This window comes from Indicator indicator, chromosome 2 (genome assembly GCF_027791375.1).
Source record: "Indicator indicator isolate 239-I01 chromosome 2, UM_Iind_1.1, whole genome shotgun sequence".
NCBI classification, from domain to species: Eukaryota; Metazoa; Chordata; class Aves; order Piciformes; family Indicatoridae; genus Indicator; species Indicator indicator.
Window position 1 is genome coordinate 26,550,970 of NC_072011.1, and position 272,588 is coordinate 26,823,557.

At 39.7% G+C, this 272,588-nt stretch overlaps 1 protein-coding gene across 1 annotated transcript; it reads right to left on the bottom strand.

Moving 5' to 3' along the window:
• Positions 1 to 62,232: 62,232 nt before the first annotated feature.
• On the bottom strand, positions 62,233 to 243,197 carry PDE10A (phosphodiesterase 10A). The gene is made up of 22 exons (XM_054399026.1): positions 242,369 to 243,197; positions 168,581 to 168,709; positions 130,732 to 130,760; positions 118,577 to 118,697; positions 116,633 to 116,682; positions 106,171 to 106,311; positions 103,711 to 103,866; positions 101,334 to 101,384; positions 98,194 to 98,252; positions 95,396 to 95,447; positions 93,899 to 94,041; positions 91,732 to 91,824; positions 90,938 to 91,124; positions 89,196 to 89,338; positions 88,351 to 88,434; positions 85,192 to 85,342; positions 82,661 to 82,816; positions 79,356 to 79,528; positions 77,455 to 77,566; positions 73,320 to 73,400; positions 68,396 to 68,484; positions 62,233 to 62,350 (listed from the first exon to the last, which is right to left on the bottom strand). The coding sequence occupies exons 1-22, from the start codon at positions 243,195 to 243,197 to the stop codon at positions 62,233 to 62,235; spliced, it is 3,147 nt and encodes a 1,048-aa protein (XP_054255001.1).
• Positions 243,198 to 272,588: the final 29,391 nt, after the last annotated feature.

Below are 272,588 nucleotides of genomic sequence, written 5' to 3' on the forward strand. Positions count from 1 at the left end.
GCTCTGGGTACTTGTCTTGGATTTTCTTTCCTGTCTTTTCAGGCGAAAAGGGGTTACCCGCTTGGGAGCTCCGCAGCAGGCTCGGGTTGCCTACGTGCCTGAGCGCAGTGACCTAGCAGGGGGAGGGGTTGCCGCGGAAACCGCGCGACAACCAAACAGACCCCAGAGCGTGGCTGCGAGGAGAGGAGGCAGCAGCGACCAGCTCAGCTCAGCCCAGCCCAGCTCAGCTCAGCTCAGCTCAACTCAGCCTTCTCACTGACGGGGGGAGGGGGAGGGAAGGTGGGGTGGAGAGGTGGTTACTGAAAGATATGGTTAGTTCTTGGACAAAGACTAGTAAAAAAACAGTGGGCACCCAAACAGAGACCACACACAAGCATGCAGGTGTTCAGGCAGGTGGCTGCAGTGAGTGCTGGAGCCTGGCACTTAATACGGAGGATGGCAGGGACAGCACCTGTGTTAGGTGTGAGCAGGTCGAGGATCTGATGAATATGGTGGCTGAGCTAAAAGAAGAGGTGGAAAGGCTAAGAACTATAAGAGACTGTGAAAGGGAAATTGACTGTTCCTGTAATCTAACCTCTACAAAACCAGAACAGGGGGTAACTCTTAGTGGAGGAGGGGTTTGATACCCTCCCATCAGCAAGCCTCTCAGCCACCATGTAGTAACCCACATGAGCAGGGTCAATGGGAACAGGTCTCTGCCCAACGGAACAAATGCAAACGGAGCAAGTGTGCTACTTTAAGCAGCACAGTGCCTACAGTGCACTTACAGAATAGGTATGAGGCTCTGCAGGAGGAACAGGTCATCAGCAAGGATGAGGACTCAACAAGGCCAGAAGCTGCACCAATGACAGGTTGGCTCAGGCCAGCCATCAAAACTAATACTGTAAAGAAACCTCAAAGGGTCATTGTTATAGGAGACTCCCTACTGAAGGGATCAGAGGGCCCAATATACAGACCAAACCCACTTCATAGAGAGGTCTGCTGCCTCCCTGGTGCCCAGGTAAGGGACATGGTGGATAAAGTTCCCAACCTTGTGAGTCCTTCAGACTACTACCCACTTCTGGTCTTTCAGGTGGGTAGTGACGATGTATCAATGAGAGGCTCACAATCAATTAAAAGAGACTTCAGAACTTTAGGGCAACTGCTAAAGGGATCAGGAGCTCAAGTTGTGTTCTCCTCTATCCCTCTAACATCAGCGATGGACAAGGGAACATTTAGGAAGAGCCAAGAGGTCAATTCATGGCTCTGGGGCTGGTGTCATCAACAGGGGTTTGGGTTCTACAATCACAGCTCGGTTTATAAGGCACCAGAGCTGCAAACAACTAATGGGATGCACTTGTCCCAGAGGGGGAAAAGGATCCTGGGGCAGGAATTGGCAGGGCTCACTGATAGGGCTTTAAACTAGATTTGAAGGGGGAAGTGGTTAATAGTTCTCTGCTGGCTGGTGACAAACAGTGGGGCAGCTCACCAGAGGCAGAGGGATGGAGAGCTAGTGAGGGCTCTCAACTTGCTACCCTGAGGCAAGCCAAGGATGATGCACCTTGGACGCTCTGAGGAAATCAAGGGGAGTTGGCACAAGAGGAGGACAGGGCCAGCCCAGCTGAAGTGCCTCTATGCAAATGCATGCAGCTTGGGCAACAAACAGGATGAATTGAGGGCCACTGTGCTGCTGGGATGCCATGACATAGTGGCTATTACTGAAACTTGGTGGGAAGATTCCCATGACTGGAATGTAGGGATAGATGGGTACAAGCTCTTTAGGAAGGATAGGTAGGGAAGAAGAGGAGGAGGTGTTGCTCTCTATGTCAGTGACCAGCTGGAATCAGTGGAGCTCCACCTGGGGAAGGATGATGAGCTGGTTGAGAGTGTATGGGTTAAAATTAAAACCAAGACAGAGGAAGATGATGTTACTGTAGGGGTCTGCTACAGGCCACCTGACCAGCAGAACCAAGCAGATGAGGCCCTCCACAGGCAAATAGAAGTGGCTTCGTGGTCACAAGCCCTGGTCCTCGTGGGTGATTTCAACCACCCTGACATCTGCTGGAGGGACTACACAGCAAGGCACCAGCATTCCAGGATGTTCCTGGATTGCATAGATGACAACTTCCTCCTCCAAATGGTAGAGGAACCAACAAGAAAAGGTGCTATGTTGGACCTTGTTCTCACCAACAGGGAGGGGCTGGTAACCAATGTGAGGCTCAGAGACAGCCTTGGCTGCAGAGACCATGAAGCAGTTGAATTTAAGATCCCCAGGGCAACCAGGAGGACGTATTCTAAGCTTACAAGCCTGGACTTTTGGCATGCAGACTTTGATCACTTCAGGCCAAAGTGTTGTGGGACAAAGCCCTAGAGGGAAGAGGGGCCCAGGACAGCTGGTCAGTATTCAAGGACCACCTTCTCTGTGTCCAGGAGCAATGTATACCAACAAAGAGAAAAGCAGGGAAGAATGCTAGGAGGCCTGCCTGGATGAGCACGGAGCTGCTGGACACACTATCACTTAAAAGGAAACTCTACAAGGAGTGGAGGAAAGGACAGCTGGAATGGGGGCTATATAAGGAAGCTGCCCAAGCAGCAAGAGACCTGGTTAGGAAAGCCAAAGCACAGTTTGAATTGAATCTAGCCAGGGAGGTTAAAGGGAACACTAAGAATTTGTACAGGTATGTTAAGGGTAAAAAAGAAGACTAGGGAATGTGTGGGCCCCCTCAGAAAGGAAACAGGTGAAATGGTCACCAGTGACCTGGAAAAGGCTGAGGTTCTCAATGACTTCTTTACCTCAGTCTTCACTGCAAGGGCCTCCAGCCACACTCCTGGAATAGTCATGGAAGCTAATGGCAAGAACCAGAAGGAAGAACTGCCCATCATAAGCGAAGATCGGGTTCGTGATCACCTGAAGAACCTGAAAGTGTTCAAGTCCATGGGACCTGACGGGATACACCCACGGGTACTGAGAGAACTGGCAGATGAGGTTGCTAAACCCCTCTCTATTATATTCCAAAAGTCCTGGCAGTCTGGGGAAGTCCCCACTGACTGGAAAAGGGGAAACATAACTCCCATTTTCAAAAAAGGATAAGAAGGAAGAACCAGGGAACTATAGACCAGTCTGTCTCACCTCTGTTCCTGGTAAGATCATGGAGCAGATTCTCCTGGAGGCACTACTGAGACAGAAGAATAGTGAAGAGGTGATTGGGTACAGCCAGCATGGCTTCACCAAGGGCAAATCCTGCCTGACAAACCTGGTGGCCTTCTATGAGCAGGTCACACCATTAATAGATGAGGGGAGAGCAACTGATGTCATTTACCTGGACCTGAGCAAAGCCTTTGACACTGTCCCACACCACATCCTGGTCTCCAAACTGCTGACACATGGGTTTGATGGGTGGACCACAAGACGGATAAAGAACTGGCTTGATGGCCACAGCCAAAGAGTGGCTGTCAATGGCTCCATGTCCCAGTGGAGGCCAGTGACAAGCAGAGTCCCTCAGGGCTCAGTCCTGAATCAGTCTTGTTTAACATCTTTGTCAGTGACATGGACAGAGGCATTGAGTGCACCCTCAGCAAGTTTGCTGATGACACCAAGCTGTGTGGTGCAGCAGACAGGCTGGAGGGAAGGGATGGCATCCAGAGGGACCTTGACAGGCTGGAGAGGTGGGCACAAGCCAGCCTCATGAGGTTCAACAAGACAAAGTGCAAGGTCCTGCATCTGGGTTGAGACAATCCAAAGCAAAAATACAGGCTGGGCAGTGAGTGGCTGGAAAGCAGCCCTGAGGAGAGAGACTTGGGGGTGCTGGTGGACAAGAAGCTCAACATGAGCTGTCAGTGTGCACTTGCAGCCCAGAAAGCCAACCAGATCCTGGGCTGCATCAAGAGAAGCATAGCCAGCAGGTCAAGGGAGGTGATTCTCCCCCTCTACTCAGCTCTGGTGAGACCCCACCTGGAGTACTGCATCCAGTTCTGGAGCCCCTATTACAAAAGGGATATGGACATGCTGGAAGGTGTCCAGAGAAGGGCCACCAGGAAGATCAAAGGGCTGGAGCACCTCTCCTATGAGGACAGATTGAAAGAGTTGGGGCTGTTCAGTCTGGAGAAGAGAAGGCTCCGAGGTGACCTTATTGTGGCCTTCCAGTATCTGAAGGGGGCCTACAAGAAAGCTGGGGAGGGAATTTTTAGGCTATCAGGTAGTGATAGGACTAGGGGGAATGGAATAAAGCTGGAAGTGGGGAGATTCAGGCTGGACATGAGGAAGAAGTTCTTCATGAGAGTGGTGAAAGCCTGGAATGGGTTGTCCAGGGAGGTGGTTGGGGCCCCATCCCTGGAGGTGTTTAAGGCCAGGCTGGATGAGGCTCTGGCCAGCCTGATGTAGTGTGAGGTGTCCCTGCCCATGGCAGGGGGGTTGGAACTAGATGATCCTTGTGGTCCCTTCCAACCCTGACTGATTCTATGAATGCCCAAAGCTTGTATCATATGCTTTTTGAATACTGATGGGCACTTTTGAAGAGAGAATGAAGCATGGAACTAGATCATAGAGTCATAGAATAACCAGAGTTGGAAGTGGCCTCCAAGGGTCATCTAGTTTCACCTCCTTGCTTCCCCTACCACCACCTTCCCCTTCCCAAAGCAGCTCCTGCTCCCCCTCCCACCTTCCTGTGGTGGTTTGAAACTCTTTTTTTAATTTTTCCTTGCAAAGTTCAGAACAGAGAAAGTGAAAGAGTGTAAATAAGTCACTATTGGGTGTAAGAAAGCAAAATACTGATTGTTCTAAACACTTCCATTGGATAGATAGAAATGTTTAAGAACTATTACCCAAAACAAAGTAGGCACTCTGCACATTCTGCGTTCGGCAGTGGGGGCAGTTGCTGGGCTGTCTGGCTGCTGTTTCTTCTTCTCTTCTGGCTGAAGATAACACACTGACCTTGGCAGCTAAGTTAACAACTTTCTGCTTAACTAACTCTGCTTCTCTGTCCAGGGGGGTCTGGGGGGAAGCTCCTGGGAGAGAGAGGCCCCTTTGGGAGGGTCCCCTTGGGGGGAAGCAAAGGGAGATCGGTTGTGCTTTTCTGTTGATTGTATATATTTGTGAATGTTGTGAATTTTGTATATTTGTACATATTCATTGCATTTCATTGTAGATTTTAGACTCTGCTTGTAAATACAGCCTTCATTTGCTTCCAGACTGAGCTAGCCTGGTTATTGTTGGTGGGGGGGGAATTTCAGCTCACACCGACACACTTTTTATTTTTGGCACCCAACGTGGGCTCGATTGCTTGTTGATTTATTTCTGCTCAGATTAGGAAGCAAAATGAAGCTGTTTTGGATTCTGAGTCATTCTATTTCATCTATTATCAGTGTGATTGTTTACAGATGGGCTGTTTCCTGCATGATAGACAAGATTGTGAGATATGTGGCATATAAGTCGTTTCTTTGGGTTAAGAACAAGTTACTGAATGTTGGTGAATTCTGTTGTGGTCTTATTGGGCTAAGAAGCTATGGTAACTCAACTATGGATCTGCTGGCAGACACATATGAGTTTGTTACTCCTCTTACAGCTACAAAGGTTCTTTGGTACCTTAGACATCTTGTGCTAATCTTAATTTTGTTGCTTCTTGGAATAATCATATGGCTACTGATAGCACTGTATCAAGAAAGACATAAGGCTACTTGCTCTTCCAACTCTGCTGTGAATGTGAAAACCAATCCAGTAAATTTGGTGGCCACTGTAACCAGAAAGCGTAAAGGAGCTGCAGGAGGAGATGCAGATGCTGCAGGAGATGGTGCAGATGGAGATGAGGGTCCTTCTACTCAGGGTCCCTCTGTTAAGAAAGATCCTTCTGGTGAGGAAGAGAGGGTTAGCCTTAAAACTCTGGCAGACCTCTTGAGACCCCACATGGATGATGGAGATGTAGGTCAGGATGTAGACCCTGGTAGATTAGCAACTGCTGGCAGTGCCTCTGAACTCAAGGAAATTCAACGGAGGATTACAACAGGATTATGGGGACAGTGACCTCAGGATGATGATGATGAGGATGGAGGATGACATACAGTCAGCTAATGCACCCAGACAGGAAATTAGACATGTGAGGAAGGATTACATCAGAGGAGATAATGAGCCAGTCCTGTCTTGGCTAGCCAGGTGTTTTGATATGGGAGCCCCAGCATTGGTGGTAGGTGACAAGTCGGCCTCTCAGTTGGGGATGCTCTCAAAGGATACAGGCATAGACAGGCATCTAGGCAAGTGCATTGGTAAAGTTTCTCTGTGGGCACGCCTCCTACTGGCAGTCTCGCTGAGGTACCCCAGCAGAGATGATTTACCATGGAACCCTAAGCCTTGGACCACAATAGCTGAGGGAATCAAGCGTCTGAGAGAGTTTGCTGTGAGAGAAGTAATGTATGGAGATCATAAGACTCTGAATCCTGATGAAATTCCTGTTGGAACAGGCCTTGCCAAAAAGCTCATTAAGCTTGCTCCTCCTAATTATGCTACTATTCTGGCAAGCAGGATTGTGGCAAGAAATTATGGTGGAGCACCTCCTACTGTTGGCCATTTCACTGACCAAATGAGGCAGTTGGAGGATAGTCTTGCACGTACTTCTTTGGTTTCAGCCATTGAAACTCTGTCTGGAGAGATAAAGAATTGCATGAAAGAGCTGAAGGAGGAACTTAAAACCTCCATATCCAACTTGATGAAGGGGGATGATTCTGATTCCTCTTCCTCCAGATGGATACAAGTTTCAGCTGTCAGAAACAGACGTGCTCCAAGAAGGCCATTCCAGAATAGGTCAAACCAAAACAGACAGCAGAGGCAATCACGTGGCAGTATCTGGATAACTCTGCGTGATCAGTTTGGTGAGAACATGAACAGATGGGATGGTCAACCAACTTCTGATCTTTTCAAGAGGTTACGGGAGCTGCAGAGGGGCAGATCCCGAGGTAGCAATACCAGGAGGGTAGCTGTCGCTTCCTCAGTTTCCCAGAACAACTCTGATAGCTCCAACAGTGATCCTAATTCTGGTGCTGGACGTTGTGCCAGCTGTACATGTGGAGGTAATCCCCACCATTAGGGGTGCCCTGCCTTCCGCCAGGGGGAGGTAAGGGATAATGGAGATAACAGAATCTATTGGGATGTGTACATCCAGTGGCCTGGCACTTCAAAATTTCAGAAGTACAGGGCCTTGGTTGACACAGGAGCTCAGTGCACCATAATACCATCAAATTATCAAGGGGGAGAATCTATAACTATTCAGGGAGTCACTGGTGGATCTCAAGAGTTGTTTAAGATAGAGGTTGACATAAGTTTAACTGGGAAGCAGTGGAAGAAACATACTATTGTAACAGGTCCTAATGCACCTTGTATTTTGGGAATTGATTTTCTGAGAGAAGGGCGTTTTAAAGACCCTAAGTGTTACAAATGGGCTTTTGGAATAGCAACTGTAGAAATTGATGGAGGAAAATTGAAGTTGTCCATTAGACCTGAGCTTTCAGATGAATCTGCAGTTGTGGGACAAAATGAGATAGAGGACGTAAAGCTGCCGGTTGCTTCTCAAACTGTGCATCACGGACAATACAGAACCAACCGTGACTCTTTGGTGCCCATTCAAAACTTGATTCGTCAGTTGGAGAGTCAGAAGGTCATCAGCAAAACTCATTCACCTTTCAACAGTCCAATCTGGCCTGTGAGAAAGCAGAATGGAGAGTGGCGTCTGACAGTTGATTTCCGTGCCTTGAATGAAGTAACTCCACCCATGAGTGCAGCTGTACCAGACATGATGGAACTCCAATATGAGCTGGAATCCAAGCAGGCCAAATGGTATGCTACCATAGACATTGCTAATGCTTTCTTCTCTATTCCCATAGCAGAGGAATGCAGGCCTCAGTTTGCTTTCACCTAGAGAGGCATTCAGTACACATTCAATCGTTTGCCCCAGGGGTGGATTCACAGTTCAACCATCTGCCATGCAGTGATCCATGATGCTTTGGAGAAAGGTGGAGCTCCAGAACACATTCAGTTCATCGATGACATCATCGTCTGGGGTGAGACTGCTGAAGAAGTCTTCGAGAAAGGTAACAAAATCCTTGACATTCTCTTGCAAGCTGGTTTCGCTATCAAGCGAGACAAGGTGAAAGGACCTGCCAGAGAAATCCAGTTTCTGGGAGTGCGGTGGCAAGACGGTCGCCGTCACATCCCAATGGATGTGATAAACAGAGTCTCCACCATGGCAAATCCCATCAACAAGAAAGAAACTCTGCGTTTCTTAGGCATAGTGGGATTTTGGAGACTGCACATTCCTGGATACAGTCAGATTGTGAAACCTCTATATGATGTGACTCGAAAGAGAAACAGTTTCCAATGGGGTCCTGAGCAACAAGCAGCCTTTGACCAGATCAAGCGAGAGGTAGTCCAAGCGATGGGTCTGGGACCTGTCCGAACTGGTCCAGACATTAAGAACATTCTGTACACGGCCGCGAGTGACAATGGTCCAACCTGGTGCTTATGGCAAAGAGCTCCAGGGGAGACACGAGGACGTCCTCTTGGTTTCTGGGGTCGTGGCTACAGAGGCTCAGAGGCAAACTACACTCCAACAGAGAAAGAGATTTTAGCTGCTTATGAAGGAGTGAAAGCTGCTTCTGAAGTGATTGGAACTGAGTCACAACTTCTTCTAGCTCCTAGATTGCCAGTTCTGAATTGGATGTTCAAAGGCAAAGGTTCTTCACCACATCATGCAACAGATGCTACCTGGTCTAAGTGGATGGCTCTGATAACACAGAGAGCTCGAATGGGAAATCTCGAAAGGCCTGGTTTGGTGGAGGTGATCACAAACTGGCCAGAAGGCACAAGCTGTGCAAAACCTCCAGAGGAGAGAGTAACTCGTGCTGAGGAAGCTCCTCCTTACAGTGATCTGTCTGATGATGAAAAGAGATATGCTTTGTTCACAGACAGTTCCTGTTGTCTGGTTGGAAACAAGCGAAGGTGGAAATCTGCAGTGTGGAGTCCAACGCGCAGAGTTGCAGAAGCGAGAGATGGAGAAGGAGAATCCAGTCAATTCGCAGAGGTAAAAGCTGTCCAGCTAGCTCTTAACATAGCTGAACGTGAGAGATGGCCAAAGCTTTATCTCTACACCGATTCATGGATGGTAGCCAATGCCTTGTGGGGTTGGCTGAAAGACTGGAAGAAGAATGGCTGGCAGAGGAAAGGAAAGCCAATCTGGGCTGCAGATCTGTGGCAAGACATTGCTGCTCGCGTTGAGAGAATCCCAGTGAAAGTGAGACACATCGATGCTCACATTCCTAAGAGCAAAGCTACTGAAGAACACCACCACAACCATCAGGCAGATCTAGCTGCAAGAGTTTCCCAGGTGGACACAAACTCTGATCCTGATCCTGATCTTGACTGGAAACACCGAGGTGAGCTGTTCTTAGCTCGGTGGGCCCATGACTCGTCAGGACATCAAGGCAGAGATGCAACCTACCGATGGGCTCGTGACAGATCCATTGACATTTCCATGGATGCTATCACACAAGTCATCCATGACTGTGACATTTGTGCTGCTATTAAGCAGGCAAAGCGGATCAAGCCCTTGTGGTACGGTGACCGATGGTCCAAGTACAAGTATGGTGAAGCCTGGCAGATTGACTCCATCACTCTACCTCGTTCTCCATCTGGTAAGCAGTATGTGCTGACTATGGTAGAGGCAAGCACTGGATGGCTGGAAACTTATCCAGTTCCTCATGCAACTGCACGTAACACCATTCTTGGTCTGGAAAGACAAATCCTGTGGAGACACGGAACTCCAGAGAGGATTGAGTCAGACAACGGAACTCATTTCAAGAACAATCTTGTAAAAAACTGGGCCAAAGAGCACGGCATCAAGTGGATATTCCACATTCCCTACTATGCACCAGCTGCAGGCAAGATCGAACGCTACAACGGTTTGCTGAAAACCACTCTCAAAGCCATGGGGGGTGGATCTTTGAAAAACTGGGAGAAACATTTAGCACAAGCAACCTGGTTAGTGAATAGTAGAGGTTCAGTGAATCGAGCTGGACCTGCCCAATCAGATTTGTTGCGAAAGGAGGAAGGTGATAGAGTTCCTGTTATCAGAGAAAAGAATCTGTTAGGCAAAACTGTTTGGGTATTTTCTCCTTCAGGAGAGGCCAAACCTGTCCGAGGGGTGGTTTCTGCTGAAGGTCCTGGTCACACCTATTGGGTGATGCAAGAAAATGGTGAAATTCAGTGCATTCCACAAAGAAATCTAACTTTGGCTGAGAGAGGTTAAATTCAGAGTGTTGCGCAGATACAGCATCGCGCCCAAGAGGAGAGTCCATGAGATCTACGGTGCACGAACCCTGAGAGCCCTGAGTCACCTGAGAGTCCCTGTTCCTATCTTCGCTCCAGTTACGAGGAAACAAGCTGTTTGCTGTTTTTCCTGTGATTTGACTCTTTTGAATCATCTACATCTGAGATAGCCAGAATGGACTATGATCTTTATTCACCTATTGTTGTAGGTATTATTTTAGATTAGATAAATGGTAGTAGCAGCCAATGGAATTGTTTAGAAGGGGTGGACTGTGATGGTTTGAAACTGTCTTTTTAATTTTTCCTTGCAAAGTTCAGAACAGAGAAAGTGAAAGAATGTAAATAAGTCACTATTGGGTGTAAGAAAGCAAAATACTGATTGTTCTAAACACTTCCATTGGATAGATAGAAATGTTTAAGAACTATTACCCAAAACAAAGCGGGGCACTCCGCACATTCTGCATTCGGCAGTGGGGGCAGTTGCTGGGCTGTCTGGCTGCTGTTTCTTCTTCTCTTCTGGCTGAAGATAACACACACTAACCTTGGCAGCTAAGTTAACAACTTTCTGCTTAACTAACTCTGCTTCTCTGTCCAGGGGGATCTGGGGGGAAGCTCCTGGGAGAGAGAGGCCCCTTTGGGAGGGTCCCCTTGGGGGGAAGCAAAGGGAGATCAGTTGTGCTTTTCTGTTGATTGTATATATTTGTAAATGTTGTGAATTTTGTATATTTGTACATATTCATTGCATTTCATCGTAGATTTTAGACTCTGCTTGTAAATACAGCCTTCATTTGCTTCCAGACTGGGCTAGCCTGGTTATTGTTGGTGGGGGGGGGAATTTCAGCTCACACCGACACACTTCCCAAAGCAGCTCCTGCTCCCCCTCCCACCTTCCCAAAGCAGCTCCTGCTCCCCTGTCATGGGAGGGGTGATTATTAGGGATGGAGGATGACAGTTGTTAACTATGAAATATGAATTATGAATTTTTTATTAATATAATTATGAATAATCGATTAATCACCATATATATTGATTCAAATGCATGGTTGTAAAAATATAGTCCATAACTGGTTCAGCATATACAATTATACCCAATATTTACAAAGTCAATGTCTAATTAAGGGAACAAAAGGTGCAGTTCCACAGCTTGTCCACTAGATGGAGACTCGACAAGACACATGGCAGCTTGCAGTTATGTACAGAGATATTTATGTTATTACGAGGCAAGTTAAACTAGAAATATCACACGGCTATGTGCGGGCGCTTTGAGTAGAATATTACTGAATGTTGCACAAATGGAAAAATACGTTCTGTCTGTGTAGCGAGGCAAGCTGCTATGTCATGCTGGCTACTTGCTGCTTGTCTGCCTCAGCAGCGACTTTCTTTCTCGCCTCCGCCAGTGGGGGCAAGGCTTGCTTTCTCCTTCCATGGCCGCAGAGGGGCAAGGCTTTCCTTCTCCCGCAGTCACGGGCAGGTGACAGTTCCCAGTAGGCAGGGCTGGTCATCTCCCATCTCGGAGATGGGCTTTGGGGGAGGGGTGCAGTGGAGAGAAACTTCCCCCTCAGTTCAAGATGAGCTGACTATGCTGAATCTCGGCAAATGATCCTATTTAGGTTACAATGCTGCAGTCTTCGCTTGATCTCAATGGAGAGGATATTTTCTCTCTCTCAGGGTTTATCCTGCGTGCGTACCCTGATGACACAGGGCTGTGGAGCGGCAACAGAAGGCAGCTCCCTTCCCCTCCCTCAAACAGCAGGGTCACACAGAATGCATTTCTGCTTATGGCTGCAGCTGTTCTGGACTGCCAGGCTCGGGGCTAGTCCTTCCCCTTCTGGGCTGGAGCTTACCCTCTCTCAGGGTTTCCTCAGTCCTCTCGACTGGGCTTACGATGCCGGCTTTTCTTTAGCTCAGCAAAGCGATCATCCTTTTGTGGGCTCCTCGAGCAGCTCAGGGAGCTCGCTTCTTTCCGTATCGCAGAGACCTCTAGTAAGCTTGGATGTGGGAGTGAGAAGACTTAGGGGTTACAAGCTTCCATAGCTCAGCCAAAGCAAGAGAAAGCAAAAGGAGAGCAAGGTACTAAACAAATGGAGTAGTACTTACAGAATTCTCAAGATTGGATCTGGCCAAGGGGCGCACTTAACAACCTGCTTCAACCTATAGAAAGGGTGAAGCTAGAATTATGTCCTTAGATGGAAAGGGCATGAGCATGCCATGCAATTGGTGCATGCAGTGGTTTACCCCTTACGAGACAGGTTGGAACCTGGGCCTTTGTTCTCCTCTCCTGGAAGGAGGGTGGAAAGGGGGGACTTAACAAAACATGTTTGGACAAGTTTGCTGGCATCTGGGCATGTGGTTCCCTTCATTACATCCCCTCCCCACACCTTCCCCTGCCCCAAGCAGCTCCTGCTCCCCCCCCCCACACCTTCCCCTGCCCCAAGCAGCTCCTGCTCCCCCCCCCACCTTCCCGCCCCAACACCTCTCCCCCCTGCCCCCCAAGCAGCTCCTGCTTCCCCCCCCACCCACACCTTCCTCCCCCTCTGCCCCCACACTCCTGCCCAGCCTCCTGCTCCCCCCCCCACCTTTCCCTGCCCCAAGCACCTCCTGCTCCCCCCCCACACCTTCCCCTGCCCCAAGCACCTCCTGCTCCCCCACACAGCTTCCCCTTCCCAAGCAGCTCCTGCTTTCTCTACCAGCCTCTATGCTGCCTAAACAGCTCCTGCTCTACCACCACCATTTTTGCACCCATCCCAGAGCCAGGAACAAGACACTCAAACAGCCAAGGTACCACACAGAGGAGTTCAGCCCCAGTAAGGAGGCCCAACCAGCATCCATGGATGATATTGGAGTAGTCATCAACCCTGTTCCTAACTGACCGGGGGGCTACCAGGCCCCCCGGCCTTTGTCCACCATCACCAATCACCCAGAGTGCAGCATGAGGACTCACCAGTGACAGGAGGAGAATCATCAGCCCAGTAGGGCTCAGCTTGAGGCTTCTGCCTTTCCTGGGGCAATTAAAAAGGGGAGTGGGCGAGGAAGGCAAAGTGACCACACCTGGGGTGGGAGGAGACTCCAGCAGAGCCCAGGTGCTCTGGGATTTGAGGAGAAAAAAGGGTGGGTGGGGTGGAAAGGGGACAGACTGTGAACCCAGTGTTATTGAGAAAGAATGGATATTAAAATAATATTCAAATAAGAATTATTGACTTTTAGTGATGTTAGATGCTTAATATGGTTAGTTTCAGGATGTTCCACTACTTTTGAATATTGAATAATTTATTGGCAAACCCAAACATGATTTTGATAGGCCAACATTAAGTTCAATAAACAAAAACCACACACAGCTTCTGCTAAGGTAACTGCACAGCATTATCATCTCAGCAAACTCTTTATCTCAACCCAGAGGTGATTTTTGGGGGGTTGTTTTCTTGCCCATCTGTGTGTGGGTCAGGGGTCTTGCTTCTGAGAGCAGGCTGTGTGAAGCCAAGGCACTGCTATACTGAAGAGGAGCCAATGGGTTTAGCTAGCAGAGCTGAACTTTCCTACAGCTAAACAGGAACAGATCATGCCACAATGAACCCTGTGGTCTGTCCTGTGTAAGTATGGAGACAATAGGAGTATGAGATGGAAACCCTTTGTTCTACAAGCACGAGTGCATGAGTTACAAAGGAAAGTAAAAAGAAGAGAGAGTTCTTCCAGAAAGAAAGCTGCACTAGTCTACCATGAGCAGTTCTCTGGTCCTAGTACTTGGGCATCAGATCCAAATCTGAGTAGGGGAAGATCTGGGTGAGGCACCTAGTGCCATGGTTTAGCTGATTAGATGGTGTTGGGTGGTAGGTTGGACTTGATGATCTCAAAGGTCTTTTCCAACCTGCTTAATTCTGTAATTCTGTGACTGTTCAGGACACTGGGTAAGAGTGTCCCTTAGGAGATAGTCCTGAAGGGCAAAGGAGTCCAGAAAGGCTGAATGTTCTTCAAGAACGAAGTCTTAGAGGCACAGGGGCAGGCTCTCCCCATGTGTCATATAACAAACTGTAGAGGAAGGTGACTGGCCTGGCTGAACAAGGAGCTCTTGAAGGGTCTCCAGAAAAAAAAAAAAAAAAGAAAAAAAAAAAAGTGAGAGTTTACTACCTTTGGAAAGAGGGCAGGTAACTCAAGAAGAGTACAGGGATGTGGTGAAGGCCCCTGTGCCCAGAATTTTGCCCCCAAATACCAGCAAACTTGTCCCAACATGTTTGGACAAGACCCCTCTTTCACCCTCCTTTCTGGAGTGGGGAACAAAGGCCCAGGCGCCAACATGTCTCCTAAGGGGTAAACAACTACATGCACCCATCGCATGGCATGCTCATGCTCCTTCCATTTAAGGGCATAATTCTAGCTTTGTGCTGTCTGTAGGCTAAAGCAGGTTGTTGACAAGAATGCCCATTGGCCAGATCCAGCCTTGAGAAACTTATAAGTTTTACCCTATTTGTTTACAATTTGCTCTCTCCTTTTGCTCCCTTGTTTTGCTTGAGCCTTTTAAGCTCGCAGCGTTTAAGCCATTGCCTGTAAGTCTTCTAACTCTCACGTGCAAGCATACTAGCAGCCTCTGCAACACGGAGAAGAAGCCAGCACCCCGAGCTGCCCGAGGAACCAGCAAAGGAGATCCCTTTGCTGAAGCTACGAAAGCCAATATCATAAACCCAGTCGCATCTTAAGGAGGACTGGAACCCCAAGGGTAAGCTTTAGCCCAGAGAGGGAAGACTGGCCCAAGTTAGGCCGTCCAACATCTGCCACAGCTATAAGCAGCTGACCAAGCAGCCACATGCCCTGTGTGACCCCACTGTTTGTGGGAGATAAATGGAGCCACACCGTCACCATTCCACAACCCTGTGTCATCAGGGTAATGTAATACGGGATTTCCTGAGAGAGAGAGAGAGACACCCTCTCCTTTGAGTTCAAGCAAAAGACTGCATTGTAACCTTAAATAGAAAGCAGTCATCATTAGCTCATTTCAACATCATTAGCTCATTTTGAGCTCTGCATGGCTGCATCCCTTCCCCGAAGCCTGTCACCACCCCACTGCAAGGGCTGACCCTGAAGGACCTGACCTCACCTCTCAGGACCACTCCCCCAGACCGGCCCTGCCGGGCCGATTCTCTTCAGGGAGCCACACCAATCCTGTCAGCCCCCAGTCGCCGCAGTTGCGCTGCGGAACCACCCTGTCAAGGGAAGCTGCCGATTGGCGGAAAGCCTCACTCCTCCCGCGGAGGTGGGAGGAGAAAGAAGGTCGCCATCCAGAGGGAAGCCCCCTGGCGGCCCGCCAGTGACTCAGCCACAGCCTTAGCCCCGGGAACCTTCCCCCACCCAGCCCCAGGCCAGCTCTGGGCAGACAGACAGTGAGCAGCCAGTGTAACCCAGCAACTTGCTTCACTACAAACACACAGTGTATCTTTTCACATGTGCAACACTCACTAATATTCAGTTCAAAGCACCGCACCTAGCCACATGATATTCCAGCTTGAATTGCCTCTTGATAGCATTGTAAATATTTTTGTGTATATAGTTAAAGCTGCCAGGTGTCTTGTCGAGTTGCCATCTGGTGGACAAGCAATGGAACTGCACCCTTTATTCCCTTCATTAGAAATTAATTCTGTAAATATTTTAATTGGGTCAAATTATATATACTAAACCAGTTATGGGACATGTTTTCACAACCATGCATTAGAATCAATATAAAATAATTATTTTTTGGTTATTAATATTTTTAATAATTAATTAAAATCGTTTTCATAATTCATATTTCATAATTCATAAATTAATAACCTCTTCATCACAAGGGATCTAGTTAGGTCATGCAGAAAGACAAAATCCCAGCCGGAACTCAATGTGGCCACTGATGTGAGGGATAAGAAAAATGGTTTTTACAAATACGTTAACACCAAAAAGAAAGCCAAGGAAAACATTCACCCCTTTATTGGATGCAGAGGGGAACATTGCTATCAAGGATGAGGAAAAGGCTGAGGTAGTTAGTGCCTTCTTTGCCTCAGTTTTTAACAGACAGACACGTTATCCTCACAGTATTAAGCCTCCTTAAGGGATGGAGAGTAGCACCAACTTCCCATAATCCAGGAGGATGCACCTGTTATGCCACCTGGACACTCATGAGTCTGTGGGGATGGATGAGATTCATCCAAGAGTTGAGGGAGCTGATGGAGTAGCTTGCCAAGCCATTCTCCATCATCTATAAGCAGTCCTGGTTGACAGGAGAGGTGCCAGATGAATGGAGGCTTGCCAACATGACACCCATCTACAAAAAGGGCCAAAAGGAGGACAAAGGGAACTCCAAGCCTGTCAGCCTGACCTTGGTATTGGGGAATATTACAGAGCAGTTGATCTTGGGTGTGTTCACACGGCAAGTGTGGGATAGTGGTAGTATCAGGCCCAGCCAGTATGGGTTCATGAAAGACCAATCTCATCTCCTTCTATGACCAGGTGACCCACCTGGTGGATGAGGGAAAGGCTGTGGACATTGTCTACCTGGACTTTAGTAAAGCCTTTGAGAAACTTCTGGCCCATGGCATAGACCAGTGGACTCTTTGCTGGACTAAAATCTGCCTGGACTGATGGGCCCAAAGAATTGTGATGAACAGAGTTAATTCCACCTGGCAGACAGTCACAACAGGTGTCTCCAGGGCTCAGTATTGAGCCCTGTTTTGTTTAACATCTTTATCAATGATTTGGATGAGGGAATCAAGGGCACCATCAGCAAGTTTGCATTGAGCAGGAGTGTTGATCTGCAATAGGGTAGGAAGGCTCTGCAGAAAGATCTGAACAGGTTAAATCAATGGACTGAGGTCAATAGAATGAGGTTTAACAAGACCAAGTGCCGGGTCCTGCAATTTGGTCACAACCCTACGCAATGCTACAGGCTTGGGGAAGAGTGGCTGAAAAGCAGCCCAGTGGAAAAGGGACAGGGGAGATTTAGACTGGACATTAAGAAAATCTTCTTTATTGAAAGAGTGGTGAGACATTGGAACAGACTGCCAGGGACATGGCAGAGTCATCATCCCTGGAGGTGTTCAAGAAGTGTGTAGATATGGTGCTGCAGGATATAGTTTAGTGGTCATGATATTTGGGTTACAGTTGGACTCAATAATCTTAAAGGTCATTTCTAACCTTAATGATTCTATGAAATTGTTAAGTAAACAAATTACATGGTCATGTCTCACCAAAACTGCTATTGCTTTTCCATAGAATTAGCCAGGAGTTCTTCCATTTCCATGCACAGGCCAAAAAAAAAAAAAAAAAAAATCCCTCAGGACCAACTTTTCTTCCAGAGGACATCTCCTGAGCATCTATGCAAATTAGAGACTCAAATCAGCCATTTAGAGGTCTTGGACAATTAGCCAGGCCGCATGATTACTTTTATGAAGAGATTATTCTTATAAAAGATCCAGTTCATATATTCTATGATTCTATCTGGTTGGAAGAGACCTCATATATCATCCAGTCCAACCCTTGACCCAGCCCTGAAGGGTCAGCATTAAACCATGTTCATAAGTACCAGGTCCACATGTCACTTTGACATCCCCTTTGACATCACTTTGCAGACTGAACACACCATACCTTACCTGCATGGATTTTCCATTCCTAACTTGTTTCTTCTCATCCCTGTTACCTTTATAACAGCTCTAATTAAAATCTCAATAATTCTTTGGTATTTGAATAATAGCTAGCACACAAAGGTTTTCAAGTTTTTTTGGCTCCTCATCCAGATTTGAAATTGTTTTTCCACTCTTGTCTTCATTTAAGAAGAATAAGAGACAGGCTTATGCATGAATACATTGAAACAGTAGAGCATTAACAACAAGAAGATTAACTCTATCAAAAAGCCTACCTCTTCCAAAAAGCAGCTTTCTACTTTGAATTCAGATTGCTGCAGCAAGCTGTGGATGTTCTCATTAGTGCATCTTGCTCTTGACAACTACACACATTCCTCATTATATTTTTGTGGTATGAGCACACCTTCTGAACAAAGTTGTTCTCTGGCTTGGTGCTATCTCATAACAAGATCACATCTGCCAGACGTACTTGAAGGGGAAACATTATTGCAACCTTAAATATACGCTATGTAGGCCCAGTACTAAGAAACACAGACAATAATCTCACAACTCTTTCTCTGTGTTACCATTTTCCCCAGGTGCTGGTGTCCTTTCACCTGACAGAGCTGCAGCTTCTTTGAGAGAAACTCTTCTGGAGCATCCAGTCCAGAGGCCATCTGGAAACATGGTCAGCCCCTGCAAGTAGACAGGATAATTGACTGTGTGTGTGACCACTGAAATAGGGAGGACTGGCAGAGCAAGCAGATGTGTGAGGATAGAAACAAATGTCTGTATGGAGAAAGATGGTTTGCAGGAATCATGAGGGGCTGTAGAACAAAAGTTTAAACCTCAAATAATTTGAAAAAAGAAAAGGTTGAGGACAGGCTAAAAGAAGAGGAAAAGGGAGGATAAGACAATTTACAAACCTCAAGGGTTCCTGTAAACCGTGTGATTTCTATCAACAGCTTCTTAAAAGCTGCATTACCTACTTTTATGTACTCAACTTTTCACAAAATATCACTAGCTGCTCCCCCACACAGACACCTGGCACTACACCAATCCTTTCTATACCCACCTATAGGTCCTGAAGTGTCTGGATGGCTCCCAGGTATTACCATGATGCCAGGATGTCCTGAATTGGCTCTACTCCACAGGATCCTGAAGAACACAGCAGCATTTCCTAGTCCTGCCTAGTATTTCCTGGCCCAAAATTATGTGCTTTATGTAAACAAGCAAAGAGTTAAGGATGATGGAGATTTTAGACACCAGAGTCTGCTTCTAATTAGACAGATGACGCATTAACAACAGCAACAACATTAACAAGTGTATCACTTCATTCACATCATCAAACAGCTGGTGGTAACTTAATATCTAGGTTTTCACTGCATACAGAGGCAGCTTTACATGTTCTGTTCTAAATTCACTTAGATAACTGACTCATTTCATCATACGTTTGGGTGGGTTTTTTTCATTAACAGAACTGCATGTTAATTACAATATCTTACTACTACTACCCACTTTCTGCATTTCATTTATTGAAAAAAATAAAAGAAACTGAATATACCAACTGTTCTAAGTTAAACAACTTAATCACTTTGCATAATGGCTTAATTAACTAGAAAACTAAATAGAAAAAATACATGCCATGCTTTGATTGTATGCCATGTCCAGATTTTATAATGACTTGAGGTAAGTATCCCATTCCTGGCAGCTAATAATGGGGAATTACTTGCTTAGTTAAAGTAAAATTGTTCTGGAGTCACAATCATACAGAGTAGCAGTGGACAGGTAGACTTTGCAAAGATTAAGGAGTTGAGCTTGTTCGCTTTAATATAGCAGAGAACAGCAAGTCTTTTTTGCCTGCTGATGGTAATTTGCCATCCTGAAAGTTACCTTTATTTGCTTTATGAATGGCAAACAAAGGTTTTCTGAGATAAATGAACCAAGCGAACCAAGAGAACTACAGAACTGAAAAGCCATCCATGATATTTTGTAGTTAAGCATAAGGGCAAGTACTATCTAACATGACAGTGGTAAGAAAACCCCTTCCTAGATGGTTACAAAATAGATATAAGTTTATAATTCTACAAGAATTATAAATGGACTGTCAAAGACAACTCTTCTACTTTCTAATGAACCCTGCCCACAAAATTCTTCCTCAATTCAAAGATCTCTTTGTGGGGTTTGTCCCTTAGAAGAAGGTGTTCTTAATATTCTTCTATGTTTACCTGTTATAATGCACGATCTTTCAATAACCACAGTCCTCTCTGCATCATTGGGCCCATGATGCTAAATCTGCAAATGAAATCATAGTAATCATGGTATAGAGGTGAGAGTTTTACCAATGAAAAAGTTTTGGTTCTATTTTAGATAAACTGTTCTTACGAGTACTCAAGAAGCCTTGCTCCTTTTTATGATGTTTCACTTAGTGAAGGACACAGTCTTCTCCCCTCCATCAAACTGCATGACTGAAACCTCATTAAAAAGTAATTCTCCTTTCAAAGACTGTAAGAAGAAATCATACAGATGCCCTCCTAAAGACTTCAAGTTGCACTTCAGAAAACCGTTCTAGCTGTATAACAGTCAGGAAAGTGAAACAAAAGGAGGGAAACTCTACAATGTACTTCACCCTCTGTATTTTAAAGAATAGGTTAAACAAGTGTTGGAACTCAGATAAGTTTCATGAGCACTCTTCCACCTCCTCATTTCTGTCATTCAAGCATCCATCTCACTATTTTGATTAAAAAAATTTGCAAGTTTGAGCTTGCTGGATAACAATTTGATGCACACAATAGAATGTGATAAGGAAAAACAAAAAGTGATCTAAGGCCATGTTATCTTCACCACAGTGGAAACAGCACTGGCTTCGAGGATCATTCTTTTTCCAATATAATTTTTCATTTTATGAACAGGAATAAAATAATATTTACATGGCAGGAGAAAATACATCTAAAAAAAAAAACAAACCCAACAATTCTACTACTAAAGAGAAATAATTCTGTTTAATAAAATTCCAATATCTCTTTAAATCCAATTATGAGGCCCGCTCACCTGTGACTTAATGAAAGAAATGTTCTATTCTAAGGCTCCTGTGGAAACTTCTACCAAGACCTTTAGTGTTTACTAGTACAAAACATCAACTGTGTAGGCAAAAAAGTGAACTAATTGAAGACACTTCATAAGAGGTACAAGCACACAGAAAAGAAAAATGTTCTTAAGTTTCCATTTCACCGTGTCAATATCCTAGAAATAGTGCTACTATAAACAGCATAAGCACAGTAGGAAAGAGGAATGCCATGTCCATGTCCAAGGTGGCTTTTTGTTAGTTCCTTGGATCACTATTAAGGCAGAGAAAACAGTCTAGAACACAAAGGATTTACTAATTGTTCATATGCTAAATGACACTCAGTTTTCCAGGGACTCTATCTACTGTGGTTGCATTCATGTTTCAGACCCTGGATGAGATTTCTTAGTTCCTTAAACTTTTAAATCTTGGCTTCAGGCTCTCTTCCACTTCCAAGTCTGGAACAAATTTCTTGCTTGCAGAATCACAGTATCACAGTATCACAGTATATCAGAGGCTGGAAGGGACCTCAAGAAAGCATCAGGTCCAACCCTGCTGCCAGAGCAGGATCACTTAGGATAGTCTGTACAGGAATGCATCCAGGTGGGTTTTGAAAGTCTCCAGAGAAGGAGACTCTACCACCTCCTTGGGCATCCTGTTCCAGTGCTCCATCACCCTCACTGTAAAGAAGTTTCTCCTCGTGTTGAGGTGAAATCTTCTTGTGTTCTAGATTGAACCCGTTGTTCCTTGTCCTATCACTGTGAACCACTGAAAAGAGCCTGCCCCCCTCCCCTTGACACCCACCCCTCAGCTATTGATAGGCATTGATCAGAACCCCTCTCAGTCTTCTCAATACTAAATAGCCCCAGGGATCTCAGTCTCTCTTCATAGGGAAGATGCTCAAGTCCCCTAATCATCCTTGTGGCACTCTGTTGGATTCTCTCCAGCAGTTCTCTGTCTCTCTTGACCTGGGGAGCCCAAAACTGGACAGAGTATTCCAGGTGTGGTCTCACCAGGGCAGAGTAGAGAGGCAGAAGAGCCTCCCTACATCTGCTGGACACACCTTTCTTGATACATCCCAGGATCCCATTGGCTCTCTCGGCCACAAGAGCACATTGTTGCTCCATGGAGAACTTGCTGTCCACCAGCACTCCAAGGTCTTTCTCTGTGGAGCTGTTTTCCAGCAGGGCATCCCCTAACCTGTACTGGTGCCTGTTGCTATTTCTCCCCAGATGTAGGACCCTGCACTTGTCCTTATTAAACTTCATGAGGTTTGCCTGCACCCAGCTCTCCAGCCTGTCCAGGTCATGTTGGATGGCTGCACAGCCTGCCAGGTGTCAGCCAACCCACCCAGTTTTGTATCGTCAGCGAACTTGCTGAGGGTACTCTCAATGCCCTCATCCAGGTCATTGATAAAGATATTGAACCCAGTACGACTGGACCCAGTACCGATCCATGGGGGACACCACTTTCCACAGGCCTCCAAGCTGACTCTGTGCCATTGATGACAACCCTCTGAACTCTGTTGTGGAGCCAGTTTTCAATCCACCTCACTGACCAACCACTTATGCCACATCTCCTGAGCTTTTCTATGAGGATGTTATGGGAGACAGGAAATGCTCCAGAATAGTGTCTTTTCTCTTTCAATATTTCGTTTAACATCCTCCACTTCTGATTGTTGGCTCTTCCACTGTCACCCTTATAAAAAATCCCCTCCTTGGTTTATCCCCTTGTTCCAGTGAGTCCTTTTCAATGAGGAATTAATTAATTACATGTACCACAAGTGCCGATAGGTACATCTTTATAATAAAGGTGGACAAGGTTGCACCGGAGCGCTGTAAGGTGCGAAAACCAAAAGCAAGGCACAACCCCATAAGCTACCCACAAAACCCAAAAGCAGAGCCCAATCCCAAGCAAAGTGCAGCTAACTTACCCTAAACACTCTATAAGAAATACGGCGGTACCGAAGATCGCAAAATGGTGGAGCTGACCATCTCCCATGCACACAGGTATCCCTGTGATACCGAATCTTGTCTTGTTGGATCAGCAAAAACAGCAGCACACCGCCAGGAGCGATCTTCAGGTTTTACATGGGTTCTGTGTCCTGTTAGTTCTGGCCAGGGTATCACAGGAGGCTGGGTCTTGCAGCCAAAGCCCCTCCCATATTTCACAATCATGTTACGTAACTTCTCACCCTACTGCTCACGCACACAGCCCGCTCAGGGTGTCGCACATCCCCTGCCCAGCAATAGCCTTTGTCATCTTCATCTTCCTCAGGTCCATTAACGGTCAAACGAGAGCTTGAAGGTCTTTTGCAGTCAGCTCAGCATGCCAACACACTCAATACATTCCCATCCCCGCTCCATTTCATAAACAGAGAGACCTACAGATACATCTTATCCGTTACTCTTATCGTGCGCATGGGATCTTCTGACCAAACACCAAGCATTCCCAGACACCCCTGGGCAGCTGGGCACAAACACCAATTATTCCCAGGCAGCCTTCAGCAGCTGGGTATTTCTAATCAAACTCCAATTAACTCTCCCCTGCTACACACCTGCAGCTGATGTAATGAATCCTGTCTTATGCTTTCTAGAAATAAGAATAGCTCTTTTTTTTTCCTACAAAAGTAAATATTGGGAGTGAGCAAACTGCCCCATGCAGTCAGTCAGGTGTTGAGATTCCTTTTGGAAACATAGAGCAATAGATTTGCTGCACATTGTAAAGAAAAAGAAATACATTCCTGCACTGAAGTTTAAGGTTCCCTTTCCAGAAGTAGGAATTGATCTTACCATTTGCCAGCAGCCTGAAGTCAACCTAAACTTAAGCCAAATTAAGGTAAATGTAAAATAAACCATTTATTGACAGAAGCTAAAGAGATAAAAGAGTTATAAAGTTTACAGTATGAAAAGAAAGCCTTCTATTTCACTCAGCTCTAAAGGTTCACATGGAACCGATTCTTAGACATTCAGAGCTCAAGTATCAGCTTTTAGTTGCTTAGCACAAATGAAGTCCAACAGCATTCCGGACTGTATCGGGAGTAGTGTGATAAGCAGGACCAGGGAAGTGATTGTCCCCCTGTACTCAGCACTAGTGAGGCCACACCTTGAGTACTGAGTTCAGTTTTGAGGCCCTCACTACAACCAAGACACCTCACTACAAGCAAGACATTTGGGGGCTGGAGTGGGTCTAGAGAAGGGTAACAAAGCTGGTGAAATGTCTGGGGAACAGGTCTTTTGAGGAGCAGATGAGGGAACAGGGCTTGTTTAGTCTGGAAAAATAGAGAATGAAGGGAGACCAAAGGGAGACCTTAATGCTCTCTCTGTAACTGCAACAAAGGTCTCATTTCTGTAGTAACAAGTGATAGAACAAGAGGAAATAGTCTGAAGTGGCACCAGGGAAGGTTTATGCTGGATATTAGAAGGAACTTCTTCACCAAAACGGTTATCAAACACTGGAATAGGATGCCCAGCGAGGTGGTTAAGAGTCCATGCCTGGAGGTATTTAAAAGACGCATACTCATGGTGCTGAGGGACATGGTTTAGCATCAGGCTTGATAGTTAGATAATGGTTGGACTCAATGATCTTAAAGGTCTTTTCCAATCAAAATGATTCTGTGATTCTATGAAATAAATTTTTAAAGAGAAGAGAATTTGATTTGGGAATTCTCTAGTTTCTGCTTCTTTAGAGCCTTTCAGACCTTCTCTTTCAAATCTCTTTCCTGCCACTTCTTCCTTCAGAGATGTCTTTTGATCTCCAACCCCGTCTATTCCCATCAGCTTTGGAAACACTGGCATCCCCTGGGCATGATTATCACTTCCCCAAATGACATGCGGTCATCTAGTGACTGCTGTGGTGCTTGACAGAATGATAGCCCCTTGTAAAGCATAAAGGCCAGTCTGGGCAGTGTCAAATCCCTATGTGGGTCTTATTCACATTATTAACTTTTATTCCTTTATACACAGGTAACATTGTTAATCGTACTATAGGCAGCCATTATGGAAGGAGAGCGGTTGTAACAACTAGCACCATTTCCACCATTATCACTGTTAGGTTGATAGTGGTTACCAACCATACAGAAGGAAAAATTATAATGAAAAAATTTTAAACAATTTTAAAATAAATAATTTTAAAAACCATGTTGTAATCAGTCCAACCTGAGTGAGTAAGTGTATAAGAATCCAAAACAAAAAAACTACAGTTCCTCATGCTCTTTGTCATGCCTTGTCAACCATCATCATAAAAATATTAGAAAATGGACAGGATTCTGTACAAGGAAAAATAAAACTAAGTGAGGAACTGGAGAGACCAATTTATACTATGAGCATGAGGAACTGATCCAAAAGCCACTGTTGTCAGTGGGAACACATCTTAAAAGGAATCACAAAAAATTATTTGTGCTTTGTTTGCTATCATGCTGTGCTAGCAGCATATACAAATTTTAATAGCAACCAAAGGTGAGGATAAACATTATCTTTAACTATAAACACTAGCTGTGAGTATGTTGGCAAATTTTGGATGATTCGGAAGAAAAAAATAAATGGTGTTTAATTCATTAAAAACAGTCTCAAAATGTACGTAAACTATGTGGAATCATGCTTACTAGTTAGACCCAAGTAGGGGACTGGGAGACAGTGCAAGAACTCTATTCCCAATCTGCAACATGATACAGGCCAAGTTATTTAGCTTCTGTTTGTTTATCCATCTGTAACATGGGTGTAAGTAAAGTTATTTCCCAGATGGCAGCATGATGAAACTTAATTGATGTTTGTAAACTTCTGGCAGAGTCTCTGATGAGAGGTGAGCACAAAATAATATTACATTCACCTTCTGGGAACTCCTACATTTATTTCATAAAAGCAATAAAGATAAATTGAGGGTTACAAGAAGAAAATTATTAAAAATCTGCTGTAATAATTAGTGAGTTCAAAATGCACATTCTTGTTCACAGAATACTAATCAGTATTTGTACGTGAGGATAGATCAGACTTGGATACAGATTGTTTTATATTGCAAGATGCATGCATGCCTTGTCCCCAGAAGTATGTTCAAATAGGTTTCTCCTGCCCTGATTTTACTGACATTATCAGAAAGGCTCCAAACTGAGAGATTAAATATGTAATGTATGGTATTTTCACTGTGAGTTTTTAAGTTAGCCTCATAGAGTACATTCCTGGGCAATCACAAATTGCAGCAGCTCTCTTTTCCACCCCTAAAACGAGCCATGGGAGTTGGCTCCACAGGCCCAAATTCAGAAAGTATTTTCCACAGAATGCTGTCTCCAGCAAGGAGCAGCACCATATGTTGCTGTATGCCATTCCCTTCCTACTCCAGAGACTCGATATTACTGAGAGATTTTGGCTTACTCTCAATTAATTTTCTATTTTAAACAGTAACTGCTATCATTCTGACTACTCTTGTTAGCCATAGAAGATCCTATGCTTCCCACTTCCTGGAGACAATGTCATTCTATAGCAGGCTTCCACAACCAAAGGAAACCTTGGGTAGCAAATCATAGAGATAATACTGCCCCTGTCTTTCTGCCTTCCTTTTTCATCATGACTAGCTTAACTACTCTCTAGCAGCATGGAAGGCACAATTTAGTAGATTCAAACCAAGCAGCTTACTAGAAGGTAGGAGGCCCTGGTAATTCTCCTAATCATACATGGTTTTGTAGTCTTACTCAGCAGAAAGGATAAACAGGATAAAGAGGATATAGGTCTAAAATTTTTTTTTTTAGATTATTTTTAAAAATAGTTTACAACCCATCTTTTAGGATAAGCTGGAACCATGCTCTGAGATGTCTGTGCCTAAGACAGGGACAGTAATGGTGGATCCCATGGGAATGCAAGTGCAAGTCAACTACTTCATGTGTCTCTCGTCTTAGACAGTAAGAAGCTAGAGGAAGACTAAGGATAATTTACTTTTGAAAGCTGCAGCATTTTATAAACCTGCACCTAAAACAAGTCAGCTCCATGAAGTAGCTTCCTCGACCTGATGTCTTGCAATGTCACCTACCACAGTGACAGTCTGTTCATGACATTGGATGAAACCACCTTGTTTTTCCAAAACAAGAAACAAATTGAAGGAACCTTAAGACCTTGGAGTTGTTTGGTTTGGGCTGTGGTGTTATGTTGGTTTTTTGGTTTTTTGTTTGTTTGGTTGGGTTTTTTTGTTTGTTTGGTTGGTTGGTTGGGTTTTTTTTTTTTTAATTAATGGTAGATTTGGTTGTTTCTTGTTTATTTTGCTTTGTTTAAAACAAAAGTAATCTCCCAGGTTTCCATCAGTAAACTATGTACCTTGGTTAAACTGGGATGTATGGTCTATAAGTCTCTTGGACTGAATGCCCATCCAACGGGTGCAAACACATCTGTTTGACACACTGACATCTCTCTCTGCTTGCAGTCAGCACTGGGGAGCCTTCTCATGAGCCATACAAAAGGAACTAAAGCCAGCTCATCTAATTTCACACACTTCAGGTTGCTTAGAGGGAGAGAAAGATTCATCTCCAGAGGAGGGTTCATCCTTCATTACATCTTGCTAAATGACTGGAATTTGTTGAAATGGATCTAGGTAGAAAACTACTATCCACCTGCCTGTTCTTCTCATCTGGATGCAACAGGTCTAGAATGTAAAGATATGCTGTTTCCCTCTACAGCTTTCTGAAAAAGAGGGACCAAGAGAAAGACTTTGTCTAGATCTGGTATCATGCATGGAAAGTAAAAATGGTTTATCCATGCCACTGGTCTATAAGGTTTTATGATGCTTAGTGTGGACATCATTGTTTCCACAGCACAGCTTGCCTTGAAGTTGCTGTCTTCCTTTCTTTATAATGACTTAGACATGGATCAAATAGAGCTGTTATGATCTGACAATAAATACAGGGTGTTTTTTTTACCTCACAAATATTTACTTAAATTAAAAATAATGTATTTCCTCACATTTTGTAGTTACTTTCGAGCCACCTTCTACAAAGTCCTGAGACAGCTGACCAATACAAATCATAATGGAAAGCTAAGTCCAAAAGGAATTTCACTGCTTTCACTAGAATTGTGGATACCACCACCCAACCAGGAAAACACATAAAACTGTATGACTTAATCCATCCATTTACAGCTAAACAACAGTGTTAAAACTTTCCTATTCTGCATTTCTCAAAGGAGCATTGAAACTGAAACAGTTTTCATCAGATAGCTGCTAAGGTTGAAGAAATCACATTCTTGCTGCAGAAGCAGAAGAAACTTGACTAATTAAATTGTTTGCTAAAAGTTATTTATTTAGCTGCAGACAGCAGCTAAACATTTGCCCCAATTCACTGGACAATCTCTTAGCACCTGAGGGAAGCTACTACGCTAGATATTAAATAAGTATTAATCTTTGCTTTGCCTCTAATTAAATGTCATCTAAGTTATCTTATGTGCATTAAGGGCAAAGGATGATACAGTTTTTACTGCAGATAATTAGACATCCTCCTTTAATTATGCCTCAAGATAGGCTTTGATTCAGAAATCACTTGCTACTGTTAATGCTTCCATCTCCCTGATCTGTTCTGGATAAAGGAATAATGCCAGCTCTAGAAATGTGATTCAGAACCTTGGGAGGGAGGGACAGAACTGTGGACATTCATTTTATAAAGCATATTATTGTGTAAATATCACAAAGCAGTCTGCATTTTTATAAGGTTTCTACATAAGCCTGCCTGGAAGCAAAATATTTCTGTTACATTTTGTAAAATATTTAGTAAGAGTGCTTCTGTAAGTATCCCAGGGCTGATTACTTTTAATAATTAACATCATGCAAATGAGACTAATTAACCTTGTATTTAACTATATCTACTACTGATTACCTTGATATTTTATTTCTAATAGTCTTTCAGATGACCAATTATTTAATGTTAATAATGTTCCCAAATTTTAACTTTTTACAAAATATATCCTATTATTCTCCTAGACAAAACTGTGATTTGTTTTCTTCCAAGCTTGGTCTGCAAATAACATTGATTTTTATCTGTTAAACACTATAGGAGACCTTCAGGTCATGCAACTCTTATTCCAAAACCAAAGAAATACCAGAAAGTAGGCTTGTGAACAGTTCTGTATTTTCTGAATTTTCTGATACAAGCATGATCATGTCTTATCATCCTGTTTTCACCTTTCCTCTTGTGCATGTTCTTAGACCATGATCCTTCAATAAATTTTTTGAAGGGAAGGATCAAAGGATCCTCCCATTCATACAGATCTTTTATGTTGCTCTTACCACCTCAGCTACACTATGTTCAGTTTCTGAAGGGAACAAAACTGTCAGTAACCAACATGATTTCATATAATTTTCCATATAATTTTGTAATCAACCATAATTTTATAGATCTACTAGAACCTGGTTCTAGCAAAGCAATTCTTGCAAATTTAAGCAAGAGGCCATTTTAAGTGCTCTCCATGCTGCTTGTGGGGAGACTATTTAGATTTCATGCTTTGCTTTACTGTTGTTCTCTTCCAATTCCTCCCCTTCCCCTCATTAAGCTTAATGAATGCATCGATACAGGAAATTTTAACAACAAAATATACAATAACTTCATATCATAAAGTAGGTTACTCTCCATGTTCATGAATTTATCATATATTAGTGGTCTTAGATCATTAAGTAGCAGCTCCTGAATTCAGGTGTTCTCACTGCCAGCCTCCAGCAACAAAATTCAGCTGTACCTGTACATACCACCTTGTGAAATCTGCCATTGTCAACTCTCAGCTTTATCGAAGAGACAGAAATACTAAATTAACTGAAGCTTAACTTTAATTTTAAGATTCCACAGGCTTCTAAAATTTGTCATTTTCTATTTTAAGCTAAAAGTTAATTGAAAATCTTTATATCTCTTAAGATCTGAGTACAGGGTCCTTTTTTTCATTAAGACTCAAGTCTTCTTACTTAATACAATTCAAAAGTAAAAATTCTTGCCTGTGTCAGCAAATAAAATATATTTCATTTAACACCAAATATTGGCAGGAAGATGAAAATAGAATCAGGGGTTTTTTTTAATATATTAATGAATGGATCCTGTTCTTTGGAGTCTAAAAGTATAATTTTGGATTTTTACCAAAAATCTCATAACTGTGCATAAAAGTGTATAGCTCACAGTCAAACACGACAGAAATTTGTCGTGACTGTTCTGACACAAAACACCAACTGCCTTCTAAATTTGAGAAAATGCTCTCTGAGAGTGTTGTGTTGTAACAACAGGAGACAACTTAATAATGTCTGAAAACCTAAAAGCTGATCCAGAAGGCACTAAGGTTATTGAGCCTTTTTCTGTGTTGCTCAGGCCTTTTACTGACCTGTAATGTCCACCTCCAGCTGACATATTAAATCATTTGCATTACACATTCAGGTGAAAACATGAGACATGCAGCAGATTAAAGAATTAAAATGGTTGCAGCCTGTCACTACCTGATTTGTCTGGGTGCAGTAATTTCTTACACTGATAAACTGTAGGTACAAAAATGCCTGTAGACACTATCAGGGCACATGAGTGAAAAGTTTCTTTCTATTCTGACAGGAAGCTGAACTTTTCAGCCATTTCACAGAATATTTTTTTTTTAATCATATGGAGCCTTACCTACGGCTGACATTTGCTTGTTTTTTTAAAACTGTATTGCAGATATGAAAAGCAGACCTGTGAATAGCACTACAAACTCACCACCAATCTGAAGCAATGGCACATAGGTTGAAATGTATTCCTATCTGAGGATGTGCATTTCATGGCATTAACAGTGGATGAAGCAGACAGCTTTTCTTCCATGCTGTTTCAGCGTGGCTCTTCCTCCAAGGCTTTGAAATATTAATAACATAGCAAGAATAAACAATTTTAGGCTAAACCTAAATACTGAAAGCCCCACAGCAACAAATATATTTAGTATTTACTTCTGGTAGGAAGTGTAGATAACCAAAGCTGCATGCTTTAACTTCTTAAAACACATTATTTCAAATGCTTGAGATGATCCCTTTTGCGGGGGGTGGGAAATTACCTGAAACAAGTCTAGGAATCACAAGGCAGGTCCCAGCATAACAAGAAATCCACTTCACAAAGAAGTGACCGAAACTGGCACTAGTGAGTAACGTTTGAAGAGACAAATTTGTAAAAGACAGATTTCTAAGAGACAGATTTGGCTGCCTCCTCCTCCACATCAGGTGAGAAAACACAGTCAGAGAACATAAAGGCTCTAAGAAGTACCACAATGTATCTGTTCTGTACCTAAATAAACAACTGAAGCAATCAGAGTTGTTAATCAAACACTATGCATAATTCCCATTGTTAATTTTTTTCATGTAACACTCTGGGCCACACTGAAGTCAAGTCTGTAATACCTGATTATGACTCCCAGCTGCTACTGTCTGTGCTCTACAACCAGCACTTGAACACAGCTGCTATTAATAACCGACCTGTCTTCCTTTGGCCTAGCGAGTTGTTATCACTGGTATTTCATCACTCTAACAGTTTCTGTATAACCACACTGACAGATATTTGAACCTTTGATTTTCCTGAGTGAATTGCAGTTTATCTAAAATTTCTGTGGTGTTTCCTTCAAATTCCTGGAGAGAAAACAAACAAACAAACAAAAGATATAAAATCTGAGAAACATTGAAATACCCTTCAGCATATCCGAAAAAGTCTGCAGTGATACTAATTGGCAACATGTCTGATCAGCATTTAAAATACTCCAATACTTCTTACTCCATTAACCTTGACATAAATTCTAGTAAGTAGTTCCTGTGTGACAGGAGTTTTGATTTAGCACTACATCTCAAGTTACACGTCTCTGAGTCTGACATAGAGCCTCACATCTTGCCAGTTCTTGTACCCTGAGGTAACTCAACAGACAGTAAAACAAGATCTTAGCATGCAAACAAGGAAGGGTGTTCACTGTTGTTATTTTTGCAAAACCAATTATTTTTATACAAATGACTTGACTTTGTCTTTCAGGTAATAATAGGAGTAGGGGGAATGGAACAAAAATAGAAATGGGTAGATTCAGATTGGATGTTAGGAAGAAATTCTTCACCATGAGGATGGTGAGACACTGGAACAGGTTGCCCAAGGAGGTGGTGGAAGCCCCATCCCTGGATGTTTTTAAGGCCAAGGTGGATGAGGCTCTGAGCAACCTGATCTAGTGTGAGGTGTCCCTGCCCACAGCAGGGGGGTTGGGACTAGATGATCCTTGAGGTCCCTTCCAACCCTAACCATTCTATGATTCTGTGATTCTGGACTGAACTGCTAGATGAAATTCTGTTTGGATGCAAAGAGCTTTGTACTACACTTTTCACTAAAACCTGAAATTATGCTTTCTCTTTTGGTTACTAACACAATGCTTCAGATTTCAGAGAGTGCAGATTTCGGAGAACATCATCTGAATTGAAAATTGTTTTGTTCAAACTATTAGTCCTTTTTCTTCTCTCAAAACTTCTGTTAGTCCCTATATTTTATAAATGTCTTTCCAAGTCCTTCTTGCTGAGCTGTTCCATGGATTTTATATGATGGAGTTACCTACCACAGGCTCTTTCACCTCATTGCAGTATCTTCAGTATAGTTGGAGATGAGGTGGTTTTGCAGCTTTAATTTGCATATTTAGATTGAAGTACTCTAATAAATCTCCACAGTAGTCAAAAAAAAAAAAAAAAAGAAAAAAGAAAAAAGTAAGAAAAAATGTAGGTGGAAATAAATATCCAGTATATTTCAACTTTCTAGCTGGCAAAAAACAGCAGGCCTAATCTGGAATTTACTCAAGCCAGAGAAGATCTACAGTGATTTGGGATTAGATCCAGTGAGGGTAGCTCAGGTATAAACTAGTTTGCATTATGCCTGAACCACAGTGGGTTCTAAGAAAATAACTTCTATTTGCCTTCGTACAATCATGTTTGATGCATTGACTTTCATAGTTTCAGCCTGCAAAGGCAGTAACAGCTCAGTTAAATCGTCATACAACATTCCAGCAAAAGCAAATGCATCAGACCCACTTATCTTTTTAGAAATGCAATCTGTGTGATAAAGAACACATTGTACTCATGTAGCATTATGAATATGGAAAAGCACTAGTTTAATTAGATTGCTCTTCTTAAATTATAATGGGCTTGCCCTTTCGAATGAGGGGGTTTAAATGTTGCATTTCTGTTAGAAATAGTAGCAAAAGCTCAGTAAGTCTACATAAGCATTCAGCCAAACGATGCTTGGAGGGCTAACTCTCCAATGGCCTGGAGGGACCACGGCATTTTCCCTCGTCGCTACTTAGGGAGGTTTCCCTCTCTCACTGATGTAGCTGTCTCCTGCTGGAGCAGCTATACAACGCTGCCATCTGCTGACTCTCCTTTTTCATTACAATACGGCTAAAGTCCAGCCTCCCACCGCCCCACCCCCCCCCACCCCCCCCCCCCCCACCCCCAAGAAACTAGCCAAACCATTCTAGAAACCAGCAATTTACATTTAAAGATCTTCTGAATATTCATGCTTGGTTTTATAAAGCACAGAGATAACATTCTCAGAGTGGCTATTTTTTCAGAGGAACAGATTTGTTGTCATGCTTTGGGAGTGTATCTTACAGAGCATACATGGGAACATTTCAGAAGGCACATGGAGACTGAGAGTTTCAGAAAAAAATTAAAAAGTGGAAATTGTCATGACTAACAGCTCCTACTCATTGTTTTAATATCTTGACACCAAGACAATTTGTCTAAATTAGCCAAGACTTCACCTCCTCCCTCAAAGCTCTTTGATGAAGGCCTGTTAATTGCTTTATAAACAAGTGGTAGACTTCTACCAATTAGGCAGTAGTACAAAGGGTTCGTTGAAAAAACACTTAGCATCATTCAATTTGAAGGCAGCCAAGTGCAAGAATACAATGGCTGTGCCTACACCTGAAGTGGTGAAAAGAGAAATACAGGCTTTGGGCAATTTTCTTATTATGTGGTTTCATTTTCTTTTTTCTTTTCTCTTTTATTTTTTTTCAAAAATTTCCTGTGACCTTCTGGCAAGTCCGTTTTATTCTCAGTACCATTAATTACTTAATTTGATATCCTGTCAACAGGTATAGCTCTGCTTCAGGGGACAAAAAGTTCACAGAAATGTTTGACCTTTTTAGATGCTTAGGAAAACACAAGCTCTACATAAACAACTGCTGTTTGCCCACCATTAAGAGTGACACATTATTCCCTGCTCCTGCTGACTGTACTTTCAGCATCTATTTAGCTGCATGAAATTACCTCCTCACTTCACACAGCTGGAACATTTATCAGTCTAACCAATGACAAGGACAGGTCAAAAGTGCCTTTATTGAGATCGTGTGCTATTTCTAACTGCACAACTGCCCATGGAAAAGGAGTATTGTTTTTAAATGCTAAATGTGCATTTAAATGCTAATACTGAAGAAATTTGCAAGCATCTAACTTTTATAGTTTAAGTGATCCTCACAGAGGATCCTCACACACTCTCAATATGCAAATTTTAGTACATTAAAAAAATCTCTACAAGTTTTGTACTTTGGATTGCGTATTTTAAAAAGTAATAACATTACTCTGTAAACAAGTATTTAGGTTAATATTTGTAATTGTATTAAAAATAAATTACTCGACATCAATAACCCACCACAGATCTCTTTTTCAAACTAGACTTCAAAGCTGACTTTCCTGTTCTCCAGACCGAGAAATACAGCAGGATAAAAACAAAGATGCTGTAGCTCTTTAATGTATGTTTGTTGCAAATCCCCAAAGTTGTAACATGAATGCAGAAGAGGTGCAGAACACAAACTCCTAAGGCACTTCATCCAAAAATACAGTTAGGCTCTAGCTATAATGGGAACCCAGCCAAAGAGTAAATCACTGCATCCCAGCACAGAGAACAGATAGCAGCATGCAAGGAGCAGAATAAACATGCTGTGCTCCCTTAGGAGAGTCCAGAAATGCACTTCAAATTTTACAGGCCAGCTTCGCTGCCACCTCACTCACCCATCTCACTAAAGTAAATCATTAACATGACCTTACAAGATCTTACATGGCTAGCTCATGCTCTTGCCCAGTCAGGGTCTTATTGGAATCAGACCTTTTCAGCTTTTCACAGCTTGTCAGTGAGGTCATCTGCAGCGTGCTGTTTTCTGTACTGCTGCTGTATTATGAGGCCTTGTCAGCTCTTCATCTAGGGAATGAGGGGAGCTACATGCAGAGACCAATAGTGCCCCTCACTCTTAAGGGTCTGGCTTTTTCTTCCTTGGTGACAGTGCAGCTCAAGGTCATACTGTTTTATCTGTCTCCCACAACTTGGTTCACCCCTTGGTATTAGTTTGCAAAGGGAGCTATGGAAAGTGATGCAGCCAGGAAAGATAACGGGTGCAGGGTTACACTTCTGAGGCTGAGGTAGCAGAACAGGCAGAGAAAGAAGAAAGGAGGGAGGGAACACACTGACAAAGGGACCAAGAAAGGGGAGAGGAACAGCAAGCCTGTCTCTGCTGTGTGCTCTGCTCCTAATGGTGTAAATTGGCTTGTCTGACTGGTATGGTAACCAAATCAAGAAAATCCTGATGATTCAGGGGCTGCCCTAGAGGTGGGAGAGGTTTTGGAGCCCAGAATAGTTAATTAGCTACATTTGCAACCCAAATGTTTTGTGCCGTGCTGTCAGATTCAGGAGTAAGCCACTGTGTTTTCTAATGATGAAGTTTCAACAATTAAAGGTTGCCTATTCTGATCAACTAAATTTCTTACTCTCTAAGCAACTTGTCATGGGCAGCCAACCCTTCTCTGCCTCCCTCTGGTCTGTGGTGTGGTATCAGTGCACAGTCAAGAGGGCCACTGAAAGGCAACATCTCTCCTGAGTGGAAGACAGCATGAACCCAACCTGAGTGATGCATTGGCTCAGGTAGAGAAAATGCTTGAGACTCCTCATCACAGGGACTAACAGTCCTCAGCTTCTCAAAAATCCTTTCAGTTCATGGAGGCCATGGAAAACGCTCCCTTTATGGATCGGGATAGCTGCTGCTCCTGGAAAACTCTTACAGAACTGCTGCCTCAGGAGAAGGAAATAATGCCTTCAAGCAAGTGTAAGAAAAATTTTTATTCCATTTTCCAAAATAATCAGATCTCCATTTTTTTTCTTCTGGGAAAACTCATTTCAAGTTAACCTGGATTGAATACTTTTTTAGTTGCTTAGCACTCCACATCATTAAAAACCCCAAATAATAAAACAACAACAGCAAAACAACCAATAAAACACAACAAATACTTGCAGAGCCTTATTCCTATAGTGCCAGCATATATTAATACATTTGGCCCAAATTTCTTGGTTTTGGCTTCTAAATACAGCTGTAACATAAAACAAAACAAAACAGAACAGCAACACTTACATTTTGATGACTCAGATGTTTTTGATTCCTCAAAGTGCAACTGAGAAAGGTAGGGAGAGGAAGTTTGAGGTTAACAGAATAAGTATTTTTTAATTAGTATGTGGTAGATAAGAGGAGAGAAGCCTTTACTCATTGTTTAAATGTCTTCTAGCTTATTTTATGCAAAACAATTCCTCAGATATGCTTTGGCCAAGAGAGTTCTTATTTTTTTTATTCATCAGTTCTCTGGGAGACCCCAAGCCAATGACTAGTTTTATGGGGGGTTCAATGATTGGCTGCAAAGCACTGGAATTCAAAACCTGTCCCATGCTGTAGAAGCAAACATAATCAGGGCAGCTGCAGTCAGGTATATATTCATTGACAGGAAGACAGTTAGGCTAGGGAGAAATTTGGGCCAGCTTAACTGCTTAGGACCAAAAAAAAAAAAAAAAAGAAAAAGAAAAAAATAACAAAAAACCCCCAACAAACAAACACAAAAAAAAACCCAGAAAACAAACCAACCAACCAAACTGAAAACAAAACCCAAGCCAAACAAACTCCAAGCTAAGGAAAAACCAAACTAAAACCAAAACCCAAACCACAGAGGACAGTTTGATTGTTCACACCTCCTGAAGGTGTGTTTGTAAAAGTGAGTTACGGACTAGTGATAGGAGCTGCTCATGGTGAAGCTAACCACAGTCCATAGCCTGGAGGAGGGACAGTAGGACACTGAACTTGCTCAGAAAGGAGGCATAGATCTTTCTCTTTTCTCAAAGAAGAAGTAAAAAAGTCATTTTATATCACTACTCTGGAAGAAAACTGTGTTTTAAGCAGAGGATTTCAAGCAAGACATGAAATGAAAGTGTATTGCTGTCAGACTAGTAATACTATACTCTACCCGGGTGGCATGTTACAGGATTTCCCAGTTCATCATTAGTCAGCTTTTCTTTTTGCCTTTCCATAGCTTTGCAGATTCATGTATTTTATCTTACTTAGAGGTTTTGATCCAGATTCTACTGATCAAAGACCTCATCAGAATACACTCCTTTCTCAAGGTATATATAAAGAGACTATAAATCTCACTGTTGCTACTGAACCAAATACCCAGCAAGCATCCAAGAGGGAACAGAGTATTGTATAAGTATCTACAGCATCCAGGACTGATACAGTGAAGGCTGAAAGGAAGCTTAGGAAGGGCACGTGAAAGCACATGATTCAGGGCTTCACCTAATCATGATAAGCATGAAATCCAGTTACCACATTTCTGCCAGCTGATGAGTTTCATGTAACATTCCCTGAGACATCTTTAACACAGCAGAGTGCTGTGACTCTGACAGTAACAGAATTGGTCACAGACTCAGAGATGATTTGGCAGTTCCCTAGGTTTCTTCAGCATTAGAAAGTCTCCCACTGACATCTACTGGTTTCAGATAAGTCTGGGAGTTAAACAAGTATAAGAAAGATGTTACATACCTGATTTCATAGATGTCAGCATGTTTTGACCTCATTAACAGGAAATATCTCTACAGATGAAGTAATTTTTGCTGTGTTTTCCTTATGACACTTTAGAACATCCTATTATGATAATTTGTGGCATATTTCTTTTCTGTTTGAGTCCTGTTACTCACCCGTTTCATCTTCTGGAGTCTGGCTCATCCACAGCACCATTTCTAATTCATTCTTCAATCAAGAATAGAACAAGAGAAAACAACCATTTCAGAAACATGTTTCAAGTTCATATAAAAGGTTAGATGTGAGCAAACAGTTGTTACATATAATGAAGATTATCACACATGTCTAGTGGCCAAATGTTGCTGTAACAGGGCACAGAGCAAATTCAAGCTCACTGAATTACAGCAAAGTGACCTTATGTCTGAATGTTCAGTGATGCAAAGGAAAGGATTTACAGGATTCAAACTATCAGTAGATTAAAACTGCAGTTACTTTTTCCAAAAGGGAAAACCTCTCTTTCACTGAATGAAAATATCAAAGGTCTTTGGGGGCTTTTTTGAAGCCAGGAAAAGCACTATGCCTGTGCAGGGGACTCGCAGCCTCTGGGTGAGGCTACTGAGATAGTGTGAGCAGAACCAGCACCACCCACGGCTGATCAGCCTTCAGACTACAAGGAGCCTCCGGAGGGCAGCAACTTGTCGCTGCCCACAGAGCACAGTGTGAGCAAACAGCGCTTGCATGTGCCCAGGTGGTGCCACAGCTGTCTGCGGCTTGTAGGTTCCCTGAACCAGTGAAGCCTCAGGAAAGAATTCCCAGAAGAGGACCCGACATGCTTATAAGGTGGCCAAAAGCCACTGCCAGGAAGAATGGGCAACTCAGACTGAGCTCCTGTGCAAAACTTCGGAGAGGAGCACTGCTGTACCTGATACTCACTAACAAGGAGGATCTGGCTGAAGTCGTGAAAGCTGAGGGCAGCCTTGGCTGTAGTGATCATGAGATGGTGGAGTTCAGCATCTTGTGCCTTACAAACAGAGTACCAAGCAGGATCACATCCTTGGACTTCAGCAGGGCCAACTTTGGCCTTTTCAAGCAGTTGGTAGGGCAAATGTCATGGGACAGTGTACTAGAAGGTAAAGGGACCCAAGATAGCTGATTAATATTCAAGGACCACTTCTTCTAAGCTCAAGATCAGAGCTTTCCAACAAGTAGGAAACCAAGAAAGGCTGCCAGGAGAGCCACATAATTAAGAAGGGAACTGCTAAGCAAACTCAAGTGGAAGAAGAGAGTCTACAGATCATGGAAGAAGGGGCTGGCCACTTGGGAGGAGTAGAAGACTATTGTCAGATGATGTAGGGAGGCAACTAGGAAAGCTAAAGCCTCCTTGGAATTCAACCAGAAATACATTACAGGAGAAACTAACACTAGAGGCAATGCAGGCCCCCTGCTGAATGGGGTGAGTGCCTTGGTGACAGACGACACAAAGAAGGTGGAGTTACTAAATGCCTTCTTTGTCTCTATCTGTACTGCTGGAGATTGTCCTCGGGAGCTCTAGACCTCAGAGGCCTACCAGAGGAAGACATAACAAAGGAGGAGTTTTCCTTGGTTGATGAGGGCCAGGTTGATGAGGACTGGGTTAGGGAACAGTTAAGTTCATAAATCCATGAGTCCTGATGGCATGCACCTGTGGCTGCTGAGGGAGCTGGGGGAGGTCATTGCCAGACCACTCTCCACAGTCTTTGGTAAGTCATGGAGGACAAGAGAGGTGCCTGGAGACTGGAGAAAGGCAAACATCACTCCAATCTTCAAAAAGAATGATAAGGAGGACCCAGGTCAGCCTCACCTCCATTCCCAGAAAGGTAATGGAACAACTTAACGTCAGCACTGTCCTTAGGCATATCAAGGACAAGAGGGTCATTAGGAGCAGTGGTTGGAAGGATGACCGTGAGCCAACAATGTACTCTTGTGGCCAAGAAGGCTAATGCCATCCTGGGGTGTATGAGGAAGGGTGTGGTCAGTAGGTCAAGAGGGGTTCTCCTCCCACTCTACTCTGCCCTGGTGAGGCCACATCTGGAGTATTGTGTCCAGTTCTGGGCCCATCAGTTCAAGAAGGACAGGGAACTGCCTGAAAGAGTCCAGCACAGAGCCACAAAAATGATTAAGGGAGTGGAACGTCTCCCTTATGAAGAAAGACTGAGGGAGCTGGGGCTCTTCTGCTTGGAGAAGAAAAGACTGTGGGGTGACCTCACTAATGTTTATAAATATGTGAAGGGTGAGTGCCAAGAGGATGAAGGTTCTTCTGGGTGATGCCTAATGACAGGACAAGGGGCAGTGGGTGGAAGTTGAGGCACAGGAAGTTCCATGGACACATTAGGGAGAAAAATTTCACTGTGAAGGTGATGGAATACTGGAACAGGCTGCCCAGGGGGGTTGTGTAGTCTCCTTCTCTGAAGATATTAAAAACCTGCCTGGATGCATTCCTGTGTGGTCTACTCTAGGTGATCCTGTTCTGGCATGAGGGTTGGACAAGATGAACTTTCCAGTTCCCTTCCAACTCCTAATATTCTCTGATTCTGTGATACATTACCTAAATATGTACTGGAACAATAAGTATCACAATAACATATGTGAACAGCTTATTCCTTGCACATATGTCAGTACTCTTACTTCCTCTTTCCCCTTCGGATCCCCCAAACTTTTATCAGCTATTCTGACATCTACTAAATAATGTTATTTTTAGAAAGACACCAGTCTTGTATGAAGATCTTTTCTTCTGCTCACCTTCCGAGGATTATTTCCTTCTACATAGAAAAGAATACACATGGTCTATAGCAACTCATGCAAGTGACTTAGATTTTGATCGTTAGTCTTCACGCAAAGCTAGAGAGCTGTGATTAGGATAGTGCAAGTTCCTAGACTTCTTTGGAAACAGATTGCTACCCAGAATTGAACAATTTTACTGCTGTTGAATTTCTATACCTATAGCTGTCAAGTCTCTCAAAAACTCCTTTAGATCATCCCAGGATGTTTATCATTATTACCTTTCAGCCCTTTTGCAGAAGACAAAATGCCATATTTTTCCCTTCTAAAATATTTATAAAATCTTGCACAAAAATCAGTCTCTGAAGCCTCAGTAAAATTTGCATATGTGTGCTCTGTAAATATTCTGCACTGTGCCATTTATACATGTCAGCTTCATACCAATTTGACTTTATGCACAGTAGCACATCATGAATCCTCTCTCTGCTGAGAAGTATAGATGTGTAGAGCACTGGACCACTGTTAATTGTCTTCCTGCTTACATTAGCAAAAACTAGTGAGCATGCATCTCTTTCACATTAAGTGTCTTAACTGCAGAATGATCCAAACTACATTTTGCAGGTACAGTATAAATAATATAATGTGTACACACTAAATACACTAGAAACAACAACTGCAAAGACATAAAAGGCCTCTTAATCATCTAGTCTAGTTATAGTAACATTTATGAGGAAAAAGAACAGGTAAAAAAGGGGAACCAGCAGCTTAGTGTGAGAGTGACTTTTTAATTCTTCAGGTTCTATCAGCAGAAGGGGACAACAACAGGAAAGATGGTAGGTAAGATTTCCTGTTAGGAGAGGAAAGATGTTCTGTTAGGAGAGGAAAAATGTCCTGTTAGGACAGCTTTCAAACCTAAAAGTTGGAGCTCTAGATTTAAACAACCATGAGGTCAAACATTGAAGGTAGCAAGTGAGATCAGAGCTTGGAGCAAAAATATGGAGATTTGGAAGCTGTGATGTAAAATTCTGAGTATACACAACAAAGGCATGTCCAAAGAAGACAGGAAGCCTCAGAAATTTTGGGAATAAGCTAGTCAAAATAAGGAAGTCAAACCAAGTTTTGCGGACAGGATACAGGCAATCAAAAGCACAGGAACAAGGCCAACATCCAGGCAAAAGTGACACAGTCTGAAGGCTGCAGTCTGGTGTGGTCAAGAGATTTCTCTGTGATGTCTAAAGATCTTTGCTAGGGGTCAGGTATGGCAAAAGAAGGCCTTTGTCCTGCTCAGAGTTAAGTGTCTGCCAGTGTCATTGGTACAAAACACAGTGGTAAGGGGGAATAAAAAAAAAAATATTCATTAAGAAAAGAAAAAGGTTTTTTGCCTAGAACAGGTAGGGTCTAATCCCTTGGCCTTCTTTCCAAAATCTGACATTTTAAAAACTTCAAGAACTCTTGACTTATTTCTGTGTTATTTTTTCTACCTAGCTGCTGCTAGATGGGTTAACAGCGTTTTCAAAATTTACTCTTTAATTTCCAGAGTAGTATGGGCTTTCCTCATGAGAACCTGTATGTCCTTCCTGAGTGCTTGTATTTCTGGAGTCTTTGAAGGCTTGGTTTCCATTCCTTTGACCTGAGCCTTAAGAACCTGGGTGAATGAATGGAAGAGGGTAAAATGTCATTCCATTCTATGGAGTATTTATTTCATTTGCTACAGATTCTGGCATCATTTTTAAAATTATATTTTCAGTAAAATTCAGTTCTGATGAAAACTTCTGATAGACCTGCCCATGGGACTAATAGCTAATATGGCCAGACATTAAGAAAAAAACCCAACCCTATATGGCAGGTTTTAGAGTCACTCAAAGTTCTTTCCATTTGTAAATAGATTAAAGGTTTGTTACAGATTAAAAAAAGAGTACTTCTGAGTGCCACAGCCAGAGAATATGAAGACTCAGAGTCATGCAAACCCCTTGCTTTCACACAGCTCTTTCAGGTGCTTTGCCACTGAGCAGTGTGATAGTTATCCTGGATGAAGCACTTACACTGTCAGCTGTGCCATGTTCGTCATTACCTTTCATTTTCATTTCAACAGATTGTCAATATCACACAGGAGCTGCTAGGCTCAATGCCAAAGCAAGCAGGTAACTAAGATGAAATCTTCAGAGCAAAAGCCAAGGATTGCCTCCAAGTGGATGGAGAACAGCAGTCTACAAATCTATCAGAGAATGGGCTACTTTTGGAGCAGAGAAAGTAAGAAGAGGAGGAATACAAAAAGGCCACCTTGACAAAGGGGCAGGGACTGACAGCTTCAGGCTGGGCTGAAATGAGGTCCCATGCCATGGGCAGGGTGGGAAGAGGCTCCAATATGGCTGGGTAGGGCCAGTGAGGGATGGTTCTGCCTTAAGGGGTTGACATCTCTGTGCTCCCCTTTCTACTTCCGTAGTAGAGCACACCTTACCGGTGATTCTTCCTTTTACCAGAAAGAAGATGGCACTGGTGAGAAAGGTGAGGAGAAGGGTCGTGTGACTCTACTCTTGGCAGCCTAAAGCCAATGCCACCCTCTGTACAGCAGCACTTCTGCAATAAAGGTGGCAAAAAGTCTGATGTGACCCTGTCAGTGAGGAGACAGAAGGACAACAGGTTTAATGCTTCTGAAATTCAGCACAGGTTATTCACCCAATTCTCTGCTTATTCTGTAGCAGCTTATGTCCCAGATTTCTCTACTATGAGTTGTTACTACAGAAATTTGCCAGCAATGAAACAAAGGGTGAGCACTAGATCTCCTATATCAAAGAAAAGGTAAGGAAGTGCCCATGTCTGACTTCAAATACTTAATTTCTCTGTAGCATCACCAAGGAAAGAAGCTAATATTGACAAGTAAATGCTACCTCACACTGTTCTATAGGCAGGTTCCAGAAGTATCATCATGTACAGCTCATGCTCTAAATACAGAAGAAAGGAGATCATCAAAGTATGTTTAACAGAGTTCAGAGATTACAGACCCTTGTTTCACTTTGGCTCCAGGAAAATTGTACCTCATGTGGTGTGATAGAAACTCTACTTATGCTACCACACAAGTTTGTTCAAATCCCAGAGGTGATCACTTGGATTTTACCATGTCAATGTCATTCTCAGCACAGTTAGCTTACCCAACTAGTTCCTTTTCCTCAAGGATTTCTTGCCTGTAATGACTGTCCCCTCTTCCCTTTTCTTGCTGTGGTGAAGGGTGCCTAAGCCCAGAATTATGCTCCAAATATTGCCAAAACTTGTCCCTACATGTTTTGCTCAAAATCCCGTTTTCCCCTCCTTCTGGAGTGGATACTCATCAAGAGCTGAGTAAACAAAGGGCCAGGCATCAGCAAACTGGGGTAAACAACCCAATCTGACTTTTTTGGGGTAAACGAGATTACGTGCCCAGTTTACGGGATGCTTGTTCTTCTTCCAGGTATGGGCATAATTCTGACCACATGCTTTGTCATTGGCTAATGGTGTTTACCAAGTCTGACTACTGGCTAAATCCAAGTCTTCAGCAAATTATTAATATTACCCAAATTGTAAACAAGTTGCTCTTTTGCTTTTGCTATTGCTCTTGCTCTGTGCACGTGCTCTGCTCTTGTGCACATGCACTGCCTTTTTCTGCAGTCCAGAGAGAAGCCTGCTACCCAGGAAGCACAGCCATGCCTCGGTTTACCCAGAAGCTAGCAAAGAGTCCTTCACCTTCCTACAGCTTAGCATCGTACCTCAGTCCTGCTGGTAGGAAGTGGTTGACACCGCACCCTGAGGGACTGAGACCCCGTTGGTAAGCCTAGCCTGCTGGGGAGATTGTCCAAATCCTTTCGACAGTTCTACGAGTCTGCTGCAAGCACAAGCTGCAGACCTGCAAACCAAAGTCTTTGTGCGTCCTCTCTCAAAGCAAGGACTGCACCTAACAGCCGCTGTGTGCCAGCTGCTTAGCTGCAGGGGAAGGAGCCACCGCTCCACGTAACCCAGAGCACCGTCTCTGCCGGAATTGCCTGTGAGTGTTCCAGACGCTCACTCGTTTTCCAGCTGAGCCAGGGGAAAGCCACACCACTCTGTGCTGATCCCCTCTCCCACCCCTCTCAAGCCTCTCCAAGAGAGAAACTGCTCCCCCACAGCATCCTGCAGATTCCACAGGACCACCAGCACCAGGAATCGCTCAAGAGCCATTCCAGGTGAACCAACCTCCAGTGCAGCCCTGTGGAGACTCTATGCCACATCCTCGCAGCAGCAGGAGAAAGCTACCACCACCGTCTGGAAGGGGCTGCCCCATGAGCCAGCGCCGGGCCCCCCTGAGCCACAGCAACCAGCATAGCAGTAACCTAGCAATGAGTCTTTCACTAGGAAACTGTATCTTTTCAGTGTCCAGATGTTTGACACCAGTTTTGCTTCTGTTTAAAATCCCTACACTTTAGCCTGTGTGGTATTGTGATCTGTGGTTTATAATGCAGCTCCTCCCAGAATGCCTGGAACCATAATTCATGATCAAAAATTGATTTAAGTCTCTTTAAAAGGTTCTTTAATTGTATGCCCTGCCACTTTATCTCTCCCAGCTGTTTAGCAGCCGCCATGCATCTTGTTGCCATCTGGTGGGCAAGCCGTGGAGTTGAACCCTTGGTTCTAATGGAACAACTGTTTTGTATTTTTCTAATTTGGTTCAAAATTGTTAGAATGTACCAGTTTATGTGATACACCCACAACTATGCACTAGAATATGCAATCTATATTGACAAAAGGTTATTAATATTTTTATATTAATAAAAAATTAAATTATTATTATTAAATTTTCATAAATCATAACTAATAATAATATCCATCACACTTGCCTATAAATGCTGGGGTTTAGTGGGCAGTTATTTTGTCAGTAAATATAGAGCAATTACTTTATTGCCTCTGTTAGTGGGACAGTCAATGCAGAGTTTCTACCTTCACTAACACCACATCAGAATGCAACTTCATTTTTCAGCTATAACATTTCCATTGTGTTCCACATGCAAATTACTATCCTGAGTGCCCAAGATGAGAAACAAACAGATTTGGCCTCGAAAGTAAAGGATTTCAAATGTCATCTTTTAGTATAGTGAGAAGAATAGGAAACTGTCTGATAAGTCAGGTAAGAATTATCACTCATCACATGTGGAAAAATAATTCACCAGTAGGTTATATCCTGATTTTTTTTTTCCTCCCAAATATTTTAAGGTCTTTGGAATTAGGGCTAGAGCTTCAGGAGGGGGGAAATGTTAGTAAAGTTTGAGGGTTTGGGTTGTTGTGGGTTTTTCTCAGTAATGCTTTTATAGAAGTGGTAGCCAGATGTTTGGTGTCTGTGTAACTCATACAGCACGCTAGGGGAAACCTGGGAAAGAATGCGTAGTTTTTTTCCCAAAAGCTGTCTGCTCTTCTCTCCTGACTGTACACAGAGACATTTGAATATACAACTACTTTCTCAGCAATCTTTAGTCACTTGAAATAGAGGAGATCAGAGCCAGAGATTTTTCTAGAGCTCCTATATAATCATCAAAATGAACTACTACCTCTGCACTTGCAGAAGGTGCTCTCAGTTACAGTCAGAACGTATTACTTTGTCCAAGTTCACACCTTTTTTCCTGACACTGTGCAGTAAGAATTATCATAGAATCCAGATCCAGTCATGGTCATAGCATTAATTCTGTAATTTGATCCTCAGTAATAAGAAAGTTCACTTTCAACAATATAGGATGTAAAAAAAAGGAAAAAAAAAAAGAAGTAGAAAATAAAGAAGACAGATTTACGTCTGGAAGACAATTACTATGTTATACCTCAACTTTTTGTTGAACACCTTGCTTACATCTTTGCAACTAGTCTTTCTATGAGTATAGTCTGTCCACCTCTACTGAATTAAACAGGCTGGAAAGAAGCAGCCCTCGGAACACATCACATTCCTTAAAGTAACTTAGCACAGAGAGACATAATTAATATATAAATAACCCAAGAAACCCTAACAAAGGAATAAGCAGTTAAAATCATACACTTATAATTCCATGCTTAGACATACCAGCTCTGAGTAATAAGCCTGGGAGAGAGAAAGAGTCTCAGGAAACCTGTGCTGTGTGTTTCTGTGTCATGGTAACTTTTTCTCTATTGTGTTGCTAGATTCAGTTCAAAGTGCTCTGTTCCTAAGATTAACTTTTTCACAAGCCTTGCAGACAGATAATAAACTGTGATAGTTTTTCACTTTGTGAATATCCTTGTTTCAAATCAAGGCTGATAGAAATTTTTACCATTTAATCAAAGGGAAAAGATTGCTACCACTGCTAGTTAGAACAGCTTTCTGCTGAACTTTGTACCAGAGTTACAGAATCTCACAGAAATTGTACTGATTCAAAAGGGTTCTGGAGAAAAGGGCTTTAAAAACCACAAGATCAAGCTGTTATCCTGCTATAATACTGCACTTTGCCTCTTCTGTTTCCCCCACCCCTTATTCCTTTTACTCTGACCTCTCAGTGCAGAGGCACAGGAGAAAAGTTGGTTGAGGATATTTATCAAGGTGAGAAATAGCCAATTTTTTGGCAAGTTGGTTAACTATATGGCAGATGATACCTCCTAGAATCCAGTGGAATATGGATTATGCTGCTTCTCCAAGAATTATTCCCCTAAGGAGACTGCACGGATTTGTCACCTCCCTCATTTTGCATAAACTTTCTTGTAAAACTTCCATAACACGTCGGAGGTATACAAGAAAGACCACTAGTTATTTACTTGATCATTTCTTTGCCATTTTCTGATGTACATAGCACTGCTGTTTGGATGGCTGTTTCAGTTAAATCTGATCTGTATTTCCTCTGTGATCAGGCATGCCTCCCCTGGTCCTGCAAACATCACTGCTTAATTATCTGTAAAAAGCCCTTGATAAATCAGTTGGCATCTTACAAAGGATGAAAACCTGGTCATAAGAACCGCAACAAGGCACAAGGTGCCAAATTCTTTCAAAAATTTCTCTTATCTACATGAAATGCCAGTTCTTCTCCAACCCACACTAGCCTAGTCATTCCTTAGTTTACCAATCCACAATTGCTTTACTTAAGTTCCAGCCCTAATTTCTATGAATCCAGCATCTTACTCTCACTCCTGTATTTGGCTCTGAGTGTTGATGAGATTGTTTATTCTTCCCATAGGACAGCAACTCAAGCAACTTCTGCGAGGTGTACGTGCTTGACTGATCAAATTCACTCCTCATCCCATCCATCATAAGAAGCCAGACAGAGTGTAGCAACTGTCTGTGTGCAAAGACAGAATCTACAGCACACAGAGATGGTGGCTTCTTTTACAACTTACCTTGAATGTGTTGCTGGAAAAGACACTGATTATATGGTTCCTACAGAGCTGCCAACTAGCAGTGGATTTTCCTATACACGTCACTGCTTTACTGTACAACATTTCCAAAGGCCAGTGGAGGAAAGGGTATGTACTGGCATACCACTTTAAGCTTAGAGGTTGGAGTACATAGTAGATGTGTTTTACAAGTGTGCAACTAAGCAAACACAGGGGATCATCTCTTTGCAAGGAGAGAGATGATTTTGCCTAAACCCTTTCCATTATCTTGGGACACATAAAACCAATCCACCCACAAAAAAAAAAATGCAAAATTTACCTTTCCTTCAACTTAAGAACTCTTTGGCTTACCGTAGCGAGCTTCCTTTCATGCTGTTCTCTTTGAAATCATTCTGTAACAGTTCATGCTTTGCTGTGAACTCCATCTGGAAATGTAGGAATGTGTTAAGCTCTTCAGTTTTAGTTACACCAGCCAAGTATGTGTTATGAGCTAGTATTCCTCCCTGGCAAGCTGCACAGCACACTGTCAGCTGTTGTTAACTGGTTTGTTTTTCAGCACCATAATCTCTGACACATCCAGATCATCTCTTCTGAAATGCATCTGAAATCTACCAGTTCCCTCCTCTACTTTCCTTTGAAGCTCTAAAATTTAACAATTCTAGTAGAGCAGAAAAATCTGCTGAGGCAGCAACACTAGTCACAGGTGACTGGATGTCTGTTGTTAGGGTAGGAAGATTCAGCCTGTGCTAGAAGCAGAAGGATATTAGAATAAAATTTACCTGAAAATCTTCTCATCTTTCTCACGCTCTCATCTTCAGCTGGGAATTGATTTTGTTCTGCCATGAAAATAGCATGTTTCCTTGCACAGTACCATCATACCTTGTTTATTTTCTCTGAAGGCTGGCTTTTAAAACTTCTTATAAGTATTTGAAGGTGTAAAGTTTAGTATCTGCCCTGTAAGCCATTCCACACTATCTAATAGAAGAGCCAGGCTCCTTCACTTGATGGTTTCTCTCCATGATGAAACAGATTGCTGTGGCACACACTTAAAAGAAAGAAGAAAGACAAGATACACTTTGAAAAAGGAAAACTTCGACAAAATGACAAAGAGTTTCAATACAGAACAAAACTCTTCCATTTTTAGAACAGAGTATTTTACACAGACATGGCCTACAAAACTATGCTACCTTCTTCTTAGTCACAGCAGTATGCAAACAATCACACAGGTGGAGACTATTCTACTGTTTGAGAGAGCAACCTTTTCTGCTCATTCAATAATGGTAGACCTAAGGCTGTTCCCTTTCCATGGTAAATCAAATAATCCCTTCCAGAAACTCTCAGTGTTGTTACTGGTGTGTTGCTTTTGGGATTTAACCTTCCTAATCTTAAGTCTTACTTTGTTCATTGTCAGATAATACTTCATTACCTGCTCTTTTGATCATTGCAAGAGGGTTGGACTAGATGACCTTTAAAGGTTCTTTCTGACCCAGAAGATATGATCCTATAAAATCCAGCAGGAAGGCAAGGAAAGGCAAGGAAAGGCAAGAAAGGCAAGGAAAGGCAAGGAAAGGAAAGGGAAAAAGGGAAAAGAATAGTTATAAGGGTACCTTGTTCAAATAAAAGAGGTACCAGATATTCATCCTGTATTTGTATTTAATTTTACCAGAGTCTTTTTTTTTTTTTTTTTTTTTTTACACTGAGGATGATGGAATACATAGTATGCTTGTGAAATTTGCAGGTGATATGAAGTGGGGATACACATAATCTTAGAGACAGGATTTGAACTGAAAAAGTCAGCACAAATCAACAACATCAGTATGGTGAGCAGGACAAAGGCCATTCCAGGAGACACTCCTGTCAGTGTGCCCAGCACGGAAAAGGCTTCAGCCAAATGTTATGCCTAATTTCAGGCACTCCTGTTCAGGAAAGCTTTAGGGTAGCTGGAAGATTTCAGAAGAGAATGAGCTGAAACAATAAATAAGGATAAAATATATGTGGGTGGAATAATTTAATTTAGCCTGAATAAGAAAACCAATGAGGGAGATACAGCAAAAAACATGCTTGTAGCATGATTGCAATGATTTTAGGAGTTCAGGTATAAAAACACACCTCCAGTGTTACAGAGCATACCTTGCTTTCCCCAGTTTCTAAATGAGCAGACCAAAACTGCCCTTTCCACCCAGGAAAACAGACTAGAGACTAATAGGCACAGATAGAAAGACAAATCCTGACCTGACAGAATAGACAGTAGGATAATCCACAGAGTCCCCTTGCTATTAAATGGCATTTTTATTTAAAATAACTATGAAAGATATTGACTCACTGGAAGAAAGATTACTGTGGAAAAGTAGGGGAAAGTGTGCAGATATGGGTAGATTTTAGGTAACACAGTAAATTTTATAACCTTACATTTAATAAGGCAGCACTGTATTATCCCTGCAACAACAATATGATACAGCGAGCAAAGAGAAGGGGAGAAAGAAATAATTTCATTTTCCCTCATGGCCACTCCATTCTTATCTCTGTTTCTTTTAAACTGCCACTTCTAATTTCAGAACTGTTTAATTGTTCCCATGATTGACTTGTGCTGGAGGGATGGAAATGAGTGTGATAATAAGATCGTGATTTTTTCATAGAAATATATGAGAGAAAGAGCATATTGCAGCATGTTGAGTAGAGGAGAAGCAGTGGCAGCTGCTGCTGAGAAGGATCTGCCTGGCTGATTCTATTTGCTTTTCTTTTCTACCTCTAAATAGACATAAACCCCTCTGGAGATTACCGTTATTTACTCTGGAATGTAACAGTAGGCTGGCTAGGTACTGGGCAGAAAAGGCAATCAGTTGTGTTTTCCCATTGTCCTGAAAGGACTAAGCCTCAGATATGCCCTGAATCAGACAATGGAGCAGGAGCCAGGAGGTCTGGTTTTTCAGGAGATTGCCCACGTTGCCCAGGTTTGTCTGAGCATGCTCTGGGGTCCAAGTGGGCCAGGTGTGTGTGCCTTTGGCCACATTTGGAGAAAACTGATTCTATATGTTAAGGTATCAGGTTTCTATCTTTCAATCTTTCTTGCCACTGGCCATCATTATCTTGAGAAATCTAGAGATACTAGACCAAAGAGTGCTTTGCCTTGCTTAAGATCTGGGAGAGAAGCCATGAGCCTTACTTTGCAAGCCTGAGAAGCCAAGCCCTGCTTTACCTTGCAACCCAGAATCTGTGCCGTGCCTCAGTTTACCCAGAAAGGTGCAAGTGGCCTTCAAAGTAGCACGTCGTAAAAGCCCGGGAGCAGACAGACGTGTCTTGCCAGGCCGAGGGACAAACCTTGGGGGAGCCAAGACCCCGGGACAGTTTTGTTTTATTAGAAGCAGCATTCAGAGCCTCTGCAAAGATTGCAGTAAAAGAACCCCTCCATAGCAGGCAAAGCTACAAAAGCTGCCAAGCCCAGAGCTGCAGGGATGAGAGCTGCTCAAAGGCTGAGTACTGAAGACACCCCAGATCACAGCCTGCCTGGACAGCCACATCATCTACCTGCCTGCAGCATGCCAGGGATGCATCCTTCACAGAGCTGCAGGGACGAGCTCTCCTGCCCCAGCACAGCAGTGTGTGCATGCAGACACCACTGCCGGTCAGCGTGAATTCAAACGTGCCACGTCTTCTTGGCATGATAAACGCAGTAACCGAATACACTGGACTCAAGTAATTTGCAGTGAGTAACCCAGCAAAGCTGATTTTTATAGGCATCTGTTAAAAGGTTCTGTTGCCCTAGCGAGTTCTAGAGCCTCCCTTGTGTGCAAAGTCACATGTTGCCAAAGATTTTTTTCTTTAGGGGTTTAAATTACTGTTTGTTGTTTCTGGTTTTTCTTTTGCTAATATTGTTTAAATTGTTACATGTTCCTGCTGGTGAGATACCTTTTCTATGACCAAATATTTCAAACCAGTAAATAGGTTTTATTAATACTTTCCACAGGATTTTTTTAATTAATAAATTTCTATATTTCTATTAATCATTCTACCTATTAAATATTAATAACCATAACACCCATTTGGAATATAGACTGGGATGGCCCTGAAGGAAAGTCTAGAGCTGGCTGGGATAAGTTCATACTCAAATGCTGTCCTTTCATTTTGTTTCTGGGAAGATCATGGTCATCTGAAAACCTCGACACAAAAGCAACCTTGAGTTCAGCTATTTAAGCTGAAGGTTTAAGGTCTAAGTGCATACGAGATGAGGCAAAGCACAAGGTAAAGCACAGAGCAAAAGCAAGCAAATTGTTCGTTATAAAACGGTTTTCTTGAGCAGAGGCTCTGTAATTCGTCCCCTTAGTGACTGTCAATGCAGATAGCAAGGTGAACACCTCATACTTATGTTTCCTGCCAGGAGATAGGTCGGCATCCTCTCACTATCATTTCCAGTGGTAAGTGGGAGGCCAATAAGAAAGCAGAAGTTTCTAAAAACACTGGGCAACATGCTGTGCAGCACAGGCCTTTCCCTTTCTAAGGCTATCTCCACTGCACATAAGAGCAGCCTGCTTCTAAAACTCCATCCTACCATGCCTCTAGAGTCAATAGTAAAAGAAAGCACTGCTCTGAGGAGGACCTATGTCTTTCAACATGTCTGTATAGCATCAATACAAGTACAAGAGGATGAAAAACAACATGCTTAACAAAACGTAAGGTATAGAAAAAGCAGTCTGAGAGATGCCGAAAGGATGGTGGAATAGGCCAACAGAAACCTCATGTAAGTTGTCCCAGTTTAGGCTGGGTGTCTTTAAGAACCACCACAACTATGACATAGGTCAAAAAGGAGAAGTACAGCCTGTACAGCTGGGATGGTCTAACCCCACATACTTGTCCATGCTAGAGGTGAACTGAATAGGTAGCAGCTTTGTGGGAGGGCACTTGAGAGGTCCTTCTGAGCAAGTTGTATAAGAGGTGGCAGCAGTGTGGCTTGTGATGAAGGCAGCTAATCACATACCAGGCTACATAATCAAGTGCACAGCCAGTAACGTGATTATTCCCCATTACTACACACTGGCAACACCACACCTTAAATAGGGTTCACTCTTGGGCCCTACAAACAAAGCAAGACATTGACAAACCAGAGAGTCCAGCAGCGGAACACTGAGATCGCTGAGGGGCTGGAGCACACCATATGAGAAAATTTTTTGTATAGCCCAGAGATAAGACCAGAAAGAAAAGGCATGAAAGAAATTGCAATGACTGGCAGAGAAGGGAGTCTCTTCTCAGTGGTGCACAGTGAAAGGGCAAGGAGTCACAGCCACATGTTGCAACAAGGGAAAAATAGGTAAGATGTAGGGAAAATAATCTTCACAGTAAAGATGGTTCAGCACTGAAGCACATACCCATTTCACAGAGAATCTGTGAAGTCTCAATTCTTGGAAGTACCTGCATCTTCACTCTGTAAGGTCCTGAGCCTCAGATCAAACTTTCTTAGCACAGCATGGAAGAGGGCTGGACTGGGTGAACGCAAGGTACCCTCCAGCTTAACTTTTTCTGTGTTTCCAAAGGTTGCAAATGAAGCACTATAAAGTCAGGAAATGCCCTGGTGTGCTTCTCCCTATCCTCTGTCTTATGCATTCACTCTTTGCACTGCAGGTGGCAGAGAGGCAACAGGAAGGAAGAAGCAGCATCTATGTAGTTACAGTGAGGCAAGGTCTGTAGGAAGAGGTAATCTCTTTTATCGGACCAACTGATGTAGATAGAAGAACTTGTATGGGATTTCAGGCATACAAATGCTTCTTCAGTCCAAAAATAGAATCAGCCCACTTCGGTGCTAAATTCAGGTTGAAAACAGTTACTCTGAATTTAGCTAGCTATGTTTATCAACTAGACCATCTGAGAAAAAGCCCACATGATTGGCATTTGCAGAGTAGTGTACATTTTTATCATTCCTCTTTATATACCTCCTGAGGGAGGCAGGGGGATAATTTTGCCTATAGAACATGAGGGGGGAAGAGAGGTTTGAAGTGTGACAAAACAGCTCAACATGGCTGAGCACAGCTTCCCAGGAGTTGCTTTGTTCATCCCAAGTTTCCCCAAAACACATGCACATACGTTAGAGTCTAGTGTGAGGTTTTGGACAATGTCTCTGAGTATGGTTGGCTCCACAGCATGTCCCACACCAATCCCTGCTGGCCAGCATGAACCATGCAAGCAATGCTCAACTTTTCCTACCACATGAGAAGTCCATGCATCAACTGCAGGCTAAGCAAAGGCTTCACCTTCTGCATCCCTGGTGGCTTCTTTACAATACACCAAATGTGCCACCTGGCCCTTCAGACACCACTGGCTGATGGGAAACAAAGTCTCAGTCCTGAGGTGCTCACCTGAGCCTCCCACCATCAACAGGGCCTGGCAGAAACTTGGAACTGTGCTCTCCACAGACTTCATCCATCACTACAGACACCAGCTGGATGACCTCCTGTCCCTCAGGCCCCCACCCAGAACTGGGGGAAACCTCTGGGCCTGGGCCTTGCCTTCCCTCAATTGCATTTCAGCCTGAGACTTAAGGATGGACCCAGGCTTGATTTGGGATCGGCCCTCTGAGGTGCTGTTCTGCAACCCTGCTGCCCCTTCCCAAGCCTACAGCAGGGCCCCCAAATTTACTGCAAGCACTCACTGTTCCTGCACCAGCATTAACTTCCAGTTGGGAACCATGTCCTCCCCAACTCAAGGTCAGTGCAATGCAACTACCCAGGCTTTTGGGATAGCCTCTTCCTCTACTCAGTTGCTTCTTGTGCTAACTACTAATGCTTCTTGCACTAATTACTGTTTTCTCCATTTTTGTTTAAGAATGGCTCAACTTAGACTACTTCAAAGCCCTCCAGACAATCAACATCATGCATCCCTTCTCTAAAATCATGTTATAAAATGAAAAATCCTGGCCCCCACTTTCTGTTTCCTCCACATCTTTAATTAGAATTGCTCTCCAAATTTGTCTTGAATATATATGTTCCTTATGTAACTAGAAGTCAATTAACTTGGACACAGTGCCCAGCTGTGCCTAGCTGTTACTTCTTTCCTTCCTCCTCCTCTGCCTCTGCTATTATTTGGTATGGGTGGTGTGTTTGCTATTTTCTAGCTCAGTGACAATGCCTTTTATTTGGCATCCTTTTTTGAAAAGCTCCTTAACTTCCAATGCAATGCACCATTCCTTTCACCACAAGCTTTCAGACTCCCCAGAGGCAACCTAAGGAGAGATGAGCAACTATGGTACCTATTCAGACAAAGCTAACTCCTTTCCTCTTGACCTGGTGTTTAGCCCTTCTCTCACCTCCCTCTCTTCTTCACTCATCTTCATTTGATCCACCACAGGAATCATAGAATTGTTTCAGTTGGAAAGGACTTTCAAGATCATCGTGTCCAACTGTCAACCCACACCACCGTGCCCACTGTACCATGTCTCAAAGTGCCATGTCTACATGTTTTTTGAACACCGCGAGGGATGGCGACTCCACCCTTTTCTGGACAGCTGGTTCCAATGCTGGTATTATCCAAACTTCAATGGGGAGAAGTCTCAAAATTAACAAAGTTCCACATTTTATAAACAGGTGACTGTTCAAACAGAAGACTAGGGTCCCCTCCCAAACTTTTCATTCTATCAGTCAAAACACAGCAAGAGATTAATTATCATGGGAAACAGGAGAATTTCAAAGTTATGTGTAAAGATAGCAAAACAACTAACTTTTTTTTTTTTTAAACCTAAGAATAATCATGCAAACTCACAGGAACCCAGGCTTCATCCTCTCTGTGAGTCAGAGGGATAACTCTTTGGGAACGTAGTGCAGGCTCAAGCCCTTTGGGTAGGATTTCACATCAGTGCTACTCCTGTGGATTCCACCTGTTATTATCACTGGGAGCAGACATGAGCAACACCATGGACTCGTCTCAGGGGTGTATTTGGTTTGGCTGTGTCTGTTGCTTAGGTGATTGGCACAGATTGTACTTACCTCTTTCTTGTCAAATAGAGGGAAATGGCAGTCATATTGAGTACCCTCAGATCCTACTAACACAGTGAAAAGACATGCAGCAGAGTTTCTGGGTTAGATTGCCCTAAACAGCCAGTGACAAATGAGGTGCATGCAGTACCACATAGGCAGATGTAACTACAAGAGAGAAAAGTGACTGCAGCTTTCCTCAAGCTTGCCCTGCTTACACCCCATTTGCATCAAACTGGGGATTTGCACATGCTAAAAGTAGTTGAGGAAGTTATTTCTAAATATTTCAGCATTTTAAACCACCAATGCTTTGCTTTCTGTACTTTATTTTTCATAGTTCATCTGTATCTGTATGTTCACAGCCTCATGAGATTATGTTATTTCCAACAATTTTTGGATAGCTACTTGAAGTCTGTATTATCTGGAGAAGTCATATCCAGGCAGCTTAATGTCAAGTCAAATGCAACTATCCTCAGAGGTTTTTTTTTTCTCTCAATATCACCCTGTTTAATGGAGTTTTCACAAGCACTTCCCTCTCACTGTTTTTTGGTCATCTAGAAATTATAGCGTTACATTTTCTCAGAGGCTACTTGTGTACTCGTTCTTGACCTAGAACCAAAGATCTTTGCAAGCAACGTCCACAGTACAGTAGCACTTCCTAGAGCACCACAGAAACACAATTAAGCACACTTTCTTGCTAATCTGAGAAAAAGGGGCTACAAATTGAAGATTAATTTCTCCTTCATAATTGTCTTCAACAAACTAAGTACAACAAAGTGATTTCCAACACCGATTGAGTTGGTGAAATCCTTTGAAGTCATCCCTGACAATTCACACAAATGAGTACAGGATTTACAGAGCATTTGGATACTTTCAAATAAGCCTAATGCAAAGTTCTTCAAAACCTATGAAAATACTCCTTTCCTCCTCAAACTTCAGTTACCTTTAGTTAAGGTTTCTGTTTCATCACTAAAGTTAGGCCTAGCAGGCATGTCCTTGCAGCAAAGAGAGCTTTCTCAAGGTCTGGTCACAATAGCACAAACTGAGGTGTATTTTGCAAAATTTGCTTTTGACAATTCTAGGCAATAGTTAAACATTTGCCCTGGAAACTTGTTCAAGCAATGTTGGGTGCATTCAGCAAGGAAAGAGATCAGGAACATTTGAAGGCCATGCTGCGAAATAGAGACAGAGCTGAGGTTGAAATCTCTATTCCAGGCTCAACACCTGTGTCTGAGAACAAAAGGGTCACACAGAGTCCTAAAGACACAAGGCCTCTTTGAGGTCTACAAACAGCAAGTAAGGGTACTTACTGAGCATGAGCACTGCAAGAGAACTTTGATGCAAATTATTGTATTAGGTAGATAAATACACAGGAAATTTTTTTTCTCCCTTTTTTTTTTCTTCACCTATTTTATAAATAATCTGATAATGTATTGTTCAGAATTTTACTTTATAGTTCCCTGAACCTACCTTGTATTTTCAGAATACTGGCAACTGTCAAAGCCAATTTTGGACTAGCAATATTTTAAAATTCAGGTGTAGGATTATTTTTCTGCAATTCAGCATCTGAGTGTCTCCACTATTCCCAAAAGGTAGCAAATGATTCTGCATTGGTGCATCAGTGACAAAGCATGGATATGTGTGGAAAGATCTGTTAACAGCAAGGCATCGGGAGGGCAAACAGGAAAGTGGGATCCTTTTGCAGTTTGTGGCAATGTGAACTTGCAATAAATGATAAAATAGACCTATTAAAAAAAAAAAAAAAAGAAGAATGAACTTATGTTGGGAAAACACACCATAATCAGAAAACCACAATTACATGGAAAAGCAGGCACTGCACTGTCAAAGGATTCCATTATGGTTTGTATCACTTTCTCCTGTGGTTTACTCATGGTATAAACACACATACCTGCACACATACTTCCCATTCTTCACTTCCACTCCCAATAACAGCAAAAATAAACATGCAAAATAATATTTAAAAACTCTGTATTCAGTAATATTCACACCAAAGTATATGTATAGATATATCCATTAAAATTATGAACATTTCTAAATATATTTTATGTATCATACATATATTTATATGTATAATTACATATCCACAGAAATAGTCTTGCTGTGCTAAAGCCAGCAGTGAAAGCAAAAACAGGTTTCACAATAGGACACCCATATATGCACATATTTACTGGCTGTTTGATTTGTGAATTTATTTACAACTGAACTCTATCATAATAAATGCTTACTGTTCTATTGTACAAACGTAATAGTAAAGGTTTAGGTTTGTTGTTTTTCTTTTTAAATACAAAGACTGCAAATGAATACATGAAAAAAATTACACACCATGTACAGTATTTATAATTTATAAATGCAAAGTTAAGACCTCTTTAAATTATTGCACTTGCATATTTTTGTGATTTTTTTTTACAAAGACTGTTTTATATGTATCATATATATATGTGTGTGTGTGTGTGTGTAAATACATATATATATAAAAACAAATTCTTCAGCTCACTGAATGTAGTAAAGTTGAATGTTGATACCTTGAAGTCCACTCTTCTTCACATAACAGCCCAATCTGAATTTTGAATACATATGAATCTACTCTACAAATCAGTTTGATCTACCCTATAAAGCAGTCTGTTATTTAGGTTTTTTTGGATGGAGTGTACACCCGTATTACAATCGAGCACAGTTTTTGGTCCGAAAGCAAAATGAGTTACGATGTGCCTTTGCTGGATCGGGACATAGAACCTAAATTTGGTACATGAACTAGTTGCCTTGTAGTAGTGTGCAGAAAGTCTTTTCTCTTTTTAGAATGAAAAAATGAATTGTTCCACTTCACGTAACTGCTCCTATATCACAGTGTTTGAGGCAAATGCATTATTTCAAGAGGGTCATAATTGTTTTGAGCATCTAACAATCTCTGTTTTTCAACACAGTATTTGCTACCCCTACAAGTTTAACACTTAATGTTCTAAATGCAATCACAGTAAACTGATCATATTGTTCTAAGTTTAAACATAGGAAAGAAGTCTGTGCTATATAAAAAGTTGATTTCTACACTGCATGTGCCCTCCAATGTAAATATGTTTTATCAAATACTCCAGCTATAAAAAGCCAACCTATTCATTACTCTAATGATTATTCACTAAAAAAACCCCAAACTACTACCATGAGTTGAACCATTATAGGAGAATGTTGCATTACAATACAAAATTCATAGATTAACTATAACAATGGTGTTTCTGTCAGTGCTGTAATAACATATGCAACATCCCAGATGATTATCATGCTATGTCAACTATTTTCTCACTTAGTGCATACCTTTCAGGCACCATTTCAGAACACATGAGAAATGCTCAGCTATGGCTTCAAACAGTCCTTTTATATTTACTGGACTTAGAAGGGAAATTAAAATTGTTAACAAAGAATGTAGTTCTGGGAGTAACATGGGAAAGGAGAGATGTTTGGGTTATTTTATGCATTCCTATTGATTTTGGGTGAGATCAGTTTTAGCAGGAAAAAAATGTAAGGAAGAATGGCTTTTGGCAGTTTAACTTAATGAGCCAGATGTCTTATAAATCTAAATGTCTTACTCTGTTGAGTTCAGGCATCAGTTTAAATTCTTGGTGGTTTTGACTTTGAAGTGTGGATTTAAACGTTTTTTTCTATTAAAAAAAAAAAAAAGACAAACCTGCATCTGAACTCTGTAAATGGTAAGACAGACTACATTTGTTTAGAAAATACAGCCCATTGTAACCATTTTTGTTGATCTAGGTACTAACAATGAGTAACATTTTGTTGTAACCTTTCCCCTTTTACACACCAGGAAAATAAACCAAACCACAAACACTGAAGCCAAATGTTTTAATACTAATGGACATTATACTATAGCAAACATAAATTTTATGTGGTTCGGATAGGTCTTTATCAGAAACAACCTGATTGACTTGGGACATTAACAGAACAACTTACTGCCAATCTGACAAATTTGCTAGGGAAACCTGTTCTGTATCACCATTAACAAACTTCAAAACATTAAATATTGTGTGAAACTGCCTACTATTTTGAATGGTAAATAACAGAACTAGTAACATCTTTTCTCCCAATAAACACAAGATTAATCCAAAGCTTTCCATGACAAACACAGTTTGATAAGGAATACTTTTTGCAACACTTGTAAGATCAGCATCCAAAGAGGGAGAATAACAGCAAACCTACTTAACCCATGAAGGAAAAACATTCCATCCAGTTGTTGGGGTACCTGAATTTCAGAGTGTATTTTTATAGCCAGCATAGATGGTGTCACCATGGATGGTGTCTCAAGTACTTAGTGGATGAAAGGTTGCATCTGCATTTTTAGTTAAAAACAGAACTGCTAAGGAGTAAAGTTGAAGACACAGCATGAGATACTATTTATCCTGCTTCGCTGTAATTGTTTCCTTACTGGTTTTGTTTGTTTGTTTTTTTTTAATTCCAAAACAGTAGTAGCAATGAATTTTTGCACTTAGAACTAAAAAGGCAAACTGAAAAAAAAACCTACGGGGCTGCTGCTATGTGACCTGTATTATTCAAATAAGATAACTCATATTGAAATCTCAGCCTCTGGAATATCTGCATTACTGCAAAGGCTTGGGTGCATTTATGCATCATGTAACTATGTATCACATATTGTACACACGTACAGATACCAGTATGTGCTCGACCATAACAGGAGGCAAAACTCAAGAGGCCAAGTCATTTACATGAAACCTGTAAGATGGCATGCTTGTAAGAGCAATACAGCTCAGCACACAAGATGGAAAATGAGAACGTGTTCTGTCTTTAAGTCAACCCTATCGTTTGTTGCAGGTATAAAAATGGCCTTTTTATCACAGAACTACTGCATTACCTGTGAGAAGGCATATAATGCAGCATAGGCTGTATGTGAAAGGTATAAAAAAAGACTGTGTTTTCATTTCCTGTGTGGATCAATATGAAGATTTTTTTCTCATTATTTTTAAGAGAAAAATGAAAGCAAATTAATTGTCGTTGAAACGTACTCTGCACAATTGCACTAAATTTAAAAGAGTAGCATTAAACATAATGTTTTAAAGTCTGTGCCTACTTTGTAAGGCTGAAGATGAAGTCAGCACAGAACTGTAAACACAATATTTTTAGAGTACTTCTCTCAGTTATTTCTTCACTAAAAAAGGCAGTTCTAAGCCTGGAAATTTTGCTGAACTAGGGGAAAAAAGCTAACAGACAGAAGGAGAAGTTTCCTAATTTCAGTCATTTTGGGATGGGGAAAAGGAGCAGTAGAAGACATGCAATGCTACTGTGCAACACAAAAACTAGTCAATACAAAACCAATTTTGATTTATGGTATCTTATTGTATTATTATGGTATTTGATGATATCTTATCTGACCAGACTTTTCTAACAAGGCTTTTGCTCCTAGCAGATAGCATACTTCAGGTACATCTCTAATGCCTTTTAAATTACAACTCAGCAGGTAGAAATAAAAATGATGACTTAATTGTGAGCTATACAAGGAAATCTTTGTTGTCACGTTTAAATTTTGATTCTTCTGTCATTGTGGATACAAAAACTCCAACTTGAAACTTGACTTTCATATCAGAGACAAATATGGAGTACTTCCAGTGTTTTAAGGGAGGAGTTTGTCTAGGTTTATAAATCCTTCTGAAGAACAAAGCACCATCACTAGTTCTTTCAATATTTGCCTTGTAAGTGACAGTTTGTATTAGGATGCTTAATGAAGGACTTTAAAACTTTAACCTGAATGTCAGTTTTCCTTTAGTTTGCAGCAAGAGAAATCATTGTAATTTAAGCATGAATTATAGTCTCTAAGTATTCTGCTGGAGTTCAAACTGATTACAAGTAGATCACACATAAACATTCACGATAGCAATGGGTATATTGTTCTATTTATAGCCAAGAACTTCCAAGTGACACTGGTGTTAAAGCCAGCCACAGTACGGTATAATAAAAGTACCATTGAAACCTCTACTAGAAAGATACAATTTAGAAGTACCCCCTAAGATTCCACACCCCTACCCATCCTGTTGTGTCCCCCCGCCCCCATCAGTTTTAAATTAAGGCCTCAGCAATGTAGCCCATGAGATAAGGCCAGTCTTTTATATTCACAAGTTCTAAGTTCTCTTTTGATAGCTGACTTCAAAACATCTTGGTTGTCGTTTTCCCTCTGATCACGTTGTGTCATTGGTGTCCCGAGATTGGCTGCCACAGTCATTTAGCTGAGGTAACTCCATGGGTGTTACCTTCCTAAGCAGATCTGCTTCTTTGCTAGCATTTTGTAGCTTCTCTTCTTCTTTTTTTTTTTTTCTTTGTTTGGTTTGGTTTTGTTTGTTGTTTTGTTTTCAAATCAAAATGAAACAAAAGAAAAAAAATCCCCAAATCAAGAAGGGATGCTTTTCAGGTCAAAGAAATCTATTGTTGCTGCTTAGTCATCGATCTTCACGGGAAGTGAATCTGAGGTCCCAGGAGCAAGGGACTGAGAGGAAATCCATATAGAGGCTTCCTCACCTCTTGTTACTTTCTCCCACTGGTTGAGATTGTCCCTGTAGATGTAAAAAAAATCAGAGGTAAAGCACTTTCACACAAGAATTAGTTCCTAACAATACTGTCTGCTGTACTGTACTTTGAGGTTTATGATGTTTATAAGCATCTGTACGTTATCAAGCTTTTATCACCTTTACCATATTTCATCTGTCACCTTCAGTTACCCCATTCTGTAACCCTATGCAGCTCATACAGATGCTGACTACGTATAAGCCTACAGCACACCTTCCCCAGAACAAGCCCTCATGCTAAAGGCCAGCATGTGTTTCCATTACAAATTTCTTGTCCTCATGGCTGCAGAGAAAATCAAGGTGTGACCCAAGAGAGATATACCTGTAGAGACTCTGAAACAGCAGTGTGGAGACAAGAAGCCTTCCTCACTAGGGACTGCAGGGATTTTACATCAGCATATTTCGGACCTTTTCTAAAGCACCAAAGATCAGGGCTCTTGCCAGGAAACTTCCTTCACTGAAAACCACAGAAGCACATTATGCCTTCCAAAACTCCTGCAAATAGGTTGCCTAGCAGTGTATAAAACGTTGCATGCCAACACCTCAGTGTAAATTTTTAATTACAAATGTGGTGATCATACTATATGTCCACTACATATAAAAAGTATCCCTTTCTTGAGAATTTTTATTTATTTATTTGGCCAACCCCCAAATCCAAACTTTGGTTCAGAAGCCATAAAATGATGATAAATTAAGCTGGTAATGTTCCAACAATCTGAAGGGAGTACAGAGCCTTGTCTTACTTGCTGTACACTAGAACCACTCCAGTAACTTAGAAGTCTATGTTAATGATATCAAATAGGAAATCATACTTGGAACCTATTGCTAATCTAGCATTCAGTCTTCAAACACAGAGATAAAGAGAGCAAGCTCAGCTGTTTCATTTTAATACTATCAGATACCTAGATCCTGACCAACAGTTTTTAGATGACTTCAGTAAAAAAAACAGGATGGTAAAGGTACTAAGGCCTCATATGGCACATGTCATATTATCGTATTACATTGGAATTTATGTGGCAGAGCTCTTCTGAGTTTTATGTCACAGCTTTGCCAAAACAGTTGATAAAGCACCAAATAATGAGCTGAAAGAACGGAGAAAAAGCGGAGGTAAGAAAAGAAAAAGCTGAATTTTCTGTGGATGGATGAAGGCAGTATCTGATGAGTTTATTGAAGGGAGCTGGCGCCCTCTAGGGGAACACCTACACCATTTTCTCCAGGCAGATGGAAACTGATCTGCCTGTGCTCCAGGCCAACTGGAAGTCATGAAGTCAGTGTTCACATACAGCACCCCATCTCAGCTAACAGAATCACAGAATGGGTTCGAAGGGACCTCTGGAGATCATCGGGTCCAACCCTTAAGCCTACAGCACCCAGGCACCAAGGATCAGAAAAACTACTGCCACTACTCGTTGGTCCCTTTCCTGAAACTGGGAAAATAACAAGTGCAGCCAAAATATTTTTAAATTATATCCATTTCAGCCAAAATTGAGAGACCAGAAGGCACATGGAAAATTCTTTGTCTAAATTAAAGGGAAAAAAAAATCACTTCACCTCATCCGCAAAATAAATATACTGTTACAGATTTGCCACTTTGGTAGACTGAGTACCTGGACTACAAAACATAGGACTTACTCTGAACACTGAAACACAGATGGTGGATAGTTTTGAGCTACATGCCAATGCAGTATTTAAAAATATGGAACAAATTATCAGTAAAGAAAACCTTCTAGATTCTTAGCTGCTACCTTACCTCATAGAAATTAGTGACTGGTACCTTTTTTTTTTTTTTTTTTTTTTTTTTGTAAAAGAGGTAGCTAATATGATTCGTTTGTCTTTGTGCTCTCACTGAAGCTCTGGCTCCTAAGTGTCTGGAATAAATGCCCAGAGGCTCTCAAAATAAAAACCTTGATGCTGACATGCTGCCTTGGCTGCTAATGCTGCTATTATTTGCAGCTGGTATCTGCGTTTCAAACTCAAGGACATAGCAGCTTAAATACTGTGTTTCAAGAACAGGTACTGCTAGTGAAAGGGTGATATCAAAACTGGTTCAGTCAGCAGCTGAGGCAATAGCAAACAGGAGTGAGGCTCTATTCCTCTCATCACACAGTTACCCATCAAAAATAAAGGAAAAAAAAGTGTAAGTGCAAAATCATCTATTTGAAACACTCAAGAGCAACCTAAGATTTGCAATAAAACACATCTTAGTAACTGGGGAGTTGAAGTTAGACCTATATCCTTGATTTCTTACTCTGCATTCTCGAGTCTGAACTTTCAATACTTCTGTGTCAGTGTGAGCTGAAATTCCAACCCCACCGACAGTAACCAGGCTAGCCCAGTCTGGAAGCAAATGAAAGCTGTATTTACAAAGAAGAATCTACAATCTGTGATGAAATGCAATGAATATGTACAAATATACAAAATTCACAACAATTACAAATATCAACAGAACAGCACAACCAATCTCCCTTTGCTTCTCCCCAAAAGGGGACCCTTCCTAAAGGGGCCTCTCTCCCAGGAGCTTCCACCCCAGACCACCCTGGACAGAAAGCAGAGAGGAGGAGCACAGGAGCAGAGAGGGAAGAAAGAGGAAGAGAATGACTTTGCAGATGGATTTATAGGGGGCAGGATTTATGGGTAGAAATACGCAGTTTCCTGTATCCACCTTATTGGGTGGACACTCTGAACACCAAAGGTGTAGCTCATGTGGCAGTAGCAGGGGACACCCAGCCTAAACTGCCATACATCTGCACATCTATGCCCCTGTTATGCATCAGTACAACCTAAATTAAAGAACACACAAGAGCAAGGTGGGGAGCTGTCTGCAGAGAGTTGTGCCCAGTCTGAAGACTCTGCCAGTGTAGCTTTCCGAAGCATCATCATTTTAAGCACAATTGGAATTCCAAACAAAAAACATAACTTCTAGAAGAGAAAAAGTTCATATAATCTCTGCCAGGAGTCTCACTGCTTATACTGTAGACATCACACCATTTGCAGAGAAATTCACTCTCAAAATGTTGTTTATGCTTAACCTTCAGAATCATGAAGAAATTTTCATCCAGAACACATATGCATGTGTGTGTTTCATACTCTACACTTCAATATTAAATCTCTGCTGAGTGGTGAAAGATGGACCACCAAATATCACAAGTCATTTGGATATCCATGTGGCTAAAAATCAAAAGATAGTGGTTCTTTCCAGCACTCTGGTGCCAAAAAAGATGTTGTTCAGTCTTAAGCACTCAACCTAGCCTCCCTAAACATCAGTTCCCATTAAGTGGAAGAATAATGCTAACTTCTTACCAAAGGTGCTGGTAGGTTTATGCAAATGGTCTACAGTAAATACAAACCCATTTTTAAGACCTCCCATATGATTGTGCTAGCAACAACTTTTCTGACATCCAGTGCTGAAGTTACTTTATTAATCAGGCTCTGCAAAGAATTTCATGTTAAAAGTATATACATACTGATCTGGGGAGTTAAAGTGCACTCAGATGTTGACAAATAGTAATTCAAAAGAAGTAAAAATTGTCAAATATATAAAGCACTTTCACAATATTTCTTAGCTTGAGCAGAAACAAGTACCTGAAAACATTCATGTTAAGTCCTACTGCCTTTCTAATGGTGGGTAATATAGTTGATGTTGCTTAGTCCACATAAAATAATATAAAACTCTGACTGAAAACAGTTTTGCAAAGGACAATCTGTGTTCCAGTTATGTGGGTTGAATAATTAATTGATCATTTAGATTTCAGACATCAATACAGATGAATTAACATACCTTTAAGCAATAATTAATTGATCATTTAGATTTCAGATATCAATACAGATGAATTAACATACCTTTAAGCAATAATTAATTGATCATTTAGATTTCAGATATCAATACAGCTGAACTGACATACCTTTAAGCAAGGATTACAAAGAGAAAGAAACTAGAAAACTTTCAAGATCTCAGACTACCTCTCAGTAACACATTTGTATGACTCACAACCTTGTAAAGACTGGAAAGACTACGAGCAGTTCTGTAGTTTACTTCATGTTCTCTGATTCCACACTGAAAGCAACTCTTCTTTACTTATCAGACTACACATTAGTCAACTCTCTAGCATCAAACTATCAACATCTCTATGTTAGGTCAACACAGCTCAGGGAGTACACATTCCTGTAACTGTGAATTCCAAACCAGGATTTGGACTTTGATACCATTATGACAGTAACACACCAAAAGCCATTTTTAAAGTAGAGACCTGATGGAACCAGTACAATGTGCACTTCAGAATATTTCCATGTTGTAAATTACTATCTATCATTTACCAGGTATTGTTACTTTAATAGCTTCTAAGGCCAAAAGACACTACTCTAAGGACCACCTAGCCCAACTGCTTGAAAAAGACAGGCCTTGGCAAATTTCATCACAGTAACTGTGCCTCAGACTTGTATGCTTTTTATGATTCTCTTTTAAGAAGTATACTTAGCTCTCCTTTAAGATCTTCATCTGACCTTATTCCAAATACTAAAAACCACAATCACCATATTATATTCCTTGTTTGAACCTTTGGGCTTCCATCTAGTCTTTACTTGCTAAATCAATGAGCTTTGTGTCATCAGAAAACACACTATGGAGATAGTTACAGGTTTTGATAGTCATTCTTTTGGATAAACTAAATACATTACATCAGATTTTTTAGTCTCTCACTAGTAACATCTGAGAATATTTTTTAAGCTTTCCTAACCTTCTCATATTTGGTACTACCTTTATCTACTCTTGTTAAAGCATAGATGCTAAACAGGACTCCATCTGTGGCCCCATAAGTGTAATAATTACAGAGGTACAGTCTCTAATCCTGCTTAATATTACCTTCATATCTGTCTAAGGGTTACACAGCCATGCCCAGCAGCAGGACCTTAGAGGCAACTATTAACAACGGCTCCTAGATACTCACTATTTTTTCATACGATAGTCCTCTGTCCCATTGGTACAAGCCTACATATTATTTTCATAGCTGTACAAACCAGTGTTTGGGTGTAAATGAAATTATTTTACTAATGTGTTTAATTTCATGTTATTTTGTATATAGTGGGCACCCTTCTGTTATTTCACACTGTATATATTCCACAGGAACAGAAAAGGGACAACGTAGGTAGATCTGCCATAGAGGGCAAAGAAAAAGCTCAATGCAATCTGGAATTTAAGGATCGTGAGAAAAAAAATAAATATAAGAGAGGTGCTAGTAAAAGCATACAGAAAACAGGCCTCTTCTTCTTGGATGTGATCAAATACTGCTGGCAATTTATGAATCAAATGCTTTTCTTTAGAAAATACAAATTAAACTGAAGCTGGAATATTTTCAAGTTTTGTCAGGAAAGTTTGCTAAGATCCAGGATATAATCATTGGACTGAACTATCTACAAAGAGATCCACCATCATACCAGGGTAACAGCAGCCAATTGGCTAAGGACCCTTGCTTCTCCTCCAGAAGATCCCAAGCCACACCCCAGCTGATGGATAGGGATAGGAAAGTTATGTGTGCCTCTCCCACAACCCAGTGATACTACTCTAATGCTCCCAATTACTGAATATTCTGGAGCTCTTTCTTCTGTTTTTTAATAAAAATGTTTTAACATGAAATAAAGCCACTTTTGACAAATGTCAAACCCATGTTTTTTTAATTGAAACTGAACTCTAGCCAATCTTACTTGTGAGAACCATTCTGAAGTAAAAAGGACACACAGAGAAATTGCACTGAACCAGCCTAGACAGGGATACATAAGCACGGAACCCATTTATCTCAAAATGCTTTTAGTACCAAACATATTTTAATCAGCTGCGTCTGTAGATCTGCACCAGCTAGTCCCAGCCAGTACTCACTACCTCTGGGTTTCTGCATAGATTAATGCAAGATGCACATCCCTACTTATCTGCATGCAAATGCTAAAATCAGAAGGCTGTATTTCCAGACAAACTTGTCAAGCATATTTGCATGTTTCTTTCATCAAGCTACCTGTTCTGCAAAAACCTGCACATTTACCCACCTGCATGCTCGAAGTAGTGGCCCAGTTGGAGGAAAGATCTGTGCAAGTGTGGTGTAACATGGGATGGCTACGGCATTGTAGAAACCAATCTATGAAAAACAACAATGAAAAGAAAAGAATAATTGAACGTTGTCATACTACAACACGGGCAGTTAAGAGACAACTAGCCTAAAGTTGTTGACTGCTTACTTAATTACTACATATGTTAGTACTTCATGTTTCTGCATTTTCACTTAGTATCTTAACACTTTACAATTAACTAACAGCGAAATCTCGGCAATTACAAGTTGCTTACATGTCTCTCTTACAACTAATATCGCAGTTTCTAATAGGATATTCTAGAGAAGCTCTTACTCAACTGATTCAACTGATTTGATCAGGATCTGTCTGGCTTTTTGTGATGGTTTGAAACTGTCTTTTTAATTTTTCCTTGCAAAGTTCAGAACAGAGAAAGTGAAAGAATGTAAATAAGTCACTATTGGGTGTAAGAAAGCAAAATAACGATTGTTCTAAACACTTCCATTGGATAGATAGAAATGTTTAAGAACTATTACCCAAAACAAAGTAGGCATTCGGCACATTCTGCGTTCGGCAGTGGGGGCAGTTGCTGGGCTGTCTGGCTGCTGTTTCTTCTTCTCTTCTGGCTGAAGATAACACACACTGACCTTGGCAGCTAAGTTAACAACTTTCTGCTTAACTAACTCTGCTTCTCTGTCCAGGGGGGTCTGGGGGGAAGCTCCTGGGAGAGAGAGGCCCCTTTGGGAGGGTCCCCTTGGGGGGAAGCAAAGGGAGATCGGTTGTGCTTTTCTGTTGATTGTATATATTTGTAAATGTTGTGAATTTTGTATATTTGTACATATTCATTGCATTTCATTGTAGATTTTAGACTCTGCTTGTAAATACAGCCTTCATTTGCTTCCAGACTGAGCTAGCCTGGTTATTGTCGGTGGGGGGGAAATTTCAGCTCACACCGACACACTTTTTGATGTCACTATTGATGTCACATAGGTGCAGCTGGTGGATCCATTTCTTCAAATATTATTCTTGTGATGAAGTATTTCTTTTGAACAGGAAAGCTGTGCAGCACTGCTAAACTATGGTCAGATTCTGGACTATGTCCTCCAGACTATGCATTTCATAGTTCAATTTACTTGAGATGCTAGGAGCTTGGCACCTTTGGAAAGTTTCTAAAAGGTGTGCAATGTGATCAGTAACTGGTTTGTAATTTCTTCTCATATATGTGGTTCAGTGATGTATTTTTACCACCATCATACAAATCAATTTAGAGAACATCAAATGAGCAACTTTTTAAGGATATGTGATTCATACAGGCTTAGGGCCCTATGATGGCTACCATGTTGCAGCTCAAGTGCTATGACACAAGGGAATTTTTAGAAAACACTATTTTTATTAGGAAAGATAACAGGTTAAATTCAGATCCATTGTAACATCACTCATTTACCCCAGACTTTTATTGTAGTTACAGTAGTACACTGTGACCTCTATACTGGTGTGGGGTTTTTAAATGCCTTTTAGAGAAATACTATGTATCACACCATGACCAAAGCATTTGATAATAACTCTAAACACTGACCCTTATTCAGAAATCAAAGAGCAACTTTTGTCCTCACCTTCATCACTACAGAGATTCCTCCCATACTGCTATGCAACCAAGTGCATTCAGTGCTTTAGAAAACAGAAGTCTGATCACAATGAAAGAGCAAAATAGAAATATAAAAAGAAATAGAAAGAAACTGCAGCTGCTGAGAAGGTAAGGCTGCACACAGCTGTGATGACAGCTCATCAACGAAAATTTTGCTGTTTTGCATAGCACAAAATATATGCTGAGAAAGTCCAGTGGAGGGCTTATAAAGGTGACTAGGGAACTGGAACACCTATCTTATGAGAAAAGGCTGAGAGACATGAGCCTCCTTCACATGGAGAAGATTGAGAGAGTGCTTTATCAATGCTTGGTGGTGCAGGTAGGTGTCAAGAGGATGGGACCAGTCTTGTTTCAGGGGTGCCCAGTGATAGCATGAGAGGCAATAGGCACAAACTAGGAAGTTCCACCTAAACATAAGGAAAAACTTACTTTAAGGGTGATAGAACACTAGAGCAGGATCCTTCTCTGGAGACTTTCAAAACCTGCCTGTTTTGATCAGTGCAACCTGATCTTGGTGAACCTGCTTTAAGCAGGAGGGCTAGATGATCCCTAGAGGTCCCTTCCAATCCCTTCCACTCTGTGATTCTCTTTTCTTCCTATGTGTTTTTTGCTTGTGGGTTTTTTTGGTGTTTTTTTTGGGGGGGGCATTCCTTTGTTTTTAAGAGGTCTACTTAATTTCACTGCAAAACAGATTACTCCATAGGTACAAAAAATTAAAATGGGGCCTTTGGTACAGTCATGAAGTAGACCTTCTGGCTCAATGAGGAGTGCATTGCCATGGCAGAACACAACAGTTTTCAACTGAACTAAGTTCATCTGCAATATATTCCAAACGACCTGCCCTTTGTAACTCCAGTATTTAGAAAAAAATGTTTCCTTTAAGGTCCTCAAAGTTTTTAAGTTAAAAAGCACACCAGTCAAGGAGAAAAAACCCTAGAGGCTCAATGGATTTAGGTTTTGCATAAAGCCAAGCTTATTAAAAAAAATATTCCCTTGCAGGAAATTCCATTTCTGGCCAGAGAAAACTCACAGAAATCCACTTTGTAAAAGGTCTAGATTATCAGAACAAATTAATCCAGAGTGATTTTTATGTTGCTGTGGCTTGGCAGAAAGCCTGGAATTCACATAGATACAAGCAAACTATTGAAGCCACTGCAGGAGAGGAAGTGTACGTAGATACGAAAGATGCATGAGCAACACGAATGGAGAAATTAGCTTTTGTTTCTGAAATAAATTGTTCTTGTTCCTCTAAATGTGCATCCTAAACATGCTAGCTTTAAGAGGTGGATCTTGAATGTTCTGATAATCTTAAACATTTAAACCTTGTGCATAAGAATAAACTTCTTATTTTCAACTTGAAAACTTTATTTCTGGGATAAGCTTTGGCTGGCTGAAGCACACAAACTGTTCCTTCTTCCTCCTTTCATTACACAGGATGGCTGGATTTGTTTTATTAAAAATGGCTTTCAGTTCACTGCATAGTTTTGGCATTTCTATTTTTCTTCACAGGTTCCAAAAAGATAGACAGAAAAGAGGGTGATGGGATCCTACAGTGCAGGCGCCACGGTAGCAAGACATGAAACCAACAGACCTTGTATGTGTTGCAAAGAGCATAAAGTAAAACAGGACCAGCTACCTAAGTGAGAAAAAGAACTAAGTACAAGCTGTTCTCACCAGAGATGAGTAATTGAGGCAAAACTAATTTTTTTTCAGAAAGTACATGTTCATATAAATCCTCATTTCCTAAACATTGCCATTGAAACAAGGTATTAATGTTTTCACTAAAATCCACATAAAAATACTCATTAATTCCTTCCCTTAGGAAATGGATGGTAATGCTTCATATTAAATTCTTCAGTGTCTACATAAATACAGGAATGGTTACTTTCACACAGTACTACATTGTGTAAATCTTGTATTTTGCTGTAACACTGTAAGATAAAGCAACTACAACTACAGTACTGAAGTTGGCTTTTAACATCCTATTTTGCTTAATATTTGACAGTTAATAACATTAATAAGAATGAAACAGAGCACAAAGTAGAAAAGAATCTGATGAAGATAGTACCTAGAACAATACCTATTGTGCTTTCAAGGAAAAAGAACCAGCTTATTTCTTATATCTGTGCTTTCATCTCATCTCAATTCTTTGGCAAATGCCAAGGTGAGTATGCATTATAATACTACATACTTTTCAAGATGTTCAAAGATAACTAGCACAGTGCCTGAAAAAGTAAACCAAATGCAGAAAAGCATTTCTTCTCTTTTTAGGCTTATATCAAACACACAGATTTAGTAAATTAACCGGTAATTCTTTACCATAACAAGGGTAATAGATTTTATGCTAAAAAACGGTAGTGTGCATGGAATAAAGTGTCAGAATATAAAAATTTCCACAGTCCTGCTTATCAGGTAATTAATCTAGAGTGACTTTGTGATACCTAGCAATTTCTAATTTATTTTAATTATCATTAATGTCACAGTTCATTAAATGCATTGTGAGTGCGAACTACCAACCATTAAGGGATCAAAGGTCATTGAAATAAAAAAACACTTTAAATTATATCTATATCCGCATATGAATGGACAATGGAGAATTTAAATGTACTTTTATCTGCTCTTACGATGAAAGGTCAAAACAGCTTTTGTGTTTAGCCCCCAAAAGTTACTTTCTTCCCCTCAAGTTTATGTTTACAAAATACCAATATTCCCTAAGTGAAAGCACAAAAAAAGAAAAAAACGCGCAGCCATTTCTGCACAAGAAAATCATTAGCAAAGACTGAAAAACAGACAATTGAAGCACCTAGAAATATACTTTTTTGCTCACCCTCAAGAAATTCTTCATGTCATTATTTTTATGAAATGAAGTGTGTGTCAAAAACCACAAATAATTTGAAATTTGAACCTGCATATTTTAACCAGCAACAGGTGATGAAGTTTGTTTTGCGTTAAGGATAAAAGAGAGAAATCTTTTTGCTAAAGGCTGAAGCAACCACTTACTAAGCTGCAGTTTTAGCTAAAGTCACAAAGAAAGGAACAGGTGACAACAACAAGGAGCACATTTTCATTTAAGTAAACATTTGAAAACAAGTTTTCCACTGCTACTTAAAAAGTAAACCCTGTTTTACATGCAGAACATAGAATTCAGCAGTCCACATACCCCAAGGTCATATGCAACATTCATTAATGTAATAAAATGTTTTTCCATACATATTATAGTAATGCCGTAAACGTGGATCATTTTATTGAAAGAGTTCATACCTGACCCTGAGGGACTTCATCTTTCTTATCTCTGTCCATCATAGGAATAGGTTGAATACCCGTTTTCTTCATTTCATCACCCTGGAGAAAAGCATAGAGAGAGAGATTAGGATAACAAAAATTAATCTTCTACTTTATGCCAATCTAAAAACCCAGAATTTAAACTAATCTATGCTATCAGTCTAAAGCAATATCAGAAAACTGCCCAAGGAGGGGCTTATTTTATACATTAACTTAAATGAATAATGTAAAAGCAGATCCTGAACATGGTGTTTTTGAGTCAATACACACACATTTTCCTTGTTTCCAAGGGCTTCTCTAGAATAAAAAGGAACTGGAAGAATAAAGCCCAATAAAACAGTTCATTTTGTTCTGTTCTATTCATAGTCACATCTTTTAAAATATTACTTGTTTAAAAGCACTGTAACACAATAACCAGTAAAACACAACTCACCTCTCAAATGAAAAGCTGAGTAAATTAGAAGGATTTCTAATATGCCCTCTTTGTCAACAATCCAGTCTTTTTGACCATGGTGCTTTGAAGAAGCTGCCTGTCAGCCTTCTTTTACAAGTACATTAGCCCTCTACATTAATAAGAGGATTACCAGGAAAGATGCAGTACATTCAAAGATGAGATATATGTAATGCAGAAGAGAAGAGTCTCCTTATGTTTCACCCATCACCACAAGAGCAGCCAAAACACATTCCTGAGCACTATGCTGGGCCTGAACAAAATTGCTCCTTAAAACTTACTAAGTAGCTGGCTACTTTCTGTAACAAACTGAAGTTTTCCAATAGTCTTATACTTCAACTACATTGTCAAAACATATTTCAACTTGAGGTTATAAAGGCAGTTACAACAATAGCAATCATTGCTTTTGGTGACTGCTCATGGCCAAGATTCCAAACGCAATGGGATCATCAAACTGCTAACCTTATGCATTTGGTTTGCAGGATAAGGTTTTGGTAGCCAAGGGTATTCAGGGGTGCCTTCTGTGAGAAGACAACAAATCAGCACTATGAGGGCTGGTATAGGGAAAGCTGACTCCATCCCATCCATATCCAATATACAGCTTAGTTGGGAGAAAGTTGATGTGGGTAAGCGCTCATACAGTGTTTTCTAATCTGTGTCCTTTAATGTGAGATTCAGATTACAGAGCTTTAGCTATCTGAAAGTCAGGACAATGCCTAAATCCATGTTCTAAGCTTTTGCTACAGTCAGTGAAGGTATCTCTCCTCATAGAAAAACTCAAGAAATGTGGCACAGATGATCGGTCTGTGAGGTGGATTGCAAACCGGCTCAACAACAGAGTTCAGAGGGTTGTGATCGGTGGCAGAGAGTCAACTTGCAGGCCTGTGGCAAGTGGTATTCCCCAGGGATCAGTACTGGGTCCAGTTTCGTTCACTGTGGGAGAGCTTCACACTGAGTAGTATCAAGGTAGATCTTAGCTGAAAACACTAGATATACTAGGCTTTGTTTTATCAAAAAGACTAGTGTGACATACCACAGAATAGCTACAACCTCTTCTGGAGTTACCACTGTAGTCAATGACTACAGAAAGAAGAAATATAAAACTGCTCTGATTAAATCATTCAACATATTAAGAACTGAAATAGTAATTGGAAGCAACATTTTAACCCATTTTTAGAATTGTGACATGACCATTCAATCTAGCCAAATACACTTTTTCTAGAGTTTACCTTTTTGCCAATTAAATAACATTTTCTGCAGTGAAACACAGCATAAGCTTTCTGTTGTTTTGGCTTTCCCAAGATTTTCCCTATGTCTGTCTCCATCTTTCTAATTTCCACAAGCATTTGGACCTGTGACTGGATTTGTCAGTCACTCTGACTGGATCACAACATATCCAACTTCTACCACATATCAATTAACCTCTTATTAAAGAGGATTCACTAGAACACCAATTACAGAACTCAGTTTTTATCAATACCTTCTGATTTACACTTGCTTCATAAAATAACAAGATCCACCTTTATTAACTCCTCCTTGGGTTACTAAACAGGCTCAATTATCATAGAGGTAGAGAATCATAGAATGGTAGAAACCTAGAATAGATAGGATAGAAACCTAATCTGTACTGGTGCAGGACTCTACACTTATTTTTTATGAGCTTCATTAAGTTCCCATTTTCCCAGCTCTCCAATCTGTCCTTATCTTGCTGAGAGTGTTCTTAAGAGTGATGTAATGGAGGTATAATCTTGATGTGCCTCACTGATTACATACTCAACTTTTTTGCTTGCAAGTAAAAGACACTCATTAAGAACACATATATAAGAACAGCACAACCTTCTAGTGTAACAGCCAATCCTCCTAGTTTCATACCACCAGCAAACTTGCTGAGAGTATACTCTATCCCTTAATCCAGGTCATTGATGAATACGATGAACAAGACTGGATCCAGTAACTGACCCCTGGGAAACACCACTACCTACAGGTCTCCAACTGGACTCTGCATCTTTGGTCACAACCTTCTGAGCTCTATTTAGCCAATTCTCAATCCATCTTACTGTCCACTCTTCTAGCCCACACTTTTTGAGCTTACCTACATGGACATTATGGGAGACAGTGTCAAAAGCCTTGCTAAAGTCATGGTAGACAATATTCACTGTTCTCCCTATATCTACTCATTCAGTCACATCATCATAGAAGGCTACCAGATTGGTCAAACATAATTTCCCCTTGGTAAATCCATGCTGGCTACTCCTGATAATTTTTTTTTCTTCCATGCCCTTAGAGATAACCTCCAGAATGAGCTGTTCCATCAGCTTTCCAAGGATGGAGGTGAGGCTGACTGGTCTGCAGTTTCCTGGGTCTGTCTTCTTGCCCTTTCTGAAGACCAGAGTGACATTGGCTTTCCAATTATGATAATAATTCAGTCTTTATTATTGTTGAGTAGGAAAAATCAGTTTGATCCTTACTTCTCCATTGAATTCACAAGATTTGCATTAAAATATGTTTTTTGCTTGTAAGCAAAAAAGTTGAGTATGTAATCAGTGAGGTACATTACACAGTACTCATAAGAACACTCACTTTCCAGTGATGGTATTTTAGAAAGCAAGAACTGAACTAGAACTCTTAGCCTGTACAGTCTACATTGCAGTCTGAACTGTTCACAATTAAGAGAAGGAGAACAAGTGAATACAAAGAACACCCACAAGCCATGCACATCCTTCATTTCATAATGAACATGCAACGGGCAAAACAACAGTCTCTGCACTATATGCATGCTACATGAACTCTGTGGGTCTGATTTCCATTTTACATCTGTGTAAAATAGAAATTAGCCCACTGAATACTGCAGACTTCCACAGGGCACATAACAGAAAAGAACATTTCATAACACACATGCACAATAGTAGTTCTGAAAATACAGTGTTGAAAATAGAGTTGAACTGCATATTTCAACTCTAACATCCTCAGAATTTATTCTTTATTCCTACAGTAGTCACTTCCATTTTAAAAATGAAACTATTAAGACACTTTTATTCCTCAGGGCAAGACATGTGAGAGACTGTGTGTTTATTTATTACTGTGACTGCACTAGCATAGCTCAATGCCTTGTTTAAATTCTCAGTACACCTTATCTGTGGAGTAACTTTCAATATATTGGAAAACCACCTATCTGAGATCCAGCTGTTGAACTGGATCACACAGAAGATCCAAATGGTCAGACCAGAACAATTTTAAGGTTTGTTATATTTGTTTTAGCATCTCTTGGACTCATACTACAGCTCTGTAAGTGTGTCTCAAGGCAGCTGACACAGAGGCTGGTTTCATACGTTTCATTTCTAGAATACAAATAGATCCTTTACGAGACTACAGTTAGAGCCTCAAAAAAACTTACAAATTTTCTTCTATATTTTGTTGCTTGGTCACTTTATGCTATGATGTACTTTATAAACTTTAACATAAAGAAAAAACACTGCCTGAAAATGAAGAAGCTAACTCAGACCTTTATATAGCTTCAGAGTAAACAACAAAACACCTGCATGCACCAATGAACACTCTTTACAACAAGCACACTAAGGTAGTAACTGAAAAATACTTGCAGCTGTTTTCTTCTTCTTGGGTACTTCCATTTGTAAAGACAATAAACAAAAGCAGCACACATACCTCAGCCCAGAACTCCGCATATATATCATTGGCTGTCAGTCTGGTAACTGGCCACAACTTCGTTACAGAACACAAATCACAAGCCGTCATCATCAGACCAATCACTCTGTCTCTAAAATGAAATAACATTAAATTGTAAGTTTGGTAAAGAATTAATCATCACACTGCAAAGCCTTTATTTGCCTTTCCTCAGTTCAATTGGCAGTAAAGTATATATACCACAAATTTTCTGACTTGGCTTGCTTCTTCCTTACTTGTTTATGCTTCATTGGTCAGGCATCACAGAAATTGTACAATATATACCCTGCAGTATTCCCTCCATTGTTTTCAACCAGAGTTCATTGACCACTTTCTGCACAATCACATTCATAGAAAAGCTCACAAGAATGCCTGCCTGTTAAAACACTCACATGCCCCTTTTTTAATTTTCTGAAAATACAGTACAAGCCTATAAAAAGAAAGATAGAACAGCCTGTTGCTGCATTTCTTCATGTTCTTTAAAGAGAGAGGAACATATCCTCAAAAAAAGAGGAAAAACTAGTTCTGAGACTGCCTCAAGGTATTCTGTAATTTCTTTGCTGGAATAAATTCTAAACCTGACATAACTGTTCTATACAATGATGAAACCATTCACAAAATAACTGCATCAGTAGGATTATAATCACTATTACAACAAGGCACACACACACAAAATCTCTTTTAAAAATTTTTCTAGCACTCATCTACTACCTGAAGCTATACTTTATAAATTTACATTTATAAAAAATGTTAAAGGAAAACTGATTAATGAATTCATGTGTTTTCCACCCAATACACAATTTAAGATTACATTTAATGACACCTTTGTCAGTAAAGCCTCTTCCATTAAAAAAACCCAAACATACAACTTCCTAACTTGCATACCAATGTGATGGCAGTCATTAAAACTGTACCAACAGGCAAATGTACCAATCAAGAGATAAATGGCTGAGTTAAGAAAGAGGATTCATCAGCCATGTAAGGGTCAAATTTAGCATTCCACTTCATGTACAGATACTAATTAGAAGTCTTGGATTCTTTAGCCACATTACATGGCTTTGTATTGAAAATATTGAAAGCAGGTAAGATTAAAACACTCCAACCAGATTATTCTCACACTTAATGGCTGTGATCTTACTTAAATTTTATAAACCTTAATTCACGATTTCTGGTAAATTTAATTCTGAGGCTATCAGAAGCGACCATATCTTTGGGTTTTTAAGATGTTGAGTTTAACTTGAGTCTGATATGCTTCAGTTCCATACTTTGAAAACATGCTTTTAAAAACTGCCCTTCCTACAGTGTTGTAATAATTTATTCAAAAACCTGTCCTTTTGAAATCAGAGTCATGACTCAATATTTTCCCATTCTAGCCCTCTGATTTTCCCCTGTGTAGATTCATGACAGGATCCACTTGCCAGTAAAGAAGCTCTGAATCCTGCTATGAGACACATCTCTCACCCAGAGTGCACGTTTTGCTTATATGGACAAATAGAGCCATGTATTTATGAATAGGAGAGTATATGCACATTTATTTTTTAAGCTTAGAACCATCTTAATCCACAATAAGAATATTGTCATGAAAATAAAATTAGTAATTATTGTGCTATATCTTTTCCCCCACCACCTAACTGCCTTTGTGCTAACTTTCCTCTGCAGATGATCTGTCACTGAACTGTGCAGATGACATCCAAAGGCACTGATATGCAAATATAAAATGCTGGAAATTACTGTTACATACTTGGAATTTTACACACAGATGATCTTAGAAATCTAATCTATTAGAAAATCACTGTGTACACAAACATTTGCTTTAAAAAAGAAAACGATTTTCCTTCCTAGGACTAATGCCATTATGAACTAATGCCAGTTTGTTGCTTTACCTGTGTGCTTGGTTCTTAAGGTTCAATGCTCCTGTCTGATGAAGCTCTTCAAGTTGCTTTCTGTTTCCAAAATACAGGGCCAGGTCTGTAGCAATGATGGCTTTCCGGATGATCTCAAGTACTTGCTCATATTCGCTGGAGCTCAGATTGGAGAAGACATTGTGCCCTTCCAGCTATGAAAAAGTAAAAAACCAATAAAAAGCACAAGCTCTAATTCTGAGATGATTTCAGTCTTTACTTCACCAGACAGGTTACAATAGCTTTACATCCCAATGACAATTTTTGTTGCAAATTCAAATGCTGATAACCCTGAAATTCCCATTTTTATCATTCCCTTTAAAATACTGTCATAAAACCTATGAGTAAGTCACTGATTTGGTTCTGAGACTGCTCCTTCTGAAGCCTAAATATATTAATAGTGAAAAATGCCAGCTTTTTCTTCTCCAACTTATAAAAACTGCAAACACAGCACTTGCAGACAGTATTAGCGTGGGAACTTGCAATACAGTCCTGATCCAGAGTACTGCATTGCCAGGCTGGGAAGCTGAGCATCTGATTCACTCTTAAGCACAATTTCAATGCTATGTAACACATAATATGGATAAGAAATTATCCACGTGAAAGTACTGAAATAATTTTGTGTTCATAGTGTTCCAAATGAAATGTGCCTCGAAATGCTGCATATATTCATACAATTTTCTCTATAGAAATAAGTTAATTGCAATATTTTAATGTATATGAAAATTTAGGGGGAAAAGGCTGCTTTGTTCAACCTTGAGTGGGCTGACTCTTGAACTAAAGACAACAGTTTCTACTATGGAGACTCTGGCAACACGCCACTGTTATCCGTTTTCAATTCCCATTATGTATTATTGGGCATTTAACTGACAATATCCATGTGCTGGGATCACTGTTATCACATGTACTGTGAGGCTGCATCACATTTGGAAAAGTCAACGCTATTTGCTGATTCTAAGATTTGGAAACCAACTTGTCAAAACTATACCTACTGTTGAAAGACAAAAAATAAGAACGAGCCAGCCATGTCAAGGACTTCACATTCACAAATAGAAAATATTATTAAAATATATCAAATGCAGATGTGTTTTGACATTAATTGTCAGTTAGGCTGAAGCTCATAAAAAAATTTCCCTTACTTTTGTCAGGCATTTGCATAATTTGTTCAAAATAAATCCTCTGTGGTACGTAAACATTTTCCAACATTTTCTACTTGGACAAATAGATTTATTTTTGTGACTCCGTGAATATAATGAATAGAAAATACAACCTATCTATGCCTCAGTGCTCCTATGACAGATTCTCAAGTCATAGAACATGATGTTTAAAAAAATCATTCACAACATTGGGAGCAGGAAATTCCTACTAGCAGTTGTGATTTCGAGTTTTGGGAACACTTTCCTTTCCAAGCTTACTGCCTCATCCAAGAGAACAGGCTATTAGTCCTAATTTAAATTCTGTTCTTTAGGCTTTAGAAGCTGTACTATTAGAAAGACCACTGTGACAGCTTCTGTTCATACTACTAAAGAAGAGCTGATTCTTTTAAGTACTGACAGAAGCTGCCATTTCAGAGTATATCACTTAGGCTTTTGAGTAGTATATACAAAGTATAGCTCCTAAGATTTTTATTCTTTCCCTGCTGAGCAAAAGCTAGTGAATGCAATCCCCTGTATTCTTAAATATGGAGCACACTAGAAGTGTAGGTGGATGAGCAAAGCAGCTATAAAGTTTCAAACGGTGAAATGTACTGCAGGTTTCTAACACAACAACAAGACTCACTGAGAGAAACCCTAAACAGTTGTGTTCATCTTTGGGTTTGGGGTTTTTTGTTTGCTGTTTTTTGGTTTTTATTCTGTAACAGTCCAGGAATTCAGTAAAGCTTTTTGATTCAAAAGAAAATAGCAAGTCTAAGACCACTCTAATCTGTCTTCATTGCTTATCACCACCCATGGGCACCTGGGTAGTCTGCACCTGAATCTGCTCTACAGCTGATCACCTATCTCCCTTTCCTCACTCACAGTACGGGAAAAAGCTAGGAGCTAGCAGAGAAGCAAAAGAGTTCTCTGTCTGCCTGGCACATGGGACTTTAACAGATTACATTTCTGCAGGAAAAACGTAAAATGGTTTTTGAATGACTGAAGTCTGTTTCACATAGCCACAGCAGGACAAAGAAATGTTAATGACCGAGGGACTTGCTCACTGTGCACAAACTCACATGAAGAATGAACACTAAAAATCTATTGCCATACCACCACTGAAGGACCCAATTACAGCCTCCTAAATGGAGGAGCATTCAGAGATAAAGCTTCCATTCTCTGATGAAATGTATATGATACCTAAAACCATAATTACAAGATGTGCTTCTGAATACAATACAGAATATGTAATTTTCCTAAAAGGTGATTAGGTATTTAATAAAATAAATATCTTCCTCCTGAAAGACCAGAAAGAAAGAAAAGTTAACAACGAATTAGTGGCACAGTAGCATGGCATAGTTGTGCATTGAGCATGTGCATGGTGAACTAAAACCAGTGAGCACAAGTATGTTATGGACTGGCAGTGGTTTCATAGGTAAGAGTATGAAAAAAAAATTTCACTGAAGAGAAAATATCTGTGTGTCAGTAGCATACATGAATTTCCCAAAACATGTCTGCATGCTTTCTGGTAGTTGTGTATTCCTTAAACATACAGACACCTCACTCATTTGTTTTTTAAATTTCAAATTGAGTAACACAAAAGCACACCATAACACAATGGAACAAGTTTAAGCTTTTCATGCATCCACAATTAACATTTCCTCCTTCATGCCACACATTTAATGTTCACAGAATTTATTACAGCAGGTTTTAAGCTTCTCATACAAACTTCATCCAGTACTTGAGTTTTTATTCAGAATTTCAGGATGGTAGAAGACTTTACTGAAGCACACTATTCTGGAAATATCAAAGTGGGAAAATGAAAAAAGTTCCTATCCCATATAGCCATAGAAAGAACAGTCATTGACCCAGAAGCCAAAAGCTCCAAAAGGCGGCCATAAGTAAAGACCTTCAAACACACAATACATTTTAATAATATCAAGATTTTGGAAAAGCTGTGTTTTGCACTATTACTAAATGTTTGGGTTGCTAATTGTGGAACCCATCTTGCTGTAATAAATCTTCCACACTTCTAAACAAGCACTACAGTCCAGGAATTAGGCATGCTACAGAAAATCTACTGGGTAATGATGCGACTCCTATTTCCATCAGTGGAGTCTACTGTGCAGAAGACAATTTCAATAATCCTACCTGCAGGATGGACACAGTCTGTGAGAAGTGGTGCTGTTCCATTGTTGATGTGGAATAGAGAGCAGCTAATGGGTGATCAAATTTCTGAAGATAGCTGTTGCTGTAACCTCTGTGATCCAGATCATGGCACAGGCATGCAACTAAAAGACCTTTTCGCTACAAAAAAAAAATAAATTGAGATTAACGTTGTAAAAGCAAGATTTATTTCCTGCCTCTAGATGTCAGTCTCTTCCCAAAATACAGTAAAAGTTGCAAAATGCTCACACTGTCTTAAAAAAGTACATGGAGAAACATCCTTAAAACTGCAAAACAGCATAGTGAGGACATGCTGAATTAAAATTCTCAGTCATACTGCAATTCAAATCTTTAATATCTTATAAATTTAAAAAGCCTTGTTGCACAGTCACATACTATTGGAGGAAGAAATAGGTTTCAGGACAAAATCTGAATTTTAAACAGCTAGTCTGTTCATCCACTGACTTCCTACCATGTTTATTATTTCTTTTTTTAATACAGTGATTTCCTGGTCAAGGTAGTTGCACTAAAGTCCCATGCTAGACCTGCCTCTGCAACAGTATTCAAATACAGTGACCATGTGTTCTGGGTGAAACTTCTCCTAGGAAGTCACTGATGTGAGCCACAGAAACAATGGATAAAGTCAACTGCAAACAACATAAGACAGCAACCAATTTTTAATTTAATGAACTCCTAATATCCTGAAGAAGTGGAAATCTCTCTTTCAACTCACAAAATACATAAACAATTGCAAAAGTTCTTCACATAGCAGATGCATTTTGAAAACACATTCATTAATGTTTGTGGAAAAGTCACTGCCCCCACAGAGTATCATAAAAAATATCTCTATAGCTGTCTTAACAGTGGGTTCTGCTCAGTGCTCAGTAAACAAGTCTATAAAATTAAGCAGAAAAATAAAACTGATTAATCACCTATTAAGTGAGCAACATTCAACATGTACACCTTACTGAAAGGCACATGATCCTGTGGAAAAATAGCAAACAACGATGCAGCTGCAGATTTTATCACACATATATGACATGCAGAACTAATTGTACTTTTGATTTTGAGGCCCAAGTCTACTGAGTTTCATGTCAACGTCCCAAACCTGAGACCAGTCCATCCTAGTTTCCCAAACTTTCCTTCACCAGTTTCCTGTATTCTTGTGGATACAATTCCAGTCTCAGGAAATGTAACTACTAGAAAGAGCTGGAATATAGACTGGAATTAGGCATTCAAAAATGTGAAAGCTCACTGAAGCTTGGGATGGAACAAAGACTGTTTCCATTTCTTTTAACAGCTGCCTCTTTTGTTCATTCTGTCTTTCCTCCCCTGAGTCTGCAAAAAGACAGGGCTTAATATTTGGTTAGTAATAGATGTTACCGGAGCTTTAATTATTCTCTGGGGCCACAGTCCATGGATTTTTATTGTTAAAGGAACGCTGATGTTTTCAAACTTGTACTAGCTTTGCCAACTTTGAGCATATGCATGGCAAATGCCACTTCCCAACTCCAGTGTCACTTTTCAAGTCCCTGCTTTACATCAGAATAAAGTAGACCTTTTCAAATGAAAGATTGCTAAATTTTGTTTTACTCTTATACACTGAATAAAAACTTGATTTCTCTTAGCATGTTTCTTTAAAAGAGCCAAACAATTTTGGGTAAGACTCCCCTGAATGAATCAGCTCGAGGAAGTCACAGACCTTGGAAAACTACAGCCCAAATGGCTACTATTTGGCAGTTATACACAACTGAAAACAGGTTCTCCCAGTGAGAAGTTTCAGGTAGTGCTAATAAGAGACAGCAATCTCAGATGCACCTACCACAATTCAGGAAAAAGAAAAAAAGAAGACAAATAAAAGTTCTTCATTATGTATATTAACATTTAAACATGCTAAGCCTTCCATTTTCTTATTATAACATTTCCAGTTAGTGATCTATCCAAAGTGTTTTTTTTTAAATACTATGTATTTATTTGTAAAATACATACACACATACTAAGGAAAATTTAGCATAATAAAAGTTAATACATGATTTAGCACATTTAGACAACAGGTTTCCTTCCATCCTTTCTACTCTTTTCCATTACTCAGATGTCATCCATCTCTGCAACACCAAGCCCTTCTCCCTTGTCTTCCCGTTCAGGATCTCTTTGACCACACAGGGTTCAAGATCCAGGGCATTTTCTTCCTCTGCCTTCAATACAGATCTGACAGTTAATTAAATAATTAAAGAAAGACTGTAAGTGAGAAAACCTCAAAATGTGGATATGGACTTAAGAGTAAATCTGCTACTGCTTCTTTAGCGGGCAGACCTGAAAAGTGTGAAGGAAACACTAGGATTAGGAATCTGAATAATCCCACTAGTTTACAATTTCCACACACACCTGTTCCTCTGGAGGGGCCTTTATACATACTCTGTCCAAACTGACAGTGAAACTTTAGCATAGAAAATGTAATTCTATGATGGCTGCTGCCTCTGATGAGGTATGGTAATTGAGAGAATCACCTCACCTACCTCTAGATCAGTGAAAAGTCCCTGGTTGTTCTGAAGTATGGCATACATGCAATGTGCAACAGTAACTGCATGCTTCCAGTTGTGGTAGGGCACACGACGATAATTCTTCTTTACAGACATAGTAAATCGGCACAGCTTTTCAAGTTCAAAGCTAGGAAGGTATCGATTTGGACAGAGACAAAAAATAAGTACAGGGGAAAATAACCAACAGAGAAGACAACATGCTCTTTGACTTACTCTTTTTGCTAGGATTGAGTCACACTGCACATTGATTACAAGAGGCATTAAAGTTTTGGTAAGAACAGTTAGGCACAGGCACCTGACAATGCTTTTAGTTTAATCTGTAAATTTCTAGAACGTAAGTCAAGCTACCCAGGACAGACAACACAATTGCATAACCTTCCCTGCTCCCAGAAATTGAAGTATAGTTTCTTTGAATCATTATCTATTACACCTGCCAAACAGTGAAACTCTGCATCTAATGGGCAATTTGGAAACATTATTTGAGGCCAGAATGTAAAATTAGGTCATTTTAAGCAAATGAGAAGAAATAATAACAAGGTTTCACCTTTTCCAAGATGTTAAGATTTTTTTCTGGTTTCCCCAAATGACCTGAAATTTACATTTCACCATTTCTTCATTTTTCACCAAACAATATTTTATTAAGTAGCTGCTGGTGAAATGTGAAAATGCCTCAAATCTATAGCATCTATGGGATTATTTCTTAAAGAATTTTTTTTTACATTTTGGCTGTCAACAAGTAAAATATTTATTTATGATGAAGAGCATTTTCACTAAGGCAGTAATAAAAAAACAGTAATAAAGTAATTGTTATGTTTGGCTTATGTGCTCATCAGAAACACCTCTGAAAGAGTTCATACCCTGTAGTAGCAGAGCTCTGCACAACCTTGAATAGATTTTATCTAGTGATATGTCTTCGGAAGGAAAGCTGAATACTTTTTGTTTACAGATGGGAAATGCGGGCCCAGATTACATATCAGGTAAAACTTATTCTAAAGTATCTAACAGAAACTGCCCAGGGTGAGTATGGAATATTACACTTGAGAACTTAACTGAAGATAGCAGAGCTCCAAGTTGCTTTTTCCCACAGAAACAGATCAGTTTTCTTCTGTTGTCCTTTTTCATGTTACTGTGAATCTATATTTTTTTCCAAGTTTCATGGTTTGTTTAACTACTTGAATATATCAGCCAAGTGGTATTGTTGTTATGCTTTTGCAGTACATGTGAGTTGAGAAAACAAAGTTAAACGTCTCTAACCTACATGCAAAAATGTAAACGCATCTACTATATGGAGCCAGTTAGAAAAACATACTTCTGTTTTCATGTGATGAGCAAGGTAATTATTCTTCTTAGCTTTAGTCTAACATTAGTAAAAATGGAGGTATAGTCTTTCACAAAATCTTTAGGCTTTCTTTTTTAATTCTAGACAGTTAAGTCAGACAGCTCTGGAACAGTTGTTAAAACTACTGTTTAAATAGTAAATCATAATTCAGAATATCACAACAGTCACTTGTCTCTACATCCAGTATCATCTCAATGGTAACTATAGGACAGTACAGCTAAAACCAAAGGGACAGTCATTGTCAGCATAGAATACCACTATTTCCTCCACAGTCATATTTTGCAGTAAAGATCATTTCTTCATGACAACAAAGAAAATGCAGCCCTCTGATTACTATCCAGTATCGATCTTTCAGACTGGCAACAACGAAGTGGCAACAAAAAGTCCAGAGGCAATGAAGAAAGACTTTAGGGCCTTGGGACAACTGCTTAAGGGACTGGGAGCACAAGCAGTGTTCTCCTCTGTCCCTCTGGTTGTGGGGAATGATGAGGGAATAAACAGGAAAAGACAACAGATCAATGCCTCAAGCTTGGTGTCATCAACAGGACTTTGAATTCTTTAATCATGGGTAGATTTGCAGGGCACCAGGCCTGCTGACAACAGACGGGATACACCCATCTCAAAGGGGAAAAGGATTCTGGCCCAGGAGTTAGCAGGGCTCACTAAAAGCATTTAAACTAGATTTGAAGGGGGAAGGGCACAAAACTGGGCTTGCTAGAAATAAGCTTAAGATGCACAAGGGGAGGTTTATATTGGATATTAGAAGAAACTTCTTTGCTGAAAGAGTTACCAAACTCTGGAATAGGCTCCCCAGGGAGGTGGTTGAATAGATTTGGTGCTAAGAGACATGGTTTAGCACCAGACTCAGTAGAGTTAGATAGTAATTGGACTCTATGATCTTAACAGTCTTTTCCAACCAAAATGATTCTATAATTCTATGATTCAGTTAGGAATGTGTAGTGGGTTGAAATTGCCCCCAACATTAACTTAACCAATAAGTTAACCATATTGAGATGTACAGAACTGTATTTAGAACAGACACCCACTTTGCAGTATTGAAGGAGACATCAGAAAGACCCTCAGGTTTGACTGCATAGTTTGAGGGCATGGAGATTCATCCAGTGAACTAAGAGAAAACAGTCACCAGCAGGTATTTCCCAAAGGTTGCTCAGGTACAGGAATATACTTCCCCTTTCCATTTCCCATCTGTAGATTTTTTCTGTAATTCAGAGCAGCTCCTTTCTTTCAGCAAAATGCTACTGATTTTAGCAACAATAATGCACAGTGAGAGAAAGGACAATAAACGAAACACTTCATTTGAATCTCAATCACTTCCATAATAATGCACAGTGATGTTGATACCTGATGAATTTAGCAAGGTAAGATCTAAACTTAGGTTATTTTAACCATATAATATATTCATTTCAGTAACTATATACTTGAAAAAACAGCATTCATGGACCTTCTTGCCTTTATGGCAAGAGTGTCCAAGAGTGTCTCTAATACTTTCACCATCTTCTGTCAGAAAAGTAATCTCATCTCACAAACAGACAATACTTCTATATATTGGAAGGACAACTGTTTGGTTGACATCCTGAATTCTACCTGGCTGTTCCCAAATTTTATTAACTAAAGATCAAGAAGCTGGAACAGGAAATCCAACCTGCTTATTACAGTCCTGCACAGACTAAACACAGTACATAAACTCTAAAGAAAATAAGACCTTGAATTAGCCATTTCCTAATAAATAAGCACATAAATGACATAATTAAAGCAATAAATCATGAAATTCATACCAGGCTGTCCCACAGGACTGGTGAACCATGTAGACAAAAATGGCAGGCCAGACATCCTCATACGGACTGATATCAAAGTGGTATCTAAGAAGAAAGTTTCAGCAAATAGAATTAATTTTTGGTGAGGAGGCAGGTTATGTAATACCATCTAACAAAGCACAAGAAATTGTATTGCAAACAACATACTTCTATCAAGGTGGAATCTTGCAAACTTCTAATACTCTAGCTTTCAACTGAGTCACTACAAGATGTAAGGAATTTCAACTGTAAGCAGCCTCTGTTAAGCACACACATGCTTTGCTTGCTCACAGCTACAATGCTCAGAGCCTGACAGGAGCAAGCAAGCTCTAGAGATTAGGTTTACAAAAACAGCTCACATTTTTTTAACTCCACTTAGGCACCTGGTCACTATAGGAAAGTTTATTGTCCTGGGCCAGAAACAGTGACTAAAAAATAATGTGACTTATGGTGTTAGCTTTGAGTAGGGACTGACTGATAAAATATAGGTAGAGGTACATCTATATTAGTGATTTGGGACCATCAGAAAGAAAGCTCATCTCTACAATCCTTAGATACAAACTAATTCTTAAAGCAGCTATTGTAGCTACCCATGCCTCAGGAAAACGCTAACATTCTTAGTAGCCATTTGACAGATATGTTTTGTTTGTAGGTCTTTAACTATAACTAAGCATAATAAAGCTGAATCCCTATGATTTTTGGATAGTACAATAATAAAAAGTGCTTCTTACAAAACTCTCCACTATGCCTAGGGGGAAAAAACAAAAGAACAGCTTTTTCACTGACTGATAAAAGATGCCACTGTCACTGTATGAGAAAATACTTACAGTTCAATTTCTTTATAAATATGTGGAGGCAGTGTACAGTGCATGAGGTTTTGCCACTCTTCTGCTGTACAAACGCTGTGGTAGGACAGCTTCTCCATTGTTACACGGTAAATACACTCTGAATGGCGGATTCTGTGGTACATCTGAAAAAGCAAACTCATTCATTAATGTAAAATTTTAATTAAAGAAAAAAAAAATTTTCCTGTATTAAAGCACTTATTCTTAAAATACACACCTGCAAAAACAGTGCTTTTGATTGTTCAACTTGTTCCCATAAGGGAACAATAATCCTTGCACATGAGTTGGCTGGGCTCATTGACAAGACTTTAAACTAGTCTTAAAGGGGGACGGGAAGGTAACTGGCCTTGCCACTGAGAATTCGGAGTGTAGTAGCCCAACACTTGTGGAGCAGTGTGTTCCCATCTTAGATAACCAGAAGGCCTACCCCCCACTCAAGGTTGAAAACTACGTACTCAACTCCCTCCCTGAAATGTTTATATACCAACATATGCACCATGGGCAATAAACAGTGACCTTCTATGCCCCTTAGACACACACAAGTCTATGGGCCCAGATGGGCTACACCCAAGGGTGCTGAAAGAGTTGGCAGATGTGCTTCCCAAGCCACTTTCCATCATTTACCTGAAGTCCTGCCTAACTGCGGAAGCCCCAGTGGATCCAATGGAGGCTAGCAAATGTAACACCTAACTACAAGAAAGGAAGAAAGAAGGAACTGGGAAACTATAGACCTTGGTACCAGGGAAAGTCATGAAGCAGGTCATCTCAAGCCCCATTACATGCCATACAGAGAACAACAGGGGATCAGGCACAGTCAGCATGGGTTTATGAAGGGCAGGTCCCGTCTGACAAACTTGATCTCCTTCTATGACAAGATGACTGACTATTCAATGAGGGAAAGGCTGTGGATATTGTCTACTCAGGCTTTTCAAAAAGCCCTTGACAGTGTTTCCCACAGAACTCTCATGGACAAACTGGCTGCTCATGGCTTGGATGAGCACACACTCTGCTGGATGAAGCACTGGCTGGCCGAAAGGGCCCAAAGCTGGTCAATGGAGTTCAATCCAGCTGGCAGCCAGTCACAAGTGGTGTTCCTTAGGGCTCAGTGTTGGGACCACTTCTGTTTAACATCTTTATTGATGAACTTGATGAAGATATAGAGTGTGTCATTGGTAAGTTTGCAAATGACACCAAGTGTTGATCTTCATGAGGGTAGGAGGGCTCTACAGAGGGACTTGGGATAGATTGGATCCATGGGCCAACGTTAATGGGATGAGCTTCAAACAAGGCCAAATGTCAGGTCCTGCACTTGGGTCACAACAACCTCAAGCATTAAACATACGGAATCGAGAGAAAATACAACATCTCCATCCCTCAGCTGAATTTGTAAAACATGTGATCTGAATTTATAAAAGCAGAAGTCATACTTTCTAATTGAAAAAAAGAAGGCAAACAGATATTCATATCTCAGAGCTTGCTCTTTCAGTTTAGTTACACTCAACTGATGTATCGAGAGTACAATTATTTCAGAAAGCATCAATTGGATTCCTATCATCCTCTTAAAATACAATTATTAAGCACAGAATTCAATTACTCCTGTTTCCTTGCTAATTCAATGAAACAGAATTACGAATCACTTTAATAACATAGACCAAAATCCTTAAGTAGGATTCTAAGTCTTCCCATTAAAAACAACAGCTTACAAAACTGTAATTAAAACTTACGTTAGCACAGTGTAAGGCTAAAGCACAAAAGACTGCAAACATTTTAAAGTTGTTCTCATCAGTTTTAGAGAAGGCACTTCCACTTATTTTGTTCACCATCTGCACAACACCTATTACACTTCCTCGGCTTACAATAGGCATGCACAGGATATTTCTGGTTGTGTAGCCTGTGTAGAGGTCTACATCTCTGGGGAGCCAGAAAAGAGAAAGGAAAAAAAGAAAAGAGTAAGATTATTAATTAATATCTATTTCTTCTCAGAAATGTTAATGTACAATATACAAAATCGTTTTACAGTAGACATAGTTAGTACCTGCAAGAAGTTTATCTCCAAAGCTCTTAAATACTTCCACCTACGGTGACATATTTAGAGAGAACTTTGTAATCCTTTAATCTCCATTTGCTAGATAAAGAATTAATACCTCCTTAAATGTACAGTCAGCTTATTCATAAACTTAGATGTGCTCTTTGTTAGTGAACTGGTTTTTCTCCCCCCCTGAAACTAAGCAGATTGAAAGGGAAGCAAATAAAGAAAGCAGCAACAGCCTGCCTAACTACACAAAGTTCTATAATGGGAAAAATAATTAAATTTTTCTGCATTATATTTATGTGTGATAAAAATAATACTTTTTATTTGTGTCTTTAAAATATCTATGATACCTAAAGCACTTAAATAGATATCTATAGATTTCCTCCTCATCAAAGGATCACAGCTCCATGAATGCATCCTAGTATGAAATTTAAATAAGGAAAAGGTTTTCTGAGCTATCATCACCACCTGCAAAGAACATCTTACCTGTTAAAGCGTGGATCTGCATAGGCATCAGGGATGTTAAGCACTTCTCCTGTTCTTGCCACTTGACCAGCTATTCCTTTTTCTATAGAAAATCTGTGGAAAATAAAAATGTGTGTGTTAGCCACAATATGAGCTACACGCAAAAACATTTTTCCAGTGGAGTCTGTCTTGGGCACAGTAATGAATACTTGTTCCAAATCAGCGTCATTTTGATCCTCTTAGGAGAAAACTCTTACAAGACAACTAGAAGTAATTAATAAAATAGAAAAGCACATTCTAATAAATACTTTCTGAAAACATTTTACAAAGCTGCATAGTTTAATGCAAAAGATGCCATAATATGATCAGTTTAATGACAAAAATTGAAAGTCTTCAGTTACTGTGGGGGTTATGCCTAATAAACATGACATTCGTACAGAACCAGAGACTTGTGCTTATATTTAGAAGCTATTGATTTTATCATTGGCTTTTGCATATTCATTGGTTTATTAGACATGCCATAGGCAACATGGAGTTTGTTTCTTCAAGGGAGGCAGGTGGATTGGGTAAAAGAAACTTTGGAGAGAGATCAGTGGAAAATTCAAAGTTTAGCATTACCATGCGTTTGCCATGTACGTTTTAGGAAAAAATAGCTCATTTCAAGTTAAACACAAAAATTAGATTCTGGAGTGGAATTGGAAAAATTTGAAAGTTTGTCTTGCAAAGAATTTACTTTCAATTCTTTGACATAAAACAGTTATAACATGCAAGCACAGAAGAATTTGTAGAGAAAAGTATTTAGTAAGAAATACATAGGGAACACTTTCAAATCTAAATGTACCTTGGTAGTATTCTGCCCCCACTGAAGTTAGTGAGAAATTTGCAGGATTTCACCCTGCACACCTAATATTAAGTTAGTTTCTTCTGCTGCTTCTTATGATATGTACCTCACACCAACTTAAGGCCTCCTGATAACTGACTCAGTGTCACTTTCTTACAGATATTTAGGTTGTATTTCTCTTTCCATATACAGCACTCCTAAAATGGCTCACACTCTTACACAATAATTTTCATACAGAAAAGACAGAAAGATACAAGCAAAAAAAAAATTATCGAGAAGTATGAAAGTGTATGTTGAAGTAGGACACCTTCTTTCACTTATACCACCTCCTCACTTGTCAGTATGCAAACTGCATCAATTTTGACCCCTTCCATTTTCACTCACACAATGTAATTAAGTGGAAATAAGTTTGTCTAAAGGAGCACAAGTGAAGACATGAACCACAACTCATATTGGCCCAGAATTTTAAAAGTATAAGGAGGAAATGAAAAATATTCTTAGAAATTCTGTGGTAAGTATCTTCCTCATTTACTCATACATTTATTTTTAGGAAGCTACAGCTTTAAAACCTGCACATCTTTGAAAGCCTCAATCAGTTTAAAGATCCATAATTGTTGTAAAGTGAAAAATGTTGTATTTCCTTTGTTGCTTTGTCTCTTTCAATAGAAGAACATACATACACGTAAAAATTATGTAATTGTGATATGAAACAGAAATAGACATCAATTTTAGGTAGAGAATGCTGTATATACACTAGAAGTCCATATATATTTTCAAATTCACCATACTTCAGAATCATAATCAAAGTTTGAAAATACTCCAAATTCACATGAGAAAAATTAAAACTAAATTACTGGACTTGAAATTTTTGAAACAAATGATCAGTCCATACTAGATTCTACATATGCCTAATTCATATGTAAGAAGTACACATTGTGATTTTCTTGCCTTGGATGTGCTTGAATTGCACAAATTTCAGTTCCTCTTGGGAACCCTCTTGGGAAAAAAAGTCCCATATTGGCAGACTACAGATTAGGTGCACCTTTACCTGCACCTTTACCTACCTCAAAACACCTCTGTTTTTTTCCCAACATGATTTCCAAAAGGACCGCCTCCGGAAGACGGCATTTCCAGGAGTGACGTTATAGCTTCAGAGACGTTGTTTCGATGGCACTGCAATGTCATTCCCAGAAGTACTACCTTCTGGAGGCGGGTCCTGGTGGGAATGATATCACAGTATGACAAATATTGTCAGGGTACCTGCAGATAGTCACAGAGACTGGGTAATAAAATGCCTGCACATCCGTAGTTACAATAAAACTGTGATACTCCGCTAGCTACTCTTACCTTATTTCTTTGGTCTTCTTGAAGACAGGTTTCCCATCATTTTCTTCTCCAATATCAAAAAGATCTGAATATAGTTCCTTATTTTTGTGGTCAACCTGGAAGAGTGCACATCTATCTGCATTCACGAGGTTTTTTGCATATATCTATAGACAAAAAACAAAACTAGAGTTAACAGTCATAGGTTAGATTATCTTGAGTCATTTATCTGCTAAAACTTATGTCACTAAAAGATGAAAGTTTTGAGAAATTATCCAGTATCCGTTTGAAAGAGCATCCACCTTCACAGTAATCATATAGGATCATAACCCAAAATGAAAGCCTGCTTTTTATTCAAGATTTATTTGCAAATTAGTGGTCCTCTCTTTGAGAAATACAGGAATCTCTTTAGAGCCATAAACGTTTGCTAAAAGAAAAAAAGCTTTCCTGTTGCATGTTTTTCAAGCATAAGGAATGCTTTTCACAATGATACCTTTCCTCTCCCTATCCTTACAGTTTTTTTAAATGTTAAGTCATTTCTAAGCAGTCCATTTACACTGGTAAAGTCAATTGTTCAGAAATGTGTCATCTCATGTGCAGAATCCTTGGCTGTGTACTAACCAGAGTAAGACAAACACTGCGGAGTATTTTCCATTACTAAACTGAGTTTCTAAATAAAACCATTTTAATATTATTTGCATTCTAATTTTGTTTTCTTTCAATAGTGTAGCTATCACTGAAGACTGAAGCAAGTATTAGAGTACTGTTGGAGTGTAATTTCTTGAGTATACAAATTGAAACAATACCATTACACAGCTGATTAAAATTTTACATTCAGGAAAAAGAACTCTATCATGCAATCAATGTGCCTAAAGCTAAAAAGCACAATTCATATATCAAACAATCAAAATGTGATACAAGCAACCCCTTCATATGTATTTGTAAACACTATTCAGGAAATAATTCTGAATTCAAAAGTGATTCAGAAAATTATCATCTGTTTCTGAACTGTACTAATTCATTGATTAGTTACTTCAATTGACTTGGCTTTGGTGTTTTTTTATAAAACAGTGCATGACTCTGTCACTCTAGTTCTGAGTGTAAATACTTCTGCAAAGTAAAAGGGATCTCGTGTCTTGCATATTTCATTCAGCAACTGGAACAAATACTCCTGGAGTAATGTTTGACCTCTAACCCTTTCTACAGACATTAACTTCTTCAGGAGTGTTTTGCAATATGCAGAAAACTGAATTTAGGGAAAAGGAATCAATACAAGTTGAAATAAAAAGGAAGGCCTATTTCTGTTACATTCATTACTTATGAAAGTTGGTGAAGTTGTGACAATGAAAAAAAATCAAGCTGACCTTATTCCACATAGAAGCATTAATACTGCTTGTATTACATGTTCATTATAAAGAGCTTATCTATTCAATTGAAGTAATGTTTTACTTCACAAGAAAAAGGAGAATGAAGGACTTTAATAACAGACTAATAAACTTAGAAAGTAAAAAGACAACTTACCATTATATGTTCAAGTAGGGAATCTATTGCAACTATATTATCAAAATATGTTCTGCCGAAAAAGAGAAGTCAGTAAATATTGGCATTTAGTCAAACACTCTCAAATGGATGTCATAGGTTCTTGTTTCACAATCACTTAACAGTGGAGCCTGAATAAGTGAATACATAAACCTCTGGCATGTTGAAAATCATTGACTGGCTTGCTATAGGACGAGGGAATTGAGACATGTCCCTAGCTCTGCTCCTTGAATCCATTATTCTACCATGTCAGAATTGTAGAATATTCTCCGTAATGTGCAGAATTTTCTCTGTATAAAAGGCAAGCATTGGCTACCATGAACCAGACAGGCCCCTGATGAGCAACAGCAAGAATGCATCAAAAAGGCTTTGGCACCCTTTACACATGTGTACTGGCTTTGGGGCTATGCCTTTAAAATTTTTCACAGATTTTGAGCAGAAAGTAGTAAGAATGTAAGTAAATCACTATGGAGTGTAAAAAAGGAAAATAATGATTATTCGAAATTATTCCATTGGAGGGATAGTTCCCTCAAGAACCCACCACAACATGAAAAAAATTTAACAAAGGAAAGAAAAGCAATCCAAAAGAAAAAAATTATTCAGTTGCTGATATATACTATCCTTATGGTTTAAAAATAACTCATTAGGTTTACACATTGAGAACTATGTACTGAGAACTACTGACAACTATGTATTGTAGGCAAATTCACATCGTATTATCCAACCCTTAACGCTTTTTAAAAGGCAACAATTCATAAAAATCTTAGTTTTCTCTATCAACCCAGGCATAGCATGTTGAAACTGAAGAAAAAGACTGATATTGTGACTTAAAAAAAGAAAGATACCTTTTTCATAGCCAAGTGGTAACTGTCCAAGGACAGCCAAGAATATTGAAGGATAAAGGTCAAATTTATTAGTAAAAGAAGTCTAAATCTTTCACATTCCACATCTTAATAACTTTCAGATTACAATGTCCCAGCAGACAAAGACATTTGTTCTATGGCCTTGAACATATATACAGCTCAGTTCTGTTTGGGTGTAGTGGAAAGGAAATATATAATAGACTAGTCTTGCATGGCCAGGGACATGAAGAGACTGAGTATTGTATACTTTGCCCTTGCTAAAATGTTACAGTGACATGGCATGCTAACAATTTCCTCACTGAATAGGAAACCCTCTTTCCACGTAAGTAAAGGTACAGGTAATTTCTAAAAGGAAACTACTAATTTTCTTGCTAGTGCAAGTCTTTATCTACAAGAAGTTCATAAAGTTGTTATTAAAAGATATCCCAGTTCCATGGCTAAAAGCACAGGGGTTTTTCTTGTTTGTTTTTTTGTTAAATCTAAACAATTCTAGCTATTGATAATGCTGTAGGAGAGCTATTTTTAATAGAGATATATCTTAACTATTTTCAGTATGTATTGTAATTTTTATCCTAATGCGTTTTTTTAAATGACAAAGTTCTTTTAAACAATCTTAGTACCGTGTCCCAATTGCCAGCCCATAAATTTGGGTAGATTAATCCAGACTGCTTAGGTAAACTAGCTTAGTACAGATGTTAGTAACATAAAAGCACTCTGGAAAGGAACACAGTGGTGCAAGACATGGCAGTGAGTGGGTAGTGCTGGCAAGGGAATGATGAGAGTGTCCTTCAAGAGATACATTCTGAACCTAAGCTGAAATAAAAAAACCATGAAAAGGTCATCCCTGAGGAAAAGCACTAGGGATTTCACCTGGATACAACCAGCTTGCCAACCTTCACTGCAAGGGGTGAACTCCTGCCTGCTGTGTATCACTTCCCATTCCAGCAAGGTCAGCTGCCCATATTCCTGAGCAATGGCATAGAAATCTTGGAAGTCCTCTAATCTCATCACTTTGAGAATTGTTTATTAAGAGCCACAGAAGTGTTTGTGACAGTAAAAATTCAGGACATCTCATTTTTCCACAGTGTGTCAGCCCTTTGTGATGCAAATTCTTCAACTAACTAGTCTGATAAAACACTGTTAAGCACCCCAAACTGTGATTTACCGAAGGACCAACTCTGGTATGTCTTTTAATTTATTGTCTATCTCTACTAGTTAAAGATGCTAATACTAGCATCAAAAGGAAAAAAACAAGGATGAAGGAAGAGCCTGTCACCTAAGATTCTAAGACACTTTGCAAGTCTAAGCCAAATCTTTCATACTCTTACTATGTTTTCAATTTAATTTTGCATCAATTAGACAAGGAATTAAAAGAAAACATACTACATGCAGTTACAGTCTCTGAAAATGAAAACAGAGCCTCCAGAAAATGCAGGGGAAGAAAAATTACCCAGCAGTCCTGATTATTCAAGGATACATCCCTAAAGTACACATACTTATGTGTGTATGCATGTGTACATACATGTCAAAGATGAGTGACAAAGTAAACTAACTTTTCATTAAATCCTTTCAAAGCTTCTAAAACTGGCCATAAGACGAGATAGCAAGCCTCTTTGCAGCTGCTCAAGAAGGCCATGGTTAACAGTGACCATGGTTAACAGTGACAGAAAAGGAGTAAACAAATTCCACAAGGTAGAATCAGATGTTACAATTTGTTCTGCACCACCATAAAAATGTGTTTAATAGGTATGCCCCACTGTCAGCCACATCATTTTCCCTGTGCTGAAATTTGCATACACTTCAAGGTACACCTTCGCACCTGCTTGTGAGCTATTTCAAAACACAATTAGATAGGAAGTCATGTTAGAAAAGCTCATTAAAATGAATTGATGAGATTTTACTGCAAGTCACACTTACTTTGATACATCAAGCAAAAAGTCATTCAATTCAGTCTGCTTGGCAAGGCCCCGGCACACCTGGAAGCACAGATCACGTTATCATTTGTTGCAGAAGATTACTGAAGTCACAGGGAAGCTGACATCACACAGTCTACCCATTTAGTTTTTATGAAAATACAGCACTAGTACACACATATGTTACAGCTCTATATAAAATTAAAAGCTGGATTGGTGTGCTGAGCTCCAATTTTGGCTATCAAAGCTGTTGATTTAAAACTGTTGAATGCAAGTAACATCTTGCTGAAGACTCTGAAAGATGTTGGTTGTTACACTTCTTCATGCTGCCTCAAAGGCTGCCATGAATGTGGTTATGGAATCAGTTGCTTCTCCTCATCCAGCCACTCAGCTCTTTCAAGAATGTCAAGCATTTTATTTGTTTTCTTTGTTAGCATACTTTCACAACTTTTCTTACAGGTTGCAAAGTAGCATGTAGACACAATGACATCACGTTAAACTGACAAGTTTAAGTAAGCTAAGAGATGGATGATAATACATTCAACTATGGGAAAAAATCACCACGAATATGAGCGCAAAAAAAAGTATGCATACTACATTTTAGAAGTGAAGTGTTAGATGAAGTAAAACCTTGAACTGCAACTGTGTTTTCATTTCACCTAACTGCAAACTCCGTATCTAAATTATTTGTACACCAGCATATAGCTAGAGTAAGCACTGAGGTAAGCACCTAGAACTAGAAACGCTTTCATCAGTGAAATGCAGACATAAATAAATACGCAAAGTATGACAAACTACATCCACAAGCCTTATTCTTGCCTATTATAAGGTAACTAGGTATACCTAACAGCCAGGTCTGAGTCTGGCAGGTACAGCCTAACACCAGATCAAAACTCTTGCATTCTTCTTATGCAAAAAATTGGCAAGGACAAGCCTCCTGCTTAGCAGAAGGGAGAAAAATTAAAATTACCAGTGGACAGGCTTGAACTAAACCTTCCATGTTTTGTTTTCGTAGATGTGAAAGATTTCTCAGTTAAAGAGGGAGTCACTGTTACAAAGTGAAGTCACAAATGCATGCAACTACAATTGTCCTAGCATACGTCAGTCTGTGCCAGCTAATTCTGCCTTAAATATGTCAGGTTGAACAACCAAACATAACAAAATCAATGACTCCCAGCACCAAGGTGGCAGAATCTAGAAAAGCAGAAGCTTTGTGCGAATCTTCTGCGAAGTGTATGAAAGACATCTTGTACAAAAAAGAATCACTCCTGAGTTGACAGAAGAACCTATTCTATCATGTCTGATGACTTGAAGAAAGCAAATGTCACTCCAGTCTTCAAAAAGGCAAGGAGAACCCAGACAACTAAGGAACAGTCAGCTTCTCCTCCATCCCTGAAGAGATGATGGAGCAGCTCATCCTGGAGATCATCTCTAACCACATGGAAGACACAAAGGCTATCAGGAGCAGCCAACATGGCTTTAGTGAGGGGAGATCCTGTCTGACTAATCTGATAGCCATCCATGAAGTTATGACCAAGTGGGTACATGAGGGAAGAGCAGTGGATGTCATATATCTTGACTTCAGTAAAGCTTTTGATACTGTCTCCCATAACATCCTCACAGAAAAGCGCAGGAGATGTGGCATAGATGGTTGGTCAGTGAGGTGGATTGAAAACTGGCTCCACAACAGAGTTCAGAGGGTTGTCATCAGTGGCACAGAGTCAACTTGGAGGCCTGTGGAAAGTGGGGTCCCCCAGGGATCTGTACTGGGTCCAGTTTTGTTCAATATCTTTATCAATGACCTGGATGAGGGCATTGAGAGTACCCTCAGCAAGTCCACTGATGATACAAAACTGGGGGGGTTGGCTGATACCCCTCAGGCTGTGCAGCCATCCAGCATGACCTGGACAGGCTGGAGAGCTGGGTGCAGGCAAACCTCATGAAGTTTAATAAGGACAAGTGCAGGGCCCTGCATCTGGGGAGAAATAACAACAGGCACCAGTACAAGTTAGGGGATGCCCTGCTGGAAAGCAGCTTGATGGAGAAAGATCTTCATGGAACAACAATGTGCCCTTGTGGCCAAGAGAGCCAATGGGATCCTGGGATGCATCAACAAGGGTGTTTCCAGCAGGTCTAGGGAAGTTCTTCTGCCTCTCTACTCTGCCCTGGTGAGACCACACCTGCAATACTGTGTCCAGTTTTGGGCTCCCAGTTCAAGAAAGACAGAGACCTGCTGGAGAGATCCCCTACAAAGAGAGACTGAGATCCCTGGGGCTATTTAGTCTGGAGAAGAGAAGACTGAGAGGGGATCTCATCAATGTGTATAAAGATCTGAGGGGTGGGTGTCAAGTGGAGGGGGCAAAGCTCTTTTTGGTGGTGCACAGTAATAAGACAAGAAACAACAGGTTTAATCTTGAACATAGAAGATTTCACCTCAACATGAGGAGAAACTTCTTTACAGTGAGGGTGACGGAGCACTGGAACAGGATGCCCAAGTTGATGATGGAGTTTCCTTCTCTGGAGACTTTCAAAACCCACCTGGATGCATTCCTGTGTGGACAACCCTAAGTGATCCTGCTTTGCAGAGGGGTTGGACCCAATGATCTCTTGAGGTCCCTTCCAACCTCTAATACACTGTGATACTGTGATACTCTCTTGTGAGTTGAGGGAACATGCTTGGTTTCAGTGTTACACTCTTCTACCAGCTGATGTAACAAAACCTTGTAGCAAAGCTGCTAGGGTTCATAAGTCCCTTGACTTCTGACAGCATGAAGCATTCTAAATGGGACTAGTTACAGGACTATAAAGCATTGAGCAAGGACAGCTTAAAGTAGGGTTTGCCAGTAATACCTAATAATCTCAAACTGAATACCAAAGCAGGAGGAAAGCAACCAGTTAATCTAGAAGTTGCCTTCTTACCAGAAAACAAATACAGTTTGTTGTTTGATCCATAGTTACAAGTAAGGAAAACTAGCTCAATGCACACCAAAAATGTCAGTGTATTTTTCCCAGGTTTAGGGAAGGAGCTTAAATCAGTGTTGTAGTAGTGACCTCAACTTAAATTTTATCACAATTCATGTTCCTACTAATCAAGTTCTGGAAGAAGGGTTACACAATGAAAAAATGGAAACCACCCACACTTACTTGTACTTGATGTATTGCTACTGAAGCCCATGCAAGACTTGCTGTTGCAACCTGAAACAGAAGAAACTAACTTTGATGAAACCTTGAAAATTGAGCATCGGTTACATGCTTGTTTTCTTTATCTATCTGCTACATAAGTTGACTGAGCTGTTTTTTAGACAGGCAGGTAGTTTCAATTTGTGGGAATATGGTTACTTTGTGAAAATCTCAGTATACTTGTCAGTGTTTCAATTTTAGTAAGGTACATTCAGTCACAAGAGAACAATCCTTACTTTTTGCATCAAAAAATGCTTACCACCAATGCTCTTCAAAAGTGGTATTGGAAACTCATCAGCTGAGAAATGCAGCATCAAAATAAACATCCCATAAGACAAGGGCTTAAAAAAATTACCTTATGTGCATTGTTGAAAGGTATGTGCCACAGAAATAAAATATCCCATAACATCTTTTGGGGGCTGTATCTCTTCAGCCACAGCTATTTTCAGCTGTAATCAGGCACTACTTCTTTCGTTACCATTTTGGTGGCAGAAGAACCAGACCTGATCCCTCAGCTCAAGACTGGTGTTTTAAGTATGATGGTTTCTAGGCAACATTTCAAACAAATGTTATATAAACTGGAGTTAACTAAGATGTGCTACCACTCTTAATATCCTGTCTTTGAAACACAGGAGCTTTACAGGAACACAGAGGACAGAACTACAAAAGGTCTGCTGCTGCATACCCTTCTAAGGTAGTGGGTTTTAATTTTCTTTTTCTTTAAACAGAACACATTGTGCACATTTTATAAAAACTGCTAATGGAACCCAAACACTTTCTGAAACCTGACTGTTAAAAGAATGCTTTAGAGCACTCAGAAAGACACCTTAAAAGATTTTTAATTCACTAATACTTTTATTTAGCACCAAGTCTTTTCCAAGTAGATGGCTCATGAACTTCATTTATATTTCATATAATATAAAAGACTCATATTTGCACAGAACAATGCTCGTCTGAAACCTCTCAGAACGGTAGATTGGTTAATGTAATAAAAATCAATGTAATTAAAATTTAAAAAATAAATACATTGTCTGTAAACAGCAGAATTATGAAGCCTGGTTTTGTATGAATGCTTTTTCGATTTTTCTGGGAGCAGGGACAATGGCATCATCACCATATTAATCCAGTCTCCTACCATGAACATTACTGGTAAAACCTGAGATGCAAAAATGAGCCTGAAGTGACAGTGACTGCCCAGCTAATATGCATGTATGGGTATCACATGTATGCTGGGCTACTTAGAGATTACTGACAAAAAGAGCATATAACTGACAAATATCTCTGCTTCTTCCTTCCTTGAGAGAAAGAGAGCTTTACAGATGGGACTTAGATTAGCAGGTCATCCAGATACCAGCACATCTACACACAGTTTCTAGGGATGTTTAGATCAGGAGGTCAAAGGACAGTGAACAAGGCTTGACAAATCACAGATAGGGGACAGACTAGAGACAAAAGATGTCAGTCCTTACAGACTAAAGAAATTTTTGACCCCAAACCAGCAAATAATTGTCAACCTAGGAAGAAACTAGGAGACATAATGACTCAACAGCAGGCATCTCTTATCCACCCATTTCAAGATATCTTGGAAAGACTACCTGGGTACACACATTTCTGTGTGCAACTCTCTGAAATACTGCCTGGACACACTCACCTCAGTGTCTTAGAGGGTGTGGTGCTAAGAATGTGAATGCAACTATATGAAACATCTTTTGCTTCACTTCTGTTTTAAATTAACATCAGCTTTCCTCTCCTGTGAGACCTGGCATTAAGACTTGCTATATTGTGGCTACAATGTTGCAACATTATCTTTTACAAGAGGGCCCATTCCCTTGAGAACCCACATTGAAAATGTCAATTAAAAAAAAAAACAAAACAATTAAAAAGTCAATTAAAATGTCAATTAAAAAGTCTTGCCATACTGTAAAATGAAGCTTTACTGGAAAGTTAAAATCGAAACTCTTCAAGATAACTCAGCAGTGTCCCTCCAAAGTGACTTTTGTTTCTGACAGTTGATTTACACTTATATTTTGTTCACCTGCTTTCCATTAACTCCTCTGAGAACTCTGTATTGAGTTCAAAATAATGAAATCTGGAACCTGTTTTTTTTCCACAAAAAAATGCAAAGTAAAATTCTTGATGTGTCTCCTCACTTCTGTAGTAAATTTTTCCTCCTGTGACTGAAAATACAAATCACTACTTTTTTCCAATCAGTAACATCTGATGAGAACAAAAATCAAGTACAAGAAAGGTAATAAACACATAAGAATAAGAGAAGAAAGTTTGAGAGGGCTGATGTGCTGACCATGGTGGAGAAGTGGGTGAAGCCTGGGCATGACCTCACCTCTTGGTGACTAAGGTGGAACGCTTCTTTCCCCCAGTGACGGTAAAGCTCCAGGATACCAATCAGATCACCAATTGCAGTGACAATTGGCAAACACAAAACAGATTGGATACGGGTCCCTGATTCCAGTCCAGTACCTTTGGGAAATCGCTCATCCTAAAAAATGTAAGCATAATCTGATAAAATGTAGTATCATAACATTACAATGAAAGATATAGTGACATTTTCCTCCCTCTCCTGGCTGATCAGATCTGCAGAAAAAAGGTAAAATTCACATACAATAGTAAGTCATCTACCAAAAAATGTAATTAAAAACATTGGTGTTAGTTTACATATCCAGTTAACCCTATTGACCTAAATTAGGAATTAGTTGCAATATTAGACACAGCTTGGGATTGTCATTACAATACGTTTTCTCTACTCTCATAGGCATCATAAACAGCACTATATTGCTATTATCGGTGCAGATTAAGTAAAAATTTAAACAGCACTACTCTACCACCTCCTTCCCCCAAAAACCCCAAGGCATTCATAATCCTGAAATCGGATGCTCAGATTGCAAAATTACCAAGCAGACAGCAGTGCTGAGACTAAGGCTTTAGGTTATGCAGATAGAATCCTCAACCAGCTCCTAGGGAGGAAAATGTGTTCCCAAAACATTATGCATGACAGTAAGAATATTTTTCCTTCCCTTGTTTATGCATCCTGAATAAACCAGTGGAAAAGTTATAGGAGCAAGTGTTAAAATAATCCTATCAGCTGCTATAAAAGGTTCAAACACGTAACTTTTAATCTATACAGTGAATGCCCAAGGCTTTATAGCTTCAGTTCTGCATGTAGCAAAACTCACAAATACCTGAGAAACCACCTGGATGTTAGTAAGAAAGTAAGTAGCCAATGTGAAGTGCATGAGACCCATTTCATTGTACATCAATCCTTCAGTATTTCATTTGTAGCAGAAGTTCCTTGCAGGCTGTACTTAGACAAGACAGACACTCCTTCAAAGATGGTCAAAATCTCTCCCTTCTCAAAGAAAAGAGCAAATAATCTCTACCTTAATTACTGAGATGACAATCAATCTGAATTGCTAGGAACAAATGACAGACAAAAATGAGTGGGAAGTACTTCGCAAAACAAGCAAACTGCTTTCACTTTTCAATTCTATCCTTAAAACAAAACAAAACAAAAGGGCTGACAAGTCTGCCTGCAAGGAGCTCCCTTTCACTGTTGAGATGGCTTCTAAAATCGTATAACAGCAAACCGTATCACTAAAGTGATTCCAGGATTCTAAAATGAATTTCCCTTTTCGGTCAGTAATCCACTAATACTGTAAACTGGTTAAAAAAGTTAAAAACTCCTTCCCACTACCCTCTCCGATTTTATTACGAACATAAAATCAAAACATACAACCATCATATACAAGGATATTGATTGGAAATATTTGATATTGATTGGAAATTATCAGTAACAATTTAAGCCTTATATGCAACTGTAAAAATCTAGTAACACATAAAATCTTTATAGTCCAGGGTGTATAGAAGGCACCGAGTGTAACTACAGGGAAAGTGGCTTCTGCCTTTTGTTTTTGTGATTCTGTTTAAGTGTACTCACATTAGGCCTCTGGTATTCTGTTTATAGCCTGAGTTTGCCCTATAAAGGTCATATATTTTTTAGCAAATAATTTTGTTAAAATATTGGTCAGCCATATCCAGTTTTGGGCACAATATCCAAGACACTTATTCTGGACAGAATTCAAAAGGATAGAAAACACTGAAGAGAAAGGAGAATTTAAACTTCCTTGGTGTTGTCATAACCAGCTGACCATAGAAGCGTTCTCACTAAGTACAGTCTGAACACAAGTTTCACACAATTGCATAGATGAAAATGCAAGATGAAGTTTACAAAAAAAACTAACGGACAGACATGCAGAGTGCCAAATATTAGCAGAGTATCACCTTAGTTTTTTCTGAATCCTTTTATGGGCAAAAGCCTGGATTTTGCTATCAGTTACACTGCTGTGCCTTTCATACAGGTCTACTGATATTTTAAGTACTCTACCTTTACATCAGTGTTAAGTAAAGATCAAAATCCTGTCTAATAAACAGAATTCTGACTGACATTCTTGTCAGTGTGAGCCCTGAATTATAATTAAATCAAACTTTGTTTATATGGGAGTCTTCTTGTTTGGGATTAGCACACAAATATTTTAAGACCAGGAAGACAGGAGTTTTGAATAACAGTAGGTTTTTTTGACTCTCCAGATGACTGGTACCTTTACTTCCCTTCTAAACTTAATCAATCAGGCTAATTTAAACTCAAATTCATTTTCTTCATAGGAATGTACCAAGATCATGTAAATTCTATATACATTTGTCTCAATAAACATTTAATCATCTAAATATTCATTCTAAGAAAATGCTGTAATCATCTTGTTAAAAGGAGAAAGAAAAAGCTTTTTACCCCCAGAATATCTTCTACTAACAACGTTTTTCTGGATCTAGCTACATAAGCAGATACTGTAGTGCCATGTGCAATGGGGCCTGCAGGAATGAGCCGTGGTTGTCCTTCCTTAGCTCCTGGTGGTGTAAATACACACAGACTCTAGTTAGAAGGAAAAACAAAACAGAACACAAAAGAAAAAAAAGAAGAAGAAAGAATGCAATTAGAATGCGTGGTTATTTTTATGGAGTTACTGTGCTACTGATGTAGCACTAAGGACTGAATAAAGTAGATAATTTAGAGAAACACAGCTTTTGACAATAAAAAGTACTTGGATAAATTCTGCTTAATTGTTTTGAAATCTTTGGTAATCTCACTCTAAAATTACCACTCAGTGGATAACTTATATCAGGGTTGGATTATGTTTACCTTGAATGCACAGTAAATGTATAAAGGCTCACAAAGCCTTGTAATTTACCTTTTGTAAAACAGTTGCAAATACATATAAAGGTCAAACCTACAAACTCTTCTGTGTGTCAAATATTCTTCAGATCTAAAATTTCATTCCCTTTTTTTTGGATGAAAAATAAACTTTATGGAACAGTAGAGTGCTGGAAAACAATGTTTCTATCACAGTCTCACTAAATTTTTTCCTTTCAGCATGTTTATTTCATACATCTCATGCAGCTGGAAGGAAAGATACTCCTTCCACGAAGCAGCTCCACTGAACATGCACAGTATTTATTCCATTTTGATGTGTTGCATTGCAGTACAAGTACATGAAATCATGAAATTATTGTTCTGATATTTTCATTTGCTTTTGGGTTTTCTTTTTTGGTTGGTTGGGTTTTTTTTGTTAATTTGTTTGGTTTGTTTTAATCAAAGAAGAAGAAAAAGGTTTAGGATAGAAATGGCATAGTAATATTGAAATGTATATCTTCACAAATGTTTGACCTGCTATACCATACACTTACAGGAAAAAAGGTTAATATTGCAGAGTACTGAAAAATGCAGGGAATGAAATACAATGTTTAAAGTCTAAATTAAGTATCTAGAGGAATCACTCAAATGAAATTAACAGCACAAAGGAGACCAAAGTTGACCTCTCCAAAGATTAACAGATTTATCCATACCATTCTTCTTACTTTTACTAAGTATATTTTTTCTATATTTGGGTCCTTATACCAAGATCGTAATGTGTGATACTTAGCAAATTAACCACATTATTTAAATTGTGAGTACAAAACGTGCTTTCCCAAACTGGTATCCTGAGTCATGCCCATTATGACTTAACATAAAACAATGCACAAATCTTTCACTTCTCAGAAACAGCTCCTTGAAACAAAATGCAAGAAAAAAAGACAAAATCTAAAGGCCACTTTCACCACAAAACAAAGAACTCGCTTCTTCCACACGTACATATCTTCCTTCAGAACAGTGCCTTCAGTTGATCTTCAATGGCCAAAATCTGTGCTGACATCATAAAGTGTTGCTAGCAAAAGTTGCTTTTGCCAGCACAGCCTTTTCTGTGTCCTTGTGTAAGTATCAGTTTGGCTGACAAACTGCTCTGTTGCTGCCACCTTTAAGTACTACTGTAAAGAAGCATCCCTACACCGATAAAAGCTCAGGGACATTATTTTACTCCGAGTGATAGAAGTTTTACAGAAGCAATCCTATTCTGCTTCTTATGCAAAATTACAAATTCCACTGCTAAGGGGTGAAAAACCTCTTCAAACTACCCACTAGGTTCTAAATTTGCCACTGCTCCTCCAGGCTTTATACAAGTGGAAAATTATAAATGGACAAAGACAGACCTCCACCTAGACCTCAGAAACAACCCTTGATCTCCAAGGCCACAGCAACTGACCAAGCAGCACTAACAATAAAAAAGACAAATTTTCTCATAACCACATATAAGCTACAATCAGTCCACAGGCTTCTACCATTCCATACATACACCTGATAAGCATTCATGACTGTTGATATATTGTATATATGATAATTTAAATCTGAATGGGTGTAAACATTTATTGCCAGTTAAGGACATAGAAATCTCTCAAGTTTTGCTAGGATTTTGTTAATGAAGATTTTTGAGTCCTAGAAGCCATTAATGGCAAGGTCAGCCAAACAAAATGAAGTAAGAACAAAACAGCTGTGCTCTGTTCTACTACAGCATGTTATTGAAATCATGAAATACTGAAATACCGAGGTATGCCATAGACACAGCTTTAAAGGAATCTCTTTGATTACCACTGTCCAAAACTACTAGGTTTTTCACATAACCTATGCAGCTCACATTTACTGTTTTTCCTTTTGCTTAAAAAGAGTATTTTTAAAATAAAATATAGTATAGTAGTAACATCATTTGGGACTCACTTGGTCTCTTCTATTGATGAATCATTCCAGCATTCTTTTAATTTGCAATGGCATATTCAAATCATCCTTCACCAGCTCAGAGCATAATTAGAATTGCACACAGCTTCACAAGTAAATGAAGAAATGGATAGATTTTGACTTTTAAATTACTTGCATTTCTTTAGTGGGTTTGAATACCTTACTTCAAAAACAGACTAACAGTTTGCATTTCTACTAATGACACTGAACAGCAATTACAATCAAAATAAGGAATCAGTAGATTTTTAAACAGAACTTAAGAAATATATCATCAGTATAGCTTTCAGGTGCTTTTGGTTCTCCTCTGATAAAGAGGGACAATGACAGATATAGCTGATGCAACTTTTCCAGTGGCTGTTGGTGTGTAGCCCATGGGAACTCAGCACAACACCAAATCCCAAACCCCCAACCCACAAAGGCCTGAAACCATTCAGCTAACTACATAAGGTTTGCCATGGATGGATCTGACTATGAGCATGTGATGTTCAGCATTTCATAAACTGCTCAGCTGACTTTTCTTCTTTTTCTTGTAATAGTCCTTATAACTAAACAAATACCAATCATACACTGATTTTCCTAAAACTTCTCTGTAGAAAATAGATCTGGGTGATAATCAGTTTTAATGAATAGAATGACAGTTAAAGTACAGGGAACAAGCATTCCATTAACAAACTGTCTTGGTGGCAAGGGTGCCTGGATCCTGACCTCTGGTTTCCTCAACAGCTAGTTATGCTGATAAAACTGGCCCTAAAAATGCTTAAGGGAAAAAAAATCATTTAACATTCAATTCACAGTAAGTTAAAGCCTTAATATGAAAACACTACTATACAATTTGATGCTTAGAAAAAAAAAATAGAGAAATGGGATTTAAGCAAGTTGATATTTAGTGATCTCAGTGATCTTAATGCTTTTTGCTACTCACATCCCTTTCTGTTAAGTAACAGTAATAGATTTTTACATTTGATAAAAGGACGTAACAACCTACATGAAACACCACACAGCCTAACGGTAAAACTACTAGCAGATAGGTATAAAGGCTGTCTCCTAAACCAGGGTTTTTGCAAGAATAGAATTCATCACAATAAGCACTGATGACCCACAAAACCAAACAAAGAGAAATAATTTGGGAAGTATCCACAGGCAAAAACCTGTTTGAGAACTTCCTAAGTTGAAATAATAGCCCAATAATACCATGTTAGTATTTTAATGAGGTGTAGCCAATTATGTCCTGGGTTTAAACAGAAGTGCAAGCAATCCTACCACATGAAGAATAAAAGAAGGGACAAAATAATAAAAAAAATAACCCAGTGACTACCTCTATTGTTTTTATAAACTTCTTATTTCCTTCTTGATAACTCACAGTGTATTTGACAGGAGAGGTTCATTTTTAAGATACATACTATGTACAAATGCTGGATACTTGTGAAATGAAGGTGATGCACTTATACACTGTAAAACAACTAGTAGTTTTGGGGAGTTGTTTTTTAATGTTTTCATCCAGGTGATTGGCATCAATTTCTATCTGCACTTAATTCCTGGAAACTTACCAGTTGATATACACAGCTGAAAAACAACACAAGAATTATAACAACTCATTGACACTAAAAACTAAGTTGACATCCTTTCCATTCTAAGGCATAGCTAATTAGGTATTTTTCTGAAAGATGCCTGTCTAGACAATTCTCCAACACCTCCAGGGATGAGGATCCCTGAGTTTTCACAAGCAACACACAGTAGTGCTTCATTACAACCACAACTGGGGAAGCTTCCCTAATGCTAGTTCAAGGCCACTACTTCTTGCCCTATGTATCATAGGTATGGAGAAGAGATGATTCCCTTTCTCTGTCTTACCTAGGCATATCTTAATCCCTCAATTTTCTTTTTTTTTTTTTTAGACTAAACAATACTAGCTCTTTTGTTTCCTTATCAGCCTCCAACCTCTCTCCTGGATCAACTTCATCTCCTCCATTTTTTTCCTAGAAGTGCAGTGCTTAAAACGGACAATCCACCTGAGACAGAGGAATGGGAAAAGCACTTTACACAAAGGCTAAACTTCTGCTTCTGCTACATGCAACAGCATCCTTTTTGCTACAGCACTGTTGAGTCATGTTTACTGCCTTCACATTCACTGCAAACCCCAGAATCCTTCTTAATGTCATTGACTGCCCTAGTAAGAGAGAAGTAATCTATGGATAACCCAGCACTTGCACTCACAGAATCATTGTCCAGTTTCTTTAGACCATTCTTCCAGGATCATTTTGAATTCTAATCTGTCCCTACAAACACACATGCTGTCTTTCCTAATTTCATCAAATGCACATTTAACAAGCCTATATTAATCCTTCACCAATGCATTACATATTGAGCAAAATCAGATTCCGAATAAATCCTTGAAGATTTACACAAAATAATGTTCAATTCTGACAGTGAACTACAACTAGTCTCTGGTTTTCTAACCAGTTCTGCATTTACCTACAGTAGGTCCTACATATGGGTGGGTTGGCTGACACCCTGTCAGGCTGTGCAGCCATCCAACATGACCTGGACAGGTTGGAGAGCTGGGTACAGGCAAACCTCATGAAGTTTAATAAGGACAAGTGCAGGGCCCTGCATCTGGGGAGAAATAACAACAGGCACCAGTAGAGGTTAGGGGATGCCCTACTGGAAAGCAGCTCCACAGAGAAAGACCTTGGAGTGCTGGTGGACAGCAAGTTCTCCATGGAACAACAATGTGCTCTTGTGGCCGAGAGAGCCAATGGGATCCTGGGATGCATCAAGAAAGGTGTGTCCAGCAGATCTAGGGAAGTTCTTCTACCTCTCTACTCTGCCCTGGTGAGACCACACCTGCAATACTGTGTCCAGTTTGGGGCTCCCCAGTTCAAGAGAGACAGAGAACTGATGGAGAGAATCCAACAGAGTGCCACAAGGATGATTAGGGGACTTGAGCATCTCCCCTATGAAGAGAGACTGAGAGCCCTGAGGCTATAGTCTTGAGAAGACTGAGAGGGGATCTCATCAATGTGTATAAAGATCTGAGGGGTGGGTGTCAAGTGGAGGGGGCCAGGCTTTTTTCAGTGGTGCACAGTAATAAGACAAGGAACAACGGGTTCAATCTTGAACACAAGAAGATTTCACCTCAACACGAGGAGAAACTTCTTTACAGTGAGGGTGATGGAGCACTGGAACAGGATGCCCAAGGAGGTGGTAGAGTCTCCTTCTCTGGAGACTTTCAAAACCCACCTGGATGCATTCCTGTGTGGACTACCCTAAGTGATCCTTCTCTGGCAGGGGGTCTGGACCCAATGATCTCTTGAGGTCCCTTCCAGCCTCTGATATACTGTGATACCATACCCAGTAAATGCCTTTACCTGAATATTACATGAAACAGTACTAAAATGTCACTAAAATATAATTTGACTGTTATCTAATTTCTTTCAATTTGGTAATTTATTGACTCAAATTTAAACTCAAGACACTGTAACCCATTAGCAGCTTCCCCCCTCTGCTGAGTATCACTATTCACTGGCAAACAGGAAAGCAATAGAGTTCTTCCACTTATATATATAAAAAATAGTACACAATGTTAGAACTGATTCAAGGACAGAGACTAAGATTTTCTGAAATGACTTGCAGTTAGTAGGGTTTCACCTGGAAACACTCAAGGCACCCTAGGCTGGCACAAAAACCTGAGACAGCAAGTAATAGAGGTTTTTCAATAATTCAAACCACCCATACCATAAATTCACTAGATGGCACTGCACATCAAGCTGAAATAATTTCTGTATGACCAGAAATTCTAGAATAGATTGGTAAAGATACACCCTGCTGCACAGAGTATGTGCATATATCTGTAGTTTCACGTAATTATTTCTTATAATAAAGCTATTGGAAACTTCTATCCGAAGTAAGGATGATCTGTTTGTCAACATAATTTGCAGTTTCAGGAACTAAGTAAAACTCCTCACAAGACCTAGTAAAAGCTACTTTGAGTGTATGCCTATTAAATTCAAAGTCATACATATTTACATGGGAATCACAATGTAATCATGAGATGAATTACTCACAGAAATAAGGGCTATTAACAAGAAGCATCTGAGAAATCAGATAATACAGTATTATATATAGCTGTGATAAGAATTTTAGAAATACTGCTATGTAAAGATGTGGGCTTACAGGCTTAAATCCACACCCAGCTAGCATGGTACTTAGGCACATTGATTTACACACACACACCATCCACTACAAGGATTTCAGTAAATCCTTCACATCGTGTTTGAAGATTATATTCAATTAAGGTCATAACATGAGAATTATGAACTATATATTCATCCTCATAAGGAATAAGACAGAAAACTAAAAGTCAAGTCTTTTGCTGGAGAGTTGTGAAAGATTCCTGTTTGATTTGGAAGAGTTTCCGGTCTCCAATATATAGCATTTGCAAAATAGCTGTTATGTACCTTAAAAATAATTAATTATATTTCTACAACTGCACTAACACATGGACAAAGATAATTTCTTAGATAAGGAGAATCTTCAAGAACCACAGAGAGCATAGGCACAGATCCGTTCAGATCGCTTGGCCTTGATGAGGAAACTGTGGTGTTTCCAGTAGTTCAGTATTCTGCAATGTGTTCTACTACATGTATAGCACATCAAAACCAAATTCTGATGCACAGGGCAACTTTATGGGGAAGGAAGGAGTTGGCATGCAAGTGAAACGTACCCACTTGGGGGCAATCATTTGAAAACAAGAATCATACTATCAAAACACCCTTAGCATGAAGTGCAAGGACTAGGCTAGGGCTCCCAGGCAATTTGAGCAATCAGAAGGTTCCTAAAACAACTGAACTGGCCACACTTAATTCTGCTACAAATTCTAAGTAATGCTTGCATAAAGCAAAGCAGCTTGTAACTGGTGTGGTACATTCAATTTCAAACAAATTCACTCAAGTGAAGATCCTGAAGGCAATTGACCCCATCTGTCACCTAGAAATTATCTTGTACTTAGGCTGTTACTCACTTCCAATACAAGCCAAGATATAGTTTTGCGTATATAACATAGAGAAAAAAAATTAAGGCCACAAAGAGATTTTATACATGGGCAACTATTTTAACAAACTCACATTTGTGCTGTTAAATTTCAAAGGAACCTTATCTAGAACAAGGTCCTCCTTTAAAGGCCAGTGTATCATCAATGCTTTGCAACAAGAAAAGATAATCCAGAGCTTTTCTGCACATTATAGACATTTGATTTCAGTTCTAATATAATTTTTAAGTAAGGGAAGTGTTGTCCTTATTAAAAATTACAGCAATAAAACATTTACAGTGAATTCTTAGTAACTTCTGGGGAAAAAAAAATCACAATGATATGGCAATTCTCTCAATATTAAGAAATAATAGCACATTTTATAAATACCTAGAATTTCTATAAGAAGACATCATCTTCTGCCCTAATTAGATAATCTCTATTTGATCTAGTCTAAAGGTAGTAGTTATAGAAAACTCATATTGCAAAGATGTCACTTAGCTGACTATTAACATATGTCAGGATTCTCAATCCTGGATTTCTTTGAACAGGCACAAGTATACCTATACATATTTACAGTAGAAGCTAAACTGAAGCAGAGTTAATGTTTTTGCTTCTCTTTTGATCCTTAGTTCCCTCAGAATATAGTCAGAGCACGCATTACTAAATGTTAAAAACCGTTTGGAAGAAAATTAAGTATCTACCTATAAAAGGATTCTTCCATTATGAATCAATCCCTTTTCCAGCACCTAATTCTCAAAAGGACTTAAACACACTCAACAAAATCTGTATTCAGACACAAATAATTTCTTTAAAAGCATGGTGGAAACAATTGTTAGAGCAGGTCTAGTTCTGAAACACGAGGCTGGTGACTGGATAGATACAAGGAGATTTATGTGTATTTCTCAAGCTAACAAACAAAAAATCCAATGTCAAAATTGAAAAAAAAATATTTTCACTAAATTTACAAACCTGAAGTCACAAAATAAGCATCAAAAAATTAAGCCTCCAAAAAACAGAAGCCATTCTTTAACATGAGGCTATAAGTGTTCTGCAGCTACTTTGTCCAGATTGATGATAGGGGTGTTTATTATTTTTGAAATTTATGCTATGAAGAATCCAATTTTAAAAAGATGTTTAATGAAAATAAATAAAAATACATTACCAGCATTTGCTGGGCTATGGTCAATCTCACTTGGACATATCCTTTAAATTAAATACTCAAGAGACAATGTATCCAAATTAATTTTCAGTGACAAAGTAAGCTAATGCATCACTGCTCAATTACAGGACTACAAACATGTCTGGCCCAAAGCCAAATAACGTGAATGGAAAATCTCACATGGACTTCAAAGAACATATGATCAGTCCCCATAATAACTACTTCAAGAACAGTCCATTTTTGGAGATGCAGCTACACAGCAACAGTTAATAAAGTCAGTGTGGTTTTTAGTGGTTGGAAGTTCTTTCAGGAAAGAGCTATACTGGCAAGCAAATAGGCTCAACTACCTAATAGGCTTCTAGAAAGAAAAAAAAAAAAAAAGGGGCAAAATGTCCTAAAGTGGCCAGACCCTGAAGATATCAAGACTGGGAAGAACTCCATATTACACTGCATTAATCTAATAGGAAAATCATCACCATAGGAAAGATTCTTTAGGTCTCAAGCTATGAAGTTAATTTTAATGTAACCTTTTACAATGCATTTAGAGATGAATGTGCTCAGCTGGAATCCAGTTACTGCCACTCAAGCTGGCCAGCACTGTGCATTCACAACAGATGGCTGCCCTTACTGCAAGCTCCTGCCTTTGGCAGCAGTGCCCATTTGCATCAGACTCCACCCAAGACAGTGGATGCTGTCACCTACTAATGAGAACCGAAGATTGCATTCACAAAGGATGAAGAACGTGTTACTTGAATTACACCCATCTGTGAAAGGGTTATCAGAAAATTTATGCTATTTACATGCTTACAGAACTGAGCAAGACCAGACCCATTTTCTGAATAATAGAATAGGTTATCTTTATTAAAGGAAATAATCATTACGTGGGAAAAATACACAAAACTTATTTCTGTATGGATCTGCTTTCACATACTTTAAATTAGAAGTTATCTTTTTGAATAACTAAGATTCTTGGTCAAGCCTCAAGTCAACTGCAGGTTTCTACCTCTTCAATCTGTTTCCATTTTTTTCAGAAATGCAATTTTTTTTTCTAAATTCAATTATTTCACAAAGTTGAAGAAAATCAGCTAATGGAATATACAAAAATTAAATATTTAAACTTCCTCTGTAAGGTAAGGAAAAAAAAAAATAGAAATATTTTCCTCTCATAATTTTTCAGTTAGAAGTGCTTAAATTTGTGTCTTGAAAAAGTGAAAGACATAAAACTTCTGACAAAACGTTAAGTTGATGGAAGTGACTGAAGTATAAACAGCATTTCCTTCTTCATAGCCATTCAAAGTTACCACAAAATCCTGTATAATGTAACTGTACGCATTAATCTGCATAGAAATAAAAAATATAATTCATCCTAAGTACCAAATAACCAATGGCAAGTACTGGTCTCTGTTCTTCAGTGATTTGCATCAGAATTTACTTTATGCTGACTAAAATCTACATCAGAAATTCACATTATTTCACTATCAGGTTGCAGGTGGCAGTTAACAGAAAATATTTTTTTTTAAATTAATTCAGAGAGATAATTAGCTGACAATAATATGGTATGCTTAGAATAAACCCAAATGAAGTTTTCTGTTTGTTAAAGACAATAATGGGGCTAAACTGCGAGTTACAGTGCTACAGTCAGAGAAACAACAGCACTACTGCCAAATCTTTAAAAAAAATTAAAATACCATGGATATAAATGAAGGAAGTATTTTTTTCATTACCACTATATTCAATAAAATTCTATTTTACAGAAATAAATCTAACATATAGCTAATCAACAATTAGGCAATATTTTCCTGCTAAACGACGTGCAAAGTAAAAATCAAAGTATCACTGTCAAATTGGAACATGCACTTGTAACTGCACAGAAAACCAGCATCTTAATGCAGTATACTTACATTATTGCATTCTCCCAGGAAATACAGTGCAAATCCATCAGCTTTTGTAGCTGTCAAAGCAATAATAAAAGAAGTAATTGTACTCACAGGTGGAAATCAAACTTCCACAAGATCTCTGAGGTGAAATCACAGATTCAATTCCACTCAGCACAAATATCTACAATTCTAAAGGTGAAGGTCTATTGCTATGTCCCTTGAAAACATTACACTCCACAAACCTAGAGGTGTAATTGTCGTTTCCTGCATTGTCATTCACTACATTCTAAAAGATAATGAGAAACAACATCCTTATATATATTTTTCTTATTCCAAGGCTTAATGTCTGTAAATTTAAATCAATTAATATTAAAGTATAGAAATAACATAAGAATGTGTGAAGTATCATCAGCCAAACAATATTCTCATTTGCATAAGTAAATAACTAACATTTAAGTAAAATAACTAACATTTGTGTACACAGTAAGCTACATTTTTCATTGCCTTAAGATAGAAAATTATAGGAAAATAAGGTGTTATAAATATTGCCATGAAATGTGTTTCAAACAAAACTATTTCTATTTTCTGCACCTGCCCCATACTAAAAACACTGACACAAACAAGGAAGTTAGTATTTGCCAGATTGAGATTGCTGTATGAAACAGGGTAAAGTCAGGTCCCTTAAACTCTCAAAACTTTAAAGTCAGTCAACCACCATCATTAACTGCTAAAGTGAAAACTCTGAAATCAGAGGATATAGCAGTCATTTTTTTTTAACCTGCTTTACACAACAGACTGACACTTGGATGTAAGTCTTCCTTTCCAACAGTTAATAAATATTTTAATTAGGAAATGGACATATCGGACAGCCAGTTTTTACGAACACAAGAATCCAGTTAGTACACTTCAGGGGAGCAATTATTCTTGTGTGTGATCAAATCAACTGGCTTTCTGCATTTCTCTGACAAAAGGAAAAAGGTCCCACTGTGTAGTTACTTGCTTATTGTCAACTGTGCCACACCAGTGAGAACTCAGGGCATGATTAATTGCATTGTGATTTTAAATCTTTCAGCTGTACTACATAAGCACATGGAGTTATGAGGCATAAGAGCACTGTAAAGGAAATATATTTTAAAATTTCATGTGCTTTACAAAAGAAGTAACAAAAAAAAGGTGAAATATAAGCCAAACACGTCTCCTGTATCTTCTCGCTTGCTCTGTATTAACAAAATCCAGTCTGATTTGCTGTGAGCTGGACAACAATATCCAAATAGCCCCTTCAGCAAAAGCAGTAAACAGAAGTGGTCCTTTTAAAACATCACATATATAAACCAGAAATATTACTCAGCATTACAAAATTATGAGGTAGCAGGGATGTTAAAACCTTTCTAAAGTGTTAACTGAAAACTATATTGAACAAAACTACTGATATTTTCTATTGAAATCTGAATTCATCCACTCTGGCTAAAAAGAAGTAAAATTATACTTACACCATTATTTGGAGTATTTTTTGGGTTTATGTCTTAACTTTTGATAATGTAGAATATTTCTTTACTGCAAATGGTTAAACAATGGAATGTAATTTGAGATCACACAAAAGATATGTCCTCTTTCAGTAACATCTCAGTTTTGTTTCAAAAGAAGTGAAAATTCAGTGATATTACCGACAGGTTTTTTTAACAATGCTGACATTTTAATACTATCATTACTAGAATTGTCCATTCTTTGGTTCCTTTAACAGGGCACTCTAATTTTGCAATTGGATATGCAATTGTCTCCAAAAATGAAATTCACTTAAGTGCAATCAAGGATTCACTGAGAGACAGATTGGAAAGTTCATACTGAGACAAGATCTAAAGAAAACACTGTTATCCCCCAATACCTGTCTTTATTAATTAAACTACCAAGGAATTGTGCTGTGCCCTGATCCTAAGCAAAAGGTCAGAGACATCTGATTCTCTTTCTCACCTATTTTAATGATGCTGCTCAGTTCATACAGAAGTAGTTGGTTATCTCCTCCTGTATCCAGGCGCTGTTCTATGTAGCTGTTCAATTCGTACACTACACCTTGCATATTCGTATCCTGGTACTATGGAAGTATAAATCAGAAAAACATTTTAGAACAACTCAGATGTATTTTGCAGATTTAAACATCTAAATTTATTTAAAACAATATGTTAAGATTTCAATACCAAGTCAGTTGTGACTTTCCTAATCCAGCTGCCTGAAGAATTGAGTCATCGCCAAGCAAGCAGCACAGCACTTTACTCTATGTTCCATTAGACATTTGTTGAAAGCATGTTGAGGATATCACTGAAAAATTAATAATCACCTAAACTTGGCTAAAGTCAAGAGATGTGACAACTATAAAGTAACCTGCAGCTTCTTTCTTTTAAGCTCCTACTCCACCATGAAAGGAGGCAACTAGCTTCCTTTGCCAGCATCTTCCACCTCATATTCATGAATGAAATGAAAGAACTGTGTAAAGCACCAGTTTTGAGATGGCAGCAGCAATTAACACCAACAGACTGAAGACAGAAATGATGCATCAAAATGGTACCAGCCACTGAGGTCTAATCAGCATTTGCTTCAATGAAAGGTAGCAGACAAAACCAGGAAGAAACTGCAAATCAGTTATGGTATTTAGATGGGAGCAATGGCCTACTGAAAAACAGCATGATATGGCTACAATCTCCTAGGAAAGGAGATGCAGCCTGGCTTTAGCAACCCAGCTGTATTTGGTTATCCAGTTCCTGAGTCCTGAAACTAAGATCTAACAGGCTGATAAAATTGGCAGCAAATGTGCATATATATCATGACAGCATCATGACCAGTAATTTCACAGAAAGCAATACTAGGCAGTAAGTAGATTCATTAGGCTGCCCAAAACTGGTAATGTGGCAACTGAAGAAAGCAATATTATCGATTATTTATTGAACTCACTGATGCAGTAAATTATGTTGCTTAAACTGAAAATGAAGCTGGTGATCTCTAGATGAATTAAAATTGCTTGAAAGACTAAGACTTATTCTCCTGCTCATTCACACTTTAGAGCCAAATGTAATATAAACAGTACTATCAAAAATGCCATGGAAGTTGAGTACCAAAGTCTACCCATCACCACTCACATTTATATGCACATATGTAGCTCTGCTTCACATATATCTCAATCTTGTCTATACATAATTTTGGATGAACCTGTACATGTTGACACTTACTGATGGATTAAGCACATAACTTACATGATACATTCTGTGATTCCACTATTACTTTCATGCATTTTTATGTATGACACTCTATGTCACGAATATAGAGCATACAGTCATATACTGAGGATACATTCATCTTCTTCACCCTAAAAAATCCCCCTTGTTCTCATGGGGGACTTTAATTTTCTGGATGTCTGCTGGAAATACAACATAGCAGAGAAAGAAATGATCCAAGAGGTTCCTGGAGTTTGTGGAAGACAACTTCCTGACACAGCTGTTAAATGAGCCTACCAGGGGAAGTGCCTTGCTAGACCTACTGTTTACAAACAGGGAAGGACTGGTGAGTGATGTGGTGGTTGGAGGCTGTCTTGGGGTTAGTGATCATGAAATGATAGGATTCTCAATTTTTGGTGACGTAAGGGGGGGGGGTGTCAGTAAAACCGCTACCATGGACTTCCAGAGGGCAGGCTTTAGACTGTTCAGGACACTGGGTAAGAGTGTCCCTTAGGACACAGTCCTGAAGAAGAAAGTCTTAGAGGTGCAGGGGTAGGCTGTCGCCATGTGTTGTCAAACAAACAGTCAGGGAAGATGCCCTGCCTGGCTGACCAGGGAGCTGTTACAGGGTCACTGGAAACAAAAGGAGAGTTTACTACCTTTGGAAAGAGGGACAGGCAATTCAAGAATTAGGTCATGCGGACAGAACATCAGAAAGGCAGAAGTCCAGACAGAACTCAATCTGGCTGTTGTCATGAGGGATAACAAACAAGATTCTTACAAATACATTAACAACAAAATGAAAGCCAAGGAAAACGTCCACACCTTTATTGAATGCAGAGGGGAACATTACGATGATGAGGAAAAGGCTGGGGTACTTAATGCCTCCTTTGCCTCAGTCTTTAATAGTCAGACACATTATCCTTGAGTATTCAGCCTCCTGATAGGAATGGAGAGCAGCATCAACTTCCCACAATCCAGAAGGAAGCCGCTAACAACCTGTTCTGACACCTGGCCACTCATGAGTCTACAGGGCCAGATGAGAGATCTGGCAGAAGAGCTTGCTAAGCCACTCCCCGCCATCTATCAGTAGTTCAGGAGACGTGCCAGATGATTGGAGGCTTGTAAATGTGACACCCATCTACAAAAAGGGCCAAAAGGAGGATTCAGAGAACTCCAGGCCTGAAAGACTGACCTCAATACTGGGGAAGATTATGGAGCAGTTGATCTTGGGTGTGCTCACACAGCAAAGGCAGAATAGTGGTGGGATCAGGCCCATTCAGTATGGGCTCATCAAAGACAGGTCCTGCTTGACCAACCTCATCTCCTATGACCAGGCAAATTGCCCAGTGGATGAGGGAAAGGCTGTGGACATTGTCTACCTGGACTTTTAGTAAAACTTTTGACACCACCTCCCACAGCATTCTCCTTGAGAAACTCATGGCTCATGGCACAGACAGGTAGACTCTTTGCTAGATTAAAAAACTGCCAGGCCTAAAGAGCTGTGGTAAATGGAGTTAAATCCAGTCGGCAGACAGTCACAGGAGGTGTCTCCCATGGCTCAGTATTGAGGTCAGTTCTGTTTAACATCTTCATTAATGATTTGGATGAGGGGATCAAGGGCACCATCAGCAAGTTTGCAGATGACACTAAATTGAGCAGGAACGTTGATCTACTTGAGGGTAGGAAAGCTCTGCAGAGATATCTGGACAGGTTAAACTGATGGGCTGCGGTCAGTGGAATGAGGTTTACCAAGACCAAGTGCCAGGTCCTGCACTTTAGTCACAACAACCACAAGCAATGCTGCAGGCCTGAGGAAAAGCAGCCCAGTGGAAAAGTATCTGGGGATGCTGGTGGATGGAGAGCTGAACATGAGCGAGTAGTACGCCCATGAAGTCTGATGACATCCTGGCCTGTCCAGTAGGAGTAGGGGAATTATCGTGCCCCTGTACATGGCCCTGTTGAGGCCACAGCTTGAGTATTCTGCTCGGTTCTGGGTACCTCAGTATAGGAAAGACATTGAGGTCGTGAAGCATGTCCAGAGAAGAGCAACAAGGCTGGTGAGAGGTTTGGAGGGCATGTCATACGAGGAGCAGCTGAGGATGCTGGGGTTGTTTAGTCTGCAGGAAGAGAAAGGTAAGGGGCGATCTTATTGCTCTCTACAACTACCTGAAAGGAGGTTGTACTGAGGGTGGTCTTGGTCTCTTCTCCAGAGAGAAGAGACTTGTTTTAATTAATTCATTCTTCCCATTGCTGACATTTTTCTATTTAAGATTCAGTGCCTACAATTATTTTGTTATATTTACTATAAAATTAATTACAGCAATACAATTCAAGTGGACTAAAAACTGGTTTAGCACTATCTTACCAGCATCGTATTTCTAGTAGTTGCATATATTATAATGCTACGAAAAAGTACTAACCATTAAGAAGACAAATCCTGTTATTAATCCTCACATGCAAATTTAAAAATGCAATAGGCTGACGTTTTACAGGATTTATATAAAATCATTTCTATGATTATTTGTCTTTAGAATATTGTGGTGCAATAGAAGACAGCAACTCATGAGAGGTGATTTAACAATAGCACTGTGACTTAGATCTAAATAAAGAGGCTAAGAATCAGAATTTATTCCATGAAACGAAGCACAGAAATATTATGAGTGAGATAACTTGTAAGCGTTCATCCTGAACAATTAAGACATACACACACATAATTTAATATCTAAAGTAAATTTTAGGTATGACAAACTGAAATGAAGATTAATTTCTTTGGTTTCAAGCTTACAGGATAGCTGTGCCAGGGACATTTTTCTGCAGAAAAGAAAAAGCCCTTCTGCTACAACAAAAAGTCTTCATTGATACAGCAGTGTCAGTAAGTGCCAACATAATCCAGAAATTGATCTGTTCTTTGTAACTTCTTTAAATATCTTCTGAACAACAATAAGAACAGCAGATTTCTATGTAATACTTACTCCCTACTACAGAGCTATTTCTCCTCAGCAACAATTGCCTAGTTCTGCAACAGAAACATGTCCTTTTACAGACCTTATAGTGTATGACATTATAACAGGCTAGGAGGAGTTAAGACTAATTGAACAGCCCCAAATCCATGTAATGCAGAAAGAAATGGCCAAATGTACTTTGGGGATGCAGAACTTCATCGGAGGAGCAGAAAAACAAACAAAACGAAACAAAACAAAAAATTGTAAACTTACGTAAAAGTCATAAAACATGGAGGAAGAGGCTACACCAGAGAGATTCCTCTTGATGTTAATTTTTTATGTGTAATTTAGGCATGTTAGTCTGATTTCACAGGATGTCAGACAACCATAAGACAGAACTCTCTGCCAACTGATGCAGGTAGCCTCTAGCTCATCACAAGGCTATGCAGTACTGCTTTCTGGAAGGTGGCTGCAAAGTACTGTTTCTTTACAGGCTCAATGGGAAAGAACAGAACAGGTGATCTGCCCAGGAAAGAGGAGAAGGTGCTGACCTGTCTTAACAGTATGCCTTGGAAACAGACTTTCGGGAAAGTAAGGACCAATTCTTCTAACAAGCTCCAAGCATTTTCTTAAAATTTTCAAGGCTCCTTACCCACCCTTTCAAGTATTATCAAACTAAAATGTACAGAGGTCCTGAAAAAGCAGTATGAATCTTCATAATTAGTGCTTCAGGTCTAACACTTGGTGTAATGCCAAGCTCTCCCTATTTTGTTTGCCATATGAGAGGAGCTGGGAGGTGAGGGTTCCTTCCTGTCTCTCACCATCATCTAGGCCATATGGAAAGAGTGTGCAATGAGGACTTACATATGTAAGTTCTCAATGCCATTAAAACCACATATATAAAAAGAGTAATTCCCAACAACATCGCTTTTGTACTTCGGAAAAGCAAACACTGCGCTAACAAGAAGAAACCATTTTTTTATGCTTTAGTTGATATATATTAGCATTCCCTAACTTTCAGGTAGCATTATTAAAAACCCCAGATCAACAGTTATCACCCTGATTTAAGAGATTTGCCCTATATAATTTTCTGGTTCCCCCTATAACTTATATTCTGGGAAGTAAAGCCTTTTACACCTTGGTCTCTTAGCCCTAGCAACTAGTGATAACGAGAAGAAATGGCCTCAGGTTGTGCCATGGGAGGTTTAGATTGAATATTAGGAAAAACTTCTTTACTGTAAGAGTGGTGAGGCACTGGAACAGGCTGCCCACAGAAGTGGTGCAGTCACCACCACTTGAGGTGTTTAAAAAATGTGTAGGCATGTGTACAGGGTTTGGCTGAGATGGAGTTAGTTCTCCCCATACCTTCGTTTGTTGTGCTGTGTTTTATAATAGTAGTTGGTGTTGATAACACACCAGTGTTTCGGCCACTGCTGAGCAGTGCTCACACAGCACAAGGCTGTGCTTCTGCAATATTCCTCCTCTCTCCCCAACAATAGGAAGAGAGATGGGCAAGATCTTGGGAGGGGACACAGCCAGTCCAGCTGACCCAAGCTGACCAAAGGTGTATTCCATACCATATGATGTCAACACAGATATAAAAGCTAAGTGTAAGAAGGAAGTGTGTGGACATTCGTTGATGATGTCTATTCTCCAGAGCAAACACTAAATGTATTGCAGCCCTGCTTCCTGGAGAGCAGCCAGACATCGTCTGGAAGCTCTTGCTTCTGCAGCTGGCCTTGGCCTTTGCTTTTGCTTTTCATCCTATTAAATTGCTTCTATCTTGACCCATGGGCCTCACTGTATTTTCCCTCTCCCCTGTCCATCTTATAAGGGAAGCGATAGAGTGGCTTTGGTGGGCATCTAGCCCCCAACCACCACATGGTACTTCAGGACATGGTTTAATGGTCATGGCAGTGTCGGGTTGACAGTTGGACTTGACGATCTTAGAAGTCTTTTCCAGCCTGAATGATTCTATCACACTTGCTTTAAGAATTGTGGGGTCATTACTCTATTTGCCCACATCATAAGCAGGTTTTAAAACTGAAGTATAGTCTTGCCTCCTCCTTTTTTTCCCCTCCAACCCTAAAGGAATGCATAGAGAAGAACATACTAATAAGCAAATCCAGTCCCTTGTAAGCAAAGGCAGCCTTGTAAGAGACATCTTGTTTAAAAAGTGCCTAGAATATTCATTCCAGCTATCACTACACCTTACCATAATGAGTATTCAGACATTGAATTCACAAAGAGAAAAGTCTGGATCTTGTATTACTACAGTCACCTACTTCTTCAAATGCAAGAAATCATTGTATTTCAGTTGCAGTAATGTTACTGCATTTCTGATGACCAGTGGTCATAAAGAAAGAAATGCTTGTAAAAAAAAAGCCAAAATATTTAATAAATGATAATGAAATTAATTAATAATGGGAAATAGACACAAACTCTTTTTTCATGTCATTTTTATGTGCATGTAAGTTAGATGCTGTACCTGTTTGATACGTACATATATTTATGTGTATCTTCTGTAGGCATGGCAATTGTTTTGCATTGTTTAGATGCACTGATGGCTAATTCACATCTTGCATAGAAACTAATGTTTATCATTTTTGGGCACAGATGATTAAGAAATAACTGTGTCCTAATAACACTGAAAATACATCTAACCTGGACATGTGAAGAACCAAAATGTTCATCTGGACTTGATTAAAAAAGAAAAAAAAAAACACACCAAAAAAACCCCAACACAAGCCCCTCCCCCCACAAAAAGGAAAAAAACCCACCAAAAAAACCTACAGAAAGGAATAAAACTGCTTGCTTCCTTCAAGGTGGAAATGCTGAGCCAAAGGACGTCAAATCCTCAGACTGAAAAATAAAAGTAGAGAGAACGTGGTAAGCAAGCTTATAGTGCAGAGCTGACTTTCAAAGGAGCAGTGAATCTGGAGAGGAAGCTCAGAAAAATCTCTCACCTCCAAAAAAATCAGAAGAGGTAACCGGGGTTGGCCAGAGTAACTGGTTTTGTTTAAACTTGGACACTGGAAAGCAAGAAGCTATAAAGAGCTGAGGTGATTCATTTTAATGCTTGCACGTAGCATTGGAGAAAACTGCTTCTACACGCATTTGCCTGACATCTATTCTTCTTGTTTTGACTGGAGAAGACGTGGGTTAGAAGCTGCTCAGTAAATAAAATTTAGCACGGCTGCACCATACACACAGGTATTTGTGAACTGCTTGCTCACACATCAAATGCTCTTCACAAAAGCAAAGAAGGGAAAATATGAGATGACATTTGGCAGGACAGGCCCTATTACGTCTAAAGATGCAAACCAGCTCTCACTTTGTACAGAAAGGGTTCACTGATTTTCAAGGCACATGTTTACCAACCTTTTTTGTAGCTGATTCCTAAGCCTTGGAGATGGTGAACACCTTCCCTACAAGAAGCTTTTTGACAAATAGCCCCCATTTATCAGCAACCAATTCTAATCTTTCCCTCAGCTCCTTCTCTGTTACCAAATGGTAACACTGAAATAAATTACTTCACTAGTAATAGGAAAAAGACATAATAAAAAGTAAAGGCTTGGCTTACGAGAAAAGAACATAAGATTATATAGAAGTAACAATACAAGCTGTTATTAACTGTAAGGCTCATAAACTTCATAAATATCTCAATTATATCACCTCTTCAGATTATATAATAAAACAGCATAACGAGCTTCGTTTTAAGTTGACAAGGCTGAATATTGCTCTGCTTTTTTTAAAATCAAATTCCTTCCTAATACTTCACTTGCAAGCACTCTGAAAACAGCATGTACAAAATTAAAAATAAACTTCCTCATTTTCCTACCACTGTTGCTTTTCACTACCACAGTATCCACAGGATTTTCTTTATAAAGAAATCAGCTTATACAAGCACCATGATAACGGGTGCAATGCCACTTGCATCACTCCTAAAGGCTAAATATACATGTTTGTTCTAGTTCCCCTAACTTTTTGATTAATTTGTCAGTCTTCAGTTCTGGGACTGAGTGAAAACATGTAAATCCCATCTTTTGTAAAGAAATACTACAAGAATGAGCTTGTTTTGACAATGTGTCACAAAAAGCCCGAACTTTTATTATCAGTTAGATGGTGAAGATACATGCAATTACCACAGCTATTTACTGAAAACACACTTGCTAATTCTGTAACTGTCAGTGACATACCGTGCTGGGTGCTAGCTGCTGCCAAGGCAGCTGCTAAAAGCTGCAAGTCCAAAAAGGGGAAAAGAAAGGATTAAAGTATAATTCCTGTTTCCAAGAATAAAGTACTGTAAATGAGCTAGTCACTTGTTAGGTAATAATTTTCTGGTGTGCGTATGGTAAACTTCTGCAAAGTAAATTGCTATTGGCATCACCAGAGTTTACAAAGCAAAGGTACTTGCCAAGAGGCAGCTTCACTGAAGTCTTGTTTAAGTAAACATGGAATGAAAAGTCATTAAGCTAAATCAACAACAGCTAATTTTGCTCTGACCATATCAGGAACAGAGAGCATTTGTCTTTAAATTTCAGAATCTGAGGTACAAAAGAGCACACCGTGATCATGGGAGCAGCACACAGAACAAAATCCTGCCTATAGTTCATGTAGGAATGGGGCTATTTGTGCCAGCTGAAAAGAATAACATGTCTCCAATGCACAGTTTTCACTAATATTATAAAATAAATGCATCTTTAGTCTAGATATAAATGATATTGCTTCTTCTGCAGATAAAACAGCAAAAACAAAGTATAAAATTCAGCTGAAGTTTTCTTCAGCAAAACAGTACAATAGTCAGTTTTCTTTCTGCAATCCCAATGTCCAGATAACCACTCTGTAGCTAGAATAGGTGGGATCAGCCAGCATACATCTGTGCAATCAGTAAGCAGAAGAAATTCAGCATTTCCAAGGATGTTCCCAATACTACACCACGTGAAAAAGAGATTCTGTCCTCAGTTACATATATTTCAAAAATACTGGAATCTAGCAGGTAGAAAAAAGGTCACAGGTTCACTGTTTGGTCACAGATGCTCATGAGGTATCTTGTAATCACAGTTGCCTTTATGCCAAAAGCAGTATACAGAATTTGTGAAACTGTACTTTTTTTCTCTCTACAGTGCCCCCCCCCTCCCCCCCCCCCCCCAATCCATCAGCTACTATGTAAGGTCAATCTATGATATCTTTATATATAACTTCTGAACACCAAAATGTTGATGAATTTGCCATTAGTTGACCAGATTTAAAAATCACAAACTCGGAAAAGCTCCTTTTCTGTTCTACAAGTACCAGATTTTAAAATATGTGGAATATTTCTCCAACTTTATCATTTCAAAAACATGCAATGTAATGCTGATAGCCAAGACGGCTACTTTATTTTTGTTCTTCTGCTAAGCTGCTAAGAATGCAAAAGACTCAAAATGCAGTTTAGACACAACAGCAGTTTTCAGAACCTCTTCAATATTCAAAGACTGAAACTTCAATATAAATCCTTTAAAATCCTGAAATTTCCTTCCAATAACTCAAGAATAAAAAGATTTTAAAAAATCTGGATGCCACTCATCCTACTGCATTTCGCTGATTGGAGAAAAAAAAAAAGGCAAATGAAGGACATGACATGTTCAGTATTCAGAGTCCCTAAAACAATCTTATAAACCTGCATGTTTATAAAGAAAAAAGTGAGGCTTTTGGGGTAGTGAAAGGGGTTAGACAAATCTAACTAAAACTATCCTACCCCAATCTAATTCTGTTGCCCTTTGTAAGCACAAGAGGAGTTTATTGAAGCAACTGATGTGACAGAATATGACTATGAATGTTTAAATGTTTTCATTCTACCCAGGATTGAAAGATGGAAAAAAAAAATTCCTGTGATAAAATCCACTTTTTTTTTCAGCAAATATCTATATTGGCTCCTTACTAATATAGTGTTTTAAAACAGTTGTTGATTTAATTCTGCAATAAGTTTCCCTTCAGTAGACTTCCCCATGGTATAAGTTTCTTGTAGGTATTTTCAGAAATAAAATTGTAATACTTAATGACTTCAAAGATCATCGTTCTTCAGTCAGCATAAACATGTCTTTTTGTCTGAAAAACATCTATGTATAGAACTTTCCTAATTTAAATTCTAATTTCCATTCAGATTTTAATTAAACTGACATCTGTTTGAGCTACTGCTGAAGAAAAGAGGATGCATTGCAATGATCTAAATTATAATATATGGCATCATTCAAGAAAACTGTAACAAACATTTAGTACATTTGCAGTATGGTGCAGTACTGATTGCCCTCGTATTGTACATAAAAAAATAAAAAAAAAAATTATGTAACATGGTATACACAGCAACTACACAATGACTGATAGCTGAAAGAACTAAGGGAGAATATCTTTACTTAAGAACATCTTTAGTATCATCTGCACAGTCTGATTCCAGGACTCAGAAGTGACAGCCCAGCCATCTTTTGGAAAACTCAGAGTCACTATATATATATGAAGGGGCTGAGACGGCTGGGACCAGCATGTGTGAGACACAGAGGGGGTGATTGGCAGGGCAGACTCAAGAGGCATCAAGGTTCCAGAGCTTGCTTTTTTTGCATTGAAGGGCTCAAATGTGGTAACCTAGATATTCTGTAACTTCATTTTACAGAGCGTTAGTTTGGGTAAAACGTGCATCTATTTACCAAATTAATGATAATTAAAAAGAACATTCTTCCACATAAATATTTACAGCTGCTGAGATTTTGGGGCAGATGTTTAATTATTTTGAACTCAAAACAATATAAACAGATACATTAACAACAATATTCTTTAGTTGCACCAATAGGTATTTACTCAACTGTTGTAACTGTTGCATACTAAGGAGTGACCAAAAAACATGGACAATTACTAAATCATTACTTTTCACCTAAATTCCATATACATCCATAGCACATCACATACACTGAGAACTTCTGCTTGAAAAAAATCATTGTAGACATCATTTAATCTTTTGCATGATATCACAAGATTATGCATAATCTCACAAGATCTCACCAGAGGTGAACTTCAGTTCTTCCTTACACCAACCACCGGCTCTCAGGGTTACCAGAAGTTTCCACTGCCAGCATTTTTTCACTCCTTCTATACCCTAGTGTTTTCCATATGACTTCTACCGAGAGCAAGACCACTTAGACAGCTTTTACAGTGTTTCAACCAGCCTTGTTTTTAATATGTGTCTGACAATATTGTGTTTCTTCTGGAAACATTAAATAGTCTATGCAACATGTTCAAGAAGAGGAATAAAAGAGGGATATGATTCCACCACAGGAAGCTGTAAGTGGCTCCCTCATCTGACATGAAATAACATGTGGGTGCTTCGGGCTGACTGAACACATCTGTGAACAACAGAGTGTCCTGTACTATCATTTACCAATTTTGGCAAAGGCAGTGATTTCTAACAGATCCCCCTAACTATTCTGCAAGACAGAGTATGTTACTTAAAGATTTTACATTATATTTCATACAGTAGACTGCAAAATATTTCAAATTAAAGAATTTAGCTCATCTGTACCCACAACACATCTCCAAGGGAATTATTAAATAAGGTATATTCTTTCCCTTGTTTCCTCTTACACTTGTGAGGCAGTAACACTGATTAACTAGTCTTGCTGCTATGCCCATGATTTTCTGTGAAGTATCTTTTTAAATCTCAATCAGGAAAATAGAACTATAGGAACTCTGAATTTATTAATGTAAACCAACTTTTCACTTACTGCCAATCAAGTGTTCTTGATACTTTTTTCCCTTATTAACTGTTCTCTTGTCAGTTCACCTTCTCCCCTCCCCCACCTCCCCCCAATCTGGAGATCCACTATGTCCCCAGAAGAGAGTCAGATCTTGGCCAGAGATTGCACAAAAACCATCTCGAGTGAACAGTGAGTCTCAGAGACTGCAATTCTTTTTTTAGAGAGCACAGAGAGCAGCACTTACTTACCCTGCTGACTTCTTTAGGAGTGGGCTCATCTAAAAGGAAATAAAACAAAGAATTAGACATGACTGAATGAAGAACATGACACCAGACCTCAGTTTTCGCACCATTGTACAAAATTCAATATAGTAGTAGGATAAAGTATTCAAGAATACTGTCCTGAATTATTTAAGAATACAAAATTTCCTACCTACATTTCATAAATCACTTCACAGACTAATTAAACCATTAAGTCCTATATCATTCTATCACATTTATATTCCAATTCAGTAAGACAATTATTAGTATGGCATAGTCTGAGAAGTAAAAGCCCTTTGCTACAAAATACGTCACCAGCATCCTATATATACAAGCAATGTAGTGAGCAGACTTAGACATTAGGTTCTGAAGATCAAAGAATCTCTTCCTATTGATTTCTTTGGATGTGGAAGAAGAAACTTGTGACCTTAAGACTACCAGAATATCAGTGATGTGATGTAGCAAAATACATTAAAAGCAGATACATTACAACGTGTATACATATATAGAGAGATACATATAAAAATACATAAATATATATATGAATTTTGTCCTTTCAAATGCAAGCAGGCATGCATGTATTTTTTGCAATTCAACACAGGTACAATAAAGATTGAGTTGGATTTCTAAAAATAAAGGGAAAGTTGCTATACAGCAAGAACACATCTGCCGCAAGAACACATCTGCCACAGGAAATGTTTCCAAAGTCCATTTTGATCACATCAAAAGCAGCTTAAACACATCCTTACAACGCTCCAATTGGTTATCTGTTTCTGAAAACACAAAGGGAACTATTTATAGCATTTTATTTGACAATAGGAATAAAATTAATATGCTTTGGAAATTAATTTTAAGTTACCAAAAATACTTTTTAGAAGAGATTGAAGACCCAATATCCAGTGCAAGAAATTATCTCTCAATTATCATACCAATTTCTTATCAAGATTGGGTGATACCAATATTTCTAATACTTCACAATTTTGAATGAATATTACTCTTCTCTTCCCCTCAGTTAAATGATATACCAGTAATTTGCACATGCAGAACACAGAGATAAACTTAGTTGATCTATTTAAGGTATTTCTGTTGTTTGCAATGCAATAAGACATAACTGGCAATGTTCAGTGATCACAGAATCGTCCTTAACTAGACCAAATTACATATGAGTTATAAGAATAAGAAGTTAAGACTCCAAATCTATCTCCCCTATTACCTTATTTCTCACAGTGAGCAACAGAAGATGTGAATGACAGAAAACATCCCTGCCTGTGGCAGGGAGGTTGGAATAGATGACCTCCAAGGTCCCTTCCAACCTATACCATTTTATGATTCTATGAAAACCAAGTCATAACAGATATAATGATGCTTACCCTGGAGTATACTCTTGGCCTTCAGTAACCAACGGATTAAACATTTCTTGAATCAGTGGTGATATTTTTCTGTTTAAAAGGCTAGCATGGGGTTTTCTTCCTCACACTTCAGTGGGGTAGGAGGGCTGTTAGATTTTGGTTTATAAACCTCAGCCATCATCCTTTAGGATTCCCAACATTCTCCGAGTTCCACCTTTTGAAGACTTATTATAAGAAAAAATATTTTATTCTGGATCTGTACGTTATGAATTTAATCTGATGGCACCTGTGGCATCCTGTAACTTGTGATTCTACAGATCTCTCAAACAAGACTTTCTTTGCTTCTCACCCCATCAAAGCCTATTCTGCCTTGCTGCAAGCCATTCAGCACTGCTGGGTGCCCTCACCACTCCTGCCACCTCTTATCTCTCTGCATCCTTCCAGGATGGGAAGGTCCAGAACCAGAGGCAATACTGCACTTCAGGAAAACACAACAGGGACTTGCAGAATGACACAGGAATGATTTAGGAGCCTGCTTTCTGTTTGCAAGGAGTAAGTCATAACATGTTACCTGTTTTGCAACAGTTACTAAATACCGAGCTAACATTTTAAAAGCTTCATGTTTTGTAAGACCAGTATCTTTCTCCAGAGTGCTAACAAGTAAGAGGCCACTACCGTGTAAGTAAAATTAGAAACTTTTTGTCCCCATGTAAAGAAAGCAGCATTTACCAATATAAACCTCTTTTCATACCTTGAAAAAAAATCTTATTTTTCGAATTACCTTCAATCCCGCATCTCCCTACCCATGTATTTATATGCTGAAAAGCATGAGAACAAAATCAATTTACTGTAACATACCTATTAGAAATGGCTACCATCACAATCCTACGGATTTCACACCATTGTAAGACATAACCACCACTGCAGCTTCCAATAATAGGCCGACAGTCATTACATCAAAGAACTTTTGATTTCTTTCTGTGAGGAGGTTAAAAGACATGCTAACAGATCAGGAAGTGAAAAATAACACCTATTTTACTCAACAGAGATAAATTTTATGGCACAATTACTAGAGACAATACTTTTTCAAAATAAAGAAGATAAAATCAATATACCATTTCTTCAGAAGTAAGGTAAAAAAAGTATTTGAGAAGTTTGGAATTAGAACTCCACAGATAAAGTTTGTGATTCAATAATTTTAAATTGATAGAAAAAATGAAAGATATTTTTAGAGGATGGAGGAAAGCAAAGGATGACAGAAAAAATAGCATAAAATATTCTGTTAATAGATCTAGATACAAGTTAAATTACTACATAAGTGAGATAGAAAATAATTTTCTTATTAAAAGAAACAAATGGCCTAACAAGAGGCCTTTTTTCCCCCAAGAGTAAATGAATAAAAGCGACCTCATGAACCTGGAGTGAATCAAATTGCTTCTCCAAAGATGCAGTCTTCAAGGCCCAAGTACATGTAAACTAATAGCATGCACATACACCTCAGTGCAAGTAACAGTTTGCTGTGGTTTTATCCATAGCACAGAGTACCATTCCTCCTTTACAACTTTGTTTCTTCAATCTAAACAAAGGGAAAACCATTGGAACAGCAGCTTTTCCCACGATTTACTGTAATAGCCAAAACACAGGCTGGATTGATGGGCTTAGGCTAACTGTATGAGATTCAAAAAGGCCAACTTCTGGGTCTTGCACTTGGGTCACAACAAACCCATGAACGCTCCAGGCTTGGGGTGTCTGGAAAAGCTGCTCAGCAGAGAAAGACCTATTCACATTGATGAGTAGCCAGCTGAACATGAGCCAGCGTGTGCCCAGGTAGCCAAGAAGACCAACAGGATCCTGGGCTGCATCGGCAATAGTGTGACCAGAAGGGCCAGAGAAGTGATTCTTTCCCTGTGCTCACCACTGGTGAGGCCACACCTTGAGGAGTGGGCTCAGTTTCAGGCCCCTCACTACAAGAAAGGCATTGAGTTGCTGGAGCATGTCCAGAGAAGAGCAATGAAGTTGGTGAAAGATCTGCAGAACAAGTCTTATGAGGAGCAGTTGAGGCAACTGAAGTTGTTTAGTCTGGAGAAAAGAAGCTTAGGGAAGACCTTATTGATCTCTGCAACTACATGGGAGGATGTTGTAGCAAGGTGGGCATCTCCCAAGGAACAAGTGATAGGATATGAGGAACCTGCCTTAGGTTGTGCCAGAGGAGGTTTAGATTGGACATTAGGAAAACGAATTCTTCACTTAAAGAGTTGTCAAGCACTGGAGCAGGCTGCCCAGGGAAGTGTTTGAGTCACCATCTCCAGAGGTATCTAAAAAATGTATAGATGTGGTGCTGAGGCACATAGTTTAGTGGTGGACTTGACAGTGATTAATAGTTGGACTCAATGATCTTGGCAGACTTTTCCAACCAAAATGATTCTATGATTCTATTATTATAGCTGGATAGGGGAAATTGCCATCTTAGTGTCTGCACTGAAGGTAATAAACACCCTGGGAGAAGGCAAATGTTTGTGAAAGAGATCACACAAATGCTCCAGAAACTTTTCAGTTGGAGTTCACTTTTTCTTTAGACATCAAATACAATCAACCACGATACATGAAGAGCTGTTACCCTCCCAATCTCCTTTGTTGGTAGTATTCCCATTCACACAACTAGGAGGAATGTGCAAATTTTTCGCAATACCTGACATGATGAACACAGAGTAGTACAAGAAACATGCATGATTTAGTTCTGAAACTCTGAATATGCCAAAATTGTTACCAGTTTCAGAACTAAGGTAATGAAATCTTGAAAATACATCACTGTAAATGTGCTCCTTACCTTGGCTGCACTGCTGAATTGAGGGTGTTGCAAGCTGTATTTTTAACACCATGATACTCGACCTGGCCTGATGCAGTGTGATGTGAGCAGCTCAGCAGAGCACACTAACCAACCAAGAGGTAATTTTGTCTTCTAGAAGCAGCAGTCATGCATCAGTAACCTATCAGAATACCCTAGCTGAGCTGATGCTATAAATCCCACTGTCCTGTTAATTTGAGCATAAACATGCACTGGTACTGCAGCTGGAAGAACAGGAAACTTGGGGAGCTATATTTCAAAGGCTTCCCCATCTCCATACACCAAGTTTGCTGACCAAACCCCTTGCACCAGCAATACTGTTGTTCTATCCCACAGTGAGCTGGTTCAGCCCACTAAATCTGCAGAAAATGTTTCACTTTCTAAACTTCCAAAAGCAGGTAACTATCCTAGATCACAAAAAAAGAAAAGTTACACTCAGTTTTATTTTGACAGCTTTGAAAACATTATGATTTTAAAAGCTCTCTCTTCAGAGGTTAGTGACATCAGGAGGCATCATGGAAGAATGAGAAGAGTTCCATAATAAGATTTAGAATTTAGCAGACTTTAATACCTCAGATTTACTACCTGTACAATTTAAAATAACAACTGCACAGCACACTACAGATAGGCATAGTAATTGATATGGTAATTAAAGACAATATTATCTGGGAAAGCTTCCATCCTAAACCAAGAAAGCAGAAATCAAGAAAGGTAACAAACAGAAAACAAACTCCACAGAAGGTTTTGGACTTGACACAGTAGAAACGAGGCCAGGTTTGCCATTTGGCACAATAAACATGATACCAGATTTAGTTTGGTTTGAGGTTCTCCTTTTAAAGGTATGTTAAATTGTGTACTAGTTCATTTAATAGGATAAATTTCTATTTTATTTTGTGTGTTAAAAAAAGAAAACAACAATAAATCTGATTTCATATTTGCATTTCTACTTTTTTTTTTTAATGGACTAGATGACCTCTACAGGTCCCATCCAACCCAGTCCACTCTGATTCTATGAAAAGCCAAATGTGAATGATTCTCTGACAACTGCAAGATGCTAAGGTAGCCAACAAGGACAACTTCAATGCAAAGCAAGCTTGCAACATGTTAGCTACTATATTCTGATGCATTTAATAATCCTAGTGCTTAGTTAGTTTTATCACAGGAACTCTTTTGAAGAAATAATATTGTACTTGCTCCCTTTCTTATGCTGTTGTTTCTTCTGTGCAGTTAAGTACTGTTGCTTGGTCCACCACTGTTGTTGATGACAGCAAACAAATGCTTAGGCATAATTCTGTTTATGAGATCCCAAATAGCTGTACAGTCACATTTTCCCAAGGAATGTTTTCCCACACAGCAGATGTCAGACTGACCTACTAATTTTTCTTTTCAAAATTTGCTTTAGGCTCCTTTTCCTTCAGCTAATAAGGTGTTTGGAATGCAATTAGACCAGCATAAATATCTTCGCTGATTTTTTTTTTCCTTTGAGAAGTGACATACACCCACACATCAACAAAAATTCCACATCAGTAAGTCTATATTGGTTAAAGATTGATCTCACCATCATCAATAAAGTTTACCAGGGCTAATTTATTTCTGTAGCAGAACTACATTAGATGAGTTGGTCAGTCAATTTTAATGGCAATCTTTGTTTGACATAGTCCTCATTTTAGACGCCTTGCTTCTGGCAGCTTATGTCCCCTCCGGCAGCTTATGTCTCTGCTGAACGTGTATGATCTTTCAAAGACACCTTAGCTCAGGGCAAGCTTGCTAAAGCAGCAACTACCATACACATAAAAGAAATGCTAAAGCCATCATTCAAAACTATTCTTCATAGAGCCATAGAACGGCTTAGGTTGTTAGGGACCTTAGAGACCTACTCCAACCTCCCTGCCATGGGCAGGGATGCCTCACAACTAGACTCAGCTGCTCAAGGCCTGAGCCTTCTGTTTCTTAATGCGAAATCTCTGTGAGAAAACCTGTACAGCTAGCTTGACTTTCAACTGTCTGGATTTATTTCACAATTCAGAAGTACTGGTAATGTTATTTCATAGAAAACGAATGTAGGACAGTTTGCTTAGACATAGGCTTAGGCATTGAAAAGGAACAGTCATTAGTATTGATGCACAGTGTCAGACTAGGTTTCTTATCTTGAATCAGGATAAAACATAAATCCTAGCTTTTTTTACATCAACAGTAAGATCCAAATTTCCAAAATTCTTTGTAAAGGTTGCTCAGTACTTCCTCTTCTTAAACAGCAAAGTCACAAGGATCAGAAAATAAATAAATCTTGACACAAGACTTCATTGCAGATGGCAAGCAGAGAATCATATCATCTGTCAGGCACCCTAAAATTTTTATACACTCCTTTGCACATAAGCAGACAGCACACTACACAAAACAGGAGCCAGAAAACAGCTGCATTTGACTCTACTACAGTAAATGTTTCTCATTCTTTTCTACAGTCATAGCCCTCACAAAACATGATGAAATATTTGGAGCAATTTTGCAGGACAACCTATTCAGGATTGAAAATTTTGAAAGGGATCTTTTGAAAGTATCAGAAGCCCTTGTGAGAACAGAAAGGCATAAGAAGATCCAGATTTCGCTTGCTCCTGACACTGTTTTGCAATGCAAAAATATATTAGAATCATAGAATCAGTCAGGGTTGGAAGGGACCACAAGGGTCATCTAGTTCCAACCCCCCCACCATGGGCAGGGACACCTCACCCTAGATCAGGCTGGCCACAGCCTCATCCAGCCTGGCCTTAAACACCTGCAGGGATGGGGCCTCAACCACCTCCCTGGACAACCCATTCCAGGCTCTCACCACCCTCATGGTGAAGAACTTCTTCCTCACATCCAGCCTGAATCTCCCCACTTCCAGCTTTATTCCATTCCCCCTAGTCCTGTCACTACCTGATAGCCTAAAAAGTCCCTTCCCATATGGAACAGCTCTGCATGTTCCATATCTACAGACGATAATTCTCAGCTGTATACTTGATGTCACAATTTATTCTAATCTAAGAAGGGTATTTCCACAAAATTACGATTGAGAAAACTGCTTTATAATTAACTTACCTTCTCCCTTCTGTTTAAATAGTAGGATGATGGCTGTGCCTCTGAACTTGTGGAATGACATATTCCTCACATCAGTTAAAAGTTTCACAAAATCCAGCAGAAGACTCTCAAGTTGAATACACCTCAGCAAAAATTACGTTGGAAACCAATCTCTGACTACCAGTAAGAAACATACTAGTTTCAAGGAGTGAATGTACTTCACCAAGAAAGACTGTAACTGTGTTTTATGGGAACTAGCCTATGACTTGACATCTTATTCAACATGACTACTGAATAAAGAGACTGTAAAATTGGTTAGGTCATCCATCTTGTCAGTCAATGAAGTACAATCATCTTGTTTATATGTACTGAAGAGCATGTATAAAAATTTAGACTTTTTTGATACTTACCAGTATACAGCTACACATTTTTGCCAGTATCTACCACTTTTCTTGCCTGTTTCTGTTTGACATTTACTGCCAGTAGCTTTTGTAGGCAGCTCTCTTTAAAAATGATTACAGGACTGGTAAACAGTTGGTGAAGGAAGCCTCTCACCCAGCAGTAATACAATTTCAGTATCGCTCCTGTTAAATCAAACTTGATTTTCTCCTATTTTTTGATCCCAGAATCCTGCTAGTTGCTGAGTTTGCTATCCTCAAAGTTTACTGCAATTGATGTATTTCAGAAACAGTGACAATTCTTCTCAGCTGTTCTCTCACTGTTTGATAGAGCTGTTCCTTCCCTTTTGAATGTGTTTCAAATATATTTCAAAAAGTTTGAAGTTTTGTTGTGTTCAGCAGGTGTTCTCAAAAAGAAGGAAAAAATTACATTGCTATTGGCACAACTACTACTCAGACACATACCTCAAGCAATCCCATTCAAATCAATAGACCTGTTACAGTATGCGGCATTGTAAACCAGAAATGCTTTTATGTATTTAATGTCACATCATTATTGTTACCTACAGTGATCCAGGGCTGAAGGAGACTATTAAAAAAAGAACACTACTTAAAGCACATCCTACAAAGCTCCAGCACCCTGAGAAAGTCACATTATATCTTGTCCACTGCAAGACATTTGGGTATATTAAAAACGTGTTATTATGCATACTCTTTGGACCCTGACAGCCCTCTTGGACTTGGGTTGCTCATTCCTAGTACATGAGTATCTCTTCCTGACTGATAATCTGTGTGGAGTATTTCAAGGTAAAGCACTTCTTCCTCCTCCCCCAACATATGTAGCCCATCCTCTACTCTCAGCCCCACCAGGCAAGGAGCAGGATCCTAGAGGCAACAGAGCTCAGTTCAATGAAGCTCCCATTGCTGGCATGGAGTGAGATTTCAAAGGTTTGTAGTCTCAAATAGGCCAAAAAATGTCATCAGGTTCTCAGCTCCTGGAGCAGCAAATAGTACATATGGCATAGTGAGAGCAAAGAATATAGTAATCTTACACTTGTTTGCAAAAATGTAATCTTACACCTACCTAGGGGGGGAAAGCATCAGATACCAGTATTTTTCCTAAAATTATTCCCTTAATTATTACTGTATTTTCCTCATCCCTACCTTTATTTACTGTATTCCCACCTCTTTCTCCTTACAAACATACAGGATTCGGGTTTTTTTTAGGGAAAAACATGTCCATGTAATAAAACTGCAAGCTATCAGAATCTTAACAAGTTATTTAAATGTTCAGATTCCAGTGTTTATCTGCTATGGAGGATCTAAAGTAGTTTTGCAGCCTGCTTGGTTTTCTTGTTTGCGTGTCTCTAACTACATTGAAAACAAATGTCATGTTACTGAACTTTGAAGTAAAATCTTCAACATCTGCAGTGAAAGCAAGACTGAGCAGTTTTCTTCTCCTTAGAGCAGCTGACTTAAAGAAACAAAAGAAAATGCCCCAGAGGAAAAGTTTGCTAACATCAACAAGGATGATAGGTTACCTCATGGGAGGGTGTAGTGATCTGGTGTGAAACACATTTACGTCAGGGGAATTATTTCAATCCCTCTGAAGAAACCCTACTGTAACTGCAACATACGTGCATTTGCATTAGAGATTTATTTATTTTACTCTAGAGATTGAGAACTGCAGAACTAAGAAAAATGTTCAAATTAATCTGGATATAAATGAAGAAAAAAGTGACAATAAAATTTACAGATTAAGCCCTTTTCAGATATTTCAGCTGATTTGTTTGTAATCATAATCAAGCTCTCAGTGACTGTGTGGCGAATGTCACAGAAAATGATGTGCGGATAATTCAGGACTTTGGAGTCTTTGAAAAATATTACACATTGCACTAACAGAACAAATAGATTGAAACCAAAAGACTGAATTAGCTACTACTTATCGGTACTACCATAAGTGAAACATGTTTCTTGCAAGGAGGAGACTGTTAGAAAAAAACAATTATAACTATAATTATAACTTCAGTGAATGTAAAGGAACAGAACATGTAATTACAAAATGTTACAGATACCTCTCTCTAATGACAGAACCTTCTGACTTTCTAAACTAGACAATTTTACTACAAAACCGATTTATAACAACAGATAATTATAATCCACAGGATTTATACAAGGAAAAAAAACCAAACCAACCAAACCAAAACCCACCCCAACCAAACACCCCCCACACATGTATCTTTCTGGCTGCTGTACAACAACAAGTCCACACATTGTGGAGTTCATTATTCTTACAACGGCATTTCAACAAATGCAAAATTTTAATTCTCCCTAGTGGAAGACACTAGGCCACACTTAGAAAAGTTTTCAGGCAGCAATAGGCATCAGGGTTTCAAAAAATCTCTAGACACACTGAACACCAAATTCCTTTAAATGAAAGGAAGTTAAATATTCTAACTATGATACCACATAATGATTTACTGTGGCTTAAGTGAGAATGACAATTCACTGATTTGTGGGGAATCAGTCAGTTGTGAACCTATAGGATCATCTTAAGGCTCTGCACCATATAATGAATCTCTGATTTAATTTATGAAATAAGTGATGAAGGTTGTAATGATAGACTGTAAGTGAGCTTACTTAAAGGCAACATAAAAAATGTGACATGTAGCAGTTTCCAGCTGAAAACAATAATTTTCTAGTTGGCCTTTTGTAAACCTTGAGGACACTGGGACAGCCAACATCAGACACTTCAGCACTTGAACACAATAAAATCATGGTACCTAACAGTTCACACACATCAGGAATCACGATCATTAAGCACTATGGCATACTGGCATTTCTGACTGGATTACTCAGTCCTTTCATCCACAGTGGTTGAGCAATTCCACAAAAATCAGCAGGCAGAACTCAGTCCTCAGTGGCCTAACTATTTTCTCATTTGTAACTATACCTACCAGCATATATCCTCACACTCCACTATGTCATCAAATCTATTGCATACCAACTTTAAGTACAGAAGTTTTGGCATAGACTTCAAACAGAAGACTGTACTATCAGGCACAGGTGGTTGTTCCACTGTAAGGATGTAGCTGACACTGAATCATAAGCAGGGGTAGCTCTGTAATTAGCAATATGAGAACAACATTTTTTAGAAGTTACAAGGGAACCACATAGAGAACAGATTACACGGGCAGTCTGAGAGGGAAATTTCTGCTCACAGCCTACCTGACAGACAGATATCAAGAAACAAGTTAAAAAAAAAAAAAGTAGAAACATCTAAAACAAAACTACAAATGCAGACATACAAGCTTAGAGTGAATGATGTGTTCATGCAAGACAAAACTACTTTCATGTGCTTTTGTATTTAACTAACAAAATGCAATGCAGATGGTAAATTAATTGAAATACTAATAAGAACTCAGGAAATATATAGAGAAATCAGCTGGGAAGCTAATAAACTATATCTAACACAGCAGTAAGAGAGAGTGGAAATACCACTTCTCTTCCTAGAATAAAGGGAACCAGAGTCAACCCTACCACTTCAGCATGGCTGAAGTTGCCACCTGCTGGGATAAGGAGCTGTGTCTATCTCCCAAATTGTCATTCTAAGAGAACTACTAATGATCACACACTGAGAGAAAGCAACCAAGCAAGAAATCTATTCCTTTGCTTTGAAAAGGGTAATTCATAATCCAAGCCCCTTCTCCCCGTGCTTTCAAAACAGTTTTGAAACAGTAACAACTGAAAAATTTCATATTTTGTGAGTTACACCATCAATCTTTGCAACGTCCTGCATCAGGCCTGCCTTACAGTTCTGTCAACACCAACAAGACTTTCTTACGTAAGTGCGTGCCACATGACTACCTGGAAGAGAAATTTTGAGAAACAACCCTGAGACACAACTGCTTCTTAGACACTGTCTTTATATTCTGCATTTATTTAGTTAAGGAACACAAAAGCTGCGTTAGTGAATCCATTCGGGTCTCACATCCAAGTAGGCATACATATAAAGTCATATGATTTTCACAAGCAACAGATGTCCAGCAAGACTAATTCATTCATTCATTGACCATTTTTAAACATCAGACCATTTGTTTTGACACCTAATTGCAGCACTGTAAGTTAAGTCAGAAAACAGTACACCAAATAGAATAGCCTATTAACTACATAATAAGCTGGTGGCTCAATAAATATACATAAACCTAAACAAAGCAACCAAGACTAAAGGTGGAAAGAACAGCCAAAGAAAAGAGCATTGAAACAGTTTCAAAAGGAGGAGGTACAGAGAGGGAGGGTCAGAGATGCCACGATGAGTAAGAAGCTAGGACAAAGATACTACTAAGTGCAATGTATTTATCATCTTTCTACAATTCATTTACTGTCTGCCACAGTAAAAAACAAGTTCAACTAAAAGAAAAAAATTGCTGTTTATTACTTATCAAAAAAAGAAAGATAAATCATACGAGTAACTCACAAAGTAAGATATGTGCAAGACCATATCCCTTTGTTTGCAATGTTTTTCACGGCCACTGTTAAAATAAAAAAATGGGAACTTAAGCTTTAAAAATACAGCTGTCAAGAAAAGAAATGTAGTTGCTTCAATGCGCTTTGCCATTTTCCATCGAGTGAGCAGATGGTATTATTAAAATTCTAGTAGAATGAAGTATTTATAAGTTCATTAGACAAGGCTAACTATATAAAAAAGACAGTAATATCGCAAATAAAGCTGCAGGATTCAAAATAGCATAGAAGTACAAGTTATGGTTACAAACCCACATTTATGAGTTAGTATATAAAAAAGTAATGACAAATTAAACAAAAGCACAGAAGAAATGCAGGGGAAACTCTGAAACAATAATTTAGTTTTCAGGGTCCTTTTCAAGTTACTCCATGGATTCTGAGGCTCAGTTCTATACAGAGTTTCAAGTTAGACAGTGTATGAGACAGCTGACAGGGCTTTGCTACATTTACTTTTTCTTAAACCTCTATGTAAAATTCATATTGTAATATTGAATAAGTAACAATTCAATTACTCTTGAAATAATCCCCACAGAAATTCCAGTCTTATTCTCTAAGGTGATGGTCCCAGGAAATAAACAAAAGGTCAGCCAAATGTGTCTAGCACATGTGTCAGCATTTTCAAATACCATGCCAGACTGGCTTATTTGATACCTGAGATGCTTTATCTGCTGTTCTCTTCGTCATCTTGAATTATTAGCCTGCACAGAATTCACTTTGGAATCATATGATTTGTACTCTGCTTGTTTTATCTTCTGTCCTCTTTCTTTTTGCCACATCAATGTCTCAACTTGGTAGAGTGGTGTCTGTTAACGTTCTAATTTACTTGAAAAAATTGTGGATTCCTGTAATCTTCAAAACATGACAAAATAGATCCACCATAAATAGAGATAGCTAACATACTGAAAATTCATATTTTACTCCAAACTAATACATATCAGTTCCTATATGTGCCTAGTCATTTAGGCACTTCTCCCTGAATTTTTTCTTAGTACAATCTGTGTTAAGGTTTAACTTCTTTAAGCATCCTGTCCACTTTGAGTATATTTTATTCAGTCTAATGTGTGATTCTTGAAAAGTCCTTGTCTCTGTACCTACATGGAAAATGATTCAGAAAGGGATGTATGTTAATCCAAAATGTGCATTATTTCAGATTTTAAAGAATTTTGATGGATTTCTTACCCACACATTAACCACTGTTTTGCCAATGTGTGCTTACTAGTTTAAACCACAACTGATGTAATGTGAGATTAGAATATATTTAAAACTGCTTCTTGCTAAAGAGCTGAACCTATCTAGAGAGAAACTGCAAAGTGCAGGTCCACATCAGCAGAAGCCAGTTTAAGCCTGAGCTGCCACCTCTGCACTTTCCCTGGGGCAGTTTTCAGCTGCAGCAACTCTGTGAACTGTAGCTATAATCTAGAATCATGAAGGCACAATGACCAACGCAAAGGAAAGGCTGGATATACACATCCAGGGATGGAAACTGAAGGCAGGCAGTGCAGGCTTATATCGAGCATGGAATTATTTCCTGCGAATCAAGAGGTTCTGTCTTGAGTGAATACTGCTTGAGCAGACAGGACTCATTGCCCTCTCAGTTTCTTAATGACTAGGCTATTCAAGACTACTCCGTGCCTAATAAAATAGTGTGAGGGTCTGCAGACTCTTAAGGAGGTAGTGAAAGTCGTCTTTCTTAAAATGAGTGTTGATTTTTATTTTTGTTAGCATAACAAGCTCCTTCATATGTAAAAGTTTCATATTTAATTTAAAAAGTATGTAGTTATGTCCACCTTTTAGAATAATAGAATTATTATTTAACATAATCATTCACCTTCAGGCAGGAGATGCCAAGAGACATCCTCATTAGTGAAAAGTAGCTGGTGCAAACACGTCTAGATTTAATGGTTTCTTCCATTTCAAGGGTATGATGATGGGGCCTCTCCAAAAGGAGAATGGAGACCTGGTTACGACAGATAACAGAGAAGGCTGAGGTGCTCAATGACTACTTTGCCTCAGAGATCACCAGCAAGGGCTCTCGGTATACCACCCAAGCTCCAGTAAACGCAGGTGGGGAGTGAGAAAACGAAGATCTGCCCACTCTTAAGTGAAGAGCAAGCCTGAGACCATCTAAAGAATCTAAAGGTGCACAAGTCCATGGGGCCCAATGAGATCCACCCATAGGTCCTGAGGGAACTAGCAGATGACCAACCACTGTCCATCACACTTGAAAAGTCATAGCAATCTGGTGAAGCCCCTGATGCCTGGAAAAGGGGAAACATCTTCAAAACAGAAAAAAAAAAGATGACCCCAGAAACTGTAGCCCAGTCAGTCTCACCTCTAAGCCTGGCAAGACCATGGAGTAGATCCTTCTGAAGGTCTCACTAAAGGAATACAGAAAATGAAGAAGAGATGATTGGTGTGAACCAACATGGCTTCATTTGGTGGCTTTCTATGATGGAGTTACAGCATCATTGGATAAAGAAAGAACAACTGATGTCACCTACCTGGACTTGTGTAAAGCATTTTTTACTATTCTTATGACATCCTGATCACCAAATTGGAAAAAAGTATGGATTTGAAGGGTGGACCACAAACTGGACAAAGAACAGGCTGGATGGTCACACTTACAAGAGATGTGATCAATGGCTCAATGTCCAAATGGAGTCCAGTGACAAGTGGCATCCCTCAGTGCTTGGTACAGGGACCACTACTGTTTAGCATCTTTGCCAATGATATGGACAGTGAGATTGAGTGTGCCCTCAGCAAGGATGACACTAAGCTGCATGGTCCAGTTGACATGCTGAAAGGAAGGGATATCATTCACAAGGACTTGGACAGGCTTGAGAGGTGGGCCAAAGCCAACCCTCAGGAATTGCAACAAGGCCAAGTGCAAGGTCCTGCACCTGGGTCAGAGAAAGCGCAAGCACAAATACAGGTTGGGAGAGGAATGGCTCAAGAGCAGTCTCAAGGAGAAGGACTTGGGAGTGTCAGTTGATGAAAAACTCAACATGAGCCAGCAAGGTGCACTTGCAGCCCAGCAGGCCAACCGTATCCTGGCATGCACCAAAAGAAGTGTAACAAGCAGAATGAGGGAGGTGATTCTTTCCCTCTACTCTGACACTGGGAGACTCCATCTGGAGTACTGTATCCAGTTCTGGTGCCCCCAGCATAAGAGGGACATGGAGCTGCCTGAGCAGGCCCAGAAGAGGGCCACAAAGATGAACAGAGGGCTGGAGAGCCTCCCCTATGGCGACAGGCTGCAAGAGCTGGAGCCTGGAAAAAAGATGTCTTCATGGTGACCTCATAACAGCCTTCCAGTACCTGGAGGGGGCCTACAAAAAAGCTGGGAAGGGAGTTTTTTACGAGGGCTTGTAGTGACAGGATGAGAGAGCTTTAAGCTTGAGGAGGGTAGATTAGACTAGATATTAGGAAGCAATTCATTACAATGAGAGTGGTGAAACATTGGAACAAGTTGTCCAGGGATGTCATAAATGCCCCCTCCCTAGGGCAGGTTGGATGAGGCCTTGAGGAATCTGGTCCAGTGGAAGAGGTCCCTGCCCATGGCAGGGGGGTCAGAACTAGATGATCTTCAAGGTCCATTCCAACCTAAACCATTCTATGAATTTATGAATTGCTGGTGGGCATGATGTAGATGGTAGAGAATAAGGGGTGCAGGAAGTCATGGATTGAATTGAATCTGCTGTGAGTATTCAAGACCACACTGCCATTGTGCCAACTTCAAAATGAAAAGTGCTGGCTGAGCAAAGTATCATGGGGCTTGAAGTTCAGACTGTAACATGAGAGGCTTCCTGTTCCAGTTGCTGCTTCTGTTTTCTGGTTTTGGGGTGTTGGCTTTTTCCACTGGGCTGGCTGCTGTGTGCTTCAGGGCTATTGCATGCTTGGGTGGGGGGAACCATTTTCTTGGTGGCTTCTGCTGCTGATTCTGTTTGTTTTGCTAAGGTAATTGTATAGCATGGAATCTCAGTAAACTTGTTACCTCAACCCAGAGGGGTTTTTGTGTGTTACTTTCCCTCCTGTCTGTGTGGGGGCAGAGGGGCTTGTGAGATGGGCTGTGTTAATCCAGCACAACTAGACTTATTTCTCATTTTATATATCATTTAGAAATAGCATTCTTTGACACATAAAATAATTTCTTATAATCTAAATCAGGTATATAATTCTTTTAGGAACTCAAGGTTGCCTGAGTTAACAGCTAATATTAATATAAACAGTACTTAGTAATTGAATTGTAACTTCTTATATTTTGGGAATTACGTTTTCTTTAAGCCCAAAGAAACACAGGCTGTCTAGCATCCTAATAGTTTAAAAAGAAAATCAACAGGAAAATAAAAAAACAACTATAAATATTCTGTATTTGTTGGAATGCATTAAGTATTCATTAGCTGAAAGGGATGAGCCCCTCAGTCCTCCATTGGTAATATATTATACAAGCCACCCACCCTTTTTCTAGCACTCAAAAGGCTCCAGTTTCAGTACCTAAGGGAATCCTTAAAGAAGCCACTAGATAAAACTGCTTCAAATTCCTGTTTTATGGGAACATAGCCAAGTATGTTTACTGAAAGCATGAGCGGAATAAGCAAGAAAGCTGTTTTCTAAGCTTCTAATACCACAGAGCACCTTAGTTTGTTATGTATAATGCCACAATGTCTTTGAAATACTGATCTTCAGAACAGCAGTTTTTCTAGTAAATGCTAAACCTAGTAATGGCAAATATGTAAGATTCTGAATTTGTACAAGAAATCAATCCAGCAATTTATAAACAAGCTAGAAGGGTTCTTCAGATTTGAATTCAGTACAAAAGGCAGGAATAAATCCTTAGATACTTACAATTTCTTTAACACAATTATTCTTCACATACAGTATCTTCTTGGCCAAAGTCACAGAGATTTCATTTTTAGATGCTTTTTACAAAAAAAGATGAACCTTTGTATCATCTACTTAAAGGAAACATCATTGTTCAGCATGAATGCTCATGTAGTATTCCAACTGGCCATAAGGAATTCCAGGTAAATTCTCTCTGAAAAAAAAATACATTCTGCTTTTTCATAAACCTAGACTTTTCTAGTAGAATTCATGAAATGAAAAGTCTATATGGAATCCAGTATTTGGAACTCGACATATACTTTGTGCAACCACTAAAAGGAAAATTTGTGATAATTAAAGATGTCAAATGAAAAACATTTGATTAGGTATGATTTCTCTTGCAACTAATCAGATGCATTTTCAAAGTAGAGGTCAGAATGAGACAATAACATGATTACTGGAAGGTCAGAATAGAAATTCAGTACTGTTCTCTAGATTCCTCATCTGTCTACTTGAGGAAACAATAGCGTTACCAAGCCATTTTTCAGATTCCTCCTCCAGGTTTGGATCCTGGACATGGTCTAAAAACATTTTCAAAAAACAATTTGCAAAAATCCTGAAAGAGGTCCTGGTAAGAACGAAGAAACGCCTGCCCCTTCTTGATTGCCGTTATGGAAATGCGTGCCCTTGTCACTTGCTGCAGTAACGGTTTTCTTTAGCCTTTTGAGAAATACAGATGAAGCTTCAAGGATATGAAAATAGTAAAGGCAGGAGCTCTTATTAAAGATTTGTTTTTTCCAATAGGTAAAAGTAGAGTCAGAACTCACCAAAGCTTTATTAAACAAAGTTTTCTATCAGTCAGAAAGCCACTGAGAGCCTGGCTCTGAGACAAATCTCATCTAACTGCTCTACCAAAAAAAAAAAAAAGACTACAGAAAGAGCACTGAAAGAAAGACAATCAAGAAAGGAATAACCTTGAAACCATGGGAAATTATTCCATCACTGTGACATATAAGAAGAAATGGAAGACCCTGAAATGAAAATCTATTAAAAAGAGTGTATTTCCCAATAATCTTATAACTTAGTTAATATATTAATATACATATAAAAATGGTAAGCCTAAGGAAGAAAAGGAAACTGAGGAACACTAGGCTTTATTCTGCCCATTTCTAAAAAGGCAAATAAGGTACAAATACAAGCACGCTGATACTGATCTAAGGAAGTGTTGATTTCGATGCCTGAACCGAAGGTCTACATAGAAGCAATCACTCAGAAAAAGCCAATCATGTCTTGTGGAAGACAGAGATCTTCAAACTCCACTGAGAAATTCTAGACCTGAGAATAAACTGTTATTGTATATTTTAAGATGTGTCACAAAAGTACAGAAAGAAAAGCATAATAACTCAAGTACTAAGATATATTTATCCAAGATTTTATGCACATTTATTAAGCATGAAGAAAAGCTAATCGAATCTCTTTAACTACAGATTTACAAAATAAAAAAGGTATAAAAACTCAACAAACTGAACTCCTGACATTTGTTCTTGAAAATTCTGCACACATAGCTTTGCATATTTGCTCCTATTAAAAAAAATGTTACTACTAAAAACCAGAAACCTGCCCAACGAATGTTTCAGCTGGCCCCAGAAGCACTTATAGATCCTATCATCACTTCTATAATCCTAGTAGTGCTCCAGAAGCACCTCCAGATAATTATTCTGATAGACAGTTACCACGAACAAATACAAAGTTCAAAATGATGACAAGTCATTCACATCTGTGAACAGGGATATCATCACCACTGCCACACTGAAAGAAACTGTTTGAATAACCTACACCATCCAGAATAGAAGCACAGGTTTGGATAGTCTCTTTCAAGTGCGCTTGAAAGCATTTTATTAATGTCTGTATGTCAAAGGGCCGGTCGTGGCAACACTTACATAGATCTGTCTGTGAGGAAACATGCAATTGTAGTATGTATTCCAAAATTCTATCCAATTTCAAATTATAAAGATGCATTTGTGAAATACAAAAGTGCAATCATAGGCCAGTGGTCCCATTCATCAGTATTCAGTTCTGAAAATGGTCACTAAAAGATACCTGACTGGATCATGTCAGACAACATTGTTTCGGTGATTTCCCATGTTTCTGTGATGCTCTAATACTGCTTTGTGCCACCTACTGTGAAAGGAAATGCAAAACTTTTTGAAGAGTCTAAACTGTTTTCAGAGTTGCTCAGTCCACGTTGATTCTTAATTTGATAATTGTTATTAAGCAGTACAACAAAGTGTAAAGTTTTTTGAGGAACACAAGTATGTTGGCAGAAGGGAGTTATTGTCCTAAAAAAATGTTCTTGGCCAGAGAACAGTTGGAAAAGGCAATCTGGTAACAATGCATGCCTGTAAAAACAGACTCTCTTGTTGAGCTGCTTAAGTAACAGACAATAAGGAAAATTCAGATTACTCCTCAAGCACATTTATACAGTATACCATGAAATCTGCAGGTGATGGTAAGTGAGCAGGTGTCACAATGGCATGGCTTCCTAGGTTATACCATGCAAAAAGAGCATATTCCAGTAATTTATAATTGCAGATGAAGTAACCTCCTCCTGTCCTAAAGAAATATTCACTCTGTGGGTCATGACAACTCTGATTCAAAACGATGGGTCACTGTGTAGTTATTAGCTTTAAAATGCTAAACCTCCACAGGTGTTATACAATAAATTTCAAATCATTGACCAGCAAGTCCCCAGGAATAAACATCTCTCTGTTGCTAGAAAAATACCTGATGCACTGCAAGAAGATATTTCTGAGAGTTCACAATGAACCTACTTGAAATGAATGAGTATAATTGTATGAAGTCTGTTGTCACTTCCCCATTCCATTTACTAAAAACCTAATGCCACTGCTACACCCAGTTATTGTAAATCCTTCAAAAACTCACACATGTTCCTCTTCCCACAACTATTACTGTATTCTGTCTTATTAATTTCCTGTTCCTTTTCCTCATCAATACAATCATCTCTCTCCCTTTCACTTCCCATACTTATTTAATGACAAATGAAATGAACCTGTAGCAATTTGGGATGAGGACCAAGCACTCTGTAAAAGAGCTCCTTTCTCTTAGCTGAAAAAAACAAAGCAGCACACAAAACAGTCTAGCTTTGCATTAAAAAAAAAAAGAAACATATTCTATTGCTCAGTGTTACTCAGCAATTTCAAGTGGATAAAGATAAGCCTCCTTGTTTTCTGCAAGCCAAAGAAGATTCACATCTGTCACTTATGGGTACCTCTGAATAATGCAGGTTGGAAGAAAGAATAAAATAATTTAGCTCAGTACCTCAGCTAAGCAACAACAGCCTAAATAAGGCACTATCTCCACAGGGTTTGAAAGATACCTTAGTGTTAAAACTGAAAAGAACGTCTTGCAGCTTATCTAGAAAGATCCCAGAAACATGTTATAATGAAAAACAAACAAACAAACCACAAACAAAGAAAACCCAAACAACCAACCCACAAATAAATAAATAATTTCTTTTTCAGCATATTCAAAGTTGTCAGCTTGATTCACAATTCTAACAGGATGGTATATAAATCCCAGAGGGGCAGCAGAAGTGGAATGATAGAGAAGGGCCCTACTCTCTTAAACTACATATCTTCCTGCTCAAGTTCATTGCCTATGACAATGACTACTAACAGCTCATTATAGAAAATTATGAAGAAACTACACTATATGAAAATGAGAGCACAGACTATAGATGCACGGAGTATATTTACTCTGGTATGTCCTCAGAGCAATCAGATGCTTACGAAATTTCTCAGCTGGAAGCTGCATAACGAACATAGTACATTACAGCTCTTTATGAAGTATTTCTTCTTTGGAATGTGTCTAATCAGTTTTAGAACCCATTTACATTTTTAACATCTAAAATACTTTATGCTAATTAGTTCACAATGTAGACACAGGCTGTGTGAAACACGATGCCATGTTGTTTCAAATCTATAGCAAATTCATTTTGCAGGGTGCACATCAGTTCTTCTGTCATGCAAAAAGTAAATCTGTCAACTGTTTCACTATGACACTCATAAGTATAAATCTTCTGCCCCAGTTCTGGTCTTTTGCAGAATCAACATTCTTCCTCCACTGGGCAGCAGAATCACAAAAGTCATAATATAAAGATAACAAGTAAAGCAGGCTTTATAAAGTGATAATAGTAGTGGTGGCCTTTTCAGACCTTCCTAATCTCCATTCACCACAAGAAACCTCCTACTAAAGAGCAGATGATCTCTGGGTACTAGATAAGCATCCTCAAATGTCATGTATTTAGTACAGTAGATGTAAATGTCTTATAAAGAACAGAAACTCAACATTACTGTTGAGAAAAGATTATTCTTTAAACTTTTCAATCCTGATGCTTAAAGAAGTCCTTCAAATAAAATTTATACCTTTTATTGACTCAACACCAACTGACACCAGTTTTTTAACCCCATTGTAATTTCTCCCAAAATTACCTTACACTTGAGCGTTCCACATATGAAAAATATCCATTCCTCACAGACCCAGAGATGACAATCTACAATCTTCTCACATTCTAAAACTGTCACTCCAATTGTTTAAATGATTAAAAAAATTAAACACAATCAAACCCAGCATGCTTAGTACATGACAACATTAACAAAGTAAGGTTAAGTGGTTCCTCCAACCTCACATGCTGCTAGTCAAACAATTCATTGTCGCCCTCGGCTGCACTGGTAGAACTGTTGGTCTGTCACATATCAGGTCAACAAAAGGTCTAAGTTTAAAAAAAAATACTTCCTTTCTTGTTTGTTTTTTTGAACTTTTAGAAATACAGATTGTGGAACTCTACACATCTAGGTGTCTGCTCTTCTATGTATACTGTAAGGTGACATAATCTGTAGAGAGCACATGAACTGCAAATTAATCACAAATTTCCACAATGACTTAATGTTTCCTGTTTAGTCCTATTTGGCTGATCTATCTGTTACTAAGCTCTAATGGCTGATTTTTCCCAGCATCTCACTTTGAGCTGCACTAGCTAATTCAGGCTACGCCTAAAGTAACAGAGGAAATAGGGTTGGAGACCGGGCTTGAACATCACTGCTACCTGATTATCTGTTTGCACCCACAGCATGGCTTGCACCTTGCCAATTTGCACTTTCCTAAAACAACATTTGGGCTCAGATGAGAGGACCGGCACCTGTCCAGGACCATTCCAGGAGGCAGTTTGAGTGCAACGTTCTTGAGAGGGAAGTAAAAGTATTTTAGCCCTGTAGATGTGACTTGTGTCATGCAACTTGGCCTCAGAGGCAAGGATCACTCAAAAAATTATTTAATCTAATAGTTTATTCTTCAGTTACTCAGCTTTCTGAGATCGTGTTCGGCCCTACACATCTGGTTTTAAATTTCAGTATACTTGAAACTTATCATCCTAATATGAACCCATTTTTCCCTAGAGCTTATGAAAATAAAAATCCTTCTCGGGACTACTGATGACTTCTGTAGTGAAAATTGTCTAGGCATTCCCGTAGTTTACTTACCAGGTTTTAGCAATTTCACAATCTATATCAGGATTTTTTCTATAATACCTGTATCTTTCACAATAATTCATCTCAAAGCTTTCAGGCTGTTTGGTTTAGGTTTTTTGTCATCTCAAACTTGAGTACATATTTTGTCCAAATAGTTTCTGTCTATGGAATACTGTCAAATCTATATAATATCTTAAAAGTATCTGAGTCATATTTGTGGTATACACCACCCCTCAACAAAAGACTATGGTAGCTACATAGAGGTAGCAGTGCTTATTTATATGCAATACACATCTCCCTGTTAAACAAGTATCATCACTTGAAGCAACGAATTAGGGAATGTATAACAGTATGCTTTAGGTCTTCCTCTTGCTGAATGAAGTTGGAATGTAATCTAATACACGTTCATAAAACATGTCCAAAAATAGTTTATTATATTCTAGTTTGACATTTAATTCCCAGAATCTATTTTTGTGCATAGTATGATGAAGTCACTTTTGGACAAAGCTACCTCTTCAACGCATTTCACCTACCAGTGACCACTAAGACAAATAAAGTGAACATTTATGGCTCACCATAAAAAAAAAGCATACTCTGAATCAGCTGCGTTAAACGTCAACAGCACAGGGCAACTAGTGCAAAACTCTATCCTTCAAAGTATATGTGATTAGATAAAGTAACTGAACTGCCATCATCATTAGCTAAATCACTATAGGATGACACTCTGAAAACTGATATCTTCATTAAGACCATACTATGAATAGACTGATGGTTGTGCTTTACTTTTCTGTCTTTACAATCTGAATTCAAAGACAACAGAGCAGCTACAGAAGTAGACTTCCTGCTAAAAAATCTTCACTAACAGCCAATATGAGGTTAAGACAAATACCAATATTCACTTCTACCCACAGACACATAAAATCATCTATTTACAGAATACAGCATCATCATTTTTATCCAACTATCCATCATCCTCAGGTCCTCCTGTACTTCCTGGGCAATAAAAGAAACAGTAAAACTTTTACACATATATTATGTATGGACAAGGTATCAAGAACTTTGTCAAATTGAGTTTTCACTACTCTCATACAGAACATGGACAAGTAACTACAGTACTCATCCTTTCTTTGTTCACATATCGTACAACAGACTATTAACAATCACGATCACAGAGTGTTTCTTCACCAAAGATGCAGGTCTCATTTAGTGATTAGAAGAAGCATTCCTAACATATATTTTACGTTTTTGTCTTTTCTATCCTTACTGATCAATGTTTGGTTACAGGCTTTCTCTAGCCAACATTTCCCAACTTAATCCTTTTACACTCAGATTAAAAAACTACTGTCCCATAAACATTAGTAATCATTCCCTTGTTCTTATTTATTGCTTTCTCAGCTGGCAGACCATGGGAACTTTCTTATTGCATTTTAATGCAGGTAAAACAGGTTAGCTTACATCACCACAAACAATCATTACTAAAAAGTGTTGGCTACATGGGTATACAGTGTCCACACCTGATCAGAATGGAGCTTCTCCATCAATTATTGAAAGATTTTTTTTTTCCTTTTGATTTCTTTTTGATTTCTTTTTACTCTAAACCCAAGGATTCTGCATACAGGAGGGAAGCAAATTGAAAACAAAGAGCAGCAGGGTCAGATAACATTAAGAAGTACTGTCTTGCATAGAAAGGAAACAGGTTTGTATTGCTGCATACAATACCAATGAAGCCATTACTGCAATACTCTCTTACACTGTCTACACTTTATAGTAAACATTGATAGCATGAAGGCTCAAAATGTAACCTGATGAAAAACAGTAAGAAAACCAAGAAACCTTTTTCTTTCATACGAAAAGAAGTTCCATGCCCTAAATTACTTGAAAGACTAAAAAGTAAAACTGATTTTTGAAATTTTTCAATATAGCTAGCAGATACAGACAGAAAATGCAAAGCTTACAAATAAAGAGAAGCCATAGTTTTGGGCAGACAAACAAACACACACATAAAACCTCTTATTTCAAGCCTAACAAAGATACAACAAACATCAGTTTAAGTACATGTTGAGAATAATTGGTCTAGATACAATGTGATTAACACAATTAGGTCAAGAAAGAAGTCGGATCAAGTGATGATGTCTACTTCCTAAGACCAAATATCACATCATTAAAGAATTACCCTCTGCAAATCTCTGACCACTTAACAATTCTAAATATGCAAGACAGCTCAAAAAAAAAAAAAAAACAAAACAACACAAAACCTGCTTCACCCAACCCACTAAAAGACATAAAATTTCAGGTAACAAACTCTCACATAATTGAGCAAATTAGAAGAAAACAATCTAGAAACACATTAATGTATCATACCTATAATTTCAGCTGTTCGGAGTTTGCTAGTGACAGCCATTCAAATAAGAACAAAAGCAGTAACACTTCAACAATATGACACACACTGAACAAAAATCATAATCACCATTCATGAGACCAGTATTATCTACCCAAAGGGCACTGCTCAATATCTGTGTAGTATCAGGAAAACATTTGGCACTGTCTACCACAGCATCCTTGCAGCTAAACTGAGGAAATGCGAGGTGGATTGGGAACTGGTTGAAGGAAAGAAGTCAGAGAGTTGTGGTCAACGGGACAGAGTCAAGTTGAAGGCTTGTATCTAGCCTAGTCCCTCGAGGGTCAGTACAGGAGCCAGTATTATTCAATATATTTATCAATGACCTGGATGAGGGAACAGTGCACTGTCAGCAAGTTTGCTGGGAGGAGTAACTGACACACATGAAGGCTGCGCTGCCATTCAGCAAGACCTGGACAGGCTAGAGGGGGAGAAGTTTTAATGAAATACAACAAGGACAAGCACAGAGTCTTGCATCTCAGAAAGAACAACCCCACGGACCAGTACAAGCTGGGGACTGATCTGTTGCAGAGCAGCTCCAGGGAAAGGGACCTGGGAGTCCTGGTTCTCCTCCCCCTCTACTCTGCCCTGGTGAGGCCACATCTGGAATATTGTGTCTAGTTCTGGGCCCCTCAGTTCAAGAAGGACCTCATGGAACTGCTTGAAAGAGTCCATCACAAAGCCATGAAGATGATTAAGGGAGTGGAGGAACATCTCCCTTATGAGGAAAGGCTGAGGCAGCTGGGTCTCTTTAACTTGAAGACGACTGAAAGGTGACCTCATTCATTTTTATAAATATGTGAAGGGTGAGTGTCAGGAGGATGGAGCCAGGCTCTTCACAGTGATGTTCAGTGACAGGACAAGGGGCAACAGGTGGAAGCTGGAGCATAAGAGGCTCCATGTGAATAAACATAAGGAAAAACTTTTTTCACTCAGTGACAGAACACTGAACAGGCTGCCCAGAGTAGTTGTGAATTCTGCTTCCCTGGAGATATTCAAAACCCACCTGAATGTGTTCCTGTGGGACATAGTCCAGGTGATCCTGCTCTGGCAGCAGGGTTGGACTCAATGATCTTTTGAGGTCCCTTCCAGCCCCCAACAGTCTATAATTGCGTAATCACTGTATGAAAACAATTCCTGATTTATCTAACGTATGTATTCTGTCCACTACCCTTCTCTTCTCTTCAAAGGAACAGTCTGACAACACACCAGAAACTTTTTCACTAACTCCTTCTCAATTATTTTCACAGCCAAAATGAAGCTACTTCTAAGACAGCTCTCTTCTAATCATGTCAGGGAAAGCAACAAAATTCCATTGAACGTCAACGCACAGGAAAGAAACAATTTTACCCTTTACCAATTATACTGACTGTTTCAGGAAATGATGTAACTATTTTTTTTAAGCAATGAAACAGTACAACACTTTCCCTAGGAATCATCACTAAAATTATTCTGTACCTGTGACAGTTGTATGCCATTTTCATCATCTGGACTAAAACAGCGTTCCCCACATAGAGATCTACCACAGTTCTGGGAATACTGATACACTAACCTAAATTTTCTGAACATACGAAAAATGGCAACCTGTAAACTATTCCACGCAAAAGTGTACTGATCAATTTTATCTCTGCAAAAGCAATTACTATACCAAATACATGGAGAAAGAGTTCATATAGTCAAGCTTCCAGATATTGCAAATTTCCTGAGAACTTTCACAATAAAGAAATATTTTATCAGTCTGGATACTATCCTAGAAAAGTAGCACTTGTCAGTTTTATAACAGCTATACTCGTTCAGACCAACAAGACCATCTAGCCCAACATCTTGTCTCCAACTGGCCTTTAGCTGAAGTAAGAACAGGGCAAGCAATTATGCCACTTGTACTGGTGGGAATGTCTTGTCTTATTAAAAAAAAAAAAAACACCACCACTCCATGAAATTAATCAAAATATGTAAATAGTGGGGTTTGGTAATAAGAAGCATTAAGAGTTACTAGTATGGTGTCAATGATGCAAGTCACACATTACTCAAACCATTCCCACATTTACTCTTCCTCTTTGGCATTTATTTGCCTGCTTGGATATCATAAAGATAAGCACAGCAGGGCTATATCGGAATGAAAAAGCAAGTCTGCAGCATCAGTAAAATACTAAGACAGTCTAATTATAAACTGGGGACATCATGAAAATGCTGCCCTATCAGTTCCTCTAACCTAGGTTGGGGAGGTGTCAGAACTGCAGCAAACTAGAGTATCTGTGGAGTATCACAACACCAACAGTCTCTAGCATCTGAATATCCTTCATCTACAGTGCTGTAACTACTACTCTACACTAGGTATTTCTGATTAGTTAAGTGTGGGAATGCACAGTCTTCAAAAAAACGTAGGCACCATACTTTTCTTCCTCAATCCTGACAGCAAGCTGACATATATTTAGCATACACTCACTCTTCCTCTACCTTTATCTTTTCATGTACTCTGTCTCTGCTTATGGAAACGCATGTAAGCCATCCGCTCCTGTGTTTAACAACCTTAATCAAAGTGCAAATAACTCCGCTACACAGCACCGTTTAAAAACAGAAATGAATTACCTATTTAAAAGACTTCAAAAAGGAATTCCTGTTTATTTTAGAAATGTGTTCTTCAGCATCATTTAACAATAAATATTTCAGTACAGGCTTCCTCCCTAAGCACAGCCACACATCAACGTTTCTCCAAAACTCACTACTTTCTCTCACAGGACTGTTCCAAACCCCAAAGCACATTATGCTGATATCTTAATATCTGAAACTGGAGCTTAGCCTTAACTAACTAGTAAACAAATTCTCTCTCAGCATATATTCTCAAAGTCTGGGTATGACAGAAGCCTTTTGCCACAGATCCTATTCTTCCAATCCCTTCTCTAGCACGGAAAAACACTTCTTTGTCTAAAGACCACCAAATGTATGAGAATTAAACTAGCTCAGGCACCAGAACCATCAGTCACCAAAATCCTCACCTCAGTACAGACTGTAAGAAAAAAAAAAAAGTGTTTAATGAACCTGAACAGAGCTGTATCTGTTCCATACTCAATTAGCTCACTAAAAACTGTCACACTAATTAAAGCATATAGATATACATATCTAAGTATATTGGGAAGGCCTAAAGGAATGTGAGTGAGGGATTTATACAGATCTCTCTGCTTGTCAAACCTACTCAGTTTTCTATCAAACAGAAGTGACAATGATTTTCCAAATGACTAAAGTGAATGTATCCAGAGATAGCCCTCTGTCAATCTTAAAACCATCCAGTGGGCCAGATCTGACTGCCATCTTCACCCTCTTCTAGGGCACATAGTAAGGGAAAATGGTGACAAGCAGAATGGCTGAGGTAGAGAAAGGACAGAACTGGAATGTAATTTGACTTCTGAACCCACAAATAGTTCTCTGATTTGCTCCACAAGAAACAACACAGGAATGAGATATACCATGAGAAAAATCATGCATTTAAATTACTAATGAAGAACTATATTTCATACCGCAGTCAGCTAGACTGCTTACAGTAACTACACAAAAGTAGCAATGAATGAGCTCTGATTTTTTGTGTAATGCTAACTAAAAATGAAAAAGTACTTTGAATGTTTACAAATGTCCTTTAAATGAAACAACCAAATGCACTCATTTATTCATTTGCATCATATTAGCAACAGCATGTCTATGGAATAGACTTATTTAACACTGACAGAAAATTAATGGATACAGGAAGGCACAACAGGAAAAATTCAAAAAGTCCATAAAAGAATAGATGTAAAATTAATTAAAAAGCCACTTCATATCTCTGTTTAAAAAACTTGTGTAAGGATATCTCAGACTATGCTAAATACTTTGGTCACATTATACAATACATTCTCTTCTTGCTTGAATGTACTGCAGGTTGTAACACAGTATTACGTTATGAAGCTCATAAACAAAAATATTAGCATTAAGATGGCAATACCTTACCCCAAGACAAATAATCTTATTGTTTTTCACAGCCCATGAAAAATTAGGTGATGTCTTCTTGATGACTATACATCCTTGTGATAAATGTGTGATAAACATTACAGCATTATCAGACTAACATTGTTTTTTTTAAAAACACAGTTTCTTTTTTAAACAGGGATCAGTGCTGTGTCTGGTTCTGTTCAACATCTTCATCAATGACACTGATGAGAGTGTGTGCTCAGGAAGTTTGCTGATGATACCAAACTGGGAGGCTTGGCTGATACACCTGAAGGCTGTGCGGCCATTCAGCGAGACTTGGACAGACTGGACAGACTGGGCAGAGAGGAACCTAATGAGGTTCAACAAGGATTAGTGCAGAGTCCTGCATCTGGGGAGGAAAAATAAACTGAACCAGTACAGGTTAGGAGGTGATCTGCTAGGGAGCAGCCCTGTGGAGAAGGACCTGGAAGTCCTTGTGAATAACAAATTATCCATGGGACAGCAATATGCCTTTGTGGCCAAGAGGACAAATGGGATCCTGGGGTACATTAAGAGGAGTGTGTCCAGCAGATCAAAGGAGGTTCAATGCCCTGGTGAGACCTAACCTTGAATATCGCATCCAGTTCTGGGCTCCCCAGTTCAAGAGGGACAGGGATCTACTGGAGAGAGTCCAATGGAGGGCTATGAGGATGATTAAGGGACTGGAGCATTGCCCTATGCGGAGAGGCTGAGAGCCCTGGGACTTTTTAGTCTGGAGAAGAGAAGACAGAGAGGGGATTTAATACATCTCTATAAATATCTGAGGGCTGGGTGTCAAGAGAGAAGGGACAGGCTGTTCTCAATTGCAGCTTGTGATAGGACAAGCGGTAATGGATATAAACTACGGCATAGGCGGTTCCACCTCAACATGAGGAACTTCTTCACTGTGAGGGTCACAGAGCACTGGAACAGGCTGCACAGAGAGGTTGTGGAGTCTCCTTCTCTGAAGACTTTCAAAACCCATCTGGATGCGTTCCTGTGCGACCTGTGCTAGATTCTATGGTCCTGCTCCAGCAAGGCAGTTGGACTTGATGACCTCTCCTGAGGTCCCTTCCAATCCCTAACATCCTGTGATCCTGTAAGTAAGAAATTTTGGGTTCTTATAAAAGCCCTTAACAGACATTAACTCCTGACTGTGTATAATCACTGTCATATTGTGTAATAACTGTACTATTCTACAAACAGTTTTCTGTTTAATTTTTTTGGTTGGTTGGTTGGGTTTTGTTTGGGGGTTTTTTGTCTTTTTTTGGTTGTTGTTTTTGTTTATTTTTTGTTTTGGTTTATTGTTGTTCTTGTTTATTTTTTTTAAGAATTATCACAGAATCATAGAACTGTCGGGGTTGGAAGGGACCTCCAAAGGTCATGTAGTCCAACATCCTCTGCAGTAAGCAGGGGCATCCTCAACTCAGTAAGGTTGCCCAGAGTCCTGTCGAGCCCCACCTTGAGTATCTCCAGGGATGGGGTCCCTATACCTCCCTGGGCAACAGCTGTGTATGGTAGCAAGGCACCTTAAATTCCCACTATATATAGCTTTACATGGCTTTGCCAAGTACTGCTGAAAGAAAATAACATGTAAAGCTGTGGCTGATGCGCAGTAACTAAGCAAACTATCATGCACTTTGATGAACATGAGTGGGGAGTGTTCTGTTAGGGAAATGGTAATTGCTCCCACAGAGCAAGAAGTGATGTAGGTAGCTTTTCATGTAGCAATTCTGTGAACATTTTCTTCTTTCCTCCGATACAAAAATGTCATGAAAAAAAATTAGGAAATACACCTGTGAAAATTCAGTGTAAAAGATGCACACCTAGCTTATAATCAATATGCTTAGCCTCTTCTTATTGTTGTGGCGGTGAAACTTTAAATAATGTAAGTAAGTTCATAAATACTTTTCTGAGAAATTTATTGGATGATGAGGATCTATCCAGCATAAATTCCATAATTTAAGAGCTCTCGTTACAATCATCTGCTACTTTTGCTTGAATTTTATGGAAGAGGACAAATGGAAGACACCCTGTTCCATATTATATCTAGGCATCTGGAAAATAAAGGATCTCCTTCTGGCAGATTAACTTTTAAAGTCCATGGGGAAAAAACCTTCTACAAAGATGCACCTTTAATGAATCCCTAAAGCAATATCATGCATCTTATCAGTACAACTTACACCGGCACCTCAAGTAAGATTAGATATAAGAGTCAAGGCACTTTTTACTGTGTCTACACGAACACGATTTTCTGATCTATAAAATTCATAAAGCATCCCATGAGGCCATACAGCATGAAGTACAGATTACAGTTCAGGCTACAAGCAGTAGGCTTAATCTGTAAACAAATTTCTTCCATAGCTAATATGTAAACAGCTTTGAAGAAGAGTTAAAATTAACCCAGAAATATCTAATCAGTTTATTCAATCAAGACACCCTCTTACTTGTTTAAATTTTGCTTGCAAAAAACAATCAAAAATATTTTGCATAAGAAGCAGTCCAATCTGTGCTCCAATTTCATTGAGAGTCCTGCCTAACTCAGCCATGATCTGGATATGACAAAAATAAAACTCTAGCATTAGTTTATGACAAATAGAGTTGTTTACAAATGCTGTGTGTAACAACACAAGGCTCAGCTGTGCTATGAACATGTATGTTACTGGTAGATAATAGTCAGGGCTCAAGAAGTTGCTGTGAACACTCACATATCAGTATGAGCAGCATTCCTTCCCAGTAATTCTCCTCCAGTAAAACCTTCCCAGTAGATTTTCCCCCACATACTAAAAAAAAATAAAAAATACCCAAACCAACCAGTTTAAAAACAAACAAACAAACAAACATAGTATAATCCCAGGTTATTTAATTTGGGATAAATTAACGAGGCAGGAATTACAAAAATATAGTTATCTTTATTTTTCCCGCAACACCCGCCCCCAAGTTATGTACAAAACTGATTAAAACTCATTTACAGGTTCTATTAGGTTGTGAATTCTACCAGGATGCTTGCGGGCAATTTAGTACAATTTAGAGGATTCAGAAAATGGAAAAGGCTGAGCCATAAATAGCTGTATCCCACTTATAAATCAAAGGCCAGCCAGGAACTGCTAGGGAAGTACGAGAATGCCGATTTACTCACAAGACTGAAGCAGGAATTTGAAGACTGTCCCTAGGTCTCTCTCTTCAAAGCAGGCTTCAGAAACTGCAGGTTTTGTAATCAAATTTGTGCGTAACATGGCTCAAATCCACAAAAAGGGGACCTGCCAGAAATGAAAGTGTCCGTAGACACGGCTGCCATGAGGGAAAACTCATGGAGTTAGCACTGTTTGAACAGTGCCAGGGAAAAACGTGGTTTCCGGGCAGGCAGGATCCGGGAAGAAGCTCGGTCAGGGTGCTGATTTCCCCAGTTTCACCACGAATCCAGAGTAGAGCGAGTAGAGTCCAAAATGAGCGCCCAAATGGCAGAGCCAAATGAGCAGTCCCCAGAAATGAGTGAGAGCCCTGACTGCTCTCTGCTCACCCTATTTAAGATATTCCTGGACAATTGTCCAGGCCAATATGTGAAGTACCCTGCTGATCATGTTTCCAAATCCCAGCGGACTTCCCCAGCGGTAAATACGAGTGAGGGACCTCCACCCTGGCAGCCAGAATGGGCGAAATTCCCTGTCCCCAGGGGGAGGGGAAGGCAATTTTGCACCTTTGTCTTCCCCCATTCAAACCTCTGCTGATGGAGGTGGGGGAAGGGGGGTTTGGAGCACCCTGCAACACAGTAGATCACCATCAACCTGTCATGAGCGACTTTCAATCTAACATTTACTGTGATAGATACGAAATTTATTTGTGACTCACTGATACCATAACTCGTGATATTTTGTGATACAGTTATACCTTGAACACTGCAGTATTAACTAATTGACTCCCCTTTTTAATACTTTGAGCTCCAAGAAAACCAAAATCCATCTCAAGCAACTAATTTAGTGAATCTCAGCCACCGATAAAATTTAGTTCCTTTAAATCCAAATCAGACACTTCAGTTTATGTTCATGGTAATGAAATTCAGATAAATTACCCTGTCTGCAGGACCACTGACTTCTGGCTGAAGAGCACACACAGCTGGATGCCTGTCAATCAGGCAGAACACAATTTCTGCATATAGGTTAATGACTGTTCCCCATCACCAACATATACGATTGCAGACACTAAGCCATAGATCTCAAAACAGCATTTCACCTGCCTAGAAACTTTCTAATAAAATCAAAGCTCATTTTTTCTGTCTGTATTACATTACATGATGTGAGCATTTGTAAAGGAGCCTATCTCTGTCCCTCTTGCTTCTCTATTGATGTAAAGTGACTTGGGCTCCATATTCACTTCTAATCTGACACCAAAAAAATCACTTCCATCTTTTCCTCACATCTCACTGCCACCATTACTCAGGCAGAAGGATTTGTGTATACACAACAGGAACTGAGTAGATCATGTAGTAAATTTTTTTCCTAAAAATGTTGCATTCTGACAAATGAATATGTTTTGTTATCAGAGGCATTTTATGTAACTATAGCCTTTATTTTTCTAGAAGAAAATCACAGATAAAGCTAATCAGTATGTTTCCTTCTATAAACAAAATGTAATCAAGTTATTCTTTTTGACTTGGTAAGTGTAGTTTTAAATCTGGTTCTGCTTACTTTCATCTAAAAATCTAAGAAAGTCATATTTGCCTAACTGCCTTTAACGTAATCAACATGGCTACCTTGAAGATCACAGTAAGCAAAAGGGAAGTAACAAGGAAGGCAGGAAGACCTGCTTGATGATAACTATAAAGCTGAATGATAATGACAGCATGACTATTGTTTGATACTTTTACCTTCACAGTTTAGGGGGATTTAGACACAGAAGTTTTAAAGTTTAAGAAAACAACAGACAAAATCACACTGTTGCAGTTATTCATGCTAAACACCACTAAGACTATCATATAATAGTTTGGGCTGGAAAGAACCTTTAAAGGTCATCTAGTCCAACCCCTCTGACCTTGAATGTTTCCAGGCATGGGGCATCTACCACCTCTCTAGGCAACCTGTTCCAGTGTCTCACTACATTAATTGTAAAAAAATTCATCCTTACATATAGTCTAAATCTACCCTATTTTAGTTTAAAACCATTACTTCTTGTCCTGTCAAAGCAGGCCTTGCTAAAAAAAAAAAAAAAACAAACCTATCTAGTGTCATCTGCAAACTTGCTGAAGGAGCACTCAATCCCACTGTCTATGTCATGATGAAGATATTAAACAGCACTGGTCCCATCATGAACCCCAGCCCTCTGAGGGACACCAGCTGTCATGCGTCTCTACCTGGACATTGAGCTGTTGACCACTACCATCTGCATGCAACCATCCAATCAATTTCTTATCCATCAAACAGTCCACCCATCAGATTAATCTCTCTCCAATGCAGAGATAAGGATGTTGTGGAGAATCATATCAAAGGTCTTACAGAAGTCCATAATGGACAACATTGGTAGCTCTTCCCTTGTCCACTCCGAGAGTCTTTCTTTACAACCTTTTTAAAAGTGGATGCATTGTTTCCCTTTTCCCAGTCACCATGGGCTTCACCTGACTGCCAGGCCTTTTCAAATACCATTGAAAGTGGCTTGGCAACTCCATCAGCCAAATCCCTCAGGACTCTGGGATGTATTTCATCAGGTTGCATAGACTTAGCTGGGGTCAGAGTGGCTGGAGATCAGCCAGGCAGAAAGGGACCTGGGGGTACTGGTTGACAGCTGAATGAACATATGCCAGCAGTGTGCCCAGGTGGCCAATGGCATCCTGGCCTGCATAAGAAATAGCAAAGCCAGCAGGATCAGGGAAGTCATTCTATACTCAACACTGGTTAGACCACACCTTGAGTAGTGTGTCCAGTTCTGGGCTCCTCAATTCAAGAAGGACATTGAGATACTTGAACGTGTCCAGAGAAGGGCAATGAGGCTGGTGAGAGCTCTCAAGCACAAGCCCTATGAGGAGATGTGGCACTTGGAGCCATAGCTTAGTTGTCAGGAGGTGTTAGGTATTAGGTAATAGATCGGACTTGATGATCTCTGAGGTCTTTCCCAACCTGGTTGATTCTGTGATTCTGTGACTTACGTATGTTCACTTTCCTCAGGTGGTCGCAAACCTAATCTCTTACAGTGGAAGGATTTTTGCCTCTCCAGACCTCATCATGTGGTCCATTCACTTGGGAGGCATGAGGAGAGAGCTTGTCAGTGAAGACTGATGCAAAAATGTTGTTGAATACTTCAGCCTTCTCACCTGCTTTGAACAGCTTGCCAGTCTTGCTCATCAGAGGGAGTGCACTTTCTTTGACCTTTCTTTTCTGGCTGACATATCCAAAGAAGCCCATTTTGTTATTCTTTACATCCGTTGCCAAGTTCATCTCCAGTCATGTCTTGGCCCTCCTGACCCCATCCTTACACAAATGGTCAGCATCCCTATACTCTCAGGGATACCTGTCCCTGCTTCCACCACCTGTGTGGTCCCTTCTTGCCCTTTAGCTTGATCAGCAGGTCTCAATTCAGCCACACCTGTCTCTTGCCTTTCTTGCCTGATTTCTTACACCTGAAGATGGAGAGCTCTTGTGTTTTATGGAAAGCTTCCTTAAATATTTGTAAGCTATGTTCTGCCTCTCAGTCCCTGAGGGCTGTTTACAAGTGGGTCCTATTGGCCAACTCTTTTAACAGCTGGATGTTTGTTTTCCTAAAATTCAGGGTCCCAACTTTGCTCTTTGTCTGACCCGTATCTCCCAGGACTGTGAACTCCACCAATGTAATCGCTGCAGCCCACGCTGCCTCCAATCTTGATGTCACCAATTAGCTTATTTGCATTAGTAATGCATCCTCAATGCATTCCAGAAGTCTCCTGGATTGCCTACAGCTCACCATGTTGCTTTTCCAGAACATGTCATGGTGGTTAAAGTTACCCAGCAAGGCAAGGACCTGCTCAGAGAGGTTGTGGAGTCTCCTTCTCTGGAAACTTTCAAAATCCACACAGAAAAATTCCTGTGCAACCTGATTTAGGTGAACCTGCTTTAGCAGGAGGGATGGACTAGATGACCTCCACAGGTCCCTTCCAATCCCTATCATTTTGTGATTCTGTTGGTGTCCAGCTATAGTTGAGAGTAAGAAGACTTCATCGGGTCCCATACAGGTGGCCTGTAGTAAACACCATCCAGATGTGGCTTGGTTTCTAATTTTCACCCACAAGCTTTCAACTTGATTGTGGCTATTCTTAAGGGATAGCTTTTCACACTCTATCCATTTCTTCATGTAGAGGGCAACACCTCAGTCTCTCTTCATCTGCCCCTTCAAAACAGCCTATACCTATAATCCAGTAGCAGGATTTTTCCCACCCAGCTTCAGTAACACCCATGGTGGCTTCCAGCTCCTTGTGTTTGCTGCCCATGCTGCATGCACTGATGCAGAGACACTTCAGCTGGGCTGCCAGCCATGTCATCTTCTCTGAGCAACACCTCTTAATTCATTTGAGGTACTTGCCCAGTGTTTCCCTGTTGGTTCCCATTAGCTCAGAAGCTTTCATTACTTTGCTTTTGTAGGTGGCTCAAAAATGTGGCTAAGGAGTACCACAAAAATCTATTTTCATGTCATCTCTTGCAAAAAAGGGAAACTTTGATCAACTGGTACCAAATTACACTTAGCAATATGAGATTATTGAGGTTGAAATGTTATCCAAAGCGTTCATTCAGTTTTGGCATCAAGATCCTTGATCCAGATGATAAACTGTATTTCAAACAAGCAGGGATTTCTTATAGTGATTTTGAGCACCTTAGAGCAAATCATCGTTTTCACAGGAAGACAGCTCTTTAAAAAAGTAGCATTTGCTTCTCATAATATCAAAGTATTTTTTTATTCTGTCTACAAAAAGTATTGTTGACTTTCTCACTTGATTCACAGCACCATTTTTCCAACTGCATTTGTGGATTATAACACTAGCTATCCTGCAGTCCTGCAGCTTGTAAACCACAACGAAAGCAGGAAATAGGTGGTCTATCGCTACCTACTTTCACTTTCTCATTAGGTTTATACCAACAAAAATCTACTACCACCTTAGTATCAGATACATGGTCATCACCACCAAAAATGTGGCACCACACAGGATTTTCTGTCCCTTTCCAATCATTTTGTTTTCCTACAATTCTGCAGGAAACAGTCATCTTTTAGGAAGCAGCAAAGCACACAGAGTAAAATCTGTATTTATTTCCTCATCCTCAGGGTAATCTCTTTCACAGTTTACCTGTTATATGCCAGATCAGTGTTGGAATTGCATAAATCTTATCTTTGCACACAATCTAAAAAAATGTAAGATCGTTACAAAATTTAAGACAACAACAGGCCAGCTCATAAGGAACAGTTTTCTGGGTCTAGTGATTGTGGGATTTACACCTAATGCAACCCAACAGAAATACCTGGAAAGTTCAACACACTGTTTTACAACCTCTGTGTTTTTATCTAAAATTGACCTACTGTGTGCTACAACTAGGAACTTTTAAAGATGGCATATCCAGTATTTTACCAAGTCTTACATCCTGCATGTCAAGAAGACCACATTACGTTCTCAAAACATACACTAATGTAACAGATATTGCAGGTTGGTGGAATTGTATTTGCAACTCAGAATGGGTAAACGGAATTTCCAAAACAAATGTTAATATATTCCAAAACAGAAATATCCAAAGGCTGAAGATACTAAAAGAAAAAAACAAATTGTTAGCCTCTTTTGCCTCAAAAAAATGGTGAAATGTAGTCATAAAATTATAGTCATCAAGTTTTACCAAATCTAGGTTTCCTTTTTAAATCTAAAAGTATGAACCAAGCTGTTTGAAGCTAAATATGAACTATAAATGAAAAGGACTTACCTTCCTGTCTGTTGTTTTTCCTTTTTAGCCATTTTTCCACAGTTTCCACACTTACGCTTTCTGACACAAATTCATCCAGTACCTGGGGGTGAAGAGAAAGATAGGCCTTCACTTTTTCATCTGTTAAACCTGAAAGAGAGAACATTGATTACATTATTGGTAAGAAATTCCTGACATGAAACAATACCTCAATGCCAATAACAATCAATATTCTTTTGAATTGAATACATGCTTATTTAACTTGCATCCTTGCAGACTGAATAATATCCAGTAAAAAAAAAAATGAGCTGGCTATACAGAAAACAGGAGAAACAAAGAATATCTGTGCAAGATACTGCATACAAAAAATCCCCTACAGCAGTATGCATAAACACTACCTGGGAGAAAGGGCTAGGAAGGCATTTATGACTATGATTATGAGTCTAAAATTACTTATCTCCAATATATGCAAGGTGATATATTAATCACAGAATCAACCAGGTTGGGAAAGACCTCAGAGATCATCAAGTCCAACCTATTACCTAACACCTGCTGACAACTAAGCCATGGCTTCAAGTGCCACATCCAATCTTTTTTTGAACACCTCCAGGGGTGGTGACTCCACCACTTCCCTGGGCAGCACATTCCAAAGGCCAATTACTCTTTCTGTGAAGAACTTTCTCCTCACCTTGAGCCTAAACTGCCCCTGGCACAGCTTGAGACTGTCCTCTTGTTCTGCCACTGGTTGCCTGGGAGAAGAGACCAACTCCTACCTGTCTACAACCTCCCCTCAGGTAGAGAGCAATAAGGTCTCCCCTGAGCCTCTTCTTCTCCAGGCTAAACAACCCCAGCTCCCTCAACCTCTCCTCATAGGGCTTGTGCTTGAGACCTCTCCCCAGCCTCATTGCCCTTCGCTGGACTTGTTCAAATATCTCAATGTCCTTCTTGAATTGAGGAGCCCAGAACTGGACACACTACTCAAGGTGTGGATTAACCAGTGCTGAGCACAGGGGCAGAATGACTTCCCTGCTCCTGCCGGCTACACTATTCCTGATGCAGGCCAGGATGCCATTGGCCTTCTTGGCCACCTGGGCACACTGCTGGCTCATGTTCAGCCTACTTGTCAGCCAGTACCCCCAGGTCCCCTTCTGCCTGGCTGCTCTCCAGCCACTCTGATCCCAGCCTATAGCGCTGCACGGGGAGCACTGTGTGTTTCATCATATTGATGAAGAAACGTTATAGAAGATGAAAGAAAAGCGAACTGGTATTTCTCATACAGAACATGGCAGCAAACGTAACAAAACTGTTACACAACACCAAAATCAAGTGCAATTTTTAAATACTGGAGTTACTTAAGTAACTTTAGAAATATAAACTGCTTCCACATGCATGCCTCCACGGTTTTAGTATTTCAGTCAACCAAAATAAAGTCATTGTATACAAATGGCCTTTACAACAAAAACTCCAGCACACATTTCTGAAAAACTAAAAGTCAGAATCTCAGATTCCTGACACAACCATAAATAAATTCCCAAATTAATAAAATTACAATCTGATCATACTTTTCACAACGTCCCCAAACAAAACCACTGGACATAGGGAGGTGATCCCAAGAGTGTTGAAGCTTTCCAAAGGAAGGCAGGAAAGAATCAAAGTGTTGAGAGACTGATCTCCAGCCTGCCCCAAAAGGAGCATGCATCCTGAGTACAAAAGCCTTAATGAGACCTGAGTGAATAAGTAATGACTCTAAATACACCTTCTTCTCTTGTATTGTGTGTAGGTAAATGTAGATTCTCCACAGAAAGCAGCCTGGGTTCAGTAGAGGAGAAAATCCTCTCCAAAGAATAGTGACCTTTTTTGGAGAGTATTCATGCTACCAAGTAAGATCAATTTTCCTACGTTATGCTTCACACAGTATCAGAGCATGCTGAAAACAGCTACAGCATAATGTAAATGCTAGTGAATGTCTGAAACTTTTCAGGTGTCTTACAAACATTTATTACGAAAGCCTTCAGGAAGGAGTATCACAAACCAACAACTCCCACACAGAGTGCCAACCACACAATCCATTCTCCCCACACCAGCTGCACTACACACAGCCTAAACTTGGTTTAAAATATCCTTTCTCTTAATCCATACAGGCAGCGTTTCTTGGTGGATATGAGAAGCTTTCCCACTTTTGCACTTTGTTTTTCCCACAACTTTCCCACTTACAAACAAAAATCTCCAGATCTTAACCCCTTGATTTAAGAGAGCTAAGTGAGAATTCTGATTTTCATTAGAAAAGATTTTTCGTAAACCAGTAAGAGGAAGAGATGATAGGCAAGTGGTAGAAAAAACAACAAAGCCCTATTACTTTGACTGTTTAACCACAGGCAATAGTTTGCAAACTTAGATCATAATGTATCTATAAAGGAGTATGTGTACCACATGAATTATTTTTCAGACAATACAAGTATCACCACACACACTTTAAAAACAGACTAATTAATATAATTTTGTTATTTCCTCAACTAAGAGAAATGTAATAGAATTTGAAAACATGTATTTGGAGAATCATCAGAAAGACCATAGCATTTTGAAGATTTACCGGTTTTAACCATCAGAAAGTAAAAATTTATCTTTTATGTCCTGGATGCAAAATCAATACGGGCTTGTCATAAAATACCTGCTACTTCTAGCTTGTCTTCAGACTGCAGACAAACACCTTTTGCTTCTACTAAGAAACTAGACACTGAAAAGTTTGTAAAACTAGCAGCTAAAACTTTGCAAGGGTTGATTTCAGTGAAAATAACCTTAACTTTCCTGTGTGTTGCAGACTGTATTCCTTCACTTCAATGGAAATATTTTTTCCATTCAAAACTTTATGGGTTGTTGGTTTTTTGCAATAGACACATAAAAATTCAATAAAATGTCAATTTGAAATAAGACTTCAGTCTACACTACGCAAGTTTCATTTCCATTCCAGATATTTGCTTTAATCTTACACAGAAAAGTGATTCACAGAACTAACACAAGAAATTCTACAACAGTCTTGCAATTATCCTCCTTTATTTCACTGCTTCACTGTGCAGTATGCTTTTCCAATGTCAGATTTGAGTACTGTGTCCAGTTCTGGGCTCCTCAATTTAAGAAGGATATTGAGACACTTGAACATGTCCAGAGAAGGGCAACGAGGCTGGTGAGAGGCCTTGAGCACAGGCCCTATGAGGAGAGGCTGAGGGAGCTGGGGTTGTTTAGCCTGGAGAAGAAGAGGCTCAGGGGAGACCTCATTGCTGTCTACAACTACTTGAAGAGAGGTTGTAGGCAGGAGGGGGTTGGTCTCTTCTCCCAGGCAACCAGCACCAGAACTAGAGGACACAGTCTCAAGCTGTGCCACGGGTAGTTTAGGCTCGAAGTGAAGAGAAAGTTCTTCACAGAAAGAGTGATCTACCATTGGAATGTGCTGCCCAGGGAGGTGGTGGAGTCGCCATCCCTGGAGGTGTTCAAAAAAGGATTGGACGTGGCACTTGAAGCCATGGTTTAGTTAGTCATGAGGTGCTGAGTGATAGGTTGGACTTGATGATCTCTGAGGTCTTTTCCAACCTTGTTAATTCTATGATTCTATGATTCTCTGATTATAGATGACAGCAAGCAGATCAGGATTTACAATTACATTTGCAGAGTTAAAAATAAATAACTTAACATCTATTTTATACATAGATTAAAACAGATTTATCAGTCCTCCTAACTGTTATACTGCTCTGTGGAAAAAAAAGGTACCATGTAGAAAATGTAACATTAATAGAAAGCCGCCTGCTAGAAGAAGCTTTTTTTTGTGGTTCATGTACATGAAGTCAAAGAACAGTTGTGAAGAAGCCTGACTGTAAGAGCATTTTAGAGCTGAGCATACTCAATTATTTTTTGGCAAATATAAAGCCTTCTGCATTGTAAGATACATGCAAGAACAAATCTTTTAAATAAGAATACGCATTAAGTTCAATGACAGACATACTTAGTCTCTTAATGTTCTTGAAAACATCTAGTACATGTATTTTTGTTAAACATTATGAACCTCTCTACTGAACTGCTGTAATTTGTTTATTCTGAAATATGAAAAAAAAATTGTTGAGAATTCAGAGGCAATAATTAATGACATTTGAATTAACAGGACAATAATACTTACACGCAGGCTCAGGAACAAAAACGTTTCTCATACAAGCAGGTATCATATACAGAATTGGAAACAATGAAACACATGCTGCTCATTATTTTTTCTGTTTCTAATGCATTAGGTGCAAGTAGTTGGGACAGCAAACTCTTCTACATTCGTTCACATTAGAACTATTTCTCCACAGCCCTTTTCTTCTCCTCTTACCACTATTAGATCTATACAGTAGAGAAAGAGATATGTGCACTATTTCCATAGCACTCTCTACAGAACAGGGAGCTTCCAGTCACCTCCAGTGATGTAAGGACTTCTCCCATTATGGTTCTTGTGTGGAGTATAAAGTATATACATCAACAGTGTCTAACAAAGGAAAAGGTAGTGCACCTATTCATAGACTATAGGCTTTCTCCTAAATAGCCCAAAGAGAGGTCCTTTCACTTCCCTGGGCTTAAGCCTGGATTCCCATTTTCATCTAACCAATAAAGACTTCATCCAACGACTGCAGTATTTCATTAGTGATAACATTAGGTAGAACCTTAAAAGAGATCAACTGAATTCACAGATCAATCTCCCACTGTCTAGTATAAGTAAACCAACAGTTCATAAACAAAAATCCACAGCACTAAAAAAAACACTAATTAAGATAAGAGGAAATTAGGGAGCTTTTGCTGCAGCTGGGTGTACTATAAAAACAGATAACTTTACAGGTACTGGCACAAAAATTTTTCAAGAAGCCTGAAGTGAGTAATAACAATTTCTAAATGTAATGTGTATTCGAATAACCAAAAAATAATAAAGCATAATAGTGGACACAGCTTATGGAATAGGAAGATTTGTGTAATAAATGTATGCATATTCATCCTGTTGATTACTATAATGTATGTCTATGTTACAATCACAGAATCACAGAATTAACCAGGTTGGAAAAGACCTTCAAGATCATCTGGTCCAACTTATCACCCAGCATCATCTAATCAACTAAACCATGGCACTAAGTGCCTCATCCAGTCTTATTTTAAACATCTCCAGGGATGGTGACTCCGCCACCTCCCTGGGCAGCACATTCCAATGGCAAATCACTCTTTCTGTGAAGAATTTCTTCCTAACATCCAGCCTAAACCTTCCCTGTTGCAGCTTGAGACTGTGTCCTCTCGTTCTGTCACTGGTTGCCTGGGAGAAGAGACCAACCCCCACCTGGCTACAGCCTCCCTTCAGTTGCAGACAGCAATAAGGACTCCCCTGAGCCTCCTCTTCTTCAGGCTGAACAACCCCAGCTCCCTCAGCCTCTCCTCATAGGGCTTGCACTCCAGACCCCTCACCAGCTTTGTTGCCCTTCTCTGGACACATTCAAGCAACTCAACATCCTTCTTGAACTGAGGGGCCCAGAAGGGTTTATGAGAGACAGAAACTACATGTAAACGTTGTAAGTTTTATATGCTGCTGTCCTCTTAAGACACCAGTAAAACTCTCTTTGGAAAATAACTGAGTATCAATAACCTGGGGGGGCCAAAGGGTGGAGGTTGGTCTTGGTTGGTTGGTTTAGGGCTTTTGGTTGGTTGGGTTTTAGTTGGTTGAGGTTTTGTTTATGGGTTTGGTTTTTCTAAGTATAAACCACTATTACTTCTACATTAAGGGAGAAACTGCTCTTTGAGCAGATGTGACAAAGCAGACCAAACGCATCATCTTAGAAATTCATGTTAATGTCTTAAATTATAATGGTTCTGCAAGGCAACGTTCTAAGTCTGTCTACACCAGTAAACTGAGTATGCCTAGGAATGTTCACTGATCTGAAACCAAGTGGCTTACAACTTTCTCCACCCTTACTATTAAGCAGTCTTGACCTCCCACTTACAACGAGGGAAAACTAGAATACACAGCAACTGCTTGCTAGAAACCATCCCTGGCCTCACCCTGCTCCAGAGCAATGTCCAGGACCTGCCTAGAACATCATCAACTGGCTTTGACCAGTGCACTGTGAAGAACCACTCTAATAGTTTAACAGCACAGACCAAAAAAAATTCAGTGCCTAAAAATGCTCTTTCACATTGTTTGTTTACTATCCCAGATACAGCATAGTTGAATTCAAAAATAAACTAAGAAAAAAGATCCCCCTCAAACTTCAATTATCATTATTCAGTCCTTGCCTCTGAGCCTCTGACAGCCTTCCTTTCTAATCAAAAACCCCCATAAAAATAAAATAAAGCCAAAAGTCACTTAAAAATGTATTTTTACTTTCAGCTTTTTATGCTGCCTAAACATTCAAAATATTTCTAAGACATTAGATAACCTGTGTAGTACTGAATCAATTAATGGCTCTACTCTCCAACTCTTAATCCATGTCGTACTGCACTTTCCTCTGCAAATAGCTTCACTGAACTCAGTATAAAGCAGAACTGTGAATGAGCTGAAAGAATTGAAGCCTAGAGCTATGTTTAAAAATCTGCTCCATTTAGCAAGATGAGTCAGTCATATCATTAGCAACTCGTGCAGTTTTTTCATTGCTGTTGCGACATTTGGTCTTTTTTCCAAAGCCACTACCTTACTGAAATCTCATGATTAAGTAAGAATTTTAATTTTCACCTTAATTTTGATTTCCAGTCTGGGAGGCACATGGGGAGCCACAGCAGAATGGATAAAAATTGATGAGCCAGCCCAATACTTAGCATGGCTCAGCATTTTATCCTAGAAGAGCTACACTCTGAAAGATTACAATCATTGTTTTCCTCAAACCCCTTGGAACAGTGTTCAATACATATGACCCAGCTTTTGCCCAGTTAGACAGAATCCAGTGCTTTGAAACATATTGTGAGGGTATACATTGGTCAATATAAGAAATTGGGTGGATTTCATATCAAGTAAACATTTATAAAGATAAATAATGACTGTGTCGTACATGCTGCATCTATTAACATTGAAAATGATAATCATAATTTTAAAACAAACAAACCTCAAAAATTAAATTTAAAAAAAACTCCAAAAAATGGGCTTGTTTGGTTTAATATCCCATTCTTCCCTGAAATTAGAGGGGCCACAAGAGCCACAACAAATATGGGCAAAGTCATAATTTCTCCAGGTAACAATATATTGTGCCACATAGAGCCAAGAAGGGGGAAAAAAATTCAAAATGCCATCATGATGATGAACTCTTACCAGATAAGCTATTCTCTGAAACAGAAAACGACCTCACCTCAAGTACAAGTGGAAAAAAAAATTATAATATTAAAATAAATCTTCTCATCTGGAATATAAAAATGACAAAGCGAAATGTGTAACACTTTCTCCAAATCAGCACTTAAAAATAAATACCAAAAAAAAGAAGCCTTAAAAGTACCTGGAATTAATCCAGAAGAGCTAATTTGAACACAATTTTACCTGTGTTCTCCTTTATTTAAAGCTGTCTTGCCCCATCTCTTTTCTACACAAACATCACCTCTCTGTATCTTTCTACAGAACCTTATAAATTATATTTGTAGTTATTATCAAAAGCATTCAAGGCATGTGTGTACATTGCTTCATTTGGATTAAGCATTAATCCCATTAAATCAATCCCTTCTTTGTTCAAAGCATCAGGATTCAAAACCACAGGCACAGTCAGTTTTGGAATATCCTTTTCAAGTCAGATTTTTTATCTTAATCCATTTAAGTATACAGGAATGTAACGCAATCAAGTGCTCAGAGTCTGTGAAACTTGACATTACTGGTCTGGCAAAAAAGTATAATCACTAACAAAAAGCACTCCAAATGGTCACATTTCTTTTTGATTTCCCTTCTCTTAAAAACTCAATACACAAACTCATCTGTGAGCAGCCTTTTTTGTCCTCCTCCTCCAACTCCTGCCTGCATTCCCAGAAATAAAACAATACCCAGCTCTGGCATTCACAGTATTAGGAATGAGAAACAATAATGCTGTACATAAAAAAAAACACTACCCTGATTTAGGTGTTTAAAAAAGGAATAATTGTTTCACATAAATATATTTTATCATTAACATTTTAAATCTTCATATAAAGATGAATGTTTACTTATGCCAGCCTCCAGTCACTGCATAAAACTGCAAGCCATGTATACATTTAGATCATAGCTTCACTCACAATCCAGTGCAGTCACTCAGGCAGCAGCTACAGCAGCCAGCAGTATGCCACACAACATTTCAGCCAGGACACCAACAGCACTGCTTAAGAGAGGTTGCCACACCTTGAGTACTGTGTCCAGTTCTGGGCTCCCCAATTCAAGAGAGAGGTTGAGGTACTGGAACATGTCCAGAGAAGGGCAACGAGGCTGGTGAGGGGCTTGGAACACAAACCCTCTGAGGAGAGGCTGAGGGAGCTGGGGTTGTTTAACCTGGAGAAGAGGAGGCTCAGGGGTGACCTCATTGCTGTCTACAACTACCTGAAGGGAGGTTGCAGCCAGGTGGGGGTTGGTCTCTTCTCCCAGGCAACCAGCACCAGAACAAGAGGACACAGTCTCAAGTTGTGCCAGGGGAGGTATAGGCTGGATATTAGGAGGAAGTTCTTCACAGAGAGGGTGATTGCCCATTGGAATGGGCTGCCCAGGGAGATGGTGGAGTCACCATCACCGGAGACATTCAAGAGAAGACTGGATGAGGCACTTAGTGCCATGGTTTAGTTGACTGGATAGGGCTGGGTGATCGATAGGGCTGGGTGATCGATTGGACTGGATGATCTTGGAGTTCTCTTCCAACCTGGCTGATTCTATGATAAAGACCAGCTCAGCTAGACAGAGCTGGAATGCATTCACACAGGAAGAATACCAATAACCACCTCATCCTGTGTCCTGTAATTCAAATTGCTTATTCCTGATGAAAAATCTACAGATGTATCCTGGCACCTGAACATACCAAATGCTGAGCAAGGTGTGAACATAAGCACCTTTAGTTTCCACCAACTTCCACAATGGTTTTCATGACACTATCAGCACCCTGCAAGCCTGAGCCCTAGACACCTACAGATGTTCAGCTGGTTGTCTCCCAAACCCCAGCCCTCAAGAACTGCACTGTACTGGCAGCTCTGAGCACTGCTTCAGTATTAAGTTAAAAAGCAAAAAGCCATATAAGACTGTTGACAAAATCAGATATTATTATCTAGAGTTGAAAGGCCTATAATATTTCCACAAGAATTATTACATCAGCTTAATGGGAATAAATGTGTTCCTAATAAGAATAATCATTTTTCATAGAGCATCAAAACATATTTCATATTGCCTGAATGGCATCATCCTGCACAGCATGTATAGTGCTATGCTACAATACCAGCCATTATTTGATCTATGGAGATTTTTAAAATTCTGTTAATTTTCTGCTTTGAGAGTAGCCTCTTTCCAATTCTAATCAGCACACTGGACTAACTCTGAGGGGTCTATAACAAGCTTTATTCTCCTTCTCAGTGCATGATGGGACCAAATTTGGGAACCTCAATTAACACTCTGCAAAAAGCTAACAAAAGGAACACTGAAAAGCTTTACAACTTGCAAATTGTAATCAAATTAATTTCAAGTCTTTGCTTGAGGACAAAGCTATGTATCATCTTAAGGTTACTAATAAAATTATTCAACATACTTAAAAATCACACGTCACATTGAAGTGAAAATATATTTGTAAATCTGATATAAGGAACATCTCAGTATGACTTACATTTACTTGCTCTTTTTTATTCTATTGTGCAGCACACAAACAGGGTACCTTGTCTCCTGACCAAAATGCACTTGACCTGTATGCTCAACTTAATAACAAGTACTAAAATACAGTTCTTTCATAACTCGGGTCACTCAGGACTTGCACACACTTATCCTCTGGAAAGACCATACGCAGCTGTAAATGAAACTACTTAAAATCTAACTATTAAACAAGGTAAGAATGCCTTAACTCTTCCTTTGGGTGGTGGGACCAAGCTCTTGACTCATGACTTCCTTCAGTAATACCTTCTGTCTTTCTGCCAACTAATACTTAATCCTAGAGTAGCTCCCTCTTGGAGTAAGCTCTTTTGGCTTTAGATTACTTCCACTGTCTTTATTACCAAAGTTTTATGCTGATTTGTTTCTTCAAATGAACTCCTATAAATAAAGTTCTGTAAATCCTTTAGAATGTACTCATCAGTGCTGTTCATTAAAATGCTACTTATTCCAGAAACAAGATCCAGTTTGAAGAATCCTCCTTTGAAAGATACTACATCTCTACCATGTGTCACTGTTACTTCAGTAACTAGGAAACAGAGAAAGTCCTTCCTTAAGAAAAGAGCATCCCACTTCATCTCAACACTTAGATTAGTAGACATTTTAGGATAGTTTCCCACAATACAGGATTCTTCTCAAATAACCACTAGACATAGTCAGATAACTTACCTACCAACAAGACTGGACACCTGAATGTTCTCTAATTTGGTAGTACTAGGATTCTAAGTAGCAGCACTGATGAGGATTTGTCATTCTTTTTTAATCCACACTCCAACCTTACAGACTTAGAAGGCTTTAAGAAAAATATAGTAAACATCCTTTACAAAATGACAAGGTACAAAACCCAGACGAATCTGTCACTAAAAAGCTCATTAGGAAGAAACCATATAACAGCATCCAGAAAGATTTCATCTGGTTCACAGGAAGTGAGAACTTCAAAACCAAACCATACTATCTCAGTATTTTTCTAGACATCAGGGCTAAAATAAAACATACAGAAAAATAAAAGCCTCTTTTAGTTTAAGTGACGTATTTCACAGATTCTGTAACTGTACTATGCACAAGCCTGCTGAGATGCTGAATGAAAGACGTCAGAGGATGCAATAATGAGGTTGCAAGGACTATTCTTACCTGATCTAAAGCTCAGACATGATATTTATGGGCTCATTTAAGACAGAGAAAATGCAGTCAAGATTGTGACCTACTGATTAAAACAAATGTCGTCTACTAGCTGTACATTAGCCTAATAAATGGAAGGCTGAACTGCTACATCTTCTAAAACAAGACATCTTATTTTAAACAAAGCACCCAAGCTACAGAGAAGTTCAGCACATTTCCCAGATATCTCTTCAGGTTTCTAATGGGTATTAAATAGATGTACCTATTTAAAATATAAATAAATAAATAATATTCTAATCCTGGTAGCAACTTTTCTTACTTCAGCTTCCAGCAATTAAGTTTTCTTCATATTTTAACTATTAGCCAAAAAAGTAGTTTTTAGCATCAGAGATGATCTGTTTGTAAAGGTACCACTAGTCTGAACAAGTAACACCTATCCTTTCCACAAATCTGAACAAGTAACATCTATCCTTTCCACAAATTGGAATAGGTTCACTTTTTTAAATTATAATACTTTATTCTTACAGCCTTTCACAATTGGAAAGACGCATTTTTCAGAAATGTCTCTACCCTAACTCAAGCACCTTGACCAAATTTCAAGACTTGCAACTGGAAAAGTATGTTTAAAAAAAAGAAAATAAAAGCTTCCTAAAATCTAAGAAAAATACAATTAAATCAGTTTTTGTGACATATTCTGGCTGAATCACTTGAACGTTAGAGAGTACAACATAGCCTTTCCTCAATCATACCAATAGAGCTACAGTAGATGCTTTAACAATAAAGTTGAAATATGAAAAACTGGTACCACATAATTGAACTTGGAAACTGCTTTTTCATCTTATCTTCGATATCACTACAAAATACAGATGCAAGATGCCTCTTTATACAGAACTAAACCTTGGGTTTTTATTTTGAAAGTCAGACAAACTATTTAATTCTTTTGTTGGGTGAAGAAAGCCTACATTCAGACTAGTTAAGCTCTAGAAGTAAAGCACTGACTCCATCAAACTGTCAGAAAGAAAGGTAGAAACTTTAATTTACTTAAAACACAGTAAAGGAAGAGAATTGTTTTCTTTGCACCCCATTTTTTCAGCTGTACGAATGAACAGAAGATGGTTTTTCAGAGATGATATCTCTGCTCAATTTTATGGTGGTAATAGATGTAACGATTTCTCAGTGTTGGTAGAACATGGTCTAGGAAAAGCAATGCAATTTCAGACATTCAGACTGAAGTAAAAGAGGTTTGAAGTTAAAATTAAATACCACGTTACATACAGTTGTATGTTACAAACAAGGACACATTGTGCAACCCTTACTTGCACCGGTGAACGCTTACAGGAGTAGTCCTACTGACGTCAATGAGACTACTTACATGGGTAAGAGCTCACTAACATATGGAGAGTTGTGCAACAAAGCCCCAAACATTTCATTACACATTGTTTCACGCTTTGTTCCTCAATGGTAAGTTCTTCCCTAATACTGTTATTCGGAAAAAAGTGAGAACATACAATTTGTTCAATGGTATCTGAAATCATCTTTCAGCTATATACCGAATCAGAATCACACAAGAATCACAGATTCACCGAAACTAGCAGGAACCACTGGAGATCCACCACTTCCTCAAGCAAGGGTCAGTACAGAGGGTTGCTGAGGGACCTGTCCTATTGGCTTTTGTGTATCTCCAAGGACAGACACTGCACATCCTTTCTGGGCAGCCTGTGCGAGTTGTTCAAATCACCCTCACAGTAGCACTCCTGTGCTCATAGAATGGTGAAATAAATTCAAATACCTTCTACTGACTTGGATGCTGGTACAACAGAATAAAAATCAACATACAGGATTTTTCAGTAGCCCATTGCATGTCTCTTTCTTCATTAATTTCAATGCTCTCTGCCTTTTCCCCCAACATACATGTGGCTGCTTTTCCACAAGTTTTCTCTGGTGTAGCAACTCTCTACTAACAAAATCTCAGCTGGCAAAACATATTCCACCGATACTGTTTTAGAAAAGAATTTAAATAATCATTTATTACTATTTTAATATTTTCCTGCTGGCAACCACAGCAAACCAAAGATGCAGTGTTTCAGTCAGGCCCTTAAGTTTTTTCATAAAGCTTAAGCAAATGCCACAGAATTCAAAGGCTAGTTTCAAAAATTAAAAACGAGCAGCTGCATCTTTTCCCTGTCCTCCTCCTCATGTCCCCACCCTCTTTTGTTTGTTTTGGAGACAGAGTAGCTCACTAACACATGTTCACCTCAAAAAAGCATCCTTTGAAGAAAAAAAAATAAAAAATAAAAGGATAGTTGGAAAGAGAAGAAGTGAAAAGAAAAAAAGGAGAGAGCTTGTGATTGTATAGTGCTCAGGAAACACCATTAAAAAAAAATACTCTACATTTTCACAATCACAGGATGCATATTCTGCAACATGTTTTTGCTAGTGATTTATATAAACTTTTCACAGGCAATGATGATAAAAGTACTCAATGAGAAAAAAAACGTTCTGAAGAATCACTTCATCTTTCAGTGTAATTCAGCTGTGTAATAATCTGATTTCACGACTCTGGCCATTGGCTACACTCAGAAAACACTTTAAAACTGTAAAGATGTCCATAACAGACAGGAAATAAAGGCCCATTTGCACAGGATCTGGCTGATCACAGTTTCATTTTGGTGTCTTACAGTCCTGGAGGCCAAAATTCCATTCAGCACACTGAACAACCAAAAGTTCTCATGAGACTGTAATAGGCCCATTACAATAAAATGACAAAACACAAATTCTAAAAACACACCTAAAATTCAAACTGATAGCACATAACCAGACTGATTCACTGACAAAAGTAGCCAGCTAAAAGCTGTATTATAAAATAGAAGTTAGGAAAAAGCTTCAAAATTTTGAAATCAGACAAAATAAAGATATTTAACAAATAGGCAACTTTCAACATTTTTAAACTCCTTCAAATTCACTCTGGGAAACCCTCCAAGACTGCAGCTTCTGCAAGCTAAAGAATATAAATTTCAATACTATTCAATTTAATTGACAGTAACATGAACGAACGATCTGGAGAAAAACCCAGTGCACCCCAGATAATTAAAAGTGACTCCATGGTATACTGCAAGAAAAATAGTAACAAGAAGTCTCTCAAGAACATGGTATCAATAACAAAAAGCAGTCATCAATGACAGCACATTACTATTTCTCCCTCCATATCACTGTCACATTATTTTACAGAGTAGTATCTTAGTAGTTTTGTGAACAGGAATTTTGGGGACTTTATAGTGTTGGTTCTTTGTTCCTCTTACTTCACAAGCTAAAGAACATACCTGACAGTCAAACTGTCCCAGTATTCTGGCATGTCTTTCAAGCAAACAAGCAAACCTGTACAATGCTTGTGTTCAAATGACAGTGACACACTTACTGTAACTTCATTTTAAGATATCCAAGCACACTGAGGTCAGTAAATACAAGTAAATTGAGTGCACTTAGCATGACAGCAGCTGAGGAAATCTTAATCCATATGTATTTTTAACCAGGGCAAAGGGAAAAGGCAGAGAGCATTGAAATTAATGAAGAAAGAGACATGCCATGGGCTACTGAAAAATGCATAGAGTCCAAGTTTTTAGGCACAGTTGTCTTCACTTGCGATAGGCAGGCTCAAGAAATAGTGGATATATTATCAGCAGGAAAAGGTCACAGGGCTCCATACATGCCACTCCTTCATCATGGATAAATGGTTAGAGTAAAGCTAGGAGAAAGCACAAAGAGAAGATAGAAGCAAACTTGAGGGACATGAGGATGAACACAGGTCAGAGATTGCATTATAATCTACCCTAGGAAGCTCCACTGAACAAGAGGTCTTCTAACCTTGAAAGTCTGCTTTGAAGATACAATATATGATCCCTCTTTTAAAAACACAGGATATAATTTTTTTTTAAAAATATGGAAACTTTGCAGGAATTGTCTTAATGGCCTTTGAAACAAAACCTCTCCAGACATCTACAACACAGCAGGACAATACAATTGTCTCTACAATCATCTGAAAAGTCGTTTACAAGTATGGGAGTAAGGCTTGCAACTCTTGGTCAGTGATTAGTATCTTTAAGCTCTTTTGAAAAATACTGTTCTACCAAGGTCAATGCAGTGAGCCTAAGATTTAAAATTATCAAAGTTATTGCCCCTGTACTCCCTATCCACTTTCCTGGAAAGACGATTTCATTACTCTGTTGTTTGGTGAAATCTAGGGGCAGGGGCAAATTGGGGTTTGTCTTCTTTAGAAGGTCTGCAGGCAAAGAGAAGCTTCTCTTTGATATCAATTTCTAAACTCTTCTGCTCACAGCTTTTTCTATCATCACTTAAAACACACCTAATAGCAGACTACCTTCAAAACAGACACTGCTGCTTCATGTCCTACCCCTACATATATATTCCTGATGCCTTTTTTGTACCTTGCAAGCTTTTCATCAGTTGTGAGAAAAAGCAAAAACCCATCCTTCTGAAAACCGATGTAGGCAGTTTAATTTCAGCAGACCTCTTCACTGGGAGTGAAGAGACTAATTAAGACATCCCATCTGATGGACTCCTATATTTGCTTTACCTTAAATCAATTTTCACTTAGGAAAACAGTACCTTTAAAGTGTGGTGATTATCAGTAGGTTTCTGATGATGGTAAGACTTCTGACAGCAAAAATCAGAGTTGTGCATTTTGAGATACTGAATCTGAATTTTGCGGGCACTGAATCTGAACTTTTAGTACTAGACTCACTGCCTTCTAATATCTTAACTTCTCCATGAATAAATGTATTGATAATAGTATGTTCAGGACATACAAAATACCTATCAAAATATCCAAATATATTTCAATTAGAAGTAGTTGGAAAACAGAATTTCCCAATAAATATGAACATTCCAATATCCTTCCAACATTCATAATTGTCATTTAAAATAAAAATATCATCTCTTAATCATTTACAACAGAATGAAAATTGGAGGGGGGGGGTGTCATTATTTTCATTTAATACAACAAAACAAATTACTTCAGCCACACCAAAATCATACTACTTCATACTTAGTCTTAGTCTTAACGCAGTCTTTCTAACAGAACCGACATTAGTGCCTTTATTTCAACAAAGCTGCATTTTCCAGAACATGTAAGTGAGTATTGAGAGCCCATGTCCCCACCACACCCAAAATCACTCTGTTATGCAACAGGCAGACATGTGCTTGTTTCTTTAACTTTTTACTGGAAGCACTGAAATGAGTCGAACCTTACTAATCAACTTATTAACAAATCATAAAATAAAATAAAATTACAAATAGTATGGTCTCATAGAGACAAAACCACAGCTGAGCTTCCTTAGAGTCTGACAAAGGAAAAATAAGCTGAAATCAAGCATTTAACATAAACAGGCTACCTAGTCAAGCTGAAGATGCCACTCAAAAGACTCAGACACAAGAATTGGTTTGTGCATAACCATCCCTTGTTGAGCACTTTTGTAATTTAATTATGAACTTTTAAAACTTTAACCCATGTATTAGTAAAAGCCATCATTTAAAAATATAAAAATATTACAATCCAATCCATGTTTCCATGTCCACAGAAGGTTCTGCTAGCACAGTAATGTGTGAATTAGCATTTGCAGGTTTTCTTCAGCAAAAGAACAGGGCAATAGCTAAAAAAAACCCTACTTCTAAGTGCTTCTGCTGAAAAATAAGTCCCAAATATTAACCCATGTGACAGGAAAAAAATAGTGGGTTTACTGATATAAAGAATTATTGAATAACCAACTTAAAGAAAACATGCATTTTCCTCATAGTCCCACAGCTGCTAGAGTTAAACTAGGCCTTAGTTGCTTCCAGTTTGCAATTATGTACAGAAGTAGAAAAACACAGGTTAATTTTGTAACTTTGTTGTTATTATTATTTTAAGAGACAAGGGACAACGAATAAGACTTTTACCCTTAAACTCTTTTTACTCTTAAAACTCTGCAGACTGCCTTGCAGAGTGAGGAGCTTTAGCTGGATACAGGTGAAGTCCTTCCAGACACTGAGAGTGACAGAGTTGCAGAGGTTTGCATGTTCTTCAGCATCATCCTTGTTTGTAAACATCATCATGTTTATAAAAACATGAAACTTGTCATAAGCACTAAATGGTTTTTAAAGTTTTCTCCTCCTGCATCTTCTGTCCCCCAGGGATCAGTGCTGGGCCCCATCCTGTTCAATATCTTTATTGATGATCTGGATGAGGGGATTGAGTCCATCATCAGTAAATTTGCAGATGACACCAAGTTGGGAGCAGGAGTCAATCTGTTAGAGGGTAGAAGGGCTCTGCAGAGGGACCTTGACAGGCTGGACAGATGGGCAGAGTCCAACAGGATGGCATTCAACAAGTCCAAGTGCCGGTGCTGCACTTTGGCCACAACAACCCCATGCAGAGCTACAGGCTGGGGTCGGAGTGGCTGGAGAGCAGCCAGGTGGAAAGGGACCTGGGGGTACTGGTTGACAGCAGCTGAACACGAGCCAGCAGTGTGCCCAGGTGGCCAAGAGAGCCAATGGCATCCTGGCCTGCATCAGGAATAGTGTGGCCAGCAGGAGCAGGGAGGTCATTGTACCCCTGTACACAGCACTGGTTAGGCCACACCTTGAGTACTGTGTCCAGTTCTGGGCCCCTCAGTTTAGGAAAGATGTTGAATTGCTGGAGCATGTCCAGAGAAGGGCAACGAGGCTGGGGAGAGGCCTTGAACACAAGCCCTACGAGGAGAGGCTGAGGGAGCTGGGACTGTTTAGCCTGGAGAAGAGGAGGCTCAGGGGAGACCTTATTGCTGTCTACAACTACCTGAAGGGAGGTTGTAGCCAGGAGGGGTTTGGTCTCTTCTCCCAGGCAACCAGCAGCAGAACAAGAGGACACAGTCTCAAGCTGCGCCAGGGGAGGTTTAGGCTCGAGGTGAGGAGAAAGTTCTTCACAGAGAGAGTTGTTAGACGTTGGAATGTGCTGTCCAGGGAGGTGGTGGAGTCACCATCCCTGAAGGTGTGCAAGAGGGGATTGGACATGGCACTTGGTGCCATGGTTTAGTGATCCTGAGGTCTTGGGTGACAGGTTGGACTTTGATGATCCTTGAGGTCTTCTCCAATCTTATTGATTCTGTGATTCTATCATTTTAATCTATCAGGCTGCTTGGTAAACTCTGATTTTTAGGGTCCACAGTCACTGCCTCACACCTCTCTTTTAAAAAAAATGAAACACAGTTTTAATGCGTTTCCCTAAAATAGTTTCTTTTTCATTCAGGAATATCAATTTTATGATCCTATAAAAGCAACAGAGAGGTTAAATGATTCTTGCACTGTTTTCTTGTAGGTTTGGAGGCGTCCAAATTGCAACTGCTTGGTTATGTGAAATAAACTTACACTGCTTTAAAAACTTATAATATTCCTGACACTCAGGTGTCAGATGAACTCAGGACAGTATTTTAGTCTTAATGTTATAGCTATACACTCATGTCAAGGAAGAAGTATTTCAACTTCAAATGTCTCTTGCCAGAAAACATGTATTATTTACGACTCCTAAAACAACCTCAAACATTATTTATATTCATGTACACAATGACTTTGCTCTAGATACGCTACATAAACATTTTCAAATGCAGTTTGTGTCAGGTCCTTTTAATCATCTGAAGTATTGTCTGCCTTCCATATTCCCAAACAAATAGTTTATGAAACTAAAACACTGGCTGCTCATAAGCACCTGTCTCCATTTATTTAACAACATGCTCTTACTGACAAGAGAAGGAAGAAAGGTTTTTGTACACGTTTCTTGCACCACAAACCAGTTGGATTAAAAAGGTACAGCGTAGCCTGGCCCTAGTCAGAAACAGTAGGTGCAGACTTTGGTCTTGAGTGTAGAAAAAGGCTCAATAAAATTCACTCCCTCACTTCCACTTCAAAAGCCCCTGTAATGGCACTCAGCATAGTGGAAACAAATTTTCATTCTTTGTTCTTTTACTTTGCCATCAAGTACACCACTGGGACTGAGTCCCAGCTTCAACAACTCTCTCACCCTAGTTAACATACTTCCTTAGAAAAAATCCACCATTTATTTTGGTCATGTTCTTCTGCTTTCCACATTACTATACAGGCAGTAATCTACCCTGAATGCTCAACACCAGTCCTTCACTGTAATATACATTGTTGCATGAAAATACTTAAGAAAAATATATTTTTTTAAATGGTGTATAAGAGGCATAAGGATTATGATTCTAGCATTTAAAGAACCTCATCTAAGTAATCTTATTTTCAAAGTTCAAATCCTTCCTGACTAGCTTTCACTTAACTAAATGGGACTAAACCATAATGTTGCCCACTTTTTCAGTGCTACTTATCCAAAACCATTCTAGTATTTTTCAGATCACCTATAAACTGAGAAGTAGTAAGTCTTCACACTTCCTAGTTCACCCCTAAAATAGGCATATATCTAGCAAAATCAATGCAATCTGAAGTACAGAATTGATTCTAAAAATGTTTTCTATAATTGAATTGTATCAGATATAGAAATCCATATACAATCTTGTTTGTCTAAACTTGTGGATTTACTTATAAATTGAATTTTACATCTGCAAGAAAGTTATGTACTCTCAAGGGAAGATCCTCTTTGATGAGATAAAGGAATATGAATGAAAAACATTACACTAGGGAAATTCTTACTGTTTCTGGAAAGACCAAATTGTTTGCACAGATGTCACATCCACACAAAACCACCCTGATGCTTTCAGCAAACAGCACACAGAATGCTTATTAATAAAGGGGATTTAATTTGGGACCTGAAAACACAGACAACATGTCACATTTGCAAAGGTTATACCCTCACATAAAGATAGCAGAAGCTTTTAAAAAATTTTTTTAAGGAGGTACAGCACTGTAGAAGCCTAAGAAGCATCCCTTTCTGTGACAGTCATCCAACCTGCTTCAGTTCTTTCCCATTTGTTTGGTCAAAGAACGAATTGTACATGTTTGGATAATTCATACCAAGTTATAACCAAGTGCTGCAATAACATTCTGACTTTCAAGAGATAAAAGGAGAACTGTCAGTTTAAATTAATTTAAATCATGGGCATGCAATCATGGGTGCTTTTATTTGATGTACAGGCAATGAAAAACAACAGGTAGAGGCTCTAGGCAACACTTGTCCCATCACTGCTTCCCTCTAATCCGCACAGTAACATTCCTTCAGTTCATGAAGTTTGCACTTGCCTGCCTTGAATTGAAACCTCCTATCTTCTTTTGAAGTGAAAACTGCTATTACCCCGCACCCCCCCCCCCCTTTTCTTTTTTTAAGGTAATTTTCCTTAGTACTTAGTAAAGGAAGAAAGAGTGTCTTGCCAGACACTGAAGAAAAAAAAAAACAAGCGTGGGACTGCACATTCAGCTGCTGCAACCTGGTCCAAGTTATGTATATATCATTCACCTTGCTAAATTACTGAATCCTAATTTGAAAAGTTGCATTATAGACACTGGCAGCCCATCTACCACGTCCACCAAGATCATATGCAAAAACTCATTTTCACCAAAGCTCCTTATTTATACTTACATCCATCATTTTGTATCAGCATAGAAGCAGTAATACACCACAAACATGAACTAGCTGTATCCCTTACATTAGTCCTTCTTGATTTACCTTTACTCATGACTAAATTGCTTCTTGCCCAGACTTTGCAGTTCCCTAGACACCATATTAAACACATGTATTTTTCAAGAAGTTTCAGTCTGCTGTCATGCTCAATAATGTATCTCCTTCCCCTATATCACACTCCTCTTCCACCTCCAGCACAGTCTTCCTACAACCATTCTCAGGCTGACAATTTTAAAATTACATGCTGAGCTCCGGACTTCGCATATTCAAATAATCTCACTTTCTGAAATTCAAATACTTCACCTAATCTCTTTGCCTGTTCATTTTGCTGCTTCCTTGACGCTTTCTCTGTACTCATCTTGCATTTTTCTGCAACAGATAGACTGATCTTTCAGTTGTCTGTACACACGTACCAAGCGTACAATGTCTCTTCTGCAAACCATAGGTTTCTAACTGAGGTAACTTTTAAGTAAATACTGCCCAAATTCTTGCTACCTCCTAGACTACAAATGATTCTAAGGGATTTTTAGAAGATACCTTATAAAGAGCAGAAAGTAAAAGCAAGCTGAACTGTGCAATAATACTAATTTAACAATAGCATAGTGTTCACATACCAAATATTGTTTTGGAAGAACTGAAAAAGCTGTGAAAGAAGTTTAAACTACTGTTCTCAGAGAAAGAAAAAACGAGAGATTTCTAAAATCTCACAAATCTTGCATTTTCCTGCTTGCTAATAAGATTCAGTGGAGAGACTAAAGGGCTAAAATACAGAACGCTCACTAATTGGGAGGTTGTGTTGGGGTTTGTCCTTTTTTTCAAATTAACAAAAACAAAGCAAAATTTTTCATTTTTATTATTACAAACCTTTTGGATTTTAATTGTTGTTTTTTACAGATTCAAAGTTACAAAATATATGTGATAAAAAAAAATTAAGTAACCAAATTATATGGTAAACAGCACAGAAACAGAATATGACAGCACCTCTCTCTGCTCAGAACCTTCTCAGATATCATCTGAAAACTGTTCCTAGAAGTCTATGGTACTAAGCATTCCAGTTTATATTGTTTTACTGTCAAAGTATGTCTTACTAATTAGTCAGTTTCTCCCTGATGTTTTCTCTTTGTGGTAACTTGATTCTCTATGGAAAACAAATGACTGCTATATCCACAGAATGGTAGGAGTTAGAAGGAACCTCTAGGGATCATCTACTCCAATCCCTCTGCTAATGCAAGTACATCTACATCAGGTTGCACAGGAACACACCCAGGTAGATTTTGAAAGTCTCCAGAGGAGACTTTCCACAACCTCTCTGCCCAGCTTGCTCCAGTACTCCATCAACCTCAAGGAAAAGTTTTTCTTCACGCTTCAGTGGAATTTCCTGTGTTCTAGTTTGTGCTGTCTCTTGTCATATCACTGGGCACCACTGAAAAGAATCTGGCCCCATTCCCTTGACACACACTAAACATTTATAGCCACTCGTAAGATCCCCTCTCAGTCTTCTCTTCTACAGGCTTAACTGCTCCTGGATCTATCAGCCTTTCCTTGTAAGAGAGACGCTCCAGTCCCCTCAGCACCTTTGTGTCCCTCCACTGGACTCTTTCCAGTAGTTCCCTGTCTCTTTTGAACTGGGGAGCCCAGCACTGGATCCAGTACTCCAGATGTGGCCTCCCCAGAACAAAGTAGAGGAGAAGGAGAACCTACCTTGATCTGCTGGGTCACACTTTTCTCAGTGCATCCCAGGATACTATTGGCCTTCTTGCCCACAAGAGTGTTTCACTGGCTTGTGGTTAGTTTGTCACTTTCCAGCACTCCCAGGTACTTCTCCACAGAGCTGCTTTCCAACAGGGTCAATGCCTAACCTATACTGCCTACACCCATACTGGTGCATGGGGTTACTCCTCCTCAAATGCAGACCTCTAGACTTTGTTGAACTTCATGAGGTACCCCTCTACCCAACTCTTCAGCCCAACCAGGACTCACTGAATTGCAGCACAGCCTTCTGGTGTCAGCTACTCCTCTCAGTTTTGGATCACCAGTGAACTTGCTGAGGGTACATTCCATCCTTTTGTCCGAATCATTGATGAACATGTTGAGTAACACTGGATCCAGTACTGAACCCTGGGGAATACCACTTGTTACTAGACTCTATGCCACTGACCACAACCCTCTGTGAACTCTGTCATTCAGCTAGTTCTCAATCCACCTGACTGTCCATTCATCTAAGTGACAAGTAATTCTATATCACTATTTTCAATTCATATTCTCTTTTCCAGACAGATCAAAATTTGTTATGTTTTATAACTCTTACAATTTCTGTTCCTTCCCTTTTGATTCTAACTTGTTTGCAACTCCAGGGTTTGGTCTTCCAACACAGGCATGTTACTTTGGCTACAGCCTCACCAGTGGTGAACAGAGGGAAAATGGGGGTGCCTTTAATGCTGATGTTGGGGGGAAATTTTCAACCCACCACACACTTGTAAAGGGCCTTTTTAGGATATCAGGTAGTGATAGGACTAGAGGGAATGGAGTAAAGCTGGAAGTGGGGAGATTTGGGCTGGATGTGAGGAGGAAGTTCTTCACCATGAGAGTGGTGAGAGCCTGGAATGGGTTGTCCAGGGAGGTGGTTGAGGCCCCATCCCTGGAAGTGTTTAAGGCCAGGCTGGATGAGGCTCTGGCCAGCCTGATGTAGTGTGAGGTGTCCCTGCCCATGGCAGGAGGGTTGGAACTAGATGATCCTTGTGGTCCCTTCCAACCCTGACTGATTCTATGATTCTATGTTTCTATTGCTGAAACTTCAGCTATACTTTGCTGGCTTACTCATTTTGCTATCCACTACTATCCCAATATCTGATTCTGCAATATTATTTTTACATTTACTTATGATTTGTTAAGCATTATTTTTCATGCTTTGGTTCATTACAGAACACTGTTCCAGTTTATCAGGATTTCTGAATGATAAACCTTCTTTGCAGCCTCCATCTTGCTTGGTGGATTTTTGCACACATACTTTCACAGTTTGTATACTCCTACATGAAAGATACAAAATATATATAGCCTCAGAAAAGGTCCACATGTGTTGACAAGTTCAAGAGCAAATGACTAATAATTATTCTTTGAGTACATTGTTTATTTTGTAAAGTAATACCATCACAGTAATTTAAGCAAGAGTTCCCTGTTTTACTTGTGATCATGCACAACATGGCATTAAGGTTGAAATACAGTTATCTATGTCACTGCAGCAGCTCTCAAACTGAGAAGCAGAAAAGCCTGAAATGGTATAAGAAGGAGAAGAGGAAAAAAGAAAAAAACAAACAAGCACAAGAAATGTTGAGTTTATCATCAGAGTTCACTGCCACATACAAGTCACAGTAATGATGGACAGCTATTATTAGTATCCCTTCTGAATGCCTGAGGGGTGATAATTTAGGATTGTCTTTCAGAAGCACAGAAGCAGCACACAAGAGCATGGACTGAAAATGTACATCCCATTTCCAAGCAAACTTACTGCCTCACAGGAAGCAGCTCTTCTCGCTTCACAGGACAGCCGTACAACAGACCCAGGCACAGGTGCAGGCACATGGGCCTTATTTGGGAGAAAGGCAACCAAAACCCTACACTGACCAGCAAGGAGAGAGCAGCCCCCACAGAATTAAGAGCCTCGAACAAAGAGATCAAGAAGAATTTAATCAAATCCTACTGCTTAGGCTGCACCTAACTTCCAAAAACGTTTTTCACCTGCTATGTTTCTACTAGGTACTGTTAATACACATTTGTTCATAGTTAACTTTCCTACAGTCATTAGCTCAGTCCCAAGTGAATACCTCATTTGTAACTTCCCTCAGGCTATAATGGCTAGGCTTTTTCTAAGGAACATCTTAGTGTTTGTTTCACACAAGCTATAAATCATTTTATATCCCACCATTTCTGACTTTTTTTTAAGAGTGGTACATTTCTCCAGTTAGTCATATAATGTAACTTTCAACTTCCTTCTTTCATGACATGGTTTATGTCCTATATTAAGGACATCCTATAAATCTAGGATGTTAGAAATACATTACTAAACTATTCTTCACACAAACCCCTATCTTTTTAAATAACTGAGTTACTCAAAAAGGGGTTTGAACAGTGATAGTCAGTATCTGTTTTAAAGTTGGTTTTATTCACAAGAAAATGATTTCATGAATTTTAAGTAATATAAGCAATACAAAAATCATTACAACAAAAGCCAAAGAAGAGTACAGAGCCTGGTGCTTCTGTTAAAGACAATGAGATCATGCTACTGACTATTATGAAATCCATTTCAGGCTCAAAATTGCTAAAGGACCAAAATTATATAATTACTCACAATAAAACACAATCTTTTCATGCTATGATTAAAATTATGCTGACAAAATGAGAATTTAAGTTAGTCAATATAAAGTGCTTAGAGTCACATTACAAAGGACATTAATACTATGTATGACAGCTTCCCACTGAGGACTCATGAGATGTTTTTGACTTCAAAATAATAATTTTAATTCTTTTCACAATTATCTGTGGATAATCATTCTTGAATCCCTAGGGTGAAACATCATTCTGCTGAAGTCGGGTGGTAAAATTGGGACTCTATTTATTCCAATATCTATCTGTACTTCTTCTTGCAAAGTTTAAGCAGAAGAAAAAATCTGTCAGAAAGGCTCTCTCTAAATGTGAATATATAGGTATGTGTACAATATATAGATCTCTCTTCATATTTTTTTAAGTAGTTAACTCAATACTAGACTTTTAAGTCATGCTTCATAATACAGTAGTTTTAGGAGGATTCTACAGTCTCTCGAAACCAGGAGCAGAGGACTAAGGGAATACCTCTCCCTTCTTTTCCATAAATAGGATCCAGAAAACACTTTTCATGGGACTTAATTTTGAGAAACAACAACCAGATTGAGAAGAGGAAGAGAGTTAAGAGAAACCCTCCCATGAAGTCAGGAAATAATAACCACTAACTTGAGACAGAGGAGGGGAAAATGGACAAAAAGACCATTATCACAGAATGCCAGGTTGGAAGGAACCCCAAGAATCATCTGGTCCAATCTTTCTAGGTCATAGTGTAGTTTAAATGAGATGGCCTGGCACAATGTCAAGCTGAGTTTTAAAACTATTCAATGTAGGGGAATCCACCACCTCCCGTGGGAGACTATTCCAATGTCTCACTGCTCTCTCATTGTGAAGAATTTTCTTATAGATTCCAACCAGAACTTCCTTCACTTTTCCTTGTGACTCCTCCTAAAAAGGGAGTCTCCATGATCCTGGTAGCCACCCTTTTGATACTGGTATGTGGTAAATAAGGTCTCCTCTAAGCCTTCTCTTCTCAAGGCTGAACAAACCCAGTTGTCTCAGCCTTTGCTCATATGGCAGGTCTTCAGTCCCTGATCACATTGCTGAAAACTTAATGCATAATTTATTTATTTCCAACTAACAAAAACAAAACAAAACAAAAAACCCTCAGAGCTACACATAATTTAAGTCACACTGTATTCTTTCTGTCTTCTCATACAGTAAAGAAAAGCCCAAAATATAATGGATTGCTTAACACCCAACTTCACTTCAGGATGATTTAGGTATCTCTTAAAACAACTACCTACATGAGAAGTAATACGGTCTTCCACAAGTAATATCGTAACTAATATTCCCACGTTAATAAGAACCTGCATAAACTACCAATAATAATAAGTTCCATCATCTCTAACAGACCTGTGCATCCAATTCTTACAGAAATTAACCATCTTTATATTTTAGATTTAAATGCTGAGTATCCAATCCAATTAACAGCTACAGAAGTATGGGTCCTGTAAACTCTTCTTGAGTAGAAATTCAGCTAAATTTTGGAAGCATTGACTATGTAGCCAGGGGAGTGCTAGTCCAAAGAGAAGCTGTATTTTGAGATATCTAAAACAGTATTTTGAGCAGAACTATAAGTGAGCATAATTCTGAAATTGTGAAAATCTGTTTTGCAGCAGACTTTCACATCTGGCATTTTAAATATATACAGACAGACATAAACACACACTTCTCGGGCAATTTCTGGTCTGTGATAAATGTATGAAGCTTTATAAATGGATGGCAAGTTAACATACATGGCTTTATTCACAAAGTAGCCCAAAATGAGTCCAAATACATCAATAACTTGTGTAGAAAACCCGTAAAATGGCACATACACCACAGTCACTGGTGTTCTCTTTAGCACTACTGAAAATTATAGATTAAAATCAGCATCAGCCTTTCACTTTACAACGCATAGCCATATCCTCTTCAGTTGTAGCTCTAAAAGTAGAGCCCCAACAGGTGTATGTGGCATTCCCTTAGGCCATGAAGCTTCCCAGAAAGCCCTGGATAAGGGTAACTATGTCAATGTCATTCGGTCACTGCTTTACTACCTGCAGCAGCCAGCTCTAGGAGCCTTAGAGGGGCTTCAATGACAGTAGCCTTTGAAACCTGTCATTGATTGGGACATCTTGGCATCCCTGCTCTGAATTTGGTTGTAAAGCAGCAGAGAATAGAATTGTCACTCTATATTCCCATAAATACATCTGCAAGTACACTGAAGTGTGAAAAAAAATTAACATAATGCCAGTTTTGAAATATTTATAGATGAATGTACCATTTTAAAAGAAAAGACACATAAATATACAAAAAGCATGTGCTCCTGAAATAGTTTTAATTTCCTATTTCAAAAATACTTATAGCTTTGAAGTCATGTAAACTAATTATTATTTCTAAAGGCTTTCATTCTTCAATATTCAGAAAAAAGTTATTTTGTTACAAAAAATTAACACAAGAAAATGTAGTATTTTCAAAGCATGAGCAGATCTTTCACAAGCTAAAGTACTAAAACTACATTTTAATACTGAAGGAACTACGAAGATTAACAGAAACAATAAAAAAAGGTGAAGGTCTTCAAAGAGTCCTATTCTATGCTTATTACAGAATCATTCTGGGGGGTTGTTTGGTTTGTGTTGGTTTTTTTTTTAATTAGCTATATAGCCTTAATCCTTTTTTTTAAGGTTTTGGGTTTGTTTTTTTCTGCTTCAAGGTAAGACACTAGATTTCTGAAAGGCATACTTCACATAGCGTTAGGCAGCATTGTAACTTGGGTTTGGCTGTCATGCTTTATAAACACTACATTCTGCATTGTGTGTCTGATGCTGCAAGTACAGTCAAATATACATCATGCATGATGAATTAAACACACTTTTTTGAGCAGACATCTATTCCTGCCAAACAATTCAGAAATAATACTAAATCATTTAAACAGACAGAACTCTGGCCTGAATTCAAGAAAAGCAGCAAGATGTTAACAGCAACAACAAAAAAAAAAATCTCAACAGACCTGCCTTTTTCAGACAAAGAGCCTTTTTTTCGCTCTTGGCACAGAAGTTTGGGACCAGAGCCAAGGTGCTACTTATCAGCTGTTTGACATCAGGGGAGGACTGTGTGCGTCAGTGGACCCAGTAGGGTCCCTTGGCTTATGGCAATGCACCATGTGGTTCTTATCTTATCAGTTTGCAGGGTCTGGCACTTCAACCTCTGCAGTGCAAAAAGAAAGTTTTAAAAAGAAAAGGGGGGGGGGGGGGGGAAGGAAGGAAGGTGTGTACAACCGGGAGGGAGAAGGTCAAAGGGGACCTGTGAGTCAGGTTGGACTGCAGAACAGAGCCCAGATTATACTTCGGCCTACTGTGCTGCATATGGTTGCAGAAAACTGTAACAGAGATTTCTCCCCTTTGCACACACGCTCATTAGGTTGAGAGAAGACAGAATAAGATGCATGTCAGGCAGACAATGCCCCCTTTCACATACAGCTGATAGAGGGGGTTGCCAGAGACATGAGGAATATGATATACTTCATGAAAAAGCTTATCAAAGTATGCACATCCTCCAGCAAATCTCTCATCCAGTGCAGTTTCTTATTGCAAACAAGATTTAAACGGATCAGATTATTTCTTCAAATGCACAGCTTGGGCAAGATTTATTATAGCAAACCATTCTCAGGGACAAACAAGACTTAGAATGCAGTACAACACTAAGCTTAACATTTCATTGCACAAATGAACTTTCGTATTCAGAAAAACATTCACCAAGGAAAGCAATCATCAAGTAAAGTATCTGCTTTCCAAGGTTTGTTCCAACTGAAAAATTAATATAATTATGCAGAAATTGTCTTAACCTACCCTTCCTACACAATGTGTATGAATCAGATAGCAAAAGTCACCTCCCTCAGATTAATTTCCTTAAATTAAGCACTATTCTACTTCTAAAGCTGCATCACAAGGTATAAATTACAAGAGAAAATGAAAAGCTGTTAAAAGTATCTCTGGAAATTAGTGGGTTTGTACTCCTGACCAATCTTTATAATTATTTCCAGGAATTTCCTTACAAAAACTTTTCATCTTACACTGCAATGAGCCAGACTAACATCAGTACAGAAGAAAACTGCTCAATGTTTGCACAGAAACCTCATTTGCTAAGGATTTCTCAAGAGCTCCAAGAATGCCTCCTTGCTGAGGACAAGGATTGGGCAGCCTGTCATGGATTTCTGCTCACTTTAATGAAGCTCCCAGTTTTCTTACTTCAAAACACTGTTTTTATAAACTGTATCATCAAAACCTGTTACACTTTGCTGCATACAACCATCTTGTGCTTCAAGCTCCATTATTCATGTTGTGTCAACTTTCTGAAACATAATAATACTGTGTAGTCTGTGGCACAACTGTTCATCAGAAAAGGCAATGTGCTTTTATGGTCAAAATACACCAACAGAAATGAAGAATTAAATGAAAACACATCCTACGTCTTTGTCAACATTTCCAGTAGGAGACTAAAATCTTCACTGTGAGTTTAGTGTATTTTGGGAAATTTTCCAGTACAAGTAGTACACTTTCTTCTCCAAATAGGAGCTGACTGTTTATTAGGTAAATAATAATTATGTATTATATAAAATACAATATAAAAGTTTATGATCAAAGATCCTGACATTTAAAAAGCTGTCTATAGAGTGAAATACCACACATCCACTGGTTTGCTATGGGAAAAAAAAAATCATTCTATGATATTACCATGTGATAATTTTTCTGACTGTGATTTTTATAACTGTGATGTATTTTCTGTTTTCTTATTTGCTACTTTATTTTGGTCAAACAGGTTGTTAATGAAGTTTAGAAGATGGAGAGAGAAAAATAGAATCATATACCTGAAGAGAAACATCACTTTCAGATGCTAATCTGCAACCTAACCTTTACCAATGACTTTCTGTACTTAGATGAAGTCACCCCTGCACTCAACTCAAAGGCCTGTGCATAAAGACTGAGACACAGAACTGCCAGCTTGCAGAGTGTGTTGTTTCCCCTTGATAAATGATAACTAGACAAGCTATTGGCAGCTATCAAAGATGACTTCGTGTGGGGTGATGCATCACATGATTTATAGACCAAGGTATATTTAGAATTGTAGAATCACTCTGGTTGGAAAAGACCTTTAAGATCATCAAGTACAATCACAAACCCACCACTGCCAGCTCACCACAAAACCATGTTCAAAACCACCACATCTACTTATCTTTTGAACGCTTCCAGGGATGGTGACTCAACCACCTCCCTGCGCAGCCTGTTCCAATGCTTGACAACACTTTCAGTGAAAAAAAAAACAAAATTAATATCCAACCTCCCGTGGCATATCTTGAATCCATTTCCTCTTGTTCTAGCACTTGTGACTTGGCAGAAAAGACCAACCTCTGCCCCACTAAAGCCTCCTGAAAGGTGGTTGCAGAGAGCCATACACTTTCCTTTGAGTTCAGGCAAAGCTCCCTGTTCAGTCAGGCTGGTCGCCTTCCCTGTTGGCTCATCTGAATGGCCCATGGGGATGGCCTGCTCCTGCATCTTAAAGATTTCTTGACAAATGTGTAGCCTTCCTGGACTCCTTTGCCCTTCAGAGCTGCCTCTCAAGGGACTTTGTCAACCAGGCTCCTAAACAGGTAGATGTCTGTCCTCCTGCAAGGTGGCAGTTCTACTGATCATTCTCTTTACTTCCCCAAGGATTGAAAACTACAGTTTTATGATCACCATGCCCAAGATGGTCTCCAACCTTTATATCATCCACAAGACCTTCTCTGTTCACAAACAAGCCTGGCAGGAGGAACCTTCCCTAGTTGACTCACTCACCAGCTGTGTCAGAAAGTTATCTTCCATACACTCCCAGGAACCTCCTACACTGTTCCCTCTCCACTATATTGTATTTCCAGCTGACATCTGGCAAGTTGAAGTCCTCAACAAGAACAATTGGTAGTGACAGTGGAAGTGGTAGTGAGACTTCTCCCAGCTGCTTATACAATACTTCATCTGCCTCTTGATCCTGTTTTGATGGCCTTTAAGACTCCCACTATGATATCTGCCCTGCTGGCCTTCCTCTTGATTCCTACCCATAAACACTCAACACCAAGAAACCTGTAATTTCTTACATCATGTGTTTTTTTCAAGAAACAGTACTCTTTCCGCTTCAATTAGAAAACACAGCTAAGTCATGTATTTAGTATAATGAAGTTGATAGGGTCTGTTCACATGCTTGAAGATAATCACACATTTGTGGTCAGCAAAATTAAGGACATCTGTTTGCACTCTGCACAGGCTGAACATCCTGTTTAGCATTGTAGCCTTCATCTTGACCATGTCTAATAAAAATACTAAAAAAAAACAAACAAACAAAAAAAAAAAAACCAAAAAAACACCCAAACAAAAAAAAAAACCACAAAACCCCACACCCAAACCAAACACCTGGCCACTTACATTTCTCTGGTTTTCAAAATGCTATGTAAACTGTGGATAAAATTAAGGCTCCCAAAACCCACATGACATGGAAGAAGTGATTTCCAAACTTTCCTGTCTCAATAAAGAAACTCCATCAGAACTAAGGCAACACTGCTTTTTTTGACATTCTGATCTAAATCAGTTCAATAGGAAAGCATTAGGAAACAAAAAAAGCACAAAGAATGTAAGTCAGAGGGAAACAAACTATGCAAGTTAAAATGGACAAAATAAAGTACCCCACATATACCCCAGCTAATGAAGTGCCATGAGAAAGTTAACAACTTCATATAGGGTGAATTGTTATCTTATCCAAAGATAAGACGTGTCCACAGCTAGAAAAATGATTCAGCATAGACTGAGGGAGAAGGTAGTTTCCTTAACTACAAGAAATTTCTTAAAATACTTCTTAGCATAAAATCCCTCAGAAGATCATAGCACAGAAGTTACACACTTGAGCGAACATTAGCTCAAAAACTCCTAGAAAGCACTCAGAATATATTAAGAGAACAATGTCAAAAATCAAAGTATAAATGTGTGCTTCCTTTAAGACTAATGTAGGTTTAGAGTGCTTGAGTGCTTTTTTTCTGATTTTAAGTCTTTGTTTTTCTCCCACAGAGATCTTGGTTAGCTTTGGCAAGACAAACAGCCGTAGGGTTGTAAAAACTGAAACAATCCTTTGTGTATTGAAAGAATTTTGAGTCTATTGCGACCAAGTTTTTACTTCAAGCACCTTTAAGCTTTTTTAAAATATTGATTATGTAAAAAATCTAAGATCTGGGATTACTGAATGTTTTTCTCTTCTTGCATTCCATCATGGAAAATATTACAGAAGCAGCAAAAAAAAGAGTCTACTGTGCTATCATTTTAAGAAGTCTGACAGCATGAAGGTCCACAGAAAAACAAACTTTAAATAAAGCAACATAAAAAAAGAAAGCCTTTTACACAGATTCAGTAGTATCTATATAATCTTCTATTTTTATCTTCATGAAACAAGCAAGACTGCCCCACAAGACATTAGTAAGGAAAATTAAGCATATTACAAGGAACACAAGGACACAGCAAATCTTCTATCCATTGCTATTTAGGCAAAATACTTTATTACTCCACAAAAGTCAGTCAAACTGCCTGGAGGGGTTACTTTCACGAAAACACCATAGACATGTTCACAATTATGACCATTGCTTTTAGTTTTAACTAACAGAAAACTGCAGATTGTCTTAACACCCATTTCTATTTTCTCATAGAAAAGTACAGTTTAAAGTTAAAACTCCAAACAAAGTATCTTGTCTCAAGATAATTTTAAAAGTATTGAAAGAGCACCCATACCAAAAACACTGGCTGTTAAGCTTTATGGTTACTTATTTTTTCCACTTTAACAAAATCTCTTATAAAACAAACAATGCTCATTTTTACTTCACTGCTGTCGAGTAACAGATACGTTTCCAGACCTAGAGATTGTATTATGTGATTTTATGCTGCATAACCAGATTATGCTTTTCTGCAGATTTTGATCCTGTACACCCTAGAAAATTTAGCAAAATATCAACTAGACTCTCACAAGTAACCAAAATGCTCCACCACAACATTCCCAGCCTTTGCTTGAACAATCTTCACAACAGGTCAGCTCATTGAAGAGATCTGGTCTTGTTTGTGGGCACTCTTTCATGCCACGTGCTGACAACTAACATTCCCCGTTGGGGATAACTTTCCCAGGACAGCCAAAGCTAATGCAGCACACTGCAGAAGATGCTTATATCCACTCTGTGAACTGTAGTTATTTCAGTCAAATTCAAAAAAACCTCTATCGAAACTTGTTACTTTTTCATCTCAGTTTCCTTGATATGGAAAACACAATGGCAACACTGAAAAACAAACTTTCAAAGAAGTGTCACCATGGTTGGCTGATCTGACACCATTTTTCTGCCATTTTTATTTACAGGCTTTTGCACAGAAGCTTCAGACTAACTCCAGTGCACCATCTAGTACATTACTGGATGCCCACAGTGATAATACCATCATAATTCAAAATGACCTTGAGCTGCTCGCGTTAGAGGCAAAGAGCAATGCTACTATTTACTCATTTACATTTTTTAAATACACGCAGGAATTGCACTGTTCACAGTTATCTTTGGATTGAGAGTTTAAAGTTTATCCAGAACACTAATTTTTGCAAGAAGGCTCTACTGCCTGTTCATCACTGCAGAAAAAGGTTTTACTGACACAGGTACATGAACATTCCTAGTGCTAGTTCACTAGAGAAAGGCTTCAGTTTGTTTATAAACCTGTCAGCATATTTGCCAGCAAAATTTATCAGGTTTTTCTTCAGACTCCAACTTTTGAGTGGGGTGATGATGATGCTTACAGACTAAACTTTTTGCTCAGAAAATGCTTTCTGTGCTGAAGTCTCGAACTCAGAACCTGCAAACATGTCACCATGCGTCCAATTTTAAGCACTGCTGAGTGCAGTAGGCATATTCACAGATCTATAAAATTTTAAGTGACTCCCACACACAAATGTCTACAGCAGCACTGAAATTGTGAAAGGGATCAAAATTTTTGTACAAAGATAACTTTTCATCTTCAGGTTTAAAAGGAGAAACCTTGCAAGCTTTTTAAAGTATTTTTAAAATAGAAACATGAGAACTTCATCTAGTGAAAGCTAGCAACAGAACAGCAATGTTGCAGTTCTTTAATAACACCAGGGCATTTTGTTTTTAAAGCTGCCTTGCTCTTAAGAGAAGAGTAACACTCGATATTTCAACTTGGCTTTGTTTTTTTTATGAGACTGGCACTTCCTCACAAATCAGACAGGGTCAGATAATCCCAAACTGGGCCAAAGGATGGGTGTGGAGATTTTGCTCTGAAACATAGGCTTCCTCTTAGCACTGCAGTATTACCTCTCTGCTTCTCCAGTTAGACAACGAGGCCTTATCAGCAAAAGGCTTTGAAACGCTTCAGCCTTCCATTCTCAATGAAACAAACTAACCCTTTAGCCTTTCACACCTGGAAGTTCTTGTGGTTTCTCTTTGATTTCTTTAAGCTGAGTGACAATTAGGTAGAAGTAATCAACACATTTGTCACTCGTGTTTCAAGTAGTTACCCCAGGTTCAAGTGTCTGTGGTTTATCCAAAAGGAATCCAAGGCAAGCCACAAGTGTTTGTAGCTGGGAACATTTGAAGTGTCCAGAGGATCTTTTCAAAGGTGTTGACAACCTTGAGAAAGTAGCCTGTAGTGACTCAGGCTGCAGGGCTGGTGAGGACAAACACTGTACTGTTCTGGGAGACAGGCTTCAGTAATGCCTCTCTGCAAGACCACTCATGCAACTGGTAAGGCATGAGGAGCCCCCAAAGGTTCACGTAAACTCTTAACAGACACTTCAAGTTGATCCTATCTTTGATTTCACATACCAACTCATCCATCCGTTTTAAAGCCACAACCCTTTACACAGCAGAAAATATATTGTGCTAAGAAATCCTAGGTTGGTATAGGGACCCCACACACACACAAAAATAAAAGTTAGTCTGAAGAAGATTTTTAAATATTGAAGCTATTGGTATCTCCACACGAACAAAGGGGAAGCAGCTGAGCTGGATTTAGGCCAAGTACTGAAACACTCATTGCAATTCCATATAAATCAGTGTAAAGTACATGTAGAAAATGACAACAGGATTCGACTTCAAACACCCAGGATTTTACACACAAGACGAGCTTTACTTTTTAGGTTATTCCTTTTTGAATATAACACAAAGAATAAAAAGAATACTGAGTGTGAAAATCATAGGACCTATATTTTATTCACGCTAACAAGGTCTTTTTAAAAGAGAGCAAAGCTATTCCATAAACTGATAAATGGTCTGTTATACAAGAGATGGATTTTTAACTCTTCAGACACAGAAACCTTAGCTAATTGCATGCTTGGCACCATTCTGTCCCTTACAGGTTATGCCCACTGCATATTCTTAAACTAGATTCCATTTTTTTCTCTTTCCATCACTACATATTCTTTTTCTTCTACCTATTTTCCCCTCTTTCCTTAACAGATAGACTTCTATTATTAAATGGGGCATTCAGAGCTTGGATACTTGGGCAATGTGGAAAAACTTGACAAAAGAGGAATCTGGTAAAGGGGGAAAAGTAACCACACAAGTGAGTATCTCCAGGTGAGGCCACCTACAGTCTGGAACAACATCTGAAACACTGAGTAACTAGAAGTGACATACAGTATTTTTGCAGTAACCACCCCTGTACATCATAACAGATACCCCAGCAGGCGAAAGGGGCCTCAAATGAAACACAATGCAGATAAAATGTTCATTATAAAGTGTAATTTCTGTGCAATTCTAAAAATTCTAAAGAGGACAGTGTGCCTTGCTTGTTTGAGATTTATGTTAGCTGAACCATCCTCATTGAAACAATTTCAGAAGCCACAAGAAATCCATCTCTGAATCCTGCCTTAACAATTACATAGATACAACACAAAACACAGCAAATACAAGAATTTTAAGAGGTAAATACAATTAACTGATGTAGTACAAGCAAAGTCCAGGTTCTTGGAAGCAGCAAAGAAAATGATGTACAGCTAACTTAACATTAGCCAAGCTCCATGCTCCTTGCTTTCCCAACCTCAAAATTTCAACACTAAGGTACTGCAAAAACTGCTGTTTATTCAAAAGAAACAATTCAGTCTGAGCTTATGTAATACAAGTAATAACTTTCAATTCCAAGTCTAGGCTTACCCCAGCCTCAAGTAAGGAATGAAAAGCTGCTTGTTGAACACATGTAAGTTTCCTAAGTATTAGGCGTATGTGCTCAACTACACTCAGACACATTTAGACTCACTTTACTCAACCTTCTCCTAGACAAATATTCCAAATATCATAAAAAATTATCACCTACAGCATATTCAGAGACAGTAGGTGCCTCTGATGACAGAGGACAAAAAGAAGGCAGAGACACTGAATGCCTTGTCTCTGTCTATACTGCTGGAAACTGTCCTCAGGAGCCCCAGAGCAAGTAAGGATAAAGCAGGAGTTGGAGTTGGTTGTTGAAGTCTGGGTGTGTGACCAGTTAAGCAATATGGACACCCACAAATCCATGGGTGATGATGGGATGAATCCGCAGGTGCTGATGGAGCTGAAAGAAGTCATTGCTAGGCCACTCTCCATTATCTTTGGTAAATCATGGGCAACAGGAGAAGTGCCTGAGGACTGGAGGAAAGCATATGTCACTCCAGTCTTCAAGAAGGCCAAGAAAGAGATCTGGGTGAGTATAAACTTGTGAGCCTCACCTCCATCCCTGGAAATGTGATGGAGCAACTTACTCTCAGTGCTGTCTCTAGGCATATCAAGAGTATGAAAGTCATTGGGAGCAATCAACATGGTTTTACCAAGGGGGAGGAAGCCATGTTTAACCAGCCTGAGAGCCTTTTATAGGAACATAATCACGTGGATGTGGTTTATCTTGATCTCAGTAAAACATCTGACAGCACCTCCCACAGCATCCTTGAAGCTAAGCTGAGGCAGTGTGGTCTGGATGATCAGGTAGTGACATGGCTTGTGAGCTGGTTGAAGTAAAGAAGTCAGAGAGTTGTGGTCCATGGAATATAGTCTAGTTAGAGGCCTGAATCTAGATGAGTTCCCTCAGGGTTGGTACTGGGACCAGTTCTATTCAATATATTCATCAGTGACCTGGATGAGGACACAGAGGGCACTGTCAGCAAGTTTGCTGGGAGGAGTGGCTGACACATCTGAAGGCTGTGCTGCCATTCCATGAGACACTGACAGGCTGGAGAGTTGAAAGGGGAGAAATTGAATGAAATACAACAAGGACAAGTGCAGAGTCTTGAATCTGGAAAAGAACAACCGCATGTACCAGTATAGGCTGAGGGCTGATCTGTTGCAAAGCTGCTCTGGGGAAAAGCACCTGGGAGTCCTGGTGGACAACAGGATGATCATGAGCCAGCAATGTGCTCTTGTGGCCAAGGCAGCAGAAGTGATGTAAGCTAGTAGGTCGAGAGATCTTCTCCTTCACCTCTACTCTGTCCTGGTGAGACTGCATCTGGAATATTATGGCCAGTTCTGGGCCCCTCAATTCAAGGACAGGGAACTGCTTCAAAGAGTCCAGCACAGAGCCACAAAGATGCTTAAAGGAGTGAAGGAAAGGCTGAGGGAGCTGGGTCTCTCTAGCTTGGAGAAGAAGGGATTGAGAGGTGACCTCATTAACGTTCATAAGTATGTGAAGAGCAATTGTCAGGACGACAAAGCCAGGCTCTTCTCAGTGGCACCCAATGATAGGACAAAGGGAAACGGGTGCAAGCTGGAGCACAGGAGGTTCTGCATGAACATGAAGAAAAGAACTTCTTTACTGTGCGGGTAACAGAACACTGGAACAGGCTGCCCAGAAAGGTTGTGCAATCTCCTTTCCTAGAGACACTCAAAACCCACCTGGATGCATTCCTGTGTCACCTCGTCTAGGTGATCCTGCTCTAGAATGGGGGTTGGACTAGAACTTTTAAGGTCCCTTCCAACCCCTAAAATTCTGCAATTCTATGATTATTTCTAAATAAAAAGGCATTTCTTTTCATGCATTTTAATAATAAAAAGGAAACTCTTTCAATATTAAAAATGTACATGAAGTCATACTTTGACCTGGTCTATTTGATACCACTTCAGCTTACATTCATAAGGTCTCATAATAAACATTACTGATAACACTTGTACACACACACAAAAGAATTAAAAAATTAAATTATCATTGGCATAGACCAGTATAAAACAATTGTTTCTAACTAGTAGTATTTTGTATTTTATTACTATTTGTATTTTATTTCAGGAATAATTAAGTAGCTTTAACAAATATAAAGTTAGAGCCCACCTTGACAGCAAGTATCTGAAAAAAAAAAAAATACAGTACAGAAAGATGACCACAGAAGCCACATTCTTAATTTGGCCACAATTTCTTTCACCCATTCTTTTTTTAATATAAAAATAATTATGACCTCTAACTCATATGTTCTCAATGTAGTTGTATCACATTTTTACCTTCACAATGCCCAGTCCTTAAATCCAGCAATGACTGTCCTGCAACTGAAGGGCAGGAACATTGTGCAGTCTTCTAGAAATAACTACCTAACACCTACCAAATTTCTCACACAAGAATGACTTGTGACTAGTGTTCAATTTTTGAATACCATCTTAAAGTTCCTATTACATACAGAAAACTGAAGATTAATAGTACTTAGAATTACAAGGTTCATGCATTTTTGCAAAGAATGTATAGTGAGCAGGTAGCATCAGAGCATGCATTTACTGTCTAACACTATGGATTAGAAGGAAGGAGTGCTAAAAAGTTCTTTTGAAAGATACTGGCAGTTTCTTCATAAAATGCATTAATACTTTTCAGTCAACGTTCCTAAGTCTCCACATGTACCTAAGTAGTGACTAACAACTGCAGAGAGAATCTAGGAAACAATACACTTCAAATCCTATATGTATTTTCTGTTCTGATAGAAGATTTATGTCATTATGATTAAATCCACAGCCCGATACAGAAACACAACTGGTCCGTGCTGCTTCAAAGAATTGCCAATAGAGCACAAGAAAATCAAGCATGAACACTCTTGAAACAGTTATTTGAAACATAAAACAAGATCTCAGTTGAAGTTTTTCTGTTGATTAGTCAAAAAGAGAAACATATTACAAAGAAATGCCTTAAAAACAACATTACAATAACTTCTGCCACCACATATTGTCAATATTTGCATTCAGGCCTCTGGGTTCCAGTGTTTCTTCTGCTTAACTGGCAGCAGAAAGAATGCTATTCCCCGTCAGTTAGGTATATGTGATGTCAGCAGTTGCAAGAGAAAAACAGTAACCCTTGGGCCTAGCTCATGTGAAGAAAAAGTCTTTCAATTAACATTTATAATTAAAAGCTGCAGCACTATTTAATTAAAGCCATGTGGCTGTTTGGCTCCATTCTGGCTATAGTTTGTTAAAGGTCCTCTCCTTTAACAAAGTCAGCGGCTTTAGTTCATGCGCATCCTTCTCACAGAATAAGGAGAAAGGTAGAAACATTTGAAACACAATGAGATACAAAATTAACAACCAGCAGAAAGATCCAGTATCTTTTGGGAGGGCTGAAATTATTTTCAACTCATTAAACAGAAATTAGGTCCCCAAGTGACAATTCTTAAGATTACTCGCGCCACAAATAAAAGCCTTTTTCAGTTAATTGCGATTTTCAATGTTCAAGTTGATCAAAACATTTTCAGCCAGTGAAGATTAGACTTAAATAGCTCAATTTGTTTCTAGAAATGGCAAAATAAAGTGTACTTGTCTTTTGGGGAGGCAAAAAACAACACACGCACACAAAAAAACACCACCAAAGTCAGTCATAATACATACATCTATTCTAGTTTTTCCATTAGTAATTTCTTAACTAATTTGACAAAAATGTAATAGAATTCTGGATCACATTAGTATGTTATCCTTTTCAATGCCTGATCTTGAGATATCACAGTATATCACAGGTTGGAAGGGATCTCGAGATTATCAGGTCCAAGCCCCCTGTCAAAGCAGGATCACCTAGGATAGTCTGCACATGAACGCATCCAGGTGGGTTTTGAAAGTCTCTAGAGAAAGAGACTCCACAACCCCCCTGGGGAGTCTGTTCCAAGGCTCTATCACCCTCACTGTAAAGTTTCTCCTCATGTTGAGGTGAAATCTTCTATGTTCTAGTTTGAACCCATTGTTCCTTGTCCTCTCACTGTGAATCACCAAAAAGAGCCTGGCCCCCTCCACTTGACACCCACCCCTCACATATTTATAGACATTGATCAGATCCCCTCTCAGTCTTCTCAAGACTAAACAGCCCCAGGGATCTCAGTCTCTCTTCATAGGGGAGATATGGAAAATGGAAACACCCAGGCGTAAAACACAAAGTTCCAGCTACTTTCTTTACACACTTAGAATTGCCTTGAAGTGAATCCTGCACATACATTAGTTTTCAAAGTCTGTATAGTAGTTAAATCGGAACTTCAAACACTTCAACAAATATCTCCTTAGTAAGCACAAGCTTTAATACCCAATTCAAAGTTTTCCTATAATAAAAAAACTTTGACAAATTTTCAAAAAGGTCACTGTCACCATTCCTTGTCTCTCAGCTTCCTCAGAAAAATCTGTTCATGCAAGATCCCAAAATAAACATTCTCAGCCAGAAGAAAAGCCTGGGAATTGCTACCTACAGAGCATTGAATTTTACAGGGCAAAGAGAATTTAAACCAGGAACGTTGAATGGAAACCATGATGAAGCTTAATTAAAAGTTTTTTGTTAATAAAAATAGATTTGCTTTAGGGAACATAATTCTGTTTCTACTTTTGACATAATTTTCCCAGGAGGTTTTGAAGAAGTTCTACAGTCCAAACCACTCAGGAGAAATCAGCAATTCCAGATGTCACATTCTGGTACCTATCAGAGACTTCTTCACTCCTTGTCAGAAGGGCTAGTTTGTTTTGTGTTTAGGGTCACTCTGTGTTATGAAAGCAATTTTTAAAATCCCAGAATTTCTAGGAGTGACACTCTAACACAGAGAAATGTATAATTTGTGGCTACATTTCACAACTCAGGTCTAAATGGCTCCATTTCCCACCTGTTAAATGGCCTTTATGCTGAAAGACTACAGTAACCAGAAAAACACATGTATAACAAACTAAGACAAGAGTTATATCTTCACTGTCACTCCCTTATTTTTACAATTTTTTCTTGGAACTTCTTCACATGGACAAGTGGCTCTTGAATACTATGATTAAACTATGGTGAATAATTCCATTATTCAATCAGCTAAGCAAGAACATAAAAGCAAAGCAAAGTCTTTTTATGTCAGTTAGAAAGATCAAATAAACTGTTGCGTCAGGATGCAAAAATCCCTGTCATACTTACAAAGTTAGTTCAACTACTTTATTGCCAGGAATTCAAGGCTTTTATTATTTTTTTTTTAATCAAAGCCTTTTACACCTGGAATCTTTTGATAAGTAAGCAATAATCAACAGCTCCTGTGTCAAAGTACAGACCAATTCTGTCAAAAAAGCTGCATGCTTGAGTCACACTCATTACATACTAAATAAAACCTTTAAAAATACATATTATCTCATTTAAGGTTATCTTCTCAAATAATTCTTTAAAGCTGGATATGGATATTACTGAATGACAGAAATCAGAACTCCTAAAATGTTAGATTATTTAGGAAAATTTAATATGCAACCATGATTAAAAACATGGAAAGCATTTTCCCTCTTCACTGCTAACATGGTATCATTTTTATTTTGAGCAGCTGTAATTGCCTGGCTATTACCTCAGCTTTTTTCTTTTTTTAAACACACATGAATACCAAACACTGTTACTAATCCCCTAGTTTGCATACTTGATGACTGAAAAGAAAGAACATTTCTCTAATGTGACACATCTGTGTAAACTCTTAACATTTAACTGTGAACTGATAATCAACAGGATTTATGTTTTACTAAAATTTCTTTTACAATTATCAGCACCCAGGTAAGTGTTGTGCTATCTCTGAAGTCCCTTTCAAGACAGCTGTGGAGCACTGACAAACCAAGCTGGGAAATCTGAGAAACATTAGATAAGCCCTAACTGGAGAAAAGCAGCTGAGGCTCTAACTAGTATATCAGTCCTCCTCTCTAACAAGCACTGAATTAAGTACACTGATTTACTTTCCACAGATGTACTTATCATTTAAGCTTTAAAGTAGTCCTCTGTGGAAAGTGGTTAAGATTGTCTCCAAAGTATCATAAAAAGACAGAACTGCAAACAACCAACCCATCAGGAAAAGGAAAATGAGGAGGGATTTTCATATGGGCATTTAGTGTATAACCAAAGGAGCCTTATTAGAAATAGTCACTCCTCTCCAGTTATAGATTTCAAAACACTAAATGTACTCCAAGGAAATGAATACTCTCCTTAGTAAGGCTTAGGAAAATGTTGTTTGATGTCCTGTTTCTACATAATAGCACTACTATGTTTTGGTTATAAAATGCAGAATGAGTAATACTGAAAGTCTTGTAACTTGTAGAGATGCATCTGTTAGTTAAGGACTGTTAGTAAAGGAAGCACTACCTCTACCCTTGCATCAGATTAAACATGCAGTACTGCCCTGGCAGTGGCAAACTGTGACTGAGTAAATAACTCAATGTGCAATATTGATGGCATTTATACAATTATCACAGTACAACCAGAAAAACTAAAAACATATAGGAAGGACGTTTATCTTCTCCATCCCCACCTAACCTCTACCTCTTGAAGTAGTGCAGGCTGTTCTCTTCTTGGTACTGGTTTGTCAACAGACACTAGGCCATGCATTGTCTGGTTTGGAAATGCTCTCCATTCTGCTTTTCCATGTGTACATGCAGAAGCATGCACACAAAAATACTACGAAACCTCAGACCGAGCATCCGAAAGTATTGACAATTATTTTTCATCTGACCTGTGAAATACAACCTTGCCTACAAACTTTCCTGTATCCAGCATTTGCTCTCTTGTATATTTGATACTGTTGCCAGAAGTTTATAAAATAGAGTATTATAAACTAAAACACCAGTAGCACTCCTTTTTAACCAGAAGAGTACCTGCAATCAATAAATTGTAAAAAAAGAATGCTACTTTATCCTCTCAATTATCAGACACTTTTTATTAGATCATTTCTACAATAATAAGCTAAGGGCTTCTTTTCACAGCTGAATTCGCCTTGTACTCTATCATCTACCTCAGGAGTGCAGTAAAGCCCCCCAGGAGGCATCTCTAGAAAGCATATTAACATTACTCTAGAACCAAGCTTCATGGCTTGGACAAACCTAGGTAAAAAGAAGTCGTGTTGTTCTAATACTAAAAGTACCAATTAATTCTACTGTGAAACTCCTGAACACCACACAATGAACAGTGGATTGTATTCAGATTTATTAAACTGCCCTTTTTTCTGCCTTTAGCCAAAACTAGAATAACTAATTTTACATTTCTTAATCGACATCTAAACCTCTTGCCATTGTCAAGCTGATAATGCTAATTTCTTCTATTATTACTAACATGCCAGATCCCAGCTGTCATCTTAGTCAAAGCCTGAGTTTTCCAATAACTAGGAACTGCAGCTGCTCAGAATTGGTCACCAGGGATTAGAACCACCACAAACATTACTCATCTGGTCCTGCCCTGATCTGACTTCTCTGGCCAAAAGGCAGGGTCAGGCCTGCCTGAGATTTGAGACATACATACTAAAATATTTTTTTTTTCCCTTTTCCTGATCTTCAGAAAAAATTACATTTCTCATTGAGCCTTTGAAAAGTTATCTATGATCCTCACCTAACACACATACAATCTGGCAAGGTCTGCTTTCTCTGGATATTTTACACTAACTGTTGATAAAACCAGTGTGAATTATAACTGAATATATCCATTAAGTTACTGCTCCCATCTATCACTCTATCAGTGTCAAAAGCTTAAAACCAAAACTGTATTTTCAAATACATTTACTTAAAACAATTTAGACCTATAATTTTCTATGCTATGCATCTGCCAGATGCATGTAACAGGTGGAGAGGTGGAGCCACCAACATTGGGGAAAAAAAAAAAAAAAAAAAAAAAAAGCAAGCTGCGTTTTGATGGGCAAAAAGCCAAAGTGCTGCCTGATTTAAACATCCCAAACTGGAATTCTTTTTTGTTTAACAAATGCTGCCATGTGAAGTACCTTCAACAGAGACACAGAACTTATAGGAAATTACTATTTAATGCTTAACATTTCACTGATATTTACTTTTTTTTTTTTTTTTACTCTCACACATTAGTTTCAGATGGGAATTCTCACCAAAAAATCCAAACTATCCATTCCTCCAACTCTTATTAACTGTTTCTCTTTTCATTAACAACATCACACATTCTAATTTCTTCGTTTCAACAAGTTTCTCTCCAAAAACATGACCAAGCTGTCCTGCTCATCATTCTCCTTCTGTTTTTCTACCATTTCTGCACTGTATAGCATAGTAAACTTTCCTGAAAATTAGAAGCACTTGCTCACGAGCAACTGATTGGAGAAGTCAGTGTAGCTTGTTCAAACTCACTGAACAGAGAAGCGTTTCAACCACTGACACAGTATAAATATGTCTGTTCCCTGTGGCTCTTGAGATAAATGTACATGCATTGTACATAGCAGAGGCTAGAGATCACCCAACAACTGGAGATGGTTCTTCCTGCAAAGGAGTGAGTTCCACAAAGTACCTTGAGCACAAGCAGCAAACTATAAGCAAATGGTTTAGAAAACAAACATACTTTCATGCAAAGTCATATTAATATTTCTTACCTAACAGGCAGAGCACTCGGGTTTCGTCTTAGCAATTTCAATATTCAACAGCACATTAGCCTTTAATATTATGCTAAGCTCCTGGACCGTCACAGAAAAAGCAGAAAGCAAGCCATGCACTGGCCAAACCAGTTCAAACCACTTCAGTCTGAGACCTTTTCCCTTCAGCATTACCAGACTTTCCATGTTCAAAAGCTGATTCTGTCCTTTGCATCTCTAAGACTTTCAGGTTCAACAGAAGAAATAAATTATTCATTCATCTCCACACTTAAGTAGGCAATTGTCAGTGATGGCAGTGACAGGTCAGCCGAATATGTAGACAAGCTACATCTTGTCCAGAGGCAGAGGGGTAAAAAGGGTACAGGGACAGAAATCTCTTTTGAAGTGAAAATTCGAAGGCATTCCCTTCTGCTATGCTTACCTGCCTTTCACATTTTTAAAGGTGAAATAGAAAAAAAAAAAATATGAACAAGCCAACCTTGAACTGCAGATTTCAAAATACACGTCACTGACCGTAGAAATTGAAAAATTTATAATTTGCAAAAGGCATTAAACTTCCTCCTGCAAACAAGAACTGAACACTCTTCAGGAGGAAAAAACAACAACAACAACAAAATCACCCAAGAAAACCCACTAAACCACCAAAACCTGTCTATCACAAATGAATCAGTGAGGCATGTTTATTAGCAAAGGTTTCTCACTGTTCTTCTCTTGTTTTTTTGTTTCCCTTTCACTAGATCTCTCCCCATCACACCTCACTTCGTGCACCTGCTTTTCTCTTTTTATCTTCTGGTGGTCTGCAAGTACCTGCCAAAACCTGCCATCCGTTGCAGTGCTTACAGCACTGATTTTGCTGCTGAAGACTAAACACAACTGGCATTAATCTTTGGATTCCTCAGAACTACTGAATTTTGGAAGTTCTTGGTTTTTTTATATATATAAAAAAATACTTTAAATGAGACATGAAAATATTTCTTTTAAATTCATGGAAGTAGCTTAGGACCTAGAAAAGCTTCAGCCAGCTAGCACGCATTTATTTAATGCATCTTTAATCTCTTCTCATCAGCAGCAGATGTGCTAATTTTAAAGCCAACAAACCAACCAACCAAACTGATGAAAGAATTTCCAAATACAGTAATGCCTGCCCACTTGGGCAACAAATGTATATAAAGCAAAAACCAGTCCTAAATTTTGATATGTGAAAGCTTTCCTCCTTCAAAAATAATTTTCCATCATCTTTCACTCAAAAGGCCAGTCCTACCTATTCCACAATGCTCACAAGCCCTGGCTCACAAGCATTCTTTCACACATTTCTCCTGTTGGTTTTTTGTTGGGTGGTTTTTGTTTTGGTTTGGTTTTTTGTCACCTTGGCCATTGATCCAAGTGTCACTTTTCAGTTCCCTCTGACACACTGCTTTACACCACTCTGGTGAATCAGGGGTTGAGAGCATAAATGATGCACAAGCTATCAGGGCTGGGGCCACACAGCTCACTTAGCTGGCAGCAAGGACAAAAGATAGGGTGGTGTGGAACAGCAAGTGCTCTGCCCCTTGCCTGCTGACAGGCAACACATCACACTGGCCTTCAACCCACCATTTCTCTCTGGAAGATTTTGCTGCGGGCCTTTGTGAACCATCTGCAGTCTAAGGCTCACCCCTGCAGCCCATCACATGCTGGAAGGAAGGAAATCTGAAGCAGAGCAGTATGGAAGATTCTAGGGGTATACAAGGTGATCTTTAATTGCATTAACAGCACTGTCAGGGTGCATATCCATGCTGGCATCACGCTAGCACACTGTCCATACATCGTGGGCTCAGAAGTTTGCCTCCGCAGTAAATCTCCTCACTTCCCTTGATCACCACACCTTGGTTCCCATGGTAGAGTAGGCTCAGAGCACACACATAGAGGCATCCCCACAGGCTGACCTGCAATTGAAGATGCACTCCAGGAATTCCAAGGGTACTATAATGCACAGAACTGAAGCAAACATCACTAAACCACACAGGATCAATACTGAATCCTTAGCATAAACTGTTCTCCCCTACAAATCCATTTCTCATCATAGTACTCACTCTCTTTTCCACATCTCCTCTACTGCCCCATTTCTGCGTTTACCACTACATACCATGCTGGACAGGACTAAACTCCCCAGTACTTGTTCCATTGCTGCTGACCACTCTGACTCCTGGCTTGAGGCATTTCTGCAGTTGTTATCAGGAAAGGGGCTACAAGGCCAACTCCTGTGAAGCTGCTAGAAGCCCCTCTTCCCTGGGCCAAAGCTGAGCCAATTTTCCACAGAGCAAGCACCTCTGCGGTAACCCATTTAAGAAGGGGAAAAACCTGAAGCAAAGGAGTGTAGTGTGAAAGGGGAAAACTCTGCAAGCATCAACCTCAGTGAAGAAAGAAGGAGACTGAAACAATGAAGACCATGGTGAGGCAGGCTGTCCCTCTGTAGCCCATAGAAGTTAATGGTGGAACAGATGTCTCCTCCCTCTGAGGAGGAAGGAGAGGCAGACAACATGTGATGAACTGACCACAATCCCCATTCCCTGTCCCCCTGCACCACCGTGGGAAGGAGGCAGAGGAAATCAGGAGTGAAGTTGAGCCCAAGATGATGGGAAGAGTGGCAGAAACTGGCTTTGAAATTTGGGGTTATTTCTCATTAGCCTACTCCAATTTGATTGGTACTCAATTAATTTCCTCAAATCGAGTCTGGTTTCACCCATAATGATAATTGGTGAGTGAGCACTCCCTGTCCTTTGGTTCAACCTTTGCACCTTATGTTGAATCTTCTCCTCCCCATCCCACACGGAAGAGGGGAAGAGCAACTATGTGGTGCTTTGCTGCCAAATGGGCCTAATCCATGACACCATTCTTCATCAGTATGTTGGGAAATATTGCGTATCACCAATAGGTTTTACCTGAAAGAGTTCTTTGTTTCTGATACAAAAAAGCACTGAAACAGTACTATGGACAGGCTTACCTCTCAAGCTTACAGAATGCCAAGACACAGGCACCCCTCTTGGTACGCTGGGTCACAAACCAGAGGAGGATAAATGCATTTTGAACTAGTTATACTGCAACACAATCACATCCACTCAGCATCACAGGAACACTCAGTCTGCTGCCCTGCAGAGTTTGGCACACTGCCTTCTCAGACAGGAAGGCAGTGACTGCACGCTGCCCTGCAACTGGAGATCAGGAATACAACTCTCACAACACAGGAAAGTCAAGCAGAAGCAAGAAGAAAGAATGAACTCAGCACTTGCACCATGAGGCTTATGCAAGCCTGGAAACATCCTGCGCCAAGTAAGAGCCACTTCTAGAGAAGAAAACACCCAGGCTCCACAGCGTTCGTACCTTCAGCCCAGTTCCCACCTGACTGGACAGATCAGCAATTTCTCTGCTTTTGACTCTTAACTTCTGAGTTTATGAATCAATTTCAACTATAACCAACACAGGACAACAGTTATCCAAAGATAAATACATTCCTGAAAGTTTTATGGCCACTGGCAACTGGATAAACTGGCATGCCCATGGTTAAAATAGGTTCAGATTTTCTCATCTGGCCAGGGTTTAGCCAAACAGCACACTGCTAGCTAGTCAACCCACACCATCAGTCACATACATCACATCTTCTCCACGTGGACACCACTGAGGGCCATGGGATACAGGCCAAAAAACATTGCAGTGAGAAAGAGGTAGCTCTAGAGATACTAAGTAATATAAGTCAGCTCTATGCAAGTCAGCTCTATGCAATTCAGCTCCATGTCAAACAAGTTTAGCTTTGCATGATTTTCAAAAGGAATAAGCAAATTTGATATGTGCAGCCTTGCATAGGTACATGAAAAAAATAGTAAGCTCTGTTCATTTGCAAATAGAAGTATTCATCACTTTCAGCGATCTGTTTGAGATCACCAAAGAATACTCATATTAATGAGCAGCCAGGTAGAAGAGAGGTTGTATCTGCGCCTCCACTGAGAAAATGGCTGCAGCATCAGTTAAATCCTTACAACATACAAGGGCACTTACAAAGAAGAATTAGCCACCAGACAAAACCAGAGGGAAGGGAAAAAAAAAGCAGCTTTATTTGCCCCTCTCCCCACAAAGTCTTCCCTGTTGTTCTTAGAGAAATCAATATGCTCCCTCCTTGGGGAAATGTTTTGCCTTGCCCTTCTTTGAGCTGGCAAGCAGAAGATCTCAGAAATGCCAGCACAAAGATCTCAGAAATGCCAGCACCAACTCTTTTAGCAGCAGTGCTGGCATATGCTGGCTTGAAGTATTCGTCAGACTACTCTAGAACTTCAAAGAACAAGGTCTCAGTGTTCCAGCTGCAAAGTTGTGTTCTTCTTTTCTTACTGATATTTGTCTTAACAGAGCATAATGAACACAACCAGGTATCACATCTAATTATTATGACTATAATTACAGCCAAATCATTAGGCAATTTATCAAAGTAAAAAAAAAAAAACAAAAAACCAAAAACCTATGGTTAGTAAATTTTCCAGAATGGATGACTGAATAAGTTTCTGTCTTTATAGAGAAGACTGCCCAACACTAGTCTTTAAAATCATCACTTCATAAATCACAGATTTTAAACAAAAGTTCTGTGACTGTTTTTAATTAAGTTGGACTTCCAGGGATCACAAAATCAGCAAATAATTATTTCAGAAAACAGCACCAGAAAATGTACAGATTTACCCACATCAGTAAGCTCTGCTCACTTGCACATTTGTATAATTAGTCCTAGTGTCTCATGGGATTAAAAACAGGAAAAGAGGTCACAACAGAAGGCAGAGTGGTACTATGCATAAAGACTTCACCAAATATGAAGAGTAACCAACAGATATTCTTAAATGATTATGCTCAGAAATTCAATACTTGTCCCTAAAACTTTCTGATGTTCTATCCGCATTAAATAAGTTCCCAAAGTGTAGTTACTCTCAGGAAGAACATCCAGCTCCACAAAAGTCATAGTAAAGTTGGTAGCTCTGCATTTTATAACTATGTTATTTAGCCTCACAGCATGGTAGAACACGTTCTCTTTGAAATCCTCACTTGATGATGTTCTGCTCAGCTTCCCCTCATACTCATCTGAGTTGAGGCTTCATATTCTCTGTTAATGAACATCACATGTGCTGCTCATTCAAGAAATCCCATTTTACAAGTTGGATATCTGAGTATTTGTCACCAGGGGAATATAATTAAATTTTGATGGTTATTCAGTTTTGGTGTTTTGTTTTGTTGTTTTTTCAAAAGGGAAATTTAGGACAAAACCACTATTTTAAGTAATCATTTCTCACTTGTGCAATGCCAGAATTTGCAAGTTAGAATATATCAACTTCAGGCTCATTATTCAAACTTAGCCCCAACTTCTTATGCCTGAGTGGTATCACTATCATCAGTAATTACATGATGATGAGAGTATATACTACACTGTCACAATGGGCACACAAAGTACACATTTCTTGTGGACACAACTCTGCACACTTATTATTCTCTCTGAAAGTGTGGTCTCAACACCTACCATGTGAAGTATCATTAGAATATAATGATTTGTGTGTGTATTTGTTACAGCATCATTCCTGCAAGCTCTCACAATAGTCAATCTGCCTCAAGATCAGCCTGTACAAAACAGACAAGACCTAAAGCCAGACAGGATTGAGTTACTATAATTTTCAAGTAACTTAGCCTCCTTCTTGCCCCCTTCCCAGCCCCTCAGCCCCCAAATTACAGTGTTATGATACGAAGAAACTCACATAATAACCTAATGTTACAGTGACTATTCCTTGCATAACAGCTCAGAGAAAGAACAACATGTATTTTCTGCTTACATTTATTTTCATGATAATGGTTGATTGTAGCCTAGCAGGTCTGTCTTCTGCAGTTGACAGCAAGAACTGCTTTGACTGGAGTATGACTTAATACTGAATAAAACAAAGCCTCTAGAGAAGTTAACACTAAACAAGATCAAACACACATATTTATGGTGCATACAAAAGAAATTTTTTTCCCGTTTTTGCCAGTGTTCAGAATGTATGCCCAGCTAGCCTCCTTCATTATAAACCAATCATTTCAACATCATTTATAACCCATTAACCCTCTACCATAGTTTTTCAGAAGGAGTATTTTTATTTTTTAAATAAGGGCCAATTCACAATAACTGTAGCAACTATTACATCTGGGAACATCAGTCTCAGAAACAGATTGTTACAGTGCTGGTTTTTGCAAAACATAAAATCCACACCTTGGAGGTAGGATTCAATTTATGTTTGTAGTGCACAAATCTCGCCTGTAACTACACAGATAATGGAAATAGGTGGGCTGATGGTTCAATTCATCTCAAGAGGGCATGTAAAGTTAGACACAAACCCCTTGTGATTTATGTCTGTTATGTGCACAAGTATGTGTACCCACAGCATTATATCCACTGCTTAACACGAGTGCCCTCATGAACTCCACTTTGCCATTTTTCCAGCTAACAGACCGGAACCTCGTGCAACAAACCACACAGCAAATGCATGTCTGCACTTTTAACACAGAATCATAGAACAGTTTGGGTTGGAAGGAACCATAAAGATCATCTACTTCCAACAGCCCTGTCATGGGCAGGGACTCTTCCACTAGACCAGGCTGCTCTCAAACTATGCAAACAGCAAATACAAGACTATAATAAAACTATGAACACAGTACCAATGTAAGTAATTTTCCACAAAAGATAATAAAATCACTTATTTGTGGGTAAAATATTGGTGTCAGTGTCCCCTGTATGACCTACATGATACTACTAACATTCAAAAGTATCTAGCTAGTTAGCTTATATTGTTGGAGTCAAAGGCAGCATTGGATAATTTAGCCAAGACCAGAATTTATCATACAAGAGTACAGCATTTATCATGCAAGAGTTTGCGCAGTTTAATTCCTAAAGCAACTTCATATCAGAATCTCTGGATATCAAAAACAACTAGTTAACAGCTAACATTGCCACAGGAGCATTGAAAGCTCTTCACTTAAAAAAAGACAACAACAATGAAAACCCCAACATATAGACATAGACACTCATTCCCTAATGTTAGGAACATCAAACACTTCATGTAAGTATGTCAGCATATACGATACTCCCTGAATTGCTGCAAGAAAAAGTGAGATAAGACCAAATGTTAATGTTTCTGTTAGTGCAGTGTTAGTAATGAAATACACAAAAATGGCAAACTAGAATAGTGATAAGTCAACAAAATCCTTGCAAATAACTATGACCATAGTTACACAAAACATCAGCATCAGGAGAACATGTTGCACCTGCTGAAAGTAAAAAGTAAAAACACCACGATTAACTAAGAACAGAAAACCAGTATTTAGAGGTAGAATTAATTAAAACACACTACTTCCACCACACTTTGCCAAAGCTCTGCAACAGACCCTGGTCTTCAGAAGTCAATTTTCAGACACTTAGTTGCAAGCAAAACATCAATCAATGCATGACATACACCTTGGGTCACCCCTTCTGCCACCACCACTTCTGCAAAGGATTCCTGCGGCCCTGCTGAATTTTCAAAGCAGCGTGAGCTGCATATCTGTGCCTACATTAGCACAGCCTGGCTAGAAGTAGACTTCCAGATCAAAGCATGTGATTTTGAGGACCCAGCATTCATAGTTTTAATGATTGGTGGGTTTGATTTCAAACTAGATCTAATCTGGTCCTGTATAACAAACCTGCTTCCAGGTAGCTCACATTCCAGTTTTGTGTGGTCTGGAAATAACCCGGTTAATGGATGGATGCTCTGTTGGGACTATTTTCTGATGTGAATCAAGAAGTAATGAGAGCAATTTTAACAGTCACATCAAAAGCACACTTCTAATCTGAACACACTAATATGCACATGCTCTCAGTCACACACCTCCACTTAACATTACATCTTGATGCCAGCCAAGCAAGAACAGTCCAGCAGATGGAGGTGGTTTCAGCAATGGGCAATCTAGTACCCTGTCATGCTTAAAAAGGCAGAACTGAGTCTCTACTACAAGAAAATTATCAGTAGTTCTTTTTAACGCAACCAAATAAATCTACCCCAAACCTCTGCTCTTCTCTCTGCTTGACCATGCACTTCCTTTGACCTAAGCTGAAACTGCTTCCTTCGTGGCCTATTCGCTACCCTTTCTCCCTCAGCCCACAGCCTGAAACGCTCTTGCTCAGCCACCTCCCCACTGACCTTGTTACTTTTCTCCTTAAACTAGCTGTGAGTACAACAGACACTCAGGGTAATCTCTCACACAGGTTTCCTACCAATCTGCACAATCATCTAACTCTCATTCTTCCAAACCAAAAGTGAGGTTCCAGGAGACATGGACACACAGTCCTGAAGTACAGCAATGATGCTGAAAGAACAGATGAGGGAGACAAGTCGTCAGCCTGTGGCAGCCTGCAAAGGAAAAGGGTCTTAATTATCTGGATAATGAAAAACCTTGTGGAAGTTCAACAGTCAGGGAATGGTACTACATTTGAGTTGGAAAATCATCAGAAGGAAGACACTCAAAAAGCTATCTTATAAAACACAAGGTGAGAGGTACTCCAGAAAGTAAAGTTGCCAGGGACAGAATGAAAAAGGGTCTTGAAAAATACTGCATGCATTGCAGAATAATTAGAAAAAGTGAGAATATAAACATATAGGACAGGTGTAAATCATTCATATGTCTACATTTTTCATTTGAAATATCTAAAATACTATTATACTATTCTTAAACAAAGTGCTTCTCACTGGTATGTCACAAAATCTTCAGTTTAAAGCTACATAAACTTATTGAAGAGCTTGAGTGGAATGTAGGCAAGCTATAGCTCAGTAATTGTTAACACACCATTTAATTGATCTCTTTAACACAAACTGTTACTGCAATGTATAAAGAAAAACAGAATGTATACAATTTTAAAGTGCAGTGAAATGTAAAAATAAAATTAACCTAGACTTTATTTTTATTAACCAACATTTTCACAATCATCCTTTTTGAAAAATTAAACTATTAATGTAAACTTCATCTCCAAAGGAAAAAAAAATATTTCTGACAAGAAGGAAAGAAAAATACTTAATTTTATCTGGCTCAGTTGGTTAGCTGAACCTAACCTCAGTTTTTCACCTGGTGAAAAAGTCCAACATTTGCTATAGAACAGGCAGTTACGGATTTTCTATTCAATAGGCAGTTAGGTATTTTTTGAAAGCAGGTGGTAGTAATAGATTACTTTTCAGTACAAACTCTCTTTTGCTTTCAGCCAAAAAGGTAATAAAAACAAGAAAAGGTTTACGCTAGCTCAGCTTAATAAGAAATACAAGAACATGCAATAACAGTTTTCACAGCTAAAGATCTATGCAAGAGTTCCAATCTCTAAGAGGAAAGAACTGTAAGATGACCAGTAAAGCGAAACACTCACTTCCAAGTTTAAAAGGCAAAACAGAAACAAAGTATTTCTTTCCTTCAATTAAAAAAAAAAATCATCACAAAACACAAATCAAAAGTCATTCTTTCTCAGAATACACATTTAAAAATCTTGAAAGAAGTGAAGCACTTTCCCCACAGCATCGAAAAAAATGGTTAAAAATTTAGACTAGAAATGGTGAATTTGACCCACATCAATCTGCTGTTGATTGAAGAAAGTTCTAAACTTACAGAATCCCAGAATCCCCCATTTACAGACCACGGAAACTGCATTACTTCATGTACTGCCCAGTAATGAAATCTGGGCACTGTTCCTTTGTAACACTTAAAACACCCTGGTCCCAGAGACAGGTTGCATGCTGCTCTCTTTACCTATATCCATTCCTCCTCCCTTTCTTGAAACTTCAAAACTTTTCAGTAGCCAAAGATATTTTTACAATTGTTTGACTCAACCTCTAATACAATACAAAAATATTTAAGCAGATTTCCCTACTTTTGGGAAGACTCCTGCTTACTGATGAAAGAAGATACAATTGAGTTTCAAGCATCTGTCAAATAAAATACTGTACAGCAGATTACTTATTTGTGTGTTAGAAATTCAGATGAAATTTTCAGTGATGCCTGAAGCAAATCAGTTGCTCTGTTCCCACAGAGGCAAAAAAAGGCAAAAAAAAAAATCCCTTTCCTTATTTCTCTTTTATACCTTCTTCTTCCAAGAACAACAGGTAGGAAGAAAAAAAAGAAAAAAAAGCTGCTGTAGGCTTTAACGTGCCAAAAAACATCAACATCTTCCAGGCTGTCAACACAACTCTAAGTGAACCTCCAGGGAAATATAACAGTTTTAAGGAGGATTTTGCTATTCAGCATGATCTCCCCTAAATGAGAATTAAACCAATGTCCTAACTAAGGTGCTTGTAGGCTTGACAACATAAGCATTGGGACATCCCTTATCAAGGACTCTTTCTATGGTCCCTACTCATCAGAAATCAAGGTCGCTTCTACTATGCCTGGAGCAAACATATCAACCAGTTGTAACTATGTAAGTAGATACAACATAATCCCATGAGTGTGGTTTATTCTTCCCACCATTTCCTGTCCTCAAGCCCGTCATCCGATGAAACACAGATAAGGGCTAAAGGAAGCTCATTTTGAGGAGTTTTACCATCAGTACTTCCCCATACACACACACTCTGTATTTCATAGTCCCTTTGAGTAAAAAGAGGAGGGACTCCACATAAACCCCAACCTTTGAAAGACCATAAAATAACACCACAACTCTGTCTCCAACTCAAGATTTGTTCAGCTATTCTTGGCTCTCCTGTGTGATAATGATCAGCTTAATCCTTCATATCATCAAGGAGTATTACTAAAGGTTTTCATACAATGATAAACAAGTGTACTACTGAGCCACAGATGGCCAAAGACCAAAGTAATCTCTCTTGTATTTAACTTCTCCTCAAATATCTTCCTAGTCTTCAATCCAAAACTAAATAAAAAGGTCATTCAGGCTACAGCCTAGTCTGCTTAATCTTCAGCAGTGGTCCTCAAAGCAAACACGGCTAAGCAACTATGGGAAGTGTAAAACACAGGCTTAACATCTACAGCATCAATTCTCTTCTACTACACAAACCTGAGTCTCTGCCGTTTTGAAGTGCACTGAAGCAAACCACCATCTATTATTTTAAACTAGACCTCTGCTTATAAAAACTTCATTTTCTGAAATCTTGTAACATTCTATTCTTTCCTGAAAGATGACTGTTTTTACTCAGCCCAAGAAAAGACTTGTCCATATATGGACAACTTTGAAGACAACAAATGGCTCTTTTCCCAGCCTATTATCAAGCCAGGAAATTAGACTGCCTGAGGTACTCTCTGCCTTACTTACTCAGTTCAGATCCCAGAGGAAACATTCATGAGTTCGTCAATCATCCATTTTCACACGAAGGTGAACGGATCCTTTTCCTTTACAGCTTTAGCAGCAATCACCACCACCAATTACATAGAAGATTAAAGTCCTCACAAAGCCCTGAGAGATAACATAGTGCTAATGGTGACAGCTGAAGTTACAGGGCAGACAGCTGTCCCCCCTAGGGCTTGGGGGGTTTAAAAAAAAAAAAGAAAATTAAAAAAAAAACACCAATATATTCAGCAACACTGAAAGAGTGGAAACAAGAAAAAAAGCAAAATCCCTTGTCTGTTTTTCAGTAAAGCCTCAGACATTTCTTTGCCATTGCTAGTATTTAAATCCTGTTCTATACAAACCTAAAGTCTGAAGAATGCTATTGGTATGCAAACACTTTGTCTTCTAATACTCAGGTGTCTGTAAAGCCATTTTGCCTTTCCATGCTTAACTTGCAACTGATCTCTCTTTAGTAAGAAAAACTTCTATATGAGTAATCTATACCCTGAATAGCTCTGAAAAAATACATTCAGTGTCCAGTGAGGTTAAGACTCCAAAAATGACCAAGATCCTCCTGTCACACTGGAAATCCTGCAAAGAAACCGTTCTCACAGCGTCATCTCAGCTATCCAGAAACTTGGTGGCAGGTCGGTTGTTACCTATTTAAGCTGCATATTAAGGAAGCATTAAAACCTAACTGCACTATAAAAGGCATCAAACAGAAGTCTGGCTGGTATTTGCAATAAAGAACTTCCACAATAAAAGCAACACCACAGTTCCTACATCCTCCTAACATATACAGGAAAAAAAAAAGTACAAGTAATTGTGACCAAAGGTTGGTATTTCAGCTCCTCAGACTGGCAAAAAACTTGAGTAAGTAGGACTGTATCTCCTCAATGGAAAAACATGAACTGATGTGTCACAATCTATTTTTGTTTTGTTGGAATTTTTTTGAGCTTTCTTTCCTGACAGAAATTTCTGATTGGCCCTTCCATTTCTTGATGTCCTAATTGTCTTTCCCTCTAGGTTTATTTTCTGATTGGCAAGGAAACTATGAAATCCTATTTTGTTTCGTTTATATGCCTTCTTACTCTTTTCCATTTTCCTCCTATTAACACATCCTGCACATCTCTCAAAGTACACTTCTCAGTAGAATCAAGCAGCTCTTTAGGTGGCAAGCATTGTTCAAAATGGCTACCTACAACAGTCACAGGATTGTAACTGCTAAATATCCACTCCTGATATTTCTCAAGCAGATTATTTGTATCTATAAAACTACCAATCACATTAATTTGACATCTGCTCTCCCTTGCTAAAGCTATCAGCATAGGGGCAGATGTTTGGTCTTTCAGAAAAAAGTCTCTTCTGAAATGAAGTGGTGATGGGATGAAAGACAAATCAAAAAAAACCTCTTCTTGAAACACTGCAACTGCTTGGAGGCTGTGGTAGGAGTCAAGTAACAAAACACATGAGAAGTTTTAGAAGGAGGCAAGGCTACTGAATGCTCTTTCAACCTTTTTCACCAGAGAGCCCTAATAAGGGTAGGGAAAGCCATTACTTCATCCCACCAGGAATAAAGCCTCTGTATTTTAGAAGAATATGAAAGATCAGTTTATGTTGTTAAATATACTGTTACCAGTACTTGGTAGTACTCTATTACCTTGCCTAAGCTTCCATCAGCTGCCCACCTTCTACATGAAGAACACATAGAAATTGGACAAAGGCACAACACATTAGTAAAGAAAAATATGTTTAACCATAAATTTACAACTAAACCATGCACACCTAAAAATCAGCCAAGGAAGGGGGCAGGTGAGTAAGTGAAACTATGACAGCTCTAGCAGTTAACAATTTATAACAGCATTTAAAAACAGGATTTCCCTTCCTCCTTTTGACTGCTACCTCAGTCAGATGAAGGGTTACTCCGTCTGCTCTTCACAGTAGACCAAAATGCCACAGCACTGAAAAACAACTGCCATCTACTATTTGAATACCAAAAGAGCAGCTGTAAAATGGTAAATTAGTTTACAATCATATTTTGGACTCCAGTCTCCCAACCACAATCAACAGCACAGTTTCCCCACCACTGCCTCAGAAACAGTAACTAACATCTCTCTTCACAAAATCTGCTGATTTTCAAAGGTGGCACAAGCCCATCTGGTGAGTCAAAGAAGGGAAAGTCTTCACAACTTATAAAAAGTCAGGAAAATTAAGCTGAAGTCAAGCCAAATGTAGCAAGTGCATGAGCATTAACTACTGATGTGAGCAAAGCTAGAAAGGTAGAAGGTCTTAAATATGCTGTAAAACAGATATTACAAAAGCTTCTTGCTCTCCCCTTCCAAGAGAGAACTCAGTTATATATAATGAACTAAAACATACTCTAATGTCAAAATATAGTGATTTGGCCAGTTCCACTGTACTTTCTTCAAAACCTGAAATTAAGTTAATTAAATGAATTATTCTTATCAAAATCATTATCCTAGCAGCTTTTAAGTGCATTTGTTAGGAGAAAGCTTTGATGATCTGCTTCCACAAGCGTTGTTGTCGTACCCTCCTAAACAAACAAACAAACACCAACCACAAGCTGACAGACTTTCAGCTCTGAACATTGCACAACAGGCTGAAGGGCAAGCAGGGAGTTGCCTGTCTGCAGCATCTAACAAGAACTGTATCTGTGCTTTAATATTCCAAGTCTTACATGATCAGCATTGTCAACTCAATTTTTAATACTTGCCACAAATACTGGGGGAACAAAAATCATGTTTCAAGTTCAAAATTCAAGTGATGATTGAAACACACTTCTCGTGTATTTTATGACTGCTGTCCCTCTGTACAACAGCTAATGTTTTGTTTTCTTAAAAACTTCCATGAAAACTTCTATAAAAACATCACAATCTTTTCATAAGCAAAACATGAGTCACCATCCCTACTCCCCCACATTGCAGGCCGGCAAGGAAATAGGTCCCATTTTTAATCATGAGGGAGGTGAAGTAAAGGTGTTTTCTATTTTCTGTCAGACAATCCCATAAGGAGAAATCAGCAGCAGAGCTGTGTAGAAGTTTTGTTACAAAAAAACCCCACCACTGCTTGCAATTCTCTCCTTTCCCTTGATTTCAATTTTCTTTATAAACACAAAATGAAGTTCATGCTCTTGAGCTCATGCTAATGCATGGTTTTACAGAAAGGCCATGTGAAAACCTTACAGTGCAATACAACTTAAATGATTTTTAAAAAAGGCAAAATAACAGTTGTTTCAAATGAGATTGCTATACAATAGGAACTGAGTGCACCAGCATCTGAGAAGAAAGAAGCAACTTTCCCTAGTTTAATATTCATTAGCTCAGATTATTCAATAGTGTCAAGTTCATTTTCCCAAAATCTGAAACTAACCCAGTTGTCATTTAATTCACAAATGCATTTAGAGACATACTACCCCCTTTAAAAGAAAAAAGGCTGTTTGTAAAACAAAACAAAAAACTGTGTAACATTCACATCTGTGAATCCAGCTCTCAGAGAGTTTTATTGGGGTGACTTCAGCTGCTAATACCTCTTTGGCCTGGAAAAACAACAGCCACAAAATTACCTTGAACAGAAAAAATATCTTCAAGATATTACAAAACCTATATCTTATTTTGCAAAATCATCTTTTTAAACCACTTGTAGAAGTGTGTTCAGCAAGTTTTATGCAGAGTTAAGTATATAAAAATGCAACCATTGACTCTTCTGCCTTGGGGCATACAGAAAGAATAACTCTCTAGTTACCATTCCCTTCCTATCAAGGCTGCCACAAGGTTCAGCCAGTTGCTTGCAAACTTCCTTGAGATGATGGACTATAAAACAGCACAAGGAAATATCTACATTACAAATAATTATCATTATTTTTAATAATACTGACAGAGGCATCAGAGCACCTTTATGACCAAGAATGAGAGGAACCCTTGCAAGTAGTAATTTTTACTCTCATATACTTGAGTTCATAAGTAACTGATAAAGTGCCAAAAAGGTTCCGCAAGACAACATCGCAACAGCATCAAGCAAGGCTGGCTGTACACTCTGAAAATATCTCAGTGAACAAAGTATCTGTCCACAGGAGGGACTTTAGCACTTTTCAGGGGTTTTTTCCATATACTTTCCCACCCCCTCTACTACCATTGCCTTAAATAAAATAAAAATTAAAAAACAAAAAATCCAAACTAAGCACCAAATCTCTCCTCTACCGCACCAAAATTAAGGACAAAAAGCATAACTAAGGGAAGACTCTCTCCTTTGGTGTGTTTTTGAAGATTTTTCTGGTCAGAAATTCCTACATAATTATTCACTTTAAAAACTATCACTAAGGTAAATTTCTGTGTGCTATATTCTAGCAACTCTGACCAGATGAAAACATTGGACACATGAAGCATTCAGACCAACCACTTATATAACATGAAGCTCATGTTCTTCCATATACTGCCAATAACTTACTTTTTCTGAAGTCAACAGAGGAAGTCGTGAAAAAAAAATTAGCAATGGTCATCATTATCCAGAGGCCAAAAAAAATACTCTTCAGAAGTAGCCACTGAACACTTCTGTTTTGAACTTTAGAGACACACAGCATTTCTGCAAGTGATGAAATACAACATATTTCTACTGCATGTTAAACGAGCTTTTAAACAAAATAGTTAAAATTGTGTACAATAAAGCAAAGCGATTGACTTTTGCAACACACAGGATCAAGGTGATACTGTTTCAACTGAATACATTTGAGTTTCCAAAACAGACTAAGAGGAAACTGCATCTTCATCAGAAAATACATTCCTGACACAAGTAACACAAATTAGGTAAGCATTTCATCTATGTCATGGGTTAAGTTGAATATTTGCTGCTGCTGTTCATACCATGTTGCTGTCATGCCAGCCTGAAAACCGAAGTGCTGGCTGGAGCAAAGTACTATGGGGCTTGAAGTTCAGATTGCAACAGGCTTCTTGTTCAGGTTGCTGCTTTTGGGTTCCCGGATTTTTTGGGTGTTAGCCCTCTTGTGTTGAGATGGCAGCAGGACAGAGAGGGAGGGGGGAATAGCTCCACGCTTCGGCTTTTAGCTCGCTTGCTTCTGCTTGCTGCTGCCTTCTGCTGTGCTTTTGCTGCAAATAGGCTACGGTAATTGGGCATATTATCATTATTATCTCATGTACTCACTAAACTCGTATCTTATCTCAAGTCTTTATCTCAACCCAGGATTTTTTGTGTGTTACTTTCCCCTCATTTCAGTATTGTAGGGGAAAGGCTGGTTAACCCGTTCAGATTCACTTTAACCTATTACAATCTATTTGAAGAAGCTTTCAAATCCACCCAGTTTTATGCATCTAGCCTCTCCTGCTGTATCAATTATGTTGATTCTCTGTTTTAGCATAGTCTGTGGACGAAGAGACTAGAGTTTTTGTTGAAATTAGATTTGGTTCCAATGATTTCAAAATATTTTCTAGAAACACTTTTCAAGAATAAAAACTTTCAACACTGTTTTAAGGGGCTGATGTCAAGAAATTGGATTCAAAAGGCATGAACAACCTGTTACAACAAAAAGATCAAATAACAGGAGTAAATATCATGGCAACTGAAATCAATGACAAACCTTACATTAAACAGAGCAGAGCTGTGATTTTGTTCTGTTTCCAGGAAACACAAATGCATTACATCAGTTGAGATGTGCTTCCCATCACAATGACTCGATTGCCAAGTCCCTTTGTATATTACACTTGAGATGGAAGAAGCTACTGAAAACATCATTGACCTCTCCCGCAGAAGCTATGTATCTCTCTGCCTTGTGCATAAAACATTAAAAATTTTAGGAATAAAAAAAAAACATTAAAGCCATCCTTGATAGAACCTCATTGCTACTGAAAGAACTTACAAAGATGTAGCGATAACAAAAACTCTAAATAAACTTTTAGAAGGTCAAAGGAAACAAGCCATGAAATTGCTTTAGCAGCTTTTCAGCTCCAAAATTTGCCCTTACAAATATGCTTTGACCTCATGACAAATTGCAATCAAATTTGACCGAGCAACACATGTATCAGCTGAGTTCATGAAATGGAGCATCCAGGAAGATCACAGAGACATGAACAAGTGGCCACTAAAACAGAAGTTCTGCCTGCTTCATGAGATAGCTGAGGTTTCAGGCAGCACAAAGGCTAGGCAGAAAGAAACAGGTGGAGGAAGCAAAAAGAAAAACAAAAAGCGTCACAAACATTCGCATGTCAGATCTAATGCCCACTAAATTGCTTGGGGTTTAGAGGCTACTGTGTTTTTTCTTATTTAATCTGAATTGCTCTGTCACAGTTGCCGATTTGAGCAGATTCTTAATGTTTCTGCAGAAAAATCACGCAAGCACAGTAGCTGAAAATACGAAGACATGTAGAACAGGAGAACAGCACTTTGAGGGACACTATGTTGCTGCAGGGGAGGACTGTGCAGAGTTTTCCCCCTGAGGAGAAAGAAGCATGAGAAATAAGATGGGACAGGAAAGGGAGAGAGGAGGAAGTTGTATTTAAGATTGGGCTGTATTTATCACTGTCCTACTCTGGTTCAATTATTGGATTGGTGGTGATTTAGTTTAAATTAAGCTGATTTTGTTTCCCCAAGTAGAGTCTGCCTTTTACTTATGAGCATAATTGGTGAGTGAGCCCCCCCCAGTCCTTTTTCTCCACCCCTTGAGATTTTTGTTGTATTTTCCTCTCCTTGTCTCACCAGAGTGGGGTAGGAGTCAGTGAGCAGCTGCATGGTGCCTTGTTGCTGGCTGGGTAAGTTCAAACCACAACAGTTATGAAAATATCCGCAAAAAACATCACATTAACAAACTGCATCTCTCCCTCAGTACAGCTTAACACTTCACTCTTTAAGCAACACCATTGATTGCAGCACAATTAACTGTGGCCAGACTGTACTACTAAATACCCAGAAAGAAGAAACCATCTTCTGAAACTCAGAGCAAGTTTATATTAAAAGGTGAAATAAACAGCTGCAAATTCTAATAATTCTCACGATCATTAAATGAGGCAGAAAATAGCAAGTGCTCAAAAATCTATGAACCGCAAATACAGTCTACAAGCACTTGAAATGTATCTTCTGTCTTCTAGTTCATCTCTGCCCTAGTGAGGCCCCACCTGGAATACTGCATCCAGTTCTGGGTTCCCCAGTTCAAGAAGGACAGGGATCTACATAAGATCTTGAGTCCAGCAGAGGGCTACGAGGATGATTAAGGGACTCAAGCACGTCCCTTATGGGGAAAGGCTAAGAGATCTGGGGCTTATTAGTCTGGAGAGGAGAAGACTGAGAGGGGATTTAATAAATGTATATAAATGTATGAGGGCTGCGTGTCAGGAAGGAAGGGAAAGCCTCTTCTCTCTTGTGCACTGGGATAGGACAAGCGGCAATGGATGAAAACTACAGCACAGGAAGTTCCACCTCAACATGAGGAAGAACTTTACTGTAAGGATCAGAGTATTGGAAAAGGCTCCCCAGAGAGGTTGTGGAGTCTCTTTCTCTGGAGACTTTCAAAACCCTGTGTGACCTATGCTAGATTCTATGGTCCTGCTCTGGCAGGGATGGGTTGGACTCAAAGATCTACAAAGGTCTCTTCCAACACCTAACATCCTGTGATCTTTTTTCTCCCCACAGTCTTACTGACACTGGCAAAGTAAACTTGTCACTCATCTCTGAGAGTTCTAAAACCTACCAAAATGATACTAGTTTAAGACAATATATGTATTTATCCAGGCTTTCAAATCAGTTTGAAAACTGTTTTAAGTTCAGAAGTTCAGCGCAGGACATTTCTGTATTTAAACAAAACTACTCACATCTTACTAACTTATGTTTCAGCAAAAGAATTTCAACATTTCAATACTGCTCAAGAGAAGTGTGCAATTGTTCCCATGTTCTCTTTTACATTTTCATTCATATATATAAATACACACACACACACATAATTTCAACTTTCTCGCCATTCTTCCCTTCAGCTCCATAAACACCAAACAAATTGCTGTCAAACAAGAAAAACAGAAACTTCTTTTTGCAAGTCAGGAGAAACTGTTTCTTGGCACAGCAGAATGGATAGCTGCTTTGATTCAAACATGAGTCATCAAAAAGAGATGTTCCAAGGTGCTAAGAGTTAAGTTCATTTTTGAAACAAAGGTACACACAGCTGAATGAAACAAAAAGTTAGCCTGGCATTCAATTCAGAAGGTAACAACTGCAACATCATCTTGTAAACAAGATTTAAGACTTGTCACAGACAAGTAAGAGGTCACCATCAGCAAAATAACCAGTCAGAGTGAAGTTAGCCATACTCACAACACATCCACAGCTAGAGTCATCCAAAGCAATCCATGGCAAGAGACAGACAAGGGACATGTGCTCTACATGTAGCCAAATTTACGCTTTAGTGAACTGTTAGAAAACAGGTGGATAAGTTACTAAATTACAAATAAATCTTTTAAAAAAACAAACAAGCAAATAAATAAAACCCCACAGGGCAGAACAAAAACTTCCAGTGATCTAGTAAGGTAATGCTATAAAGACATAGCCAGCTGGCACACACAAGAGACTGTCAAAAAGCAGTTGGCTGATAGGTGAATAACAAAGCTACAAAAACTGAGACAATAAATTAAAAGATTATTTGTGAGTACATTCACAAAGCATGTAAGATTCACTAGGAACCATTTATGTTGAAAAAATTATATGAGAAAATTACTAGTAAGCAGAAAGAAAGCATTTATGACATGAAAAAGAAAAATAAGCCTTATACTTCAAAACTCATAACTTCAATGAAATCTTATGCTTCAGTGAAAAGATTTCTTCAAAATGTGATGATTTGCTGTGAGATATTTACATATTAAGTCTTTCATCTACCCCAAAAGAAAACCCTCAGTTTATAAATAGCTTTCCCTGCAGGGATGAACACTTTCTTCTGCTGTAATTGCATTTGAGCAATAAAAAAGTTGAATTTCTCTTACTATTCCAGTCTCTCTCAGTTTCTGATTTCTACACCTTCGGTACTACTGCCATAGATGGATAACTCTCCATCGCTTTTCATTAACATAAGATATGATATCACCACACACTTCATTCATCCTTGTCAGCTGACAAACTTTGTGTCCTCTCATTCCCCCATGAACATTAATTTACACATTTTAGCCACAGATTTTAAGAAGCCTTCCAAAGAAGCATGTTGAGGAAACAAAGACAAGCTTAATAATGGCAATAATCATTAATATTATTGTTCATAATTAATAACTATACAGAGTTAATAATTATTAATAATAATTGTCAAGCAACAAGTCATGTCCTCCAGCAATGGTCCCTTGCTCACTGGACCAGTGGTTCATTCAGGAGTTTGCAGAGAACTTGGTCTATAGAAACAAGGTCTGCCCTAGTGCCACAGACAATACAAAGACTCTTCTGCTGGTCCACATGACTATGTCCCTACAGAAGTAAATTAAATAGGCCAGAGCCTGTTCTCTAGCCACAGAGTAAAGGAACATGACACAGTTTGCATCCACAAATCTGACCTCTTCTCCTTACACAAGAGGTAAGTACCATTACGACTCCCTTTTGGCAACAGTTCCCCTTTGCTTCTCCCAACACACATGCAGGCAGCTAGGCATCAGTCTAAACAGGATTGAGGAGCAGACTAAAAGTTAGACAGAATGGACAGGGCTAGAGCTCAAGCCCACATTCTCTCTGTGCTTAGTTCCAAAGTATAAACACTGCATATGGCTCCAATGCAAGTCTAAAAACGGTCTGAAAGAAACAAGCAATCTGTGAGCACATTCCTACCCACAAACAGCCTATGCAATTTTCTACAACATGACAAACAATCTTGTCCTCTCTCCCACAACTGCTACACCAGAAGCTGTTCAGGGGAATGCAGTGATCTACAAACTTTGAGACTTCAGGTTACCCATACTCTTCGACCTCTTGAATTAACTTCTCAAAAGGACACCCCCAATCCCATAATCATAAACCAAGGGCCAAACAACTACATTTAAAACTCATGATTCATGAAAAAGCTGTTTGTCAAGGGTAGGTATCTCAAGAGTCTTTACTCATGAAAACTGAAGAAATGGGAATAGTAGAACACATCCACACAAAAACAACGGGCTCACAAGCATGAGACACAGGAGCTTGGCATGATGAAACCTGAGCATAATAGCTAAGGCAGTGCCTGTTTTGAGAACACATTAGTTTAGTTTCCTGTTACATCAAACAGTAACTTTCATCAGTCCTATGTTTGCTTAAAAGAAAGCAAGAAAAAAACCTCTACTGACATCACATTTTTGGGCTGGGCAGACAGTGACAGATTAAGAAACACAATGAGTCACTGCAAATACTGAACATATAGCAAGAGTTTTAAAAATGTCATGCAAAATTTAGTCTTACCAAAAAGAAAAGCATGCAACACAGCCAAAGTGAACTACACAAGAAGAGTAACAGCATTGTGCTTTCATACAATCAAAGCAGTTGGGGAAAATAAGGACATCGTAGAAAGGACAGGGTAAGACACAGGCCCACTGCAGGAAGAAACAAAATTAACACAATTCAGCAATCAAGAAGGAAATATCAGCTAAAATAAGCTGATGGGTGGACAAGGAGGAAATAATAACTCAAAAACACAGATACAACTGAAAGAAAGAGAAAGCAATGCAAAGAAAGAACAGTTGACAGAGCTATGTTCCAAGAAAGAATTTGCTCTGGCAAAGTTGCCAAGGCATCTGTACATGAATGAAAGAAAACCAAAATCTAAACACAACCCCCCCGCCCCCCCCAGTGTAACTAAAAGAAGGCACTATCATAAATTCAACTGCTATGTGTTAGGGGGGAAAAAATCATTACAGAAATACTAAAGCACATAATATTTCATTGGGGCTTTTTTTCAGAAGAGAGAAGATAGTAATTTTACCTGCTTTGTAAGTGAGTAAAATAAGACACTATGGAAGAAATGCAATAAGGAAATAAAAGGCAGTGAGGAAAACTACAAAAGAATAAATAGGACAGATGCTTACTAAAGCACCATAGTTCAGGCTAAGCATCTTATTCTCTGAACCAGCACAGCACCCCAGTATTACAGAAATGCTACTAAAACATCTAGGGCAAAGAAGGTAGCATCTATCCTTGCCAATGAGGAAATTTCCCCACAGGGTGAACATGGCAACACTTGTCAGCAGCTAGAAACATCTGGTATTTTGAGTATACATGAATCAGAAAAACTAGAGATGTAAGGTTTCTTTACAAAGTTCTCAGAAGTTCAGTTCCAGAAGGTTCATTTCCTTTAGGAACTATTTCAGCCTTAACATTAGGAGATTTCTTTTTGATACAAGTGGAAAGATAAGAGAAAGGAAAAATGTTGGAACTCTTAACAACTGAATAAACTTTAAGTGAAGTATAGCTCAGCTACACAGGAGTTGATAATGCAGAAATCAGGAATCAGATCAATAGGTGCTAATGAAAGCATTAAATCTTCACCATTTCCAGAAGGAAGGTGGATTAACTGGTCTCGGATCCTGACTATCTCTTTGAGTCCCAATATCAAGGAAGGTGAGATTACTACTGCTGCTTCTAGGTTGATCATGTTATTACGTGTCTATGTTTATTAATATTATTTTCATTAGAACACATTAAAATTAGTTCTCTGAAGGTAATATCCCAAAAGCCTGCCTTCTGGTATTCTTGAGACAGAAGTACTTTGGAAAGCCTTCAGCAGATAGAGCAACCCCAACTCTAACCCTGTTGAGCCAAAAGGCTTGGTATCCCTTAATGATGTGATATTTTATTGCTAGAAATCTCAATTCACCCAGACTAAAACCTGCTATCAACGTGTTTTCAAAAGAGTATGATATTTGGAAAAAAAATATTTTTTTCTTACTGCCATCTAGGACACAAGGTCCTCAGGAGATGGGAATTAATGAAGTTTCCTATAGCAATAAACCATTGAGAAGACGACATATAAAACCAACTCTGAAACAAAGGAGTCCCTTGTAAATATGTAAATAATATACTTCTTAGAACTAATTTATACTCTTGCCAGGCTTCGGTTTTGTTCGGCAGAAATATCAAATAGAAATATTGAATACTTTTTACCATAACTGACATGCGGAATACAACGGCTTCAATTCAATAATATATATAGCGATCCTTTTACGTAGTCTCTGAAGTTCCTAAGAATTACTATTTCTGACTGCTATAAATACTTTGGATGAACACTACTGTATACTAGTATACTAAACCCAGTACCTTAAGAATTTATCCTTAGCATCTGCAGAATACTTTGAGTGCAGCCTTGTATCTAATTATCTATCTATAAGTCAAACTGATACTGAATGATTATTTTTTAACATAACAAAACACAGCATCATTATTTTGGCTTTGCCACAGCTGTTCTTCCAAGCCAGGCAATAAATTTGTTACAATAAATGGAACAATACATAAACTGCCATTTCTGTGATATTTACTATTGACCATGTGACCCACCAATAAAAGATTTGGTTGTTTTCAGAGTTCAAATCAATATAAGGTATTAAAAAAAAAAAAAAAAAAATCAAATTTGATCCACAAAACAGGTGTCAAATTTTCCATTTCTGCAGTATTTCTTCATTTAACAATCCTGTTGGGTTTTTTTTAATAGAGATTGAAATCAATACATGACTGCTCATTTGACAAGAGTAAAGGAAGAGTAGATTTAGTAGCAAAGTCCAAGTACAGGTACTTGTATTTGAAACAACCAGCAGAGGGAGTATAAAAACAAAATAAATTTTAAATAAATTTAAACCACCAGCCCTTTTTATTTATAAACATATATACGTATATATATTGGTTTGGGTTTTTTTTTTTACTTATGATCTTAGATTTTAGGATATAATAGTGATAAAAGTTTAAAAAATAGAATATTGTGAGAAACGTTGAATTTTAAAATATTAAACATCATAACTGGGAATTAAAATATAGCACAAAATCTTAAAACTGAACAAAAGGTACTGTTGTACAGATCAGTGCAACAGAAGCAAGTAAGCTAAGAACAAGCCTTAGATCTTCAGGGGAAATAAGCATTTACACAACTGTTTCAAAATCAAGTCATCAAGTCATGCATATGCTGAAGTAAAAACTCATCTTTACACTGCCAGATTTTCACCATGTGCAGTTGACAAGTATGGCTCACACACAAGGAAAAGAAAGGACATGAACAGGGTGACTGGAGCTGCTAGGCTTATGTTGGAATCTTAAATGAGCTGCCACCCTCCCTGTGCAAGTGACAAAAACCATCTCCCGAATCACCTACACCACTATGTGTAATCACACCTGCCACAGTCCAGGGAGGCTCAACAAGGCTCTGGGCAACCTCATCTAGTTAAGGATGCTGCTGATTACTGCAGAGAAGGTTGGACTAGATGACCTGTGGAGGTCCCTTCCAACCCAAACCATTCGATGATTTTGTACAAGGAGTAAGCTTGCTGAGCTAACAGTGAAGGCAGTACCTTCCTTTCTCAAGGTCTGTGAGCACCAGGTACCCACAAACCATCAGTCAAATTTGGGCAGCAGAGCTGAGAAGTCAAAGGGACAGAGAATTGGTTATTTCTGATGTAAACTGCATGCTTTACCAACAACCATTTGTAAAAACAAGCCCTCCTTCACTGTTAACTGTACCCACACAGCTTCTGTTCCCTTTCCATGCCATTCCTTGCTCTGTGCCCTCCATATTGGTCCACTGTCCTGAACAGAATGGCAGTACATGGTATTCCTGAGCAAAATGTAGCATTACAAAACATCAGTCCTGATGGTAGCTGCTGAACGACATGAGTTTTCATCTAAACTATACACCACTTCAAGGACAATTTTGCTTTCTGCTAATGTGGGGTCAGGATCCCTGGGATGAAAGCCAGTGACAATTGTGCCTTTTGCACCAGCACCTAAATTTTAAAGATGATTTAATCGTAAAAATCAAACTCTATCCACCTTTACACATGGGATTCATTGCTAAAGATCAGCATTTGGCATACAAAATCCTGACTGCAAGTAATGAATTCCCCTGTACTTAGCACTGGTAAGGCCACAGCTAGAGCACTATGTTCAGTTCTGGGTCCCTCACTATAGGAAGGATATTGAGGTGCTGGAACATGCACAGAGAAGGCTCTGGAGAAAATGACCTATGAGGAGCATCCGAGGGATCCAGGGATGTTCAGTCTGGAAAAGAGGAGGCTGAGGAGGGGACCTCATTGCTCTCTACAGATACCTGAAGGGAAGTTGGAGCAAGGAGGGAGTCAGCCTCTTCTCCTTGATGATAAGCAACAGGACTAGAGGAAATGGTTACAAGTTGTAACAGAGGAGGTTTAGACTAGATATTAGAAAGCACTTTTTCACTGAATGGGTTATCCAACATTAGAATGGCCTGCCCATCTCCAGGGGTGTTCAAGCAGCATGTGGACCCAGCACTCAGAGACATGCAGTGGGGGGAAGAGACAAGCCAAGATTAATTTAGTACAGGTAACAGGAATTTTATTTAAATCTTAATCGCTATTTTCTTCCACAACTATAGATCTTATTATATCTACTCTTTCTCAGAGTATTACTTAGTTGGAAAGTCTTAGCATCTAGCACATGAAGGTGAAGGATAAACTTACCATTATATTAATAATATTTTGAAAAGCAGAAAGCCCCCATAATGGGAAATACAGGACACAGGTGAAATATGCTACACAGCGTGCAGCTTGAGAGACCTTGAGTGTAGGAGGAACATGGGATGCTCCCCTGAAGTTAAGACATTTCACAGCAACCTGAAGTACCTGGCAGCCTTCGTCCTAAACATGGTATAACTCCAGTGGAGAACTGATCAAAGATGTCAGATACTAGAAGTTTTTTGAACTGTATGCCATGCACCAAGTTACAGATCTTAAATAGTTAAGAAAAGTAATGCACAACACACAAGGTTCATTTAAACTTCTGCAGCCCAGTCTAGTGCTTTATTAGGAATCTTTTAAATAGCCAGATATAGCACAAATTCAGTTTTGCAAAACCTAAAATTTTAATACTATCAAGAACTTTCTAACAAAATCATGACTGGAGAGCACACAAGCTGCAAGAGCTCAGACAGGAAAGAATACATCCCCAGTGATTTCATTGTTTTCCAGTCTTGAGGATTCTGTTAAGTCACTTTTAAATCTCCATTCCAAAAGAGCTCATTTCAGTTTTTTTCCTATAGAACTCCTCTGTTTCCCTGAAGAAATATTTAGACCTTTTTATCTTTAAAGTCAAACAGTATATATATGTATATATATGATTTAGAACCTAAAATACAATTCAGGAAACGAAAGCTATGAGATGCAGCACATTATCTTCATTATTCTACATGATCTCATCTGCTTCAAAACAATAATAGCCTTCCGGCTGCACTGTAATCAGGACTGTGCACAGTACTCCAAACAGTTGGACAAGTGCTCCCTGCAGTAGCTGCACTAGAACTGAATAGTATTTTGTTCAACTTTCCTCCAATCCTTTTTCAGCCTGGTTTCCTAAGGAAATCAGACTTATGCAATCACTCCGGGACAGAGGGAAGAATACCCAGATGTATATATGCATACACATAGACGTCTGTCCATCTGACCTCACTGATACCTTTTGAGCCCATTGGCCAGTTTCATTCACATTCAAAAGAAGAGTAGAGATATTAGACATTTAGGTTCCTAAAAGTTTCATGAAAGCAGATGCAGAACACAGAAAAGCATCTCCACAGAGAGACAGGCTGCATGTTGTCTTAAATGTCAGTAAACTCACAAGGGAAAGAACTGCTCTGCTCCTTTCCTGCTTGCAGGAAAAATCTTCATTCAGGGGTCACAATCAACGATGAACCAGTTTCTTGTGTTCAAGCATTCATAAAATAGCTTAGGTTGAATTCACCACTGCTCTTAAGATGGTGCTTTGAACAGAGGTGATGTTTTCCATATAATTTTTCTTGGCGTAGCATAGAAACTGGGCAACATCACACACATTCCCGAGCTATCACATGCAGGACAGCATTCTAAGCTTAGGATTCCTTTCAAGCCTCAAAGCTAAACATTTCTGTGGCTCTGTAATGCAAGTACTGAATAAAGTTTCAAAAAGACAATGCAGCAAATAGTCACCTGTATTCACCTCTACCGTAGAACAAGTACTATCACCTTGCAGGCTATTGTGCTAAAGACAGCTGTAAAGCAGGAAGACAAATAATGAGGTTTCAGCTGACAACTCTAGTTCTTCTCACACCCTTCCAAAATACATACATATGTGAACTATTTACTATTTACCTGCAAAAAAGCCACCTAAAAGTATGCTAACAGATTAAAATGTAAGTTGAGTGACACTTTAAGGCGTAAGTCTCTGAAACTGACACAAAAGGAAGAAAATTTAAACAGAAAACCTGCAAGAAAAACCACCACAGCTGATAGAAGTAACTCCAAGCATCAAAATAGTAGGGGAGAAAAAAAAGAAGCTTCTGATTTAAAAATTATGTATTTCAACCCCGATAAAGGCGCCGTTTGGAAATTCATCAATCCCATGATCAAACTGAACCCCAAGTATTTCCCATCGGGGCGCTGGAGCTGAATGCTGGCGGGAAGGCACGGGACGTTCCACCACGGAGCCTCGGGAGCTCCGGGGACGCCCACTCAGCGAGGTGCGGTGTACCGACGAACCGCCTCGGAGAGGGGAAGGCGGCAAGCGGCAGGCTCGGAGCGCAACATCCTGGAGGGAACCCAGCCGAACCCGGCCATGTCCCTTCGAACGGGGAGTTGCGGCCACACGAAACCGCCTGCACCCCGCCTCCCCGGGTCGGGTCGGGCCGGCCAGCAGCGGCCGCCGCCGAGCACCCCTTGCCCAGCGGGCACCGAGAGGCCGAGCGGCCGCGTTTGCCCCATTCCTGCCGTCCGACACGGGGCGAGCGCGGCCGCTAACCCTTCCCCCGCCTTTGGGCTTGGCGGGAACCGGGAAGGGTTTGGCCAGCAACGGTTGGCTTCAGAACGCCCTTAAAGGGGTGCCTCCATGCCCCCTTTATTCCGTTCTCCCCGCCAGCCGGTCACCATCCCCGCTGCAACGCCAGCTCCCCCCCTTCCCCCCAGCAAGGAGCACATGTTTCCTCTCCGGCTTCTCGCCCGCCTTGTGCTCAGCCTCGGCCAGGGGAAGGAGGCACCGGTACCAAAGCCGGTTCAGAAACACGGCATTCGCAGGCGTGTGGCGGAGCTGACAGAGGATGCAGAAATAAGCGCTATTTCACCCTTTTCGATCATCTGCCACCGCTTTTCTGTCAGCTGCCGATACCACAATGCTTACGTATTGCTACTTCAAGTAAGTAAGAAGGAAAGTCTCCATTCCCCTACGTACCATTCCTGAGCAAATTAAGCATGCACCAAGAAAAGGCTGACACACATAGAGGTGATTTTATCCCGAAACGCTGCCGAGTTATCCGAGGCTTTAACAGCCAGCTCCCACATAGAGCACTCGGTTACCCTGAGCATCCCCTTTGTCCGTGCATCCTCAATACACACCCGGCCGCTCCTCCATGCGTCCACGCACGCCCCACGTATACGGTCCCTTTGCGTCTTCGCCTCCCCGCCACTCACAAAGAAATGCCCTATCGTCAGGGCACGCACCCAGCCTCGGACACAGCCCTCCGGCAACCCCCGAGCAAGCACGACCCGCCGCCAGGCACAGCACTCCGGTACCTACTTGTGTTCAAGAAACAGTCCGTAAACCTCCTAAAGCAGCTTGCAGAATTAGATCCATCTTCCATGTCTGGCCCTAGGAGTAGGGGAGACGAGAAGGAGAAGGCGCCTTTCTGCCGCTGCTGCAGCCTAGGAGTCCTGCTCCTGCCGGGACCGTCACCTCCTCGGATCCCGTCGCCGCGAGCTGCTGCTGCTGCAGCACCGAGGGAATGGCAGGACCACAGGCGAGAAGCGGCCGGGGAGAGGAGGAGCCGGGATTTGTGCTGCCGGGAGCCGCCGGCTGCGGAACGGAGCAGCAAGCCCTGGATGAAGGAAGAACAGAAGAGTCTCCTCCTGCTGCTGCTGCCGCCTGGATGGGTGATCAAGTGAGCTGCTGCTGCTGCTGCTCCGCCAACATCTCTTCCTCCTCCTCCCTCCCTCCCTTGGAGACTTGTGAGGTTATAGGAAGACAAGGAGGGGAAACGAGGAGGCGGCGGCAAGAAGTAAAAAGAAGATGGAGAAGCGGAGGAAAAGGAGGAGATTGGAGCGAGGAAAGGGGCCGCTGCCGCTCTGGAGACGATGCTTGCGGAGGCGGCGGAGGAGGCTGTCCCTGCAGCGCGGCTCCTGCTGCTGCTGGTGGTGGTGGTGGCTGTCAGAAGGAAAAAGAGGGAGCTGCAGGCAGCCGAGCCGCCTCCAAGAGCGGGGGGAGGAGGAGGAGACCCGCCGCTGCTTCCACCTCCGCCGCTCTGGCCATGGGAGTGGAGAGGGCGGCTGCCGGAGCTGGGCTTTTCCCCGGGTGCTGCAGCCAGGGGGGCCGAGGGGCGGGATAAGATCCGCTTCTCCGGGTTGGACATGCTTCCGCTCTTCCCTCCCTTTCGCGGTAGTTTAAGGCAGGACGTCTAGGGGAGTACCGGAGTAAAGCAAAAGAGGAAGCAGAAAAAAAGACGGAGCCAAACAAGGGTCAACCGCGGTTCGGTCCTTCGTTTCCCTCAGCACCCCCGGCCAGTATTTCCTTCGCACCCCAGCTCCCCGTCCTCATAAAATCCTCACATTTCCGTTCCCCCTTTAGGCCGGAGGGAACAGGGCGCTCCTGACCGCTAAGTGGTTGCGATCTCCTTTTAAAGTCCACTTTTCCTCATGCTCCCACCTCGCATTCAAAGCAAGAAAACTGCAACAATCTGTATTTTCGTCTAGCGAGGCAAATATTGCCCCGTATGTGCGCGCTCGTCTGCAAAGAGACAGATAAAATCACTGCAGTGCCGGTTCCAGTTCCAGCCCCAGCCGCCAGAAACCGCCCACTGGCGGAGCCAGCGCTTCCCAGGCTGCCTCTCTTGCTCGCATTACCAGGCGCGCACACAGGAGCTACAGTACAGCGGTTACCTAAAGGGAATGCAAAGAGATGATACACGAGAAAACGATCCTCCCTATGCGGCCTCTTTATTTTAAACAGACATTTCCAGCCACCAAGATCAAAAGGCAGACTGCCTGCGATGCCTGGCATGAAGATGCCGGAAAGCAGCCCCTCGGTTTCTATGGGGCATCAAATCCCCGCTCCTATACGGCGGTGCGTTGCCCCTCCCCGGTGCCTCGCATCACAGGTGTGCGCTTCGGTCCCCCTTTGTCCCCTCGGCCCACTCTCAAATTGGCACACTTGCAGCCACCCTCCCCTCAACCCCAGCCCTCCAAGCCGGCTGCCTCACTTAACGGCTACCTCAGACTCTGGTTTCAGAGGCCGCCACCGGCCTTGATACAAATCGCAGTCGGGGCGGCTCACCAGCGCAGCCAGCCGCCACCCCAACTCGATGACGGGGTTCCCGTACAGGCGCGGTCCTGCTCCACAGCCCTCCAAGCGGCCCCGCGCCACTCGAAGCAGCGTCCCGACGCCGGCCGCCTGGCCGACGCCGCGACATCCAGCCCCGCCAGCCCGACTGCAGCCTGCCCGTCTCGGCGGCGCGGCGCCTCGACGGGCCGCGCCACAGCTTTCCCCACGCGGGGTAGCCGCCGAGGGAACGCCCGGCCAAGGGAAGGCCGAGGACAGCCTCTGAATGTAGCGGGGCCGAGGGTGCGCTGGAAGCCCCCGGCTCACGTATTTCGTTTTCTCTCCAAACTCGCTCTGCCCTGGGCGCCACACGGCGCCGAGAGGTGGACGGGGAGGTCCAAGTCTGCCGAAGGTCACCTCCGGCAGCCGGGAGTTGAGGCTGGCATTGCCAACCCGTCGTGGGACTCCCCTCAACGCGGCCGTGGCACTTCCTTTGGGCTGGGACAAGCGGGACACGGCCGCTGAGGAGCCGTTTCCACAGCACCGCCTAGTCAGCTTAACGGAACCCGAGGGCAGCCAGCAGCCCGCTGCCGGCCTCCCCTCCCGGGACAGCCTCTCCCTTCGCCCTGCCAGTGCCATTAATAGGCGAAAATTGTTCGCGACGCAGGTGGCTCATGTAACCGTGACGCCCCTGCCTTCGCCCTCGGGCGGCAGCGCTTACTTGGGTGGGGGCCGCCCTTCCCCGCTCTCCCCTCGCCCGACTAGCAGCTGCCGGGAATCGGGGCTCCCTCCCGCTCCCAGAGGGGACGCTGAGGCTCAGAGCAAACTGCCTAAGCGCGGGGCTGCCAGCACCCGGCTCCCTCGGGACAGACTCGGCGCTAACCGCCACTTGGAACCTCCAGGGCTCCGCCGCTGGGACGGCACACGTTGCAGTGCCACCTTGCCTTAGGAGGGCGTCCTGTGCTTCTTCCCCTCGACCACCTGAACCGCGCTCCTCAGGTAGACGGCCGGTTCCCTTGCCGGTCGCGCCTACCAGCGGGTGGAGAACCGGCCGCCGCGGCGGTCGCCGCCCGGCCAAGGCTTCCTCTATGGCCCTAGCCGCAGATTTGGTTGCGGTGCTGCGGGGGCACGGCGCACGCTGGCGCGGGCGCTGCCCTACCCAGGGGGCCGGGAGCAGGCACCACGGAAATCCTGGCAGACAGTCGCGGAAAAGTGTTTCCTTTACTGTTGCCAGCGGGGCACCCCAAACGCGGGCGATTCTGTTTTCCTTTTCTACCTTCCAGGAGATCAAATCCCTGTGTGGTCCGGTGTGGCGCCAGGGGATGCGTTAGCAGCTCTGCGGTCCCAGGTGTCTGCGGGGATCCTCCTCGAACTCTCGCAGTCTTCCTATTTCCGTTCAAAAGTGGTCTCTTCTCTTTCGAATTTCGACTCCTGCTTTGAAAACAATATAAACCTACACTTCTGGGGTTTATTTTAAGTCGTTCACATATTTCATATATTTCACTTCGGGACTTCTTTAATGCTGGAATGCACACTAAGTCCTATTGAAAGTTAGAGTCCTCGTGTACCACTTAATATGGAAAGCTGCAAAACAAGATGTTCTGAAAATAATAAAGCTTCCAAATTAAAAGTGCGTTTTCAGCCAGTTGAATGTTCTGTAACGGTGAGAAACAATCCACAGCTTCCAAAAAGGCTAAAGATTTTCATTAAACAAACAGAAAACCCATAAACCAAAAAAATCAGAGAGGGCAGGTTTTACTAAACTGTTCTCACCTGCATGGTTCTTAAAATCTGCTGTTGCCTAAAAATCCTGAACTGAAACACAGAAAACTGCATTTCCTTTTGTGGTCCATTTTCTCTGAGTATATTTGACTGTATCAAAACAGTTCCATAACTTCTGCTTCATACATCTATTTGTGTGAGATGCTCTTATTTCCTTAACTCCAAGCATTACCTACTTTAGAGATAGAGCTTTTTTCATACAACTGGTGCAGGATTACTAGAGATCCAGCAAATATTTAAATTCTCTGAGAGAAAAGTTAGCTAACAGAAACAAAACTTTAATGAATCGTGGGTTTTGTTGCAGCCTATTTCTTCAGCAATTAACAACTTATTAGAAAATTTCTGATACTAAAATGTTTACTTTGAAAGAGAGAATCAGACTGAAATGACTGACAAAAAGCAAGAAGCTATTTATCTGAAAAAAAAATGAAAGTTACTCCATTACACAGTGTAGTCCCAAATTGTTCTATCAATATCAAGTGTAAATTATTGAAATTTTACATTGACAATTTATAATTGTAGAAATCTTGTTTAATTATGCTAATCTATGGTTAATTCCTCAATTGCCATTCAGCCAAACTACAGCTGTTCAAACATCATTGTCTGAAAATGGATATCTGTGTATTTATACAAGGAATGTGATTTGTGCATGTATAAATATGTATTTGTATATTCAGTAAACCAGGCAAAATACATTTTGATTTGTAAAAAATCATCAGATTTCATCACGCAGGCAGCTTTTAGGTTTAAGGGTTATTCACAAACTGATAAAACTAATTTTCAAGATCTGTACACAAAATGTACAAATTTGCAGACAAGTCAAATATGCTCAATGGCCATTTTAATAGCTGGTGATAAATTAGTGACAAATCACACTTGCTTATTCCCCAATATACCTGTAATTCCAGGTTTTCATTGCTCAGTCAGCATGACATTTCCATTGCCACAGTGTGATAATGTCACTGATGCTACTAATCTAAACTAGAAAAGTCTCACCCACTCCAACAGGAATTTCTTATGTGAAACAGTGAGGTTTGCTACATCATCTCCAAAAAAATCCAGGGATTTTAGAAACTCTGAAAGACAAAGAAATTAAAATTAAAATACTCTCATGCATCCACTTGTAAGGGTTCTGGTATGAATGCATTGTGTCAGTGCAACGATGAGCAAAAGTCATTGGTTGCATTTGCATGAGTAAATGCAATTTTGCAAGAGTTCAGGAGTCAGAGTGCCCACAAAAGCCACAACAAGGTCTAGCACTTATCATAGTTACAGGAACAGGCCTGCCTTGAAAGCAGAAAATAAACCTATTTGGTAATAACTTGACAATATTAAACAAGATACTTGAAGGAATATATTGTGGGGAAAAAAGTTAAATCAAGTTATAAGAACAGCTCCTTGGTATTAAATGCACCTTAAACCAAATTCCTGGTTTTTCCCAATGCTGAATGACAGCAACTCATCCTTTATATGGTCCCACTCTTATGCCTGGTAAATCTTCCTATTTCACTCATCACCCTCACATCCTAAGAGTCTCCTCTAGTTTGTTTGAACAATTCATTGGGGAAAAAAAAAAAAAGAATAAGACAGATTATGAGGAAAAGGAGTTTAGAAGAACATAGGGTTATGTCAGTAGAGGAGCTGATGGAACCAGCCACCTGAATGTAGGCAATGCAGAAGCAGACACAATGAAATACAGAAAAGGCAACCTGTTGACAGGTGGGGCAAGCAAAAGAATAAATAGAGCTAAAACTCAAGCTCTAGAGCTGAATAAATACAGCTCCAAATTAAATTCTTTATGAATAAGTCCTGTGCAGCAAGTCAATAAAAATTTGCAATTTTTTCTAGGAATTTTCTGCTAAACAATCTTGCAGAATATAGTAATTATTACCCAGCTGCTTAGTTGATATCACAAATTAGAAACTTACAGGAATGTCACTGTTTCCTAAAGCCTTATTCTATAAGTCTTTAGAATAATTTATAGAGAACACCATTTCATACGGAATTCTTTTTAGTTATTCTCCAGCACTTTAAATACATGCAAAGAGTACATTTGTTTAAAGGGTATGTATCAGCCATTTTATTTGATTCCCACAAACATTCATACAAGCCACCTCTTTTCCACAAGAATACTAATGAGTATTGATAGCATGCAAACATGTGCTAGTAACCATCCTGAAAGTGTTTGGAAGAATCACCTGGTCCAGATGCAGAATGCTGTGAGATCAAAAATTAACTGCAATTTGTTCAGCAGCTCAAACAACACTTTCTTCTGTTTGTTTGTTTGGTTGGTTTGTTTTGTTTTGTAAGAAGTTGAGGTCTGTTCAGAGATAACTGACAAACTCAGCAAGGTGACAGATGAAAGGTTGTGTGTCTGGGACTATAAATAATAAAATTTTCTCTAGAAGTGCTATGTTATGTGATAGATGATGGGTACATAATAAAGCTGTGAAGACAATGCCTTTTCTTGGCATTTTTTTTCCTTTTAGAAACACACAAAGCTAAGGAAATTTTCCAATACTGTTTTCCAAGGAAAGATTGCAATTTTTCCTTGAAAGAAGCCCCATGTGCAAGGGTAGGACATTTTTAAAAATCACGAAATTTTCAGGTAGACATATGGCTACATATTAATTTGTAATAACAAGCAAAATATATTCAATTTTAAAAGGACAAAAATAAAGCTACTGCAAATGCACAAATGAAAATATTTAAAATAACTGCACTCAGATTTGCCTTTTAAGCTGGCATTCTGTGATTCTGTGATTTGTTTCCTACAAAAGACTATAAAGAAAGCAACAGAATAGCTTATGATGCTATCTACTATTTTGTGCTGTCCTGTGCAGCACAAAGATATGTTATTTACTGGTTTTATTTAAAGGATGTTCAGAAAATGAAACAGCTGCTTTAAGTTGCTTTTGTTGAAATAGAGGACCTGCCCTCCAAACTCTCCTCTAAGTAAATTAAAACTCCAGCAGCAACTCTCTACTGCTATATTATAAACCCAAGCACCATAAACACTGTGAGATCTATGATACAAAGACCATTTTTTAATCATGTCCAGCACAACAGGATCCTGGCTTGGGACCAGGGCCTCTGAGGTAGTAATGAAACACAAACAGCAAATGACATAACAGTTGGCGTGGTAGGCAACAGCACTGTTGACACCCAATAGTATTGGAATAGGTGTTTTCATTGCAAGAAAAATAAATAGGGTTATCAGGATTTTTGTAATTTTTATCTTTCTGCTTTCATAATGAAATCCAGAGTTAATTTATGACAGAAGAACATTGTTGTAATTTGCTATCTGCTGGAGACAAGTTACTTCAATTGTGTGATCAACTGGAACACAGAAATTCTAAGATTACAAGAATAAAAGTTGCTTTATATGTAACAGATTTAAGAAAAATCCAGGGAAAAAAGTTAATATTAACTTATCTTTTTATTCCTTCATCATGAGCTGTGCATCTTGCTCACAGGTAGCACAGACCATACACTGCTACTGTCACAAGAATGCCAGCTTTGCCCCATAACTCTCTCTTGCAGCCTCCTTTAATTTCCCGTATTTTCTAACCACTGAAACCAAACAGACTTTTTCCTAATACAGTTTGCACAGTTCATGAAGAATCCTAGTGCTCCATTACTGTCAAGTTCTTTGATGAACTAGCAATCTCAGCTCTGAGTTTAAGTGTAAAGCTTTGTTCTAGCCTAAGCCTACAACTGAGTCCTCTTTGATATTAACAGTAGATACAAAAACACACAGAGACTGAGCCCACCCTTTAGAGTTATCTACAAATAACCCAAATTTATGTTGAATTCAAGCACCTTTTTGTGACTTCTGAGCACTGCTCAGAGGAAAACAAGTTTATTTTTAGAATAATGCTTCATCCTTTTCACTTCAATCCCTCATTTGTTTTAGTTTCTGACAAGTCCCATTTTGCTTAATTGCAGTAACTACCAAGTTACCACCTGAGAAGAAGAGGACTTTTGCTCTCACCCCATCTGTTAAAAAAAAAAATCAGTCCTGAAACTGTGGTTGTTGATAGTGAAATACAGTTTTTAGCTTTCTGAATTAACACTCTGATGAGATGAAAAGTGAAAAAAAAAATAGCAGCCATGGGCTATTTCATATCTTTTCTTAAATGTTTCAAAACTGTGGCCTGTTCTTCAATATAAGAATACTTTACAGTTCTGGAAACTAAAAAGCTTGACATTGAAATGAAAGCTTGAACTCTGCAAGTTTGCAACCACAGCTCTCTTGTGTGGACTCTTGGACCAATGACACTCTAACATGCATTCATTCAGCACCACAATCAAGATGGTAAAATTGAGCAAACTTTATTATCTATGCAACTTTTCTCTATCCCATCCTCACTTTAGGCACCAAAAAAATTCAACCCAACTCATCTCCATACAGCAGCACAGGCACACACACTATGAAGATGTACCTGCTGTCCTTATATCCTACCTTAGAACATACTTGCTATCTTTTTCTTGACTTTACTGTTTACACACAGAGCCAGTATTTCTCTAGCTACAGAATCAACATCATGGTACAGATTTCCTTTTGAAAGTACTTTAATATCAACATGTGAAGAACACCATGTAGAAGGCTGGGGTATTACCAACATCATCCCTGAACAAATACTGTCTCTCACACACAGCCCTAGACTGTTGCAGACAAGCTATTTGATTCAATTCAGTTTTTCTCTGGAAATAAGATACCACTGCTGTGTATTTTTATTCATTCTATGTTTACTTATTCCTCATCATCTCCTTTTCCATCATCCAACAGCCCCTGTTACTCCAACACCTTTCTCTGCCCCATGCATGATCCATTCTTCCATCTGTCTCTCTGGTTCACCATTTCTCTCCACACTATCACATCTGCCACATCTCAGCAAACATAGCTATCAGCATCCCTACTGTTTCAGCTGCCACACTCTCTTCATCTGCTCTCCCTTCTCTGCTTCTGAAGTCTTTCCCCAGGAGAAGCACCTCCTCCTGCCCCTCTGCTGGTCAGGTCCTACAGAGAGCTCTGGTACTCACTAGGGGAGAGGGATTCTTCCTAAGCCTTGGGTCTATAAAAAGCTGGTAAAGCAGAAGAGGAAGGACAGAGACTGCTTGTTCTCTGCCAGAAGCCTGGGGCTGCCTATGGAGGAGCCTTTAGGGTGATAGAAATGAAGCAGAATTATCTTATCAGCTTGACCACAAAGACAGGGAGTCACTCATTTCTCCTGCTTGCTATGGATTCCCTAAATGAATGACTGGAATACTAAGCACAGACCATGGAACTCAAGCAGAACAAATAGGGCAGATCCTACCTCCAAGATAATACAAGACCAGCAGCTACTCCAAAACAGCCCAGAAGAAAAAAAAGCACAAATAATTTTTTAATGAGTTTTCCTTAGAAAGAAAGTTACAATCCACAGGTATAACTGACATGAGTCCTGTTCAGGCTATGAGGCTGTATATTCATGCTAGCCAATCAGGATGGGGATTTTAAAAGATATTCATTGCTTTATTACACAAAAAAATTAGTACAAAGCAGTGTACTGCGAAACACTGCAATTCCATTTGGAAAAGAAATACCCAAGTATCTAGCAGATCTTTGCAAATAGTTTATTTGAACCAATTGTTTTTTCTTTTTTTTCTGCAGATCTCCAACTTCCTGACAAAAGCAGAAGAGGTAATACAGTGTAACCCAGTTGAACCAATCTCTATAGTATCTTTGGTTCAGCTCTCTCTTGATGGATACAGTCTGAAGAGGTGTAAATGCTTCATTGTGGATTCAACTATTTTCAAGACAAAGCAGCAATGTGACTCCTACCAAATCCTGTAACTCAGAATCCCTACACTGAGACAACTTCTGGCAAGCCCTCTGGTTTGTGGTTTCTAAGAGCAGAAAAATTAAATCCCACAGTAGTCCAAACACCCAAACTGCATCAGACCATCGCTGTATCTGATCTGGCTTGTGCATGCTCAGATATAATTCTCTATCATTACCCTTTTTTCTTTTATTAAATATGGATTGACATTCAGACTAAACAAGCCATTGATGCAGAAGCAACTCTGGGTTTATTTTTGGAGAAAGGGCTCCTTTGTGAGACTACAAATCTCCCATTTAACTAAAGCTTGATGTGTGAATTTTCACCTGTGGTTACTCTAACCTAAGTTGTGGTTTGACTGGATGTGGCTTCACTAAATCTGAAGGATTTTATTAGAAAAGCAGAATCCTTGCTGCAAATAGCTTTTGTTGCCTGACAGCCCTTGCCCTGCACATGGCTTATCACAATATGGACTCAAAATTGTAGATTATTTTTCTCACCTACAAAACAATCAGAGTTGATTTTCTAACTCTTTCAGCCCCGTGGAGGCCCAAAACCATCAACACAGCTTTAAATTATCTATGGAGCAGGGCTTTAAATGAAGAGGAAAGGGAGCCACAGAAATCTTTAAAGGAGGAAGAAAACAAAAATGAGACAGTCAGAATTTTGGTGTGAGAGGAAGCTTGGGAAAGGGTGTGTGCCACAGGAGGGTAACCCACTCAACTGCCCTCTTGCCTAGAAGACAGGCTCCAGCTGCAGGTGCTGCCATGTGGAGCTTGTCACTCTTTCTGAGGTCAGTGTAGCTCTGAATCAGAGCTCTGAACTGTGGGATCCTCAGATCCCAGATGTCAGTCCTTACTATCGTACACTGGTGTGGTAGGGTTGAAAATTCCCCCCAAAATTAAATTTCCCAGACCAGCCCAGTTGGAAGTAAGTGAAGCTGTATTTACAAGCCAAACTACAATCTAGAATGCAATGCAATGAAGATGCACAAAATATACAGTATTTACAATATTTACAGGTATTTACAATTAATAAACAGCACAAGAAACCCCCTGGCCAAAAACCAGGGGAACTAATAATAGCTTCCCATTCCCTGCTCCCTCCCCCCCTAAGTTTCCAACTGATGAGCCCAAAGACAGAACTCATATTGGTCCCTAGGTGAATGATTTTGCACTTTGTACTGCTACGTTTCATTCCACCTCCAGCAACACAGACTTCAGAGCTCTCTGAATCATCCCAAAATCTGCTCAAGCTCCCCTCTGTGCAGACCATGGCCTCTCAAATTTTCTAATCTATAAGCTCTGCCCATACATCCTTACTTGCATAGAGGAAAGAAAACATTAAATCAGTTCAGTCCCCAAACAAATTCTTGCTAAATTCAACTCATAACCTCCTTTATGCTGGTGGACAAGTTGTTCTCCCTGTAGCTATAAGCACTTCATTCTTAGATGGTCTACAGCATCCAGCATTTCTGCAGACTTAATAAATACTCAAGACACTGCCTGACATCTCTGCAAAACAGGGAAGTATTATTCATAAATGCTGCCTTACAGAGGAAGAAACACAGAATTTTAATTTTTTTTCTTCTAAAGTTATGCAGGAGATTTAGAAACATGAGTTATAAAAGACTATTGAAAAAAATGACATAAAAGTATCCTCTGTTTTCTTATCCTTTGCACATATGAGGAAGGAGTCCAGGCTGGGGCTGGCTTCAGAGGCAAAGTAAGCAGATCCTGAAAGCTGCAGACTGCCAGAGGGCACCTGGCTGCCTGCTCTGCCCTTCCAGGAAGGCAAGCAGACAAGCTCTTCCAGCAGGGTAGCCACCCAAAGAGCACAGCTCCAGCTCTGCCTAAAAAGCCTCCTGCTGTCTCAGCCACCAAGGGTATGATGGCCGTGCGTGGCTTGTCCTTAATGCCCGCTGTCCTGCTTTTTTTTAAAGAAAACAAATTTCTGCTCTCCTTTGTTTTTCCTCCTCCCATGACCATTTTTCTTTGTTATATGTGACACTAAACAGTTTTCAAAACAAACCCTTATATTCAACGGAAGTGTAACTTTTCAAAAACCACAAACACTGCTGGGATCAAACTATCCCTTCTAGTCTCTGAACTACCAGCCTGGTAAGCAAGTTACACACTGTAACTTAATGACACAACTTAATCTGAGAAGAAATTTAGAAACCCCTAGTAACTGTTACTTGATTAAAACAAAACAAAATAAAAAAACCATCAAAAAGCCCCCAACAACACACAAACAAACCCCCCCACCAAAAAAAAAACCAAAACCACCACAGACACCCCCTCCCACCACCTCCTCCCCCCCCACCCTCTTAATTTGTTTAAGAGTGAGATGTCAAAAAGCCCATACTTCCCCAGCTATACTTACCTTCTTCTAAGTGAAAACTTGTTCTCTGTAATCAGGTACCTGGCCTGGGCATAGAAGATTCACACCGAGAGGTTAGTGTATTATCAATATTAATAGCTTTCATGAGATTGCTGCATTATGCTGCCAAGCAAAAATATTTGATCCACATGACTCACGTTGAGATCTGTTGCAGCTTGAGGTGCTTCTGAAGTTTTTCTTATATTGAGTTCCAGGCAGCAATATGAATGTAACTGACATAGCCACAGCTGCTGCAGTTGCACTGACCTGTACTCTTTTTGGGGGCACTACATGATCACAGCAGGATTTATTATAGCTGCTACTGCTGTGTACACTGTGTGTCAGATTAGGTTGTTTAAAAGACATCCTGAAATTACTCTTGTTTTGAGGAGCAACCGGAAAAAAAATTAAACATTTAAATCACACTACTACTCCTCTGTGAAAGTCAGCATAGCTGTCTTTCAGCAAAAGGTATTTATAGAAAATACATCTCAATATATTCTACTTCCCCAGCTCTCTCTAGTACTTTACAGAAATGCAAGAATAAATATAGAAAGGAATGAAAAAGATCTAGAAATCTGATGAATAAACATATACAAAAGAGATAACCAGTTGTGTTATCAGATGGCAGGTTAAAATTCAGAAGGAAGGGAAATGTAGAGAAAGGTAATGGAAAACTAAATGGAGTCAAGTGGTGTCACAATATTGGAGCTCTGAAAGAGCCCCAGGAAAGGATGCATCACCTTTATTGAAAAAGCAGAGCATTTTTTTTAGCAGTTATCATAAATCCTACCACAACCATGCAGTAGCTTCAGGCAATCGGAAATATGTTTGTCTTGTATGTTCATGTTCTTACACCCCTCTTCTTGATGAGAAGTTCTGAGCTGATCAATGGTAATTCGCTCATTTACCAACAAGAGAGATTGAGTCCATTCTATGCCCTTTCCTTCCAGCCTTTCCTGCCTGCCTGCCTTATTCACTCTTTCTAATACCTTTTGCTGTTTGGGTTTTTTTAATTCCGGTTTCAAAACCTCTCCAACTGTGGCTCAGAGGTATCTGACTGAGATGAGGTTCTCTCCCTTTCTAGGGCAAAAAATGCTAGAAGGTCTCTATGCCTTATGTTGCTGGTGAGTACTTACTGCAGTTAAATGAAACAGGGAAAAGATTCATTTAGGATTAAGCACTGGAAGCAGAAGGAAGTTTTGGAATCTCTATTCAGGTAACACTGTTGAAATTGTGTGAAATGAACAGCAGTGAATGACTTCAAGCCCACCACTCCGATTAGATGAATCTACCAGACGGAAAAATTACTTTAAAAGCTAGCAAGACTGTCATATTTTGCTGATTTGTCAGCATGTGCCTTCCAAGCATGTTTGAAAACCAAACCAAACAAAACAAAATCGTCAGAAAGCCAGGGGAAGCAGAATTACAATTGGGCTTTTCACACATGAGACCAAAACAAAGTGCCCACATTTGTAGTCTCAGTCTTCACTGGCTACTTAGATGTGAGGTAAAATGTTCGAGCTCTGCATTAACTGCTGAATTAAAGGGATTTGTTTATAGTTCTTTACAATAAGTACATTTTAAAAAGAAAATCAGGTGGGGCAAAAGGAATAGATGCTATATGAACATCCATTTGCACTTAATACACTAAAGAAATTGCTTAAGGTTCATTACTTCCTGGTACCACTGTCTGCTTAGGTAACTCATCATAAGTTACGGTGTGGGTAACTGGCTTTGCAGGTATCTTCAAAACCATTATGTCCTGCTGTTTGGGAAACATTTTGTTTACTTGGGGGGAGGGGGAAACTTTTCTGAATTTTTTTACTTTTGGCATATTTTTTTGCTATACTTCCTGTAAGAGTCTAATGAAATGGGCTTTATGACTCCATTTGTACACAATACGATCATTGTTTTCTTAGCGGTTTGCATATTCCAAGCACAAACATTGACTATCCTCAGGTGCCAGGTCATTTCAGCTCACCTTTAATACTTGGAACATTTTACTCTTGTGTGCTTGAGGACTGTGTGAACGCTGTGTTTGTACAAATAGCTATACACACAGAACTAATTAAATAATTAACAGTAAATACTGAGGTATACCTAAGCACTTGTGCACAGTAAGGACAACTACTTGTTTCAGAAACTTGAGGAGTCAGGCTAGTGTACTGTAGTTAATAACTAAAAGGGTTTGCTTCTTTACCACAAATGCTAAAACTGTATAACTGGTTAAAAATATTTAGAATATGTGTAATCATGCTGTTGGAAACACTGATATTTTAGAAGTGAGGTGTTTATAGACAACTAACAAGGTTAAGCTTGTAATTAGAAAAGACATTCACCTAAATTTCAGAATTTAGGCTGACAATTCAGTGAATGAGACTAGGAAAAATCCTCTCCCACGAGCAGTTCATTCCACAGGTGCCTTCACTGAGATTCCTTGCAGATGCTTCCGAAGTTCTAGGAGTGGACCCTCTCAAAGCAGGGCAAGACCACAAGACAGGCTTATCTGCAACAATTTCTTCTATGTTTCTAGAAAACCTAACTCTGGGGAAAAAAATAATTTTAAAAATGCTTAGGGAAAGTGAGATGCATGGTTTATTACAGTATCACAGTATGTTAGAGTTTGGAAGGGACCTCGAGAGATCATGGGGTCCAACCCCCCTGCCAGAGCAGGATCACTTAGGGTAGTCTGCACAGGAATGCATCCAGGTGGGTTTTGAAAGTCTCCAGAGAAGGAAACTCCACAACCTCCCTGGGCAGCCTGTTCCAGTGCTCTGTCATGCTCACTGTAAAGAAGTTTCTCCTCACGCTGAGGTGAAACCTTTTATGTTCAAGCTTGAACCCATCTTATTACTGCACACCACTGAAAAGAGTTTGGCCCACTCCACTTGACACCCACCCCTCAGATATATAGACACATTGATGAGATCCCCTCAGTCTTCTCAAGACTAAATAGCCCCAGGGATCTCAGTCTCTCTTCATAGGGGAGATGCTCAAGTCCCCCTGTCATCCTCATGGCCCGCCGTTGGACTCTCTCCAGCAGTTCTCTGTCCCTCTTGACCTGGGGAGCCCAAAACTGGATGCAGTATTCCAGATGTGGTCTCACCAGGGCAGAGTAAAGAGGTAGAAGAACTTCCCTAGACCTGCTGGACACACCTTTCTTGATGCATCCCAGGATACCATTTGCTCTCTTAGCCAGCTTAATGAAGCACTTCACATGTAAAAGAAATTTAGCAGGACAGAAGATAAATAAGGACTTCAAAATACAACCCAACAAGCAGACTGCATTCCCAAACAGTACCTGGATGGAACAGTTGGTTTAACTTGTTGTGTGTGATATACCAGCACCTAAGAGCAGGAAGCGATCTAAAAATACTAGCATTCATATGTTAGCAATAGTGTTTTTGTAAAACATTAAAATATTGTCAGAACACAGAGATTAAAGCATGCAGCATAAATGTAGTGGTAGCCAAAGGTTACTGTCCCATATTGCTAGAAACTCCGAAACGTGCCTGTTCATGTATGCCTTCTGGACATCAATTTTCTGCCTTGTTGTCTCGTTCCTTCCCCTGCCCTAGTCATCAGTTTTCCATTGCAGCTCCATGACTCAGAAAACTGAACGCACTCTTGAATCACCTCAACGCTCATCCAAAAGGTAATTCCCCAAGCAACAATTTGCTTGAAGTGGTGATTGCAAACAACATACACATGGCTGAGGTGCAAGGAGCTACATGTTACCACCAGACAGTTTTGGCCACCAAGGCCAGTTGAGCTCATCTGGGAAAAATACTCTACCTTTTAGAAAGTTTAGCTATTTCCTCCTTTTTTTTTTCTGAGTGAGGCAAAAAAAGGCATTAAGTGCCTCGGCTTCTTTCTCATTTTTAGTGGCAGTGTTTCCCCCTGTATCCAATAAAGGGTGGAGATGCTCTTTGGCTCTATTTTTGTTGTTAATGTGTTTGTAAAACCTCTTTCCATTATCTCTTACATGGCTAGATTGAGTTCTAGCTGGACTTCTGCCTTTCTGATATTCTCTCTGCACGACCTAACTAGATTCCTGGAATTATCCCTTCAGTTAAACTGGATTTCTTTTCATAAAGTTTTATGATGGGATGTAATTAATCAAAGCCTCATGCACCTTTCTAACAGTACTACAGAAACATATAGCCCAACAATTCATCACTCAGGTTTTCACTCTTCTACACCAGAAGAACCCCAGAGACAGTCCTGGAGTTTGAAAGTGTGACGAGAGCAGACTGTGTTCAGCAGCCACCATATATTTCCCTAAAACATCACTAGAATTTTACTAGATTTTTCTCTCTTTAACTAAGAAGAGCATGGAGTTGTAATGCTATGAAGTAGCAGATGCCTGAATCTAGCTTTGCATGACGTTCTTCAGATTTCACTTAGGCTATGTATTTACTAGTTTGCTTGTCAGGGCTTTGAAACACTGACAGACCACTGTCCTGCATTCAAGCAGTATGACAAACTAGCATGTTAGATCCGTGTTCTGAGTTAGTCCAAAGCTATTCTGGAGAAAAAAAAAATAGCAGTTAGTACAGAGGACACAGAGTAAGTCCCTTAAAAGCACTATGCTCAAATGATCTTTCTTCACTGCAGTTTAGGGGCAACCTCTGCTCCTGGGTTACAAACGGTAGTACTGTGTTCTCCTCCCAGTGTCTACAGTACCATAGTCACAAGACCTTGGCACGAGCAATTTTTTGCTGGGCCACTCTCCATCATCTTTGGTAAGTCACGGGGAGCAGGAGATGTGCCTGAGGACCTGGAAGAAAGCAAATATCAGTCCAATCTTCAAAAAGGCCAAGAAAGAGGACCTGGGTGAATATAGACCAGTCAGCCTCACCTTCATCCCTGAGAAGGTGATGGAGCAACTTATCCTCAATGCTGTCTCTAGGCATATCAAGGATAAGAAGGTCATCAGAAGGAGTCAACATGATTTTACCAGGGGGAGGAAGTCATGTTTAACCAGCTTGAGAGCCTTTTATAAGGATATAACCACGTGGATAGATGATGGTAGAGCAATGGATGTGGTTTATCTTGATCTCAGTAAAGCATTTGACACTGTCTCCTACAGCATCCTTGAAGCTAAACTGAGGCACTGTGGTCTGGATGATCAGGTAGAGAGGTGGATTTGGAATTGGTTGAAGAAAAGAAGTCAGAGAGTTGTGGTCAATGGGACAGAGTCTAGTTAGAGGCCTGAATCTAGTGGAGTCCCTCAGGGTCAGTACTGGGACCAGTTCTATTCAATATATTCTATATCAATACATCAATGACCTGGATGAAGGCACCAAGTGCACTGTCAGCAAGTTTGCTGGGAGGAGTGGCTGACACACCTGAAGGCTGTGCTGCCATTTGGTGAGACCCTGACAGGCTGGAGAGAAATTGAATGAAATTCAACAAGGGCAAGTGTAGAGTCTTGCACCAGGGAAAGAACCCCATGGATCAGTATAGGTTGGGGACTGAACTGTTGGAGGGTAGCTTTGGGGAAAAGAACCTGGGAGTCCTGGTGGACAACAGGATGACCACGAGCCAGCAATGTGCTCTTATGGCCAAGAAGGCCAATAGCATCCTGGCATGTATTAGAAGGGGTGTGGTTAGTAGGTAAAAAGATGTTCTTCTCCCCTTCTACTCTGCCCTGGTGAGGCTGCATATGCTGTGTCCAGCTCAGTTTAAGAAGGACCTCAGAGAACTGCTTGAAACAGTCCATCACAAAGCCACAAAGATGATTAAGAGAGTAGAATATCTCCCATATGAGGAAAGGCTGAGGCAACTGGGTCTCTTTAAATTGGAGAAGAGGGGACTGAGAGGTGACCTCTTTCATATTTCTAAATATGTGAAGGGTGACTGTCAGGAGGATGGAGCCAGGGTGACTGTCAGGAGGATGGAGCCAGGCTCAATGATATCCAATGATGGGACAAGGGGCAACAGGTGCAAGCTGGAGCATAAGAGGTTTGATGTGAACACAAGGAAAAACTTTTTTGCTGTGAGGATGACAGAACACTGGAACAGGCTGCCCAGAGAGGTTATGGAGTCTCCTTTTCTGGAGATATTCAACACCTGCCTGGATGTGTTCCTGTGTGACCTGCTCCAGGTGATCCTGCTCTGGCAGGAGGATTGGACTAGATGATCTTTTGAGATCCCTTCCAACCCCTAATGTTCTGTGGTTCTATGTGAAAATACTGGAGAAGAGAGACTTCACTCTATGTATGTACAGGGTGTATAAATGTCAGGGAGTAGGAGAGATTAATGAAAACCTGATTTAAAACACCTTGTTGCTCGATAGTGACAGTCCAAAATGCTGTAGCCACAATACAACATCATGATGTGATTGGGTTAGCCACAGCTGTAAAATACTAGGTTTTATTTTGATGCTTTTTAATAAGAGGGAAGGAAATGCCTCACATTGCTCAGCTATGATTCCTCTGGGCAATTAGGATTGACATCAACAGGCTAGAGGGAGGTTTGCCCAGAAAAACGAAGGGTGCGGGCCAGAAAGGAACAACGTCGGACTCTTAGAGGTTTGAAAACAACATGACAGATACCCAGAGGCAAGATCAGGAACATCTTAAATCAGAGAAAACAGCAGTAGCTGCATAAAGCCCATACTGTTTTCTACTTTCAGGTTTACAAAAGCTTTTGCAAATGAGTAAGCCATGTGAAAATGTTAAAAGGTTACAGATAAGATGTGGAGTAAACTCAGCTGCATCTGTGTCACAACCAGCAATATGCAGCATTCCTAAGTAGAAGATTCTTGATACATTTTGGAAGGGAGTCAAGCTATCAGGCTCAAAGCCAACACACTCTGTGGGTGGGTGCTGGATGCTTGCCTTGAAATTCTCTCCTTGCCAGCTAACCTATGGAGTAATAATGGCATTATTTTTGGAGGGAGATTTCATAGTGTTTAAAGCTAGAAGAGAGGACAAGTTGATCTGCTGTGACCTCCTGCTTATCACTAGCCCTTAAATCTCACAAGTGCCATTTCTATTGAGAATAATGATTTTGGTAGTAATAAAAGAATTCATTCTTTGGTCAACCAAGCCATGCGCACACCACAAGTCTATGAGCAGGAATGAAAGAAAAACCTCAAATCCTTCCAACCACAGGTGTGATACAGCCACACCTTGAGAGAAAACCAAGATACTTTCGAGGTCTTGGCTAAGTGACCAGGAGAATAATTTTCTTCCTCTGGCTGATCCAAATCTGATCAGCAGTTTCACATAGGGTGTGAGTATAAGAAACAAGCAAGGTATTTTAAAATGAGAAATCCCTCTACTATCTACCCTATCAGATCACTCATCTACAACCGTGGCCTGTCTTTAAGGAGCCAAAATAAGGTGCAAAACACCCCTAGAACTCATCTCACTAACTGTGTGCCAGGGGAAAATATCCTCCTGATCCCCTGTGACTAGCCAGTTGAAGCCCTGGAGCATGAGACTTTCACACCAGGGTATCTTCCAGAAAGGAAATGGGGGAAGACAATAGGATTAAAAATGAAGTCCAGCACTGTCTCAGTTTAAAAAAAACCCTGCTGCCTTCCTGCCTTCAGACCTCTGTACACTATGTGAGAGAGTTACAGGGTAGGCATTTTTGAAGATCACACTCAGAGGTAAAATCACGTTTTATCTTCTAGTCCCATTCAACCTCCTAAAAGCAGCAGCAGAAGGAATTTCCAACCAAGAAGTTAAAAGAACGTATACTAAGCTCACTAAGAAGATAGTAGCACGAAAAATAAACATAACAAAAAACCTGAAAAATGAGAGAGCAAACTAAGACCCATTAAGGAATATCAAAAAAAGCATTACTTTGAAAATGTGGAGGATCAAATCAGTTTATTCTGCATGTGAGGAAATAAATATTAACAGCATTGACAATATTTCAAGTAAACTAACAAGAGCAGAGTAGAAAAATGGTCATGAATGAGGGGTCAGCAAGCATGTTTTAGGGCTAGAGGGAGATGAAGTACGAGGTCAGCATGAGTTACCTAGAGATGAAAGATGAAAAACATGACTCATTCACTATTTGTAGAAGTGTTTTCCAAGTATTTGGAAACAGACACCGTAGTTCCAGCATTTAGTGAGTAAAGATTCTAGAAGATAGGCTGACATTATCTTCCTAAAGGACTAATACCTACATTTTTTTAAACCTCTGAGATATTTATGAGTAGCCAGGGTGTGCACTTGGAATTATGAAATTTAGTTAGTGAGGCACTAGGCAATTATGAAGCATAAATCAGGTCAAAGTGATTTTTATGCATTAGATGTTAGTCTTGATTCAGGTGAAGAACCAGCAGATTCAACCTAACAGATCTTCAGAGTTATTTGCTTTTTAATCAGCTTCCATGCAGACTGGATTGCCAAATAATCCACTTCATTCATTAACAGAAAATTTAAGGAGTCTGATTCTCTAGCTGGCATGTTAAAAAGCCCGTTGATTTTCACCATTGGGAAAGCTTTCTATTTAAAGAATAGCATTGAGGAGAAAAAAATCTCATCTGGAGGGCTTGTACCTTCCCTGAGCCTGGTGAAAAGTAGAGCACGAACATCATTCTATCTTCATCATTTGTTGACCACTTATATCAAATAGAAGTGCTTCACTGTCCCTTGCACTGTACTCTCCAAGCAAGGCTTTCCTGGAACTTCGCAAAGGCACCTTTTACACACAGAGAACCAGAGCTGGGAAAGGCTCTCCAATTTACCCCACATCACACATGTAAGTGTCTGGGTTAGTGCTGGGGAACTAGTCATGGTTTGGCCAAAGGGAACAGTGAGCACAAGCCATCAACAGATTTCAAGGATATGCTTCCTTCTATCAAGGTCATGTTGAGTGATGTTGCTATCATCATTCTCACTGCAGTAGCAAAACATCTTTCTCAAATCCCTTGTCCATTTCTACCTCCTTTATTGTGGGGGGAAAAAAAAACAACAAACAACAAAAACCCCCCAAAAAACGTGGTCTTGCACTCATCATCATAGATGATTGTCTCTGCTCCTGTACTCCCTGTGCTCACCATCTTTTCACCTCCCTCTGCCAGTCAATCCCTGATCCGATGATTCTGGCAGGTTGTGCCTCTCGTTTTCTGTCCAGAGCAGAACAGCATTAAAGAAGACTAGCTGCTATTTGTTTGCAACAAGTACAGCATGCTTATAAATTCAAATAATTGAAAGAGTAAAATGGAAATAGCATCCAATCACATTGTGCCGTGGTAATCTGGCATTACAAATGGAGCCATATAAAATATCTGAACAAGGCAAGGACTATTTCAGCTTTTCATGTGTCCACTTGATTGCTCGTAGAATCTTTTATTGTTTGGGTAAAAGTGCTTGAACTGCAATCTAAAGCTAATCAGTCAAGTTTTAAAATCATGTTAAACTTGGTGATCAAAAGGAAGTTTTCCAGAGCATAAGGCAGGCATATTGGGATAGAAACTGAATGAAACTCTCCCAAACAAACCAAACCAAACCATACCAAACCAAAACACAACAAAACAAAACAAAATAACAACAACCAAACTCCAACCAAACAACCAAAAAACAAAACCACAAAACCCCACCAAACTTCAGAAAACACTATTGCTTTACACCAAGCTGTGAATATTTGAAGCTGACATCCCTAGCTGAATGGCAGCAAGTTTTGCTACAGAGGCTGGAGGACAATATGGTGTATACCAAAGAGATCTGCCGGAAGCACACAGGCAAAAAGCCTTCCTTGTGAATTTAGGTGACTTTTGCTTAGTTCTACCCCTCAGCCTAGCCTGGCTTCTGGCTTGTTTCACATGGCATAGTTTCTGCAATCTTTCTTCCAGAGATGCTCTAGACAATTTGACTTTCTGTTGATGGCTCATTTTACTCTCTCTCTACAAGACATCAGCACAGGGTTCCTGTGTTTGGCTTAAGAAGATTAAAGAGAACATTTCTAAGTTTTTAAACATAATTTCTGGCCCTTCCCCCATTCCCTGAAAAATGAAGACTCGAAAAGATTATGCTTCAGACTAATTTTATAAACTAACACTCTATATTAAGCTCAACAACTACATGCTAGGCCCCAGCTAACCTGGCACTGTCTTTTCTTAAGTCTTTTTAACTATTGGTCTCAAAATAATCATGAACTTATAAACAATAGTCTCAAGCTAGAAGGTAGTTAAACCTCAAAACACGTTATTAAACCAACACCAATTAAAAGCAACTTCAACAAAAAAATCCCTATGGCATTTGCATTTGTAATCAGCAGATGATACCACAATTGACTCGGAAGTATGAAACTAATTTAAAAAAAAAACACTTGAGACCCCTGCTGTGGGGAGACTGTCTTTGCTATTTTCAGTTCCTCTGAATAATTTTGTTGCAGTGAAATGAACTAAAGGTTGTACATTCCTGTTTAATCTGTAGCAGACAAGCACATTCAAAGATGATATTCCTGGTGAGAAATTCTTTAGGTTCCCTGAACTCTTGTTAGAGCTCATGCATACTGTATCATTACATTGGGGTGTCACTCACAGAATCATTAAGATTGGAAAACAACTCTTAAGATCATCAAGTCCGACTATCAACTCACCATTGCCATGCTCACTAAAACGTGTCCCAAAGTGCCATGTCTACATGTTTTTGGAACACCTCCAGAGGTGGTGACTCCACCACTTCCCTGAATAGCCCATTCCAATGCCTGACCACTCTCTCAGTTTTTCCTAGTATCTAATTTAAACCTTGCCTAGGACAATTTGAGTCCACTACTTCTTGTCCTATTGCTAGTGAGTTGGGAGAAGAGACCAAGACCCACCTCACTACAACCTCCTTTCAGGTAGTTATAGAGAGTTATAAGGTCTCCCCTCAGCCTCCTCTTCTCCAGACTAAACAACACCAGTTCCTTCAGCCACTCCTCGTAAGACTTTTTCTTCAGACCCCTTACCAGCTTCATGGCCCTTCTCTGGACCTGCTTCAGCACCTCAATGTCTTTCTGGCAGTAAGGAGCTCAAAAGTAAACACAGTATTTGAGGTGTGGCCTCACCAGTGCCAAGTAGGGGAACAATAACTTCCCTGGTCCTGGTTTGTCACACTGGTACAGGCCAAGATTCTGTTGGCCTTGGACATCTGAGCAAACTGCTGGTTCACATTCAGACAGTTGTCCAACAGCACCCCCCCTATCCTTTTCTCCCAGGCAGCTTTCCAGCCACTCTCCCCAAAACCCTTAGCATTGTTGTGACCCAAGTGCAGGACCTGGCACTCAGCTTGTGAATCCTCGATCCAGCCCTTCTATATCCCTTTGCAGAGCCTTCCTACCCTCAAGCAGATCAACAATCCTGCTCAATTTGCTGTCATCTGCAAATGAAGATCCACTCGATACCCTCATCCAGATCATTGATAAAGACATTAAAAAAGACTGGCCCCAAATCCCAGCCCTGGAGAATACCACTTGTAACTGGATCCCAATCAGATTTACCTCCATTCATGACCACTTTTTAGGCCAGGTCATTCAACCAGTACTTTACCCAGGGAAGAGTACACATGTCTAAGCCACAAGCCACCACTCTCTAGGAGAATGTTATGTGAGATAGTGTCAAAGACTTTACGGAAGTCCAGGTAGAGAACATCCACAGCCTTCCCCTCACCCAGCGGTTGGATCACTTGGTCATAGAAGGAGATCAGGTTGGTCAAGCAGGACCTGCCTTTTATGAACCCATGCTGTCTGAGCTTGGTCCCTTTGTCCTACACATGCCATGTGAGCACACTCAAGGTGAACCATTCTTGTAGATGGGTGTCACATCTACAAGCCTCCAGTCATCTGGGACCTCCCATTTTAACCAGAAGATACTACCCACTAATTGACCCAGGGTTTTCTACCACACACATTAACTGGTGAAATAGCAGAAGTAGGTTAGGTGCAGGTAACATATTTAAAATTTATGAAGGCACAAAACGCTTAACTTGTCTCCATCAGCATATAGTAACAATGCTGAGACAAAGCCCATAGCAATACCTCCTTTAATTCAGCAACACAGGCACAGACAGCAACAAGGGCAGTCTTTACCTGTAGACATTTATGTGCCATAGGAGCTTTGCAGCCCAGATACAGTGCAGACGGGAGCAAAATGTATATATGACTTTCTTCTGCCAGGTGGAAGCCTCGGGAAGGAAGAACATCTGACAGTTTTATTCCCATATATATTTAGTTGGTTGGTACTTCAATTTCCTCTGCACCATCATTAGTTGATTTCACCAATTACATCAGGTAGAAAGATCATATTGTTAGAAATGGCAAGCGTTGAAGTTTTTCAGAAGCTATTCAGGTGGAAGTGGCTTAAAAGTCAGAACACTGAGGAGAAAATAGATTTGACACCTAAGGCCTCAAAGTAGATCCATTTAATGGCTCAGCAAGAGACTTCCAGTATGATTTAATCCCTCTTTTGACATCTTTTACAACCAGGCTAATGGCAATTCTCAACCTTGTAAGAATGATGTCAGGATTAAGCCTCTAGCACTAGAGGTACTCAGATTTGGTGACGATGGGGAGCCTCAGCAGCCTCCATAATGAGTGAAAACTTGCAGTACAATGCATGCATCTGTTTCTTTACAGGTATGTTATTAAAAAAGGCAATCCCTTTGCATCATCTCTGAATCCTAAATGATTCCCGTACTTTCAATATACAAAGTGTAAACAAGTTTAATTCATTTTAGTGGTCATAAAAGTATAATCATTAAGTGGCAAATGTGGCATCAGGAAAAAAAAAATCTCAAAAATCTGAGTTTGCCCATAATAAAAACTCCCTTCCAGTCTGGTACGTTCAGGACTTTGCTCCCTTTTTCACTAATGAATTAAATTGCAAGTGACCAGACTATTTTCTGCACTCTTAACCTTTAATTTTATTTCCCCTTGGCTGAGAGTTTGAATAGCAGTCCCAGCAGTGCACCCCACTGAACCTAAAAATGATGGTTCTGTATCTCCAATGATCAGAGAATTGTGAAGGCTGTGGGGTAACAGGGCTGGGCACCTGAGTGTTCTTTGCTTGTATTGCTGCTGCATTCAGGTAGGAGCTTTCTATCCACATCTATAAACATCAATAGATGCTAGTCCTTCAGTAAAGCTCTCTGGCTCTGGGTATCACATTCAGTACCTAACCCAGAGTTGGAGCAGTCAAACACAGCATTGGCTAATATCATGACATCACTATAGGGACACAGCTGCATGGAGTCTGATAACCCTCGCTCACTTTTAGTTCAGTGAAGATCATATTAAATTCACTTGTTACTTTTAATATTCCAGAAGGCTTCTCACTGCTGCTGCTCCAAACAACATTGAGTCTGCAGTTCAGGAAGGAAAAGTAATTTATTTAAAATAGGACACAAAACTTACGTACAAAAGAGCTATGTAATGTAAGAAATTAGGAGTAGGATGAACCTCAATTTCCTTTAGTGCTTGTCCATTTCCATATGCAAGCCTACCTCATACTTACTTACTGCCTAATATGAGAATTATTGGTGAGCTCTAGTCAATAATTCTGCTGATGATTTATGTTACCATAGGGGCAGAATGCTAACTGGTTTCATACCCTCATAAACCAGAACAATTTCCCAGTAAAATTTTTCAGAACAAAAGCAATGACAAGCCTTGCTCACAAAACATTGTTTGTAGATTGAGTTACTTCTCCAACATTACTTAACATGCAGACAAAAACCAAAACAAAACCTGAACAAACAAATAAACCAACTTACAAACAAAAGAATTCTGTAAGAAAGGAGCCTGCTATTTATGAAGCAGTTAAATATGCAAGTACTTTTTTCCCCACTGATGGAACAAAATACAAACCAGCCCTGGGATCACCAGACCATCACATGGGTGAGCAGAGCTCATTGACAGAGGCTGTAGTAGTGTCATACTAAAAGGAAACAGCAGGACTCAAGTCTCTTTAATTCAATAGAAAGAAAGCAGATCATAACCTGGGCGAGAGAGATTCCTGAACCATTAAGCTGTGGATCAAATAGGAAAAACACCCAAGGCAACAGTAAACAGGAGTTCACAATTTAAAAGGTCAGTTGCTCACTGTGCAGGAACTGCTTTCTCATAAGAAAATAACACAGAAATGCAATGCCAGTGATCTGCAGCTGCAGGCAGCTCTGCAAACACTATGTATACAGCAACATTGCTCAGTCCTTCCTTCCACATGTTGTAGACTTTTGCTGCAGTTTTAAAGACTGTATCATGGTTTGAAAATGCAGTTCAGTCTGTCTTTCATGAAGCAGAATTAGAGAAGCACACTAGTGTTTTGGCCTTCATCAGCTATGAATCACCCATGTATGATAGGATGTTATTGTATTTTAGCCTCACGGAAGTACGATGTGCACTTTGTATAACAAACTGGACTAATACCCCAACAAAGCAGCCAAGGTCATGTTCATCTTCTATGCACACAGGGAATCATAAAGTTAACATAAATGATGTATGCACTGAAAGGTGGACTTTTGTCTGAGAGCCACACAGAATTAGGACCTGGACTCATAATATTGTAATGAGCTTTTAAATACCCATCTTCCATACATCATAATAAGGCCAAAATGCATGTGATTTCCACACATGGATCCAGCACATGTATTTTATATTAAGACATGACTAGTGCTGAATTTGGCACTTCCCTTTGTTCTCTTCCATTCATATTTTTTCCTATGACATCTTTGCATTTGGTCCCTTGATGTTGATCTTCCTTTGGAAACCTACACTTTGTTGTTCAGCAACCTTCCATCCCCAACAACAGAAATATAGTCATCTTCATTCTTGCTTTAGGAAGAACCTCATAAAGAAAACAGAAACCTCATAGGTACTGACATAGAGCAGACTTTCTACAAAAGGGATTCTAAAGGAAGTTAGAACTACAGGTAATCTTTGGTCATAATTCACATGTATTCTTTCTTGGATGTTCAATTTTGTCTTCTAATAAAGGAAGATACATGGGAAGCTGCATTTTTATTAGTAACTCTATCCTTGTCCCTAACTTGACCCAGGACTGATCCTTCTCAATCTTAGCAGAGGCACTGTGGGAAGGGAAGGAACTGACTGTGACATTTAGCATTGCATCATGTTAAGATCTCCCTCCAAGGGCCCATGCTAGCTAGGGAGATGAAGCTCTCCTCCCACCTCTGGTCCCACTAGTGGAAAATTGTTGCCCAATGAAACCCTCCTTGCCAATGTGCCTTTCAATAAAAGCAGCAAATTATGATGTGCCATGAAAAAACAATCACTGTACCTTCAGCATTGCTAACTTAGCCACCTCAACAATACACACTGGCAAATCCTCCACCTACAAGAGGGTATGAACACAAGCATCACGAATCACAGACCATGAATCCTAGTCTCAGTTCTCCTCCACAGCAGCACCAGCCTTCCCCCACTCCAATTACCTCTAGCTGCTGCATGCCATCCTTTTCTGCTTCAATCCAATGTTGTAGTCAGTATCTACCACTGCCAGTGTTTTGTGTGGGGAAGGAGAAAGGGCTAGTGAAGAGGACAGAAGGGCAGGCTAATTAAATGCACGGTGTTTGCACTAACAGTAAGGGATGGACATGTGGGTGGAAGGTATGCACTGCATTTGTTTTCCAGACTCTTCCTTTTCTTTGGTTCTCTGTCATCGGTGATGCACATAATTGATGTGCTCTGTGTGGTGGTGTTCATCATCTCAGGGGAATGGCTTAAAGCTATGTCTTTGCTGTTGTGTTGATTCCTGGCAGATTACATTAGGGTTACTCCACTAGCTGCTTGGTTTAGATGTAATCTCATACAATCGATGGACCATGTTTTCTCCAGAGCAATACAAGTCTCTCCCAAGACTACCACCTTGAGATCTGACCCAAAGCTGGATAATTATAAGTGGCAGGGGGGGTGTGAGAGTCTAGGCCAGTAGTCACCTCTGGTGTTTTGGAATTTCAGCCCTGAGCAAGTGCAAAATCCTGACAAGCTGTTGAAATGGTTGGAAAACATCTGTTCTCAGCCCAGAAGATCCCAACAGACAGAAATCACTGTGATGCACTGGGGCCTGGTCCATGCCTATCTAGCCCTTCTCATCACTGAGAAGGGCAAGAGAAGGTCTCTGGGCCTATGGACAGACCAACAGGCATGGCAGCGGCACCAGAAAACCATTCTGTGGCAGTATCAGCTACTCCTACATGGAAAAAGAAACACACAAGAAAAGCAGGTCATCAGGCAAAGGATGAGGATGAATCAAGGTCATCACAGGAAAAGGGGGAAGAGCCAGGGATAGTCACTATTTTGATAGTCTTTATCTCTGGCTTTGGAAGACAGCCAAGGACAAACATTGGATGAAAGGACTAGCAGGCCCCAACAATGCAAGGGAAGTCTCTCTTCCTCTGTGTTTCAGCTGTGAAGGAACCATCCTGGAAGGTTGAGCAAATCCAAGAGAACCTGTCCTATTCCCCTATGTACAATCCCATGTTTCAGCCATGAGGAGCAGGTGTTTCCCTGTCAAAAAAAAAAAAAAATAGAATCTGGGAGGTATACACCATCATGTACTCTATGGTTTTACTTGTGTGACCATGGGGAGGACATGAGAAATTAGGATGGAAAACCCACGTCAGTCCTAACTGCAGCAGTATGTGAATTAGAAGGAAATTCTCCCCAGAAGAATGCTACCTCAGTTTCCAGTGGAAAATTGCCCAAAAAGAGCAGAAGAACTGATACTGCTTCTGATCCTCTTGAAAGGATTCCCAAAGCACCTTCACAAGATGCAAGTGATTTTAGTCAAAATTAGAGGGGCCCTGCCTCCAACCACAAGAATATAAAGCTTTAGTAGATACAGGGGCACAGTGTACTCTGATGTCATCAAACTACAAGGCATGGAACCCATCTGTGTTTCTGGTGTGACAAGGGGATCCCCATACCTGGATGTGTTGGAAGCAGAGCACCAGAATGCAAGACACTGTTTGCTTTCACTTAGAGGGGTGGAAGGAGTCAGTGGAATCGACTGCTTCAGGGGTGAAAACACAGCCCCCACCATCTGGTCTGGTCATGGACTGATCCAGACTGTACTGGAACAGAGCAGAGCTCCAGAGCATCTGCAGTGAGAAGTCTTTTGTGCACTACAAAGCCATCTCATTTTTAGTGAGGACAGTGACTGATGTATGATGTATATTGTTTGGTGTTACTTGCTGATGGGTATGACATGGATGGTATAGAATAAGGAGCAAAGAATGTCATGGCTTGAGTTGAATCTGATGATGCTACTCAATACCATGCTGCCATTGTGCCAGCTTCAAAATGAAAGTGGTGGTTGAAGCGAAGTATCATGGGGCCTGAAGTTTAGATTGGAAAATGAGAGGCTTCCTGTTCTGGTTGCTGCTTCCAGTTTCCAGGTTTGGGGTGTTGGGCCTTTCCATTGGGCTGGCTTCTGCTTGCTTGGGCAGGAGGAACCGTTTCATAGCTGGCTTCTGCTTCTGCATTCTGAATTTTACTGCACCATTTCTGCAAATAGGCTAAGGTAATTGTGTATTGTATCATTTCCAGAAAAATCTTTATCTCTACCCAACATTGTTGTTTTATGGGCTTTTTTTTTTTTTTCTTTTTTTGTTACTTTCCCTCCCATCTATGTGAGGAGGAAGGGGGGCTTCCGAGAGCAGTCTGTGTTAACCCAGGACAATATCAGATTTTGACTTTTATGACTTTGAGGCTTAGGGCCATCAGGGTTGCTATATACACACAACCATACAACATAGCTGTTTCAGAACAAAGATTTTTGTACATTAATGCTGCAGGGGGTTTGCCATCAGAAAACGTACTGAAGACTGGACCACCAGTTCTAGCAACACATTTATACAAAGAAGTGTAATTTAAAACACAAAGAGAAGAAAGAATGGGAACATGAAGAGAAAGGGAATACCAAATTCATTTGCAGATATTTATTAAACAAAAGGACCGCTCAAATGTACTTGTCCAAATTATTTTCTGATGTAACTTCATAGGCTTCAGAAGAGGCATGAAAATTAAAGTATCTGCTCTTGAAATGTTTTGTCTGTTCAGCATACTCATGTAGGTAGGCAGGTTACCTTTATAACTATAGATTTTTTTTTAAATTAAATTAGTGAATGCAGCTCACTTGACATCCACTTGTCTACATTAATCTCATCTTATAAATGAGTCACTGGAAACTGGAAGGCTTGTTTCATGGAATTAAAAAAAATTCAGGCATAGAAAAACATAAAATTTAATTTGAACAGTTCAGACTTCTGCCTGCAAAACTGGTCTGATTTTGCAGATGAGTTAAGTTTTGTAGGATGTCACTTATGATAGCAAACAGAACCACACACAGACAAAAAAATGTAATGAACAGAGTCTCAGATGCACCACCATAACTGTTATGTCTTCTCGTTTGCCTTCATGAGAAGAGGAACACTGACCACATTGGATGCTGCTTATTTTTCTTCTACACAAGGTCACTCACTTTTGCCTAGCCCTGAGAAACCTGGCTGAGGCTCATCAAGGAG

Excerpts from the sequence above, each read along its gene's own strand:
- PDE10A (XM_054399026.1), bottom strand. The coding sequence starts at position 243,197 with ATGTCCAACCCGGAGAAGCGGATCTTATCCCGCCCCTCGGCCCCCCTG. Across the intron at positions 118,698-130,731 it reads CTCCTAAAGAAGTCAGCAGG|TACCAGGATACGAATATGCA; the intron begins GTAAGTAAGTGC and ends ATACTTCCATAG. Across the intron at positions 98,253-101,333 it reads TAGCAATACATCAAGTACAA|GTGTGCCGGGGCCTTGCCAA; the intron begins GTAAGTGTGGGT and ends CTGTGCTTCCAG.